Raw genomic sequence first — 275,314 nt, 5'->3', positions numbered from 1 at the left:
TGACAAATCATGCATCTCTGTGTGGCAATCCGATGGATAAGTCTGGGTTTGGCAGTTGCCAGGAGAACGGTACTTGTCTGACTGCATTGTGCCAAGTGTAAAGTTTGGTGGAGGGAAGGATTATGGTGTGGGTTTGTTTTTCAGGATTTGGCCTTGGCCCATTAGTTACAATGAAAGGAACTCTTAATGCTTCAGGATACCACAAGATTTTGGACAATTTCATGCTCCCAACTTGGGAGCGGTTTGGGGATTGCCCCATCCTATTCCAAAATCGCTGGACACCAGTGCACAAAGCAAGGTCCATAAAGGCATGGATGAGCAAGTTTGGTGTGGAAAAACTTCACTGGCCTGAACAGAGTCCTGACTGTAACTCAATAGAACACCTTTGGGATGAATTGGAGTGGAGACTGCGAGCTAGGCCTTCTTGTCCAATATCAGTGTCTGACCTCACAAATGCACTTTAGGAACAATGATCAAACATGCCCAAAAACACACTCCCAAACCTTGTGGAACGCTTTCTCAGAAGAGCTGAAGCTGTTATAGATACAAAGGCACATCGTATTTAACCATATGCATTAAAAATATATCACATCACTCAAGTTCATATACGTGAGAAGGCAGACAAGTAAATACTTTTGACAATATAGTGTAACTGCAAGCATGGATTTGATCTATTTTCATTGGTAAGTCTGCATGATGTTTAAAACTTCAATGTGTTTGTGTGTGATGTAAATGATGGGTATTACTCTCCGCTACAGTTCACGTAGGTCTAGCGTTTGTGCCCTAATTTTCATTGGGATAAAATCTACATATCTCATGATGGGTCTCAAGTGTGTACGGTGAAAGGAGTTTGGCAGTAAACTCTATGGTTGTAGGAAATTTTAGATTGAGTTGCTCTTTTTATTTAAGCGTGTTGCTTTTAGAGATCTGTGTATTCACACTGAGCCAGCTATATATGCTAGACCTTTTTCTTCTTTATTCTGAATTTCTTTTTGCAGAATATAGGCTCAAACAAAGCTAACATTAAGTGAAAAAGTACTAGGTTACCTACTAAATTAAATTAGTTTACTTAACCGTACATTGAGATTAGTTCCTAAAAAATTGTTCAGTAATAAGTTTAACTTTAATTATGATCATTTCCCCTCCAATCGGTTACTTCCCTGACATTCCTTAGGATGCACTAATCATTATCAGAGTGTACATAATTACAGGTCAGAAAGATCTGATCTTCCTCATTGAGCCTTTAAACACTGTACAGGAGTAATATGTAATTTGGAGGGTGTCTGAAAAATGTACCTAAGTAAACACTTTGAGTAGTAAACACTAATTTATCTTTCCCTGGTTTTGTCAAAAAGACATGTCATTTTTTTAATGGTTGACAGCCTTGGTCCTCTCTTCTGTTGTTGCGAAAAGGGAACTAAGACATGAATTGTAACTGTTGACAGTCTTGGTTCACTCATTACACATTCATTCATGCCCTGTGAAGAGAGAACCAAGATTGTCAGCTGTTAAGAAATGACATGTCTTAATTCTCACTTCATGTCTTTGTGCTTTAGCTGTCTTGCTTTATCTTGGAATTTCAATGGAAATCTGTGTTTATTGATTTGTGTGGTTTTGGTTTCTCGTGTAGATGGTTTAAGTTCACTTGTTGCTCACTGAATGCTTGCTTTAGCTGGTGAACTAATAATTCTAGTGAGCTATGTAGCCAACTAGCCACTAGGTTTCTAACCATCTCTGCCATGTCATTCTTAATTGGTGATTGTGTTGCCATTACAGGGGATTTCTCACTATTAAAATATTATATAAAATATTCAGTAATGTGAAAAGCAAACCTGTATATGGGTCAAGGATAGATGTAACCTTTTAGTGTCCCCACTTGATCAATATTATAAAAATATATTCATATAAGTGGACATGCTTTCAATTTACTCAATATGTATATGTTTACTGAAACTTAATTTTTATGGAAAATGTATGGTTTTTTAAAAAAAATAACCCTTGAAATCCCCAAAAGGCCATTCAGCCAACTCTCTGCCTACCTCTTCAAGGAATAAAACATTAAGAAAAAGCTAATTAATCTTAATTTTAAGTAAAACTTAACGTTTACTTCTTTGGCATAATTGTACAAATGTCATGCGTGACATATTAAATGATATTCCACCAGATGTGTTTTAAGTATTAATAATATTCAAGAGACTTTGAGTCCCCATTTTCAAAATCTTCAGTTGTTATTCAGTGCGACATTAATAAAGAACCTCATTTTGAAATGAAATCAAGTTACTGAAGTCATGTGACAATTGTAACAACAAAGACCCCTTGGGACCCTTCAGTGCACACACGTTTGGCATATTTCAACATTATTTGATAAAAATGTATTTTTACTGACATGGTACATTGAATGTCATTCAGTACAACACAATACAATGTTAGCTTTGGCTAACCACTGTTATTACTGTAAAATATCCTTCAGTGCAACAGAAAGTTATACTGACTTTTTAAAATTATTTTAAAATATTAAAACCACTTTCTAGCTTCCTTATGAGCAGTAATTACAATGAATATTAATAACTGTGTTTTTCTTTATAGATGCCCATATCTGTTAAAGAGAGAACAGCTAGGTACAGACTGATATTGAAGGAAAATCCTGTTCACAGGGAGGAAAAACTAGCAAAGAGAAGAGCAAGGTGATTGTAATGTTTTGAAATAAGATGAATAAAGTGAGCAAAGTACATGTAAGATGTAGGGTAGGTATGGGAAGAGCTACATCTACATCTTAAACAGGAATCTCATTTTATTTAATATGTTCTGGTGCATTATGAGCTGTTCCTTAGCTATGTTTAAATATTAAAATGTTTTATGAATATATTGTAATATTGTACCAGTAACCACTTTTTCATGCTATGAAATTCTCATGTTACATCACTTTTTATTTTAAGATTTATTTTATATTATAAATCTTTTTATTTCAGATTAAAGGCTATGTTTTTTTTTTTTTTTTTTTTTCATAGGTATACCTCTGTGCTGCCTTACCTATTTCATGATGTAGTAATACCAGAAAACACACTTGCCACTCGTCTGGCATACTTTCATTATACTACTACTATTTTAATCAATAGAGAATTAAATAAATTAAGTCATGAATATTCTGATGTAACAGGATACTTTAATAACAGGATATATAACATCGTCATACAGTGCAACAGAAACATTTGCTTAAATTAACTATTACAATTAATTATTGTATTTTTTTTTATGTAAATGTAAGAGAATCCAGGCCCACTTCATAGAAATAGAATTTGATTGGGTTTTAAATAGAATCAAATGTGTAGCAAAAACGACTTGTATACAAATGAACAAAATTCCAAGTGGCATTAGGGTACAAACAAGGCACAGAAAATTCAAAACAAAGTAAGTACAGTTTCCTTTGAGGTTTTAAACCTTTTGTATGATTGTTCCTTGTGGTTTTTTTTTTTTTTTTTTTTTTTTTTTTCTTCTTTTTAAATAATCCTTCCCATAAATTAGTCGTTGAACTGAATGACATTTTTGTGCCCTTGGTGTTTGTCTGCAACATATATTGTAAGTGGAATCAGCAATAGCTGATGCATTTTTTAAATGTATATTGTTATCTCTAACACCTTAAAGACACCTTATAACTAATAATCCCTAAGAGAAGTGTAGGCTGTGACTAGGTTCATCTTTGATCTCACGCTGATAAAAAGAAAAATACTTTCTTATAGCATCTTTTATGTCGTTTTCATAATAGCATTACTATGTATAATGTTGAATAAATGTAAAATACTCATTAAGCTGTGTAGGAGGCCTTCCTTGACATGGCAGATTTATAATGCTTATTAAAGTGCTTCTCTTTTGTCCCACTAAGACAGATACTGTAATTGTCCTTTCAGCTCCCTGACCAAGTTGGCTTTGTCCCTGAATGTCTCTGTCTAATTTTCATGGCCACTCTCTCTCCACTGGTACATCCCACTAAGTCCCATATTAATTAGAATGGGATTAAATGGGTTATGTCGACTGTAATTAAGAAGTTGGGTTGTGGGCATGAGGGTGGTTGGTGGGGGTTTGTGTCTCACAAGCTGAGCTGGACTTGGACTCTGACAGGACAAAGAAACATCCTGAGCGCTCGCATTGTAATTTCACCACCACTGTGAGTTCAGGGAATGACCTTTAAAATTCCATAATCATGCAGCATATGTTTCTGAAAGTCTTTATGACTCTGACATAACAATTCCAACAAATACAACTTTGCTTAGTTCTTCACTGAAATGGTTTGTTATGCTGTGTTTCATAACCACTGCCCAGTCGCCCAACTCACTTCTGCCATTTTAACGCAATTCACCTTACACCGAGTGCTTGACGTGTCTACGGTTGTTAGTATTCATCATCTTTTATGCACTTTTGTTTACATATCTGTAATTCTCATCATTAGGCATATTGAAGGTGCTGTTAAAAAAGAAATCACTCAATACACTTTCTGGAAATTTCAGAGACTACTTCCCTGTGGTTTGCATGCTACCCTGGCTCTGTGAATGCAATGCAAGTGACTCATAATGTAAAATATATTTTGTATATATTTATTTTTACTAATTTACATTGCAAACTGTAGCACGGTGGTGCAGCAGGTAGTGTCACAGTCAAACAGCTCCAGGGACCTGGAGGTTGTGGGTTTGAGTCCTGATCCAGGTGACTGTCTGTGAGGAGTTTGGTGTGTTCTCCCTGTGTGGGTTTCCTCAAGGTGCTCCGGTTTCCTCCCAAAGTTCAAAAATACGTTAGTAGGTGGATTGGTGACTCAAGTGTCCATAGGTGTGAGTGTGTCGCCCTTTGAAGGACTGGTGCCCCCTTGAGGGTGTGTTCCTGCCTTGCGCCCAATGATTCCGGGTAGGCTTCAGACCCACCGCGACCGTGAACTGGAAAAAGTGGTTGCAGTTAATGAATGAATACATTGAAAATGACTAGGACATTAGGAGGTGAGAATGTGTCTCAGTTTCTTTCTTCATCATAGGTGTGGCAAAATGGAGCATTTGAAGATTATACTAAATAAATGGGAACCTTATCCTCACAGAGCATTTTATAACACTGATGTTCTGCAGGAAAAGGCTCTGCCACTGGCTTTTTTTTTTTTGGGTGTATAACCAGTAGTCCAGAGTCTTTTGATTTTCAGTTGGGTGTGGGCTGGTAAAGAGTAGTATATCCTCAAGCTATTGTGGAGGGCTGCCATGTAAACCTTTCTAGGTAAGAAGCAGGAGTATTTAAGTGGATTGAACAAAGGACTGAAGCAGTCTCTTGAATAGGTTAGGAGTCCCTAACGTTGCATTTTAGGAACATTTGAAGTCCCTTTTTGCTTGGAACATTGAAAATTACAGCACAAATATCTCAACGTGAACAAATCTTTGTGCGTTCACATGCACACAATCATATGATGGAAATTGGATTTTGACTTAAAAAAAATTGATTTTGGAAATAATAAAACTGATTTATTTCTAAATACACATTTACCATTGCTCAGCAGCTCACCAGTAAACTTGGAATAAGGCAACTGCTTTAATATGATCTAAGAAATCAGAGTAGGCTGTCTGCATTACCATGTGAATAATCAGATAATAGCCAAAATCCAATAATGGTCATAATATTGATATTTAGATAAACATGTTCATTGATCAGCTCCTCCAGCTTCTTTCCAAGACTCGAGTTTGCTTGCAGAGATTCTAAATTCAACATTGGCACCTGTACCCATCAGTATCAATACAAGCTGTTGATTGACAGCTTAGTTTGAGGGGGTTGTGTTGCTTTCCTGCTGCTTACACAGGGTGCTCCTCTGGTCTCCATGGCTACAGCGACAGCATGTCATATGTTTTCCCTGTTGTTGTGATGGGGTGCTTTTTGGGACTTTGGAACAAGCCGATTACACAGACTTTGACACAAAAATCATGTCAGTAGCAGTGGAAAAGAGTCTAGTCGCTGTGACATCTGTATTGATGACGCTCTCATTAGTCTTCTCCTCAGCTGGAAGGGGAGGCCAAGGGTTGCCAAGAGCCTTCTCCTGTCAACCTAATGTCACAGCTGAATTTTAAGCGCAGTTTCCTTGTTCTCCAGGGTTGCCTTAACTCTGCTGTATTGAACCCTGCACTGTTTTAAGATCATGGACATATGAAGAGTAGTTGAACTGACCTATCCATGCTCTGCCCACAAATTCGACTCTTGCAAGGTCATACAAGCTGCACAGAATGTTGACAGGAGTCTTGTTCAGCCTTATGAGTAATTCATTTCAGAATACAGAAACTTGGACAGTGTTCAATTGTTCATCCATCCATTTTCTGTAACCGCTTTGTTATGATTGAGGTTGAGGTAGGGCTGGATCTTACCTGGGATTAAGGTGAGCAAGGCAGGATCACACCCTAAACTGGGCACCAGTCAATATTAGGGATTAGATTTTTTTTTTTTTTTTTGCGCCACCATTATTAATTCATTCTGATGTTAATTTATATTATTGAGGTAAAAGAGAACACAGAGTTAATAATAATAAATAAATAAAAAATAGTAATTTGCTTAATATGCACAGTAAAGCCTTTTAATAAGTTCAGAGTAGAGGTAACTGCTGTTCTCTGCATTTGCTTAATGCATGGGTCGATATTATGATGATGATAAACATATTCCCATTTACCACAGTAAATTTCAGTATGTAAAAATGGAATATGCAGGCATTAGAAAGACAAACAATTCTTTTTACAACACAGATTCATTTATTTGAATGCAATAAAAAGAGCTGTGAATGACTGCCATGTAACATTATCCTCAATGTGATGAAGCAACTATAAAAACAAAGAAAAATCCCCAATAATAATAAACCAGTAACTATATTGGTAAAGTTTAAAAATGTTTTAAACTAGCAGTTTAAAAACAAGTTTTCTAGCATTTTCTTTGAAATTTGTATTAGCTACTTTCTGAATTGGCTTCACCAGCTGGTGCAGAGTGTACAAACCACATTTCCCATAAATGTTGGTACCCTGTACTAAATAAAACAAACTGCTATGATGTTCAAATAATTTAAATTCTATATTTAATTGGCCAAGTCATGCTCATTTTATGGTGAAACTGAGAAAGTGTATTGTTATTTGAAATAATATTTGCCCTTTTTTTTTTTTTTTTTTTTTTTTTTAATTTAAGACCAAAAAATGTTGAGAGGGGCTTTCCCTGCTCGCCTCCTAAAGTTAAATATAGCACGTCCTTGCCTGGTTTTTATTTGTATATTACATAGCAACCTAACATTTCTGGAAATGTAGTTTGTAGATAAGTCTGTAACTAGCACCTCTTTCAGTAAAGGTCCTCCATGTGTAGTTTTGGTTGTGAAATTAAGCATATACAAAAAATTGCATTATCCCAGCACAGTTCTGCTCAGTAGAGTAGTATTTGAAACTGAGAAAACTTCATTATGTCATGATTATGGTGACCGGAGATGTCCTCTTTTTTTAGGCTTAAAAATATGTCCAGACGGAATTTTACAAACGTCCCGGATTTTGTTTTTCTAGAACTTACATAGAATTTCGAGAAGCGTTTCGTTCACAAACTAGTCCCGCCCTCCCTTACTCCGATTGGTTCGCTTGAGTGAGAAGGGGGCGTGGTGAAGTAGCCTAAAATCTTCGGATTGGACGGTCTGACTGTACAGCTACAGTTATTGGTCAATAACCTTCTCTGTAAACATTTAATTGGTCAGTCTGCACGTCAGTAGTCCTTGTTTACATCAGGCAAAGCTCATGTACCCACCCTCATCTCGAGCAGCTATGTCGAAAGGACCTAAAAGCACACACAGGTTCAGCTAAGCATACAACGGCAGCGAGGGGCGAGAGCTCACCCCCCAAGACGGGTCCTCATTTTCACCATTTCAGATCTGGTCACCCTACTCATGATTCTAAGCCTCAACCTAAATTCAGGTGAATAAAATATTTGGTACTACTCCAATATATCTAGCCTTGCAACAGAAGCTATAAAGGATTGCATTGGTTTGCTGAGCATGGCTTGATCGGTTCTGCTGTATTTAACTTGGGGAACAAAGTTCGAGGCCATGTAACTATTACCGAAATATGAGCTCTTTACCTAAACCGTTATCCATGCAGAGTATACACTTTCCCAAATCGCGATTCTTACAAATTTGATCGGTTTATATACTGAAACACACATTTCTTTGGACACGGCAGGGAAGAATTTGAGCTGACCTAGAGATGTATGTAAACTTCTCAATCCAGCTATATGCTGCAGATGTGGGATGAGTTCTGTGCCCTTTGGGCTACTTCCTCTTTCAAATGTAGAATAAAAAAGGCAGATAAGACCCTGACATCTGTGGTCATGACATCTGTTTGCTTAGAGCAAATGGACACCTCCAGGCATGCTGCAGCCTATTCCCCCCACCCCCCCAAAACTCCATTCCCTGGTTAGATGGTCTGAATGATATCCCTCGGCTCTGTATGTCTCGGCATGGGCTTGGAGCTTATGAAACAAATGACATTTAGGTAATGTGAGGCGCAATGACTAATCTTCCCTTCTTAGAAAATCTGCATATTTCTAGTCCTCCAGTGTCTAAGTAGTTCTTCCATTTGCCAACTCTCTCTCGCTCGCTCTCTCTCTCGCTCTCTCTAGAACAGAAATAGATGCACTTATACAACTCTGCTTATCTCAAGATTCTCTCAGACTGACTTTGTTACAGTGTCTGTCTTCTGTGTCTTAAAAGGTGGCCATATAGTGCACCATAGTGAGAGCCCTGTGCTTTGGTCAGTTTCTCCTAGTGTCCTCTACAGTACAATAACTGGAAATGCTCTTCTTTTATTGAGTTATAGACAGCAGACATAAATCAGCGGAAGAAATAAAAACAGGCCGCACCACATTGCCATAGAACCTTTGTGGATGATGCGTTGACCTCCACTTTTTCATCATTGAGAGAGCCATAGAACTCTTGGAACACCTGACCTCTTTATGGAATTGCAAAGAAATACTGTGCATAGATACAATACTGAGCAAAAGACACATGCAGTTACTTAGATTCTTTAAAATGATTGATCTCTGCAGTGAGTTAGTTTGCCAGTAAAAACACCGTAAATTAAATACAAATAGTATAGCAAAATACTTTTCAAACATGCTATTGAAATTTTGGTTAAAAGGGTATGGACACATTTGAGTTCTGATTAATCCACGCACTCTTAACATTGCATTGATTTATTCAATTCTATAAGCAGAAACCAGATTTATTCATGGAAGGACTGATTATGTGAAATATTAGAAAATTTAGTTACACAGCAGTCTAAGTATTGGCTTTATCATCAGGAGGTTGAGTGTTCTAATTTAACTTTAAAACATTAATTCTATGCAAGCACTGTATTTAATGTGGTGGGGTCAAAGATGAGGTGAATTTGATTGATTGATTTATTTTTTTTTATTCAGTAGATTTTTTTTGTGCTCTTAAAATTTAATAGACAACCAAATCAAAAAATATAATAATAATAATAATAATAATAATAATAATAATAATAATAACTAGAGCCGCTAGCGACTGTCTGCGGGTTCAAGCACTGACTGGCTTAATATGGCAGTCAAGTCAAACCTGACAACTCCTGTACTATGTATTGATCGGGAGAGGATGTATTGACATTTGTGGCTATGGCAAAATTGTTAGACATTGAACCAAGTAGGTATGTGCAGTGTCAGATTATTTGTAGTAGGTGCTGGTGTTTGTGACATGCGTTCTACAGTCTCTGAGGTGTGTTTGTTTCTGTGTGATGTGTGTGATGTCAGAAAGCCTTTGTGTGATGTATGTAATTTGTGAGCGGTGCTTTTAAAATCGGACAGACTCCTTCAGAATAGTAATATTGTATATTACTATATACATTATATACTATAAACTTGTATATTACAGATGCTGATCATAAAATTAGAGTATCATGAAAAAGTTTATTTATTTCAGTAATTCCATTCCAATAGTTAAACTTGTATATTATACTCATTTATTACACACATACTGATATATCTCAAGTGTGTATTTCTTTTAATTTGATGATTATAACTAATCAGGAAATACTTTTTTGTCATGGTTTATTTTATTCTGATGTACTTAGTGAGGGTAAATGGCCACTTGAAGAGGTATAGGTGACTTTATAATTTTTAATTATGATAAATATTTATATTCATATGGCTAGATGGCGCTATAACAGAGAAAAGCACATTTAATAGTTATTGTTCAATTGTAGCGCCCCCTTTTGGTGGATTGGAGTCATATTGTAGATGCTTCTTCATAGTAAGGCCCTACATAGGTTTGTCAAATTTGGTTACAGCTGAAAGAATGTTTAAAGCTCCACACACTTCGATTAATTGATATATTACAACAAAAGTTTGTCCAAATGTTGAACTTTTTTTGATAATTATTGACCTACAGACTCTGCAGATACTAACAAGGTCAATTATTTGGGAATAGAGCGAAATTTCACGGACTAGTTCGAAAAGATGCAATTTTAAACAACTGGCGATTGAGAAAATATGATGCATTTTTTGACAACACTTGCAACTACAAAGTTGTGAGGCCCTCTGCAGAGTATACAGAGAAGTAAACTGTGTGTCAATACGCTTAATTTTCTGAGATATATCATATTTTCTTGATATAGCGCCCCCTAGTGGCTATCGTTACGAAACTTATGTACTTAGGAAGTGCCACCAAGGACATACCATTCAAATCCCATGATAATTGGACCTTGTTAAGGTTGTCAAACAGCTGCTGAGACCTGATTGGCCGATGACGATTACAATTTTACCTGAACCGAATTGTCCTTAATTTCACACTAGCCTTGCCCACAGAAGCAGCATGCCAAACGGAGGTCCGATCTGCCTTGCGGATGCTGAGATATAAACTTGTAGCATTTACAGCGCCCCCTATATAAATATTGGCTCCTCCTTTGACATGGAATATAAAATTTGAACATATTTGAGTAAAGTATGAAATTGTTATGAATTTATAAGTAAAACATACGATAAGCCGAAGAGGTTCATTTGCATATAGCGGCCATATTGAATCGAAATTTAAACTTTTTTTTGATAATTATTAACCATCAGACTCCTGCGAACATTTTAGCACCAAGCTCAAGAGAATTGGACAAAAATCCCCGGATTAGTTTGTAAAAGTAGGTTTTGCAAATTAGCACAAAAATAACCTGGGAAAAATGAAATTTTGACTAACCCGTTTTTGATTTGTCAGGACCCAAGGAATCAGAGGAAAAAAGGATTTTGTCTCTATGCCTCACGGTGTAGGAGATATGAACCTAAACGAGTTTCACTTTGCTATAGTGCCACCATTAGGCCAATCAGTGTAATTTTTGTTGTCCTCCGAGATGCACACAAACTACATTCACCCTCCAAGTGGGGAGTCTGTACGACCTACGGTCTCTTCCGCACAATGACTTTTACAAGAGAAAAAGAATAATATGAAAAACCGTAACAAAAACAATAGGGTTCTATGCACTGAGTGCTTGAACCCTAATAATAAAAACAAGGTAAATCTGGCTCATTGCATACCACCAAATGCTAACTCCTGGGAGAGGAGGTTTAAGTAGAGGTAGAGATGTAGAGGTTGTGGTGGATCACACAAACAGACTCAAAATCAGTGATCTTACACACTAAGCACACAATAGTAAATCTAACTTACAAAATATATATATATTTTTTTTGTCCTATGGGACAGTGGGTCATTTATGGGAGCTATTCTGAAGCACTCTGTGCTAGCCAACAACACAAACACAGATTTTACTGAACCACTGAGCAACAGTGATGCCATAATATCATGTAATTTAGACGCAGCACATACAGCACAAATGCTTAGCACTCCTGTGGCTGGCGATAGTAGGCTAGCACACGTGCGCTAACTCAACCCCAGGGCAGTTTCACATCGTAACCAGCAGCTGCTCTTTATTTTTATTTTTTTTATTCTCTCTCTCTTGATATACACATACTAATAATCTTCCAAGCTTAATTCTTGCCCATTCCAATCACTATTTAGGTGCTGTTAGTGGCATAATGCTACCAAGCTGGAAGTGTGAACGCTAGCACTTCCTCCTCCAAAACATGAAGTAATTCTGTTTTCTGTTATATATGACTTTTTAAATAATTACTTATATAACTTTATTATTTATGATCATTGTACAACAAATCCATGACATTTGACCTTTGCATTTAACCCATCCATGGCAGTGAACACACACACACACACTAGTGATTAGGGTTAGTGAACACACACTCGGAGCAGTGGGCGTTTTGGGTCTTGATGCCTTGCTCAAGGGCGCTTCAGCTATAGACGTTCCCACCCATGCTGGAGGTTGAATGGGCAACCTTATGGTTCTAAGCCTGGTCCAGTAGCCACTAGGCCATGGCTGTCCCCTGGACGGCTGCCTACCGTCGGACAGCTCAGTGTGCTCGGAGGAGAGCCCTAAATGCGAGGCCAGTTGTGCCCTTTTTGATTGGTCATGAGGCATATTCAGGGATGAAACCCACAACCTCCAGATGGAAGTGCTAATACTGAGACGGCTGGTTTCTTTAACTCATTTAAAACTTTTTCATGGAATGTTGGCCACTTCCACTTCAGTTCGTCACAGCTCTCAGGTGTTGGCTTAAGACGCTATGTTTTCAGTGAAAGCTCAATGTGTAGGTTCATAATAATGTTATTTAAAGATCTGATCCAGGTGCTTTAATGTTAGCATTTGCAATGGCCTTGCTCTTTTGACAGATAGAATCTCTAATGATTAATGATGCGCTGCACAAATTTATATATATATATATATATATATAATTTTTTTTTTACTCAGTTATGAGAGGACTCAAAATGATTTCATACAAATACTTTATTTTCTGACAAGAACTTCCAATTGCTATTTGTTTTTACCCGAACAGCAACTGTTTTTAATTAATTTTTATTTTATTATTTTTTTTTTAAAAAGTACTCTACCGGTCTAGATGCCTTTACCAGGAGTTGCACAAAGGTGACAGTGCGTATTGACTAGGTGATTTTCTTGTGGCACCAGGGGCAAGGGTGAATGTGTGCATGTCTAAGACGTGTAACAGGACAATAGCATACATATTACAGATTTATTACACCAGTCAGTTGTAACATTTAAATGATTTTTGTGTTTCTACACTCATTGTCCCTTTGATCAGATCCATATACCATATAGGTGCCCTTTGTTGTTCTACAATTATAGGCATTAATCAGGAGAGGGCAATTAATCATTTCTGTACATTCAAATAAACATTTTTTGAGTCTCACCGTTGCTTTTCTGACACATTTTACATACACTTCCTGACAGCTGGGTGTTATGTCCTGCCCTGTCCACTGCCGGGTCGTAAAGATCAGCCTGGCCGCGCAACACACTGGAGTGGAGGTGACAGTGTTCACTCGGCCTATCACTGACATATCACGGCAGCATACGACATGTTTTGCACTCTGTCAGCACCACGCCATCTGTCATACTGATAGATCTCTGCAGTCACAGGGCTTTAGTGAAGGTGTGCTTGACACAGCAGACAGCTGACCTCACTCATGATTCATTCCACAAGAAAAGCAGAGCGAAATGATGGAAAATGGAGAACACACACAGACGCACAGTGGGTGTTTCTTAATACCTAGAACAGACTCCATTTCATGCTAAAAATGTTCTTAACACGAATAGCCTTGACCAGTTTCCTTGAAAGTACGAATGTTCGAGAATCAAGAATGTACCCGTTACAGTAACCAGAACTACTTTGAGTTTGTGTCCTTGCTGTTTTACAATACTCATGAACTGATTTCACCTGCATTAAAAAGTAATGTGAACTTTTGTAAGACAAAGGATGACTGGATTTTGATGTTTGCTTATACACAGATGTTAATATGTTCATTATCAAGTGTTAATAATGTGATCTCTTCAGCTTATAGAAGTACCATTATGAGTAGAATAATAAAAAAAAATGCACTCAAAATAAAGTACTTCTATCATTTACATTTACAGTAGCAGATTCATCCATAGTCACTCTATATAGAGAGCACGTCCAAGGTGGTACAGGTGGTTTTACATACCATTGGGCTAAAATGCTCTCAGAAATGAGAATCAGTTCTGATAACTACAAAGAAACCAACACAAAACAGACATAGGATATTTCAATAAGCGCTAGCTTAATGTTCATTGAAGTGCTTCAAAAAGAGGTCTAGTTCAGTTTGTTTAAAGATGGGTCACTGAGGTCACAAGTTCAGTCCATCAACTCAGTGCCAGAATAGAACATCTCTATTCTATTCTAACAAAGAATAATATATTATTATAATATATATATTAAAGAATAATAAGAAATTTCAGCTGTAGAAAGCACACTCATGTAAATGTAAAAACAAATCACAGCCATGACTAGCTCTAAAGATGCTATAGTTCAGCCATGATGTTTTCTTAGTGACAGCAGAAAGATGATCACATAAACAGCTCCCACAACAAACAAATATTTCCAGAATCATCATCTTAGTTGATGAACAATCTTAATTGTTTTGCAGATGAACTATAAGGAACATCATTAGCTAAACAAGTGCTTTGTTCTTTTACTTGTGTGTGTGAGTGAAAACCTCAAATAATATGGACTGCCATGAGGTGAGATTTGGGAAATTTAAACCAACACATTCACACACAGAATACCACACTTACTGGAATAATGTTATTTGGTTTTATTCTAATGTTGGACGTTTTTTGTTGTTTTCTTGTGTTTATTAGATAAATAGCTTTTTAAATCTTATCTCTGATGCCTAAAACTTTTGCACAGTACTATATATACACACCATGTTTAAGGATAATGTGATACCAATTTATTAAAAGTAAAAGATGTATGTTCAGGGCCTGTTTAGGTAGTTGTGAAATATACTATTATAAATTGATTAACTAAATTATATATCACAAACTATTGAAGTACACATGAGCTGCTTAACCAATTTACTGGGCAAAACCTGGGTTTATTAATCCTTCATAATTGGAGAAATGCCTGTCTATTCTTTATGAGCACTAGAATAACCCAGTAGCTGATTATTTGGATAATAGTCATATTAGTGTGAATTCAAACATACTTTATAGTCCTGGTTTTATGACAGCTCTGCATGATTCCTGTGTCTTATCTACAGCTTATCAGCTTGTCTTGAATGGTTTTCATTGTCTTCTTGTGTGTTATCTTCCAGACTGTGCTCAGTGTTTTTAGATGGATTCAACCTTGTGTCTTCTCCATAAATCTCATTAAGCGGCTAAGTGTATGAAAATGAATTGAACCCAGTTATTATTGGCTTGTTTTGTTAGTCAGAAGGAAAATGTATATAGCTGAATTAATGAGCATGTTCTGGTTACAGACCACAACTGTATATTCACATCACTTGCACCGTAGAGTATACATCTGTAAACACTTGCCCTGTGCCTTACAATAGCCCACATCGTGACCCTAAATAATGTTTGCACTTAAAGTTTGATATAATCAGATCCATTTTGAAATGCTGCTAATAATCACGATTATAGTTGCCAAACTAAACACACTTGGGAACTGGGATAAATTTGGCAAGTTTTATTTTTTCCTGTTTGCCTTATTTAAAGCAGTAAAAGGCATGATGTGAAATTAAGAGAGTGAACAGTTGTATTAGGATTTGTATAACAGGTGGATCTAATCAGTAATCATAATCTTATAAACCTTAGTTTAGTTGTTTTTGTGTAAATATTTGCTGCACAGGAAAAATAATTGAGGTCCAATTTTTAAGGGCATAGTTTACTTCAAATAGCTTCCAAATCACCAAGGAGAATGCATTTGAACATTATACCATTTATATAACATTAAACCATTTAAGGTAAACCTTAACCCTCTGGAGTCTGAGGTAGTCTGACAGGCCTTGACATCTTTTTTCATATTTCACCTAAAAAAAATGTTTTTTCCCAAAAATCTACACATGCTAATTTTCATCTTATGGACTTCCCAATAAACCTTCTTTAGAGCTCTGTACTTTGTAAACATGGGTGTTGGCTACACTGTGTTTACAGCTTTTTGACAATCTGTTTTGTTTTCCTTTCTTTTTTCCCCCTCTCCCTCTCTCAATACCTGTGGCTCACACATTGACTATTCATGAGATTCCCCACCTAACCCCATCAGTGAGACCAACTGAATTGTTTGTTTGTAAATGGCCATCAATATGAGCTCCAGATGAGTACTTGAAAGCAGCAGAGAGCATCCAGTCTTTATTACAAGCCGTTTTTCCCTCTATCAGCTGAGCTCTGTCTCTCTGCGCATTTACAAAACATTTTACTGTCAGCTTCATGAATTCCATGGCTAGTATGTAGTACTGAACTATCGATGTGAATCAGCGCCAAACATGCTTCAGGAAAATTAGTCAAATATATTTCACTTACTCATCACAAAATGAAGCCGTTCCTCCTCAGGCAGCTGAAAAGCATGACTGTGCCATCTCAGAGCTCCATGCTCAGTGTGAAAACATGGCAATGTGCTTCGGTTTATATGACCAAAATGGACCAATATCTACACATTGTTTTGCTTTGGTAATCCTCCAATAAGAGCAGCCGGATTAGTATGCTATTATCAAATGAATTTGAATGGGTAGGCCATCAACGGTTTTAGTCTCAGTGAGGCGTGCCCCTTGTTACTTATCGTTTTATAACAACAAGCTAAAAGTCCATTTCTTTTCAACCTCCATTTATTTGAAAAGTTTTATCTAGAACAAAAACTTGCTGAGTTGCGTTACTGTTTTTGCAAATTCTGTTTTATCCTGCCTGTGGGACAGCCTACTTCAGAGGGTTAATGTTGGCAGCAGAATGTTACCAAGTTCTGTTTAAGGTAAAAAGGACGTCTTCAGAATTTGAAGTGGAGAGGAATAGCACTGAAATATAATTATAGCGGCGTTAAGGTGATCACTTATCGGGTCACTTATTATTTAAGGTGAAATGGGCAGGAGTTTTTAATTTTGGCTAGAATTTGATCTTTTTTTTTTCTTATGGGATGTTAAAAATTTAACAAAATGACCTTGACCTTTCTATGGCCACAAATGTGTTTAAAAGAGAATTAGCATCAGTTAACCTATCAGCTTAACCCCTTAGGCTTCAGGAGCTCCGGTATGGTGATCAATCTCGCTACCCTGTCCTGGTTTCACCTCCCCTGGTTTCATCCGTCCTTTGGGAGTGAAATCAGAATGGGGAGGTGAGATTGAGGACCACATCGTGGCTCTGGCACCGCACCATGTGTCCCCTGACAAAACTCACCTCTCACGTTACATGCGGCACGTCAATGCAGCCACTTTGAGACTGTTCCTAACTGATGATGACGCTGTGACTTGGACATGTTATTCATAACACAGTAATTTACACTGAAACGCTAATACTGCCAGTCAGGAATTTTACTGTGGTTTACCATGAGACTGGTAACCGTTTCATGTCTAGCTGCTGATCCCTGTCACCTGTTTCTGGTTCTGTGTGGATGTATATAATGCAGAATTTTTAAAATTATGTTTAAATTTTGAAAGAAAACTATAAACTGACATCTGATTATCAGTGTCAAGTATTAAATGACTCACTGAAACGCATCTGTTGTTCCTGTCCAGCTTTAATTCATATAAACAAAATGTAGCCAGTCTGTTCTTGTGTTTTGATTCCATTCTCCACGTGACTCACCATGTATTGGTGTTACACGGATTTGTTAGAGGCAACAGATATTCATGTGCGTTTTCCAGGCCTGTTAAATTCATCACTTTTATCATCACCAGACACAGAACATCTGTCTCTTCATATATCAGAAGTGGGCGTAAGAACCTATTGATCATCTTCCATCATGCTGACCCACACTATTCATTATTATTTTTGGTTGTTCTGGAGCTGGTTCTGGAAAATGCACACCATTTCCAAAGCTGTCATATTAATTTTCAAAATATATCATGGTATCAGAGTATCAGATATTTGTTAGAATTAAAATGTTTGCATTGCTAAAATAAATTAGCCTAAATTTTAAGGCTGATCTGTTGCTGACCTGTACAGTGGTCATCTTTATAATCCAAAGCCACATAGAGGAACAGAATAAGAATATTATGTGTGCACCCCTGCATTGCCCCTCAAATGCCAAGTGATGTAGTCCTGTAAAGGGTCATAGAAATATTGGGATCCCCTGATCTTTAATGTATTTGTGAATTATGGTATTCATTAAAATGATATTAATACACCACATTATTGCTTGCATAGCATACATCAAGCAATAATAAGCAATGATACTGGTGTATTTGATGTTATTAACATGAAGTTACACGACTATAGAGGAGCTTTGGCTAATCCCTGTTATATCCCTATTATTTGGAAAGTGGAATATTTTGTTTATTTTGAATAGAATGATACAATCAATCATGAAGGATCGTCCTCTTCTACTGAATATTTGTATGAAGTTTTTATTAAATATTAATTCCTCTGAACCATGTTTATCTCAGTCACTGAGAATATATGATGTTATTAAGCTCAGCGAATTTAACATAAACACATTCAAACTAAGATACTAAGTTCTGTCCTTTCCAAACATGTTGAAAACAGAGTCTCCCAGCACTATCAGTTATTTATATTATACATCTAAACTCCCTAAAGAGATTGAAAGGGAAATGCATGTACCAGAGTTTGACTGGGGGGGGGGGGTCTTACGGTTTGGTGAGGAATTTTATTTCCCTTGAAGTATACGGCAGAATGAGGTTCATATCGACTGTCATCACTCAACAGCTCAGTGAAGGATACGGGTGACAAAGATCATACTTATCCAAGCAGCTTTGTGTCCTCAATTTAATTCAATTTCCTGAGCAGAAGGGAAGAGCGGCTCTATCAACACTGAAATCACACCTCCATCCACTCCATTCAACAATTTCTCTTTCTGCTGGAGTTAAAGTTTGTGGCATGTCTTGTTCGGTTTGGTGAGGTGGGGGAGGGGGGGCTGCTTTTCTTTTCTGCAGACTGTGACTAATACATGTCTCCTGGGAAAAGTATGTGTGTGTGTGTGTGTGTGTGTGTGTGTTATATATATATATATATATATATATATATATATATATATATATATATATATATATATATTGAATTTGAGGTTTTCATTAGTTGTCAGTTATCATCAAATTAAAAGAAATAAACATATCAAGAAATATATCAGTCTGTGTGTAATGTATGAGTATACTATACAAGTTTCACTTTTTAAATGGAATTACTGAAATAAATCAACAATATATTTATATAGATATATTTCATGACATTCTAATTTTATGACCATCAGCTGTATATAATCTTTCTTTCTTTCTTTTTCTTTATCCTTACAATCTGGTGTATAACCACAATTTAAATATTGGGTGAGGGGGTGTGTGTAAATAAATGTATTTACATGATATCCTATAGAGCATCTAGGCAGCGTTTAGATGTAAACTCACCCGTAAGGGAATTGCATTTGTGACATGTTTCCAGGGCAGCAACACATCATGACTTTACTAGGATAGCTATAGCTGACTGCCATCAGGTGTAATAAACAAAATGTACATGACTGTTTATAACTGAAAAAACGTTAAGAAGGAAAATAATACAAATTTAATATTAATATAATATAATACATGTGTATATAAAGGAGGCAGCATTGCAAATGTCTGCTTGTGGGAGCAAGTCTCTGAGATTTGCAGCTATTTGCTTTTTAGCTGCTCGTCCCAAAGAAACTAGGCTTGTTGTTAATAATAATGATCCTTTATTTATAGAAATTGTTTTAAAAATATAAGATTATTATAACCTTTAAACCCAAACTGTTGACCGTGCTGATGCTGCCAGCAGTGTTTTCTACAGACATTTTATTCAGACACTTCTCACTACCTCCCATCCCTGGAATATTTCCTCAATGGACAGCATTCTAGTGGTTTCAGACACAGCCTAACTCTTTGGTGTTGTTTTCATTCATGGCTTCCAGCTTGTGAAAATGGGAGGTGAAGAAATCCAAGACATGATGGTTTGCTATGATTTGCTTTAATTGCATGTTGCTAGGGTGGGAATGAAGGGGACTATAAAATAGTGTGCTTTGCTGAGGGAAAAACAAATTTTTGGAGACTTATTTGAACTTGAAACTGCAGCAGATTGAATTTGCTGTGTAGCATGATTCAACGATCTCTCTCTGATAGTGTACAGTAGACATATCTTTTACAATCTGATTGTCATATCACACACCCCTAATTATTATTTGTGACATCTCAAGAACAACATCTGCTTATTTATTTATTTTTTTAACCTGTCTAGGAGATTGTTTTTGAATATTATAATGGAACCTATATTGAGAAACTTCCTAGATCTCTAGCTGTCAGGGAATGTCTCAAGTCCAATCAAATTATTTGTCAGAATTAACTGTGGTATAACAAACTCCTTCTAAGTCTTCAGAACAAAAACCAACAAAAAAGCTGTTGTTTGGTGTTCTACCTATAGCTGAAATACTCTACCCATACCCTACCACCAAACGTTCTCTACCCATTCACCAGTCATTTTCAGACTTTTTCTAAGTATCTGAAACCAGCTGCAAATAATAGGATGTTTGTTTGCATTTCTCCCATAGGTATGCTCAGTTTTACCAAATATCATCCATCCATCCATTATCTGTAACCGCTTATCCAATTTAGGGTCGCGGGGGGTCCAGAGCCTACCTGGAATCATCGGGCGCAAGGCGGGAATACACCCTGGAGGGGACGCCAGTCCTTCACAGGGCAACACAGACACACACACACATTCACTCACACCTACGGACACTTTTGAGTCACCAGTGGATTGAGTCACCAATCCACCTGCAACGTGTGTTTTTGGACTGTGGGAGGAAACCGGAGCACCCGGAGGAAACCCACGCGGACACGGGGAGAACACACCAACTCCTCACAGACAGTCACCCGGAGCGGGACTCGAACCCACAACCTCCCTGGAGCTGTGTGACTGCGACACTACCTGCTGCGCCACCGTGCTGCCCCCAAATATCATCCTTGATGTTAATACATGCACATAATGTAAGGCATGTATATTTATATAACACATTTCGTGCACAGAGGACATTCCAGGTATATAACCAGGAACTAGCCTTTAGAAAGTACCAACTATGTTAATTATTGTTGCTATGTCTGTTGATCTTTCAGTTTAGGCTACATGGTAGCACACATTAAACTTTTACTAACAGAATGATGTGTGCAGTAACACAAAGGAAACTTTACAAGCAAACTGATTTCACAAGATATATAATGTACACATTTTCAACTGAGAAACTATGTATACTGGACAATTTGATAATGAGAATCGTCTTATTCAAGCTTATTTTAGAGCCAGCTCAATTCTACTTGACTAAGCTGTGACTTCGTTCTTCCATTCACAGTACATGTCCTAAATTTTGCTTATAATTCTTGAACTTATCTATGCTAAGGTTGACAACTGGGTATGCACAGCTTTAATAATCTCTGTAGAAGAACCTGAAATGAAATGGGCCACTCTGGAGCACCGGCCTAAGGGCACTATTCTCAAGTCCAGGCATCTTCTGGGCTTTGAAAGAGTGGAGATCTGGATTATTGGAGATTTACTTGGGATAGAAGCTCTTACTATAGCATGCTCCCAATAAATACCTTTTGAATTCAATAGAAATTATGGATAAAGTGCCCAGAACTGTTTGCGTAAGTAGTGCTTGTTTATGAATGTAATTTAAACAGCTCTATTTATTTTAAGAAAAAGTGAGTTGTAGTGTTACTAGATATTGCATCTCTCCCTGTCTCTGTACTGCTGTGCTATGATCATAGTTTTCATACATGGCTCACCTGTGAGACCAAATGAAGAGGTGGCTGGGCTTCAGGGGAGGATTTGACACAGTGCCAAAGCTCATTACTAAAGGATCTCTGCATGTACTAACCAGGTCTGAGGAAGGGGAGCGGGATGAAGAGGCTCTGACAGAAACTGTGTGTAAGTCATCCTTGCAGACATAATAAGGTTAATGAAGGGAAAGTCCAGGAGATGGTCGCATTACTACTGAATGCTAGTGTAATAGAATGTAGGTCTGTGTATGTTTAGGCCATTCAGGTTATTTTGTAATGGAAAATAGAGTAATTTCCCATCTGAATTGAAGTTTAAAATACAAATGAAAGTGGGGAAGACTGTTATCCAGTGTTCTGGATAACACCTGCCTGTATGTCAAATGATAATGGAAAACTAAGTGTCTTCCTGTAGGAGTGTGGGGGGATTTTAGTCTAAAATGGCTTTAGTAAATGTAGTATTTCTTTAAACTAAAAACTCTGTCATGCCACACGGAGCAGATTTTGCTGTGAAATATCCAAAATAACTTTGAGAGAATGGATCCAAAGTCAACCTGCTGAGAAATATCTTGGTTCACAGTGAGAGAGGGTGGAATAAACCCAAAGTAAACACATTTAGTGATAAGTCAATAACTTCCAAAAAAGCATTTGAATCATTGGCCAAGAGTTGATCCCAAATTCTCACACTTTGAACTTAGACAGAACATGGCATCATTTACATGTGTTTTATGTTATTATTATTATTATTATTATTATTAATTCTAAACAGTGGATTAACGATGTTTAAAGGTTTAATCCTTAATATGTTTATCTGTGGCTCCGGCATTGTGCTGGTTAAAACAGCAACTCTGAAGAGTGGGAACAAAGTGAACATGCCTTGAATCATCCTGACAGCAGCCACAGAAAACATTTAGGGTAATTTACCAGTTTAATGGGTAATTTCCTATTTTCCATGTCAAAATGAACATTTATTTTTATAAGACAATTGTTTCCTGTTTTCCTTTTCTTCATCTTTTAAATCTCAAATTGGAAAACACATTTTGTTTTCCATTTTCCTAGTTCAAAATGAGAATTAAATGGCCAAAATGTACACAGGCTGACTGATTTGTTTTATTTCAGGTTGTAGTTTGTCTGTTTATTAATGTTTTGTATGTCATGATGAGCTTGTGTAAGTTTCCTGTAACATTTATGAACATTGCCACAGAAATCCTTACCTGTTATGTATTTTAATGTAATGAAAATTGAAACAAATTCTCGACCATCCTTAGTGGTTCATGTTGAATGTCCATGGACAAATACGAACACTGACAAGTTGCTGGTGTTTTCCGGTGGTGTAAAAATAGAAAACTTTGACATGACAGCAGCAATATGCTAATATTTCTCATAGAAGACTTTTCTTGGACTTATTTCATGCTCCTGGTGTGCCATCTTGACAGGTTGTTTTTTTTTTAAATTTTGTTTTGCTGCTGTTGTTGCTGTGCTTTTCTTAGGTTGAGCTTCTGTTTCTTAGTTTTAGACACTGCCGGACACATATCTGTGGGAACACACTCTATCTCAGTACCCACCATGTGGTGCCAGACTGAAGCAATCAATCTTCCGATCCCATCAGGCTGAGCAGAAATCAGATCTATTAGAGAGTACAAAGCAGAAATCCAACCTCCGGCTAAGACTGTCAACACAGCCCCGGATAAGAGAGGGGAGAAACAAAATCTAATAATTGAGCCTAAAATGGCTCTTCATACTGGAAGGCACAGGTTTCCTGGACAGAGAAGAAAAATGAGCATCCTCTGAGTGTCCCCCTTGACCACACTGAATTCTAATCAAGTGGGAACAAAGAGCACACGTTAGAATGTGCTTGTTTTCAGAGACAGAATTGATAAAGACGTTGTCTATTGCTTACATGTTTCATAGTCATGCAGTTCAAACATAACACTTGTGATAAACATCTCAGAATGATTCTAGAAACTCTGAAGTAAACAAACACGGTTAGAGACATGAGTCAGTGGGTTTCTGTGTAAAAAATTAGATAACGAACTATTCTCAGAACGAAAAGCGGTCATTAAACACTGTAATTTTATATTGTATTGACAAACTGAGGACAGAGTTGGAACATGGTTGTCAGGTGCTCTGTGAAGTGATGTGTTGTCCTTGTCAAGGTAAACCCAGAAGACAATGAAGAGTAAGAAATGTGGCATTGTGGGTAGTTTGATGTTAAAGAAACATAGCTGTGCACACCAAACTACCCTTGGTGTGGTTTGTTTGGGCAGGTGTGAAAGAAGTAATCACACCAAAGCAACTTTACAGAGACCTTTAAGAGGAGGTGGTCGAATCCCAAACAAACTCTGGGGCAGTTCCTTTCACAAGTATCAGTTTTACACAGCTGTTCTGACCTAAATGGTTAAATGGTTTAGCTCCTAATATGAGAAATAGAAGAGAAACGTGCACTAGTCCAGAACACACACACATCTTGCTGCTGCCCCAGACAGGTCTGATCAGTCGGCAGTGAGAACATTCTTACATGGTTTGTGGAGACGTGTTTTGATGCACTTAGATTTGTGCCTTTGTGAAAATAAACCAAACCGAGGAGAAATCGCTCCAAGATTACAAACATTTTTACTGATTTGGACCAGAACAAAGAAGCTACAGGTGTGAAAACACCCTTACAGAACTAATCATAATGTAGTCACTGACCAAATGCAATCAAATCCTCACAGAAGTTTTTAAACATCTAGTGTAAATAAATGCAGATCAGAGCCAACTCAAAAGTGGACAAACTTCCAGGTAAAAAAAAGTCTTTGATACATGAAATAATTTGTTCTAAAGTATGAATTATTTCTGTCAAATTATATTAAGATTTTGTACTTATGGGAGAATGTAGCTCACTACTCATTTTTTTTTTAACTTTGATTTTACTCTCCCTTACCTGTTCTAACTGGAATCTACAAGGAAAACTCCAGTATACCCTTTCAGTAACTAACCTTAATATAGCAGGCAATAACAGTAAATGTCAACTGCTCGTCTTGAACAAATCCTTGAACAAAAGTTACCATGGGTAGCTCAGTCAACCTCAAGTGTTTAGTAGCTGAATATTTGGCTTTTGGAAGGATTTCAGCTCTCAGGAGAAGGAAGAAGTGTGTTGAGCTACTTGTCAACTCCACCTGAAATGTATAGTAATGTTTATCTTGCAGTTTATTCCTGCATTTGTTGCTTTGGATGTCAGATATTCAGCTTCTCTTTAGGATGTTGGACCCTACCTGAAGAGCAGAATGAATCCAAATCTAGGAGTGTTGGCCCAATAAAAAATTAATTTCACCTGGATCTCTAAACCTGAGACCTGTATTCCCTCTGAGTGCTGGTGCTGCAGTCAGCTGGGGGGTGGGAGCTTTAATAAAGGTTTGTAGTAGGTTTTAGGGAGATTTCCTCATAAATATTAATGTCAGGTCATGCTTTTAAAAGTACTGGGGAAAGTGCTTGGCATTCGGGGTACCTCCTTATATCTGACCTCCTTCCATAAAGAGCCAATGCATGAAAGGTTTTAGAATGGGTTGCATTTTACTAGAGATCTGCATTTTAACACATTATTGAACAATATACTCACTACTGTAGAACATGGTTGAGCAAATTTCAACTGTGAATTTTTAAAAAGTTTCAGCCACTGCTGTATTTCAGTCTAGAAAAGACATGTATTTAAATACTAACGAGAGAGAAATTAGTTTCTTTTACATAACTATCCAGACAGGGATACATTTATTTTATGCAATCCTTTTTGCAATCCCATCTCATTACCAGGTCTACACAAAAATCTGTGAAATCCACTTGTAGTGGCAGTGAATTGTGAAGCTTATTAAATGAATATATCTTGCTGTTGAATTAGAAGGGAGTAATATTTACCTCCATTATTCCTGCAATATATAATGTGAGTCATTCAGTTATGCAAATGAATGTGAGAGGTCACAGTCTGGTGGGTAACTTGGCATACAACCACAGGACAGGAAGATTTAAATGAATGTGCATTTATATTGTTGGACCGCGTGTGTGTGTGGAAAAGACAAACAGTTTTTTAGATTAAGTGCCCTACACTTTATAATGTTATTATTTTGGGTAGTTTTATTTTGGGCTTGTTGTTCCTTCAGGGGGAGGGAAAGATTTATCACAGGTTGATTGTTTATGTAACAGAAAGCATGAGGAATAAAATGTCATCTTACTTCCTGTATTTGAAGTTTTCTAAGCCATAGAGGTTTGAAGAAACTTTCAGATCCTATGTTGTGAAATAAAATGATGGCTTGTCAGTGTATATAGTTTATGACCTTCTCCCTCTTTCTGCATTCACTGTTCATTCTGTCAGCTTCACAATTACAGACTGTAGTCCATTTGTTGCTTTGCACACACTGTTTACTCCTTTCGAACTGTGTTTTAATGGTCAGGGCCACCACAGAGGAGGTCTAATTCTCAGCGCTGCAGTGAGACAGGTTGCTTATTTTCTGTTCTACCTTAAATAGTAAAGTTGTTAAATTCAAATGCAATAACGCTGTTTCTTACTGTTATCCCTCCCTAAATTCTATATCTGCATTGTTAAATGTGTTACATTTTTGTGAAACTGAAATGAAAGTCTGGCACTTTTACAGCAGTAAAGTCTTGAGAATATATATATGGATGTGATGCGTGATTGCACTCCTGGATCATTTTAAAACCAGATGATGGTTATTCAGTCTCTTAAGCTTTAGTTGTACTCTAGTATAGTTACTTCTGGACTTAAGATGGAAAGTAATCAGTACTAAAGGTTTAACAGAATGGAACTGCAATTTGATTAGCTGTGTACTGGGCAATAGACGCACAGCACATATCTCAGTAAATTATTACATGACATTCAGCTAATAATACAAATAGTCACCTAGGTTTGAAAAAATCCTTCAGTTTGAATGAGACTAAAAGGGCAGATAAAATTAATAACAGTTTTGTATAAAATACAGGCTATTCAGGTAGGAGAGACCCTTCTCCATTTCACTTAGGGGCCCCAGGGGCATCTGGACCAAGTTTATAAATGGAAACAAAAGCTGGGAATGTAATCGAGTTTGTCTTACATGCATAAAACATGAAGAAGGTTTGGTTTCTGGGAGGATTATTTTGGTACAACATCAATAAGAAAAGATGGAAAATGGTAAGATTTGGTCAAGCATTTGTGTTGCAGCATTAGCCTAATAGATCCAGAGCTAAATTAAAGAAGCATAGTTTGGATGGAAAACTCAAGCAAACAGGTCTAAATTGACTCCAACTGTGGTGAGTGGAAAACTGTTGTAAATGTGATTGTCCTTTTCCTGAAGGGAGAAGTGCCAAGCAATAGAAGAACCACTTTATTCCTTTTAAAAAAATGTTTTAGTTGTAGGGTACTTAGGCTTTTTGGCTTGGCACCAAATAACCCTCTTTGGAAGCTTTGTTTTTGAGGGGGTGTGATTTTTCTATCTAAATTGAATTGTTTGAGATTCAGAAGATGCTTGTAGAAGCAGCTTCAATCAGGTATGAGCACTACTAGCTTGTTGTTTTGATATTTTGTAACGTCTTGAATCAGCACAGCTTCCAGTCTCAAATCAACTGTATTGAGTCCAAGTACCAAACAAGAGTCCCTCTCTGCTAAATGCTAAATGGCTGATTCATGCACTCCACCGTATTCAGCAGAAAGATTGTACTCCACAGTGTGGGAAAATCCACATTATGTTTTATTGTCTTAAGGTGTAAAGTGAGTTCAGAAAATGTAGGGCATCAGGGAAGGTGAGACAAAGTGTACTGTTTTGTAATTGGAATACAGTTTTTTAAAAAACAGTCAAATGTATCTTCTATGCATCATATCCATATAGGTTCCTTTGTTTGTCCTGATGTCGCCGATTTGGAGGTGGTCATGATCTGAAGTCTTAGTGAATAACAATACCAAAATATCTGTGTTCCGAAGCATAACAAAAGAATGTTTCAATCAGAAGCATGCTTCAAAGCCAACAAATTACAACCAATGCATCCTTCCCATTTTGTAGTGGCACATAGCTGTCTGCGTGTGTACTAGGTTATTTGCACCTGAACTGGTGTGTTCCCTATAAAGCAGATTTTTAATTTCCATGAAGTTTTGGGGGCTAAATTTTAGATTAAAAGTGTTTTAACATGTTTGAGGCATGAATTTTCCACGTGTGCACTGCAGTACACAATGCCATAAATGTGAATTTTAATTTCCAATCATGGCTGAGGTAATAACTCGTTACCCTGGTGCAGTCGAAGTCAAAAGGTTCAGCTCTGATTAAAAGAGGCAACAGAGCAGTGCTTGCCCTCTAAACTTTTATTTCTTTGTCAAATTGGAAGCATCTTGGAATATTGTACAGTGGAAATTAGGGATGGGTTTTATCCACATTTTTCATACAGTCATACCGTCTCAAAAGATTAACATGATATACAGTGTTACTGTGGGTGTGGGCAGGGGATTCACTGTCGTGCTGCGTGGGCCTAATTTATGAGCACATAGTCGAGTGAAGGTTTGTTTGTGCAGTTCAGCTCAGCATGACAGTGCACACCGACATAGGTGTTGGTGATAAATATGCTTTTCTGAGAGCAAATTTCAGCAAATTGGAAAAAAAAGTTAAATAAAATGGGCTCTACATTGTTTAGAATCATAGCTGGCCAGCTAACAGGCACTTGTGGTTTAGCACACCACAGCAGATGATTTAGAGGATAAAGCCTCATATCTGTGAGCACAAAGTCTAGTGGAGTGTCTTCTGAGTATTCAACTTCCATCCTCTCTTAACCCAAACTCAGCACTAAACTCTCAACTGCCGTGGGCTACTGGGCTTGTGTCCCCCACCCACACATTTTCAGAGTGTGACACCACCAGTCAGTGAGCACCCACAGCGCCCCCTCCCTGTGGCTCTCTTAAATGCACATGAATAAACTCTGGCCTTCTACTTAATTTAGTGTCACAGCAGAAATTTGACACACCACACGTTGTAATTTTGAAATACTGCCCTCATTTCAATATACCCTGCACATTTTTAAATACTGCTGTATAGGGTATTACTATTATACCACCCAACCCTAGTGGAAATCTGATGTTAGGTGATGGTTATGTGGTGCTTCAGGTAGTGTTACTGCAACACAGCATCAGGGTTTGGTCTATTCTCTTTGTGCCTGTGTGGGTTTTCTCTGGGTGCTCCAGTTTAGTACCACAGTCCTTAAAACACATGCTGGTAGGTGGATTGGCTATGTAAATGCATCAGGGTGTAAATGTCCCACATGGCAGACACATTTGGGTCTAACTTGCCTTGAGTCAGTGCCATTATTCAAGGCCAAATGTGGGCCATAATTGTAGATGTGCCAAAGCTGTGCTGTTTTTGCTAAGTTTGCCCTTTTGGGAAAAGAAAAATACAGATTTGCCAAAGTAGTATCACACCATTCCTTGTTCATTCACCTGGTGTACAGAATGTAATTCTCAGCCATGGTGTACCCTTCAGAATCATGACATCAAATTTCCACTGTACAATATTCCAGGATACTCCCACTTTGACAGAAGAATAAAGGTTTAGAGGGCAAGTGCTGCTCTGTTGCCTCTTTTGATCAGAGCTGATAGTTGAGTCTCTTGCCTTCTCGACTGCACCGCAGTAACAAGTTATTTGCATAGCCATGACTAAAACATATTTCAATCACAAAGGCTTATCATTTATGAACATGTATTGGGTAATTGCAGTGGAGGGAAACGAGACTGGTACTGCCTCAGCCTAATTGGATTTCTTATCAGGATATCAAGTATACAAAGAAACAATACAATATTGTGGGCTGTGGGTGTTGAATTTATTATGAAGAGCCTGAATATTTTAGTAAGCCCTCTAAATCAAACACTTCGAGCGAAACACCATGGCTTATCAGTAGAAATTCTATAGACTGCGGTGATCTATTGACATACCAGGCACGTAATCTATTTATTCTCCAATAAGATTCCAGCATCTCTGTATCTCCTAAATCCCTCTTGTGTCTTACATACAGTCCTGCTCATAGATTTACGCACCCCTGCCTGGATATATGGTATATACAAAAACAAAACAGAAAGAGATCATGCCAACACAGTTATTTTAAGAGTATCATTGAGATGAAAATTATACACCACAGATATGAATATATTCTAGCAGCAAGAATAATACAGTAAAATTTATCATGCCCTCGCTTTTTAGTGTTGTTCCCATGAGCCTCAAAGATAGCTTTTTGTGAAAGTTCCATTTTTCACATACTTTCTCAGGTGTTAAGACTGCCCACTCTTCTCTGCAAATATCCTCCAGGTCCTATAGCTTCTAAGGACTTAGAAAATTGCTGACTGGTATTTCCCCTTTTTTATAACCCTTTCCTGATTTGTAGTGTTGGATTTATATTGCATAGTTTGCAGGTTATGTGCAAGTTTATGTAAACTTTTAACTTGATACATTTTTGTATATAATACACATACATATCTCTAATTATAATTAGAATAGCTCAGTCTGAGCATTTTCTGAATGTCTTTATGTTCAGTGAAATTCAATCCTCAGTTATTTTGGAATGCTTTGAAATCTGTTTCTGATTACCCCCCCCCCCCTCTCCTTTGTGTAGCACATTGACTTAATTGAGCAATCTGTAATATTGAAACCAAGCGCTTAAAAACAGAACTATAGTACAGTTTCAAAACAGTGGAGAGAGTTGTCTGCCTTCTCCCCATCCTCCCCAAACGTGAAGCTAGACCAGATTGGCAGTTTGAGGAAACCTGAACAAACAAGAGTCTAGTATAAGAACTTTGGACCATAATAGCTACGAAGAATGTGCCATAATCATCATATTTAGACAGAAAAGTGTTAATAGTGGTAACGAGTGGCCACTATTTCCCTGCATTTACCAGCCTTTGCTGTTCGAATCCACATTAAATATTTCGACTAGACAAGGACTGGTGTTGCTAATCGATTTCTCACTTCCATCATAAATGTCGTTTGAAGGCAGAACTCTGCTTCTCATTCACAATTTCCCTAGTCAAACATTTCTGTCCACCTTACGTGTCCGTTTACGAGTCTTATTGCCGTAATTTGCCAGCTTCTTGAATTCTCTTTTCCTCCTTAAGTGCTGGAGCTAGCGCTACAGATTTTGAAATATTTTTGCAACTGTTATTCCACTTTCTCTTTTTAAATCACACAAATCAATTGTATGTAATGTCACTAAACATTTACCTACTTAAGTGAAAAGCAAAAATGGAGCCCCCACTATTTTCCCTGCATTTACAAGAGTTTACTGTCTAAACCACCTTAAAATTTAGACTAGACATAACTGGTGTTATTTTTCCCTTCAACGATAAATGTCATTTTAGGATGCAGATCTTTACTTCTGTGGTATGATATGATGAATGTGTATTAATTCCTAATAAGAAATTGTGACTTTTTGAGAGTTTTAATTTTAAGTACCCAAACTTTAGCTCATTTCAGAGACATCTCCACACAAGCAGAAGGAAGGTGAGATAAACCTCCAGAGCAGGCTCGTAAAACCTCCTCCAAAGACCCTTTTTAATGACTTAAGGACCCCCAGGGTCAAGAAAAGAATTCAGAGAGACACATAGACCCACCTTTATTCACTTTCCTCTTACACCTTTTTAAAGACTGTTAACTATAAAAGACTCAAACATCCTAAAGTTCTTACATGTTAAACAAGTTACATATGTGCACAACTGTTTGAAATTAATTCCATTTGGACAATCAAAATAGGTGGGATTAATTTACCTATGTTTAAAGTCATTTTTGTTTATATGAATTTGTGTAGAACCAAGGTAACCACATACTATGTGTGTAGTTGGTTAATAATTATGTAGAACATGGTTGTCTTAATGATACTACTTTGTATTAACATCTAATCTTTTATATTGCAAAAGTATGAATCAAAATCCTGGAGATTCATTCAAAGGAGATGGTCTCTTTAAGCCTTGTCATGGGTCATAAATTGTATGTGATGTCACTACCAAGGTACAGGAAGCAGCCAATCAGGAGCAAGAGAGGCTCCAATCTTATCAAATTGGTATTAAAGGCGGGGTTTCTAAACTCTGGTAAAAGCCAGTCACACACTATACTTGGCTCACTCTTTTTAACACTCCTCTGAGACACACTCTTAGAGATTTTTGGAGAGGAAGACGTTTTTCTGAAAAACGTCTCTCTCCTGCTTCCAGCAGACGATGCTTCTCAGATAGGGTAGTCAGAGAGCTTTCTCATGGCTCTCTTCAACAGTCTTGGGTCCCTCATGGTCCAGAGAGAACCGATTTTTCTATATTAATGTTGTCCAGATAGAAACTAAAGATTAAGAAAAGCTATAGTTTAACTCTAGTGAAATGTCAACGCCACACCCAGAGCATGGAAACCTTAGACCTCTGACCCTAAAAAGGACGACAATGCCTACGGACCAACAACGATGAAAGAAGGCTGCACGCACCCTCAGAATGACCTTCTGAGAAGAGAAGAGACCTGCATGGACGTATCTCTCTCTCACAAGGCGGCAGATCAGCTACGACGAAGAATCCCCACAGAGACCTTCAGAACGCCACCAGCTCCGACGGCTGCGTCTGAAAGCCTCGGGAGAAAAGAAACGCCCGCGGTTGCAACCTACAAGGCCCGCATCTGCAATTCTCCAGGAAGTTGTGCCAGAAGGCACAGTCAGCGACATGCTCCCTGTCCATCTCCGGATACGTAAGGTCTGATGGTCTCATGGGTTGGTACTGAAATGCTTGCTGGGATAAACAATAGCCTTTCTTAGAACTTAGGGTAATAATTATCATAGAGAAATTCCCTCATATACTAATCTCCCTGTTCCCTCATATGTCGCTGTAATCCATTTCATTATATGAATGTCTAATTAATATTCATTATTTGATATTACAATTAAAAAAACAGTTGTGTGATAAAACCAATCCTTGGTTATTTGTTTGTGTGTGCAACTTTCTTGTATGGAATTATAACTTCTAGTTCAGATTCCATTTCAGAGTCAAGAACCCACGGCGGGTCAATGAGCTTAATTCATTAATAATAGTTAATTCTAGCTAATTCTGCTCTATAATATGTGAAGATGGCCTTCTTGTCTAAGCTGAAATTAAGACAGGTAAGGACACTACATATTATTTAATGGCTCCCAAACATGGAGCTTAGCAAAATGAATTAAATAATTAATTATTAATAAAATAATAATTAATTATCATTGACTCTGCTATGTAGTGCTAATGCCACCGCAACGTGTGCATACTATTTCCACTACGCTTCTTATTTATAATTTTCATATTCAAGCATTTGGTTTCATCTTAAATTGGTCCGTTTGAGTCTTTTTTGCGTTATTCTCCAGCTTCTTATTGAATACCCATTTCCACCTTGTGCAGTTGTGCAAAGCTAAACACTTCTTATTTCCCATTTTATTAATTTAAAACACGTGATCAAATGTACATCATGTCACCTACTAGTGTCACATACTACTACCTACTAATGAAACACTTATTTGTTGAGTACTACCAAGCTTCATTTCTCCGTTCCACATTAAATATGTGAATATGTGAGGTTTTCAAACACAGTTCTTACTCTTTAATTTGTTCAAAACACACACCCAATGGAAAAACACATCTGCATCAATTTCTTTAAAACAAACTGGTATTTACACCTTTCAATCATGGTGTTATTCACCTTCTTCATATAAAACACACAACATAGTCCTGATATCTTTCAAACGTCTCTGTCTCATTCTCTTTATAAAAAATACACAACATATGGGGTTTACACCTTTTAATCTATATATGGGTGTCTGTATATTATTATTTAAATAAATTTGCTGTTACATGTTCAGGAGAAAATTAGCCAGCTATGATGTGTCGTGTTGCTGCATCTGAACTGCCTCCACTTTTCAAACACAAGGCCAATATTTCCTCTCATTTTACCCTGTCTCTGGTCATGGAGGTTTTAAGAAGGGCTGTAGGACTTTTTGGGCCTGGTAAAATAACATTAACTGATTTGGTCTAGAGATAGAAGGATCGATCAGCTATGTATCTGTATCGGCCGACATTTCTCAAATTTAGCTGATCCCGAGCTAGCGTTTCATCCAGGAGGAGCCTCCTTAAAACCTCCTCAGTCCTCTAAACTGTTAGAAAACATGTCATCAGTCTGGCAGTTTTTACCTTATGTGACGCAGACTCATCCAGGATGTTTTGTAAAATTTGTAAAACCAATGTGTCTCGTGGGGGAACCAAAACAAAGACATTTAACACTACTAATCTTATACGGCACTTAAGAGTACACCACGCGGCTGAATACAGTGAGTATCAGAAAACAGCAGAGCTAGCACGGGCAGCTGGCACAAAACAAAAAACTCAGAAAACCGTGCAGACCACATTTGACCGGTACGAAAAGTACAGCAGCAACAGCCAAAAGGCTAAAGGAATCACAGCCAAAGTGATGGAATTCATAGCGCTAGATAACAAGCTCTTTTCGGTTGTAGAAGACGAGGGACTCTGCTGCTTAATATCCCACCTGGACCCACGCTATGCCATTCCTAGTAAAAAAAAACTTTTCAGATGTTGCTCTTCCCGAGCTGTATCAAGCGGTTTACACACACATAGACCATTTTCTTCAAAATAACATTACATCACTGAGCTTTACAAGTTATATATGGAGTTTTAATGTCAGCCCACCTCCATGTTAAGTTTAACAGTTCAGTGGATTGATCCAGACTTTGAGCTACATTGCACCATTCTGCATGCACGAGAGTTTACAGGCTCTCACACGGCTAGTGCTCTGATGGCAGAGTTCGACAGCATGTTTAAGTTGTGGTCAAGTCCAAAGAGTAAAATACATGTCATCTTGAGAGACAATGCACGAAACATCACAAAAGCACTGCAAGATGCTGAACTACCAAGTTTGCTGTGTATGGCACATTCAATACAGCTAGTAGTGAATGAAGGGGTTTTGTCACAACGCAGCATCAATGATATTGTGGCAACTGGAAGACGGATTGTTGGCTACTTCAAACACTCACCTCTGGCTTATTTACGCCTTCAGAGTATCCAAACTCAGCTGAGGCTTCAAAGAGGCTTCAACAGGAGGTTCCGACAGGATGGAACAGCACCTTTTACATGTTACAGAGTCTACTGGAACAAAAACACGTGTTGGGTGCTTACGGAGTTGAATATGATCTGCTGGCTGCCTTCATTGCCAATCAGTGGGGGCTGGTTGAAAACATGTTGTCGTTGCTCTCACCATTCGAGGAGCTAACTAAAAAAATCAGCAGCTCCACCGCTACCGCTGCTGACGTAATACCCTCCATCAGAACCTTAAAATGTTTTCTCTAGAAATGTTCTGAAAAGGATCATGGTGTCAAAACATCAAAGGCTACCCTTTTGGAAGCAACCGAGCAGCGGTTCAGCACCATCGAGACAGAGAACCTGTACAGTGTGGCTACACTCCTTGATCCGAGGTGACCATATTTAACTAAATTCTGCCATTTTTATGTCTGAGTAGAACATATAAAAGGGTTAATATAATTTATTTTATTAGCCAGATTTAACATGTGACCATGTGTTCTTTTTAAATGCCAGACCCAAGGACCACTATTTCTCCGGTGAATTCAAAGCGCAAGCAAGGGAGCAGCTCATGGATGTGTTGAGCGCGCAAACAAAACGGGAGCCATGCTCCGGTGAAGAAATGCCAGGATCAAGTCAGATGAACACAGATAAGCCAACAGAAAAATTACAAATAGATTCCTTGTCAACCATGTACAGTGAAATACTGGAGGAAAGCATGGAGGTCCAAGAGAGCAACAGTCCCAAGTGCGCATCTATCTTTTGTAGCACACCCTCCCATGGAGCGCGTGAGCACTAGCGTATTGGAAAAGCAATAAGGCCTGTTTTCCTGCTCTTGCCAAAGTCACTTGAGCTGCACCTTGCGCAAGCGTGGATAGTGAAAGATTGTTTAGTGTCGCTTCAAATATACTGACTGAAAAGAGGAACAGACTGTCATCCCAGAAAGCTGAAATGTTACTCTTTGTGAAAAGAAATATGCCTTTTAAGCTCAATATTAAGGACCAGTAGTTCGGCAGATGGACCTTTTCCCCATTAAAACAGGCTCGGTTGTTTAATTTCAAACGTTCCATATTTTATATCTGCTGTTTTTTTAAATCTACAATTCATTAAATTCATTCATTAAATCTTCAAGATTTCAGTGACGATATGCAGACAGATTTTTAAATTGACTGTTTAACAATAACCGCGACCCTGAACTGGATAAGCGGTTACAGATAATGAATGAATGAATGTTTGACAATAATTGAATGGTTGCACTTTTTCGTTTTTATAATAACCCAGGTTCTGAGTTTAATGCCTGCAATATTGATTGCATTTATGTAATATACTGTTGTTGTTGTTTTTTTTAATAACCCAAGTTGTTAAAATAATTAATGGTCTAAATTTAATGATTGAAGGACTGGCGCCCCCTCCAGGGTGTATTCCCACCTTGCGCCCAATGATTCCAGGTAGGCTCTGGACCCACCGCGACCCTGAATTGGATAAGCGCTTACAGATAATGAATGAATGAATGAATTTAATGATTGCAGTATTTTAACTTTTTTTCTTTTTTGGTTTATTATTTTAAAACAATTTGAGTTTGTTTTAAAACAATTGTAAAAACAAATATAAAACAAAACTAATGGTTTTCATTTAAACTAACCCATAGTCTAATGACTGCAGTTTTGACTGTATTTAATTATTTTGTTTTTGTTTTATTTAATGAATTAATGGTCAGGAATTTATAATTGAAGTATTGGCTGAATATGATTGAGTTTAAAGTGTATTTAAAGCAAATTTTCTATATTATGCTGTTTCACATGAGTTTGTTAAAAAGGGTTAAAAACCAGTTTCGACCACGTTTCATGTCTTGTGTGAATGTAAAATATGCATGTTGCCCTGCCATTGCATATAGCCCCGCCCTCGATCAGTATCGGCTATCGATCGTGCTGAAATGTGATCAGGGACCCGAATCGGTCTCAGAAACGTTGATCATTCCATCTCTAATTTGGTCATTTCATTGCTGCAAGACACTGTTTGTAGACCTGCCCAAATGGTGGGTTTTGAACTATTTGTAATTGCCATGAGAGGCATTTAGGTTTGACTGTTTCCTTAATCTGTGATCACACACCGTGCACATTTTATGAGTAAGTACAGTAAATATCTTATAGATTGCAGTCTATCTTGCGTCCAAACTTCCAAACCCTGTCTAAACAGCCCTGCTAATAAAGCACATTCTGTGAGTTAACAAAAGCCACAGTTCATCAAATATTCAAAGAGGCGTAAATTAATTTCTGTCTGTATAAGAAAGTGTAGAATTCTAAAAGCAAATAGAAGCATTTTCAGCAAAGATACAATCGTTGGCCACTCCCCAGTTCAATAAAAATGAAGAATAATTTGCACTATACTGCAAAATTTTAAAAGCACCAGTGTTTCTTCTGGAATAGAGGTGCTGAGTAGGTAGTTTGTGTATCTTTTTGCTGTATTAACAACCTCTACACTTCCAGAAAGGATTTACCCAAGACACTGCAATATTGCTGTTAGGTTATGATTGCCTTCAGTCAAGTAAACTTTACAGACTTTTAGGGACACACTGATTTTGAATTTTTTGGGCCGATAATTAGCACCTTGGAGTATCTGATACCCGATAAATTTATCTTTTTGTAATTAAAGTAATTTCACATTGGATTAAAGCAAAACAAATATTTTTATCATGGGTGGTCCTAGAACAAGCCTTTTCTTCAGTATTTGTACATTTCTGTACTTTGTTTTCATTTATTTATTTTTTATTTCATATTTTCAGTTTATTAGTTGTAGTTATTTATATTTTTATCAAAGACTTACTGCTGGTTCCATATGAAGGTATATTCATATATACCGTCCACATTTTTAAATACAGCAGTATACGGTATTATCATTATACCGCCCAACCCTAGTCCCACTGGTTCATAACTCAATGTCTGCAATCGTGGACATATTGCATAAAAAAAGCATTGAACAGACTGGTTTATCCACTGTTAAATGAATTGCATATTCGTTATATATATGGCATTTGGCAGACACTCTTATCCAGAGCGACTTACAAGGTTACAGGTATTACAGGTAGGCCAACGCAGTGTTAGGAGTCTTGTCCAAGTACTGTTATTGGTGTAGCACAAACTTGTTGCCCAGGTCTCTCACATGGGAGTCAATGGTGTTACCAAAATACCACACCAATGGTATATAGTTTTATTTCAGATTTCTAAAAGCTGGTTTTATAGCTTTTGCAATTTATTTTATTTATTTATTAATTATTATTATTATTATTATATATTTTTGTAAATCCATCACACATTATATCACTTTGATAACAGTGCCGTTTCTGTTCTGCGCCCCACTGACACGGTGTACTTTTTAATTTATTTATTTATTTTTTAATAGACAACACAAAGTTTCAAAGGCTTTTTCTTCCCACTTTTATAACTTGCATCACATGCTGCACACTTATTTGCCATCACCACATCTGTCATTTCACTACAAATATTACTGCTGCATGAAGCTGGTCTAATCCTTAATCAGGGAAGAGTAGGAGATGTCTTGGTGTACATGTATAGCAGGAAAAGCAAATTGTTTCTTTGCTAATGGCTCTGCTGTTTGCAATAGTGCAATTCTTTCATACAGAGCATCATTTCAGTTTCTCAAAGCTGACGTTACTGCACTGCTCCATTCAGCCAGACTTATAAAATGTTACTTAAAAGGCCACTTGCATTCAGCTGTGAGGAGACTTGATTTAGTCCATTTTGTTAGATAATGGTATGCCGCAGATTCTTCATTCAAGGCCTGTAACTTAGGCCTTGTGTGTATAATGAACATCCACATTATATCTCAGATAAAACGGCCTGACACTAATCAGTAATAAAATCTGTTATCTCCTCCAGCAGGCTCATAAATGGAAATCTCTTCAGTACAGAGACTATAGGCTAACACTTTGCTAGGAGTGTGTTCCTAAGGCTACATCACACATACAGTACATGATGCTCGCATCACAACTAACATACCCTCCTGTCACATTACTCACACTTGCACCCTTGCACCACTCATTTGCTTGAACCTGCTTAAGTGTACAAGGCTGTAGGGTGTCCCAGTTCTTTAATTATTCGTAATAAGGATGTGCTTGATATGCCTCTCTTGTAAGTCTACGTCAGATGACACCTTCAATGTCTCTTGACTTTTCACTTTGAGCCTGTGATGTTTCACAAAAAGAAGAAGAAAAAAAAGTTCTAATGCTTTGTAACTAGAATATTTAATCTTTATAAAGACCCTGATTATCTTGCTGTAGTGATATACCATAACTCTGGCAGTTCATGATAGTTTTTGACATTGGAAAGCCTGTTATATTGTGTTCAGACCAACTTACAAAACTGAATCATTGTTTTGAAATGACATACAAGGGAGTTATGTATGCAAGAAAACCTTTGATGTTGATAGGAACTGACAAAAATATAACATAACTAAAAACTTCTTTACATTTTATCAAACACATCTAGTATTAATTCTGAGAAAGGAATGGGGCATCTTGGGGAACCAGTTGTTTATGCAGAGATACTTACACTTCCATATAAACCTTTAATCGATAGAACGGTGCTGTATCTATTGTAGGCAAGTCCAGTCACAGATTTGGTTCAAATACTGAGCAAGTCACTCATTGTCTGGTGTCCTGGCTTTCATAAGCCAGAGATTTTGCCTGTGTTTATGTAAAAGCTGTGCAGATTTACTGCTCAGAAAAGCATTAAGTTTTAGTTAAGCGAATGGTGTGTAACTCTCTGAAACCTTGAACGCTTTCAGAGTTGAGACAGAGGGTTAAAGATCTAGGCTTATTCCAACAATACATAAAACTAACAGGAGTGAAATATACTAAAGTAGCAGTTTGATAGGGTTATGTCAGTTTTTGTGAATGGCTATGTAGAAGTCATGTATTCATATTAGCAAAGATGTACAGAGTTACAGAGAAATGCACCAGTTGTGGGTATTAGAACAGTATTAGAAAGTATTCCATCTTCTATGCATGATAATTTTATGCCTGTTCAGGCACTATTGTATGACTATGTTCTATATGACCATTTCTTTTCATTTCCCGTACTGTAGCTTTGGTAACATTAAATTTGTCCAGACAAACTTAACTAAAGTAGATATCAACTCTCACAAGAAGAAAAATAGGAATGCATAGAACTCCAGCTCAAAGTTAAAGGTACAGAGGCACCAAATAACCAGAGTTGTCTGCTTGCTGACATGACCCGGACTGGCAGGTAAATTGATGTGGTGCGTTCTGTTGCTGTTTTCTTGTGATGTGTCATTTGTGTCCTTGTCTGTGAAAGGTTCAGTACTGAAGTGTGGTGTTAGATTAGTGTGTCACAGTGGCTCTGTCCTCAGCTGTTCTACTATATGCCATGTCTAGAATATCATCTAAAACTGGAAGGATCAGCTGGAGGCTCACATTGACACACGCTTATTTTTTACTGTTGAATGAACAAGTAATTCACATAGAAACAGCACTATGGCTTAACTTTGATTCGCAAGCTAATCATGAAGTGGATATTTGAATCAGCACGTATTTACTATCTGTATAAGTTTGCATTGTCCCCTGCTTTTTAGCTTGCTCTAAGACACATTTATTTTATAATAATGTCAATTAAAGATGACTGTGCTATATTTAATGACACATTTTCTGTACAACAAAATCTACTGCCAGCGTTTGTCTGTGGAGAATACATTTACGTTTGTTAGCCATGAGTGTGACTAACATAACTGTACTCGCACATTAAAGCACCATTCACGCGGATCCTTTTATTTTTGGCCTCCCATCTGCACAAAAACAGGGTTTTAGGTCACCGAAAACTGAGGTTTTCGGAAACGCTCTCCAAGGTAGAGATATTTGAAAACACCATTATCACCATTCTTGTGTGGACGGAAAAAAACTAATATTTTTGGAAATGCTGACATCACACAGCGTGCCTGTCTCTGGCTGAAATTCAAACTCCTCAGTCCCTCGCTAGTGAAGAACATACATCATTATTTAGATTCCCACATATGAATTAATATAAATGCAGTATTAGAAATATATAATGAACTATTAAAATCTAGATTCAGAAATGTCATGACGTGTGCAATATATGGATAGTTGTGGTTTTGATGTCTTTCTAAAATTGGCTAAATTGGCAGCCGTTTTTGTTTTCACTTGGATGGTGATATTTTCAAATCAGAGAGAAGAAAATCTCGGGCTTTAAAAATAAACAAATCCGTATGGACAGGGCCTAAGTGTATCCACATAGTTTTGACCATATTGTGTACACTTCACTGTATGAAGGTTACCTGACCATTCTTTAAAGCCTCTCACTGTTTCCACTCAAGCATATGAAGCACAGAAAAAAAAGTTTCAATGGAACGTGTCTTCCATTTTGAGTATTAAAGCTCAAGCATTCTGCCCTTGATGGACTTTCAATAGAGCTTTCATATAGAAGTGCAGAACGGGGTTATGGAGGAATGCTGGGCTAGAGGCTTAAGAGGTGGATGTCTGTACCGTGTTCATCACAAGCTTCGCCCACTCTGCCTCTGATGCCCTCATTACAAGGTGAACTCAGGAGAAACTGAAGCTGCCGCTGATGCACACACTGATAATGGAACAAATGTTGTAGCCGTTGTTTTGAACGCTTGTGATAAAACGCTGGAATAATTAGCTGTTTGGATAATTACATGACTGTAATTGAAGGGGTGCGGTTGCACAAGCAAATGCACCAAATGAACTTTCCACTGAAGAAATGCTTCTAAAAACACTCTTATTAGAACCTGGTAGTTTTCAAGGTGTCTTCTTCCTCTACCAGAGAGGTCCAGGCCTTTTTCTTCTCCTTTCCCCCTCTACTTCCTCGCATGCCTGTTCATCTAGAAGCTAGGCCATTTATCAGTCTGTCATTTGCCTTTGCCACAACCTCAATTTCTCCATGCTCATTACTGCTGCCTGAAAGTGGATTTTGCTAGGAAAGAAGACTTAGGAAAGAAGTTTTAACACCCCTGATCAAACCGTTTTGTTGATTTTCCAGATGAAAATAAATGACACATTCTCTATTAGGCACAATTATCTCCAGCAAATTCTAGTGTGAATTTCTGTTTAACATTTTGGAAGAAAATAAAACATAAATTCAAATGTGCCATTGTGAAAATAGTAGTGTGTTGGTTTTATTCCCTTCTTTACTTCAATCCTAGGTGTTGTCACAGCCATCCATGGCCAGGAGTCTTGAGAAAGATGTCTCCCATCTAGTCAATTACCACAGTGCAGTCCCGTGAAGCCAACCTTTATCTAACAGATGGGCAGTTATGTATCTCTCCTATGCTTGATGAAGTTTCCAGTGCAGTTGTGCTAATAGAAAAAAAGTGGAGTCTGCTGCAGATGTTCATGTAGCCCAGCACTGTGTGATGAGTAGTGATGGCAGTGACCTAAAATGCAACATCAGCCACCATTAAAGGTGTAGTTCACGACTAATCCAAAAAACACTTATAAAATTCAGAGGTTTCCCCACCATTTGCTAGCTCTCCAGTTTGTTTTTCTACTCTTTTACAGACACTGCGGCTTTATAAACAAAATAGGTTTGCTAGGCTTTCTCATGACAGAGGCATCTGGATTTTTTTTAGATAACAGAGAACTCCAAACTTTGAAAACATAAACTGAAACGTGGATATTGCTCTATTCCTGCTCGGTAATACTGTAATACTCGGTAATAGATGGGTAATTCTGACTTAATTTTGCAGTTTCACTTAAATCACTTAAAAATGTCTCCAAATTACCATTATCATTACCATTAACAGCCAGTGCTACAAAACTAAACAACTCGAGTTACAAATCAGTTTAATTCAAACCGTGAATAAAAAAATCTACAAACAAGTAATTTTTTCCCCCCATAAACGCACTGTTCCACCTTGGTTCCCTTTAAGGTCCACCTCACTCCACCTCCTGTGCATTTTCAAGAGTCTGCTTTCACTTCTGCTTGTTGTGATGTAAATCTTTCCCAGGGATGGAAAAGACAAAAGGGACTTATCTTGTGCTTGGCGACCCAAAACAATACACTCCTGTGACTAACCACTTACCGTGACTAAATCAACAAAGTAAACACAATACGTCATTTGTTATTTGGCCAGGGGTGTCCCGACGTCTGCACAGAACAGTATTTGTAATGCTGAAAGTGCATTCTTTGCTAATGGCTCTTCATTCAGTTCTGTTTTATCAGCCAGAAAGCATGAAACTGATGGTTCAGCACCATCACATCAGTTCAGTGCCAACGTGTGGGCTCAGGGTTCTCAGTGAAAGGCTTTGGCTTTGATAGAGTGTTGCTGAACAGAGAGGAATGCAGCCCTACCAGCAACAAATAAACACATTATCTATTCCCTTGACATGTCTCAAGGTTGAAAGAAAACTTTTGTAGCTGTGATTTAATCTATTTTTGGGAAATAGTTTTTTGTTCTATGCCATGAATTGTCATTGTGGAAGGTTACTTTCACACTATTTCATTACATTGCTGATTATTATAGGACTGGATTGCAAACACAGTTTAAAGCAGCATCAGCCTGTAGTGTCGTGTACAGCACGATGCTGAGTTTTTTCAACATATTTATTTTGTTTTCAAGACTATTGCAACAACTCATTATCGAAATGAACAGATGTTTTCTTTATATACCCTGAGAAGCCTTCAAAAAAATAACTTCACTATTAGTAGATTATTTCAATACTGAGATTGTACTGAACATCAAATTGCACAGAAGTATACGATTTTATGCTTACCCTCAATATAATAGTTTCAGTATTATATGTGACCACTGAATCTTTAAAGGAGCATGTTTTCCCCAGACAACTTTTCCAAATACACATTTAAAATAGTTTTTTTTTCCTATTTAATGTCTTCCTTTTTTTTTTTGCCAACTGGACTATCTAATGTCTGATAAAGTCCTCCTAAAATGAGCATCTGGTGGGTAGTGGTTGTTTTGATTGGTAATTTAAACAAATGAAAAGTAGTCTCTGAATTATGCAAAGTGCTTCCTTTATTTCCTTTACTTCCTTTATTTCTGTTTTACTGTGGGAAAACTTAACTGTAAAAATAAAAACCCTGTCAGCTTTCTCTAATCAGATTATACCACCCTCAGTGATGTTGTTGGATGATGTTAGGACCACGAGTCACTCAGACTCATCCATAATGTATTTTATGATGTTCCAGTAAAGGGAAATCAAAACCAGCACAGCACTAATACAACCTAATCAGCTTAAGCATGATAATTAGCTGGGAAATCGGATCAGTTGAGGCAAGACATTGTATTCTTCTGATGCCTAAAGCATTCTAAGGTCTTCAGTGTCTACAACAACCTCAAGAAGTGTAGTCTGACACGTTAGGTCTTGTGATATTGACGCAGATTTAGCGTTTAGTGACTACACAGCCGGATAAACAAGTCTTGCCATGTTGTCTTTTTCATGCTTGCTGCTTCATGTCATTCAAGGTCTCCTGTTTTAGAAGCTCTTTTTAAACCTGGACTCGCTTGGTTCCACGCTTAAGTGTATGGCACCTGCTGTGCCTAGATCAGGGAGCCATATAAATGTTTCATAATAAGTGCATCTCAGACTAAAATATGCATGGAAATTTGTTTTTGGAGACAGGCTTTCCACTCTTCCGTAAAATCGTCCAGTGAATGACAACAAAAGCTCACATTCACTTCAATAGCAAACTTTAAATACTGCACTGTTCCATCAGGCACAGCTAGCATAACTCTCTGAGAGAGAGAGAATCCACAAAGTGAATAATTCATCCTTTAAGGGGATAGTCAAATTCCATTTAACAATGTTCTTCTTCATCTCTTCATATACATATTGCATACGCACTGGACTGTTGAGCCCAGTAATCTCCATGTCTTTAATGTTGTTTAAATTGAGACTTAATTAACTGATAAATGTAGCCTGTAAAGTCCAGGGAAGGGCAGAGACTTACCGAATTGTGACATGTAGCAAGAATCTGATACTGCAGATCGTATCTGACCATCATATGAAGACCAATAATTTTTTACTTGATGTTAATAGCCTGGATATTCAGCTTTAGCAGATCTAGTTGAATACAGCAATGAATAATTCCTGTTAATGAACACACATTGACATGCAGCTCAGTCTTGCAGTAATTGCAATCCAGGTTTGTTTTGGTTTAACATAATTAGCGTTTTGCAATTAAAGAACACTAGGTAAGATCTGGATTTTTTTGTATCTGGGTCTTTCACTAGTGCAATTAATGTTCATAGCACAGTCTTGAAAATGATGGGGGGAGGGGTGGACTCTCCTCAAAGATTCATAGTGCAGTTTCTGCAGTGCTGAGCCCAGAGTAGCAATGTCAGTGGCTCTGGACTGCCTATAACAGGTCAGTGGAGTGTCACAATGACTTTGAAGCTGTAATATTAAGGTAAAAATAGTATGTAGTGTTCCTTTAACTGTAATGCTGTTCAGAAAGTCCAGTTAAAGTTGTGTATAATAGTATACCGCATGGATGGCTGATGTATGAAACACAATTGGAGGCTCTTCAGCAGCTGCACATGAGGTCACTGTGCCAGTAATCTGCTAAAAGGGGTATAAAGCCTCTGTGTATTGGACTGTGGCTCTGTGTCCTTTGGGGTGATGGATCTGATCTTATGGCAGTTCTCATGTCTGTCATATCAGATCCTTACAGCAGTGTTTTAACATCTAGAGTAAAGAGCAATGTGGGGGGAGCAGAGTCCTGAACGGTACCATTTTTGATTTCAGAAGAAATGTTGGACGAGCAGGTGTTCACAAACGTTTGGCCATGTGGTGTGACTGATGGATGGCAACATGAAACACCAGTATCAGCAGGTATCGCAGCTGAAGGAGTTCATAAATGATAAAATGGGTACTTAGAGATGCAGACACCTTACTGTCCATTACTGGCAGCTGTAGAGACAGTTTCCCCAGAGGGAGCGGGGGAATCTTACAGAGTAAGGAATCTTAGATTACATTTTTGTGGCCTGCACACCTGAAAGAGATGCATTTTATATGTCCAAGGTAGATCTACATTTGTCTTTCAAAGTTTCTACTTTCTGACCCCTCAGTCACTCTGGAGATCAGGTATATATCCACCCTTGCAAGTATCGAAGTATTCTTGGATCAATGACACACTGTAACCAATTTTGTTTCTCAAAAACTTATCCAGTAAATACATTAAAGGAATACTAACCATTTTCTGTATCTGCAGCAGTATTTGACTGATTATGGACAACAATGCAAACCAATGTGTGCAGTATGTTCTGTGTCCTTGAGCTTCCTGTTCTATATATAGTACCTACATCAGTGATCCTGGTGTTGAGCTGTTAACTACAAACAGAGCAGACTTGAAATAGATTGAGAAATGTAAGTATTCTTTTGAAGAACCATCAATCAAAAGTTCTTTAGGGAAGCAAATGTGGTTTTTCCATGGTACCTCTCCAAAATCCCTATTTGGCCCCTTTTCGGAAGAGTGTAGCAGGTGTGGGCTGTTCTAGTCCTTGGATGGCTTTACCACTGCAATGATGTCTCTTCTACTCCACACCTGACTGAGCTAATCAAGGCTTTGCTAATTAGGTGATGAGTGGAGTCAGGTGGTTAAGAGTGAGGAAGAGAGGCTGTATTTCACTGAAGCACACGACTAATAATAATTTCAAAAGAGAACACCCCATCCGCTGGGAACTTTTGACTCTGACCGTCATCAATAATGATATATGATTTCTCTACTTTGGAATGAGATAATGGATGTTGCTTTTTCGGATTGTAATTTTAGACTTGAGAGACTTATAAAAGCATCTTATTTTACAATCTTTTAAAATGTTCTTCAGAGAGTGAAATTGGTCATATATAATTGTTAGTATTAATTCTTAATGGTTAATTAGAAATGATTGCTTGTTGATAAGTGTATGTGAAACTAGAATGTGGTGCTGCCATTGTTACTATAAACAGATTTTTAATCTAATATTTATTTTGTTGGTTAAACAAAAGTTTGCTGTGTTGTGATGTTAAATGCATATTTAAAATTACCTGTAGTTATCCTATACTATTCTGTTCTTGGCTGACTAGCTTGTTTCTAAAACCACTTGCTTTATTGAAGACATCCATGTCTTTCACCCTTCGTAGCTCAAATGCACAGATACTGAAAATTGCATATTTCTGAGCTGCAATTTGCTCAATTTTTAGAACATTAAAGTCAGTGTAAGTAACCCTGAAGCCCCAGCGGTGCTGTGTGTGATGAGTGAGTGGAATGTAACTGGTGTCTCTTCTGCCTGGCTACCTTGGCTAACCTTAAACTTGCTTCACAAAGTGCAATTTTATATACATATATAATTTTCTTTTCACCCCTTATCATATTTTGCTAAGACTGAAGCCAGCTACTGTACTTTTAAATATATGTAGACATGCCATTATATTTGTATATCAGCAAAATATGTTGAATGTTTCCAAATTTCTAAGTCAAATATGCTGGTTGGATACTTTGTACTGGTATTTACAGGTGCTGGTCATAAAATTAGAATATCATGAAAAAGTTGATTTATTTCAGTGATTCCATTCAAAAAGTGAAGCTTGTATATTATACTCATTCATATTCATTACACACAGACTGATATATTTCAAGTGTTTATTTCTTTTAATTTGATGATTATAACTGACAACTAATGAAAACCCCAAATTCAGTATCTTAGAAAATTAGAATATTGTGAAAAGTTTCAATACAGCATCAGAAGCGTCTCGCCTGGGCTAAAGACAAAAAGGACTGGACTGCTACTGAGTGGTACAAAGTTATGTTCTCTGATAAAAGTAAATTTTGCATTTCTTTTGGAAATCAGGGTCTGGAGGAAGAGAGGAAAAGCACAGAATTCACATTGCTTGAGGTCCAGTGTAAAGTTTCCACAGTCAGTGATGGTTTGGGGTGCCATCACCTGCTGCTGTTGGTCGCAGACGTGACGTCTACCAAGAAGTTTTAGAGCACTTCATGCTTCCCGCTGCTGACCAACTTTATGGATACAGCACTTGGCACCTGCACACAGTGCCAAAGCTACCAGTACCTGGTTTAAGGACCATGGTATCCCTGTTCTTAATTGGCCAGCAAACTCTCCTGACCTTAACCCCATAGAAAATCTATGGGGTATTGTGAAGAGGAAGATGCAATAGTCCAGACCCAACAATGCAGAAGAGCTGAAGGCCACTATCAGAGCAACCTGGGCTCTCATAACACCTGAGCAGTTCAACAGACTGATCAAATCCATGCCATGCCACATTGCTGCAGTAATTCAGGCAAATTGAGCCCCAACTAAGTATTGAGTGCTGTACATGCTCATACTTTTCATGTTCATACTTTTCAGTTGGCCAGCATTTCTAAAAATCCTTTTTTGTATTTTTGTGGTCTTAAGTAATATTCTAATTTTCTGAGATACTGAATTTGGGGTTTTCATTAGTTGTCGGTTATCATCAAATTAAAATAAATAAAAACGTGAAATATGTCAGTCAGTGTGTAATGAATGAATATACACATTTCACTTTTTGAATGAAATAAATATTTTTTTTTTCCTGATATTCTAATTTTATGACCAGCACCTGTATATTAAAATATACCATCTAATATGGTGTAACCCCACTTAAAAATACACCTTAATAAAATGGGAATAGTTGGTGATATTAACTTCCTGTTTTTGGCACATTAGTATATAGGAGGGGGAAAACTTTTCAAGATGTGTGGTGACCATGTTAGCCATTTTGAAGTCGCCAATTTTGGATCCAACTTTTGTTTTTTCAATTGGAAGAGGGTCATGTGACACATCAGACTTTTTGTGAATTTAACAAGAAAAACAACGGTGTGCCTGATTTTAACATAACTTTATTCTTTCATGAGTTATTTACAAGTTTCCGACCACTTATAAAATGTATTCAAAGTGCTGCCCATTGTGTTGGATTGTCAATGCAACCCTCTTCTCCCACTCTTCACACACTGATAGCAACACCGCAGGAGAAATGCTAGCACAGGCTTCTAGTATCCGTAGTTTCAGGTGCTGCACATTTTGATGGTATATGGGGTACAAACATAGTGCGGCCATTCTTCATCAGTGGAAACCTCAAGGCCACTGGATATGCGAAATTGCGACATGATAATGTGTTTTCCTCTTTATGCACTGAAGCTGGCATGTTCCCTGAGTTTTTCCAGCAAGATGGTGCACCACCACATTATGGGTGTCAGGTCCAAGCAATCCTAGATGAACAGTTTCCTGGAAAGTGGATTGGTTGTTGTGGGCCTGTTGAATGGCGCCCAAGGTCTCCCGATCTGACCCCTTTAGACTTTTATCTTTGGGGTCATCAGAAGGCAATTGTCTATGCTGTGAAGATACGAGATGTGCAGCACCTGAAACTACAGATACTGGAAGCCTACATTTCTCCTGCGGTGTTGCTATCAGTGTGTGAACAGTGGGAGAAGAGGGTTGCATTGACAATCCAACACAATGGGCAGCACTTTGAACACATTTTATAAGTGGTCAGGAACTTGTAAATAACTCATGAAAGAATAAAGTTACATTAAACCCAAGCACACCATTGTTTTCCTTGTGAAATTCCCAATAAGTTTGATGTGTCACATGACCCTCTTCCCATTGGAAAAACAAAAGTTGGATCCAAAATGGCCGACTTCAAAATGTCCGCCATGGTCACCACCACCACCATCTTGAAACATTTCCCCCCTCCCATATACTAATGTGTCACAAACAGGAACTTAATATCACCAACCATTCCCATTTTATTAAGGTGTATCCATATAAATGGCCCACCCTCTATATCCCATAATGGATAGTAAGTGAGACTGAAGTTATCCCCAGTTTAAGAACTGCAGGGTTATGGCTGTGTTCACTAGAACAACATTTGGAGATCTATTTTCCTGCTAAGTTCACAGACGTACCACCAACTATTCGTTCAAGTCTTCCGAAGACCATGATCAGTCCTGTCAGTTGTGATACTTTAGAGCCAAGAACTTGGAACTAAACTCCAAAGGAAAGTGAGTCTCTGGGTCTCTATTGATCAAAGGCGACAGATTGCAGTATCCAGCTCGTTGTGTTTTATGATGTGTGTGATGATGTGATGTGTCAGGTCTGGGTTAATTTCACTGGAGACTGAGCAGTCGTGGTGGGTTAATCCACTGCTAACACACTTAATGTGATATTAGAAAACTAAGCAAGGCAGGAGCCAATCTAGTGCAGTTCAACCATGACACAAAAACAATCACCCATTATTTGTGCAATTCCAGGCCACTTTTCATGGTGATTATTTAGCATAAACAATAGTATGTGCTTCTGATTGAGGGAACAGTACAAATATGCAGTTATGCTTTTTCATTATGAACTAAATCATAAAATTACTTTTCTTTTTAATAAAAAAGTTATCCTGCATATTTGCATATAAATATTATTGAGATTACTTTTAAAGTTATCATACTTTAAAGCTTTCTCTGTTAATACTTTCATTTTCTCCCCTGTATACACTTTAAATTGATTGCACAAAGGTTCATCTTCAGAATTTGTTAATGCAGTTTATAAATATTCAGATATCCATATTAAGATCTTGTAGCTCATTAAAAGTAAGCTATTTCCAGGAGAAGGAAGCTGAAAGGATGGCTCTGATTCAAACATTGTTTAATAACTCTATCAATAACTGTAACTTGTCCACATTTAACCCTATTAAACCCATAAATCAAATGCTGTTAACAGCTGTAGATTTACTGTCTTCATGAATGTTCCTACAAAATATTTATTACATGTTACACTGAACAAAAATATAAACACAACACTTTTTTTCTCCCATTTTTCATGAGCTGACCTCAAAGATCTAAGGCTTTTTCCATGAACACAAACTGTCTTTTTCTCTCAGATATTGTTCACAAATTTGTCCAGATCTGTTACTGAGCACTTGTCCTTTGCCAAGTTAATCCATCCACCTCACAGGTGTGGCATATCAAGATGCTGATTAGACAGCATGATTATTGCACAGGTGTGCCTTAGGTAGGCCACTCTAAAATGTGCAGTTTACTCACACCAGTCAGTATCTGGTGTGACCACAATTTGACTCACACGGTGCAACATATCTCCTTCGCATAGAGTTGATCAGGTTGTTGGTTGTGGCCTGTGGAATGTTGGTCTGCTCCTCTTCAATGGCTGTGCGAAGATTGTGTTGCAACATGAGGTGATAGTCATGGATGAATGGCACAAAAATGGGCCTCAGGATCTTGTCACAGTATCTCTGTACATTCAAAATATACCTGTGTTCTTTGTCCATAACATATGCCTGCCCATACCATAACCCCACTGCCACCAGTTGCACACTCGAGTCTGTTAAGATGACAAACTGCAGTCAGGTGGAGTCCCCAACGAGGGCGACAAGCATGCAGATGAACTTCCCTGAAACAGTTTCTGACTGTTTGTGCAGAAATTTTGTTCATGCAAATCGATTGTTGCAGCAGCTGTCCGGGTGGCTGGTCTCAGACGATCTTGGAGGTGAAGGTGCTGGATGTGGAGATCCTGGGCTGGTCTGCGGTTGTGAGTCTGGGTGAATGTACTGCCAAATTCTCTGAAATGCCTTTGGAGGTGGCTTACGGTAGAGGAATGAATATTCAATTCATGGGCAACAGCTCTGGTGGACATTCCTGCAGTCAGCATGCCAATTGCATGCTCCCTCAAAATTTGCGACTTCTGTGGCTCTGTGCTGTGTGATAAAACTGCACATTTTAGAGTGGCCAGCCTATGGCACACCTGTGCAATAATCATGCTGTCTAATCAGCATCTTGATATGCCACGCCTTTGAGGTGGATTGATTACCTCAGCAACGGACAGGTGCTCACTAACACAGATTTACACAAATTTATGAACATTATTTGAGAGCAAAAGGCCTTTTGTGTAGATAGAAAAAGCCATAGATGTTTGAGGTCAGCTAATGAAAAAGCAAAAACAAAAGTGTTTTTTTATTTTTGTTCAGTATATTTTCCTTGTTGCTGTTTTCAGGCCAAAGTTCCTACCAGCCCTAGAATATTTTAAAACTTGTTTGACTGGCTGCAAATGGTCAGGAAAACAAATGAAGTGAATAATAACTGTAGGGAGTTATAATTGTAGTAGGAGAGTATCCTGAGAGTGTACTGTCAAACTCAATAATGCTCACACTGTCACATCACTGCTTCTTTTCACTTATTACAGCAACTTCAACTTCCCAGCAGAATATAATCAAATCTGTTTCTAATCACTTCTGCTTTATCACTGTATCCAGTGAGATAATAAATATTAGTGTGAAGCTGGGGTATAAGCTGCCTTTTCCATGTCAAATTAAAAAGAATAAGGAGCAATATTAAACACAGAGCTTGTAGAGAGTGTAAACCTCAGTGGAACACTTACAGAGTGCAGAGGATTAGTTGCTCTAGTGTTCACAGTCTATGCTCCATATAGAAGTAACAAAGATAATGGCCTTTAGTTATTGTAACCTTTCTATTTGATTATGCAATTAATATATTTATGATTCGTTTATTGCCACATATAATAATTTGATGCAATGAATTATAAGCATTTTTTTACATACTGTTCTATAGATAAAAAAAATCAGATAAAATGATATTTTGGAAAAGAAATTATTATATTTAATATCAAATTAAAGGCACAGTTTGTCATTTTACCAGCAAAACGAGCCCTTAAGCAAGTAACGGGTCTACATGGAATCCCCATATGAGTGCAATCTTATATAAAATACATTAAATATAGAATATCTGACATCCAGGACAGTATGTATCAGTATTACGGCTGAAGAATCATTGGAGAAAATGTTTTATTACCCATTTAATGATCTCCAGCCTTAACTGTCTCCCTTTGAAGCCCCTAGTTTAAGAACAGTTGCTGTAGAGGATGAGTTAACATGTTTACAATTAGAAGGCGTTTGACCAAGGGGAGTCTAAACCTTGACAAACCGTATGACACTATATTTTAGTGTGAGATATTCATTTGTCCTGAGAGTTGAGATGGCTTAATATTTGGTCTATTCTAAAATGCCTAAAATTCTGGCCATGAAACAGAAGCATTAAAATGATAATGTTAGTGGCCTGTTCTTAACATGAGCTCAAAACAAGCATCTTTATCATAATCAGAGAACTCTGCAGTGAGCACTCAACACAAAAGACACGGAAGACTGTGGAGTGCAGGAGGGTACTGCAAAAAGACAGCTTGGCATGGTCTGAGTCCAGGTTTAAAAATGTTTTAAATATGACTCCCATTCTGAATTACTTTTATCTACATTATCACTTATCAATTTTAATTATTTCTTAAATAAAAGCTGAATGTTTAAGATTGAGAGCTTGGTTTTGCCCTTTTTTTTCTCTCTTCAAAGTATTTAAAGTGAAGCAAGCATCTGGACAGGCGGTCATCACGGTCAATGAGCACTAACAACTTTGGTTTAACCAGCTAGATGTTACTAAAAAAAAAAAAAAAAAAAAAAAAAAAAGGTAGGTCAGAATCTTCTGCTTTAAATCAGTCATCTCTCGTCTTAGGATTCACTTCATTATGGTGTTGAATGAACAAGGTTTCCATGGCAACCGCTCCAACAGTGTGGTGTTTTTTTTGTGGAGGGATGCAGGAGTTTCCAAGCAGGCCTCATCAGAAAGACAGTCCCTTTCAGCACTCACCACCAAGCTTTTAAATCTTTTACAAGACCTGTACTCTTTTTAAATATAAATATATACATACATACATACATACAGGGGTTGGACAATGAAACTGAAACACCTGTCATTTTAGTGTGGGAGGTTTCATGGCTAAATTGAACCAGCCTGGTGGACAATCTTCATTAATTGCACATTGCACCAGTAAGAGCAGAGTGTGAAGGTTCAGTTAGCAGAGGGTAAGAGCACAGTTTTGCTCAAAATATTGCTATGCACACAACATTGTGTGACATACCAGGGTTCAAAAGAGGACAAATTGTTGGTGCACATCTTGCTGGTGCATCTGTGACCAAGACAGCAAGTCTTTGTGATGTATCAAGAGCCATGGTATCCAGGGTAATACCACCAAGAAGGACGAAACAAATCCAACAGGATTAACTGTGGTTGCAAGAGGAAGCTGTCTGAAAGGGATGTTCGGGTGCTAACCCGGATTGTATCCAAAAAACATAAAACCACGGCTGCCCAATTCACGGCAGAATTAAATGTGCACCTGAACTCTCCTGTTTCCACCAGAACTGTCCGTCTGGGGCTCCACAGGGTCAATATACATGGCCGGGCTGCTATAGCCAAACCTTTGGTTACTCATGCCAATGCCAAACGTCGATTTCAATGGTGCAAGGAGCGCAAATCTTGGGCTGTGGACAATGGAGGACATGCATTGTTCTGTGAGTCCACCTTTACTGTTTTCCCCACGTCTGAGAGAGTTACAGTGTGGAGAAGCCCCAAAGAAGCGTACCACCCAGACTGCTGCATGTCCAGAGTGAAGCATGGGTGTGGATCGGTGATGGTTTGGGCTGCCATATCATGGCATTCCCTTGGCCCAATACTTGTGCTAGATGGGCACGTCACTGCCAAGGACTACCGAACCATTCTGGAGAACCATGTGCATCCAATGGTTGAAACATTGTATCCTGAAGGCGGTGCCATGTATCAGAATGACAATGCACCAATACACACAGCAAGACTGGTGAAAGATTGGTTTGATGAACATGAAAGTGAAGCTGAACATCTCCCATGGCCGGCACAGTCACCAGATCTAAATATTATTGATCCACTTTGGGGTGTTTTGGAGGAGCGAGTCAGGAAACGTTTTCCTCCACCAGCATCACATAGTGACCTGGCCACTATCCTGCAAGAAGAATGGCTTAAAATCCCTCTGACCACTGTGCAGGATTTGTATATGTCATTCCCAAGACGAATTGACGCTGTACTGGCTGCAAAAGGAGGCTCTACACCATACTAATAAATTATTGTGGTCTAAAACCAGGTGTTTCAGTTTCATTGTCCAACCCCTGTGTATGTGTGTGTGTGTGTGTGTGTGTGTGTGTTTATATAGGTCAGTATGCACACACAAGTAGCTGATTGGCACAGCACACTGTTTTGAGTTGAGGAAGGCAATATTGAGGTTTGGGAGGATGAAATTTGAGAAGACTAAGCCAATGCACTTTAGGCATATCTCTTATTAAAGCAAATGTCATATCATTAAACCAAGGCCAGGAGTCATTTATAGAAAATGTCAGATACATCATTATTTCACATTTTGGCTTCATCGTGGAGTCATTCTGTACTACTTCGCTGTGACTGGCTGAAATCTACACACTGTTCTCTCTCCTGAAGGAGCTTGCTATTTTCTCTAAAGGCTTATTCACAAAGAACATTTTGACAGATTTCTTTGTATGTTTCGTTTGATGCAGTTTTTAACATTGTGGAATTTTCACACACAATGTCAAAATTATGCAAAATTAAGAACACATTTGAGAAGGTAAGTTATCCAAGTTAGCCATCCCAGTGGCTCACTTAAATGGACAAAAATGTTTGGCCCTATTCTTAAAGAGACAACAGGAATTTGACACAGCACACACACGTCATAAATACCGCCCTCATTTTGAGATACCGTCCATATTTTTAAATATCACAGTATACAGTATTGTTTGCTATCCAGGCTGTGTGCTGGAAATAGGTCTAATGTTTATGATGCCCTGGTGTCTTTAAATGAGTAGTTAAAAAAAGGGCTACTGTTTCTGATTATTTAGGTAGGAACCCACTCTGAATTTGGAAGACTGCTAACTGCATGAAAGTAAACACAGAGTGTTAGTGTTACAATATTGAACTCGAGTTACAAAAGTTTCGGTGGTAATACAAACAGTGAATAAATTCATAGACGAGTTCAAATTCAGTCACATACCAATGAGTTGTTTTTCTTATCTGAACATAAACAATCTAGAGAAAACTGCAGTTCCCCACGATTGTAGATATTACTGTTAATGAATTTTTTATATTTGTTAAAGTGCTGCAGCTGAATGGTGCACACACTGAGCAGACAAACAAAAGCAAAAAACGAAACCTTAATATTTACTTCTGGTGGCTAGTTTTAACCACCTTCCTATAGTGACTTGGCGTATAAAATTGCCTTTTAATTTCATAAATAACTGGTGTTCTTAATATTAGTAAAATATTATCATAGTTTTAGAAACAATCAATTGGCAGAAACTTTCATACAAGCAGCACATATTCCAAAAGAGTCATTTTGGAGCTTTTTTATTGCACACAAAATGAAGGACATCTGCTCTGTTCAAATGGTGTAATAAACAAAAAATCAAACATGGAGATGCATTTTGTTTGTTCGTTTTTTGTCTGTTTGGTGTTGTTTTGTTTTTTTTTTATTAATTTTTTTTTTTTTTTTTTTTTTTACAGTGACGAGAGTCAGACAGCAGCTCATCTGTTGCTGCACAGTTTGTGTTGGTTGTCCTCAAGTTCTTCATCACTGGACACAGGATGCTGCCCACAGGACTCTGATAGAAGGATATTTTTGTTGGTGGACTATTCTCTGTCAAGCAGTGACATTCCAGCAGAACCACTGTGTCTGATCCACTAGTACAAATACACTCACACACACACCACCACTAAGTCAGTGTCACTGATCCACCTTCAGAATAATGCCTGCTCAGTGGAGGTCCTGAAAATTGAAGAACAGGTGGGCAAAGTATGCAGTGCCCCTGTATGGTCAATGGAGCTGAGAGAATGGACAGTGAGAGTTGGTAATGTATTGGCTAATTGGTGTATATTCTACTAAACATAGAAATTGCTTTAGTGACTTTTATTTTAAACAGAGGTCAATACATATATTTCAAGCATAAGATATGCTTATAAAATAAATCTCGTACATGGTTCTTTGTTGCAAGGGCTCAGAGGTCAGTCTGTTTAACCTGTTCGTCAGCCCAGAATCTATAGCTGCCTACAATTAAAATGCTTCCACAGGGCCTTAGTTTTTTCAGTTTTAAAGTGTGTGAGAGATTGCATTAATATGCGTATTTGTTTTCAAAACTTGACTTGAATTTTTGCCCTAAATCAGACTGTGAACCGGTAGCTTTTGTTTGCTTTGTGGTTGTTGTTGTTGTTGAGGTTTTTTTTTTTAAAGTGTTGGGCCTTTGTTTATGCACACGCAGCACCGATAGCATTAACCTACTTTGAGTTCTCCAGTGTTTCTCTCACTGGCTGTGGCTTCTTGAGAGTGAACCACTGGAGAAATTATTCAGACATTTCATTCTCCAGCAGACAACCCAACATGAATATCTTATCTTTTGTTATTGATCACAAACTGAACATGCACTCAAGTTAGTGACATGTGGGTCAGTGCTTAAGGTCATAGGACCTCATGATGGTGTATGAAAAGGTCATTCCAGCTCTGACCAGCCATGAGTCCAAGAGCTCAGCTGCTGGCAAATAGAACTTTCTTGACGGGATGTGTTTGTCCACATTTCAGGATGTGTGGAATGCAGTATAGATTCACTTACCCTGAGGCTTTTAGGAAATAAGCATCTTCACTAGTGTTTCTCTGATAAACTGCTTCTGAAGGGGCCATTTAATGTGAAGGAGGAATATTTGGAAGTAGATTAAAATATTAATTAGAAAAGATTCATTAGAAAATAAGCCTTGTGGCTCCAAAAGTATTGGAACATCATGTTAATCATTGTTTAATTCAATTCTTTGGGTTGCCTTATAAAATGTTTAATGAAAGGATATGTATTAGTGCAGCATCAAAACTGTAGGTAGGTTCAGTATATGGAGAAAATCTTGAGAAGCTCCACATGCAGGTGGAACTTTTCAAATATGGGGATGTCTTTGAGATCTTATACTCATAGATGTATGAAAGAAGAAGATGGAACGTCTTTAATGTGTAGTACTGAATAGCACCCCCTTGTGGTAGAATCCTAGCCATATTTCACTGATAGTTTGGTAGTTTCAAGCTAGGTGGTTTCATCTAAAAATATATGGATGCAGAGATGAAGATGTCTGCAGAGAAACGGCTTATACAGTAATTATCTAAAACCCAGCAGTCGCCCACTGAAAGGACACATTAAAAAAAAAAAAAAAAAAATGCAATTCTGGGATGTTTTTTTGAAAGTCAGTGCCACTTGAGTTGACATTTTATTTTCCAACACTTAGAACCTGTTACATTAACGTATGTGCAAGTACTTTGCACAAGTCTATATCTGCATTCCGTCCAAATGTAAAGCAAAAAATGCTGAACAGAAATGAAATAGTTTGCTCCTACTTATATAGATTTTTTTTTCTTTAAACTTGTGGCCCAGGTGTCCACTGTATACTTGGCTTTCTTCCAAAGACTAAAAGAGGCTGAGAAGAATATGCAGAATAACAGTTTGCTCCTACTTACAAAATACCTTTAATTCATTGTAAATACATTAAACTAAGTCACTTATAAAGTGCAATGTTGTACAGAAAAGGGAAAAGAAAGAAAAAAACAGAGCTTTATTTCACACATCTTCTCATTTACCTCTGCACTGTACATTTCAGATATAAAAAGAACTACATGTATGAAAATAGCACAATAAATAGAAATGGATTTTTAAAGAGAGGCCACCCTCTGTTTATCCGACCCAAGTCACAACCCCAATGAACATCACTGCACATGGCTGAGAGAAGAAAATTCCACACTGGCGTACTCACAAATCCTCCAAACAGGAAAATATACACTGACTCATCAAATTCTCAACACAAAGCTAAATACAATGGAGTCCAGTGCCTGGTGGTGATCAGAGGCGTTGGAATAAAGTGAATAAAAACAAAATAAAGAACATATTTCACAGTAACTACATGTATATGAAGCATTCGTGGCATGTTAACAGTAGAGTACTGGACATATCAGAGTCTGTACCAAACTCATTTTAAACAAGAGCAGTTGGGTTCTTCTCCTCATAAAAATACGTATGATAATACAGAGTAACTTTTATGATATTGTTTGCTGTACTTTGGTGGAAAACAACTGACTTCTCAGTTAATAAATGATTCAGTATGTGTGTGTAATTGTAAAGGAGTGGTACTGATTTGTCGTGAATATTCCATGAAGGATTCATATACATGCCATTACTGGTAAGCATCACCAACAATCCCAAATTTTCTCAGGTACATCAGGCTACTGACATAACTCCAAAGATGGCTGCTCTTTGAAATAGAATAAATTCAACAGATTCAGAAGTTCCAGAATGAAGCTTTATGTGATTTATTTTACAGCACAAAACCAACCCCAACTCCAGCTGGAAGAATCCTGAAAGAATGTGGGTCTAAAATAATGCATCCTCTAGCTGTGTCTGTGAGCAATGATTTCTTTCAGGAATGACTAATGATTCTTGATTCATCAAGGTTTCTTTGGCATTCTGACTTAACTGTTACCATATCTTTTACAGCATTTGCAGCTTTGTGGGATTTAGTTAACTTGACTCTAAGTGGAACAATCTAGGTTAAGAGGTTTTAGCTTGCATGAGCCGTGCAATAATTAATGCATTGGTTTGCTTTAATCAATCAGTGTGAATTAAATTTAAATATGTTAATATTTTGAGAAAGTTTCTGAGCATCTGCTTCACTACAGAGGACTTGGAATATCTAGGTAAAACTTGAATTTCTCTTGTAATTGTCACTAACACATTTTGGCAGCAGTTCTCAAACTGGGGGTCTCATTCCACTAGAGGGGTGCAGAATTTGTTTAGAATGTTTTCATCTTGTTGGTTTATTAACCCTTCTTTGGCTGCATTGAACAAAATGGTACCTGTATAAGAACAAAATATGTTTTTACATGTTATTAAATGAGATTGTTGCCATCCAGTCAAAAATCTCATTTAAAAACATGTTATTAATGTTAACATGTCCTGAATAGAATTAGAGTTTGAGAGCTGCTGCGTTGTCTGTAGGGGGTTGATGCTTTATATCATATCTCAGTCTTTCGTTCTGTATTTCCCCATTTTTGATTTTATAAAGTCCTAATTAAAAATAGCATAATCAGATTCTGTTCCTACACAATCACTATGTATGGCTTTAATTAACTCACCTAATCCTCCAGCATTGTGGTTCTGGAACAAAAATCTGAGGGAGAGAGCAACACCATCAACTGCATCATGATGGGTCAGTCTGGAGGGGTTAGCACCACCAATAATGAACAGCTAATAAGTATTATACGCCAAACTGAATCAACAACTGCAATAAGAACAATAGCATGTTGAACCACTCGCAAACTATTATCTGATAAATTGCAAAACAGGTCAATAATGGATCGACACTTTCAAGAAGCCACAAAAAAAATCACAATAGTTCTGAAACGCAAAAGGAGAATCAGTTTGTCAGCAGTTCACCATACGTTTCTGATGAATTCAGTACATCAATGACAGAGCACAAGACAAACCTCAAAGGTAACCTCAAAAAGGCACTCGACATATCCGTGTCAAGTGCACTGTACTAGAGAATAGCGCATGTCAGAATAGGCATCAGAACATAACATGACTTCAAGGTCTGAAACTTAAGAAACCTCAAGTTCATAAGTAGAAAATTGTTTTGAAATGAAGTTTTGGCATTTGCCATTGCGTGTCGAGTCGCTTGCACTGAAGCTGCCGACAGAACAGTGAAATATACACAAACAGGCCACCACAGTGGTTTAAGATGGAATACTGAATGAATGTGCTGCGTTCAAACAAATGCTACACTTGTAAATAAAAGTAAATAATAATATATTGCTATTGATGCACATTAAACATGAAAAAAAAAATACTTCACTATGATTTCAATAATTCAGGAAAATGATTTGGCATAGTGGATAACACATTAAAAAAAAAATAAAAATAATAATAAATAAATAAAAAGCCATTGTTTAGAAAATGCAGATTGCCTTGATACACGTTTTAAGCTTCCTTAGAATAAATCCTTTGGTAATGACTATAATTTGAAGCAGATGTTCTAGTTCTTCTTCTAATATGGATCATCTAACACTAAGACTGTGCTGGTGACCCTAAGGCAACTCTGTAGCAAATCATATTATTGTGAACTACAGTTTGGTTATGAACACAGTGGTAATGCAGGGTTCAAAATTGGGTTATTTACGTCAGAATGCTAGAAATGTCTAAGGATATCTATTACTTCATGTTGTCTTTGAACTGCCTGGAGTCGATCCCCCTCCTTCACTGATCTGAGATGACAGTAATGGCGACTAATTGTAAAAACACATGGGAGAAAGCTGAGTGATCTAAGCTTTCCACAGCTCAAGCATCGCTTTCTGTAGTTGGGCTGATTTTGACAATATATGATTACATGTCCCAACTTTGCCCCACAGGTAATAAATAAATTTGGCCTAAGAATGATATGATCTATATATAACACATGCAGTCACTATTTAAATGGATTGCTTTAGTAGATCTTAATAATTCAACTCTAAATCCATTCATGTTTGGAAAATCTGTAATATAAAAAAAGCTATAAATATAGGCAAACCTCTTTATTCTCTATACCAATAGGCTATGTTATTCCAAAAAACCTTGTTGTTGTGTTGCTGTACTGAAATTGTGCAGGTTCAGAGTTAAGACTAATACTTGTTAGCATGCAGTGACTATGAATTTTAAAATGATTTAATGCATCAAACTAAGTTGTGACTGACCAAAAAAAGTAGTTGATCAAAACATCAAAGGAAAAAAGCACGTAGTGAATAAATCAGCGGTCAGTCAAAACCAGGAGTTGTCCCTGTCAGTGGTCCTTGTCTCTCGGGCAGATGGCGACCCCTCCAGAAGAAGGCACTGTGGATGTCTCTGAATGATTCCCCATGCTCTGGTTTTGACTGGCTGCTTGGCAGGTTCCCCAGTTCAGGAGCCACCTGCTGGGACCATCTTGATATTAGAGGTCAGAGGGGTCACATGGTGAGCAAGGCTCTTTTCAGTTTAAACCCTTGGCTGAGGTGTCCCTGTCCCCTTAATGTTTTACTGCAACTTGCTCAACCAAAACAGGTCAAGCTTCTGTGATAAGTGAATGGTGATTTTTTTTTTTTTAATTATTATTCCTTGGTACCTGAAGAACAAAGGCAAATATTTCTGGCAGGGAAATGCTACCAGACAAAATAATAATACCCTTCCAACCATGTCGAAAGAGCCAGGCTGCTTACTTTAAGGGTTTCAGAGTATCTGTTGTAGCATTGTTATGGCAATGTTTCACTTTTCATGTCTTTCCTAACCTACTGGAGAGGTCTTTTTTTGAGCAGTTGCTTATTTTGTTCCTTTATTCTCTGGAAACCAACATTGGTTTGTAGAGGCTGTACCTTGAAGTATTTGTTCGATCTGTTCTTCGGCGTCCATGTCCATTTTCGTAGAATTAAGTCCTCTGCATGGTGGAAGAGGAGCTGGGGTTGCTAAAGATAGAGGTAGCCTACCCAGTAGACAACGTTGAACAATAGGAAAGAGGTGGGAAAGAAGACACGAGAGTATGCGTCTAGTTCTAGGATGTCTATGTGGACTCTGCCCCGTCTCCACGCCCCTCCTTTGCACTCCTCGTAGCAGCAGAAGAAGCTCTGGCAGTCTTTTCCATCCAGGCACTCGTATATGCAGGCATCGTCAAACTCCTGCCAGTACATGGAGTTGTTGAGTGCGATGACTGTAGGAGGAGGTCCCACATCCAGCACCGAGTAGTTCTGTAACACAATCACAGTGCTGAGGTACAACACTTGGCAGACTCGCATATGCTCTGCCTCAAAAACATATGCTATATCTTCTCACACAAGCCGGATAGAGTTGTGACTTGTTCACGGCTACTCGGGAAATGATTTTCTGCTGCTGAGAAACATGCTTTGCATCTGAACCAGTTCACGCTGATGCCGTCTGTCATTCAAAAGAATGAGCTCATTGATTTAACATGCACTTCCCCTCCAGAGACTGAGCTCCAGCCGCCATCTATCTCTCTGCTATTACGAACATTACAGAGTGCTCAACACTTTGGTAAATGACAGTTTCCCAATGCATGTCTTCATTGCTTATCACACCATTACGACACACAAGCACAAATATATGGTGAAAGTGATTATTCAAAGGAGATTTCGTTTAGGGCTATATTTGTTTAGTAGAAAATTGCCATGGTTATTATTTGTATCTCAGCAGGGATCAGATCTAATCAGAATGACTGATTGGAGAGAAAATGTGGACATCTCACCTGCTGTGCCTGCTACTATAGAAATAGAACGTACGTTGTGAATCAAACTAGCAATAATTTAGAAACAAATTATGCCATAAGACCAGTGCTTCATCCAACTGCATATTTGATCTTCGGTAACCCTTAATTGTCAGATATGGGTGTAAGTACATTTAGTCATTTGCATGTATTTAATACTGATAGAGTAAAATCCGCTTGATTTTTTTTTTTTAAATTAAATTTTATTTTTATTTATTAATTTTTTTCCTCCCCCAATATAGGACACTCTCCACATTTCTCTAAATACACAATAACTTGGATACTCTTTTAGACAGAATCAATATTCTTAGTAAATTAAGTCTGCAGTTATGAACCGATCAATACTGTGCCTTTTTGGTGTGGCACTGGCTTAGATTTTTGTGGCATCAAGCAGCTCAGTATAACCACTCTGTTTAAACATTTAATATAACTGAGCAGTGAAGGATGTACTGATGGATCAGAACGCACAATGCCATCTAGTTAAAAGTATGCAATTTTATATGCAATCAAAAAAACTTTATCATGCATTAATGAATATTGGGAACAGAGGGGTTTTTTTTATTAGAACAATAATGACAGGAAATTTCATCATTGGTTATCAGATATGATTTCAGTCAGTGAAGCACTTGTTTAATGTAAATCTGAAATAGAACTATAAAATTATACCAGCTTATATGATTGGTTATCAAAAAGATTGGCTCCTTAACATTTATATTGGCCACACAATATGAACCATAGTGTAAATATTTATACTAGGAATATTACAGGGCAAATCTAAGCCTGTCTGGCAGCCTGGCAGAGTTTTGAGGGACAGGCCTTAAATTATTGCTTTTTTTTTCCTCCCTTACAGAGGAGATTAGTTAAAGGCCAGAATCTCCATCATGGCATCTCTGAGTGATTTGAGTTCTCCAGGGACCTCCAAGCTCCACATGCCAGCTGCTGTAATCCACCTCTGCTCTAATTGAGGGGAGAGAGACAAATGTGAGGTCAGCCCTTAGCCCTTACTTTCACAGCTCTTCCAGAAGCCACACAGCAGTGTCAAAATGTCACCCAAGTTCACGTTGTGTCATTTTTGTTGAAATGGTACAAGCTTAATCCTGCTTTCAGGTGCCATTTTAGCCCAGAGAGCAGCAAAAGACTATTGTATAACTCATAGTGTACTATTTGCAAAAGTAAATGGAAATGGGCCTGAGGTGCTGATTTGAAGTGGGCTTATGAGCGCTGGGACTCATTATGTACTTTACTGTGACTTACTGAAGAGTGCTCGCAATAATTCAGGACGTGAACACACCTGCTGACTAACCGTGACGTAGTTCTAGAAGAACACAAATGAACTGTATAAAGAGCCTGATTGCAAGCAATGCTGACTATTCCAGGTAAAATACCCAGTCCGTAACATCCTAGAAGGACATCGTGCTTTAGTAGAAATCTCTTACCGATCTCTTGGTTTTGTTACAGCTGGGTCTGCGAGCGCTGTATGAGTAATAGTTGAGTGTTGCGTACTCCATGAGCGCCGCAAACACAAACAGGAAACAGACTGTGACAAAGAGATCCATAGCTGTGACGTATGACACTCTGGGCAGTGATGTCCTGGCCACTGTGCTGAGTGTGGTCATAGTCAACACTGTGGTTATTCCTGCAGGACAGAGAAAAAGTATTAGATGTTGTTTCCAGAGATTGAAATTAATACTATGCACAATGCAGCAATAGGACTGTCACAATTATTATTTGATCCCATTGGCATTAATAAAAAAATGCCTGTAAATATTCAGATTTTCTGGCATGTGTTGATTTCAAAGCAATGCAAATGTGATGCTTTTTAACTGGTGGTAGCACAAAAGCCAACAATAGGAAGCAAATCTGTCTAGTGCTTTAATATACATAGAGGGCAGTAGGGAGTAATGTTTGTTTATTTGAGCTCAAGCTATTAGTTGGAGGCTACAACCGGTACATGGCATGTGACAAAGGTGAACTAAATAAATACTTATTTTGTATCATTTAGTATGCATATTTTGATATACACACAAATCCTGAAGTACTTTCAAATTGTGGAAAAATGATTGAACAACAGTTATTTTGACTAATTCCAACAAGTTATATGAACAGGACACATCCACAAAGCATCCATAAAAGCATTTCTGTCCCACTACAGAGACATCAGCACTGCTCAAAGTTGTTGTTGTTGTTGTTATTATTATTGTTGAAGAACGGACGCCGCCAGCACCTTGACTGTCAAACACATTTTGTGTGCATATAGATCTTGTAATGATGTACGGTTGCACCTCTGTGACTGAGTTAGTATTTTGTCCCTTCATTTGACACCTTTTCTTTAGCCACTGATATAAATGCAAAATCTTCAAATTGAAAAATCCCACCCACACAGCCAGACTAAGACTTCCACATTCACACTCGGAGGCTCAGGCTTCCTTCGACATTATAGAGTTGCCTCCAAAACCCCACTGCCTGTGCCACTGTTTTCCAGAGGTTTCTATGGAAACAAGCGAGCCACATCTATTTCGGGCGGATGTTTCTCACTCCCTTCCTATCCGCTCTGCCACCGCTGGCCACAGTCATTATCTCAACATGTTAGACTGCCTTTCCTTCGTACACCAGCGCTTAGTCAAAGGACTGTTTGAGTTTAGAGCTCGCTGGAATACAGCAGATCCAAACTGCCACACTAACCCACTCCAGCTCTCTGCTCTACTGCTACTGCAGGATGTGGAAAGGGAGGAGGTGGGGGGGGGGGTGTGATCACGATTCCATTGTCTCAGTGTTGAACTAAGCTGGCAGCTCACAGATACACAGCAACATTGCATTTTCAGTGTCTGCTTTTTAGTTTCAACAATAACAATAGCAATAGCTGTAGCCAGTATGAGCCAGATAGTGGGAGAGTTATAAATGTTATTTATTTATTTATGTTTTTATTTATTTTTCTTCCCCGTACATATTATTTTCTAAAATGAATATGTCATAATATTGGCATACGGGCACGTCTCAGTGGAGCCATGTGCTAGCCTTCAGTCTCCCATAAACACATAATGCAACCAAGCTCGGAGAGTGAAGTACTAGCTGGCAGTGACAAACAATTTTGTTATTTATTAATTTTATTTATTTATTTTTTTTTTAAATCTCCCACTAATTAAATCTAGCTAGCTATTAAATCCACTAGGTTTACCTCAGGCTAAATTTCCCTCTTCAAGTCCAGACCGTGATCTGTTGCTTGTTTGGTATGATATTTCCATGGCTGTGACAGTAAGCTCTCTCTCTCTCTCTCTCTCTCTCTCTATATATATATATATATATATATATATATATCTCCTCCGTCTGTCTTTCTGGACTCCAGCGATCGAAGTGGATGCCTGTAAAACAAATCTCTAGTTTTTGAGCCCATTTTCTTTTGTCTCAGCCGAAAGCATAATGACTGCTTTTGTCAGACAGATTAATTGCATTCATTTTTCTTTCCATCCTGAACTGACTTGCCTGCTGTTGTTCTTTCCCAATACAGGAAACACCAGTCTTTTCCTTTCTTATTTCACCCTCACTGCATTATCCTTTCTTGTGTATGAGCTGCAGGATAAAACCGATGGGCTTTGTCTACCGGCGATCCCGTTGTTATCTTGAAAAAACACAAGGGGCCTTCTCTGTCAGATCTGTTTACCAGTGGACCTGTTCAGAACGGGGTTAGGAAGGTCAGCAGCCAATTCCGAGAAATGGACGAATGTGAGATTTATGGATTATCGCACATTTCCGATTTTCACAGATTAAAAGGACGGGTCTTGTTGACTGAGTTGTTGGTGGCTGAGTAGGAATGAGGTTTATTTTCTGGGTTGTGACAGAGATGATATAAAAGGGCACTTAGTCTAGCTACTAACTGAACTGGCTGTTTAACCCTCTATTATTTTGAGTACAAAAGACCATCCCCTCATTGTGTTTGATGTCAGATGCTGCTTACAAAGCTAATCATTATCAGTGCAGCCAAATAATGCTTTTTGCATTCTACATATGTGAGAGCAAAGTGCCGCCTAAATCTATCCTTGAGTCCATGTATTGTTACAGACTGAGTATGTAGTACAAACACTAAAAACAGCTTAAAGAACTGTGCAAGGGGGTCCAGCTTCCTACGAATGCCAACGGCTCCAACTATATCATATATTATTGATGTTCATCTCTAAACATGCCTTTTCCCTTATAGTGTTCACGCACTGGAGTAAATGTAAGTAGAATCTCAGGTAATTGTCTTGCACACAAATGCACACATTTAAGGACTTTACAAAGGTAGGAACAAAACCACAGCAAACAATGTGACCAACACCAAAACAAATCTCAAAAATGAACCAATAATACAAGGAATCAAACGGGGGATAGAGGATAAGAATAACTGAAAGAAATTACCTTGAACAAACAGTGAGCAGGGCTGCACATGCTTATTGAAAGCAGGAAGCATTAAAGAAATGCGAAAAGCCAATAGAAAAGAAACCAAAACAATACAACTTCACAAAAGCAAAGAACAGATCAGCAACAAAGACATAAAACATCAAAGGCCAGCATTCATGAAGGACGACAGAATAATGGTAGAACAAGGATAGCTTTGCTTCTAATTATGAATTTTTCTGATAGATTCAGTTTTAGCTTAAAAAATGTACTTAAACTTAATGTTAAAGTACTAAACCAGGAGCTGTCAAAATAGCGGATTTTATGGTAATGTGAAAATGTCTGAGACCACCACTGGTTGAATTAATTTCTACACAAATTGCCCCCAAGTACAAATTATTCATTTTCAGGAGAGATTTCTGAAGAAACTAACTTTAACTACAGGGATATATAGGATGGGGGACAGTCAAAGAACATGAGTGGACTCGTAGCAGCCATGCAAGGCGTATCCCTGTCAGATAACCAGTTAATATTTTTATCTGTTAAGATGGAGAAGAAAATCAAGCTGTATGTTTTCCTCATATTTGAGACAAATCCACAGTGTTTGTCTATCTCTCCACTGTGAGAACACTGCTACTCGACACTGGGTCTGAGAGAATGTGTAACTGTCAAGTATCAGGTACTGAGCAAAGGAAACAGACACAGTGGGGTCCTGATGTTCTCAGAACAATGAACCGGTCTCTTTACAACTTCATCAACATCAGTTACTGTGTTTGGGTTTTTTATTGGATCATGAGAAGTAGAAGAATACAACCTGTTTCTGAGCTCAGGAAATGCGGATACCTATCCCAGCTGATATCTTTTTAAAAACCGTATACAAGTCTCCAGAAATGAATACAGTCTGGATAGAAGGCAAGTGAGTAGCACACAACACATTATTTTATTATTGTTGTATTTAGTTGCAATCTTCTATTAGACGTTTCCTCCTTATTATTCCCCTGCTGATGAATAAAATCTCACTTTCGCACAGTATTGAATGGACTTAAGCTAGGGCTAAGGTCATTAAAAAAAGCACAAAGGGAAGGTATATTCCTGGTTGATGCATTTAAAATAGTCATAGCATATATATCTCATATATAATGAAATATCTTTTTTTAATTAAAATCACAGCTTTAAGAGATATGTATGAAAGGGACGACATAAAATCATATTTAGAGACGTTCATTATAATAAATGGCATCATTTGCTATAAGCCTGTTTGAAATCCAGTGCATGAGAATGTGGAGTCTGCCAACAAATAATGGCCACAGTGAGCCACACGGCAGTGTGAAATGGGACTTAAATATCTGAAGAATGTGGTTTTGTTGCTTGGCTGTACCTAGAGCTGTTCTGGCTGGTGTTGCATCTTTTTTAATCCAGAAGGAAACCCAGGAGAGGACCACGGTCAGGATGCAGGGGATGTAGGTCTGAATGGTGAAGTAGCCCATTCTTCTGCTCAGGTCAAAATAAACCGTCATCACCACATAGTCACCTAGTGGAGGAATCAGAGCAGTGTGGTTACTACTGAAATGCATATGAGAACAGACTGATAAAAGCAAAGCGGCGAGCTTCAGTGTATCCATATGTATAAAAGTTTTCCACACAATTACTAGCTAAGGTAATTAAAATGTTATAATGTTTGTAGACACCCCCCCTCGGCCAGTGTTTCTCTAGCCTGGGCCTGGTTATCTAAATTTCATGGGCAGCTGCTTCAGAGTGTTCCATTCTATTGACAGTGCTTATGGAGATTATACAACCCATCTGTGGGACAGGTAAATGCCTGTGATTTCCACTACCCAAATGTTCACCCACTGCTATCTCTCTCTAGCAGAGGTTTCAAAAATCTTCTACATATATTGTGTAATATACAGAGGGAAATATATTGTACATATTTTAATTAGGTCTATTTTTAAAAAAGTAATGTGTTACTGCTTTAGAGCACAGCCTCTTGAAAAACAGTGGACATTATTCATTAAACTATTCATTAAATAAAAATAAGCGCAAATTAGATATTTGTGCTTAGTTTTATAATAAACAAACCATTCCTCTTGTTCATCAGTCTTTTGTACAACATGGCAACAGTTGGTAGTTTGAGTGCCGTTGAATAGTCCAGTTCAGTGTGTGAAATCCAGCATTAAGTTAGCGTTTACACACACACTCGCAAAAAACGTGATTGTTGGTTGTACATTAAATATGAAATTCATGAATATGAAAACAGTCCATGAAATTTGCATATGCTCATTTTACAAACAATTTTCAACTTTGATGAATAAAGGCCAACTTGGTAATTTATGCGCTGTCAGAAATAATGTCACAGTGGTTGTACCCTGAAGGCCACATATTAAATACCTTTAATAAGGGAACATAATTGTACCTTATTCTAATTTTACATTGTAAAATTTTGCTGATTTCATACCCCCAGTTTCATCTCCAGGACTTATGTTATGTTATTTTATTTTACAAAGTTCTATCATGAAATCATACCAATATTCACCTGTCCTTCTGGAGAAGAAAAAGTAATGTGCTTTTTAAGTAAAAAACTGGATGTTAAAACCACTGTTGTACCTTTTAAAATGTACATTTACACTTTTTGGACCTTTAGTGATCAATAATATACCTCTACCGTACCTTTTTTCTTAGAGTGTACTAAGCCATCTGGAGGAGAGTTTCAGGAGACAATAGGGTGCATTCTGCCCATTACGGTCTAAACTGGCACCCACACTTACCATTTTGTGGGCCATGTACATGGAAATATGCAAAATGTGTTTCTCTCCTCATCCATATGCATCTGAGGAAGGACTGTACAGAACATTCTGCTCTATTTACTAAAGTTTGGGCATCTAGAGGCATCCGTTTTTTTGTTTATTTTTCTCAGCCATTTAAAACCAGGCGAAAATTAGCTCCAGTGTCTCAAAGGCATGTTGTTGGGAGAATTCCTTCAGCAATGGCAACTTACTAGTGGCTAGATGGAGGCCCAGGACTCCAATGTACACTACCCTGAATGATCACTGGATTAGTAATCACCTACCTTGTCCATTTTATCAGCTCCACTGGCCATACAGGAGCACTTTGTAGATTCACAATTCAGACTATAATCCACCTGTTTCTCTGCATGCTATATCTTCACTTCACCCTGCCCTTCAACTATCAGAGCAGGTAAGATATGTGTAGTGAGTCATGCTCAGTGCTTCAGTGACCCTGACATGGTGTGTTGTGCTGGTACCAGTGGATCAGGCACAGCAGTGCTGCTGGAGATTTTAAACACTGTATCCACTCACTTTCCACTTCTTTGACACACCTCGTTGGGCTACACTCTGATTGTAGAACTACACATGGCTCCTGTGTGGTTAGTGGGACTTATAAAATTGATGAGTGTAGATACAATGTAGGTGTTCCTTATCCAGTCATCAGTGTTTAAATACACTCCTTATAATTAGTGAATTATAAGCTTGGTGTTTGTGATACAGACCCAATCTCCTGACATCAGTACGTGACCTCAAAGACACATTGGATGAGCAGTCTACAAATGACTGGCCGTGTCGTGCACATACGAGTCGGTGCAGTGCGTAATGTCTCTACCCTAAGCAGAAATATGCTCCTTATGTTTCAGTGGGAAAGAATTTCACTTATTAGCCGCACTAGCTGTTTGTCTCTGACCTTTCATTTTCTCTTTTGTACAGACCTGACGGCTCCATTATTTCTTGGTCTTTTAAATCCTGCACTATGCTGACAATGTGCAGTCAGTAAGTGGTGTTGTGTAGTTTTTTTGTGATTAGTTTTGGCCTCCGAGGCATTGAGTGAATATTAGAGTCATATGAAAGCACATTTTGTACTGTGCCTGTGTGCTTATACATATATTGGCTCCAATAATCTTTGAAAACACCAAAAACTTAAGTGTTACTCATCTCTTTCATCTTTTTTTTTCGTTTTTGTAAAATATTAATTATATCACTTGTTTGTCCTGTAACACCACTGTGGGATCATCACTGTTGGAACCTGTTTCTCTATTTGTGAGGTTTTACATTTATTGACATAGTATGAAAACAGCACCTGATCTTTACTCTGGCTGACCAGTTATTATTTTTTTATTTTGGGGGGGGGGTCCTGTAATATTATCTTAAATTAAAATAATGTCCCCCCCACACTTTTTTCTTTGTATGCTACCATTTTAGAGACACTAGGTTGTGTTTTGACATTGATAATAAGCTACCATTGTCCACTGAAAACACAGACCTCAGCACTCTGCAACAAAACCGTTCATGTTTATCTTAGTTTGTTACATCACTACATAATCTGGTCTACCAATATACTAAACTATGCTAATCAAAAAGTCATAGCAATGGGAAAATTATACATCAATATTTTGTGATTTTATCAGAGGATGATGTCCATCGTTGTGTTGGACATATAGGCACCTATTCAGCTTCATAGCCAGAGAAATTTTTTCTGTGAAGATGGAGCTGAAAACCTTTATGGTCTTTCAGAAGCCCTCCTTGTCACCTGGAAATGGTTTTTATAAAAGAAGGTAACAGCAAACTTGAAAATGTCATAGCACTTACTTGGGTTTAATTGCATCCTTCATGGATTTATTCCCCTCCCCCTCCATATATATATATATTTTTTTTTATATATAAAATTTCATTTCTGTGGCAGGTTGACATTTCTGTACATTTCATGACTTATTTCTCTGTCTTCAGAGAAAATATTTGAAGTGTTTTTTAAAGCTTTGTCACTACAAACTGTCTTTTGTTATGAATGTGCTGTTATGGCTGCTACTAAGAGTTTTGTTCCTGTTGGTCTGCTGTTTGTTTACTGTTAGTGTTGTAACAGTTGGTGTTATTTTCTGACCGCTGTTATGACAGCTTTTGTGATATGATTGTTGGTGATTTTTATCTGTAACTGGGCCTGATCGTATGATTGCTGTTGCCTTTTGACTGCTGTTGTAAATGTAGTTTTTTTACTGCGTTTTTTTTTTTTTCTGACAGCTGCTCTGTTATGATTGTTATAACTGCTTTATAATGGCTATTGTGTGATCAGTGGTAAAATGATAACTCTTGTTGTGTTAGAACTCCTGTTGCGCTATGACTTCATATGTTGTGACTGCTCTTCGGTTATGACAAATGTAGTATTAGGAGTGATATTGTCTGATATGTCTGTTACAGCTTTTACAGCTGTTGTTTTGACTCTTTATTTATGACTTGTGTTGACTGCTGTTATGACTGATTTGAGTGCTGGTATGATTGATATTGTAGTATGTCTACTGTCATCAGAGCTGTTGTCAATTCTTTAGTTAAGGCTCTTCTTGTATTATGACCAATGTGACAACATTTATGGCTGACTGTAACTGCGGTTATGGCTGATGTTTTATCAGTGCTGTTGTGTCAGTTCTTCTGTTATGACACCAGTTGTTGTGTTATTACTGCTGTGGCAACAACTCCTCTCTGACTGCTGTTATAACTATAGTAGCATTAGAACAGTTACATTTTTTATAATAAAATGCATAATTTCACTGTAAGCTAAAAGTCCATGAGATAAATTTGGTTTATGTGAAAATGAAGTATGTTTTAAAATCATTTGAATTCAGTGCATCTGTGTACATGGTGACCTCAGTTTATATGTGAAATGACCCTGTAATATGGTTCAAATGAACTTGACAGTTAACATTCTGCTGTTGATATTCTTCAATCAGAGTGTGTTCTAAATGGTCACTCCTTCCTTTACAAGCAGGGATCAAAAACAGGGATGGTACAAGTACAATTCATGCTCCATTAATTCTGCTGACCTTTGTGTCTATATCACACTTAGTGCTGCATTTGGCAGCCATTTTACAGCATGATGCCCTTACTGTGCCGAAAAACTCATACACAAACCCCTCTTATGGCACCTCTGTTTGAGGTGCCATAACAGCTCTGAAGGATCAGAATGTCTCACTCACATCTCAGAAGTGTTTGGCATGATATGACATGCTCACTGTAAATTGGAAATGAGGACAAGACCTGAGTATATACAAACACACAATAGAGCTGAACATCTATTGCTTGTTTTTCTTTACATTAACAATAAAAGGTGTCATCTGTTACTTTTTGCTCATTCTAATCTATAGTAACTAGTTGTGTGTTAATTTAACCCTTGTACCTTTAAATTGTTTATTTATTTTCTCATTGAGACCAATGTTGTTTAGGGTTTCCTGCAATGCTTACAGATTGACAACGTCGTCCACCCCCTCTCCCCACTGACGCAATTTGTTCAGTTTCTTCAAGGGTTCCGATATGTATGTACGTGTGGCTTTCTGCTATGTCCAGTGATCTGTGATTAATCAATCCTTTGTAGAAAACAATCAATAATAAGAGATCCTCCAAAGTTCCAAAAGTTTATTCCACTATTCTATGGCATCATAATAGGCTCTAAAGTTCTGAGAACCAAAAAACAGAATCCATAACCAATAAATGATATTTTGTAATTGAGAAAACTATCATTAATATTGATAGTTATAAAAAAAGGTTTGTAACGAGAATATTTCTTTATATAATCGTCTAATTTGAGTTTAATATTCTGCAAGAATCCGTTTTCGCTTTCATTACGCATTTTCTCAGTTGCACTTCTTCTCCAGAAGTTCCTTCACTCTCACTTTTGCCTCCAGAAGTTTCTCGCTTTTGAGGGGGCCGGGATCTAGACAGTCATTGGCAGCTAAACTTAAACCCCCTCACCCAGCAGATTCACTGAATGAGTCAACTCTACACTCAATCCATCGTGGAAGTCCCTCAAAGCGTCCAAACAACACACAGAGCACATAATTCACAAAGTATCAGTGGATTTTAATAACAATTTCTTGGGCTTTGATTCCTAACAGGAGCACACTTGGGAGCGGTTACAAGGTCGTTGTGTACCATGACCCGGTCCACAAAGGGGATCAACTTGACTAACCGTTTTTCTGTGGGAAACCCTACTGTTGAAAGAATTGAATTGAAAATTTTAGTCTATATAATTTTAATGAATTTACATAATGAGAAACTAACATAATTTGAGTTTAATATAAATGTCATTTCTGTGTGTGTGTTGCTGGAAAGTTATTGTTGCACTGACTTGAAACATGCTGTCTAATGCTGACATGGTGTCATGTGACCATTTATGTCTGTCTTTCTATCTCTATTACATGTGATGTAAGTTGTCATGACATCAAATGACTTTTTGCACCAGGATTCAAGTTAATTGTTGTCCTTCAACTGATATTAAATGGCAGTCAATTCAAACTTCTTTTTCAAATGTACAACATTAGGATATCCATAAGTGAAAAATTGCTTCTCCAAATCCCTACCCAAAATAAATAATTTCATTTGGCATTTGAGGGTGAGGATGTGTGTAATCTGTGGTGCTAGGGAACTCTGGCCATGCCCACACTGGTACTTATTAAGCCCTAAGAAAATGTCAAGACATCCTTATTTTATCAGCTGACATTTCCTCTGGCCTGAGTCCCCTGGACTGAGCTCTGTCACAATAATGGCCATTGTCAACACTAACAAATCAAATTAAAAGCGATTGTGTACATGAAATCTGAAATAAAGCACACACCAATGATGTGGTTACCTGCCGTCGTCTGGATGATGTCTGTGGTGTTCCTCAGGCCCATGAAGTCGAACTGGTAGAGCCTCCAGGATTTCTGATCGGCCGCCTCCACTGAATTCTTTCTCCACTTGTAAATCATTTCGTCTCGTGGGTATCCATCTGTAAGTACCATAGAGCACAAGGCAATGACCTCTAAGGCCTTACACAGTGGTGATGGATGTCTGAGTGCAACTAAGCTTTGGGGCTTGCTCACTGACGTTAGTTTGTGACCAGGAACCTGCTAATAAAAAGCCACTCTGCAGCCAAATTAAGACCGAGAACGCGAGGAGAAAGCCAGTAAATGAGCGGTTGGGTTCTATATTGCTCAGCGTCAATCTTGATGCTGGAACTGACCTTTAGGTACACGTCTTTTTCACACACAGCCATGTGTTCTAGGACAATGGCCATGAAAAGCCCCAGAGAGAACTGTCCCATAAGACTCAGGATTCTAATCTCAAATCAATTTCTTGAAGATGGCTTGGTGGGTAATATATGAAATTGGAGGGTTTTTTTTCTTATCTCTATTGCAGAGACCTCAAAATATCAAGGCAACATGATGCATAACGACTGCTTTTGCAAAAATAACACTGTTGGTTTAACTAGGGCTGGACAATAATTCAGTATCAATATATATGGCAATATAAAATATTTCAATATCAATTCTATGATTTTAAAACACATTTTAAACATTTCATTATACATTATTTACAACATCTGTCACTGACTAAAATTTCATTACAGGGCACTGTTGTTAGTTCAGTGCACTCAGTTAAAAATGTAGTTCAAATGTATTAACATTGACAAAGTCAATACAGGTTTATATTTGGTGGTCTCATCATGTTTCTTGTTTTCTTGTTTTTCCATTTAATACTGTTCATATCACTATCAGAAATATATTGTATCTAACCAAAATTAAGAAATATATCATGACATAAATGTTGGCCATATTGTCCAGCCCTAGGTTTGATGTAGCCCACAGTACATAAACTGCATTTGTCAGTCTTATACTGAATAATTCCCAGTCAAATTATTTTACATAAGAAACTGATTTTCAGTATATGTACCCAGGTATTTTTTTTCATACAGCAAGATGCTTTTACCTGGGTGAGGAATCAAACTGCAGTCTGTTGAGTGGAGGCCAGGGTGTTATACTCTTCTCTACAGTCTGAATACCTGCAGCAGGCTGGTGTTACTATGTCTACTCAGTGCACAGTACAAGTCTCAACAAGTATTTTATAAATAAATCCTGTTGTTTAGATTACACCCGTCATGGGATTTATGCCCACATAAATTGGGGTAGTGACCAAGACTTTATTACAAAGAATTTTAAAATGTTCCTCTTGGTTGTTTAGTGTACACCACCTGTTCCCAGGAGATTATTCTCCACTTGAAAACAGATTCCATCTAGCCTGGCTCACCTATATATAGTTAATCTTGCTGACCGTGTTTAAAGATAATGATTAATGATCGTAATTAAAATGTGCGACCAAAACAGAGCTAAATGCAATAATGACCGCTGTGTCCAAACACTTCTCTTTACATCACTACAATCACTGTGTAGAGAAGCCCACACAGCCAAGGGCTGGACTTACAACATGAGCATATTACAACAGATTTATCATGCATCTGGTTGGTAAACATGAGTGAAATTCCTATTCTGATCGCAAAAACAAAACGTTGTTTGTAATGTTATAGGTGAGCTTTTAAAACTATTCAAGAACATAAAAATACACATAGCTGGTCCAGTTGAGTGATTAGAAATGTTGGCAATTCATGAATCTACAAAACTAGTATTGCTTTGCAAAAATTAATTCATCACAAATCATAGGTGTCATGCAACACTATAAGTGCAGCTTGTAGATTTGACAAACATTACAAAAATTATTTTATTTATTTATTTTTTTCCATTTGCTGCCAAGCAATCTAATTTTAATTAAAGATGACTGTTAGTAGAGGACTCAGCTATGTTCATATGTGACAAGTATTTTAACTATAGTTTTAAACATGGCTCTGCTGAGCAATATCTAGAACTTGCAGTTCTAGAGCACTTGCACTTGCAAACATGCATTTTTAAGTGCTGAGATATCGTGTATGTACCGTGTGAGATTTAGGCCCTATAATCGATAAGCCAGCTCACTAGACAGCGATATCTGTAGGCTGTTTAGAAACAAAATCAAATTTGGGGTAATTGCCCCATGGACAGGTTTTAAAATTCAACTCAATATCAGAGGTTTCAGGATCTATAACTAATTGAGCAATGTGTTTGTTTTTGCAAGTCGATAAGTGTCCTCCATTATCATAATCAGTCTGGAGGAGCTTTTTAACCTGAGCGAGGATGCACAGAACAATAAGGTGCTTGTCCGATGCATTCTCTGGAACTATTGATTTTTGGTCTAGATCCAGCTAATTGCTAAGCAATTCATCTGCTCCAGTGAGTCTATTCAATGCGACAAGTTCTGCATCTGCTACACTGTGGCCTTAAAACAAATGTGTATTCTGGGAGTGACATAGCTCAGAGGGCTGATTAAGTCCCAGCCCTGCGTGTGTCATAATGAGTACCTGTTGGGCCTCCATTAGAGTCATAATCCCTGTAATTGGCACTAGAGGGATTACGTGTGAAACTGTAACCCATGAAGGTTTGTTGGGGTAAAGTAAGGTGCTTTTATTAATTGTACTAGGAATGAGCTGAAAATGAACTTTCTCTGCCTGAGTGAATCCCATGGGTCACGCCACGGAACAGTAAGGAACAATTACTGGCCTTGCATGGACTCCAAATCCTGGGTGAAATCAACCAGAAAATAGGTTTCCGTAGAATCAGCAAAAGAGTTCCAGCTACTGTATGTAGTAAGTGGAGTACAAATTAAAATCAACTTCTGCAATTTTGCCATCTCTTGTGAAATGCTGTATGCAAATATATAGGCAGAACTTGTCAAATTGCATTCCTTATTGATTTTTGAAATGATATGTACACATCCTCTACAGACAACACACTCTTTAATGCACTTATTGTGATTTCCTGGATTAAATTAAATTCAATTAATTAATTATTATATAATTAATTAAATTATTATTATTTTTTTTTTTTTGAGGAACTGAAAAACAGCGTCATGGAACTGTGTTTGAATTGCCCTGTATCTGACAAAAACAATTTGAAAGTGCCACTGTGAGATTGGCTTTTGGTGTTTTATTCTGCATTTTGAGAAGATTGACAGTGCCAGTCTTTCCTCTGTCTTGTAATCCAAACTCAGCGCTAAAACCACAACTGTAGTGGGCTAATCTCCTTGTGTTTTTCTCCACGTATTTTCAGAGTGCGACATCAGCAGTCAGTAAACTCCCCCCAAAGCGTCCCCTCCCTGTGGCTCTCATAAATGCACATAAATTAACTTTTACTCCTTGTACACAGTGAGACACAGAACAGAAGATTGACACACCACACCCACACATCATAATTTTGAACTACCTCCATCATTTTCAGATACTGTCCACATTTTTAAGTACTGTGTGGTATACGATATTGCCGTTGTCAAACCTTAATGCAGCTCATAAAATGGGAAAAAAATTTCTAGTAAACACAGTGTACAGAAAATGACATCTGGGCTTCTGCAAGCAAGGGTTGAAGGTTCATGTGTCTGGCGGTTCTCTACTGTTTTCTTGGAGTGTAATGAGGGGTCGTCTAAGAGAGGACAAACCTGATGAGCTTCTCTTCATAATTGAAACCCTTTGCTCAGAGAACCCTGTTGCCATTTGACCCCACAAGGCCTGGCCCACATAAGTATACAGCTGATGCAGTAGCTTAGTGCAATATTTGAACAGAACATTTTTGTGTAACCTCCAATAATTATTGATAAAACTCATGACTAGTGGGTATCAGGGACTCACAACAATTTCATTGTCCCAAAACACAAATTAACATGCGATAAGTGAGTCTCTGAACTGCACATTCAAATGTTATGTTTTTCTCTGGTGCAGGGGGAGTCCAACTAAAACATAATGCTGTTTGTTTGTTTTTGTTTTTTAAATATTTATTTATTTAGCTTTTTGGGATTTAGTGTTAGCATTTCTTTAGCTTTAGTCCTTTTTTGAATCTCACTTTGAGAAGTTCAGAACAAAAATCAAAATATGTATTACGTGGAACAAATCAAATCCTGTAAACACCCCCCTCCTTTTTTTATCTGACTGCCAGAGTAAATAAATTCCTTGTGCTACAATAACCTCTAAAATATACATTATAAAATTATATTTAAAATGTTGTGTTGACTGTAGATAGTTTAACATATTTCGCTGAGAAAATAAATGTGTAATTATGCAAGAGGGGTCCAAACTTTTGTGTGTGAATGTTCATTAGAATAGCAGGATGGTGCTCTTGTGATCAGCTTGAATTAGACCTTGTTAATTAGGTGGAGGTTGAGATCTGGAAAGCTGTAATGATTATCAGTGGCAAATGGTAGACACTTTCACCCTGCTTCATTTTAGTCTCTCTCTTGCTCTCTCTCTCTTTCTTAAACCTCCTACATTTGTGTCATAGCACTTTCATTGTTGGAATGTCCCCAGGGTGTCGTAGCATAAAAGGTAGGCAAATTCCACTTAATCAGAGGAGAAAATAGCCATCGCCATGGGAACCACAGCATTATCCTTTGGCTCCTGTGGGTGAAGAATGGGGTGCTGATGAATCCAAGAGCACAAGGGCTCCCTGTGGCAGTGGACGATTCTGAGAGCCGAACAGGACCAGTACACTTTGCTATCAGAGCAAACCACATTGTAATTTTCAGAAATCATCACAAGATAAGGCTATTATTGATTTGGGTAAGACAAAGTACGAGATAAGCAATTGAGCATCCAGCTTCTAGCAACATGTTAAAGTTGAGGGTTGGCAAGGCGGCAACTGCAGGTCTGTACAGATATATTCGTGATACACATCACATCATAAAATAATGTACTAGTGGAGCCTCATTACATAAAACTCATTACAAACTCGGGGCACAATGATTTTAAAAGAATAGCACATGATTGAATTGCCTTAACTCATTCACTCAGATTTAACACAATGCTCCACATGGCTTGCTTGTCAGTGCCTCATCTCTAAGATGTTTTGTGTCCTTGCATTCAACATTTCAGACTTTGTTTTTTAACATATTTGTGTAACGCATTCATTTGTATAGGTCTGTTCTTAATACATTTTACAGAATCTAAATGGCTACTGTGTGCTAATGATCCAAAAAGAAATGGAGAAAGGTTTTCATTATTTTATTACCCACTCTTAGGTAGAAGGGGAGATGGGGTAGTGCCATCCTATAGTAACAGCAATGAGCTGACCATTACATATGGATAAATAATTCATATTGCTCTTTTGCATTCGTTGTGTGAAAGCCAAACACACCAGCTCCTTGTAACTGTGCTGACATCCACTAGCAGCACAGCAAATCGAGAGGGAGTTCACACCTGGCCAGTGTGAGCCCTGACAACACACTCTCTGACCCTTTTCTCTGTGTGTGTCTTTTTATCGGTTTAGTGTAGAAACACACTTGAGTCCTCATTCTGTAGCCCAGTATCCACATCTTGTTTACTGACCAATAGCGACTCGCACCTACAACACAGTAAACTAAAGAGAGCAGGTATGTGGTCAGACTGGCCTTACTGTAGAAAGCTAAAGACATCTGCCAGTCATGCTGTACGAGTTTTAGAGCAGTTGGATTAGTTTCTGCATCTGTATAAACAGAACTGAAGATGGTTGGAAGTGGGGGGAAGAATCTGAGAGAATCTACAAACCCTGTTTTCACAATAAGTTTTATATCTACAATCTTAACTTGCAGTCAGTAAAAAGACTGGAAATCTTTGTACTTTGAAAATGAACGAAAAGTCACATTCTTGTTTTTATTAGATTTGCATAAAACCCCAATCTTCTAAAAATAGGTTTGTATATATAATTGTCAGGGAAGGTAAGGGGGTTCAGTAATGATACCTTGGCCGCCTCCAGTAAAACATGACATTATATCAAATTCTACCCCAAATAAATGTATCAGGAAAAATACTGAGTAGTATTTTTAAACAACCTTTCTGTAGGCCGAGAAGTGGGCACCCCAAGAGGACGACACCTCAAGAAGATAGTTTTCTCACCCTGTCAGCACTTAGGTACCATCCGTAGGCTGTCTTCTACAGATTTGCAGTCAAGGTTTGCAGGACAATATGGCTGAAGGCTCTCTGCCCAGACAATCCAGAACAGACTGCACACAGCCAATCTCTGGTTTTATTGGGCTGCCAGGGGGCTGGTGTCAGTAACACGTGCGTTGGAACCTGAACATGTGGAGGAACGTTATGTTCAGTGATGAGTCCAGATTTTGCCTGCGGCAGTTGGATCGTAGGGTCAAAGTGTGGAGAAGACACAGAGAACGCTATACTGATTGCTGCACTGAGTAACATCTTTTGGTGGAGGCAGTGTGATAGTGTGGTGCGGCATCTCCCTCACTGGAAAAACAAGGCTTGTCATCATTGGAGGCAAGCCTAATGCAGAGAGATATCAAGATGGAATTTTGCAACCAAGATGTCAATGCTCCCCCCACAGAGTGGGGTTTATCAGAGACTACTTACAGAATTTGGCAGTAGAGAGGATGTAATGGTCTGCCAGCAGGCCTGAACTCAACCCTATTGAACACTTGTGGGATCAGCTTGGGCGTGCTGTTCGTGCCAGAGTGACCAACATAACCATGTTGGCTGACTTGCAACACATGCTGGTTGAAGAATGGGATGCCATTCCACATCAGTGTGTGACCAGGCCGGTGATCAGCATAATGAGGAGGTGCCAGGCTGTTGTGGCTGTGTATGATTCTTCCACATGCTACTGAGGCTCCTGTTTGTTAAATGAATAAATTGTTAAATTGCCAATATATCTTGTTTCTTCGAATTTCAATCATCAGTCAAACACCAAATGAGTCAATAGCAGAATAAGCTGTTTGCATTGGCAAAGAGAATTTGGCAAATGTTTCATGGGTGCAAACCACATACTCAGCTCTACTGCTCATCCCACAAATGCATGTTCCTTACAAATTACCATTTAAAAAGGAAATTAACAGGCTTTCCAACGGTATAAGAATTATTGCCAAGAAGCATTGTTACAACAAAGAAATAATCTACAAAACACAAATTTCCTTACTTTTTGTGCTAAGTTTAGAACATATGAGACACAAATTCAGTGCTAGTTGAAACTGTTTCGTATGTATTTTCGATAAAGAAAATGATGCAATCGAAAACCTTACTCTTGAAATTAGTAATTTTTTCTGTGTATTGATTTAATTACACCTAGTACCAAGCTGATTTGATATAATAGCCTATAGCAATCCCACTTTAATTGGAAAGCCCCCTGTAGATTATCAACAGGTGTTCAAATCACAATCACTCTGTTTAAACTTGGCTTTTTCTGATCATCATCAGGGTTGGTATAGGTTAAAGACCAGAATTAGAACCAAATATATGGTTAGTTTAAATTAATATTAGGGTTAAGTTTAGAGCAGGAATTATGGTTAGGTTTAGATCTTTGGGTTGAGGGTAATCTGAGGTTTAGGAATTGGGTTTAGAAACAGGGTTATTGTAAAGCTGTGGTTTTAGGAAAGCTAGCTGACTGCAAAGGAACACAGAAATTCTGTTAGAATTATAACTTCTAACATTTGTCTGCTTTTTGCTTAATTTAACACATCCAATATAAACGAATACATTTGCAGAAGAATCATAAATGTGGGGTTTGATGAAGGGGCTCCCATTTCAGTGTTAATGTTTCACTTCACAGGAACCATTCTGCTGAGCATTCTGCCTGTTGAAATGGTAATGAGCATTTAATTACATTGTGGTGGGAAAAAAAAAATCAGTCTTTCGTTTGTTGTTTGATGAGCAAGTGGTAAGAAAGGGAGACGGCAGCTAGCCCAATAATCCTGAGTGACACAGTGTATAAAGTGGTGTTTCACATCTCTCAAAGACAAAAGCTATGTGGGCAAATGGTTTGGTCTCACATTTGTACATTAGACTGCCAAATAACCACCGCCATAGTAATGAGGACAGGCAGTACACAACATCTCAGTCATGAATATGTATGGACTACTGCATGGATTCCCCAAAACATCACAGCACAAGTATCTTCATAAAAGACTGTAATTCAAATCAGAAATCTGCACGTAATGCATCTCTGAGTATAAACTAACGGCTAAGATGATCTTAAAGCTATTATGCATTTAGAGAATATTTTGCAGGGAACATGCACCTGTATATTTGACTTATAGGGAGTATGTGATTGGCAGTTCACTCTAAACTGTCAGTTATGGTTTGATGATATTGATTGTAGGTCAGCTTGTCATTATATCAACGTGTTCCACTGAATCTTCCAGAAGAAAACTCTGCTATTGAAGATAAAACACATAACTATGCACAGGTGGTAAACTGGTTTATATAAGCACTATGAAAATGTAATAATCATCCTAATCTATTAGATTCTTTCTCCTGAATTTTGGACATTCAAGGGTCCCAAGGAATGCCCCATGTTAAATTAGCCCCTCAAATTCCTCCAGTTTCAGCTCTTTAAATAGTTTTATTAATGGGCTCCATGCTGAGCCTGTAAAAATGGTTTAGTCCCTGTGATGACTGAGATATATAAAGCCAGTGACCTAAGAGAGCAAAATTGGCTTTGATTCCTGTGGCTGAGAGATCAGTGCAGTTGTCCGGCACGTGTGGCTGTCTAGTAGGGCTGGACATATTGCTTTTTAAGGTCAATATTTGGATTTTAATGTTTGTGTTAATATTTTCTTTTCTTTTGCCCACCCGTATTCAGGCTCTCCCATCCTAAAAATGATGATCTGCTCTTTCTGGAGCTCCGTACACTCCACCCATATTCAGATTCAGCATAAATCTACACACTGTTTTGTGGAGGGATTTTTCATTCATAGTCTGTAACCGCTTGTCCAGTTCAGGGTCAGGGGGGGTCAATTACTGGACGCAAGGCAGGAACACACCCTGGAGGGGGTGCCTGTCCTTTGCAGGGTGACACACACACACTTTTGAGTCGCCGATTCACCTACCAACGATTTTTTTTAAATTTATTTATTTATTATTATTTGTTTTTTGGGTTATTTTTGGACTGTGGGAGGAAACCGGAGCTCCTGAAGGAAACCCATGCAGACACGAGGCGAACACACCAAACTCCACACAGAGAGTCACCTGGAGCAGGACTCAGGGGATTTTTCACCCATTCTAACTTGTTTATAGTTGTTTATACACGCACTAGACACACACTATTTAAAACTGACTTCATAAGCATTGGACTGGTTTCGAAATGTTGCACTGTTTTTTCAAAAACACATTTAGCGTAATGTGTGTCTTGATAGTCCTCAGACCTTTCTGTTCTGAATTCTAATAGAAGGAAATAAACTCAAATGATGCAATTGATCACCTCTTACTAGTAATAATGGCTGGGTTGAAAGCATCTGCTATCTGAAGTCCTGAAAGTCCTGAGTGCATCTCTGATCTCCCTCTTTGGCTGAGATATCTTTGGACTGTACGCCGGAGGTCTACTCAATCACACATCCAGACTCTAACTGTTACACTTAACAGATCATTGCATTAAAACGAAAACATATTTTCTGCTTCTACCTTTTGCAGATGTGCTCCACCATTAAGTCTTATCAACTCCCCTGACATCAAAGGCAAGTGGAAACCAGTCCTGTTCTAACAGGGACTGAAAGAGCCTGGAAAAAAAGATGTGTTGCAGACAGGAAGAGACGCATGATCAAAGGTAATGGCTGCTGTCCCCTCATCTTTAAAGACTTCCTGTATTTTAATGAACTTCAGTCCAGTTTGGCTGCGCTTAAACACCATAATGTTCCTGCCCCATGCCAGAGCTCGGAGCTCTAATTGTATTGTGATAGCAGTCCATTCAGATCATAACAACATTATCTCTTTCCTTTCTTCAATCACCATTCTAAACATAGAGACAAAAATTGCTGATGATTTTATGTAAATATTCTGCAGCCTTAATTTGCTTTGATTCAGTACTCTTGTTCTGTATTGGAACTGACTAATTCAGTTCCAGCTTTATTCTCTCCCATTTCTCTTCATTTTCAGTTGTTATTGTGTTGAATACAGACAGGGATTAGGCTCTGATCTATGTGCATTATTTTACAAGCCTAATCTGTGTAGACCATATGAGAACTGCAAACAAAAAGAGAAAAACCTACCTTTGAAAATGATAATTTGTGATTTACTAAACTCTTGGAAGTACACACACATTCTGCTTGGGTGACTGGGCAAAGAACGTCAAAATAAGAATAAATAGAATAAATAAGTAAATATTTACAGTAGGGTGTAAATTCAGTCTGCTCTCAACGTGAATTTGCAGCAACTTTACAGAGAAGTTAATTTGCATTTTGACACTCTTAATTGACTTTTTTTAAAAGTATGTTTCCATGCCTACAAACCGGATTCCAAAAAAGTTGGGACACTAAACAAATTGTGAATAAAAACTGAATGCGATGATGTGTAGATGGCAAATGTCAATATTTTATTCGTAATAGATCATAGATGACAGATCAAAAGTTTAATCTGAGTAAATGTAACATTTTAAAGGAAAAATATGTTGATTCAAAATTTCACAGTGTCAACAAATCCCAAAAAAGTTGGCACAAGTAGCAATAAGTGGCTGGAAAAAGGAAATTGAGCATATAATGAACAGCTGGAAGACCAATTAACACTAATTAGGTCAATTGACAACATGATTGGGTATAAAAAGAGTCTCTCAGAGTGTCAGTGTCTCTCTGAAGCCAAGATGGTAAGAGGATCACCAATTCCACCATTGTTGTGCAGAAAGATAGTGCAGAAATACCAGAATGGTGTTACCCAGTGTAAAATAGCCTTTTAAAAAGACTTTTAAGTTATCATCATCAACCGTGCATAACATCATCAAAAGATTCAGAGAATCTGGAACAATTGCTGTGCGTAAGGGTTAAGGCTGTAAAACTCAATTAAACCTCACTGCACCTCAAACAGGAATGCCACTGTCAAAGAAATAACAGAATGGGCTCAGGAATACTTCCAGAAAGCATTGTCAGTGAACACAATCCACCGTGCCATCTGCCGTTGCCAGCTTAAACTCTACAGTACAAAGAGGAAGCCATTTCTAAGCAAGCTTCACAAGCTCAGACGTTTGCACTGGGCCATGGGTCTTTTAAAATGGAGTGTTGCAAAATGGAAGACTGTTCTGTGGTCAGATGAGTCACGGTTTGAAGTTCTTTATGGAACACTGGGACGCCAAGTCATCCGGACCAGAGAGGACAAGGATAACCCAAGTTGTTATCAACGCTCCGTTCAGAAGCCTGCATCACTGATGGTATGGGGTTGTATGAGTGCTTGTGGCATGGGCAGCTTGCATGTCTGGAAAGGCACCATTAATGCAGAGAACTATGTTCAGGTTCTAGAACAACACATGCTCCCATCTAGACGTCATCTCTTTCAGGGAAGACCCTGCATTTTTCAACAAGATAATGCCAGACCACATTCTGCAGCAATCACATCATGGCTACGTAGGAGAAGGATCCGGGTACTGAAATGGCCTGCCTGCAGTCCAGATCTTTCACCTACAGAGAACATTTGGCGCATCATAAAGAGGAAGGTGCGACAAAGAAGGCCCAAGACGATTGAACAGTTAGAGGCCTGTATTAGACATGAATGGGAGAGCATTCCTATTTCTAAACTTGAGAAACTGGTCTCCTCTGTCCCCAGATGTCTGTTGAGTGTTGTAAGAAGAAGGGGGGATGCCACACAGTGGTAAAAAATGGCCTTGTCCCAACTTTTTGGGGATTTGTTGACGCCATGAAATTTTTGAAACAACAATTTTTTTCCCTTAAAATGATACATTCTCTCAGTTTAAACTTTTGATTTGTGTTCTATTCTGAATAAAATATTAGATGTTGACACCTCCACATCATTGCATTCAGTTTTTATTCACAATTTGTTTAGTGTCCCAACTTTTTTGGAATCCGGTTTGTAGTTTAATCTGGATTGATTACCCCTCTTTGCAAGTAACCAATAACATGCATCCAGCTCTGTTCCAGCAAAAAGATCCTATTTATGTGAGAGATTACAATCTGAGTGTGCATCCATTCATCTGTGCCCCTTTGAATGGCAATGACGGTGCGCTGAGTCGGGTGGGGTCAAAGCCATGTTCTTAGTTAATAGAACCAAGGTGGCAGATGACTCATGCTCCATGTGCCAGAAATGTAGTTTCCATCAAAACCGGTGCAGAACAGAGTTATTAACATCTACCTGAGAGCATAAAATGGGTACACAACCTGGAAATAATAGCCACTGTCCAGAACAGCACTTTGCTTTTCTTGAAAAGTGATTTAGCACCCACACCTGGTGAAAAAGCTGTTCTTTCTACTGCGATTGTAGCCGACAGTTGCCCAGTTGTTACCTGTGATAGACAGACTCGTATATGAGCTTGTCCTTTTTTTCAGACTTGGAACATGAATGAGAGAAGTGTTTTGGAGCAGGTCTTTCAATTTTCTTGATGTGCATTATGGATTTTTCATAGAATTATACAAAAAATAACACTTTAAATCAAGTTAAGTTCCTCTTCTGTCCAGCCTAGGCTGGCTTTCATTTTTCAATTCTGTTCTAACCCCACATGCTGAAAGTGTAATCTTCTAGAGTTACGGCCAGCCTGTCTATTTTCTACTCGGATCTGTACCAGCTCTGTTGTTTACACTGCCAAAAGATGACCTGGCAGGTGAAAAGCATTTGAATTTGAGTCAATATGATTAAAATCGTACTCATTTTATAATTGTTAAATAATGTTTCAAGATTGTTTATCAAGTATCTGTCAGTTATGCTACCTCAGATCCAGCCCCGAAGACTACAAGATCCCTGAAACTCCCTAGTGAGGGGAGACTACAGCCTGGAGGGATAAGGCAGCCATGCCCTTAGGAGATGCATTGTACGCTGAGGAACTCTGGTGCACACTGTAGAGTGACAAGCTTAACTTCACTACTGGTGGTATGAGAGCCTGGATTGTGGAGATATCCTCTTTCAACTGACCAAACCAAGTACACATCCAAACTCTGGAGAGTTTTATGCTTTCTCTCGACATTTCTGCTTCTCCAGGTTGGAGTTTCCCTTCACCAAGGGAGTCTGAGTTGTGATGTTGCTTGTAGTCTGTATCTATGCTATCTCCACACACCACCCCGCAACTCCTGACAGTCTCTCACGATATTGGCGGATTTCTGTTTCTTATTCAAGTTTTGCAGTAGATTTAGATATATGGGATATATAACACATATAGACATGAATATGTTGATGTTTTTCTTGCTTGTAAAAAAGGCCAAACCTCAGGTAGTGTTTGTTAATAAGCTCAGGACTGGGATCAGGTAACTGGCTGCACCCAGATAAACATGACTTCAGGGTTACGCATCACTGAATCAAAATACGTTGCAACACACAGACTGCCGTTTACACTGAGCATCGTATTAATGATTCCTACACCTCCCCATCTCTCAGAAAAACTGTCACTGTGGTGGTACCCTCAAGGGTACATATTCAGTACCTTTAATTAAAGGACATAATTGTACCAATAGTTTATATTAGTTGTAGATATTAAAGTTGTGTTGATTTCATACGCTCCATTTCCCCTCCAGGACTTGCACAGTTCTGTAATGAAAGCTACCAAATATTCACCTCTCATTTAGTAGAAGAGAATGTAATGTACCTTTAGGGAACACAACTGGAGTTTAAAACTACTGCTGTACCTACATTTACGCTGTTCATATCTTTAGGGACAATAATGTACGGTAACTTTTTCTTTTTTGTGTGGGGATGTTAATGTGTTAGGTGACATTTTTAACATTAGTGACATAATTGATTAAGGCTTAATGCTGTATATTGTGATTTTCCTTACATGTTTTATCATTAGCTGGTTTTAACTTTAAGCTCCAAACATGAAACTAACATTCAGATCTTTTCTCCTGTGAGAAGCAGAAGCTTCCACAACATTCAAACATAATGCTGCCATTGAACCGGTTGATTGGCCAAAATCTGGTGTGTGCAAAAGCTGTCCTTTTAATTATTTTGCTGTTTTGATTTTGGAACACTGCATTTATATTACTTTAGCAACATGTTTCTGGGTCTGTTTGGTCTTTTAGGAGCAGAAAATGCAACCAACTTCAAAGACTGAACTATGCTTTATATGAAAAATGTCTGTTCAGACTTCTTTGAAAAGCTGAAAGCTAGTCTCCTGAAAAAATGTATGCAGTAGTAAACACATGGAGGTGACACAATTACTACTGATGTTCTTTTACGTTGTTGAGGGTTCTGCATCTTTTTCTGTTAAATACATTTTGTATGTTTTAAAAATTGGTCAGTTGCCTGACACCAGCCCACCCTAGTCCAAATGGTGTTTTTGGCTGGAAGTTGAATAAATAAAGGTTGATTTTTGACTGTACAGTACTAAGAACTGCACTGCCTGCCCATTAAACTACACTGCTGCTGTTTTTTTGACCACTGTCTACTCTGTTAGACATACCTACCTCGTTGGGTGAAAGGGCAACAGATGGGCTACAGTACACCTAAATGGCCAGTGGAGCTGGATCAATGGACAGTGAGTGTAGAATTATTGTGCATAGTTGTTTCAGTGTATGTAGATAAAATTTTTACTAAATGCCATGGATATGGTGAATACTTGAGGTTTTTTTCTCTTTTTCAGGTGTAGATGTTATGTCATTTGTGTTATGAGTGATTGAAGATGAATTTCCACATTGTGGATAATAAAATGTAGTTTACTCTATTCTATGTAGCCTGGGAAAATAAGCTCTTTATGGTTTGTCTGTGCTGTTTTAATGGAGAAAAAAATTCATTGAAGAAACAGCAACAACACCCTGATGCTGCTGGGAAATGGTGTTTTTCTGTCGTTGTATCATGAGCTTAACAACTGCTATCCAACTGCTGCCAAAATAATATGGGGGCAGTGAGATAATCAAAAAGATTATGGATTAAAGGGGCTAGAACACAGTGGAAAAAGCCAGTCATTTAAATATGAAAGTCTGATCTATTCAGGCCATTGGATTAATATCAGCACTAACCAGAGAGAATTCTTCCAGATGACTGGATTCAGTAGGTGGGGATCAGGTGGTGGGCGGAGGTGCATGGGACCTATTGTAGGTGTTAGGTCAGTAAAACTCTCCCTGAATCTGTAACAGCAGGGACAACAACTGGGGAGGATCTGAGCTGTCCGTTTGATTATTCAAATGGGAACCCTATGCTGCATGCTCATGTTTGCATCTGAAAATATGCTTCGGAGGACATGCTACTTTGCTGGGCAGTGAGGTGTGAAATATTAAAGCGATCCTTTTGGCAAATTGTTCCTCTCGGGAGGCAGCTCTTGCTGTGAGTTGTACAGGAACAGGCATTTTACTCCAAACACATTCAGCAGTGTGTCTGCTTGCACCGCAGAGGAGAGATTTCCAATCCAGGCTGACCGCGTTCTGCCCAGTGGACATTAACCCTCATCTCCATATCCCCTATATTTAAAACACTGTTCTTGACACCTGGGTTCTTTGAGGAGAAAATAGTGTGGGGTCATCACCTGGGAGATGAGAGGATGTTGATAGAGGTTGAGGAGGCTGAAATGCCTAAAGGAGCATTTAACATTTCCGTCTAACACCCCCCCCCCCCCCCCCCCACCCCACACACACACACAAAGCCCCAAGCTACAGACAGCGAGCCTTGTCTGTATTCCAGACAAGTTCCGCAAATGTTTTAGGGCCAGACTGACAGCATCTTTTTTTTTTTTTTTTTTTTGCCTGGGAGACAATGAACAAAAGCTGACCGCCTGGACCTCCCCATTCTTATGTGGCAAGGGTCATCCTCTGAGTTTCACTCAGTGAACGTGGCTTTTTTTTATTGTTCTGTGCTCATGCCATTGACACTCCTTGGTGTCATATCTAAAATGTTAATATACCAGGGATGCACTGATATGAGAATTCCAATATCCAATATTATACATGTATGTATCTGCTGATGCTGTTTATAAAGTACAGAATGGTAAGCTACCCCAGATTAACATTACTGACAAATGTAACACTAGCATAACATTTTAACAACCAACTGTACACAAACAATAAAATGAAAGGTGTCTCCTAAGAACATTTTTAGCCACATTTATTTTGCTAACTGTTCCTTTCAGAGGGACCTGCTCATAGCTTTACAAGTTAAATTAAATTACAGATCTCCTCATCAAATAAATGAATGTTCACATAAAGCAATGGATTAAACATAAATACCAGTAGATTTATAACAATCAAACTATTCTACAATACAGAAATGTGCTTCTTCACACACTCCCCCACTCAGACTTTATTTGGCATAAAATAAACATCAGCAATTATGGGCTTGAAATATAATTCGGATATCATTGTGCATCACTAAAACATGCTGCTAAAAGTCTTTACTTACCACTGTGTCATTTGTATATTGAGGACACTGCTTTAGTATAGCTCAGTACCGCAGCTATTTTACATTCACCAAATGAGCCCCAATCCACTGGTGGTGCTGTTTCACTTTATACACTCAGTCTCGCAAAGTCCCTGTGTACTCAAAGAAGAGCCACAACCGCAGAGATTACTCTCAGCGGTAGCATTACACAAGCACAATACACTGCTTTCTACTTTTTGGAATTTGCACTTGGGGGTTAGGGTTAGATTTTGTGAAAGTTTTTATACATTTAAATTTAACAAAAAAAGTAAATTTTTATTTAAAAAGTTTTAATACTTTTTTTCATTTACAGGTTTTTCAAACAGGGTTGCCAGATATTGGCTTTCTACTTGTACACAATTTATGAATTTGAGAAGGCCAATTATGCTCTCTTGGACTCTTGTAGTTTTCATTAGTTGTCAGTTATAATTGTCAAACTAAAAGAAATAAACACTTGAAATATATCAGTCTGTGTGTAATGAATGAGTATAATATACAAGTTTCACTTTTTGAATGGAATTACTGAAATAAATAAACTTTTTCATGATATTCTAATTTTATGACCAGCACCTGTATACTTGTATTCAAGCCTGCATTTTAATAACACTATTTAAATAATACTTAATAATTATATTAATTATAATCACAATATAAAATGGAAGCATTAACTTATTATCTTGACCCCAAGTTTTAAAGACAAACTGTAACTTAGAAGTCTTGCAGCTTGTAAAGTGAACTAGTAGTGAATCTGGCTCTGGTGTAGTGAAGCTCCCCGAAATACAGCTTGGTCTGAACTGCCACTTCTGGGAGAGGAAGTGAAAAGTTTCACTTGTCAAATATAAACCAAAACCTCACGAATGTTGGACAAAACCTTTAATCCGTTCAGCTGAAAGCCCCTAGTGCTGTATTTCAGATGTGATTTCGCTGTATGACTTGTGGCATAGGTAAAGCCTTATTTACCCTGGACTTGAATACCTTCAAACTGCAAAGAGACACACTTTTCCAAAAGAGAGTGATTCAAAACGCTAAAACCTAAATTAAGATGACAAGTGTTTACAAGCTGTATTTTAGAAACAGAGCTATATAGAACTTCAGAGATATATTTGACAGTGTCATGACTCCTGTAAGACTTGCTCTTCCTCTAAATAAAAAAATTATTTTATTTTTTTTTGTGTGTACTTGTGATTCTGTGTGTAATTCTGCACTTGTGAAACTCCAGATCACTGAAATGATATAGATGCAGTCAAGGGCAAAATACAGTGTCATAAACATGTCTTCTTTCTTTTATATCTTCAAACACAATGTATAAATATACAAAGAGAACCTTTTAGAACACAAAACACATTTTTGGAATCATTATTTATAGAGCGACATTATCCAATATGTGGATCACCCATGTGAAAAAGTAATTGCCCACTTACTCAAGCAAGAAATGAAAACAAATTTAGCTGATGAAACTTAGCCGATTGAGCGAGGCTAGCATGCAGACAATTTGTATATAACCCTCACTCATTTTGATGTTCACCAGAGTGAAGTAGTTATCAGAATATTCACAAGCTGACTAAGTTATGACCCAAAATTAAACCCAAAATAGATGAGAAGATAGTGTTGGAATATGTCAGTGGAAAGAGCTATAAACGTGTTTCTAGGAGGTCACCAAGCTACAGTGAGATTCATTATATACTGACAATGTACATTTTAAACTTGCATTTATTTGTAACTGTACAAATTGTGCACACACTTTTGAGCCACTGTTCATGTCAGGACTTTACACCAACATAAATGTAAATGTAGCTAAATAACACTAAACCTAACATTAACCTTAACCCAAGTTTTTTTTTTTTTTGTTTGGTCCTGATATTTCATGGTTACTCAAAGCTTAAAGTACTTAAAGACTGAAAGAAAAAAGTGTCTTATACTCTTGTGGATGATGGAGAGATTTTAACTGTGAGTGTTGCTAAATAACCTGTATATCCATGAAGGGCAGACTAAGTTCCATGCAGGCTGTGCCAATCCTCAGGATGATCTTGTAGTCTAAAATGTACAAATTCATCTTGAGACCAGGCTGAACTGAAAATAACCATAGCATTGTTGAATCATCCTAAGAGTTGCTGGCCTGCCAAACCTTTACCAATGACACAACAGCAAGTCATTCAAAAAGTCACAAATCATCCTAGGAGAACTTCCAAAAAACTGCCACACATCAAACATAATAAATATTTTGAAGTGGCTTTATCAAAGTCTTGATTTGGACCCAGTAGAGCTGCTGTGGCATTACCTGGAATGTGTCATTCAGATCTGAACTAAAGGAGTCCCAAATTCCTGTGAAATTTGTGTGGAAGTATTTGCCCTTTAAAGGGAATTTCTGCAATTGTGTGCCTCTTTTAAGGTGGAAAAGTGTGATTGAGTGGAAAAAAAGTTGACTGTTTGTATCTGGCTAAAATCGAACTTTTATTATTCACTGTTTGAAATGCCACAGAAACACATTTAAACCTCAAGATGTTTAGTTTTGTAGCACTTTTGTTAATGCAGTTAACAGTCTCCTGAATTTGGATACATTTCCACTTTAAGTGATCTGAAACAGCAAAAATAAGTCAATATTACCTACCTATGGAGCAGGAATAGAGCAATATCCTCATTTCGGTTCATGCTTTTCAACATTCGGAGTTCTCTTTGTTGTCTCAAACACTCCAGATGTTTTCCATAGAAAGCCTTTTTGTTTTGTTTTTGTTTGTTTTAACCCATTTACAGACACTGGGGCACATTAGACTGGTTTCAAGCATGCAAGTAGAATCTCCAGATGGCTAGCAAATGGCAAGGAGACATCCTCAATTCTATAAAATTTTTTTAAATTGTGAATGGCATCTTAAAATTAGTTAAACTATACTGGAAAGGAAGGACTGTGTGTTCTCTTTGGATACTGGGGGACAATACTATTTTTTAATTTTTTTTTTTTTAATGTCTGTGTGCCTTGATACTTACAGCTAGAGAAGATTAGAGGGCAGGAGTGCTCGTCCATGGGGAAGTTATGGAGCTGCAGCTGACACTCTGCGTTTATAGTCAGTCTGCAAGAGGACACACACAACACCTAGTAAACATCACAGAGCTTTACAGATAGGGAGAGGAGGAGGGAAAAAGCTGGGAACAGATAATTGTGTGCCAGTGAAATAGCTTAATCCCATGTTGTACCAGTGGTAATTTATTACACAACAAAGCGGTGGATGATGGATCTGTTTTCTTGGAGACTATAACTGCGAGTGTGGTGCTGCACACACTCCACCCATTACACACACAGCCCAGTAACTCAAGCAGAAGCGCACTACACACTCACATCCATTCTGCTGCTGGGAGGTACAGTGTTTAGTCAGGGATTATAGAGCTCAAAGAGGTAAACAAACCAAACTACAAAGTTACATATTGTTTCTCACTTACGGGCCTTTTTCACACACAGGAAAACTGAGAGCGTACCTTTATGTACAAAGTCCTCTGTACTGTTTGCTAAGGTCCAGACATTTACAGAATATTCCATGGCAAATCAAGATTTCAAATTGCATTCATTTTTATGTCCAATTTTGACTTCTGATCAAATTAAACACAGTAATATTAAGAAAACATACACTGATCAGCCATAACGTGACCTCCTTACTGGACATTATATTGACTCCACTGATCATGTAGGTGCAGTTCTACAGATACAGACTAATCCACCTGTTGCTGTGCGTACTTTGAGAGCCTCCATTCTTCCTGTTCTTCAGTGGTCCACAAAAACGCAATCCAAGTATTTTTGGGTGATGGATCATTTTCGGGACTACACTGACACTGATGTGGTGATGTGTTACTGTGTGTTGTTGTGGCATGAGTGGATCAAAACCGTACCTGTGGACTCTAAGGGCCTAAACCCTGGGGTCCCTTTATGAGGTTAATGTGAGTTTATGTAGCAATAATCAGACATAATTCATGCTTCTCAATTTTTTTCTAGAAACTACATACATTAGTTATTGTGCCGTTAAGACTGATGTATGGGCTAATGACAAGGCTTGTAAAAAGTATATTTAGGTTAAACGGATGTAAAGTACATCTTTGGATATATGATATGGATATATTTGGATATATTTGTTTCTTTTGAACAAATTGAACTAAAACAAAGACTACACAATGTTTAAAAAACGTAGTTCCACCATGAATAAAATATATTGTACATTTAAATGTATTTACCTTATTACTGAAACCATATATAAAGTATCCTTTGATCTTGTCCCCCTGTGTTGCTCTATTTTTCAACATAGACTCTGTGGGCAATTCTTGGATTTAAGGTACCCCTACAGGGATTTTAAATTGAGGTTTTTCATTAAAAATCTGAGCCGTATGGTCTGGTGAGGGAATAGAATATTTTGAAATTATAACCAAGTTTGCACATTATATCAAACTCTCCATTCACACTTTACAAACAGTACACACATATTTCAGTATGTTCAGTACACACAAACAGTACACACAATACACCATGCTGCATGTTTAAATGTATCAAGACACTTAGGTTACCTTAATAATCATTTAAAGAGCTAATTAAATCACAGTATTAAACCCATTATATTGACCCCTACTGGCCTGGATGTTATTGTAATTCTTTACAAAACCTATATCAAACATGGCCGCTCCTATGTTGGGAATCCGCTCTATAAAGCCTGGTTGAACTGCTTTTGTTGTTTCAGAATGAACACATTCTTTCATTTGGACTTTTACTGTACATTACTTGCTACTTTTGATTGTAAAACTGACTCGTATCTTTTTTTAAATACTGAATATGTAGTCTGTGATAATGTATGTGGGATATTAAATGACACCTCATTAATCAACCCTGTGAAATCATTCAGAAGTGCCACAGTGTTGAGGCATGAGTTGTAGTCAGTGGGTTGCTGTGTTTGTGAGATGAGAGGGTGATGTGTGGATGACTCATTTACTGTGTGTGGACTGGAGTGAGGAGGGAGCAGTGGAGCAGAACAGAGAGGACAGTTGGACAGCTGTCTGCCTGGCAACAGGTGGATCTCCCTTCTTTTTAATGAACTCCCATCAGCCAGGTGACATTTCTGACACCTATATCAATGGACGTCTGGACCGTGTCATATCAGGACACGGAGTGTCGTAAACACAACAAACAGCTGATGGGTTAAGAAAACCTTCAAAAATTCTAAGATTTCCAAAAGTGGTCACTTATATTAATGGTGAAGGGACAAAAATAAAATCAAAATGCACATTTAATAATAAAATGTTACTCTATGCCCCCTCCAGGGTGTATTCCCGCCTTGTGCCCAATGATTCCAGGTAGGCTCTGGACCCACCGCGACCCTATTGAATGTTACTCTATTTTTAACCATGTCTGTTGAATGTTTTTTTTGACATTCTAAAAAAATGGGAGGGTCTGTTTGCTTGGTGACTGGTGAGAAGGTACAATCTGAAGCTGAGCTCCACTCCGGACTCAGTAATTCTCAAAGAGAACATAGTGGCTTTAATGGTGCTCTCAGAGACGCCAGTGCTTCAAGTTTGCCTGTTTACTTAATCTTTGATCACACACACTGGACATTTTATAATTCAGTACAGTAAATATATTCCAGATTACTGAAAAAATATGCTGACAACAGATTAAACAAGCAGAGCCTTATACAATGTTAAACATGCAAAAATTCCTTTGTTGTCTTGTTGGCTGCTGTGGTTGTCCTGTAGTTTGCAGTATCAGCACTTAAACAGTGGAAGAAAGAAGCAGAGCATAAACTTCCCACAAGTGTCAGACTCTATGCCTACTTCACAGATTACAAATCCTCAGAGATTGCATTCAAGTCCATAGCTACATTGTTGTATTAAAGCAAATTTTCCAGATTTCCCAATTCAGGATTTTACGTCGACTGCTAAAGATGCGTCAGCCCTAAATTGCTTGCATGCAGAACTAAAGCTGTTCAGTGGAGTTCAGCTTTTTTACAAGATATAGCAAGTATAACAGTAGTAACTATTGCCAAATTAATGCAACGTCCTAAGGCTCTGTTGAATGCATGGACAGCATTTCCAGAGACAGGGTATTTCTTTGCAGTTTCACTGGATTATTTGAGCCTTTAGGCCTGGTGAAACATCACTGGCCTGATTTACTGAATGCACTTGAAAAGAAGAGTCGACCTCTTTATGGAATACAGCAAACTTCCGCTGTATAGATGTTTTAAAATAACTCCCGAATCTCTCTGCTGATTATATTGCAGCCAAGGTTAGGAAGGCAGCTGGCCTCTTGTTCATACATGACGCAGTCCAAGATTGGTTTGGCATTTCCTAAGCTAGCGGATTGCAGAGATGCAGCTATGGTGAAAAAACAAAATAAATAAATAAATAAATAAAATAACCATGACAGTAAATAAATGACTTGACAACACATATTAGGTGTTATAGAAAGGTGTGGTAAATGGAAATAACCTCTTTCCTGAGCTCAGATCTGGACATGGCTGGAACCGGAAATCTCATGGCACCCAAAATGCCATCGTTGTTTACCTCGGTTTACCACGGCCATAAATGACTGCAATTAATATGGAGAGTGACATTTCATTGTCTCCTCTCCACCCTTCGCTCCTTTATCCTAATACCCAAAATATCACTGGTTCAAATCTGCCTACATCCATGAATATTGATAATCGGAAGAGCTCCGTAGGGGAGCCGCTAGTTAGCCTTGATTTCAGATTAGCTCAGCCCATGGCTCGTGCCTCTTGGTGACCACACGGCTTGTCTTGTTGCCAAGGAAATGCTTTTTAGAGTGTTGGAAACGGTGATGGATTCCCTGTGCTGGCCTGTGAAATCTCTTTGTCCACACACACGCACACGTACACACTCCGTATCATCTGCTCTTCAGGCAGCTGAGCTACTGCGAGAGACGAATTAACCGAGCCGCAATCTTCCCAAAATACATCCTGCACCTGCAGAGCGCGGTTTGAAATGCAATTGTCTGCTGTTTGAATTTCAGACGCCTTTGACAGCGGGGTTTTCAACAAAGTCCTCCGTCAGTGTCTGGCTTGTGATGTGAGCCGACTCGAGCCATGTCTGACAGCAGAGGCACTGCTAACTTCGCAGACTGGGAACCCATAGCAATTTGTGGCAATGTTTAGGCTTAAGGCAACTTTTCATGATCCTTAAGCAGTATCTTTATTTTTACTTCTGCTTTCTCCCAAAGCAACAGTTCGCCACCAAAACAGGCAACAACAGCTCTCAGCATTGAGAGTCTCTGTTGTCATTGCAAATGGGACATGGCATGTTCCTGAATCATCATCGTCATACTGAAGAGTCCTCGCTTACGAAATAGCCTGAATCTACACTCCAGCAGAAACACTGTTACTTGGTTAAAATTATGACTCACATAAAAGTTCCCAAAAGCAACAGTAGAACAACAGCACCTCAACAAAAAACTACTGATGAGCTGAGTAAATTCTAGAACTGCAGTGGAACTTCCTGAGCATCAATCAGCATCAACATTGAAGTCTGTAAGTCTCTTCTTTCTTCTCTCTTTTTATCTTATTTTTATAATTTAAATTACTTTTGATCTAAAATAAAATGCTAACATTGTGAAGAGTGGTCTGACCAGTCACTGGGACATAGGGACATGTTAAAAATGATCTCATTACAGAGGTATCTGTCAAGAAGTGGCATATATTATTCTGTGTTGAAAGCGGGAAAAATGGGCATGGATGAGTATACACAAGATTTTGACAAGTGCCAAATTGAAATGACCATAATGTTTTGGTGAGTGTCTTCAAAAACACAGTACTCATAGGGTGTTCCTGGTATACACTTGTTTGTACGTACAAAAGTGGTCCAAGGAAGGACAACCAGGGAATGGGGGACAGGTTCAAGGGCACAGACTCATTTATTTAAAGGAAAAAGTATTGTTCAAAACAGGGAAACTTTTAAGCATTGGTAGTTATTCATCTGTGCCGTGTTACATTGTCCTGAAGACAAAGAATTTAGCAAACTGTAATGAAACAACACAAATGATGGCATCTGTAGAGGAACATAAATATTCAGGACAGTTCTGTGCAGGGCAGTTTAAATTTACCATGTTTTGTTTCACTTCTGACTATATTGTTTTATTTTATTTATTGAGTTTCCTCCGGGTGCTCCATTTTCCTCCCACGGTCCAAAAACACATGTTGTGAAGGACTGGCGCCCCCTCCATGGTGTGTTCCTGCCTTGCTCCCAATGATTCCAGGTAGGCTCTGGACCTGAACTGGATACGCGGTTACAGATAATGAATGAATATTTTTCTGGTAAAGTGGTTGATAAAGCATTTTGGACAATATTCATTGTATATATAATTTTTTGACCTGTACATATCAAAGGTTTGATTCTCAGCTTGGACAGGAATACCAATCTATAGCTCTCTCTTTGCTCCCTCTGTTTGGCTGCAGCTTCTCTCCATGTCTAGCTCATATCTTGTGTCATTTTGTTTGGTTTGTGTGTATCTTTTGTTTATATGTTGTATTCATCAGGGTATCGGGGGGTGGTGGGTTATCCTCCTCTGCTGCTGTGGGTTTTGGCCAGGTGTGTGTGAGGGGGACCTTGTTTCTTCATCGCTGCCTTGCAGTTGGCTGTCTGCTTTCTCCAGGGCTGGCAGCTGGGCCTGCTAACTCGGGGGGCCTGCCTTCTTCGCTGCTGCTTGGTTGGATTGTGGACAGAGAGGTTTGCTGTTGTCACTGGTGGTTTGGTTCTGTTGCTGGTGACGACCAGGAACTCACTGTGGCTGGTTGACGGGTGGCAGTTTGCTGAACTCAGAGCTAGAAGCTGCTGTTTCGTCCGGGAAGCGCATTCTTAAGCCGCTGCTCGCCAGTGGGAATTTTGCCTGACACAGCCCTGGTTACTATTAGCGACAGCCGGGGTGAGTGTGTCCTCATGCCCTGACTGTTCCCTCTGGTGCTGCGTCGATGCCTTGGCAATGTTTAAGCGAAGTGCCACTAAAATCTACAGTGACTGCTAATGGCTCTGTTCTGTTCATTTGCCATTTATTGTTATTTGTGTTGTCTTGTATCTGTTGTATACAACACATTTACTCAAATTGTATTTGAGTACAGACTACTTTGTCCACCACTCTGGCCACTTTCAACATGTTTGAGACACTAGAATGGCATTGTCCTCTGAACTGTGTTATGACAAAGCTCTGATCAGGGCAGTGGGTTTCTCACAGGGCAGTGGACAAGTGAGGGACATGGCAGGTAACTCAGCATTGCATCTGGATGTCCCTATTCTTTTAACTAGGCCAGCGCTGGGCTCAGTGAATATCCACCCATCAGAGTCCACTTCTTTGCACACTGTGACCTGTATTTATGAAAGTGGAGCATTAGTGTGCTGGCTCTAATGCATGGAATAGGAACAGCATCCTTAAGAGATGTGCACACAAAATGACTTCTTGTCAAAGTAGAGGTTCAATCCTGTGTTTGACTTTTTTTTTTTTCCTTTTTTTTCCTCTCCTCCCCACTCCTCTCCTCCCCACTCTCTTTCCTCTTTCCTGCTGCTTTGAACTGGCTGCCAGGGGCTTAGGTCGTGTGACTGGGATTGAGCAGCTGTAATTACCCACTACAAAGTTGTTACAGCATAGTGGATAACACTAGTATCATTTGCTCAGACTAGGATTTAATTCCCAGCTTAGATGGGGACACACTACTATACTAATAAGTGTCCTTCAGCAAGATTCACAACACTACATAACACATATTTATATTTATTTATGAGCTGAAGAGTTGTGGGGTGGTTAAATTCATCACATCTGCTCTAATTAGGAATGTCTACAAAGTGCTCGCAGAGTCTCTCACTGCAGAGATGATATTCACCATAAGGGCAACGAGAGGCCAAACACTGGGGGGGGGTTGTCTGATTTGTCAGTTAGCCTTAACTTAAGCCCAAATTTGAGGACTGTCCAATATAGAAGTCTCTCAGCCCTTTTCCTGTTGGACAGGCTTGATGTTTGGACTAAACTGAGGAAAGCTGCTTTGTGGGGGAAACCACAGAGATTTTTGATTAACATCTCTAATTTATTAATTCATTCATTGTTTGTAACTGCTTATACAGTTCAGGTGCGGAGCCTACCAGGAATTGGGTGGTGCCGGTCTTTCACATCCACTCCTACCTATGGACTATCCATTTACCAATGTGTTGGTGTTTTTTGGACTGTGCAAGAAAACCGGAGCAACCCACGCAGCCACAATAAGAATTCTTCACAGACACCGGGAACGGGGCTCTAACCCAAGACCAGGTCCCTGGAATACCCTGTATCTCTTATTAAATGATTATTTCTCACCAGAAAAATAATAGTGAAATTATAATTAAAAATGATATTTATACAAATATGAATTGCCTGTTACTGGTTTATACATGTTTATTCTTAATCAGACAAAATAATTTTTCATTTGCACCAGTGTTATCTTAGTGCCACCATAAAATAAACTCCATTTGTGCAATAGTAGAATATGTATTTTTTGAATATTAAAATTAATATAAATCGTAAGCTAAATACATAATAAAATTTGTTTTTAATAACCATTTTTTCCACCCCCCACCAACCATAAGTCATCACTTCCCTTTGGCTAGGACTCACTACCACCAGCCTGTGAGTGAGTGAAGGTGAGTATGTTGCTCAAGTAACAACACTGGACACCCCCACGTTATGGAGAGGTCAACTGCTCAGATCTGTCACTTCTTCTGGCAGAAACCTCGGCTGCTCCTACACAGCGATGAAGGTAGATGGGGTGGCCCATCTTACCCCCACCCAAAAAAGCAAAACCAATTGCGCTCTCTTGAAATCCAGCCTAGGATGCCTGAAGTATGACCAGAGGTTTGTCTATCAAGGTCCTGACAGACCTGAAATGTAGGTCTAGTTCAAATAGTCATGGTTCACCATAGTGTGGATCACTGGTACATACACAGCATTGCTGTATAGTTTTATCATAAAAGAAAACGTACACTTTACACTTTAAATGTACACAAATCACTTTACAGTGTACAATATCACTGGCGCTGTTCACACTGCAGCAGAAGCATAATAAACTACTTTATTTTTGTTGTCCTAGGCAAAATGCGGGAGTTGTTTGTCTGCTGGGCTCTAGCATTGTCCTGCCTGTACACTGTATCAAACAGTTTAGTTTGTAGCTGCATTTGCAGAGGCCTGACAAATGTTATTAGACACTGAATCCAATTTCTGCAGCTTGGTGTCCCCATTCTGGCCATTACTTTTCCTGGGTTTGCTTTGAATGGCTCTGTCACAAAGACTAAGCACTGGTCAGAACTGGGTCATCGTGGCTCAACATCACACACCCTGAGGTTTACATCAGGCCAAAGTTAGGGTCAGCTTCAACTCTGGACACAACTACAGACGAAGAATCAAAAGCCAACACTTTGCCCTGAAAATATCACAGAATAGTTGTTGATCATTGATGGGATTGATCTTATTCCACAAAACTCAGTCCCAGAGGAATCTGGCTTGAAATTCAGATGCTTCAATAGCAGTAAACCAAGACTTCACATAATTCTTTTTATACATGTTAAAGGACATCATAGTCATACAGCCATCCGTGCTGTAATTATTGTTCCTGACAGTCACTCTACAGGGTTCGGAAGACTTGTTTGTAGTCTTGAACTGTCGGGGGATGTCTAATTTTAGCTCACTTTTGATGCTTCACTGAGACCTTTTTATTAAAATACGCAGTGAAGCCTACACAGGCTTTTAAGTTTGACAAGGAACAACATAGTTGATGTTTTTTATTTATTTATTTTTTATATATATTTATATACACACCATAAGGCCATAAGGTGAAATCACACTTATTTTTGTCCCACAGCCTCTGTTGATCACAGGTGAAAGATCATCTTACCTTAGAGTGTAAAGTATTTTCCCATCGTTCCATATTCTCAGCAGCTGATTAGGTGTAGTAATCCAGTGTGAATCTGCATTCTTGGAGTTTCTGAAGATCGTGTCAGGCAGCCAAATGAGTCCAACCATGTTACTGTTCAAAGTTAATATCTTCATTGTGCTGTTATATCTGAGCCGGCTGTCTGTCCACGTTTGGGCAAAGATGATGTCAATCTGGTACTCCTGCCAAACACAGAACAGGAAGACAAACTATTAGAAACAAACTAAAAGAAATAATTATTTTAAAACCTGGAGCTGAACAAGTCAGTAAAAGCTACTAAAAAATGAGACCTGGAAGACCTGGTATAATTAGCGTGATCATTAGCAGTGTAATGCTTTTTTTAAAAACACATCTCTCCTCGAGCATTAAGCATTTTTATGGTCGTTCCAAGAATAAGGTTCGAGACCCAGGACTGAATATGGAGCGCTGAAATGTCTGCCCTGAATTACACTCCAAATAAAATGTCTTGTTATTTTGTGCTTTAGAACCTTCCCTGAGGAGACATCCAGAGCTGTGCATTAACTACCTCAATGCTGCTACACGCTTTTGTTTTCCACTTTTATGGTATAGTCCTCTGGAGTGTTGGTACAGAACCTGGCACTTTGAGCTGTTCTCAGAATGTTTTAAATTAATGCAGTGTATTCAGTGTTCATTGGGCTGTGGTGATTTACCAGACACACCTGACCTTGGGCACATGACTGGAGACCCACTCTATGGAGCCTAATCAATTTCACTTAGGAAATACAAAGCAACTTAATACTTGGAAGAGGATGAATAAGTTTACAGCAGCAGGGGGTCAGTTGGAAAGACCCTAAAAAAGTGACCGGGCTAACAGAAACAGTGAACAGCCAGTGTTTTCCTGTCAGCACTCAGTCCATTGTGTTGTCCATCTCATTGTGACCATTTCACAGTAGCAGCAACGAAATATGTTTTTAGGACCCAATACCTTTCATATAATGTCCCCCTGGATTGCTGGGCAACTCCTGAGTGCACATAAATAATGCATGGCCCACTAGCCCTAGTCTTCAGATTTACAGGGCAACCTGTAGGCTAGCGCTAATACTTAATCACATCTAGCTCTCTGGTGGCAGGAACGAAGGGAACCATCTGGTACTTATATTATTTATTCCCTTGATCTTATAGCTTTCTCATGGAGAAAAGAGGTCTTTGCTGGAGACTACTTTTCTCTATATGTATAGAACATGAGCTCATTCATTCCACTGATAGAAAACTTGGAACAGGCAAAGTATTAGACTAGGGCTCCAGTCAGTGTCTGATTACCTAGATAGACCTGATGATACACATCTAAGACTTAAAAGAGCAAGAATTCGTTTTTACCATCAAATAGGTAACAAATTATTAAAGTTATCAAATGTACAAACCGGACTCCAAAAAAGTTGGGACACTAAACAAATTGTGAATAAAAACTGAATGCAATGATGTGGAGGTGCCAACATCTAATATTTTATTCAGAATAGAACACAAATCACAGATCAAAAGTTTAAACTGGGAGAATGTATAATTTTAAGGGAAAAATATGTTGTTTCAAAATTTCATGGCGTCAACTAATCCCAGTTGGGACAAGGCCATTTTTTTACCACTGTGTGGCATCCCCCCTTCTTCTTACAACACTCAACAGACGTCTGGGGACAGAGGAGACCAGTTTCTCAAGTTTAGAAATAGGAATGCTCTCCCATTCATGTCTAATACAGGCCTCTAACTGTTCAATCGTCTTGGGCCTTCTTTGTCGCACCTTCCTCTTTAAGATGCGCCAAATGTTCTCTGTAGGTGAAAGATCTGGACTGCAGGCTGGCCATTTCAGTACCCGGATCCTTCTCCTACGTAGCCATGATGTGATTGCTGCAGAATGTGGTCTGGCATTATCTTGTTGAAAAATGCAGGGTCTTCCCTGAAAGAGATGACGTCTAGATGGGAGCATATGTTGTTCTAGAACCTGAACATAGTTCTCTGCATTAATGGTGCCTTTCCAGACATGCAAGCTGCCCATGCCACAAGCACTCATGCAACCCCATACCATCAGTGATGCAGGCTTCTGAACGGAGCGTTGATAACAACTTGGGTTATCCTTGTCCTCTCTGGTCCGGATGACATGGCGTCCCAGTGTTCCATAAAGAACTTCAAATCGTGACTCTTCTGACCACAGAACAGTCTTCCATTTTGCCACACTCCACTTTAAAAGACCCCTGGCCCAGTGCAAACGTCAGAGCTTGTGGAGCTTGCTTAGAAATGGCTTCCTCTTTGCACTGTAGAGTTTCAGCTGGCAACGGCGGATGGCACGGTGGATTGTGTTCACTGACAATGCTTTCTGGAAGTATTCCTGAGCCCATTCTGTTATTTCCTTGACAGTGGCATTCCTGTTTGAGGTGCAGTGACGTTTTAGGGCCCGGAGATCACGAGCATCCAGTAGAGTTTTACGCCCTTGACCCTTACGCACAGCAATTGTTCCAGATTCTCTGAATCGGTTGATGATGATAACTTAAAAGTCTTTGCTATTTTACACTGGGTAACACCATTCTGGTATTGCTGCATCTTTCTGCGCAGCAATGGTGGAATTGGTGATTACCTCTTACCATCTTGGCTTCAGAGAGACACTGACACTCTGAGAAGTTCTTTTTATACCCAATCATGTTGTCAATTGACCTAATTAGTGTTAGTTGGTCTACCAGCTGTTCGTTATATGCTCAATTTCCTTTTTCCAGCCACTTATTGCTACTTTTCGCAACTTTTGAATCAACATATTTTTCCTTTAAAATGTTACATTTACTCAGATTAAACTTTTGATCTGTCATCTATATTCTATTACGAATAAAATATTGACATTTGCCATCTCCACATCATTGCATTCAGTTTTTATTCACAATTTGTTTAGTGTCACAAATGTTTTGGAATCTGGTTTGTATATGTATTTATTAAAACACAAGTTGAAAAATCAATCTGCAGTGTGGTACCTGTTCACATATTTAAAAGTTGTTGCAAACACAGCTTGTATGACCTCCATCCAAAAGCATGAAATGGGACACAATGGCTCAGCTACACATTTGTTCCTCAAAACATGTTCCCATGTGTTTTTCTCAAAGAGTAAATGCTGTTAGAGCAGCAAAGAAGGAAAAACTATCTAGTCTTAGTTCCAGAAAACAATGCTGCGTAATGAGCACATACTGATGATCTGAATTATTCCTTCGAAGGCTTTAGGAAATAGCTGTGTCTGTTCTATGTATCAACATCAGCTCCAGAAACACTACCACTAAATTACATTAACATGATGTGAGTCTTATCTATAGTACATTCACTAACCAAAATCTTTTGGTCTTTCTTCCCTCAAAATGACTACAGACCTAATGTCATCAGAGAATAAAAATAATTCCTTATTGCAAACGTCTGGCTGCTGAAGTCTGACACAGAGCCTTTATGCATTGTGCCTTTCTCTGAAGTTAAAGTGTCACTGCATGTGAAATGATGCATAAATAGCTCAGAATGAATTACCATTTCAAACATAGTAATGATCATGTACTTGTGATGAGAACAGTCCGATCAAGGTGTGTGTGTGTGTGACAGAGAGAGAGAATAAAACTAGTTTGAACTGATGTGAGATAAAAGAACTAATGGCCTCATTATCTTCCTCAGCTTTGAAGACTAAGTGCAGCCCCACTGAAGTCCTGCTAATTCATTCCAACAGTCTCAACCCACTGGCCTTTAAGCGTACAGTCTCCTTAAGTCTCGGGATGGACGTTCAGCACTTTGGATTGGTGATTTTGCACATGAGCTAAAAGTTCAATGAGATCTCCCATGCGCTTTCACATGGATCAGACACTGGCTCTTATGACCCCGGCAAATCCACTGAGCGGACCAGAAGCTACATTAATGTGGGCATCTGCACTCTTCAACTGAGAGCTCCTTTCACATATATTACATCAGATTTTTTTCTTGACCTTAAGACAGAGGCTCGTCTGCACTATTTATTTATTTTATATATTTTCAGTAGTCTTTAATCAGTTTGTTGTTTCAATAGCATTAAACTGCAACGGTGGAAAGGTTTAAAAAAAAAACACTCTGGGTAAAGTAGTTAACTCTCCCCCATTTTAATGTACTCTGGAATTCCTCAAAGCCAAGTTTATAATTAATGGGGGGGTGTCACACACCTACACCGCTTTCAAACGCCACTGACAGTCATTTGACCTTCTGTGAACTTTCTGCTACTGTAGGTCTCCTCATTTTAATAACACGCTCATTTAGCGCAAGTGAATGGGCAGGAGTGCCATTAGGCCGTAATTGTGACCTTTTGTGCAGGAAGCCAAAGGGAGTACACGAGAAACAGAACACATACTTGGGCCCAGTGGAAAAGGTGTACAGTGATAAAATAAACATAGCTTATGTTAGTTTGACTATGTCCAGTACTGTGTGGTAGTACATTTCACATCCTGTCAAGCCTCTTGTCAGTGACATTTATAAAAACCCAGTCCTCAGGAATATTTTTAAAATGTCATTTCCTTTGGACTCTAGTGAAGAAACAAGATCCAAAATGGTATTCCTTTAAAGGCACGGAATACCTATTAGACAGTTACCGTTACCAAGGCTTTCATCTCCGCTAGACAATAGAAAACCAAGATTCTCTTCAAAACTATAAGACACACACAAGATTGCCCATCTGCCCATCTTTACCCTACAAGAGGACAATTCAACCTTTGGGCTGTCATTATTTAGTAAAAAACACATACCAAAAAAAGAAAGCTTGAAAATCTATAAAAGAAACTGCTGCTTTTCTCTGAATAATGGACTGGCTGCTCCAGTCTCCAGACCTCAGCATTGTTCTATATATTTGGGATTACTTGTGAGAAGCCATGAAACAAAAAAAATGCATCCAACTTCTCTTTGAACTTGTAGCAGATTTTAAATACAACCCGGATTAAAGGCAGACAGTAGGCACTCTATATATATATATATATATATATATATATATATATATATATATATATGAATGAACCTTTGAGAAATTGTGAAATATTCCCTGCCAACCCAAATCCTGAGTGTGGTGTCTGAGTGCCCCAGACTGATGCAGCTTGTCTGCTATTAAACAATCTGTTATACTAATTTGTTTTTGGAGTTCTCCTTCCAAATTGAGGCCAGCCACACAGACAACAATTAATTCTTGACTGATGACCCGTGCTATGACACAGTAGGTCAGAGAGTAGGAGAAAATGAGCTGTTTATCAGGCACATTGCATTAATGAACAGTATCAGCATCAAAAGATTCGGCATTGGCCAAAGAAGCTTTAAATTCCATCCAGGGCCCTGGCTTAATTTCAATCTTCTCATGAAATTAGAACAAGATTGTTTTAAATCAAACTGACTAATAATATTCACTTACTCTGGTAATTTTTAGGGATCATATACATGTGCATAAAAAGAGGTACTGTATGAGTAAACAAGCCCCAGTATCGTGGTAAATTATATTAAGTAAAGATCTTTTTTTCTCCATTTATCTGTTAAACTGAATGGAAGTCACCTGCCAGGCTTTTGTTTCTGCCCACATCCTCAGAGACTGCCATGTGAAGTGTAGAGTATAATGAATGTGCACTGTACATGGCCCCCTGTGCATAGTATGATCATACCAGAGATGCTTGTGTTCTAAATAATAAATGAAAAACAGTGGGTGTGCCCTTCCTTCTTGTGGGAACCTGCAGACGGATGTGTTGTGAAAGGCAGCCGTGTTACATTCAGGCAAGTCCTGGACTTTGCGCCCTGACCCAGGGTTTGTTTGAAAATGCACCAGAGCCTCGAGCTTCAGACCAACCCCGGTTGCTTATGTTTTATGCAGCTTCACTGTGATTGTGCCACCTCACTCAAGTGCAGAAGATGAGTTCCAAACTTATGTTTTCATAAGTGATTCTGCTTTAATCTAAGTTTAATATGACCCACTAGAAACATGGCCCAAGTTCTGCTGAGCTCTGTCAGTCGTTCTTCATTTCTGCCGTTCGCAGAAGTCTGCAGTGGTCCTACTGTGGATATTACAGCGATCAGTTATCGTAATTGGCCCCTCGAAGATCATATATGTCTAAATGAGCTTTGTCTTACTTATACCAGAAAGTGATCTTGTTAATGATATCTCTAAATTTGCTCTGCATATTCTCAAAGCAAGCATTAGGGGCTGTAAGTAGTCTAAAGACAAATAGAACACGAGCGTAATGCGATTTGGCCGCAGCTTCCTGTCTCCGTAAAATCTAATTCCTGTCCTGTTCCTCGATAGGACAGCTAATCTATTAAGTTCTGTTTCACTGGGGAAATATTTTCATATTTAATTTTTAAATCGGGGAAAACTAGGAGTAATATGAGTCATTACAGCAAATGGTGTGGCCCGCTCTCTGGCCTGTAAGGAATCATTTTCTGCTTGAGTTCTTGTCATGCTCTGAAATGACCTGCATACAGATGAGTGATCTCCCACTGTGCACAGGGCTGTTCCCTGAGCTGCTTGAATCTGAGAAAGGGTAATGCCACCGTGCTTGACTGAGACATCACACCATCCCGTCTGAACGGTGCACCCACATTCTGAGCTTTCCCGCCGTTGATTGGTATGCGCGAGCCACACGATCCATCCGGCCTTTCTCCTCCCTCAGCTCTAATTAAATTCCTTGTGCCATTTATCATTTTCAGGGAGAGGAAAAGAGAAATAAAGCCTGGGTGAATAAGGAATAGGACAGGCGCTCCAAGTGGTACCCAGCTATTTGGGTACTGAAGCATTGTGGGGTGTCTCTGCTGACTGTTTTGCCTACAAAAAAATGTTTGTGGTAAACTACTCAGCAAAATAACCTAGAAAGCAAGAAGGAGCTGTGGTGTAGACTACACAGAAGCAGCAGGCGTTTCCCTCATAAGGCAAACCCTTCTTTCTTCCACTAACACGATGTTGCACAGTCGCTGTGCTTTGCCTCCTCTTGTCTGTAAACACTCATCATCACAGACCAGATGCTTTAATGAGACTTTAAACGTATTGGTAGCACTTTCCTGAAGGACAACATACTGTATGTAAAGCTATAAACCGTATACATCCATACTCTAAGGTTGACTAACAGATCAGAATATGTATGAGTTTACTTACTGTGGTTATGTTAGAGTTGAGTCTGTTCCACATTAGTATTCTGCCATATAGGTTTGGGTGTCCCTGGTTCAATGTCATGTTGTCACGCCTTCGTCCTGTCAGTTTGTTGTCCCCGCCATGTGCTTTATTTGCACATGGCTCTGTTTTGTTTATGTTCGAGTCTCCGCCTTTGTTCCGCCTCCTCGTCCGTGTCATGTGTTACCCGTCCTCGTTATCTGTCCAGGTGTATCTCGTTTGTGTGAGTATTTAAGCCCTCTTGTGTCACGTCCTGTTTGTCGTACATTTCTCTTTTCTCTTTTCTCATGTCTAGTCGGTCGTGTTTTCGAGTCTGTCCGTCTGTCTCCACAGTTTCTCCGTGTCTGTTTCCCTAGTCGTTGTTTCGTGTCGTAGTTTCTTTTCCTCTCTCGTTCCTTCGTTTACTCTTTAGTCTGTCAGTCCCGTTTGCCCTGTTTAGCTCCCCTTGTTTAGTTTAGCCTGGTTAGCTCCCTGTTTGTTTTCGTTATGTTAATGTATCTTTGTTTTGTTATTCTTCTTTATTAAAAAGCTGTGTTTTAGCGAGTGCGTCCGCCTCCCTCAATCCGCCCCTCGCTCCTGACAGAATGTACGACCCCCAGGACGCAGCTAGCACAGACTATTATCTCAAGGGATGTGCCGTTCGCCGGACTCCATTCCACACAGGCCCCAAAGATCCTGTGGGGGAGGCTTTGAAAGCGGCCTCGGAATGGAGTCGCCGGCTCCAGCTCCTGCCTGGCGCTGCTCCGGATCCTATAGCGGAGGAGTCGACTCGGGAATCGAGTAGTTGCGCCAGCGGGAGTCGAAAGAGTCGGCGGAAGAACCGTGCTGGAGTTCCCCCCTCGCTGGAGGATTACCCCCTCAGGTCCGGGGAAATTTTTGGGGGGGCGTTAAGGGTAGGGGCTGTTAGCCTCACCTCCGGAGCTCTGAGGTCTGAGGCTAACAGGGGCGCACCTCGAGGTGATCTAATGGGTGCGCCTGTGAAACCCCCTAAACCCTTTACAGCTCCAGCGCAAGCCCGGCGAGCAGCACAAACCCCTGTCCTCGAGAGCGCGGCGTGCGCCTCTCCTGTCTTCGTGAGCGCGAAGCGCGCCTCTCCTGTCTTCAGGGACGACATCGCAGATTCCTCTGCCTCCGTGGACGTCGTCGCACTGTCTCCAGTCCCCGTGATGGCGGCACCCGCCGCTCCAGTCCCCGTGATGGCGGCACCCGCCGCTCCAGTCCCCGTGATGGCGGCACCCGCCGCTCCAGTCCCCGTGATGGCGGCACCCGCCGCTCCAGTCCCCGTGATGGCGGCACCCGCCGCTCCAGTCCCCGTGATGGCGGCACCCGCCGCTCCAGTCCCCGTGATGGCGGCACCCGCCGCTCCAGTCCCCGTGATGGCGGCACCCGCCGCTCCAGTCCCCGTGATGGCGGCACCCGCCGCTCCAGTCCCCGTGATGGCGGCACCCGCCGCTCCAGTCCCCGTGATGGCGGCACCCGCCGCTCCAGTGTCCGTGATTGCGGCACCCGCCGCTCCAGTCCCCGTGATGGCGGCACCCGCCGCTCCAGTCCCCGTGATGGCGGCACCCGCCGCTCCAGTGCCCGTGATGGCGGCACCGCCCGCCGCTCCTGTCCCCGTGACTGCGGCGGCGCCCGCCGCTCCTGTCCCCGTGACTGTGGCTACGGCCTCTCCTGTCCCCGTGACTGTGGCTACGGCCTCTCCTGTCCCCGTGACTGTGGCTACGGCCTCTCCTGTCCCCGTGACTGTGGCTACGGCCTCTCCTGTCCATGTCCGTAGGTCGGCCCGAAGGACTTCAGGGCCGATCCCCAGAACTGTGCACAGGCTGGTTCCTCAGACTGCCACACAGACATTAGCCAGTCCTGGGCACCGCCCTGTTATTTTGGTTCCCTTGTCTGTCCCTGTCATGGTTCCCGTCTCTGTCCTTGTCCCAGTACCCGTGTCAGCCTTTGTCTCTGTCCCTGTACCTGTTACTGTATTCATGTCTGTCCCCGTAAACGTCTTGGTCCCTGTTCCCCTACCAAGTCCAGTCCAGTCTCCTGTCCTGCCTCATGTCCAGTCCCCTGTCAGCCCTGTCCAGTCTCTGTTTCAAATCCCTGTCCAGTCTCAAGCCCCGTCTCCGTTTCAACCCTCTGTCTTGTCTCATGTCCAGTCCCCTGTTAGTCCTGTCCAGTCCCCGTTTCAACCCTCTGTCTTGTCTCATGTCCAGTCCCCTGTCAGCCCTGTCCAGTCTATGTTTCAACCCCCGGTTCAGTCCCCTGTTAGTCATGTCCAGTCTTCGTATCCGTCCAATGTCCAGTCACCCGTCTTGTCTCCGGTCCAGTCTCTGTTTCAAATCCCTGTCCAGTCTCAAGTCCCGTCTCCGGTCCAGTCTCTGTTTCAACCCTCTGTCTTGTCTCCTGTCCAGTCCCCTGTTAGTCCTGTCCAGTCCCCGTTTCAACCCTCTGTCTTGTCTCCTGTCCAGTCCCCTGCTAGTCCTGTCCAGTCCCCGTTTCAACCCTCTGTCTTGTCTCACGTCCAGTTCCCGTATCCGTCCAATGTCCAGTCTCCAGTCCCGTCTCCGTTCCAGTCTAGTGTCATGTTACCTGTCCTGTCTTCTGTCCAGTCACGTACCCCTGTCCAGTCTAACGTTCCTATCCTGTCCAGTGTCTTGTCACCAGTCTCTGCTCCCGTCCAGTCCCAGCACCAAGTTCTGTCACCTGTCCCGTCTTCTGTCCAGTCCCTGTTTCCATCCAGTGTCATGTCCAATGTCAAAAACCCTGTCAAGTCCCATGTGTCCACTCCTGTCCTGTCCAGTCCGTTCTCGTCTCTTGCTGCCCCCCTTTGTCAGTCTCCTGTCATGTCCCATGTCCCGTCTTGTATATTCGGTCCTGTCGTGTCCCCAGCTCCTGTGTCTGTTCCCGTCCTGTCCTGAGTCCTGTCACCCGTTGGTTTGTTGTCCTGTCTTGTTTTCCGTGCCCTCTCCAGTGCCAGCTCCTGGGGGGTTTAGGAGTACGCGCCCGGGAGTTGCGCGTTCTTGGGGGGGGGCATCTGTCACGCCTTCGTCCTGTCAGTTTGTTGTCCCCGCCATGTGCTTTATTTGCACATGGCTCTGTTTTGTTTATGTTCGAGTCTCCGCCTTTGTTCCGCCTCCTCGTCCGTGTCATGTGTTACCCGTCCTCGTTATCTGTCCAGGTGTATCTCGTTTGTGTGAGTATTTAAGCCCTCTTGTGTCACGTCCTGTTTGTCGTACATTTCTCTTTTCTCTTTTCTCATGTCTAGTCGGTCGTGTTTTCGAGTCTGTCCGTCTGTCTCCACAGTTTCTCCGTGTCTGTTTCCCTAGTCGTTGTTTCGTGTCGTAGTTTCTTTTCCTCTCTCGTTCCTTCGTTTACTCTTTAGTCTGTCAGTCCCGTTTGCCCTGTTTAGCTCCCCTTGTTTAGTTTAGCCTGGTTAGCTCCCTGTTTGTTTTCGTTATGTTAATGTATCTTTGTTTTGTTATTCTTCTTTATTAAAAAGCTGTGTTTTAGCGAGTGCGTCCGCCTCCCTCAATCCGCCCCTCGCTCCTGACACATGTATTGTTTATTTTCTGGCAACAAGTACACATTCTCCACAGAGAACAGATTTCTTAATATTTTAATTATTGAATTATTAAAATATTGTTTATTTATTGGAATAACGTTTTAATCAAATTCGTCACAAAAAATAGAAACAGTGCAGAAAACATCGCTTATTGATAGTCCCCTGTTGAGGAGTTTACCGGCCTTTTGCCGATTGAGGGTGTCAAAAAATGCACTGAATGGTTCAAAAGTCTTTAATGACACTTTACAATAAGTGTACATTAATTCACAATACTTAAGACAGTAATAAGGCTTACTAAATTGTTAGGTAATGTTACAATTAATCATTGAGTAATGATAAATAAGAAGTAGCATTAACTAGCGTTCTTTTAGGATTTTATTAAATCATAACATATTGTTAGTTCCTGTTCCTATTATTACTTATTGTATAACTATGACTTTACTGAATCATTTAGTAATACCATTAATTAATATAACCTTACTGTAAAGTTACCTGTGTAATGTTAAGAGCATTTGGCAGACATTTTATCCTGCTTGATTTACAGTGTATTCTTGATATAAGGGTAGGATAATATTAGGTAACACATTACTGGTATAGTCTTTTAGATATTCTTCAAACATTCATCTGCATACTGCCAACGACCTGTGAGGATCAGCTGATCAATTGATTCTCACCAAGTGCCACCTATAGTGGAGTAAAGGGATTTTTGCATGTTTTTGTTGCCTTTTTACTAGAAACTTGCATGCTTTACACACAACTTTCAAATTAATTACAAAGAAATTAATGTAACAAAAAAGAAAAAAGAAAACAAATAAGAAGACGTAAACTGAGTTTTTTAAACAATTATAAAAACATGTAAAAAAAATAAATAAAAAAAAGGAAAAAAAATCAATTTAATATGAATTAAGCATTTTAGGTAGCCTAGGGGAAAACACGCTATGTTCACAGTGGCTCTCGGCGCTTGTATCAGCAGGTCAAGAAGGAGTGGTGCATGTGTGAATCAGTGTTTTAAGGCTCTAATGATGTGAGGAACAGCCACGTTGTTTTTCTTCAGCTGAGCTGAGTGACAATTCTCACATTTTTCCTCATTTTTTATGCCTCTGGATTTTGCTATTTTTTTGTTCAGGACTATTTCTAAGTGTGTTCTCGTACTTGGTCTTGGCTTGCTTTTATCGTTTTTTGCTTTGTTTTTTTGTAAAAAAGTTCAGATTGTTCTGTCTCTAGCATTTTCCAACAGCAGAAACAATGTGCTTTACATGGATTTTGCAAAAATACTGGGGTATCACATTCCTTCCCTGGGGGAAAAAAAATCATTATTTACATATTTTTCCTGTTATTAGTTCCTTTATTATTGAGTAATAAGTCAATATTGTGACGTACCAGCACTTACTGCTTCACGTACCACATTTTAAGAACCACTGCCCTAGACTATCAACCATTTATTCTAAAACTGTTTTTTGAATAGTCTAGTGTGTAGTTGTAGACATCAGCTTGTCTAGTTTTGTCATAGTTTTGTTTGTCCAGTTGAAAAGCTGGTTCTTGACAGTTGACTGACAGGTTGCTGACAGTCTGTAGATGGTTTGACTGCATTTACAGTGTCAGGTGGACAATCCAAATCAAATGTTACTGAGTTGTTCTTGTCTAAGGACTCTTATGGTGTGGTGTTCCTGTCTGAGCAGTGAACTGAATCCCTAGTTAATGTGTTGGGCAACTGTATCAACCTACATTATATTAAGGGTTATTCCCTCAAGCTTTAATGACCAGAAAGACTGTAAGCTGGAAGTTCACCTCAAAATGTTTGATTGACCATATGAAGCAACAGTTGTCGGCATAAGCTTTCTCTGTCATGTTCTGTTTATATGAGTTGACTGGAAATGCTGTCTGTGCCATTTAGCCGTATAAATTCTGCTCTTAGAAACATGATGAAGAACCATGATCACAGTTAAGATCATGAGTGCCATTCTAGCCTGAGAAGGGTGAAAAATAGAGAAGACGTTGTTGCAGTCAAGACTACAGGAGAAAAACTATGCTCTCTGAGGAGCCATGAGTAAACAGAGCTGATCAGTCAACAAGGAGGAGTTTTGTGCTGCAGGTATGTGTTTCTGGTCTCCTGAGGCCAACACATGGGCTCCTAACAACCTTATTTATACCACAGCAAAGAAGCCATTTGAGGCCACTGAACCAAATAAAAACTCCAACTGAGGAAAAACCACAAATTTCCGCACTGTAAAAGTCTCCACAACCTGGTCTCAGAGAGGCAAACACTGAGACCCAGAATAAATCCCGCAAACCAATGACCTCCTTATGTCTTTCGATCTGAGCTCTACATAAGTTAAATATCAGCACCAGAGCACTCTGTCTTTATTGGAACAAATATGTAGCAATTGCAAATATGTAGGGACTGTATTACAGGTCACAGTATCTCTGCTGGACATGCTTCCTTTGGTCCTGTGTTTTTTATTTCCAGTAATAAAATGTCCTGGAAACCACCATCCTAAAACTGCCACATTGGACAAAATCATTTCCATGCTTTCCGTGCCATTTGTCACTGAGCCCATCTTAGTACAGTCCACTGAAACACGCTGGAAATGTCACATACGCAGTCATGACTAAATTAGGCTCTGCAGCTAGCCATTCCAAGGACTTGTCAAGAGATCGGTAATGGAGACCACAAAGCTATAGTCAATTGGTGGTCCCCAAACAGACAAGTATTTTCATCATCATCTGGGCATCATCACCAGGGTCTTATTCAAGTATACTTTTATTAGACATGCTCCAGAGGAAGCCATTCAGTACACGTAACATTGGCAGAGTCTAATTAATGCACAAGTGCAGTGAAGGCCCTCCCTCAGTATCACAGCTCCTCCCTTTTTTTCTACTCAACATTGCTCTCATCTTTCTTTTCATTTCCTTGTTATAAACCCATAGGAACCTTAGATTTCTGATGCTCAGATATGACTCCTGACAAAAGAGACAGATTATGCTCAGATACACAAATGCAACGCTCATCATTCCAACAAGCTCTAATCTCTCCCTTCTCTCCTGTATTCCATGTCCTTTTGGTATGATGCTTTTTCTCCTAAAGCATTTTTAGAAGAATCATCATGAAGTCTCCTCATTTAACAGCAGTGTTTGGGCAATACAGCTTTCCTCTGAGCAGGCCTTGGTTTCCCATTGTTCGCTGCACGGCTTTGTTTGTTTCCATTCAGTGTTTTGTTGTGCGCATATCATTTATGGTTTTACAGTTAGCTTTTGTCCTTGTTGTTTTGGGTACTCTATTGTTTATCTGGATTTGTTTCTTCTCTAGTTGTCTGTACAAGCTTTTCTTCTGAAAACTAAGCTCTAATAAATGTGAGTAATTTAGGCATCCATCCTCCTCATCTGCTTCACCAGGCCATTTACTACACAGGCACTTTATATTCATAACTGTTGTTTTTTCATGAATGAGTATACTGAAATCTATAACTTGAATGTTGAGTCCTCAGAAAAAAGGTTTAGTTTGATATATAACTTGGCATGAGGAGGTTCTACAAAATTACAAAAAGTTCTTCACACCACATTCATAATAATGTTTTTTTGTTTGTTTGTTTGTTTTTGTTTGCTTTGTTTTTGTATATCTTTTCTTCAATCAGCTTTTAATAGATTGTGAACATGGTCTTGAAATAGGTATCATTTTAGAATAAGACCACACTTGTAAAGGTTTTATAAATAGTTTAAAATCTGTTTATTAATGGTTATTAAATGTGTTGGTAATGGATTAAAAGTCATTAATAACTCGTTTTAACACATAAACAAAAAGGGCAAAGGTGACCTGTTGCTTGCCAAATACTGACCTTACTTTGTCTCCTCCATTAATAGACATTAACCCTGTCTGTTTCAGTACATATTTATTAATACGTTTAATCATTTAACCACTAAGTTAAATTAATTAACCATCAACAGTCTTTTTATAAATCAGTCATAATATGGCATACATTAACATGTGAAATGACTAAATTTCATCCTCAAGCTTAATCTTTGCCTTGACACTTTCAGTATTAAACAAAAAAGAAATCACTGTTGGCTTTTCTCTGTGTTACAAATGACTATTAATAACGTTTAAAGTGTTTACAACCTAATTAATTCCCATGTAATAAACAGGATTTTTTGCCATTAATAAACCTTTTTAAATGTACTCTTATTTTAAAGTTTTACCGTGAAATGTCCTGTGAAAGTATACATTTACACACGAGTGTCTTTTAATCAGTTTCACATCAAATGTAGACGGACACATGAATCCACTAAAGTGCACATGGTGAGAGGCAGATATTTATCTGATGTACCTCAACCCCTCATATTTCTGAACGTGGGTCATGTAAGATCTTGTGATGAGATGTAATCGAAAGTTCAAACTCTACAGATGTGGACTGGAGTATGTTCCTGTGTTGTAATATCACTAAGATATTAATAACCACACTGATAAATATCAAATGTGATGCACAGGGATGTGAGTAGACCCAAGAAGTGTAACAGGAGAGGTTATCTGACTGATATGATGTGAAACAAGCAATGCTTTTTTTTTTTTTTTTGCTTCCACAAAACTGCAGCAGATTGTTCTTAAAGGTATCTACATGTTTCAGAGATAAATACACACACACACACACACACACACACACACACACAGCAGAAACATATTTGCATTTATGTTTAGACATAAAACCTGATGCCCAGGAGTGTGAACAGGTGGATAGCCAATAACAATTCAACAGACATATCCAAAAGTTTTGACCCAGATTAATGTGCACTCACATTATTGATACCAGACACTCATTTTATGGGTGGGCAGAGACTCTCAAAATCCTAACAAATAGAAAGCCGTTAGATCTGTATGTAATGGACGTTTGTGATGAGTATTTGTTCAGAGTTGCTAAGTGGCTTCCAGTAAAAGTGTTAAAGAACTGCTGTTAAAATGCTGCTGCTGTAGAAGAGCTCTCATTTTTCAGGCTTTCAGTGTCTGAGAGGCAAAGAAAGTTGACCTGTACATAGCAATTAATGGTAAATAAAGTGAGTCTGGTTTCAAAAGCGCAAATGGCACTGCCATTTGTTCAGAATATTCACAGCACACCACAACTTTCAGGGAGGACTAAATGATGGAATGTACCATGGAGTATAAAAGCCTTAATGCAGTGTGCAGCGAGTGGGTGCAACCTTCCAGTTCACACTGAGTGACTCACTCAAAGACATTGTTCTCTCTAAGAAAAAAAAAATCATAAAGAAGAAAGTTTTCCAGCCTCTGGTGTGCTAATTAGCAGAGTGCCTCCTATAGCTGTATATGCTGGGACTTGCTGTACTCATTGTAGCTGATAATTATTTGTCTTGACCTTAAAAAAAAAGAACTAGTTAGAGATATCCAGTTCTCTGCGGACTGGCCTGGATGGCGTCTTTATCTCATTACCCACAAGGTAGCCTTGTAGACTCAGAAGCAAGCCATCTGCTCCCCTCTGATCACAGATCTTAAGTAAGGCTGCAGGCATTGTAGGATAGACTTGTGCAGAGGCTGTGAAAAGCATGAGGAGAGATGGGGTAACGCTACTGTGTGGGAATTCCCTACTGGAGTCTTTTTCATTCAGTTCTCCAGGGCGACTTCAAGTGACAGTAAAAGTGCTTACAATGCTCTTTACTGTGAACCAAATCTTTCCTCTCTGTCCTCCACCTCCCTTTCTCTCTCTCCTTCCCTTTGCAAAAAGCGTTCTATAATGTACTGAAAATGGGTTCTTGGACTCACTAATGGAACACTTTATAGTTCTACCAAACCAGAAGCTTCCTCCAAAACATTTGAAGCCAACCACCACTTATTTTCCAGCTGCTGCTAACTCAACACACTTGAGAGCACAACACTTTTGGAGGAGAACACTAACTACTCATCTCATCTTACTCATCTTATGTTGGGTAATACATGCCTCCTTGGGTTTAGCGGTGTGCTAAGGAAGGGAGAGTGAAACTGTACAAAGTGAGACCATGTGTATTTTCTCTTAGCCTTGAAGGGCACATTCTCTGTGGCCTCATGATATGTCAAAGATAGGGAGCACATAAGGATCTTTTAAAGAAGGAAACATTTATGGCATTAATGACGTTATCCAAATAATCATTTACACATTCAAATAGTTCTTTGAGTGTTCACATTTCTATTTATTGGAAAATAAATAAATACAATCTTATGGAAACCAGTTTTAGGTGTAGCTGACCCACTCTTCTCTCTCTCTCCGTCCATCTTTCTTTTTTTTTTTTTAAGAAATGATGCCTCACTCCACCACCCCTCGTTTCTCCTCGTAGTTTTTCTTTTGCCTCTTCCTCTCAGAAGAGCATCTCTCAAAACTCCCGGACACTGCTCTTACTGGACACTTAAAAAAAAACAACCCCTCCATTTCGCACACTCTAAAGAGAGTGCACAGAGAGGCTGCAAAGTGCTGCAAGTCTTCACAAGCTGATTCCTGTTGTAGACAGGGCTACTGTAAAATTGTCTTGTGCCATGTGCACAGAACATGTTCTGCATTAAGTGAAGGCTGAGAATAAATCTCTAGCCACTCTTCAGTGTAATTAGCAATAACACAGTCACAGCTGCTGATGTTTTCAATTTCTGTTAAAATGAATAAAAATGGAGACAAAAAATGGTTTTCAGTCTATTCCATGCCCCAAATCTAGGATTTACTTAATTAATAGACATTACAATGCATTGCCTTCTGAGCCACATTGTGAGTGACAAAGGAATGTGTTGTGTAAAATATAGCAGCATTTAAACAGAATTTGGTTGTTTTGACTAAGGTTTTGTTATTGTCTCAGTGTATAAGCATATAGTTGTAATAACAGGAATACATAAATATTGTCATACACTAACTACTATACATACATAAGGTTTAAATTATTTAAAATGATCACCCTATTCTATTGATTTTGTAAAAACTAATACTATCTTACAACCCAGCTCTAGTTGCTGTAAATCTATGGTATCCCAGGTGGTTGCTAAAATATTGCTATGTTAACCAAAGTGGCTTCTTAAAGGAACACTATGTAAGACTTTTGCTTTAGAATTACATTTTTAATATGAATGTGATGCTCCACTGAGCTGTAAAAGAAGAACAGAACAGAGAATCGATCCTCCCCATTACAGCTCAGTGGAGGATAATAATGAGGTGTAGCTGTAATTTTAAGTTAAAAATATTGCATAGTGTTCCTTTAAGTGTTGCTAGGCCACTATTTCCTTTGTATAGTGTGTGGCAATAGAGTTGTAAATAATGTCTTTGAGGGTTGTCACACAATGTGCAGCAGTTGTATGCCTGCTGCCAGTCATTTCCAGTGAGAAAAAAAAAGCTGTGTATACAAAGTCACTGTATGAAAATCTTGTGCTGTATGTGTACAGTGAGCACAAGGATCCAGTTCATGTTTATACTCTACAATCATTCAAAGTTTCATGATTCTGAGCACAGTTATATGTTATAAAATAGCTTTATTTGGACAATGAAGAGCTGTTTGGGAGATGAGAGTGCTCTTACTAAATAAAAATATTATAAATATTAAAAATCCTCTCCTCGGCTTCATTCCAATGCCTGGCTCCTCTAATCACCTCAGACCTGTCTCAGATGTGCCAGCAGAGTTGAAGCAAATTCTGGGAAGGATTTTATATTTCTGGACCTGAATTGGCCACCTCTGGAACCGAGCCAACTGATCAGACTCTGTCAAAGAAGATAAATTCTCATCACTTACGTAGATTTGTCTGTGTTCCTTCACCGACTGACTTCACCAGACCACTGCAGCAGATTACTAAGTGGACCACTATATATCACCGGTGTGTGACCCTGGGACAGCTGTGGCCTGGTGGTCAGGGAGCTGGGCTTGTAACCGGAAGGTTCACAGTTCGAGCCCCAGAGTCATAGTCATGGCTGATGTGCCCTTGAACAAGGCACCAAACCCCCAACTGCTCCCCAGGGGCCGTGGCTAGGGCTGCCTACAGCTCCTGGCATGTGTGCTTACTGCTTACTGCCCCCAAGTGTTCAGTAGTGTGTGTGTTTCACTGCACGGATTGTGTTAAATGCGGAGAACAGTGCACAGTGTCCATTAAAGTAATTCTAATTCTAATACAGTAAAGCTGTATATACAAACTAACCTCAGCTCAATAGAGAGGGAGACGAAGGAAGGAAGATCTAAAAATGTTTACCCGTTACATCAGAGGCCTTTCCTTTTGTCCTCATTATCAACACCCTGCGGTCCTTTTTTGGATGGGAATCATAGGTTTCTCCAGCCAAACTTGAGCACTTAAATAGGCTAGTGCCCCAGGCTAGAGGTTAAACTTGAAAACTCTATGGGAGCTCTTTTTAATCCCAATCACCCCATTCTACATTACAAGCAGAGTATCATTTAGCCGTGCAATCCCTTTAATGTCAAAACATGCCTGAAACTATAGAAGGAGTTATTGCATTTGTTCAGTGTTCTATTACCATAAGTGCCATTTGTACTTGGACCTTGTGGCTTTTTGTCATGCCTGATTTATTCAGACCTGTCTGGTTAAAATATTCATAGCTCACTGTAAAAACCTGTTCAAACATTTTAAGCTGTTCAAACATTTAAAAGATTTTTAAAGACCACGCAGATAGTCTTTGGTCATTCGTCGGCATTAAACTGAGACACGAGACCTCTGCAGCAACTCGGATGAAGACAATGTATAGACATTGCTCTTACTGATTCCTGAGGGGTGACATAGCAGTTACCTGTTGTGTTTCTATACCTTCTGTCTTCTGAGCTTTCATTAGAAATTCATAAAGCTTGAATCATGTTTTGTACATAACAGATGTGTCCTGGGAATCGACTTTTAGTCAGATTTTTATTAAATCACCTTTACAAGCTGTTTATTAAAGATCTTTGTCAGCAAGCTACATTATAAATGAATGCATCTATGAGGGCATATAGGAATATAGTGATAACAGTGAAATTCTGATTTGTTTATGTAGTGATGTAATGCAGTTACCCGTAATATGGCATACCTTCTCTACACGAGTCATTTAGGCACACTGAAGTATGGTGGAAAGTGGCTCTGAGGCAGAGGAATTTGCTTCAGAAAAAGGGGAGTGACTTTAGTGGTATGGCGGTGGTTTGGTACAAAATATCATGTATGTACAATAAACCATAGGATTATGTAGGAAATAAAAGAAGTCTCTAACAACAGAAGGTAGAAACACAAACAGTCGGTTTCACCAACTCGAGCAGAAACATCCGGTTGAGGACAAGGAAAATTAAAAATGTTGTTAGAGTTCAACAGCCTATGCTTTCTAACCCTTTACATACTGCTTTAGCAATGCTGTGAGAGGCAGCAGTGTTTCATCTTTGACTGTTTCCTTAATCTATGATCACACACCCTGGACATTTTATGACTAAGTACATTAAATATCCTACAGATTGCTCCTTTAAATATATTAATTTAATATGATTAATATTAAAACAGCATTTGTTTTGTTGCAACAGGGTGTTCTTGAAATAAGTGTTTTTCAGTGTTATGTCATATTGCCAAGAATATCGTTATTTCCAAAATACCCTGAAATATCATGATATAATTTTTGGGCCGTATTGCCCATTCATATTATCTACACAACCTGGCAGAGAAATTGATTTAAATGTTTAGTTGTATTTGTATAATACATTTTAAGGCTTTCACAAGGCAAAGCGTCTGCTTTGTCTACTAAAAATCCATAGTACATAAATTAGTCTGAAAAGCTTGTCTTACATAGCAACAGTAACCAAGGTATGAGGTATGAGTAACAGACCCTTTGAATGTGCACGGCCAGATGTCTCATTTGTGTGTCTCAACCAACAGCTTATATGGTCTTATATAGATATGTGTGTGTATATATATTTCCCAGAGGGTATGACAAAACCTCCTTTTATGTAGTATTTTTTTCTGTTATATACTTTAATGGCTCACAGCACTACACAACTGTACTGAGTAGTGCAGGTAAAAGGAGCCCATCTTCTGTACTGTAGCTAGAAAGGAAACACAGAAATAGGAATGACCGGAACATTGAGGGCATTTAATTCAAAATGGAAATTGGAGCATGGGAGTTTAACGTTAGTGTGCCGAAATAGATTTGCAGCTGTAAAATTCGCCATGAACACAGGCCATTGGGTTTTTGCTTCTTTCTATAATTTCCTACAATGGCTATTTATTGCCAGAGTATGTCTGAATAATGCACTCACAGCCTTTAAAATAATGTGCAGGCACTGATTAATCATAATGCCTATTCAGGTAAAAAAAAAAAAACACCTTCAGAATTATCTGTAGTAAAGAGTCATCAGTTTCCTCTACCTCAGACTCTGTACAGTAAATATGTCCTAATGTCCACTGTGCTTTATGGATAACGTTGCGGAAGTCAGTGCAGTGGTTTGAACTAGGCACTGTAGCTGACACTAAATCTTTTGTATTTACAGAAGAGAAATGAAATGGTGCTGTTTAATTTTCTGAGGGTCATGCAGGTGAGCTAGAGAGTCTGTACACGATAAATTATCCCACAGACAATGCATTGTAATCAGCTCCTACAGGCTATTAGGATGTCATTAGGAACTACCCCTGTTCCAATCCTCTGAGCTTCTGCCTTTATTTATTCATTTAATTTCCCCATGTGCTCCACCTATGACAACTACGTATTTGCACATGACCATTTTCCAACATTCAGCAGGCTGTTTCTGTGAATGGGTCTTTGAATTGGCTACATGCAAATGATCACTGACTTGTTGGGCTAGCTTCAGTTATACCTCACTGTAAAAAGCAGTCCTGGCTAACACAGTTGTTTTAACTGTAGTGTGAGAGTTAAATGGCTGTGGGATGAATAGAGAGAAGCATGTAAAGGCATTGATTTTTGTGATGTCAAAAAAACAATTCATTCAAAGCAGGCTGTCTTGTTTTCCACATCTGTCTGTTCTTGTCGATATAGTGTAGAGGGCAATATCACACGTTTTGAGCTGCTTCTTCAGCTTCAGTGAATAAATGGCAAATGCTGGGACTAGTCTTGCAAATGCTATCATATTAAAGAGGTAGAGAAAAGTCCTATCCCAGTGCATTAGATTATATTGTATTGTGTTCCTTCATCAAACTCAACATAGAGTATTATTCAGAGCAATTTACAGGTTACAGGTGTAGACTAATGTAGTATTAGGAGTCTTTTCCAAGAACTTTGGTGGTATAGCATGGACTTTTTGTCATACTGCGCTGGGAATTCAGACCTAGGCTGTGTGGAAGGTGTGGTGTTACCCACTACACTACACAGACCAAAAAGAGCTGTCTCAAATCCAATACCAGGTTGTTTCCAGCACTGTGTCCTGTATGAGTCCTGTATGTGCTATATACTGCTCTACAGTGAATAACTGCTCTCTGTCAGAAGGCCTTTCCTGCCTCTTGTGCCTGTAATTTCATTGCTGTTGTTTTTATATTTTATTGTCAGTGGAGCAGCAGTGCTGGAGGTTTTGAACAAGCTCCGTAAAGCGGGAGATCAAAGACAAACACGTTACGTTCTCACAAGCTGTTTGTCGGAAGAAGGGTTTTGGGATTTGGCAACAGCTCAAGGATGTTTCCTTTTCCTCATTCTAATCACACCCCTTACCTCCACACAGCTTTGTTTGGACTATCTGACTATTACACTTCATTAGACTTTATTAGTTTTCCTTTTTTCTTCTTTTCAAAGCAATTTTTGATCATGACTTTGTGATTGTTCACCCAACATCAAAATGGAACATGATGTAAAGGGCAGCTCTGATTCACACTAGTATTGAATATGACATTTAAAAATCAATTTTCAAGTATTTTATAGGCTTGTGTTTTCATGCATTATTATACACACAGCCTTTAGCAAACGTTCTTATCTGGAGTGCTTTGTCATCTACTCAGAGAGTACATCCTGCTCGGTACAGTTAGATAAAGGGTCCAAATACACTTGCACTTATACACTGGTAGATGCTAATATCTAAAGGCAGAGAAATACAAAATAAAGGAAAATCAGATTTGTAAAACCAGATAAAGGTAAGTGCTGTTACCTGTGAGAGAGGAAGACATTTGAAGACATTTCAATAAGTGCAGGATTACTGATGGTGTAAATACTGTACTAAAAGGTGACTTCTCAATCTGTGTTTGAGGAAAATAAGGGACTCTAATGTTCAAGCAAACATTGGAGATTCATTCCACCAGCTTTTACTTTCAACAAGCAAACCATATCTGGCCATCAGACAAATGCTGACATAAGCTGTTCTTAAATAATTGACTATTTTTTGGAAATGTTATTAAAAACCTGTGTTTGTGAACTATTGCTATCATTAAATGTAAATTAAGTTTAGTACACACTATTATAAATATCATTGGGAGAACAACATGTCTGTAATTTATATTACTGCAAACAACTTTTATGTTGGTGGCACGGTGGTGCAGCAGGTAGTGTTGCAGTCACACAGCTCCACGGACCTGGAGGTTGTGGGTTCGATTCCTGCTCTGGGTGACTGTGAGGAGTTGGTCTGTTCTCCCTGTGTCCGGGTGGGTTTCCTCCCACAGTCCAAAAACACACATTGGTAGGTGGATTGGCAACTCAAAAGTGTCCGTGAATGTGTGTGTGTCTGTGTTGCCCTGTGAAGGATTGGCACCCCCTGCAGGGTGTATTCCCGCCTTGTGCCCAATGATTCCAGGTAGGCTCTGGACCCACCATGACCCTGAACTGGATAAGCAGCTACGGGTAATGAATGAACTTTTAAGTTTTAAGTCTTAAAATGTAAGCTCAATTAAAGAAACATTGCTCACCGCAGCCCTCTAAATGTGTTAATTCCAGTCCGAAGTAAGGCTTTGTTATATGTTTTTTTGTTGATTTTGATTTACATATATTTGCCTTAACAGATGAAAGTTCCCCCAGTTCATAGTTTGCTTGTCATGATGTAAAGGCATGGTTGTGAAATCTAAACACTGTGCAAAACGCTCCAATAAGCTCCAATAATTGTAGTCAGGTGACTGTGTAATAATTGAGATGGGCCTGCATGGGATTTGAAGTACTTGTGTAGGTAGCCTTAGCTTATCTTTTGCTAAATTCTTCTGTTTCTTTCTTTAAAAGTGTCCCTCTTGCGTATTGCTGACTATATTTCGGAACTCATGGCTTCTGCTGTTAAACACAGGGGGAAGTTTGCAGCCTTACTGACTCAGCTAAAATAGCTTCAGTCGCATGGGCAACACCTCAGGGGAGCTGCTGTGAGGGCAGTGCTGCTTCTTCACAAAAAACAGATTTTAAAGAACAGGCCAAATGTTTCCATTTCTGATGTTTGTAAAGTGAGCAGTTGGAGTAGTTTATTTACACTGAGCAGTGTTTAGTGTTAATGATCTAACTGTAAATCACATGGGCCCTTATGCCTAGCCCAAGTCCAGTAATGCCCCCACCTCCCACCCCCAACAGTTTACGTATTCCAGTCCTGACTCTGCAGAGTTTGAGCTATGACCTACTTTCTAAGGCCTACTTCAGAGGAATCAAAAGAAATGACCTCCTTAACTCAGCCACGTCACCTTAGCACTCAGTGACCAGTGGATGTGACCTAACTTACACTGATCCGACATAACATTAGAGCCACTTCCTTGGTTGTATTCTCATTAGTTCCACTGACCATACAGGAGCACTTTGTTGTTCTACAGTTACAGACTGCAATCCAGCTGCTGTTCTGCATGCATTGTTACATCAATCAAACCCTGTTTTTCAAAGGTTAGGACCAGCAGAGTGCAGGCATGATATAGGCCATTTAAAGCACTGCAGTGTTGTATGGGTGTGGTGTTGGCGTGTTAGGAAGCGTTGCATTGGTGTGAGTGCATCAGTGTGTTTTACAGGCTTCATATAAAAATTAAAAAGCCTTGCTGAGTTATGAATTCCTTTTCAAGAGAATCAGAAAACTGCTTCATTATAATCACATAACCTTCAATATTAATCATACTGATCTTTTTTCCCTTAAAATTCATGTTTTTCTCACAACATCAATAATATACTATTCTCATCTTGTTCTGTCGTCTTGTTTTCTCACTGATTTTTTTTCATTACATATTGTAGAGGGTAGAATGAAGTGGGACTTTGTTTTAATTCTCCAACACCTTTAAATGAAATATTTAGTGGTAGGAGCTGAGTTTTGTCAGCTTACATTGTTGATTCACTGAGCCATTTCCCACTGCTTGATGCCTGGCAGTAGTAATGAAGGTGAAGGCCTGGGATCACACTCAGAGAGAGCTGAGGCTAGGCAGTCCTTTACTTGTGCAGGAACGCTGGGAATTAATGTGGCCGGTGCTGCTGGGCTGATAAGGGGCTGTTCTGCCTATTTCTGAAACCAATCCATCAGTCGAGGCTCTTATTTTGTTGATTTCTTATGATGCAGCTCACAACTTCTTGCTGAGCTTGGCTCTTATTGACACTTCTATTTGTGAGGAGAACACCCTGTGTGACAACCAGCCCCCTTTGTCACAGAGACCAACAGAGAATGATGAGAAACTATGGCCACGCACACACCTACCTGCTGCTATTCACCTACACTCTTAAAAATAAAGCTGCCAGAATGAGTCACTTAGGGAGAACCCACAGAGAAATAACTTCTAGTTCCTTTAAAGACATTTCAGTGTAAGGTTCTATGTAGGCCAGCAGGGGGTTCAAGGGGAATTTGACAGTGTAATTCTCAAAGATTTCAAATAATTAAGTATTTGAGATTAGGGCGTAAATAATTTGGAGTGATTTGTCCTGACATGCTTTATTCCAAAGAAACTTAGAAACTACTGATTATTAAAATATAGAGTGAGACTGTTTTATGCTAGTTTTAAGAGGGGGTGGGGTGTTTGTTTTTGTTTTGTTTTTAATTTTTACTCTGGATTTCAGCCTTAATTGCATTTTTAAATTAATTCATAGAGGGATGGGTTTTGCTTCTGATAAGACAAGATATCCAGATATGCTCAGACTTTTGTGTTGACTTCACAAGCCCTGGTTCCTATTACTACAACAGTAGAGCCAGTAGCTCCATATCGCACAATTTCACATCAAAACTCTAAATATTTTTATACGTTTTTTAAAAATGATAATAATGTAGAAATTCATCTTTCAATGACTTTCCAAACACTCGACACTGAAGCAGAGAAAAATTCAGGACCCTTTACAGCATGTGTGGGGGTGTTTTGGGCAAACAACTTTGTATTGGTTTATATTGTGGTATTTGTCTCAGAGCTGTTTGTTAAAACTTGACTGTTACTGATTTATTTCTTCTTGTTGAGTGAAGGACTCTGCTTTAGAAACTGTAGACGATCAAAAATGCAGGATGTGTAGGTGGGATAAAAAAAAAAAGTTGTCTGCTCTCTGGAATCAGACAGTAGTGCAGCAGTAAGCCGTATTAATAAAATTAATTAAACATTGACCTTGGGTTGCAGTAATTGGAAGGTGGTTTGCAGTGTAATGAGACGTATTGAACTATGGTGAGGTTCATGTGCTTGTTGGATTGCTTTCCTCTTCGGTTAGACAATCATGTGTATACAGAATAATAATGACGCTTGCTTCGGGGGATCCTTTTCATTATCACTGTTCTTCTGTGCTTAAACTCATCTGTTTCTGCCTTTCTTTTTAACAAACTCTCTGACTGTCTTAATAAACTATGTGCCTGGCTCTCACAGCACTCACAAAACCTGGCATAGGTCCAGATGTTCTCGGGCACACTGGAGCATTTTGTATACTCTCCTAGAGCTTGTACAGTGACACTGTACTCCAGAATCATTAATAAACATGAGCAAAATCAAATAAAAGTTAATAAACACTCCTAATGATCAGTGTACCCTGAAGTATTTAATTGAAGTAGCATTTTTCATAGAAATAAAAAAAAAATAATAAAAAAAAGTATATTGACATTATACATATAAAATTATCAATAGTGGTCCCCCCAGAAACAAACCAGAATCACGCCGACCTACTGATTTTATTTTATTATTTTTTTTAAACCTTTTTTTCACACCTCAAATTCTTTCAAATTCTCAGCCTTTCAAGGTTTTTCAAGGAAAGTTAAGGTATTTAAGGTTTGGGCACCTAAGTGATTTTCATTCATTTTATTCATTAATAACTTGTATTTAAAAGCTTTTTAATATGAACTAACTTGAACTTACTGAAAATGGAATGAAAATGTCTTTTCTGTATTTAAGAGGCTTGCCAGAAAGAAACAATGGTTTTGTTAATCCACAAATTAAGCTGTTTAGGATTTTGTAAACATTGTTAGGTCCTGTGGTCACATGAAGCCACATGAAGGGGCTATTGAAGTTGTTGGCACCCTGTGTATATTTATATTTGAATGATTCTGTTCCAACATATGTCTCTATAGTGTTACAGTTTTAAAAGTGGTTCCCAACAGTGGTACGTACACTACTGATGGTATGTGTATCAGGAAATAGTGTTATTACATTAATAATACAAAATCTAAATTTTTCATGTGTAAATAATGTTTCACTGTAAGGGGACAGGGAAGGGGTACAGCGTTCCCCAATTCTTTTCCAGGGAGGGAACATGATACCCCAGTATTTAGCGAAATCCATTCAAAGCTTATGGTTTCAGCTGTTTACTGAACATAAGAAAAGACTAGAGGCAGACCTGTACAATCTGAGGAACAAAGTGAGAATTCTGACAAAACAGAAGAAAACGCTCAGCTGAATGAAAATGACGTGGCCATTCCTTGCATCATTAGAACACAAACACCATTTTACACAAGTGCTACACCTCCTTGACCTGCTGATACAAGTGCCAAGGGCATTCAGCTTAGGCCTAGTTATTCTGTTTTCTGTGTGTAATTGTTGGTAATTCATTTCAGAATTTTAAAAACATGCAAATTAAAAATTCAACAAAAACATGCAAAAATTCAGTTAGACACCTAAAATAATTATATATATTTAAAGTAGGGTGGCACGGTGGCGCAGCAGGTAGTGTCGCAGTCGCACAGCTCCAGGTTGTGGGTTCGATTCCTGCTCCAGGTGACTGTCTGTGAGGAGTTGGTGTGTTCTCCCTGTGTCCATGTTGGTTTCCTCCGGGTGCTCCGGTTTCCTCCCACAGTCCAAAAACACACGTTGGTAGGTGGATTGGCGACTCAAAAGTGTCCATAGGTGTGAGTGTGTGAGTGAATGTGTTTGTGTGTCTGTGTTGCCCTGTGAAGGACTGGCGCCCCCTCCAGGGTGTATTCCTGCCTTGCGCCCAATGATTCCAGGTAGGCTCTGAACCCACCGCGACCCTTAACTGGATAAGCGGTTACAGATAATGAATGAAATGTATGAATATTTAAAGTAAAGCCTTCTCAGTAAGCACGGTACATGGTATAAATTTATATAAAATCATAGTAAATAAAATAATATAACATAAGACAAATAAGAAATCTTTTCTATAAAGTAGTAGGTGTGAGTGAATTTGAAGAACAATGTTTTGTTCAGATTCTCCTTGATTGCATGAATATGTTAAAACAACAACACACATTATTTAAAATCAGTATTTATGGTAACTGGTAAAACTAGGTATTGGATGATAACCTCAAATAATATGGACTACCACGAGGAGAGATTTGGAAAACCCAACACATTCACACACACAATATCACACTGGAACAATTTTATTTGGTTTTATTCTAATTTGGGTGGTTTATTCTGTTGGGTGGTGTTTTTTTTTTTTTTCTAAAACTTTTACACAGTGCTGTATGTGTGTGTTTGTGATTTTATATATATATATATATATATATATATATATATATATATATATATATATATATATATATATATATATTCTACAGTTCTCCCTCTGTTTTATGATAATGCATGCTGCAATATCTCTCCCTGTGCAATGTCTGACCACTGTCTGTAACACTGCAGTTTCCTTTGAAATCAGTATAGACTTATCCAACATTTCAAGACTGGATCAAGTTTTTGAACATTTTACATGCATTTCCCTGGTATACCTGCGCAATTCTCCTTTCCTCCAACTACTCCTGAGCCACCAGTATGCTTTTACACATGTGGAGAGTTGAGGTGAGTGGCTATGAATGTGTTTGAAATGAAGAACAAAGTAAAACCTTCTGTTTGAGTAAGGGTCGATTTCTTCTGCTTTGTCCTCCTTTTATTAATTAAGTTAACGTCACCTTCAGTGTCACCTGGACACCTAGCCATTTATTCCAGTCCAGTCAGTCACCTACTTGCAGCACTCATTTAGCACCACAGACTGTCTTCTTTTCTTTAGGTCTATTATAGAGTTGCTGGGTTTAATGTACTGTGAGACTTCCAGCTTTTACTTATGAGGGCATTTTCATACAATCCACATTATGACGTGACAGATGTTCGGATATTAAAAGTAAGAATTGGACACACGAGCAGTCGAATTATACATTCTTTCCAGAGATCTCCAGCCAGAACAGCTTTTCAGTAAATTAACTAATATCCACCTAAAATAGACAGAACAGTGCGGCCTCTTTTATTCCACAGTCACCAGTGGCTGATGAAATCGAATAATTGGGTGACTTTAAGCCCACGTATCCCTCTGTGCTCTGTCTGAAAGCCTTGCATTTTCTCCTCTATTAAAGTCTGGAGCATTACGCAGCTGGTATCAAATCTTTCTCTTTTCCACAGGAGAGAGGTCATTTAAATGTGAATTTATTTCCTGCTAATTAATCATATAATTGCAGAGACAAGATTTAAAATGTGACATTTGGACAATGGATCTTATCGTGTCAGTCATGTTTTTCCTTCCTCAAGCTAAACCAGAAACCTATCATCAGTTAGCTATATATATATATATATATATATATATATATATATATATATATATATATATTAATAAGTGAACACACGAGTATAATAGGAGAGTATGTATCTTTGTTTGATGTACCAATGTATCATTGAAAGTACTCATTTGAAGCATGGAACAGATAGTTTAATATGTACACAACTCTGTAGCACTTTTCAGTGACTTTGGTTTAGAGCATTGACATAGACCTCCCACTTTTCTCCACATCTCAATAAACTGAATGTCACTGGTCAGACTAGTGGTCATATGTTCACTGACATATCTAGTACTTCCAGAAGACAGTGATGTTTTCCCACCCACAGAAAGGTGCTGCCATTGCCTTTGAAACTAAATGATTCCACTGCCTGCTATGGTGGTTGTTAATCTGTCTTCCTAAATACACTGGAGAAAAAAAAATCCTAAGATGTCATTTCCCTTTGTTAATGTCAATTATTTTACTCACAGTGGTGTTAATCTTAAATCACTCCATACTCCATATGTAGTGCACTACACAAGTCATGAAATTACTGAATCTAGATCCTAATGGTGCATTATATGTTTCTAATACAGCATCATTTGTATTTATTAATATGTGGGAATCTGAAACCTAGTGCTAACTGCAAGTACACTGTAGTTTAATGACTAATGTACTTCACTATAGAGGGAGTGGAGAGGTATTTAAATTTCACCCAGAGACAGACATGCTGTGTGACGTTCAGAAAATAATGAGAACAATGGTAACGATGATAAATATCTCCACCTTGGAGAGCGTTTCCAAAGACCTGTTTTCAGTGACCTAAAATGCAGTTTTCTAATGGACAGGAGGCCAAAACGCAGCTAAAAACCTCAGTTTTTAAAAATAAAAGGATCCGTGCTGACAGTGCCTAAGATTATTACTACAATAGAGTTTAAATACAACAAGCACAATCATTATATTAAATTCAAATATAGTAACAGCATACCAGCATCTCTCAAAGTCAGAAATTATAATTCAAAAAGAGATGAAACTATCATCTTGGCTAACTCATTTACACAAATGGTGAAACCACCCCAACTCTGGCTGATGTCGAAAGAAACTATTCCCTCCTTGAGGAACTGAGATGAAAAATCTGTACTTTTCCCCAGCATCAAAGAAGAGACTTCTTTACCAAAGTTGTGTGGGTGTGCAGCTGCTGAAGCAAATGCATCTAGTGTGAATTCCTGCATTACACATGCACATCACTGCTGTTTGACTCGGAGCAGTTCACCAAAATCCTGTCTTTCTGCCTTATTTAAAATTAAATGGATGGAATACAGAACACCGTTTCCTTCTTAAAACATGTATCATGCCCACCCTGTCTTTGGGAGTCTGTGGGTTTGACCCTTGCTGATGTTGCAGCTATCTGTAGCAGGACTATGACAGAGTATACATGGCTTCAGTCTCTTTGGGTGGGCGTCAGTCAGCATGATGCTAGTCAATGTGGGCATCTCCTCCAAGGTCATGGAGCCATTCAGTGATGGTGCATTGTGTGACAGGAGAAGTCTAAGCTAGTGGGTGGAACTGGCAGTGACTAAAAATTGAAGAGAAATCATGAGTAAACAAAGGGTAAAAAAGAAAAACACAATCTAGGCAGGATTATAACGGCTCTACAACACTGGAGGCAGCTGTGTTTGGTTCAGATTAAGATGAATCAGTACCCATAACTTATTCCACCTTAAAGGTTGTTTCACCTTTAAAAATCACCAGAAATCTCTCATCAGGGAAGAAGCTATAGGTTTCAGGTCATAAACCTCCCACACAGATATTTCTCTAGGGAAAACTATTCACTGGACCACAACATTTAAATATGGGCTGATTAAAAGAATTTTAACAGTTCTTCTTTCCTGAAGGACAGCGGTTCTTTAAAGAACTGTGCATTAAACCTTTTATTACACAGTCAGCAGTGGTTCTTCTGTTGCATCGCCCCAGAGAACCCTTAAAGTCTTTATTTTCAAGCCTGCAGGTATTCAATTTTCATCTAACAGCAATTAATGAACAATTAACAACAAGGGGAAGTTTTAATTAAAACCTTGTTTGTTACCGGTCACCTTTTAAAGGCTTGAGCTGAATTCAAACACAAACACAAATAAGCAAATCAAACATGTGCAGGATTTAGACTTTAATGAAATTTGAAATTCATGGACTAGACCATCTGGTATTAATTGCCTCAGACAACTTGGTCTTGAAAATGTAATTACTGCTTTGGATTCATGGATACCTTTTGACAAAAAAGTTAACTGACAATATTACCCATCATGCCTTGTGTGGCCCAGTGGAAAACAAAAAGACTGTGTTTATTTTTTTGTGATGTTGTGTAGTTTAGTATATGTGTGGTTTTGTGTTTTGGTAATCTGTCAACCTTACACTTCTTTCCCTAAACTGTTATCCCCCTGGTTTTGATGTGTGTGTTTGGTCATGGGGGAGTTGAATGAAAGGCTGTTTAAGGGACTGTTGCTAATTAAAGAGCAATTTCTGTCCAAGCAGTCTTTCATTTTCCTCATCACCAGTGACACACGAATATTAGCGTCGTATGTTGATCTGTGTTGATTTTGCCTTTGTGAACTCAAATTTTTACGTAGCCAATCGTTCTTTTCATACTGTGACTGTTAATATTGTGATGTCACTTGGAGGTGGAGTTATTAAAGCCATGTGTTATTAGCGGTTTATGTTAAAGCCTTGTTGTAAATAATTTTTTCTGACAACACCCTTAAATTGGCACAGGAAAAGCAAGAGAATGGGCAGTATTGTGGTGTATCAAGATGCAGGAACACCATGTGCCCGAAGACCTCCTCCTTCAGGATGGTAACCACCCCACCCCCCGCCAAACACATACAGCACTCACCATCCCCACCAAGATATATTGAGTAAGATATATTAAGTCAGATATATTTGAGTAAGATGTGACAGAAAGAAGAAATCTGAGAAGCAGATTCACTTGCTTTGCTTGGTACTCAGACAGTTAACAAAGTACAGATTTTCAGCATTTGAATAATAGTTGTTTTTTTCTCCTTACACTCAAGGTGTCCGCTAATAATAAAGGTCACTATGATGCTGTTTGTTAATATTAAACATATATTTATTTTAATACTTCATTATCTTATCATTGTGGAATCATCATCTAGAACCTTGTTCCAAATATGCAGCTATAGCATATTAGCATCATGTTTATTAATGATTTAGTCAACAATTTGCAAAAATCTAATTTGATGCTCCTTGGTGTTGAGAGAAGCCAGTTGATATGGCCTCGGCATCTGATAACGGTGTCTCCTGGACACCACCTGCTGGAGCTGTACCAGCCTTGGTCAAATGGGAGGAGACCCTAGGTTAGGCCCAAAGCTCACTGGAGGGAATGCATCTCCAAACTGTCCCCGGAATCCCCCTGGAAGTACTGTCAGAAGCTGTGGGGGATAAAGAAGCCTGGGTTTATTTCCTTGCCCTGTTACCTCTGCAACCCTGAAATGGGTTAAGTGGGGGAAAAAGTAGTAGACGATGAGGAGTTTCAGCTGTTATTTTGAACTTCTATTAATTTAATCGATTCATTTTCCCTGCAGCTGTGCTATCTCTGTCAGCAGGAAACTGCTGAGTCCCTTTGTATGAAATGTTCTGTCTGCACAGGGCTCTTGACGAGTGATGAGGAACACATCCGTTACAAAAACACATAATAATGTATAATTTCCAAAATAAAAATAGCATTTAAGCACAATGAAAACTGAGGAGCTTATAGGAATAGCTTATAAATAGTTCACGTCCAGTAGCTTTAAAATATGTATAAAACAGGTTTAAAAGAGCATGTGTCCTGCACTCACTCCCATCTTCACATGTTTCACATTAAATGCTTCACATTAAACAAAGCTATTCATTAGTTTGTTAAGATCTGTTCTATTATCTTGTTATTATTTGTTGTACTCTGGTGTCGATCACAGGACAGTGGGGTTTACATTTGAGTCCTGGTTCCCCTCAAGGTTTCTTCCTCTTGCTCTGAGGGAGTTTCTCCTCCACAGTCACCTTTGGCTTACTCAAAGGATTGCTCCAGGTTTTCCATAAAGCTTTATGATGACAGGTGTTGTCAAAAACACAACAAATAAAATAAAATTAAAAACAAACTATGTAGAAGATTTGGATCTATTAAGTCAAATTATTAAAGCAGGACGGAATGTCTCCATTAGTAACTGTATGGTCGATTTACATTTAATATGTGTATAATAATCACTTCGCCGTTCTTAATGTGTATATAATAAGATCTTAATTTGGCATATCGTGTTCAAAATTGTCACCACACGCTAGAAGAGGAAACATAGCCCCTGTGGGCTGCCCTTGGGGTCTCTGATGATTAGCTAATGACCTGGTGAGTGTGTGTGTGTAGGTTTTGGTGTGTATGTGGTGTGTGTGTGTGTGTGTAATCCATCTACTCATTCTGCCAGTTTAAAATACACAGCACAGCAATGCTGCAGGCTACTCCACACCAGAGCAGCTCATCCCGCTCATAAATATCTGGACTTTTATGGCAGATAGCAGCAGTAATAGAAAAACAAATTGCTTCTCAGCCTGCGGTTACGTCAAAAACGAAAGATGATTGCATTGCAACAGGTACAATCTGTCCTCCTCATGCTGCTGTGATCCGTCCGGCATAGCAATAGTAGGATTTACAGCGCTGACCTGATTGATGGAAGGAGAGAGGACCTGGACTCTGAATAATGCTTGATGGGAGTCCAAAAATATCATATTTACCAGCCTGATTATCAATGCTCCTACGACTGTGTGACTGGAATACGCTTTGGTGAATTATAAAAGTGGTTCAGACACAAGGGCTGCTAAAGTTTGTAAACACTTAAGTGTCACTGTTCAACTGAGAATAACCCACCAACAAAAATCAACCCTCCAAATGTGCTTTGTCCACAGATGAAGGACTAATTGGTGATTAACACATATGTAACAACAGATGATCTACTGTCTCTGACTTTACCACTACAAGGTGGACAAGCAATGAGTGTCTAATAAAGTGGACAGCAAGTGGACACAGTGTTTTAAAAATCAGTGTCTGATTAGACTAGGTCCACCTCAGTGTCAGTGACACTGCAGCGCTCTGAATGATCCACTGGCCAAATAATATTCTGTGGTGGTCCTGTGGGGGACCAAATGAACTACGTGTATACTACAGAACTACAAAGTGTTCCTATTTGGTAGGGAAATGTGATAAATTATCAAAGAGTGTAGAGACAAGGAGGCAATTGTGATGTTGTGGCTGATCAGTTTATATACAGTCATTCAATATACTAAACTGAAAACACTGAAAGCTTAGCTCTCAGTCCATTACCTGCTCACAGTGAATGCTTTTACACTGCAGTAATGATAGGAATGAAGCAGTTAGGACAGGATTAATACACAATGATAATAGTCCAGCAATGGTTGTACAATCTCTCTTAAAGAAAATCTGAAATCTGAACGATCCTAAAAGAGGTCTGAGCATGGTGTCAGCAGAGCGATAGTGGCGACACAGTAAGAGCACTCATCTGTGCTGTTGTTTGTGCCAGAGAGTGAGTGCGTGGGTGGCATGTTCTTTAAAATATTCCAGTGTTGTCAGGTTACCAGAGCCTTGCACAAGTGTCACACCAAGCTAACAAAGGCAACTGTGTCAACCAAGGATCACAATAACGTGAATCCCATCAATGAGGCAATCTTCATAATGTGAATTCCATCAGTGACACAATTCTCACCACAGCAAGAACACACAGCAAAGAGGCTTTTTCATTTTAATCGTGCACTACAAAAAGCATGTGAGATGACTGAATGTTGTGTGCAATCCCCTTATCGCCATGTCACAAGAATACATCAAGAAATCCCTCAAGTAATTTATGAAAGACTGATGGTAATGCTTGTACTAAGGGCCATTTGCAAACATGCAATTATTGTTTCCAATTATAATAATAATTTTTTTTTTTTTTTTTTTTTTTTTTTCCTGGTGACATTTCCATCAGGAAAGGCACAGGAGTGTTGTAAATGCATAAATAAATTTATCATGACAGATTTCTAATAATCATAATAGATTTTAAATCTGTGTTCTCTTGCAATAACTCCAGTTATCAAATTTACCATCCACACTCATTTTGGAGTTGATGATAGCTTGTCAAACAGTGCAGCACTGAAAATCATAAGGAGAGAGTCCTCCATTACTTATTCTGAATTTCTGCACTCCGAAGTTTTGTGTGTCAGTTATTCCAAAATGTATTTTCTGGAAATGTGAATCCTTTTCTGCATAATTACTTTCTAGTACTTTTGGTTTTGTTCAGCTTATGTTTTTTTTTAATCCTTTGTGAAGGTTTTTGACATGACAACACTTCTTTTTGGCAAATAATTTTTTAGATTGTATTCCTTTTTTTGTGACGAACACTAATATGGAACCTTTAAATTTTGAGAAATTTCTATGAACAACCATCTAAAGAAGGTCTTTATAAATAATGTACATAAATAAATGTGGGTCTACTATGGTGATTATATTGGTACCATTTATATCTAATAGTGGAGAATGGAGACTCACACCTTTAAGCTGTTCTCCCACAGCAACACTTCATGTTGTGGATTGTGCCTAATGCGTTCTTTGCTTTTCTGTGGTAATCTCTGTAAGAGTGGGACTGAATGGTGGCAACAGTGTGGAGGAAGATCCCTCCAATAAAAAAAATAAATAAATAAAAAAACCCTCACTAGGCAACCACTTGGCCAACAGAATCTATCACTCAACAGCCCTGAGTTCTGCTACCGTCACAGAATGCACAGCCCACACAATCTAAGCCCTGGTACAGTGTCAAAAACCTTCCACCTGCATAAACTCTAAGGGAATGTATTGGAAGTTGATGGAATACCATTCAGCACCAGTATTTCATTCTGTCCTGTACTGATTATGGTAGCACGTGAAGTGGTCATCATTTCATGTTTTTCATTGGCCCCTCATTCAACCTCAGAGAAAGAAAGAGAGTTACAGACTTGATATGGACTACAGAACTGAAGGCTTGTTATTGTCCTGGTACAATCTGATATGTTTTTGTCTGTCTGAGAGCCTTATAGTCTATGGTAATTTTCTGTTCTTTTGTTGTTAGGTACTGAAAACAGAAGCCCAGCGGGACATCTCACCTTTGGAAAAGCCCAGAACATGTTGTACCGAGGGACGGAGTACAATTGCAATGTCAGATTCATGCTGTATTAGTATAGACTAGTTGATGAAATGCACTATAAACGTGGAATGGCTGAGGTGTTTGGTGTTTGAGGTACAGGGAGGACAGAGTAGGTGAATGAGATTGTGTTTGTTGGGGATGTACCATGTAAAGCTCACATGGAACTGTTGGCACTGAACATGCATTAACGGTGTCACTGGGGCTTGGCCTTAGTCACTAGGATGGCCAAGGTGGCACCATGTATAAGAATATGATTAGGCTGTAAATCTATTTTGGAAGGAGTGGATCTGGGGCTTCATTCAACATAATTCTGACAAGGGGAGGTACCTACCTGATGACCCCTGTGTTTAGCAAGCGATATATTGGGTGGTTTGGGTACTCTTGAGTAACTTTGAGTGCTAGGTATAGGATAGTTGCTGATCAGATCATAAAAAGCTATGGCAACTTTAGTGTTTACATGTAGGATACTTAAATATTCAGTGAAAGATGATATCAGAAATGTTGTGGCTGATAGGAAGACAGTGAGCTTAGCCTCATGTGAAGCTTTCATGGACTAACAGGATATTTTACATCTTCTCTAATATTAAATGTATTATTACAATTAGTATGCAATGCCATTAAATATCCTTTGGCTATACTCCTAATGCTGCACCAACTACCAGTGCAAAATCATACATTAGGATGTTTCTGACATTCACTGTCAGGACAATAACAGTATGGTAGAGGTGCATTATTGTCACTAAAGTTAGTGTAAATGTACTTTTAAAGGTACAACAGTGGTTTTAAAGTCTAGTTGTGTTCCCTAAATTTGCATTACATTCTCTTCTCCAAAAAGAGAGCTGAACTTTTGTAAGCTGTCATTACAGCGCATTTTACAAAGAGAGGAGGTCCCTGCCTGATGACCCCGGTGAAGAGCTAGTGATACAATGGCTGGTTTGGGGACTCATGGGCTGGGCTCAGTGAGTAACCATAGTTGTTAAGAATAGCCGGTTGCTGATTGGATCAAAAATGGCCACAGCAAACTTAGTGTTGAGGTGTAGGATTCAACAGGAATTTTGGTGGCTACTGGTAGAAAGAGTGTTGTGGGCCCTATGTGAAGCTCTAATGGATTGGCATAGATTAGATTTTACATCTTTGTGAGGGCTTTATAAAGTGACCCAAGTTAGGCAGAGGAATGTTGAAAGAACTATAATATACTACCCAACCAAGTCCTTGCTCTGTGACCCACACTCTCTGTATGAACACAATTATCTTTTTGTCCTGTATGAATCATTTGCTTTTCTGATGATAGTTTGCAGGAATAGTGCACTTCAGCTGGTGGCATCAAGGGAATTAGAGGAAAAAAAATTGTTGTGACTTCTTGACATACATTATGTGGCATCTGAATGGAACTGTAGTGAATAAACTAGTGTTTCCGCCAATGACAGAAGAATGAGGAAGAAATCTGTATATTGTGTTTCCTGTCTTTTGAAGAATTCACCTGAAGTGAGTAGGCGATCTCGCTAAAGGGATCCAACTGTAATATATGTGTGTGTGTTAGTCTAGCTTGCCAGTTGCTCCAGTAGGTAACATGCTGAAGGATTTCCTTGGCACAGCATGGTTGCCGGAGAAACGATGTGACCCAGACGTTTAAAAATAGCCCCCTTAGCCATGTTGCAGCAGGCCTTTTCAAGTGTCGTCCTGTTAATGAGGAGAAACTCATCGTGCCTCTCTCTGTGAACAATTCCTAACACCTGCTGGTTAACAGAGGCACAGTGCAGAAGATGTAAACACATGAAGTGCTTCTTACCAATGTGTATGACTTTGAGTGTAAGATGTTAAGTAACTGCTCAGTGCCAACTGCTGCTTCTTATTAAACCGTTGTCAACAAATGCATCATGAGTGGACAGCTTAACACACTAGAAGGAGAACACTAACTACCAGAAATTCTCATTTTAAGTCAATCATTCAATAAAGGTTTAACCGTCAGTTTGACAACAACTTGTGCTGAACTAACAGAATGAAAGAAATGAGACGGGTTCTGTTCGGAATATGTGATACCATGCTAAACTCCAGAGCACAGACCTTGCTTCAGCAAACTGAGGCTCAAATCACACGTTTAGAGGATAAAATCTTATATCTGTCGGTGGTAGGGTCTTCGGGGTATATTGTCAATCACACTTCAGAAGGCAACTTATTTTCAGAGTATGTGATTCCTACAATGCCCCCTTGCTCTGCCTCTCTTAAATGCACATGGATGACCTCATTTGACAGTACCTCACTTGTACTGACTAGACAGGCATAGCACAGAAATTGAACACACAAGACATGTCATACTTTCGAAATACTGTCCTCATTTTGAGACACAACACCCACATTTTTATATACCATGGTATATGGTATTATCATTATACCACCCAAGTTGTTCCTGCCTTGCTCCAATGACTCCAGGTAGGCTCTACACTCTCCACGACCCTGAAGAAGATCAAGCAGTAACAGAAGATGAATAAATGAATGGTCTTGCAGACTTTCGCATTTCCTAGCATCATGCTAACCCTACGTTCACACCGTCAGCAGCAAAGTGATGCATCAAAGTGACTGGGGTTCATTTATTTTAAATGAGAGTTGGCAATTTCCAGAGACATAAGGCAGCTGTAGGACTGGGAGGGACAAAAAGACTCTTGACGATGAATGGCACCCTTCATCACCCTTTATCTTGTGATGAATTAGTGTGGGTTAAACGTAATGTGTGAGATCAGAGTGATACCTCCCTTTCTGTAGATGATCTAGTGTTTTTAAAGCTTACCGGTTGTTTGCCTGTTGTAATGAACCCTTTGTGTCTGCTTCTCCTATTGTGTTCTTGATCTGTTCAAGTTTTTTTTTTTTTTCATAGCTGACAATATTGTTCATTCACTGTGGTGGTCTTATGTGGTCGGTCTAGATTTTTTAAATATTTCCCCAGTCCCCAGCTCTCATTGTTGAGAGCAGCTGATTTTGACACAGTTAATGTTCTTCTGATTTTCAGCCTCATGATGGTCTGCTTCACTGCCTCTGGCAATTTTTGGTTCTCATGTTGAGAGACATCAGCAGCCTCCAGATGGAACTAATGATGCTATAACTCACAGGCAAACAACTGTCCAACTACACCCTTAAAAAAGAATTTCCAGAATGGCTTGTGTCTAGAATGTAAGAATCTAAGAAATAAAATGATTTGCTCTTTATAACATGATGAGGATCTTCAAAACAAAAGGGTGATTACCTATGGGCATAGCACCAAATAATGGGCCCAGGCAAAAGGAGTTCACCTAGGATCCACTTACCCCCTCTTCATGTCCCCATCTCCCAAGTTGAGTTAGTTAAGTACGAGCTTGGCTTCTTTGCTTGCCCTGTTGCCACCACAACCTTGAAATGGACTAAACGGAAAAGAACACTTTAATTTTAATAACAGAAATTCTAAAATGAAGGAACTATTATCAACTTATTTGGGGCAACTGGAGGGGAGCTGTTCACTATTACCTACTGTCCAATGCCCCCTGTGTTTATATGTGTCATTTACAGTGCTCTTTAAAGAACAGATTTTAGTTCTTCCATGGCACACCTCAAATACACACTTGTTTTACAGTGTGTACTTGTTTTGAGAGCGCAGATCCAAACTGGGGCACAGAACCACTATAACAAAAATTATACACACACACACACACCTTTGTAGCTGTTAAAGCTTCCACTGCTCTTGAAAGGATTTTTACAAGATGTTGAACTGAGTCTGTTAAACATTCTGCCCATTCACCCAGCATATGAAGTCATACACTGATGTTTGACAAGAGGGACTGGTCCACCATCTCCTTTCAAGTTCCTTTCTGTTGTTGAGGTCAGGGCTCTGTGCAGCCAGTCAAGTTCTTCCACAACCTCACCTAACCATACCTTTATGGACCTTGCTTTGTGCACAGGGTCACTGTCATGCTGAAAAAAAAAAGGGCCTACCCCCAGCTGTTCCCAAAAAGTGGGGAGCATGCAATTGTCCAAAATGTATTGGAATGATGAAGCATTAAGGTTTCACTTCACTGGAATTGAGGGACCTAGGCCAATCCCTGAAAAACAACCCCATAGTGTTATACCTCCTCCAGCAAGCCTTACAGGCAGTATAATGAAGTCATGTAGATACCTTTCTTTTGGCATTTGCCTACCCTAGAATCATCCATCAGACTGCAAGATACAGAAGCCTGATTGATCACGACACACAACACAATTTCCCTGCTCCACTGCCCCATTGCAGTGTGCTATACACCAATCCTGAAAACCTATGCCAAGTTTCCAGTGTTTGTGCTGATGTTGATGTCAGCGGACGTTTGGAACTCTGCAGTTATTGAGCCAGTAGTATGTTTTAGTTCACAATGCACCTCAGAACTCATGCTGCTCTTTACATTGTCTGACACTTTGTGTCTGAGCTGCTGTGGTTCTTAAAGGTTGCCAGTTTTCAATAATACCTCTCATATCTAACTGTGGAATATTTACAAAGGAAGAAATTTCACAAACTGACTTGTAATGTAAGAGTCCTATAATGATACCACTCTCAAATTCAAACAGCTCTTCAGGATGACCCATTCTTACACACGTGTTTGTAACAACAGACTGCATGGCATGATTTTGTATACCTGTGGCAATGGGACTTAAAGTCTTGAAATCTCTGATAAGGAAGTGCTCCAAACCTTTTGTCGTATTTTTATAACTGAGTAAATTAGTAATTTTTAATCAGTTTCAGACGATTCTACTGTGAAGCACTGCAGTGAAATAGTTTTTTACAAAAGTCCTGCCCCTCCCCCTTGTTTTGTTGAATTTACTGTGAAAATAATTATAATTATCCTTCCTCTAAAGAGAACATATTTCTGCACATTTTATTGCACAATTATCATTGAGTGCCAAAATCTGATTTAATGGGAAAGAAGGAAATCATTAATCAGGCCTGTACAAATCTGATGGCACATTGTCAGAAAAATTGTCACTGTAGTGGTACCTTTTGCTGTCATTGTGATTTTACCCTCAGGAGTACATGTTCAGTACCTTTTAATTAGGGAACATAATTGTGCCTTATCGAATTATAATTGTTGATTTAAAAATTGAGTTTGATTTCATGCACCCTATTTCATCTGTCATGTCCTTTTATTTTTCATAGTTCTATGATGAAAAAGTCCAAATATTCACCTTGTCTGTAGAAAAGAATGTAATTTACTTTTAGGGACCACAACTGGACTAAAAACGGCTGTTGTACTTTTAAAGGTACATGTAGATTGTTTGTACATTTAGTGACCAATAATGTACCTGTACCTTACATATTTTTCCTTAGAGTGCACTATTAAATATTTCATTTTTTTTCTCTCCTGCAAATGAATCCTGTACTGTTCTGTAACTGAACTGTAAGAGCAAATAACAAGGGCATACTGAAGTTTGGACCCTGCAGAGGAAATGTTCACTTACTGTCCTTAAAAAAACTGACATGGGGTACCCAAAGTATTGCATGTGACTGTACCTTTCTGGGCCTGGCACCTTGACGGTTCACTCATTACATAAAAACATTACATAGGACATATTTAACAGCCCCTGAAGCATTTAAGTGAGGCGCACAGTTGGTATGAATGCATGATTGAGTCTAGACGTGCCTTTGGGGTCTTCGAGTGCATTACTGACAACTGTCTAAACATACCACACACATTCTGACCTCTTATGCCAGAGACAAGCTTATGATCAAAACACAGGAGCTGAAGAGGTGTGTGTGTGTGTGTGTGTGTGTGTATGTGTGTGTGTGTGTGTATATATATATATATAATATATGTGTATGTGTGTATATATATATATGTATGTATGTATGTATGTATGTATGTATGTGTGTGTGTGTGTTTGTGTTTCTGTGTGTGTGTGTGTTTCCCTTTGCTTATCAGCCACAGCTGCTGCTCAGCTTCATGGGCTTTTAATGGTGTTGAGTAATGTCACCATAGGAAATAGTGCATTTTTAAAAAGAGCTAGTATTGCATTTTTAAAGGGAGCTAAGCTCACATTCCCCTGAAAGGCCAACTGCCAAATTAAAGTTTAATCATTGGTGATTCATGTTGTGATGGAATGAGAATTTTTTCCAGTTAGAAGAGGGGGTTAGGGGCTTTTACAATGATTTCAGGATGATGGCCTCAATTTAGTACAAATAAATATTCTCTGTTTCCTGGCACTGTCTTCTTGTTGGGCCCTAAAATGTCTAAAGTCCTAAATGGCCTGAAATGTCTGAGATTTATCTTTGCTTTCATGTTGACATTTGCTTTCTACAATCGTCATTCACTGTGCATCCATTCTGCATTGCTTTGAGCTTTCTCTTTAAGTCCCACATTCTCGAATACCACAGTTGATTAATACTAAGTCTAAGGACAGGGAAATTGCTTGGTTACAGTAGCCCATGGACACTGAGAATATATGAAGTTCCAGATATAAATAATCTTTTGTTTGGTGGCTGAACAAAGGCTAAAATGCTCAAAGCCAAAGCCTAAAGTGATGTTCTGAAGGTTTGGCCCATTTCTCACATGTGGCAATTAGCGTTGTACTGCATGCGTGTGACAAAATAATTTGACATAAATTAGTCTGCCTACGCTCTCACCTCAGCACCCACTGTCTGATTATAGTAGGTCTGAATAAGCAAGTAAAAACAATCCTGAACATGACAGAATTGCAGGTGTTAAGAGGCCTGAATTTATGTGCATTTTGTCTGTTTTGTTTAAAAAAATAATAATAAAAATGAACAAAGCAGACATGGGACACACAGTATTTGTTTTAAATCTAAGAAAAAAAACATATTCAGCAAAACATCTATATGTTTGTTAATCTTAACATTTATAACTTCTTAGAAATATTCATAACATTCATTTATTGTCTGTAACCGCTTATCCAGTTCAGGTGCACTTTGGGTTCGGAGCCTACCCGGAATCACTGGGCGCAAGGCAGGAACACACCCTGGAGGGCTGCTAGTCCTTTGCAGGGCAACAAACATTCACTCACACACTCAGACCTAGCGACACTGGTCAGGAAGCCAATCTACCTATCAATGTGTGTTTTTGGACCGTGTGTGGAAACTGGAGCACATGGAGGAAACCCACACAGGCACAGGCAGAACACACCAAACTCCTCACAGTCAGTCACCCAGAGTGGGTCTTAAACCCACAACCCTGTAGCTGTGAGACTACAACACAACATGCCGCCCCATAACATTCATAACTTTAAATCACATTCATGCACCCCATTCTCTACTCAACCTTCCCAGCCCCAACCAAACCTTTCAGGTCCAAATACACTCCTCGTTCTTAATTTCACCGCAGAAAGAAAAAGAGCACAATTACCCCAACAACCCCTGCGTGCCTGCTCTTGGCCTGTCATCTGGAGAGATGACAGCTATTGTCCTGTGGGAGAAACAGGTTTTCTCTTGACGGACTCTAATGATGGGTGCCATTTATCAGATTGAGCACCTTCCTGCCAGCTGCTGCTATCAAAGACCAGTGTGGGGTGAAACTGAAGGAGGATCTGTGCTCGGAGAGAAGGTGATTTAAGATCGCTGCAGATATTCCACAGACTTATTTCACAAACTGACACTTTGAAAAGTGACTGCTGTGGTATCAGCAAACAATTTCTCCTGTCACGCTGCCAAAAGCACTCATCATTTTTTTTTTAATCTGAGAAACAATGTATTTGTGTTGCTTTTCTGGGGAGTTAAGAACTTATTGATGTTAGGAATTGATGCATGGTTAGCTTGAAGCTGTTACAATCAAGATTAAACCCACCTCCTAGAGTAGGACCCCTAAACCAAAACATTTAAACTCTTTTACACAAAAAAATATACACAGCTCCATCACACCAGTCCTGAAGTGACCTGAGAGCCATTATAAGACAACACAGTGCTAACGGGTTATATATTCAGTCTTGAACCATATGTACAGAAGTCAGAGTTCCAAAATAGCTGAAAAGTCATCATTGATTCATTCATTTTGTATAACCACTTTATCCTGTTCAGTGTGGTGGTGGCTCCAGAGATCATTGGGAAGAACACACACTGGACATGGCACTGGTTTAATTAAGTGTAAATGTTCACTCATTCCAAAAACTTGGCAGGAGCATGACAAAACTGTTACATAGTTTTTTTTAAACGACACTGTTTAATATTTGTATGTATCTTTACACTTTTATAGCGCCTTTCTAGACACCCAAGGACGCTTTACAATCCACACTGCTCAGAACGCTCAGAACATTCAATCCACACACACACTGTTGAAAAGCGGCAGCCAAACACGCACAGCGTACTCTCAACCAGGAACGACCGTCCACCTGGAGGACTGCATCGAGCACTAGGGTTTAACCCAGGATAGAGCACCAATCCATATCTGGGCTCACACATACAGACACTCATTCACACACCAGGACAGTTATTACAGAAGCCAATTCACCTATCCTCCATGTTTTTGAACTGTGGGAGGAAACCGGAGACCCCGGAGGAAACCCATGCAGACACGGGGAGAACATGGAAACTCCACCCAGATGGGACTTGAACCCAAGATCCCAGCGCTGGGAGGCGAACGTGCTAACCACTAAGCCACCTCCTCACAGCAACTGATAAGTTTTTGAAAGTAGCCTTCATTATTAATCATGTTTTCAGTAGGAAACACATCTGGAATGCTGCAAGGCTAGACAAGTACACACACTCAGCCATGCTGTTGTAACATGTGCAGCATATGGCTTACAGTTGTCATGTTAAAATAAGTTTATCTGATATTCCTGAAAATGGTGTTATCCACAAGGCAGCATATGTTTCTCCAAAATTAATGATGCTTTACAGATGTGCCAGTTTCCCATGCCATAGTCGCTCCTACATCCCCAAACAATGACAGATCATAGTTTTCAACTTCATCTAGTAACAGGTGACAGGATGTTTCTTCTTTGGCCTGGAGACCACAGAATTTATTATTATTTATTATCATTTCCACCTGAAACCTTGGCTCAGGTGCACAACAAATTTCCTTCCATGAGTGTTCTGTGCTTTATTTGTGTTTTACTGACTGGGTTTATATATATATATATATATATATATATATATATATATATATATATATATATATATTACACTTTCTAGGCATACTTTACCAAAATTGCAGTGTGAATATTTATAGAAAACTAGCTGTTAACCCTCGTGAAGTGCATTTGTTGATTTTTACACAGTGGTCAATCCCATTCCCTTCCTCGTCCTGTTCCAAACTGTAAACTCCTCCAAATAAATCCAGCTGAGCACATGCTTAAGTGAAGGCAGTAGTCAGCGACTCCAACCTCACGAGCAGCTGTGAGCTCACGGCTGATTCAATCTCTCAATAATCCTGCAGCATGGTATCAGGACGGGACATATTCCCTGTTGTCCCCCTCAAAGATTTACTGGCTCTTACTATTCCCCAGTGCTCAGCTGCTTGCTGGATTGTGTTCTAAGAACAGCTGATGGAGCTGAGCTGTATCGCATGGAGATAGATAGCACTGGCCTGGCTCTGGTGCACTGTGAATCCTGATTATCTGAGCTCTTACCTCCATAGCCTGTGGAGTCAGGACAGGGATTAAGCCTAGTTTTAGCCTGCACAGTATCCCGAGAGGAGAGTCTCTACTGAAAGGAATAGTTAGGACCTTCAGACTTGATCTTATCCAGCTTTACTCCCCTCAGCTCAAGACACGGATGAGCAGACACTGCATTGCTCTGCCTGTTAACTGGGAACTATCCAAGCATCCCTCATCTACAGTGGCTCTGAGGGCCAAATATTTTTCAAATATAAAAATGTCATTCATGTAATAGTGTGCTGCAAAACCCAATGCACTGTAAAGACTCAACTTGATTCCAATAAATAAACGCACTGCCAGTGTGAAAATGCACTGAGTGCATTGAAAACATGCTCCCAATGTGAAATTATGCTGTGAAAGATGTCTACATCCTTTACAACAAGAGCAAGTGTATGAAAGTGTGCTGCTCATGCTTTTAATGCAGATGTAGAAAAGTCAGTATAACCTGCTGAGATCAGAAAAACCAAGAATATACTTGAAATAAAATGTTTAAACATGTTTATAGAAAACAAAATTCTAAATGATGGTGGTTATGCAGAGCTTCCTTGTTATAAATATATACAAATGAATATTTGCAGTGAAATCAACTATATCAGTATAAAACACCCTATAAACTCACAATGTTTTACTGTGGGAATATATACAGAATATAGAAGGTAAAATTAATTCAGTAAAAATGTTGATTCTATTAATAATTGTTTTGAAAGTAATGTTAAATTAGTGAGTGTCCCCAAACTTTTGGCCAGGTGGTGTATTTCATATCAATGAGCATATTGTGACTACTGTTGCTAGGATACATAAGACTTCCACCACCTTTCCTTGTGTCCTCTGGAAACAGCTCTGTTGTGTTGTGGGTTCTTTTGTATCGTGTTTTCATATTGGAAGGCGTTGGTTCTTTGCAGTGCGTTTTCATATTTGAAGTTCGTTTTCTTTTTACGGTGAGATGGGTTTCCTCAGCCACTGCACAGATCTCTAAGCATTCAGTTCCTTTTTTTTTTTTTTTGTCTAGATTGTTAGAGAAAGGAACAGCCATTCTGGTATCAATTAAATTTGCAGCAATGTATGCACAGTTTACTCACTCAAAAGGGCAACAGTTTAATGTGATGCCTGACCCTTATAATTCACCCTAAAATAATATGTAGGGACAGAATTTACAGTGGTGCATTTTCTTGTTGTTGTTTGTCTGTTTTCTCTCACTAGAATATACCCAGCCTGCATTGCACACACACATCACACAATCACTGAGCATATTCTAATGTATAGGTGTGTGTGTGTGTGTATATACATATATACATGTGTCTCCATTTATGATCCAAACTACACCGTCAAAAAATTAGCTACGTCAGGTAGTCTCGCAGTGACACAGCTCCAGGGACCTGGAGGTTGTGGGTTCGTGTCCACCTCCGGGTGACTGTCTGTGAGGAGTTGGTGTGTTCTCCCCGTATCTGTGTGGGTTTCCTCCGGGTGCTCCAGTTTCCTCCCGCAGTCCAAAAACATACGTTGGTAGGTGGGTTGGCAACTCAAGTGTCCATAGGTGTGAGTGAGTGTGTGTCACTTTGTGAAGGACTGGCGCCCCCTCCAGGGTGTGTTCCTGCCTTGCGCACAGTGATTCCGGGTAGGCTCCGGACCCACCACGACCCTGAACTGGATAAGCGGTTACAGACAATGAATGAGTTTTCAGTCTTTCAACTCAAGTTTATTAATTACTCCAATGAACAGGACAGGAGTGAAATTATCTTGAAATTGTGAGTTATGGCTGTGGGCGGAGCTTTGGTACGCTCAGGAAGAGCTCCCAGCATGCACTGTGGGCCAACCTTTTTTTTGGTGAGATTTATCTTCATTGCTGTGGGCGTGGGAATAATATATGAGATGTTTATTGGTGTTTGGGCCAATTAGGTCTTTCTTTGTTGCAAGAGCAGTGTTTTGTCCAAGTGCCTCACCCTCAGAGTGAAACACAGTAGCTTTGTTGATTCTTTTTACAAGCCACGCCCAAATGCTGTCTGTCGCTTGTTCTTATTCTCTGATATTCTTTTCAGAGAGTTTTAATAAAGAGCGTTAAAGGTAGCTATGAATCTGGATAGTTCTTCTTGACACCGGTTGTCACAATAATTAAATAAAAATTGAACAAAAAAGATAATGCTTTTAACTTAAATGCCAATGTTGGATGGAAAAATTCCATGGCTTTCAATGTATGTAGTTAAATTGAAACAACGAGCAGTTTCAAGTCAAATCAACTTGCAGAAAGGAATTCAAAGCCAATGAAGTCTTTTTAATTGGAACTTATGTTTTTGAGTTGAAGCTGGTGAAATATTTTACAGTGTAGTGTTAGTTGTATAGCACTAATATCATATGCTCACCAAATGTCATCAATAAACTCAAGGGGATAAAGAAATGCAGAGCCACAGACTTACTTATATATGTCTGATTATCAGATCAAATCTGATGGAGAACACTAAGTTAATGGTTAATCCTAGTGAAAAAAGAACTCTCTATGTCTGGCTGGTTCCCTCACACCTTCGTCCTGGGTATCGATTTCACCACTCACCAGTCAAAATTTATCTGTCCAAAAAGGTGGTGTGAAAAGTCCAGAAGCACAATAATCAGTCCAAAGGCTGTGGATTTCCCAGGGGACCATGCAAGCTTTGCTGAGCTGCTCCGCCCATCAGCCGATGATTTGAGTGGTAAACGGCGGGCAGAGAAAAGGCTCGCTTTGCAGCGGATTGTTACACAGTTCAGAGAGCAAAGGTCTGTGGGCAATGGAGTGTAGCCAGACTGTGAGTCTGTGAGAAACCTGGACGAGGATAGACAGAGCTGGAGTCTTCTCTCAGAGAGCAGCAGACTGTGGCAATGAATGAATGGTGGGAGGGATGGATGGATAGCTGGACGGGTTGGGTGCTGTTGATCTCTCTGTCCCTGCAAGGTATTAACAGTGTTGTGAGAGTGATGACCTGCACCACTCACTAAGCCCCAAATTCTTTCATATAATTTTTATCTAAAATCCCTGGAATTGTAAGCAGTGGCATGAGAATTAGGTATAACTAAAAATAATGAGGCACTGGGAGAAATGGACCTTTTTCTGTGGTTGCATGTCTCTTTGGCCTTTGTTTACTAGGCAATTAAACCTGGGGTAGGATGAAAAGGGTGTCAGAAAGGTAAATAGCTGAAACAACCTAAGAATGGCTTGCTATTCAAATTATTCCTTTTTATTTGCGGTTTGTTTGGATCAATTTAATACGCCAGCTGCCCTTTGAATTGTTTAATTAGTTCACTATGAAGCACCGAACAGAAATGGTCTGAAGTTAATAACATTAATGTTGACTGAAAATGAAAAATGTATTCTAGTGTTAAACTTATAATAAACTGCATAATTCTCTGTTTGAGATGGAAACAGAATAATTCAGAGTTTTTTGGTGCATGTAGAGTTCCATTGCCAAAAATCTTACAGGTCTGGGAATTTTTAAATGGTGACAATAGTAGAACGAGCAATGTGATCTCAAAAATTAGTGCAAATGTAATGAAAATGAGCACCACAGATCTTTGTACATTATGTAATGTATACTTTCTTGTCCTCATTTCACCCTGCTTTTCAATGGTGAGGACCTCCACAGGACCACGACAAAGCAGGTACGATTTGGGCAGTGAATTATTCTCAGTGCTGTGAAGAAGAGTGGATAAGACACAGCAGTTAAACACACAGTCCACTCACTGTCCTCTCTGTTACATACACCTACGTCATCGGCCCGCCTTGTAGATGTAAAGTCAGAGACAGTAGATTATCTGTTGCTGCACAGTTTGTGTCGGTCAAGGTTGAAAGTAGGAGTTCATAATCCAGTGATCGTTCAGTGTACAATCAAATAATGGGATCCACCCAACAGACCTACACATCCTTAACATGTTTATATTTAATGTTTAAACTCAGCTCAAAAAATCAGCTTTTACTGCTTTAATAATACAGACATTGGGATGTTTTTTTTTCTTTCCCTGATTTTCCCACTTCTAATCTTTCATTCTAATGTTTCATATTCCACATTTCCACACATAACTAAGTAGAGCCTGTATTTCGTTGTATTCAACAGAACCTGTTCTACTGTCATTAACTTCATTAAGCCAATTATTGCTTTGTTCCCATTTCTAAGTTTAATAATAATTGAAGCTGCCAGAGAAGACTTCTGATGTCCTACAGCACACACACACACACACACACACACACACAGATAGAGGGGTAGAGCAGGCTGTTTTGAGCTCTGAAACAGTTCGTGCATACTGATTATTAAAGCTATTAGCTTACCTCCAGTCACTGCGTGCCCTTGAATAATGAAGGCCTGATCATTTAATTGTCAGTAAATTGCCCATGTGGTATTCCAAGTCCATCATATTTTAAATTTTAAATCAGTTTTTTTTGTACAGTTTTTTTTTTTGCATATTTATGTACATAAACGACACATGCTCTTGGAGGACAAATCATTAGAGGAGGGAGTAACAAGAGAAGCTGGGTAAAACCAAACCTCTTGAGTCTGTGATTAGGAGCAAATTCAAATGTTCAAATGGCTGTTTGTGTTTGATACGGTACAGTACACCCTTCATTCGCTCAAGCTTTCTTTTGCATTTGATGCAGTTATTTGTTTTTTCTTATTATAATGATAAAAAACTCGCACATTCTCATTCTTGTGAAAGCACAAAATATCCATCTTCATTTGTTTCCTTGAGACACCATAATGCTATTTAATTATACACTCCATTAAAATCGAAAACAATAAAAGGGTGACAACTGATAAATGAATTCCCGACAGGACTGAGCCGGTGGAAATTAACTTGTCACGCCATAAAGGAGAGAGGCGCGTGTTCTTAATGGCACCTAAACATGGAGACGTTCTGCAATGGAAGCTGATGACAGTGCGTCTGCTCACATGTAAGATCCATTTGATTCCCAGCACAAAGCACCCTGAGTCGATCAATTCAGTCCCTCCCCCTCAGCGCTGCAAAACCCTTCCCCAGTGACACAGCACATGGCAAATTGGAATCATCAGCGTGGTGGCCTTCAGCGAGGGTGGATTTTCGCGTTTCAAGAGTTTACACACAATACAAATAGAGCACGACCCTGAAAATATTGGCACATACCAGCATGCCAGAGACCGGAGCTCTATTAGCTATTAGCATTTCAAGACATCCACTGTAATCTGAAACATGCCAGACCAGTGTGTGGCACCGAAATCCCTGAATGACTGCTTACTATTGACTGTATGCTGTTTTCTCCGCTTTGGTTATTGGTCAAATATTTAGTGTTCCAATAAGGGTTCTATGAAAGGATAAACTCTGAGGTTATTTATTATAATTCTGTACTCATCCTCATCATGTAGAGCACACCAGTGTTGGTTAATGTGCAGAATGATTAGGGAGAGGGAGTGTTGTTCTATCACACATCTCAGAAAATTAGTACATATATGATGAAAAGTAGCACCCCAGATATTCATAAAATAATTTTCTCATCTTTAGTTATTCTAAGGTCATTAAGTGAGCTCCTATTGTTCTTTTATGCAGCAGAGGTACGTTTCCAGAAACAGGGCTGTAAACTGTTGTGGGAGAACACTACACAGCACAACAGCAAAAGTAAATCTGGTCAATTTAATTTAGTTAAATTTGAAGCTTTTTAAATGTAGAGTTATGGTTATGTTTAAGATTAAATTTGGGTGGTTGAATTATATTTCATTCACATTGTACGAGTGCAAACATGAATTAACTGTACAGATCCTGAGAATGGATCTTTAATTCAGATATGTGCACATTTGCACTGAGACCAGGGTGGCTTCCCACCCAGAGAGAGTAAGGCCCACAAGGGCTGTACCTTTGAAAGACAAAAGTAAATAAATACATTTTAAAAAATCTGCTGAAAACTTTAGAAAACCAAAAGGTTCTTGCTCCAAATAATGGTGTTTCAGTCCTTTATAGACCAACCATTCACAGTCTTAGAAGCCTGAGCTACTATGCAGGTACACATAAATAATGTGTTAAGTAACGTGCCAGACAGTGAGACTGGAGAGAGAGAGAGAGAGAGAGAGAGAGAGACAAACAGATGGAAGACAAAGTCATGGTGCATTCAGAAATGTGAAAAAATTTAAGCTGCTTCCTGCACTGCCATCTCATAAGATCTATGTGATAAACTGAAATGAAAGATGGGCTGATTGTGATATGCGAAGCTTCTTTGGTGATTTGGATTATTTGAACACCACAGTCCTTCAGCATGATTGTCTGTCCATCTTATAACGTAGTTCTTTATTCCTGCACACTCTGTCAAAAGATCCCTGTTGAGTCTTTCTGAGGGTTGGGTGAAGACTCTCTGTCCATTACAGTTCTGTTGTAAGAGCAGGGAACAACTTTGGAAAGTTCATTGTTTTTCGAAATTGTCTTTTGATAATGACAGGCTTTTGCTGTGGAAAGAAAATGTCTCTGGGGCATGAAAGCAGTGATATAGACAGCATTATGAGGCCCATGGATCAATACAGCCAGGTCCTTCAGGTGACTAGTAAAAATCCTCTCATGTGGACTATCTGTAAAGCTACTGGAGCATAATAGTTGCCCTCAGGTCAAAAGTTTAAAACAATATGTATGTAATATTACAATAAAATATATATCTGAGCAGGAAATATTCATAATTCTACAGTACAGTAAATTGGATTGGAGAAGCATGAGAGGCATTAGATTCAGTGTGGTGTTCTCTAAATATAATAACTAAATAATTACACATTTAATGACATGAGAGTAAAATGAATGACATTCTTATTAGTTTTCAGGTGATACATTGTTTTAAGCTCATACATTATTACTGAATTTAATTATGGGACGGAATTAATAATGTCTCTGTAAATAGAAACATAATTTGTATACAATTATGGTTAGTTTTTTTAAACAAGTCTTTTACTGGTTATTGACTAATGAACAGGTGTTAATAAACTAATCTTTCAGCTGACAGCAGAACTAAAATCTGTTGCATGTTAATGAGAGAATATGAACAGGTCCGAGCTGAATACAAACAGTAATTAATTTACAAAATATACATTTACACCACATTACTAAGCTTACTAAGTACACATTACAAATATGTTTCTGTTTGCTATGACAACCTTAAATGATTTTCTAATTGTTATTAATTATTAATTAACAATGAAATGAATAAGCAGAACTGAAAATTAATATGGACTAATGTGCCCTTCCACACTGTGCTTGATTCAATGTCACTCAATCACAAAATTTGTCTTTCCACAAAACAAATGAGTACACAAGAGTTTATCATGTCTCAGTGAAAAATAATTGCTATGATGCCATAGAGTAAAATAATTAATATGGGACACTAATAACATGCTTTACTTACATTAATAATAACTTTGACTTAGGATTAAAGAAGCTTACTTGTCTTGTGAGCTTACGTCTATATTAGATAAGCCCTAGTTATTACATCCCCTTTCCTACATAGTTCTCAGTATTGCAGAGGTTTAAGTAAATGAAAAAGTAACATTCTATTAAAATGTAACATTTACAGAATGGGTGAAAAGCCTTAAAGGATATAGCATAGTGCACTCAGAATAAAATTACCTTAAACTAAAGCTGGAGTTTGTACTTTAATCTCATCATTTCATTCCATGTCCATTCTACTGGAGTACAGAGCCCAGACAAATACGAATGCATCACTGACATCTAATTACTCTTATAGATAGAAGCCAGTAACACTCGCCTGCTATGAAATAGTTGTTTCAAATTGTCTTAAGTAATTGAAAAAAGTTATCTATGTTAATAAAACGTAACTTTTCTGAATGGATGACTCAAGTCTTTCAAGTTGGTTTGGTTGAATCCTTGATATCTTTGATTAATATGAAGTCTGTGAAGGATGGTTATCTCCAGACATGTGGGCACTTTTCTGATCTAGTCTCATCTTCAGACATGTCTTTTAGAAACACTCTGAATGGGGCTGAGGTTCAGTGATTGACAGGTCCAGTCAAGACTGTCTCACTGTTTGGTCTTGGAAAAAGTCCATAGTGTGTTCACCACTCTTTTCTTACGACATCAGGCAATCTCTGTTTTACAGAAAACCCTGACCCATTTCTATAACAATGTGTTTGTGAAAGACAATAGGTTTGCTACCAACAACAGTTTAAAATATCTATTTTTTAAAATACTTATTAATAAATCAGTCAGGTTGCATTGTAGCATGATACATTACAAATGTTATTGCAGTTTATTTATAAGCATCCTGCTTCATTGATTTAGTTATGTAAATTATAATTGAAGTTGTGATTGAGCATTACAGTGGATGCTGATCATTTGTCCATGAGAATGGTGTTGTTAAATGAATTAAATTAAAGTAATTAGACCATGGTTGTAATGATGCTGTTAAGTAACCTAAAATACTAGCAATAATCACACCAATGTAATAGACACTCTGTACAAGCATGGGGCAGGCATGGCCTAATGGTTAGAGGTTGCTGGTTCAATCCCTGGAATGGGCAGGAACATCCATGCCCTCGTGTTCACTGCCCCTAGTGTGTGTGTGTGTGTGTGTGTGTGTGTGTGTGTGTGTGTGTGTGTGCTCACTGCCACAGATGGAGACACATTCAGTTGTGCAATTCTTGCACATTAAAAACACTAGAGACTCAACAGACCCTCAATATCACAACAGACCCTTAGTAACACTGTAGAGTAATAGACCCTCTGTTTCACTGTAGTGTAATGGACCCTCTGTATCTCTGTAGTGTAATTGACCCTCTGTATCACTGTAGTGTAATAGACCCTCTGTATCTCTGTAGTGTAATGGACCCTCAGGATCTCTGTAATTTAATAGACCCTCTGTATCTCTGTAGCGTAATGGATGCTCTATATCTCTGTAGTGCAATGGACCCTCTGTATCTCTGTAGTGTAATGGACCCTCTATATCTCTGTAATATTAAGGGACGCTCTATATCTCTGTAGTGTAATGGACCCTCTGTATCTCTGTAGTTTAATGGACCTCTATATCTCTATAGTGTAATGTACCCTCTGTAACAATATAGTGTAATGGACCCTCTGTAACACTGTAGCGCATTGGACCCTCTGTAACACTGTAGTGTAATGGACCCTCTATATCTGTACAGTGTAATGGACTCTCTGTAACACTATAGCGTAGTGGACCCTCTATATCTCTATAGTGTAATGGACCCTCTGTATCACTGTAGTGTAATGGACCCTCTGTATCTCTGTAGTGTAATTGACCCTCTGTATCACTGTAGTGTAATAGACCCTCTGTATCTCTGTAGTGTAATTGACCCTCTGTATCTCTGTAGTGTAATGGACCCTCAGGATCTCTGTAATTTAATAGACCCTCTGTATCTCTGTAGCGTAATGGATGCTCTATATCTCTGTAGTGCAATGGACCCTCTGTATCTCTGTAATATTAAGGGACACTCTATATCTCTGTAGTGTAATGGACCCTCTGTATCTCTGTAGTTTAATGGACCTCTGTATCTCTATAGTGTAATGTACCCTCTATAACAGGGGTGGGCAATTATTTTTTCCATAGGGCCACATGAGAAACAGAAAATATTGTGGAGGGCCGGCCAAAAAGCTGATCTCAATTCTGCATAATATTAACTGTACTTCTTTGTAAAAAGCAGTAAATAGCATTGTTTTGACAAGCTGGTAAGAGTATATGTTATAATTAAGCAATGAAAACATGAGGTTGCCTTCCAAAAAATGTAATTTATTCAAGCGAATTTCACAAAACAATGGGAAAGGCAATTAATCACTAAAACGGCATCATAAAAACACGCTAAACATGCCAATAAAAATAACCACAATACAATTAAAAATCACAAAGCTGGTCTTGGTTGCTGCATCCCTGGATGTGTGAAGCTTGGTAAAAAAGCCTTGCTGCTTTTGCAGTTTAGCTAGCAAAGCTTCCGATGTCCGCGCCCTTTCAGCATCAGTCACGTTCTTGTATTTCTCCCCGTGTTTCGTCTCGTAATGCCGACTCAAATTGTAGTCCTTAAACACGGCGATCTGCTCCCCGCAAACTAAACACACGGCTTTACCTCTCACTTCAGTAAATAAATACTTAGCAGTCCAATTTTTGTTGAAAACCCTGCATTCGGCATCTACCTTTCTTTTTTTAGCATGAGCAGACATTTCTGAGGGCTAAAGTCGTCTTGTGACTTAGTGACAACGATCAAATCACGCCCATGCCTCAATATACGTTTTGCGTCATCATGTACGTAAATAAAAATCAACTTCAAAATAAAAGCAATGCAGCTTCAGTCCATGCATCAGGTAAAATAAGAAAATATGTTTATTTTGTAATTTTCAATTAACGTTACACGGGCCGGTCAGAGTCAATCAAAGGGCCGTATGCGGCCCGGGGGCCGTACAATGCCCAGGTTTGCTCTATAACAATATAGTGTAATGGACCCTCTGTAACACTGTAGCGTATTGGACCCTCTGTAACACTGTAGTGTAATGGACCCTCTATATCTGTATAGTGTAATGGACTCTCTGTAACACTGTAGCGTATTGGACCCTCTGTAACACTGTAGTGTAATGGACCCTCTATATCTGTATAGTGTAATGGACCCTCTGTAACACTGTAGTGTAATGGACCCTCTATATATCTATAGTGTAATGGACCCTCTGTAACACTGTAGTGTAATGGACCCTCTATATATCTATAGTGTAATGGACCCTCTGTAACACTGTAGTGTAATGGACCCTCTGAATCTCTGTAGCGTAATGGACCCTCTGTAACACTGTAGTGTAATGGACCCTCTATATCTGTATAGTGTAATGGACCCTCTGTAACACTGTAGTGTAATGGACCCTCTATATATCTATAGTGTAATGGACCCTCTGTAACACTGTAGTGTAATGGACCCTCTATATATCTATAGTGTAATGGACCCTCTGTAACACTGTAGTGTAATGGACCCTCTGAATCTCTGTAGCGTAATGGACCCTCTGTAACACTGTAGTGTAATGGACCCTCTATATCTGTATAGTGTAATGGACTCTCTGTAACACTATAGCGTAGTGGACCCTCTATATCTTTATAGTGTAATGGACCCTCTGTAACACTATAGCGTAGTGGACCCTCTATATCTTTATAGTGTAATGGACCCTCTGTAACACTGTAGTGTAATGGACCCTCTATATCTCTATAGTGTAATGGACCCTCTGTAACACTGTAGTGTAATGGACCCTCTATATCTCTATAGTGTAATGGACCCTCTGTAACACTGTAGTGTAATGGACCCTCTATATCTCTATAGTGTAATGGACCCTCTGTAACACTATAGCGTAGTGGACCCTCTGTAACACTGTAGTGTAATGGACCCTCTATATCTCTATAGTGTAATGGACCCTCTGTAACACTGTAGCGTAATGGACCCTCTATATCTCTATAGTGTAATGGACCCTCTGTAACACTGTAGTGTAATGGACCCTCTATATATCTATAGTGTAATGGACCCTCTGTAACACTGTAGTGTAATGGACCCTCTATATATCTATAGTGTAATGGACCCTCTGTAACACTGTAGTGTAATGGACCCTCTGAATCTCTGTAGCGTAATGGACCCTCTGTAACACTGTAGTGTAATGGACCCTCTATATCTGTATAGTGTAATGGACTCTCTGTAACACTATAGCGTAGTGGACCCTCTATATCTTTATAGTGTAATGGACCCTCTGTAACACTGTAGCGTAATGGACCCTCTATATCTCTATAGTGTAATGGACCCTCTGTAACACTGTAGTGTAATGGACCCTCTATATATCTATAGTGTAATGGACCCTCTGTAACACTGTAGTGTAATGGACCCTCTATATATCTATAGTGTAATGGACCCTCTGTAACACTGTAGTGTAATGGACCCTCTGAATCTCTGTAGTGTAATGGACCCTCTGTAACACTGTAGTGTAATGGACCCTCTGTAACACTGTAGTGTAATGGACCCTCTGTAACACTGTAGCGTATGGACCCTCTATATCTCTATAGTTTAATGGACCCTCTTTAACACTGTAGCGTAATGGACCCTCTATATCTCTACAGTGTAATGGACCCTCTGTAACACTGCAGTGTAATGGACCCTCTGTATCTCTGTAGCGTAATGGACCCTCTGTATCTCTGTAGTGTAATGGACCCTCTGTAACACTAGCGTAATGGACCCTCTATATCTCTATAGTGTAATGGACCCTCTGTAAAACTGTAGTGTAATGGACCCTCTGTAACAATGTGGCGTAATGGACCCTCTGTATCTCTGTAGTGTAATGGACCCTCTGTATCTCTGTAGTATAATGGACCCTCTGCATCTCTGTAGTGTAATGGACCCTCTGTATCTCTGTAGTGTAATGGACCCTCTGTATCTCTGTAGTGTAATGGACCCTCTGTATCACTGTAGTGTAATGGACCCTCTGTAATACTGTAGTGTAATGGACCCTCTGTAACAATGTGACGTAATGGACTCTCTGTATCTCTGTAGTGTAATGAACCCTCTGTATCTCTGTAGTATAATGGACCCTCTGCATCTCTGTAGTGTAATGGACCCTCTGTATCTCTGTAGTGTAATGGACCCTCTGTATCTCTGTAGTGTAATGGACCCTCTGTATCTCTGTAGTGCAATGGACCCTCAATATCGCTGTAGTGTCATAGAATGGAGTATTATAGCAGTTGTTCTCAGAATTAACATTGTTAAGGAAGAGATTGTGTAGTAATATCTTTTGAAACCAGAGTAGCTGTCAGTCACTGTCTGTCCTGGAATAAATATGTATTTTAGGACATGTTCTCATTGTCTGGGAGATGAGCTTTAAAGTGTCACCAGTGTATTATGAGATAATGGCAATTAGGGAGATAATGTTCAAGCACTGAGCAGTGACAGGGAAAAACAAAGCGCTGTGTACAGTATCATCTCCTTCCTCTGCTTTAGCGCTCTGGGTTTGTGCCCATGTTTCCCCATTGAGTGCTGCCAGAACTGTGTGGCCAGTTTGACATGTCTTCGTTCAATGCATGGCAGCTTTTCAGGATGTTTGTACCTACTGTGCCCCAGGTTTTGTTTTGTTTTTGACACTTTTAACGCTCTTTTGTTTGTAAAAATGAATGCTGGAGAAAGAAGGGAAATAGAGTGAATAAACCCAGAAATTACTCTGGAATGGCTTTTTTTTTTTCCTAAACCTGGTTTGTTCTCCCAAATTTGTCATTGCCAATTCCCCTCAGTAGCTATGTGCACCCAATCAAGACACACAATACATGAGCTCAGTACAAACACTTATGACCACAGTACAGAAGTGCTACAGCATCATTATGAACTGCTACCATTATAGTGATTTTGGATGTTAAAATGTTTGGTGGACTGCAATAATTTTTCCACACTGGGTAACATGATGCAGTGATAATGAGCTTCTATTCATTTAGATTGTCCACTGTGATGGATTTTGCTCTAAGTTTACAAGTTTACACACATTCATCTTAATCTGCACCCCAAATTAAATACATTTAATATTAATTTTAAATAGTGATTTAGTAGGTAGTATGGAGCATTTTTTATGTGTCAAAGTTGAAACTTCACAATGCAGTATTTTAGTGCAGAAACTGTGGTTTTAGGATCTACACTCCACTATACTACACAGTGTGGAGGGAGATATTTGAGTTTCAGACTTGAAAAATGTTGCAGCTTAGTATGGCATGCGGTATCATAGCAGCAGTTCTTCACGTCCTGTTAATAAGAAATGATGTTGTATGTTAACATTTTGTGTACTTGGACCCTCCAAACTCACACTTTTAAGGTTAGTACAAAGTACATAGCAGTACTGTATAGTATATGTGTGTAATTCAAGATTGAGATACAGTCTTTATCTAGGTTTACTGTTAAACGAGAGCCAAGTGTAATATGGTAGTGTAATTACCTTGATTACTTTAAAACTAGGTTTTAAACCCTAGTAAAACTATATTAATAGATAAACCTTAATTTATTCCAAATATAAGAGTAACCTTTGTTGGTGGATCCTACTTTTAGAATTACAGTAGTCCTATGTAATATTTCACGAGATCTGTCGAGTGTAGACTCAGTCACTCTGTCACCCATTTCTCATTATCTGTTTAATGTTGGGGCGGCACGGTGGCGCAGCAGGTAGTGTCGCAAGTCACACAGCTCCAGGGGCCTGGAGGTTGTGGGTTCGATTCCTGCTCCGGGTGACTGTCTGTGAGGAGTTGGTGTGTTCTCCCCGTGTCCGCGTGGGTTTCCTCCGGGTGCTCCGGTTTCCTCCCACAGTCCAAAAACACACGTTGCAGGTGGATTGGCGACTTGAAAGTGTCCGTAGGTGTGAGTGAATGTGTGTGTGTCTGTGTTGCCCTGTGAAGGACTGGCGTCCCCTCCAGGGTGTGTTCCCGCCTTGCGCCCGATGATTCCAGGTAGGCTCTGGACCCCCCGCGACCCTAAATTGGATAAGCGGTTACAGATAATGGATGGATGGATGGATGGATGTTTAATGTTGGATGGAAGCTCTAAATGCATTGGCAGATGTGCCATTAATCACCTAAGCAGCCAATAATCACACTGACCCCACCAAACTCAAACTGGAGAAACAAATTGATCAAAGCAAAGCCTCTTTCAGATGTTCTTTTTTCAGAAAGGATTATTTGTGATTGTGTATTTTAATCATGCAATCTTATCAACAACCACTACCCTCAAAATGCAGTTACTTTATCACTCCATTTCTGTTTGACTCTTTTCCATTTTCCTTGAGGTCAAATTCTCTGGGCCTCTGGGGAATGGCTCTGGAAGCTCGGGTTTGAACTTCGGAGGCACAGCTTGCCACTAGCTCCACTTTCAATTATTCACAAAAACACAGCCTCCACTCCAACTGGGGTACACTTAAGATTTGGCCACAAAAGCAGTTAAATGTGGTTATGAAAGAGCATTTTTTGTTTAAAGGACACATGTTAAAAGACATTCTGTGTGCAGAATCCAGTGCAAAACATCCAAATCTTTTTCACTCACCATATTTATTGAAGACACAGGCCCAATGCTGTTTACGAAGATATCTACGTCAATCACCGTCGGTTTAACTGCAAACACAAAGAGAGGAAACTTGGTTAAACATTTCATTAAACTGAACCATAATGACACAAATCACAGGTACATGTGTTGAGCCTGGTCATACAAAGAAATGTATGATAACAAGACCAGCCAGACTTATACCTGCCTCTAAACTTAACCCTAAACCCAAAGTGGTGGCTGAATGTCCCCTGTGCATCAAAGACCACAAAATTACCAGGTCCGTTTGTATAGAACCTTTACACCTTGTCTAGAGTTGTAAAGGTTCTCTATACTTATATTTAAAGTTCTATCAATTTATCAAAAAGATGATTGTCCACAGTCATCCTTAATCCTTTTTGTTGTGACTATCTGGGGTTCCCTGAAGACAGATTATTTAGTTGTGACATTCATAATTTTAATCAAAAAGCACTTTTTATAAAATTCTGAGTTTGTTTCCTCACTGTTTGCTAGCTCTTCAATCTTGTTGTTTCCTCAGAACAGTCTAATGTGTTTACGAAGAGCCAGTGTCTGTTAATTGGTTAAAAAAGGGGGCTCAGTCTGGGATGCTAGGTTTCTCTCTCTGCTCATGACAGTAAAACAACATTTTGGAGGGTTTTACACCATGAACATTCCTCAGAACATTAAAAAGCCTGACACGAGATGAGGATATTGTTCTGTTGTTGGTTCATTGGGTGGGTAATTGACTTTTTTGTGGTGTACATGGAACTCTAAATTTGGGAGAGTGCTAACTGCATTAAAGTAAACAGACAAGTTAAACCTCAGCTATGTACAAAGAACAGTCTTTTTTTCCTCTTAAACATACTGATCCGCTTTAAATGATGTGGAGCTTCTGAACATAATCAAACCTGAGAACAGAGTTTACCCACAATCGTAGATGTTCCCTTTAAGCTTTTGACAGTTAGATTCCCATCATATAAAATGTACAGATTTAGGGGATCATGGACAAATATCCAGACCTATCTGTGGATCTCTGCTGACAAGAACAACAGTCCATCCAATCTGACCTGATGCTGAGGAAAAAATGTCCAAGCAGGATCTACCCATCATTCCAGCTCTAACTGAGACCAACACGTTCCCCCAGAACATGCTCATCTCATGGAGCCCCCTGCAACAGACTCACAATTGAGACAGAGCATTATTTACAACTGTTCACCCTTGCTTCAGAATGTTTTTATTAACACAGCTCTCAGCCACTATCTACACATTGTTTGTTTTGCTCCGGTGTTAACCAGAGGAAGATGCGTTCCACTTTTGGGTCTTGGTTTTGCTCAGGGTTTCCTCCTCATGGTCTGATGGAGCTTTTTCCTTGCTAATGTCACTTCAGCTTTCTCCCTTGACTCTATAAATAAAATGTAACTGAAATGAATTGGGAACCATTGCATTGCAGGGGTATATATAATATCCATAAAGGGAGGAGAAGTTCAATAAAATCATCTGAATTTAGCCTGGGATAAATCTACAGAGTATCTACAGAGAATTGTACTACCCTCCTACATTCTGAGACTGCTATACACAATTAACAAACTCAGGTTCGTTTCATTGCCAGAGGGTTTCCTCTTCCAGCTGTTGGTGGTGTCAGGACTCATTTAGACTGATCACAGGATCCTGGGCCATCTGCTAATGTCCATTAACATCGCCAGGTGACCCTTGTTTTAATTAAAGGAGGTAAAAGCTGTTAAAACATTCAGCAAACTGGACCTGTGATGAAGGACTATGGAGACACAGTGTCTCTGCATTAGGACAAAAAAGTTGTGAAGTTTTCAAGGATCTGGCAGCCACTGTACTCTTTGATCTTAACAGAATGATGAAATTCCGGAATAAATTTATAGCATGACAGTCATTATGCCATTGATTCGGGACGTGAGTGCTTGATCACTGTGATCAGCATGTTAAACACCCGCTTTATTAGGCACAGCCAAAAGGCTCTGGCTACTTTTGAAAGATGAAGGAGGTAGGAGTGTAGAAGAGGAATCTGTGGAGGTGAGAGGACTTTGATTTGAGTGAAGGATTTCCCTGACAGCCCTCCATTAGTATGCTGTTCTCTCTTCCAGAATTCAGAAAGCTCAGAGTCGCGTGAGAGTGAGTGACCGGGCTCTGGAGAGGTGTGAGTGGGGGTTGTTCGTTGTTTTAAGTAGTAGTCAAACACAGAAGAGACTCAAAAAGCATCACGTTGCCAAGAAAAGAGTCTGTCTTTTGTAAAATGTACTTCAGTTATTCTCAGTGTTGGAAATACATGTTTTAATAGAAATAGGTTTAGACTAAATTACACTAGATGGAATTTGTTAGCTCTAGCACTGTGGAATTTTTATTTTTAGTTTATAAAAACAGCATATGATTTTGGCCATCTGGTCTCTGTTTAACAGCTCAGAAACATTGGTGCAAGGCACCAACAGGCATAACACACTCATCCAGTCACTCAAACTCTCACTCATTAACCTCTATGTGAACAATTTCTCACAGTCAATCAACCTATTAACATATATGTTTGGACTGTGGGAAGAAACTGGAGCACCCGGATGAAACCCATGCAGACACAAAGAGAACACATCAAACTCCTCACAGACAGTGATCCAAGGGGGGATTAAACCCACAAACCTGGGACCCTGGAGCTCCTCCCAGTCAAGGACCTGGAGCTGCGTGGATGTTTTCAGAGAACTTTTATTTTTTAATTCTTTTTGTAAATGAGATTTAAAGCTGTGCCTAAGTTTACAGAATCTGTGCATAAAATCAAAGTTGTATATCATCGCAAGGTGTTTTCTACAGACACATGTCCAATCCATGCCATTAGGAACTGTCATTGTTAAGAGTGTGTGGACAAAAGATAACATCGACAGCATATCCTTCCTTAAGACTTTATTATATTTTCATTGCAGCCAAGCTGTAATAATTGTTTTCAATTCTTGGAAGAACACAATAGATGTTCACTTCTTTGTACATGAATTTAAATCCTTTTTCACAGAGCACATCCAAAATATTTTGAACTTTCTTAAGAATAAATATGAAGCAACGCCATGGAAGAAGCCCTTTTGGGTTCCTAAAGTGCCTTCCAGTGAATAGTTCAGTAAGAATCCTTTTGGAATAAGATATTCAAGCAGGGCAACCATTTTCTTTAAGTTTAAGGAACATTCGCACAATGTAAATGTTCCATATGGGTGAAAGGTTTTTTTTAAGAACTTTAAGAGGGCAGAGTTGACCCACAATATGATGTGTGGGGGCAGCATGGGCACACAGCATGGGCTATGCGCCCATGCTGCCCTCACACATCAATCAGCCTTTTAGCCGGTTCAATGATTATCCTTCCTTGGACCAATTTTGGTACGATAAAAACCTCATAAGATCTGCCATTTTAAAGATGTCCAACACAGCTTCCAACATATAAACTGTAGGAAATGGCTATTCACTTGTTGCTGAATATATCCCTCCCCTTGACAGGTGCCATTTTAATGAGATAATATTTTCATTTCACCAGTCTGTTGTTTAAATCTTGTGGCCGATTTGTGTATGCGCATACACGTGTGTGTGTGTGTGTGTGTGTGTCTGTGTCTCCAATGTGGAAAACACCAGCAGCTTCAGCTTTTCTCGCTCTCTCCTCTTTTATTCTGGTCTCATACAGCCCTGGACGGATTCCCTCAGTTCTGCCACACTGAAGCCTGGCTGCTGTTCCCTCAGGCTTTCTCCCTCTCTAATATACAAGACTGACATTTTCAGCCTCCCCCCTGACTCCACAAATACCTTATTTGCAGAACGCTTGTCAAAATACAAATTCTCATCTTTGTCTGCGTCACGCTACTGATTTTGTGTTGAGGTTTTTGCAGAGTTTGCCCCAGTTCCTAGAAAGAAATGTTAATAAAAAATCACTGTTAATGAGAATCGAAGTCAGAGCAGATGTAAAACGTTAGCTGTCTAACGTTATCTGTCTTACATTACAGTAATTACTGTTGTTCAGTCGGCTGACAGTAAAGCACTCACTGAGAGGAGCAGCAATGAATGCGGCCCTTTTCACTTCTGTTCAGCCACAGACTGGAGCACAAACACTTACACAGCACAAACAGCCACGTTCCATTAGCCCTGTGCACTCTAGGTTTATTCATCAGGAGTTAATCTGGAGGAATTACTATGGATATAAATAACTACTGTCTAATATCTAACTCTTCAATTCAATCATCCAGTCATTACCAAGTAAACAATTCAGCACTCCACAAAATCACTCTCAATCAACATTTTTTTCTTTTCAAAAATCACATTCAGCTTCATGTGAAATGTTTTATTTTTGAGTTGTTAGAACAGCTTATTTGTGCTGCATTTTAAATCCAATTTGCCTTCTTTAAACATAAGGTCCTAAGCAGCCCTTCAATAAAACAATCCCAAGAAAATGATACCAAAAATGTGCTCTAGAGTGATGCAACACAGTGCTCTACTGTGCCTTGATCTCAGGCTGAATTTGTACATATTTCACTAAAAAAACATTCCCAGGATTCCTACTAATGTGTACTAAATATATTTTTAAATCACTGGCTACCCAGCATTAGAAAATATCACATAAACGTAACTATAATTACTAAACATAAACCTAAATCTAAGTTCTAAAAGCATTGTTTTTGATCTATCACCATCAATATAACTGCGCAATGGCAGCATTTCGTGTTTAATGTAACTAATCCTAATCCTAATATAATCATAAACAGAACTTCTTTGGGTACATAACAGTTTGAGTGTATTTAGTGAAACAGTGCCACCAGTGGAAGGTAGTGCACTAATTAATTCATTGTCTGTAACTGATTATCTAGTGGACGGCACGGTGGTGCAGCGGGTAGAGTTGCAGCCACACAGCTCCAGGGACCTGGATGTTGTGGATTCAAGTCATGCTCCTGGTGACTGTCTGTGAGGACTTTGGTGTGTTTTCCCGGTGTCCACGTGGGTTTCCTCCTGGTGCTTTGGTTTCCTCCCACAGTCCAAAAACATGTTGGCAGGTGGATTAGCAACTCAAGTGTCCATAGGTGTGAGTTGTCCTGTGAAGGACTGGCGCCCCCTCCAGGGTGTGTTCCCGCCTTGCGCCCTGTGATTCCAGGTAGGATCCAGACCCACCATGCCCCTGAACTGGATTAGCGGTTAAAGACAATGAATGAATGATTATCTAGTTAAGGGCTAAGGTTAGTCTGGAGCCCACCCAGAAACACTGGGTGCAAGACAGGAACACACCCACTTCTGGACACTTTTGAGTGGCCAATCCAACGATTCCACTGGTAATTCAGAAGTGACCACATGCTTGATCACTTCTCAGTAAGGAGCATGCAGGTATCAAAGTTGGGAGAACTCGCACATGACAGAACAGGCCTTTAGGTCTACGCACCAACAACTTTCCTTTCTTTTTATAGGAGGAGTTACTTGGTGGCACAGTAAGAATCTCCCATAGTGTTCACACTAGATTTTGATCTGTTGATATTTGTCAGTAAAAAAAAAAGCTGTAAATTCATTAGTATAAAACTTTATATGCAGCTTCCAGGCCACTCCAGACCAGACCAGATAGAGTCATCAGAAGGAGTCTGTTTTACACAAAATACCATTTTTGACTTTGTCTTTAAATTTACAAAACGTACAAACTCCTTTTTTAAGTCTTTAACCTACAAAAAGAAAATTGGGGTTCTGGAGCCTCCCAATCCACAAACTCTGAAAAAGGACTAGGCACCCAGTTATTTATTTATTTGTTAGAAAACATGCGATAAAACAAGCTATTCAGATTTGCTCCACTTATTTTGTATTAAGTGAAATCATGAGAATTGTACCGTCCGGTCCTCTAAGTCAGAGACCGTAGCTGATGGGATCTGTTGCTGCACAGTTTGTGTGATGATCATTCTCTAGTCCTTCATCAGTAGACACAAGATACTGCTGGCTGTATACTTTTTGGTTGGTGGACTATTCTCAGTCCAGCAGTGACACTGAGGGCTTTAAAAGCAGCTCTGCTGTGTCTGATCTACACACACACACACACACACACACACACACATATATATATATATATATATATATATATATATATGTGTGTGTGTGTGTGTGTGTGTGTGTGTGTGTGTGTGTGTGTGTGATCTCTTTTACGCTTCCTCTCACTCTCCCTCTTTCTGTCAGGCTGTCTCTCTCTCACTTGCTCTCCTTTCTTCCCTCATTTACTCTCTATTCCCCTTTGCCCTCTGTTTCTGTCTCACTTACTCTCTTACCCCTCCCACTCACTATCTCTCTCCATCACTAAAGCCTGAGGGCAGAATGCAGGGTGAGTGGTCATGCAACGGCCAGTGGGCCTGCTCTGTCTGGTCCAGACTCTGACTTGGCCGTGTAACACCATGCTCACTCAACCTGTCCAACCCTAGGGGAAGCAGGGATACTCTGGCTAATGTGGTTTTCTATAGGAGCAATCAGGTTTGGTAGTGTGAAGTGGTTTGGTGTGTTAGCAGATGTGTAGGGAGAGGTTTGGGGGCACACTCCGACAGAGAGAGTCCAGTCGCCAGTGTTAAGACCTCAGCAGATGGCTCTTTCATGTCAGACACACAAACACATTAATCTTGACTCAGACAGGTGATTGAGAAGAAGAGGGAGGTAAGGTAGACGACACAGATCAGAAGACTGGCCTGAGCTTTTCTGACAATCAAAAAGAGTGGGGGAAACTAATCCTGAATAACAAACTACTGATTCAACAACTGCCCTCACATACATTATTAGAGACACACTCGTCTACTTTAACCTATAGATACTGTAGCTAATGCACACAATAACAACCTCTTGATAAATTAACTCCTCCTTTTATATAGACCAACAGATAGACACTCATCCACTTTAGTTTATAATAATAAACAAATAATAATTTGGGATAATATTGTAGCCAAAAATGTGTTTTGGTTTAGATGTTCCATTGTCTATTGTGAAACCTTCCAAAAAGATAGAAGCCTGACTATAAGCGTAGTCCTCCATGCCTCACACTGTTGTTGGTGTATGGTGAAGATACAGTGCTCAGAGGACAGGAATTCTCTGAGGAAAAAACAATGGAACTGGGGAGCAGAAATCTAGGAATGGAGAGAGAACAGGAGAGTGATTCTAAGATGGATTGGAAAAGAGCGGGAGTGTAAAAGCAGTAGCAGCGGGAGTAGAACATCAAATGGAGTCAAGGAACATGATAACAGAGTCTGAAAGGAGCGATTGAGAGGATGAGGCAAAACAGATGTCCTGTATCTGTGTCTCCAGCACTAGCTCCAGCTCCAGTCCTCTCTCAGTATCTCAGCATGCTTGGTGTGTTTCTGCCAGTAGAGCGCTCTGGGGCTGCCTGGCTTCTGTAGCTTGCTCGTGCATTATCGAACGGTGTGTCATGAACAATTCATACTCAGAATTTCATGCTGTTTCTGCAATCATTTAAAGAGCAATCTTATCAATCTATTAGCCCTCCCTCGCTGGCAGGCCCTGGCCAAAACAAGCCATTCACGCTCGCATGGCGAAGTGCACCACCATCATCGCGCATTACTTGCTGGTCTTTGTAGGCTCGTGTGTCTCAGCCAATTTCAGGGTTATGGAAGCCTCTCGGTCTGCCAGGGCCTTGTGCCACTTCCATAGACACACTGATGGAAGTCTGAATAAATATAAAAGGATTTAGCATGCGTTTATAGTCCGGATTATGGCGTATGAATCCCACTGGACTGCTAGAGGACATCATTGCCCTGGAGTGTAAATAGTCTCAGTGGTATAGGGCTGGCACATAGTGAATAGGCCATAAGTGTTTGGGCAAAATAGTATTTGAGGAATGGCCCCATGGAGCGCTAATGGGCTTTCTTTTCTTATTCTGCTGGCTAAACAAATTGACAGTGACATACTGCAGAAAAACGTTGTCTTATAATTTCACAGCCTTCTAATCTCGTTGCAGTGTGTTTGGCTGCAGAGCTGGCTCTCGGTTGCCAGGCAGGGAGCCATGTGTGCCGGGCACGTTTTGCAGGGCTAGATGAGATTAAACTCCATAATGGCGCTAAATTCATTAAGACATCAGTGGCTGCTCGGGGTGGCCACATGAGGGAGGAAGCAATCAGAGCCAGCGCATCTTGTTTGTCAGGTGACCCAGCCAGAGAGAGGCCATTTTTACATTCATCTCAGAGTAGAAACAAATTAGTAACAATCAGCACTCCCGGTCGCACGAAGCTCCAGCGTCGCTCCCTTTTCTTTCCCCTCGTAGTGCACTCACTCAGGAGCATTAACGTTCAAACCCTCAACCCACAATTACCATAGATATGCTAATTAATTTGCCCAACCCAAGGCCCACAACTGACAACATGTGAATACCTCATAAACAGTCATTAGAGCTCTCTAAATATGGACCCACAGTACCATTAATGTCCCGACCATTTAGAGGAAAGTCTTGTGTATGCACATGCTGTAAATGGAAAACAGTGTTATCTGTTAAGTGCACAACAGGAATACTGATATCAGGATGTTAGTGTACTGAACATGCTGTAGCAGATTAAATTATATCAGTACAAATAGTCCTTGTAATATGCCTCAAATGACCACCTGTTTTCTTGTACCCTCACACCATTAACTGATAATGGAAGAGTGCAAAGTGCTTATCATTTATTTACTCAGATGTTAGAAAGCCAAATATTTCTATTGTAGAGTGTGTAACTATAGTTGTTATATTAAAAGCTGAGAAGCTACAGAGTGTGAGTGTGGGTGAATAGGATATAGCAAACTTTTAATACACTCAATAAAGTGGCACACTGGCAAAAATACAACTGTGATTTCATTTGCTGTAAACATGCCTGGTCACTTCCTAACAGTGTTACAGGAGTGGGATTTTACTGTATCATCACTCAAATAAAACTATGTAGGCTCATTTCTGTGGATTTTTCATTTGAACACAGCAGCTGTCTCACAATGTGTGAAAAGTTTATGATGTATGCACCAGAAGAGAAATGCTCTAGAATTACCTGGAATAAAATGTTATTACATTGACTTCCAGTGAATGTTTAGAAGGTTTTTTTCTTCTCCTGTAAAGTTACTATTTTGGAGATACCTGTGCATGTTTTCTTAGGATAGCAGTATATATATATACTAGGCAGCCAAGATTTAGTGTTGTTTAAAATAATAATATAATATCATAAATAATCTTCATAATAGGTGTGGTGCTTGTATACAATTTTATATAATTACAATATATATATATATATATTGATTTAACACAATGAAGTATTTAATAATGGGTAAAACTAGGGATTGGATGATATCCTCAGATAATACTGGAGGAGAGATAATATGGGTAATACCACCACGAGGAGAGATTTGAAAAGGGTTAAATCATCATATTCACTGAATCATCACTACACACTGTAATAACGGCTGTAATCATTTTTTTTATTCTTTTTTTTTTTTTTTGGGGGGGGGGGGGGGTTTAGCAAATAAACTTTTACTGCTAAGATAAATAGCCCTTTAATACCAGTTTCTCACATGCCTACATATTTATTCTTTTATTTATTTAATTAATTATTTATAGGATGATAAAAAAATGATGCCTAAATATTGATAAATGGCACTTACTTACACAGCCAAACAGCTAGAGTGATCAATAAAGCCCAGATGTGCAGAGTTGACCTCTCCCAGAGCGCTGATGGCTTTGCTGTGGGCAGTATCACAGGGTTAAACAAAGCTTATGTTTCCCTGCTGAAGGCATGTTCTGAAGTTTGAGGCTCACTGTCACCTCACGCTCCAGCGTTGTAATTAGGCGGCCATGTTGGAGCTGACAGAGAGTAATGACGAGGAGCGATAACTCAGGTGTGACAGCAGGCAGCTCCAGGAGCCCAGCGGTTGGCTGCTAGTGTGCGGCTTCTTTCATCTCCACGGCCTCATCAAAGTCACACTTAGCACCGACTAATGAAAGACACAGACGGCATTTTCCATTTCCTCTCACATATTATATTTTAATAGATTCTCTGCCTGAGCTTTCTCCTCTTGCTTTTCTCCCTTCTTAAGAGCACTTTCTGGGTCTTACACCTTTGTGAAGCAGCCTTTGCAGTCTTCCCAGTCCTCGTCTCTTAGGCCCCAGCGTCTCCGGCTTTTGTCAGGAGCCGAATTGAAGCTTTTGAGAGGCAAAAATTCATTTGCGGTTTATGCCTGAACCAGAGAGGGATCGCTGAGACAAATTGGTGGATTACCAACCCATTTTCCCAAACCACGGCTTCAGCCAACAGTGGATTGAGACAGCACGAGTCCCGCACATTCCTCATCAGCAGCTCCAGCAATATCCCTCACCTGCTGCAGCTTATCAGCCTAAAGACACAATCTCTTCCAAGAGCAGGTTTGGGCCAAGCATTAGATAACGATACATGGCTAATGTCTTCCAGAAGGATAAGGATCAGCCATGTGGTGGGAAGAGGGGTGGGTGGATCACACCAGAAGTGGGGTGAGGGGTAGGTGGCTTTACTCTTTAATTACAGCGCTTTGAAACTTTTGGCCCTCCGGTGCCAACGGTTCCATTAGGAAAGTGTGGGCCCCTCCAGGGATGTGTCCACCTACCTGCTCATTAACCTGTAGCAGCCTCTGTGAGAAAAGCAGCAGCAGGAAGAATTTTTTTTATTTATTATTATTTTTTTTTATTTTTTGCAATTCTCCAGTGAGCACTTTGCCTGCAGGCAGCGACAGGGTGCCTTAAACACGAAAGAGGGTTTCTCTTTTTTTTTTTCACCAGTAAACATACCCATATTCTCTGTAAGTCCATGGAGAGCCTCCTTTTTAACACATTCCCAGGCTAAAGCAACGATTTCTATTTTGATTTCTGCAAACCTGCACCAGGAAAATGAGAAACTGACAATAGAAATCGTCTGCCGTCTTTGACAAGAACAGTAATGGCCTGTTTGTCTTCAAAATGCAGAAGATTTCCAGGACGACTGCAGTGAATACAAATACTGGAAGGAAGTATTTTAACCCGTCCACACTAAGAAAAATAAGCAGCTGCAGAAAGCTCCCTGAAAAACAACTGCCTGGAAAAACCCTCCAAAGCACATCCTGAAATTAGCGACACTGCTGTCCTACTCATGACACTTCTCTCATTGTATGCATTTTATACGCCTCATCCACCATTTCTTCTGTAATGAAAGGTATATCAGGAGGGAGTCTGTCTCCTTTGGCTACAGTAAGTGGAGGAAGAGTTTTCATAACAGCCACATCAGCTCCTGCCAAACTTATAGAAAACACAGTTCCACTGCTCCACAGCGCAGTACATGTGAGTGTTATATCCCTCTAGCTGACACTAGGCACTGAGCAAGATGTGCAGCTGCTCCAGAATATGCCATATCATTCTCTTCTGCGACCTCTTCATCCCATTCAGTATCGTAGTGGGTCTGGAGCCTATAAGGAAGCCACTGTGGACACCAATCACAGGGCCTCACACCTGTGGACAATTCACATACACATGTGGACAATTTCAGACACCCCTGTGGACACCTGTCCACTTACAAGCTTTTGTTGTTGTTGTTGTTTTTTGGATAATGGTAGGAAACCAGAGCACCTGGAGGAAACCCAGACAGACACAGGGGGAACAACCTATAAACAATGGCTTCTCCTTAAAGTATGTGAATTTACTCACTGTACTGTAATGCATAGTGGTACAGATTGTGTATCTGTGCACACAGGACTGTGCAATATGCTGCTGTTTTCTGAAGATTGGCATTTCATTCCACCATTTAAAAGTAAAGCTGAAGAACTGAGACAAGGATGACTTCAGTTGATTACACTATCTCTCTCCTGAAGAGACCTTAGTTCGCAGAAACTATTCTTACAGTAGGCAGGGAAAACCCATTAATGTACATTTACAAAACAAAATGATCCTTTCTAGTAATTTTAGGCAATTTCTATTGATCTGTTCATCTTGCTGTGCTCGCTCAGTCAAAAAGGGCAGTTGACATTTTCAAGTGGTGTGAAAACTGTTTTGATATGACAGTGGTGATAAGCCAAATCTCAAGGTAAGGGCTTTGAAGTGCAGGCGCCTGAAGAATGAAAGTACTGTTTGGTACATTCTGATCTTGTCAGAGATTTACATTGCTGGCAAGTTCACACTGGGACGAGCTTTCTAACTTTGTGTTATTTGCTTCTGTGCTTTGAAAGCAACAAATTGCACTTTTTTCTGGTAATCTCTCCTTTTGAATGCACAAAAATGTTCCCATCAGCTAGAAAATCCAAACTCCAGCCTCCTCAGGCTGCTGTGAAAGAAACCAAGGCCTTCTGTCCTTTGAGTTTAATACTGAGTCAGGTCAGCACTGATTTGGTGTAAATGCTGCAGCATGGAGGTGTGAATAAACCATAAGATGGCATCTAGGCTGGGTTTCAGAAGTTCTCTCTAATCTTGACACTATGCTGCATTATTAATAATGGGTTTGGGCTTCCCAGTCATCACACACACACACACACACACATACCCACACACATACATGCATATTTCACCCAGTTCTTTATTGGTCAGAACCACTACCACTGCAGTGACATTGACATGGTGGTACTGTTAGATCAGTGTCACTGCTGGACTAAGAATAGTCCACCAACCAAAACAGTGTCCTGTTTCCACTGATGGACTAGAGTAGGAGTAATTAAGTAAAATTCAATAAGGCCCAGTTAGAGAAATCACAGGGCTCAATGCAGGAACACAGACATGGTAAGAACACACAAAACTCATCACAGACAGTCACCTGGAGCAGGGCTCATACCCAAAACCCCAGGACCCTGGAACTTTGTGACTGTGATGCTACCTGCTGCACCACCATGCCTCCCCAAATAAAACAATGATTTAAATATATATATATATATATATATATATATATATATATATATATATATATATATATATATATATATATATATATTTACTGAAGTCTCTAATGACTTGTCTTGTAGTTGCATGTGACTTGACTGCTTTTCCATAACCAGCAATCTGATTGGCTCTTTATGCTGAAAGACGGGAGTTTATTCGTAAACAGAATCCATGTTCAGTGTTATGAAAATTTCAACCAGCAATCATCCCCTTATTTTTAATGTTTCTGGTTTTACTTCACACAACACTGTCATCCCAAAAGTGCTTTTATCATGTCCCTTGGGATTTTTGTTGACCCCAGGACAGCAGTGTCTGGAGACCTGTCCTGTGTGTGTGTCACTCATTCGAGTCACAGTGCTCATCATAATGCACAGATCTGATAAGCTGAGTTAACGTGTTATACGTTAGCTAACGTGTGATATGCAGAAACGGTTAGTCTGGTAGTTTCCTGGACCGCTAAACCAGAACCGTAATGAGTCACATGATTTAAAACAAACACTCTGGTCAAAATGAAAAAGCTCTTATTAGTTCGGTTACAGGTCCAGGTCGGGGAAAGGACAGTGTCCTATTCATGACCCCTGGACTAGAGTATGACCAACTCAAACTGCAGCAACAGATGAGCTACTGTCTCTGATTTTACATCTGGTGGACCGACAGGATAGGTGTGTCTAACAAAGTGGACAGTGAGTGGACACAGTGTTTAAAACCTCCAGCAGCACTGCTGTGCCTAATCCACTCGTATCAGCACAACACACACACACAGGGTACTTTTACACTGCATGGGTCCAGCTCGACTCAGCTTGCTTAAAGCTTGTTGCTTTTCCACTGGCATAGCTTTTCCATGAAATGGAGCCAGTGACGTCACAAAACCCCATCTCTAACAGGAATCATGGGCTTTGAAAACCACAACAACGGCAGTAAATTAAGACTCTGTTTACTCATGCTGTAGTCAAATGTTGTTTTTGTTTTTTGGACTGAACACAGCTCTGCACCCCAGTCCTCACAGATCAATTTTACTTGTTGCACATTCGGCTTTTGCTGGAAATGTTCCGTCTGCCATCGGTGGTTGTGTGTCCGATTAAAAATATAAATAAATAAAGGTGAAAGCTGCTGTAACTTTAGAGATTTTACATGAGACAAGGTTGTGAGCTCTGCATTTCATGGTGATTGACATGTCTCTCTGGCCAATCAGTGCTCTGCAGGGTTTACACCTCATGATTTAGTACCTACCAGGCACGGTTGGAACTTGGCATGAGCAGTGACTGAACATGTACCTGGTTCCAGGGCACAGGTACCAGATTCAGCCAGTGGAAAAGCAAAAGAGCAGATCGGAGTTGAGTAGAGTCGTGTAGGTTCCATGAAGTGGAAAAGCACCATAACACATCACTACATCAGTGTCACTGCTGCGCTGAGAATGCCCAACCACGCAAATCATACATGCTCTGTGATGGTCCCGTTGGGGGTTCTGTCTATTGATGAGCAGGGTAAAATGGGCATAAGAAAGTATGACGAAAAATAGATGGACAACAGTCTGTACTGAACTTCAAAGTGCTCTTGTGTGGTCAGTGGAGCTGATGCAATGGTCAAAGAGTGTAGATACAAGGTAGCTGTTCCTGTGATCATTCTGGTTGTGTGCATGCATGTGAGTAAAGAATGGTGTTGTGGGCTGTAAATAGTGTTGACAATGAGACTCAGAATAAACTAGCTGTTACGAATCCTCAGGTGATTAACAAGCCCACAGCTGGCACTCTGTAGTGGCAAATTCACAGGAATTTTAATGCAAATGACGCAATGACACATTCACACCCACAAATAGGGCTCAACAGTTCAAATGGTGGTTTTGAACGCTAAAATAAAAGAAGGGAAAAAACCCAGAACAAACAAATACAAACTGATATCAGAGTTGATAATAGAAGAAAACTTCTCACATGAAGTCCTGGAGTTTTTGGTGATCATTGTTTAATGAATCCTTATTTGTGCAAATTGATCTGCAATGGTTAAAAGACCTACAAAGAAAATGCTTTCTGGGACAGAAAATGACACAACAGTCATCAGCCTTTTCTCAGGATGAAAGAGTACAAATTCGACACCATCCCATGGCTTTGTACAATGTGCACAAAAATAAAATTTGTTCACTGATGTACATACATATTTCAGATGTTTAGCCAGTGAGAAAAAACATAGTAATCCTTGGTCTTAAACATAGGCCCAATTCTATACTCCACCAAGTGAGAAGCAACACGTTTTTTCTCCTTTGAAACATTCACCCAGAATTTATAATTTGTTTTCATTTATTTTTAATTTTAGTAATTTTTGGAGAACTTAGTTTATGATGAAATAAGTAGCACTGATATTCATAACAGTTTTTTGCAGACCATTCATTATTTCTTGTTATAATGCTGTACTGCAGCAATGGTTTATGGATGTTTTGTGGAACATGACAAAGCGTTTAAGGTTTTGAGTTGGCTTCCAAATATTTTCTCAGATCTCCATTCGATCAAGCCTGGGTGGGATGTACTGGCAGAACTAGTCTGATCCATGTAAGCCCCACCTTGCAACTTACAAGACTTAAAGGATTTGCTGCTCATGTCTTGGTGCCAGATAATGCAGGACACTTTCTGCGGTTTTGTGAGTCCATCACACGAGGAGTATCTGCACTGTATTAGACTGGTGGTTTTAATATTATGGCTAATCAGTGTATGCTTCAGCACACTAAGACTGGATTTAACTGGATTAAAGAATTAACCACATAGTGTTACATTATGAAATGGTCCTGTGGGGGCAGTGGTGAGTGTGATTTTCTTGGTATTAGACCGCCTTGTTCAATAAATAATAATAATCCAGAGCAGATATAACCACGACAGATACACACAGAGCTGCCAGGACCAAGCCGGGTGTGATTGTTAAATGAAATATCTTCTCGGTGAGCATATTGCCAGCCATCTGTCCACCTCTGCTTGTGCACTGCAGAGAAAGATGGGTGTAGTTGAAGGAGAGACTGGAGGAGGAAGAAGAAGAGGGGAGGGAGAGAGGGTGTGGATGGGGGAGGGCTCACTGATCTTAATCGTGCCATGCTCTGCTGATGAGACCATTTTTCCATGAGACGTACTGAAGCCTGAGGAAGGAGACAGATCTCCTGAGGAGGTGTGAGGTGGGGGGCTGTAAACCGCTCCTCTGGGGGAATGGGGAAAGAGGGAGAGAAACAGAGAAGGAGAGAGAGAGAGAGCTGATGTGTGACGAGATAACGACCTGTCAGAGGAGACATTTATGTCATAATTGAGTAAGTTTGTATCTCCGTCCCCCACTGAGACATATATGAGGCGATAGAGAGGATGGAGGAGACATGATAAAGGCCAATGTGTTTAATAGGATCTATTTCTCTCTCTCTCTCTCTCTCTCTCTCTCTCTCTCTCTCTCTCTCTCTGTGTATATATATATATATATATATATATATATATATATATAATGTGTGTGTGTGTGTTTTGTTAAGGCCCATTGCCTCAGGTATATAAAAGCAAGTCCCTAGACATGTTGTCTGCCTTTATGTACATCTGTGTAAGAATGGTTCATTATAAATAGCTTACTGCATTTGAGCATGGTACTGTAATAGGATGCCTATATTACAGAAAGCCTGTAGATATTCTATAATCACTTATGAGTGGTATAATGGCCTGGGTTTCCATGGCCAAGCAACTGCATGTAAGTGTAGTGAACAACACTACTGGACCGCCTTGTAGCAAAGGCATGTTCTGTGGAGAGATAAATCAAACTTCTTTATCTGGCACTCTAATGGACAAGTCTGGTTTTGGTGAATGCCTGGACTGCACTGTCCCAAATGATGGAGATAGCGTAATGTTATGAGTAATTTTTCAGGTGTTAACCAACATTGAACAGTTTGGAAAGGGTCCTTTTCTGTTCCATCATGACGATGCCCCAGTGCACAAAGCAAGGTCTATAAAGACATGGTTGGATGTGTTTGGTTTGGAAGAACTTGACTGACTGCACCATTGGAATGAACTAGAACAGGATGTGAGCCATCAATCAGTATGTAACCTCACAAATACATTTTCTTCTGGATGAATGGACAGAAATTTCCAGAGACACACAATCTCTGAGAAATATTTCCCAGAAAAGTGGACCAACTCCATATAAAAGCCTATAGGTGTCCCAATAATGTGATATATCTGTATTATAAGCCGTTTCTCTGATTCTTCACTACTGCCCATTTTCTCTCTCTCTTTCTTCACTATTTTATTCAATGACATTTTTCTCTCATTTCTGTCTTTCTTCTATCACTTTTTCTTTTTCTGTTTCACTGATCTCCTGTTTTGCTCGTTTATATGTATTTACCATTCTTTTACATCTCTTCTTCTCTAAATTCTCTTTCTTTCTCTTCCCTGTCCCAGTTTTTACTAGTATCTTGCTTTTTCTTCTCTTTTTCTAATTTTGTTCTTCTCTTGTTTCTTACTCTCATCTTTCCCTTATTTTTCTCTATATATTTTTGCTCTCTCTCTCTCCCTCTCTCTCTCTCTCTCTCTCTCTCACACACACACACACTAACACACACACACACACACACACACACACACACACACACACACACAGAAAGACAAAGAAATGGTGAAACAGATGCAGGTGCATAATTGCCTGGTCTTTTCCATTCAGCCACTGTTACTTTGTTAAATCTGATGCTTCTCCACACCTTTCAAAACTCATGAAGCATCTGCCTTTATTGATATCTTGAAGAAGAGCAACAGCCTGCACCATCATGCTTTCTTTGTGGGGTTCAAACTGTTTTCTCGGCCATGCTACAACAGTGCCCAACGTCCACTCCAAGCACTAAATGTCAGGGATCTGTTGACGGAGAAATGGACAATGGGGGGGGGGGGGGGGGGGCACAGAAATGTCACCCTGGTCAATTAGGCAGACGGTGACGCCACTAATAAACAAAGCTTGTGACCAGAGGCGAACATTCGCCTTACTAGTGTCCATCAAATTAAGTGTCCTTGTCATGGTTACTTCATTAATTCAGAAGAAGGGAAATAAAGAGGTAGTCCATATCTTATGATAAAACAAAATACATTTTGGTTGTTAATTCACAAATGTAACTACATGGTGTAACATGTACAACTGCCATATTTGAATCCATGTAAGCACTTTATATTCAGCATTTGAATTAAGTGTAGTGAACTCTATTTTACAAATCGATTTAGCCACTTTACTTCCTGCAAATACAGAGGACAGGTTAAAGATATCCGTTGTGGACAGGAATGATGTGAAACAGGGAGTGGGTGTTTGAAGGGAGTAGCTGGTCTATGTGCTGATGGAACCCACCTGCTTCTTACTGTCAGTGCGTGTTAAACAGCCTGTTTCCCAAAGATATGAGATGTGCTGTGTGTCTAAATTTAAGCCCTACATCCTCATACTGTCACAGTGTCTCAGAGGGAGTGAGCTGTCTACACATGCAGCCTCTGATAGGATCCAACACTATTATGTTTGTTTTTATTTTAGTATTGATTATAGTGTTTGTTGATTGTGTGATTCTTCTTGTAGATTAGCTGTGCCAGGTCAGACTGGCATTTCAGACTGCTCACTATCTCGCTACAGACAAGGGTGCTTCTGAAATCAAGAGCATTAATAAAATGTTTCTGCCCATTTTAGCCACGGTAACAGCAACTACTCTCATGGGATAGCTATACACCACATGCTAGGGCATTTCTGTGTGGATCTCTTATGGATTTTGCCATAAGAGCTTTTATGAGATCAGTCTGATGATTAATAAATTAATAAAGTTATGGTTAATTAGTTCTCACTATCACTCACGCTGTCATTTTTTCACACTACTCTCAGAAAAGAACCTTAGCTTTATCTTGGGGAACCATGGCCTTATGGTTAGAGTAGAGGGCTTAGGACTGAAAGGTTCGATTCCCACGACCAGCAAGAAAATTGGGGGCGGTGGGAGTGACGGAACAGCACAGTCCTCCCTCAATCCACGGCTGAGGCACTGAACCCACAACTGCTCCCCGGGTGCTGGGGATGGCTGCCTGCCGCTTTGGGTGTGTGTTCACTGCCCCTAGTGCACTAGTGTGTGTGTTCACTTCCACAGATGGGTTAAATGCAGGAGACACATTTCATTGTACAATGACAAATAACTTCACATTACAAGACATTACATTGACAGAGGAAAAATATTAATTTCTCTTCTTTCTCTCTAGCTATTTTCCCACATGCATTCTTCTTTCCTTCTTTCTTTCTAGAACTGTCTTTTTCTTCTCCCACTTTCAGTCTCTTTCCTTCCTTCATTTTTCTCGATGGTACATGTCTTCAACTGCACTCTTTTCTCCCCCTTCTAATTTAGAGCATCCTTTTTCATTTCATGCTTTGCCGTGTGGAAAGTATTATTTGTGTGTGCACAACGGGTGTGTGTTTATAGCTGAAAATGTAAACTGTTGTTGAGTTGTTAAACATTATTGTCAGAGTAATGTTAGCAGGATGTGGGGATCACTGCTGTAGTGTTTAATAAATAGACAAGCTGTCTGATAAAGTTTGATTTTGGTAAAAATGCTGAAAATCCCTACACAGCGGACTGTGTGAGCAATTGGAGCATGACAGCAGAACTAGGTATGAAGACCTTAGATACAGCCTAGTTCCTAGAATCTATTCCTAGGTGGGAGAACATTACACAGGAATATTACAAAGGAAAATTCTGGCACATAAAACTATCAGCATCTTTGAGTTAGGTATAGGGTTAGGGTTAGAAAATAACATGTGCATCCACAGAGTACTTATTCCCTTTGAGGCCAGGCTGGTGGGGTAACATATTTAGCTGATATATCTAAAGCCATCACTGAAGTTTGAAATATTAATCCCCGTCAGGACCTGGCTGCTCACGTCATGTTCGGGCAGATTCAGCTGGGATGTATTTTTTTTTTTTCTCAAATTCGTGTTGGGTTTGGGTCCAGTTCAATTTTCACCTTCAAGATCTTACAGCCCGCCTCCCATTTTTAACACATTTTACCCTGCAGTTCTCTATGCTTTAGTTTCTCTGTACTTTACTTTATCTCTCTATATTTACAACCTGGTTTTACACTGAATTATTGGACTCACACACTGGTGGTGTTGACAGAATTCAGCACAGAGGTCCATGACGCCTATAATTGTGAGAAAACTGACAAACAGGAAATAAAACGGTGATTTTTAAGTGTGATTTTAAGCACAGCACAGTGGAGTGCTGCCAGCAGAGTAATTATATTTAAATTGCTACAAATGTGTTTGATTTTTTTGTTTATTTAAAAAGAGAGAGAGGAAAAAAACATTTTTGAATGATCCCATAAAAGAACTACTTTTGATTCTATAAAGAACCATTTTTGCTCATATGTCTGAATGGGAGAAGAACCTTAAGATTGAGTGATGGATTTTTGAACCTAAAAGGTTTCTACACACTCCCATATCACTTGAACAAATAATGGTTCTTTATGGAGCATTCTTTAAATTAACCCTTTGTAGCACCTTTATTTTTAAGAGTGTGGTGTCAGATTCAGACTCTAAACTAAAATTCAAATTGCACTCAAAATACACTCAAGTTAGGAAGGAAGTCCAGGTGGGCTTGTACAGAGGGTTCAATTGTGGGATTTGGGTTTTGAGTGAAATGTCATGCCTGATTACCTCTCAGAACACAACCCACATTACGAGTGGTGTAATGTGGGTGATTTGGGCTTGGTCAGTACTTGGACAAGAGACCTAGAAAATCTTGGGTGACTCCAGGAGATGGTGTGTGATCTGTGAAGATCCCAATACACAAGTGCAGTGATGGGTACACTCAAAGGTAATGAAACGTTCCAGGGAATTTCCTCTAAAGCAGCAGGGGTGTGACCCTGATGTCTGGCTACATCTACCACTGCTATCACTTGTGGTCTCCTAATAATCCCCACCTTCAAATAAACTGACCCAGTTATTTTGTCTTGTTCCCTCTCTTCTTTACAAAGTCTCTGATGTGTGGTGACTCTATTGGCACAGATTGGCAGCTGTCACATCTTCCAGATGATTGCTGCACACTGGTGGCGATTGAGGAGACTCCCTTATACTGACAAATGTTGAGTGCTTTGAGTGTCTAGAAAAGACACATTTTTACCTGTTGCATTTTCCTCATTGGACACATTACTTGCACTAAAGTTGGAATTTGCGCTGCAGAAGTACTTGTTTTGGGATGCAGGGCTGTCTGAAATTAGAAGCACTTAAGTTTACACCCTGGACCTGACTCATTTCTGTCAGTCAGATTACTGCCTCTCTGAGCGCATACATATCTACTATGATATGCTTTACTGCAGGAGGGTGGGAAGGAGGAGCTGTTCTCCTGGTCTATATTCAGCCATTACTGAATGTTGAGTGTGTGCTCATCTTGTCCTGATAATCAGATCCTTCAGATTTCCTTCACACCTGCTGGATTATGTAATTTTACTGTGGCTCTGCTGAATCAATGGAGAGTGGAGAAGATATCTGAGCAGGGGATCATCACAGTGGCTTGGGTGTTTCTTTCCAAATGGCTGTAGATTAATGAGGCTGAATCTAGCCTCTCTGCTGCCAGGGCCGAGGCTCTGGGGCTGTGTATAGGCTCATTAGAGGATGAAATGTCAAGGGTTTCTGAAATATTCAAAGGGCTGAGCCGATATCCATGCCAAGACCCGGAAAATGTCAGAGACAGAGACAGGGAAAGAGAGACAGAGATAGATGGAGGCCAGGTGGCATGACAAGGTGCTACCTGGACTGTGAGAAGGGCTAGCCCCATCACTGCCCAGTCACTCAAGGGCCTAAGGAGAGAGAGAGGTAGCAGTTTGACAACTGGCCTGTCAGCATCTGGGCAATTGGTCCTCTGGGTATATATTTCTATAACGGTCAAACATAAAGACTAGCAGTGGTGTAAAAAAAAAAAAAAAGGTTTCACATGGGGTCCCTTTTCAAATCACCATAAAAGTACATGAAACAGTACTTTTTGCTTTTGAAATTACTTTTCAGTTTGAACGTATATTTTGTTACTGCACCATTTTCCATCCATCCATTATCTGTAACCGCTTATCCAATTTTAGGGTCGCGGGGGGGGCCAGAGCCTACCTGGAATCATCGGGCGCAAGGCGGGAATACACCCTGGAGGGGACGCCAGTCCTTCACAGGGAAACACAGACACACACACATTCACACACACACTCACACCTACGGACACTTTCGAGTCGCCAATCCACCTGCAACGTGTGTTTTTGGACTGTGGGAGGAAACCGGAGCACCCGGAGGAAACTCCTCACAGACAGTCACCCGAAGAATCGAACCCACAACCTCCAGGCCCCTGGAGCTGTGTGACTGCGACACTACCTGCAGCGCCACCGTGCCGCCCACTGCACCATTTTATTAGGTACTTTTATTTCTGTTCTTATTTTCCAAGGAGTCGCTCCGAGATTGATTCACCTGAAGATTTCTCCTATTTACACAGTCTATGTGTATAATCACTCAGCCCTTGTTTACACTCCGCCCATTTACACTCACTCAGCCTATGTTTAAACACACTCAGCCCCTGTTTACACTCACTCAGTCCATTTAAACACTCAGCCCATGTTTACACTCAGCACCCTTTTACACTCACTCAGCCCATGTTTACAATCACACAGCCCATTACACTCATTCAGCCTGTGTTTACATTCAGCCCATTTACACTCACTCAGCCCCTGTTTACACTCAATGAGCCCATTTACACTCAATCAGCCCATTTACACTCACTCAGCCTATGTTTACACTCACTCAGCCCCTGTTTACATTCACTTAGCCTGTTTACGCTCATTCAGTTCGTTTAAATACATTCAGCCCATGTTTACACTAAGCACCAGTTTACACTCACTCAGCCCTTGTTTACAATCACACAACCCCTGTTTGCACTCATTCAGCTTGTGTTTACACTCGCCCATTTACACTCATCCAGCCTTTGTTAACATTCAGCTTGTTTACACTCACTCAGCTCCCGATTACACTCAGACAAGGCAGGATATATCCTCATATGGCTTACAGCTGTCAAGAAGTGGTTTCCGTGTTCACAGGTTTCTGACCGTATCAGAATTCCTTTGCTGTGTATTTCTTTGATCAAATGTTGTGAGATGATATTTGGCTGGATTTCCACCCCAGAAGTTATATGGAAACTTCATCTCTGTACAGATGACTGATTATGGTTCCAAACACTTCTAAACACTCAAACCAGAAGAAAATGGTCTGATTTTCTAGAAAACTGAATAAAACCTTACTAGTGAATTATATACTTTACATCACATACACGCTGTGAATCTCCATTATGATGAAAGTAAACAGCTGCTTTAAGTTACACCTGTCTACAGACACTCAATTATTCATGCACAGCTTGCAAAAACTCCTTCCAAAAAACATCAAAATATCACAAGGGAACCACTGGTCTTCATGCACTACCACTGATTTTGCATTACCACAGTATTCCTCCAGGTTTGTATCGCCTTGCCAGGGGTCCCACCTTTGTGTTTTAGAGTTATTGAGCTGCTCGGGGTCTAGATACTTGTCCTACCCCTGTGACAGAAATTAAATGAGATTCTCTAGAGCAGCTTTAAATGAGCTTTAGATCACTTTGCCCAAAGCCAAGTGCTGACTAGAAGGCTATAATGCATAATTATGGGCTTATAACAATGTAAAGGTCATGTAAGGTAATTTTAATATTTAAATATAATGTGGAAATGATGTATGTTTAAATGTAATTCCAGCCTTGAACACTGTCATGATTGGAGATTCTGTTATGCCTCTATAAGCCATGAAGGACAAAACTTTAGGAAAATCCCTGAGTTAATGTAAAGTGAATACAAATGTAGAGTAACATGTAAATGTGGAGAAAATACAAATTTGATCAGCTTTCTTCAGAAACATTGATCGACTGTTTAAACCTTTTCCCTAAATTCTGGAAAACAGATGATCAGTTGTAGCAATTCCATCATTACGACTCATTCAGGTTGGAGCATGGAATACAGAGCATGCTGATGAGAGAGCACTTAGTGCGTTCCTGTCTTCACCTGTACAGACACATGAAATGATTACCATTGTGCAAAGACAGCCTTAAGTCACCATGCCCATTACCAAGTGTCAGTGTTGCATTTTGTTAAGGTAAGAAGCAGTAGTTGGCCTCACATGTCTTGGAAGAAGCATGAGCTTGACTTCATCCTCCTAGCTTAGTGTAATTGTGTGTGATTGAGGAGTCCTTGTTAATGGGTAGAATGGGTAGAAGTAGCAACAACTAAAACTTGGCTGAAACAAGTAAAGGATATTAATCATCATTATAAATCAATTCAACAATGAAATAAACAAGAGGAGGTACATCCTCTATGTACTTCTCGCATAGTTTTACCTTTTATTTATAGTGTTCCGAGATAAATGTATGTGTGAAACTAGCCTGGTCCTAAATAGATTTAGTATGTGAATAAAATGTACTTAGTCTTTGTGGATATATAAAGCTGCATTTCTGATACTTTTCAAGTGTAACTCTAAGAAGAGATCTAATCCTAAACTTAAATCAAAACACTGATTCTAACTCAACCCCTTATTTTAATGCTAAAAAAATCTAACCCCAACCCTTAGCATATCCCTAAGCTCCAAAAGATCAGAGGAAAGCAGAGCTACAAACCCATTTCTAAAAAAAAAATAATAATAATAATAAAAAAATAAAAGCTGTGATTTTGCATGAAATTTAAACCCTATATTTAATTAAAAATAGTACAAAGACAATATTTGAAATGTTAAAATTGAGAAACTTTATTGCTTTTTGAATAATATTTGCCCATTTTGAATTTGATGGCAGCAACATGTTTCAAAACAGTAGGGACCATGGCATGTTTACCATTGTGATGCATCACCTTTTCTGTAAGTGTTTGTGAATTGAGACAACCAGTTGCTGTAGTTCTGAAAGTGAACTGTTTTCCCATTATTGATTGTTATAGGATTTCAGTTGTCCAACAGCTCAGGGTCTCAGTTATAGTTTTTTTTTTCTTCCATTTTGTGTTTTCAGTGAGTGAAATGTCTGGGCTAGTTTACCTCCTGGACTATTTTACTAAGGCCTTTCCCAAAAATACATTGTCTGGATGACAGCATTTTGCTCCAAAACCTGCAAATCATTTGTAACTGTACCTTTACTGCTAAGTCACCCATGCCATGGGCAGAAGTGCCCTCTCATGCCATCATGGATGCTGACTTTGTGCTGTGTGCTTATAATAAGCCAGGCAGGACATGGATGTGAGGCTTTTAATGATGTTATGTGTTGTACATGATGAGATCCCAAGTTCTTTATTATTTTAAGATGAGAAACTTTATCCATGAATTAATTTGCTGTTTGCCCATGTCTTTCAGAGAGGTGAACCCTTCCCCATCTTTATGTTTGAAAGACTCAGCCGCTCTGAGATAATAATTTTAAACCATGTCAATTGTTAAATTGTATCAGTGACTTGTTGCCAATTTATCTCAATTATTTTATCAGTATTTTGTTCCATTCCTACTTTTTTTTGCAATGTGTCACTGTCATCAGATTAAATATGTGCAAATATTAAAAAAAAAATTCCCACTTTCAACATTTGAAATATAGTCTTTGTTGTATTTTCCATTAAATATAGGGCTTAAATTATTTGCACATCACTGTATTCTGTTTTTATGTACATTTAGCTTAGTGTCCCAGCTTTTCTGGAAAAGGGGTTGTAAATAACCTTCTCCCACAACAGTTCACAGCCCTCTCTCTGTAATATTCCTTTATGTAAATAACAGACAGATTGTGTGGATTTAGGGAAACAGTATCACCAGTGGACAGGTGTTCACTTACATTTACATATCCTGAACGGTTACAGAAAATGAATGAATGAAAATTTGTCTTTGTAGAAGTGTTACAAATATCTATGCTACTCCTTTCCTCTGTACATACAATTTTTGGGGGATTTTGTTGGTTTTAGCCTTTTATTACTCAGAGCAATAAGTGGGAAGCTCCTGGAACTGTATAAAGGTTTGTGGGCTTCACTTCTAAACAGCAACACACAAGTCTTAGTTCACTATGCTCAGTACCAAGTGTCAATTAGAATGGCATAAAGCCCCCACTATGGTGTTCTGGAGCAGTGGAACTGAACTATTGCTGAATGCCATCAAATCCTTACATTAATGCTGGACAAAGCATGCATGAAATCACTTCATTTCAGAAGGGAATGTTGGAAGAGCAGGTGTCTGCAAATGTCCTAGAGGGATCATTTCTATATTGGTAAGGTACACTGATGCCTCTTTAGAAAAGAACATCACAGGGGAAATGTGCTTTTAGAATGTATAATGTTTTAAAATCCCTGTTAGTAGCTAGAAATGTTTGATTGGAGCACAGTGTACATGCTGCTGGTTTAAATGCATTTGCCAGTCTCTCAAAAATCATTTCAGAGGCTAGTGTCCCAATTTCAGCCCATTGTGCAGCTGTACAACACGTCCAAGGATGACTTTTGACTTTTAGCCAAAGGCAACAGAACTGGGAGTGAAACATAATCTTGGCTTATAAACCACGAGCTGTGTGGGACATGCACTGTGACCTCTACACAATGAAACACAGCGGAGGTGTGAAAATTGGACCAACTAGCAGCTCAACAATAGAGCTCACTGTGCACGGGTTACTTTACTTCTAAGATCATCTGAAGTCAACAGAGTTAAGCACAGATTATAAATATAACAGCTGTATAAGTGTGGTCTTCTGGAGTCATCTCACAGTAGAAGTTTTGACACAAACACCTGTGGATTTTTTTTTTTTTTAGAGTAGATCTTTTCTTAGAGTAGGTATTTTCTTCTCTCCAAGAGGAGGCCTTAATGTTGTAATACTGATCTGATTGTGACTTGCGTGTCTTGTGTGTTGTGCTGTAATACTGATCTGATTGTGTCTTGCGTGTTGTGCTGGTACGAGTGGATCAGACACAGCGGTGTTGCTAGAGCTTTTAAACCCTTCAGTGTCACTGCTGGACTGAGAATAGTCCACCAACCAAAAACATCCAGGACACCGTTCTGTGTGCAGCATCACAGTATCCACTGATGAAGGACTAGAGGACGACAGACACGAACTGCACAGCGACAGATGAGTTACTAACTCTGACTTCACATCTACAAGGTGGACCAATGAGTTTGATCTGTGCAACAGAGTGGACACTGTGTTTCAAAACATGAGCAGTATCAGTGCAACACACACTAAGAAACCACCACTACGTCAGTCTCACTGCAGCACTGGGAATGATCCCCACTCTAACCATGCTTCCTCTGTGGGGGTCCTGTGGGGGTCCTGACCAAGGAAAAGCAAGGGGAAATGGGGATAAGTAAGTATGCTGAGAAAAAAATCCTAAATCTAACTCTAACTCTAGCTCTAGCTCTAACTCCATGTCCTACTCTAAAGCTACACCCTTAGTGAAATACTTACCTTCAGAAGGGGCAGGATGATCTTTTTTCCAGCAGAGCTAACATTACACAACAGTTTACAGAGGTATTTCTTCAGTTTTTCTTTAGGTAGTTACATATAATTTGTGTGGATTTAGTGAAACAGTGCCACCAGTGGACAGGAGCTTGCTTGATATTGGTTTAATAACAAAATATAAATACCTATATCTTCAATGTATAAGTGTTATGAATATCTGCGCTGCTCCTTTCCTCATATATCTACAGATTTTTATGCAATTATTTTTGTAGAACTTTTTTTAATCACAGAGCATGAAGTGTAAATCTTCTTGAACTATATAAAAGTCATTGCTTTACTGTATCCTGTGCTGTGAACTGCAGTATTGTCAGGTAGAGAGACCAATCTGGAAATAGCATGTTGTTGTGTGGCAACACTAAAATCTTGACCCTTTGTGACACCCTTGTCTTTTTTTCCTCCATCATGAGGTTAATAGAAGCAGCTGTTAACAGCACAATTGACAGTGTGTGCATTTTGTAAAAAGTTTTCTCAAGTTTTCAGAAGCTGAGTGGAAAATTGTGTTTCAGGCTTGGTGGTACACGTTCTAGCTGTGTGGAATTGGACCCTGGCACAGGGGCTTTTATAACCTCTAGGAGAGAGGAGCAAGGCTTTACTGCAAAGGATTTTGCCGAGCGCTACTGGATACACATAGATTTCCCGAAGGAATGAAGATTCGTGCTCCACTGAGCGATCGATGGAGAGCAAGGTTTTTGTCAATTTCCATTCATCACAGTTTGTTAGGCCACTCCGTCATGGAGCTTCCTTTTCTGCATACTCTCATCCCTTACAGCACAGAGCTATAGTAACACAACTAGACTCTGTTCTGGACCCCTATAGGTAGGTTAACAGAAATCAGCACAATTACTGAGGTTCCCTACACTGATTATAATACACTACAACCCAACCCTGCATCTGCGCTTTCAATGTATCTTCTGAACATAAAGGTATTTATAGGGAGCTTGTCCCTATTCCTGCTTTTACTCTTCTGGGAAGGCTTTACAATGGACCACATTCCTCCATGGGTTGGGTGGCATCAAGGCATAGGAACCCCAAACGTCATGCCAACTCGTGTGTAAACCAGGTTTTGTATGGATATTGCAGATATATCCAGGCCACTAGCTGTCAGTATACAATAAGCTCTTCAAAAAAAAAAAAAGAATGAAAGTGTTTTAAGGAAATGTAATGCCATAGACGAACCATTTTGGTTCTATGGAGAAACATATTTGGTAATATGTTTAAATGGGTAAAGGACCTTGAGATCAAGTGATGGATATTTAAACCTTTCAACGGTTCTTCACACTCACACATCTCTTAAACAAACATGTTTTTTATGGAACCAATCATGGTTCTTCTAAGGCATATTTTAAAGAAAACTTAGTTGTACCTTTATTTATTTAAGAGGATAAAAGAAGTAGCCTGATGTGCAATGTTGTTCAATTCTGTGTTATGATTTGTTACGATTCATACTATTTATAAGATTATGTGTGGTAGTGCGCTTTCACAAATCCACAGGAACGGTCTGTTATGTACTGAAAGAGGAATTACAGAAACAGTGTTGTAAACTGTTGTGGCAGAACACTAGGCAGGAGGATGGCATTAAATATTTAAAAATCCTGTCACTTCTAATCTTTTGGGGCATAGGGTTTAGTTTTAAAATTACGTTTGGGGGTTTATTGTATTTATGCTGGTTAGACCTCAGAAATTAATATCAATATCCACTTGTGAGGGAAGCACAGCAGCACTGCACGTAGTGTCACTGCCACACAGCTTCAGGGTCTTGGGGTCCTAGGTTTGATCTTCACCTTAGGCAACTCTCTGAGAGTTTGGTTTGTGCTCCATGTGCTTTTGGTGGGTTTCCTCAGGATGCTCTGGTTTCCTCCCACAGCCCAATACATGGCTGTTGGTTGACTCGCTGTGAGAGACTGCCCATGGTGTGTGTGTGTGTGTGTATGTGTGTGTGTGTGTGTGAGAGAGAGAGAGAATGTGACTGTGTGAGAGTGTGCTGCTCCTTGATGGACTGGTGCCCCGTTCCTGCCTTGCGCCCAGTGATTCTGGGTAGGCTCTGGACCCACAAGACACCCAGGACAGGATAAAATGGTAACAGAATATGAATGAATGAATTAATTAATAAATCCACAAAGGGTGAACAACATGCCATACACAATTTGGATGGGTTTTGTAAGAGCCTTTGCCCAGGTCCACACAGTAGGACACTACGTCCAGGTAAATGTGGAGGTGGATGCAGTGCAGTGAGGCTCATTAAATAAACATCCACACTGTGATAGAGAGCTGGGGGAGAGTGAGTAGGAGAGAGAGAAATATAGGAGGACAATAGAGAGAGATGGATGTATTGGACGTGATTGGGAGGAATGGCCCCGCTGATCTGAATCCGAGTGGTGTTCAGTTATTTGATTTCTGTGCCCATCACAGTTTATCCATTACAAACACCATGTGCAAGGATAAGGGTGTCCACAACTACACCTGGCATCAGGATAGCCTAGAACGCATTTCGATGCTCAACTTTATCGTCGTATCATTGGACCTGTGGCCATATGTTCTGGACAATTGGGTGAAGAGAGGTGCTGAGCTGTCAACTGATTGCCACCTAGTGGTGAGTTGGATCAGATGGCGGGGGAGGATGCTGGACAGACCTGGCAGGCCAAAACATGTGTTGAGGGTTTGCTAGGAACGTTTGGCAGAGGAACCTGTCAGAAAGATCTTCAACTCCCACATCCAGCAGAGCTTGGGGAGGCCAGTGGCATTGAGTCCGAATGGGCCATGTTCCGGACCTCCATTGTTGAGGCGACTGAATGGAGCTGTGGCTGCAAGGTTGTCCTTGCCTGTCGTGATGGCAATACCCACACTTGGTGGTGGACAACCTGGGTAAGGGAGGCTGTCAAGTGGAAGAAAGAGTCCTATCGAGCCTGGTTGGCTCAAGGGACTCTGGAGACAGCTGATAGGTACCCGAAGAGCCAAGCGGCTTGTGGCTTCGGCTGTCGCTGAGGCAAAAACTCGAGTGTGGAAGGAGTTCGGTGAGGACATGGAAAACGATTTTTGGTCAGCTCCAGAAGATTCTGGCAAACCATGTGGCGACTCAGGAGGGGAAAGAAGTTTTCCACCAACACTGTATATGGTGGGGGTGGAGAGTTGTTGATCTCGACTGGGGACGTCATTAGGCGGTGGAAGGAATACTTTGAGGATCTTCTCAACCCCACCAGCATGTCTTCCACAGAGGAAGTAGAGTTGGGGACCCCCGGGAGGGCTCATCTATCATTGGGACTGAGGTGGCTGAGGTAGGAGGAAAACTCTTTGGCGGTAGGACCCCAGGGTTGGATGAGGTCTGCCCTGGGTTCATCAAGGCTCTGGATATTGTGAGGCTGTCCTGGCTGACACGTCTTTGCAACATTACATGGACATCGGGGGCAGAGCCTCTGGACTGGCAGACAGGGGTGGTGGTTCCCCTGTTTAAAAAGGGGGATCGGAGGGTGTGTTCCAACTATTGGGGGATCACACTCAGCCTCCCCAGTAAGGTCTATGTGGGGGTATCGGAGAAGAGAGTCTGACTGATAGTCGAACCATGGATTCAGGAGGAACAATGCGGATTCCGCCCCGGTCGTGGAACACAGGACCAGCTCTTTACCCTCACTAGGATCCTGGAGGGTGCGTGGGAGTTTGCTCAACCAGTCTACATGTGTTTTGTGGATCTGTAGAAGGCATTTGACCGTATCCCTCGGGGTATTCTGTGGGGGGTGCTCTGGGAGTATGGGGTTCTGGGCTCTTTGCTACAAGCCATCCAGTCCCTGTATAAACAGAGCAGGTCTGGTTTGTATGGCTGGCAGTAAGTACGACTGGTTTCTAGTCAGTGTTGGACTCCATCAGGGTTGCCTGTTGTCACCGGTTCTATTTATAATTTTTATGGACAGAATTTCTCTGCGTAGCCAAGTGGCTGAAGGTGTTCGGTTCGGTGGTCTCAGGATTCCATGTCTGCTGTTTGCAGATGATGTGGTTTTGTGGTCTCATCGAGCCGGGACCTCCAGCTCTTTACTAGTTTGCAGCCGAGTGTGAAGCAGTAGGGATGAGAATCAGCACCTCCAAATCTGAGTCCATGGTACTCAGTTGGAAAAGGGTGGAGGGCTCTCTCCAGGTTGGAAGTGAGATCCTGCCTCAAGTGAAGGAGTTTAAATACCTCGGGGTGTTGTTCACGAGTGAGGGAAAGATGGAGCGGGAGACTGACAGGTGGATCGGTGCAGCGTCAGCAGTAATGCGGGCTCTGTACCGGTCCGTTGTGGTGAAGAGAGAGCTGAGCAGAAAAGCAAAGCTCTCGATTTACCGTTCAATCTACGTCCCAACCCTCACCTATGGTCATGAGCTTTGGGTAGTGACTGAAAGAATGAGATTGTGAGTACAAGCGGCTGAAATGAGTTTCCTTCGCAGGGTGTCTGGACTTTCCCTTAGAGACAGGGTTAGGAACTTGGACATCCGGGAGAGACTCTGCTCTTCAACGTTGAGAGGAGCAAGTTGAGGTGGTTCGGGCATCTGGTCCGGATGCCTCCTGGTGAGGTGTTCTGGGCATGTCCAATGGGGAGGAGGCCCCGGGGCAGACCAAGAACACACTGGAGAGACTACATGTCTCGACTGGCCTGGGAACGCCTCGGAGGAACTCGAAGCAGTGGCTGGGGAGTGAGAGGTCTGCGTTTCTTTACTCTGACTGCTTCCCCCACGACCCAGACCCAGATAAGCGGTGGATGGATGGATGGATGGATGGATAGAGGGATGGATGTATTGAGAGCGAGAATGAGAAAGAAAAAAAAGGGAAAGTGGAGAGACACCACATGCAGAACCCAGATCTAATTCTAATACCACCCACCTACACAACCACCACAGCCAACCCGAAAGAGAGAGGGGGGAGGGGGGCATAAGGTAATGACAGATAGGAAAATGGAGTAAAGTAGAGGAAAGTGATGGGATAGAAGGGATAAAAAATGAGGGGAATGAGAAAGAGAGACAAAGAAAAAGAGAAAATTCTACAGAGAAAGGGACAGAAAAACAGAAGGGATGACATAAGGAGCAAAGTGAGAGAGAAAAAGAGAAATTAGGAAATGAGAGAGTGAGAGTGTGGTGGTGGTGCACCTGCGCTTGTGTGTGAAAATCAAATCTCTTGGTTCTGGCTGGCTGCTTCACACACATACACACACACACACGTTTGGTGGATGATGAAACAGAAGCTGCGTTTGCTGCTGGCGAGATAGAGACAATTCAGTTTCACACTACCATCAACACACACACACACACACACACTCCTACAGCCTCTGGCTTCAGGGGGCTTGTTTACACTACAGCATTCTGTCTGCCTCACCCTCTCACACTCTCACTGTCTTCTGTTCCTCTCTACCACTTCATCCTCCCACCCCTCACTACTGCCACTGAATCATAACTGAGTGATCTTTCTCTGTAGCAATCCTTTCTTTCACTTCATCACTTTCTCTGTTCTTTTTTTTTATTCTCAATCCATCTTTCTTAATTTCTCATTCTTGCTCATATCCTTTTCTATTCTCTCTGCATTTGCGCTCTCCTCTCTCTCATTTTGTACCACTCTTCCTTTCTCTTCTCTTCTCATTCATTCATTCATCCATCCAGCCACTTATCCAGCTCAGGGTAAGGTGTGCTCAGGATCCAGAGCCTGCCCAGAATCACTGGGCTCAGGGCAGGAACACACCCTGGAGGGGGCGCCAGCACTTTTGAGTTGCCAATCCACCTACAAACGTATTTTTCCAGAGGAAACCCGCACGGACACAGGGAGAACACACCGACTCCTCACAGACAGTCACCCGGAGCGGGACTCGAACCCACAAACTCCAGATCCTTGGAGCTGTGTGACTGCGACACTACCTGCTGCACCACCGTGCCACCCTTTTTCCTTCTTTCTCTTCTTTTCTTTCTCACCTTTGCTTTATACTGTAACTCTATCCTGCCTCTCTCTCTTTTTCTCACCTTCCCTTCTTCTTTTTACTTCTCTTTCTACTTCACTCAATTTTGCTCTCTCCTCTCAATTTTGCTCTCTTCCACATTGCTTCCTCTTCTCTTCTGCTCTTGCTTGTTTACTCTCTCTCTCTCTCTCTCTCTCTCTCTCTCTCTCTCTCTCTCTGTGTGTGTGTGTGTGTGTGTGTGATTTGTATAATACGTTGAATAAAGGCTCCTGGCCAAAGCAGAGGGCAGTGTTGTGTAATGAGTGGGTGTTGAATGAGACAGTTTGAGAGTCCAGGCTGTGTGAAATGACTCTTTAGGCCACAGCTCTGCAGCAGCAGGTGCATTGTTCTGACGGCTGGAGGCCGGCCTGCCACTCTCCATATTCCCTCCAGAGCCTGAGGGGAACTCACACCGACGGCCAAGATAATTCCCATGCATCCAGCGTCTCCTCCAACACTCACCTGCATCCTCATAACATGCTTTCCCATTCTTTTGGAATCATTCCTCCTTAAATTCGCATGCCTCTTATGCACAGAACAAAAATCCAGGGTTTAAGAAAATCACTGAAAAACAGAATAGGAGACTTTTTACACACAGCCAAGACCTGGTAGGCCACCACACCTATCACCAACAGATAAAACATACCCAAAGGCGTTAACTCACTAGTATAAAATTCTATTAGCATTTTCTGATAGCATGACAACATGTTCCAATTGTCGTGTTTCTCCTGAATATAAACACAACCCTCATGTCCAGAAAAGTTGGGACGCTGAAGAAAATAGAATGCAGTTTATGTGCATATCATTTAAACTCTAGATTTAATTAAAAATATTACAAAAGCTATTTTCAAATGTTGAAACTGCGGAGTGTTTTTGTTTTCTGAAATACTCATTTTGAATTTGATGCCAGCAACATCAAGAAATTTAAGAATACTACAAAAATCATGTCTTTTGACAAACAAACAGAAATCACTTTATTGATCCCAGAGGGAGAACATTTTTGGAAAATTTTGCTGGCATCAAATTCAAAATATTTTTCAAAAACAGTGAAATTTCAACCTTTAAAAAGTTGTCTTTGTACTATTTTCCAGTAAATATAGGGTTTAAATTATTTGTACATAAATTGGGTTTGGATAAATCATCACTGAGAATTCTACCCAGCAGCTCAGTATTATAGGAATTACACAACGGATACTGAGGTTATGTTTTTGTGCTTTGTTGTACATTGTCATGGTGCTTTGTTGTGTTTTTGTGTTGTGTTTATGTGCGGTGTTGTATTATTATGCTGGTGGGTTTTTGTATTGCTGTGCTTGGTTGTGTTGTTTATTTGCTTTGTTGTATTATGCTGTGTTGTATTGTTTATTTGATGTGTTGTGGTGCTTTGTCTGTGTGTTGTGTTGTGTTGTGGTGTGTTGTTGAGAGTGGTCACAGTGCTGGTGTTGAATGAGGAGAAAAAATGACCCACTTTGTAGGGTTTCCCCCTTCTCAGTGCATCACCAACCAGAGCTGACACAATCAGGCCACTGTGACACTGCTACTGCTGCAGCCGCCACAGAGCCCACAACAGTAACACACACACACACACACACACACACAAACACAAACCTCTCACTGTCACTCCTTCAACTGATCAACTGTTCCTTCACTCAGCAGCATGCTCATATCTGAAATACTGCTTTACTTCTGACATAAACCCACAACATCTCAGCAGCTCTTAAAAACCACGGTCTGCTTGTCAGATCAGGTAACTTACCTCAAAAAAGCTTGTAAGAGTCTAAGCACTTGCCCTATCATCAGGACTGTTCAGTCCACAATAACGTCCCAGCCACCTGAGGCTACAAGTGGTCAGTACAAGTGGCCTCGCTTCCTGGATGGTTTGGACGCCCCCTCTACCCATCATCACAATCACACTGCTGGCCAGCTTGGACATCTGTTATCTGGCATGTGTTCTCCTCAAAACATGTTGAGCTGTTCAGCAGCTTTGTGTTAGCAGTGAAAAGAAGCCTCAGAGGAAGCATTCACCTTCCCAGGTTGGCATCATTGTGTGATGGGGAGGGGGATTGGTGACATTTATTTTGGGGCAAAAATATAGTACATTTATATTGTTATAAGCCTGTAAAACATGATACATTATAAAGAGGAAAGAGGCAACTTATAGTTCAAAAACGCTAAACAAAGCATCTGTTTTCGGGAAGAGCTGTAAAATGAAAGAAATCAATCAGTTCACTAATAAAGCCATAAGATGGAGAACTCAGCATAGAAATATGCACACTGTCCAGAACAAGCAGACAGCAGTTCTTTAAAAATATGATTTTACCAGTGAATTTCAAAATGTTTTGAATTGTTGCTTTGACTTAGTTTTGTGGCTTGGTTTTTAAAAAGAGAAGCGCCTGACCTTGTATGAGCTGAAATAACTCATCGACAACATTTCCAAGATGGCTGCAGATTGGACAGGCATTCCTATAAGAACTAAAGTAAAACATGCTTTATAAATACATAAATAAATAAAATTACTAAGCTGTGCTCGGTGGCCTGATCTGAATTACATTACCCAAAGCAAGGCCGTCTTATTCATGAGCATACCAGCTGGAATTAGTCTCTCCATTACCTCCCCAAAACCCTCATTAACTGCTCCTGCACCTGTACATCTCCTTTAATGCACACACTACGTCTGTGTTTTTAGTCTCAGGTGAAAGCAAAGCTTTTAAAAGACATCCTTGTTACTGCCTGATTGAATTTAGCTCAGGTGGGGACCCTGCGCTATGAGCACAAAATATAAGAAAAGGAACACACACACGCTCAACAAATGAATGTTCAACAGAGTCCTTTGAGGCTAACAGCTAAAAGTCAATAATGAGAAATGCATTACGGTCAGCTCAGCCCAGTAGATCGAGGGTCAATTCACCAACAAAATGGAGTCTAATAAAGAAACAAAGCTGATGTGAAGAACTTGAGGCCCACCCCTAAGCTCCGAGGGGTCTTGGGGATGGAATATTCCCCAATTTCAGCACATTTAACTCTGCTCGGCATGAACAGTAATCAAGGAAAAGCCATGATGAAATGCATCAAAATCAAACCACAAGTCATGAGGGCAGCAGTGTAACTGGAAGGACACAGATGAACGCAATCCTGTAAATGTGCATGCTGTACATTTCTTTGAGGATTAGATAGCATTCAGTCTCATAAACTTTAGTGAGATGGGGTTCTTTTAGTGGAAGATCAGTTCTGGGTCACAAACCTCCGCTCCAACTCATCCCAAAGGTATTAGATGGTGCTCCATCAATTCAGAGAATACATTCCACGGTTATAGTGACCATAGTGATTATACAAGCTGTGCTGAATATTTGGTGTCTATTGAATTCACTGATTCACTAGTGGCATCCACACAGCCTTTTCTGGACATACATTTCACATCTCATGCAAGACAAGTTCCCAGAAGATGCTTTCTTCTTTTGTAAAGTACCATAGGAAATGTGAAATCTATATATTTTTCTTAAGTCCCATGAAAAAGCAAATGAATGTTATACATAAACACTAAACTGACAGACTGCAAAGGCTGTAGAGGCTATAAAGGCCTTAGATGCCACAGAGGCTGTAGAGGACTTAGAAGCTGAAAAGGCTGTAAAGGTCATAGAGGGCTTAGATGCCACAAATTCCATAGAAGCTTTAGAGGCCCTAGAGTCAGTAGAGACTGAAGAGGCTGTAGAGACTCTTCGATGCCGCAGAGACTTTAGAGGCTAAAAAGGCTCATATTTTTTTCTCAGCGTTGTGCTCCTAAAACTCCATCATAGAACAAAGGAAAACTCATCAAGAATGACAGGGCAGGATAGTAAATAGGAGTCTACTCCCAAAGAATCAGTTCTTCAAGTGTCTGGGAGTCGCTGGTATGAACTGATGGACAATGATTCACAGAGTTGAATCTCTTGGAGTCGACTCAATCTCGGTTTGGACATAAAATGCAAATAAATGTATTTGAAGAAAATAAGTGACCATATTTCTTTCATAATTTTGAATGCTGAACATTATGAAATGTAACATAACTTTTAAGCTTTTGTTTAAGAAAATGCCTAATTTTTTACTATTTAGACTAAAATTAAACCAAAATCAGCTGCCAAAATGTACTCTGGTCCAGTGCGTGGAAAGACTCAGGACATATTCCAGTAATATAGAGGTAGTAGAGACTGAGGAGACTTTAGAGGCCAAAGAGGCCACAGAGGATGTATAAGTTGTAGAGGGTGTAGAGGCAGTAGATGCCATAGAAAGTGTAGAGACTGTAGAGCACATAGAGGCTCTAGAGGTTATCTTAGATTAGAATGTTTAATCCATGTCTTTAAAGAGCTTTCTGCTCTGACTTTCATGTGCGGCATTTTTCATTGATGTCTATAGTGTTCACAGGTTGAGCAATAAGACTGAGAGGCAGTCGGACAGATCTGAGAGAGCGCGAGAGCGGGAGAGAACCCAGCTGCATGCAGTATATTAGAAACCCTTTCATTTACCCACTTGACAGCTCAGAGACTGAGCCGTGTCCATAAGTGTGTACCCCTCATGTTCCCAGAGACTAAGAGTGGGGGACTTTTTTAAAGCCTCGGTGCTTCACTAGCCAGCCATCTCACCACATACCACACACTCACTCTCCAAAGACAACCGCAGTTGTTTGGTAACATTACTCTTTTCCTCTTTTCAGAGTTGGCTACTGAGTGAAAAGGACAAAAGCCATTTCACAGCAAATTGTCTGCAAAGTAATGGGCTTCATTTGTGGGGGCTCGTTTGTGACTGCACACACAATCAAAAAGAAAACTGTCACTAGGGTGGCACCATTCATGTCACTGGGGTGGTACCTTTAAGGGGACCTCCTGTATGTTTAGCTAGGGAGCAGAATTTGACCATGTCCTAGTTAAACTGGATATTTGAGTTATGTAATTCGTATTTTGTTGTGTATTCCTGGTATCCGAAGCCTACTGAACAATAGAACCTGAAAAAAACACGGAAGATAAGTCAGGGTTGAGTCAGTCAACTACTTGGATGGTCGAAAACCAAGGGAAACTTGGGTTGCTGCTGGAAGTTGTATTGGTCCTGCCAACAGGGGGCACTGTCCTGCAGTAGAAAACAGAGAACAGCCCATTTCCCTGTTTGGAATGCTACAATGAAAGGTTCACTGACATTTCTGTGGCTGCACTCAAGCCATAGTTAAAAGGATAAAGTCAGGATAGAGTCATGGTTAATCCACAGTTTACAGCAGGTTCAGATTATAGTGATATTCACTTAGAAATGAATCAGAGCTTTTCTTGTTTTAAATTTAAATTGAGCCACACAAGGTGCCTGTAAACTGAGAGTCCAAGAGTTCTGTTACTCTGAATCATTGGCCAAGAGTTGATCCTGACTCCTAGAGGCTCAAAGAATGGGTTCTTTGGGAGTTGACTCCTAATCTGCATTTATTCTTTACTCTTCCTGCTCTCATTGTGCAGAGAGATGTTGGACCATAAGAACCGATTTGGAACCATGTGTTAGAACCATGTTTTTTTTTTGTTTGTTTGTTTGTTTACATTTAAACACATTTAAACAAAAAAGTCAACTGCATTTTAGATTGAAATCACCTCACACTTCTCTAAAGGAAAACACTTTTTCTTCCATGTAATCAAATACATAGCATCAGATACTGTTTTGCCTTGTTTTTGTCTGTAGTTTTATGTTTTCTGTATTTTGGTTTTGTGTCTTGTGTGGTTCTCCATTTTTATATTGCAGCAGGATTAGAAACAGAAAACCAAACAGCAAAATGTAATGTAATGGACATTAGTCGCAGGTTGTGTTTTTTTTTCTCAATTCTAAAGTTATTTGAGCTTGCTCACTGATCCTGTCTATCTCCAATGTACCTGCCAGTTTGTCCTGCTGAAAGTAGTTTACTTGGCAGCTAGCCATGATGGTTTTCCATTAAGAATGATATTACTGGTTGAACATACCAGCCTTAAAACAACACTACGAAAAGCTCTGTATATGTGTAATATACAATTATTCAGCTTGTTTATTGCAGAGAATCTCACATTTGATAAACCCAAATCTGCAAAAGGTGAATGGGTATGGCAGGCTTGGGCATAGGGGTTTACATAGTAACAAACAGATTTATAATTGTATATATTAACCTCTAAGGTTCACAGATGGAACTTAAAATAACACTAGGTAAGATTTGGTGTTTTTGCGCCTGGGGCAATTCACATTTACAGCACTGTCCTGAAATCAAGGGGAGAGGGATATAGGGGTGTGTTTTCCTGTCCTACTCCAAGAGTTACATAGTGCAATTTCAATAGGACTGAGCCTGGAGCAGCAATGCCAGAGGTTCTGTTCTCCCTATTACACATCAGCAAGGTATCACAATGATTATGAAGCTGAAATTGTAACGTAAAAATGCTACCTAGAGTTTCTTTCAGACCACTGTTTTACTGTTGAAGGTGCATTTCCACAGTTTGTACTTAGATATTTAACAACATTTTATCCGACTTTGCATGCAATGCACAATGAGTGGGTATGATGGTCCTACTTCAAAACTAATTTCAAGTTCAGGCTAGCCATTACATTCAACAATGAATTGACAAAACTGATCTGGACAGTTAGCACTCTCCTCCAAGCATGTTGAGCAATTTAAAAACAGGCATTGTGTTTGCATCAATTCAAAAAGAAGCACTTGTTAGCTTCACATGTCTCAGAGAAAGGATGTGTTGCATTCATCCTACCAGGTTGGATGCATTCTGTGATTGGAGGAGTCCTAGCTAACAAGTGAAATTGCCAAACGGTTAAATTGGCAGAAAACTAGGTGAACAAAGAAATAAACCACTGAGCTCAGTCGTCATTTTGGAACTCCCCTCCAGCACACAGCAGGGTCTCCCTCCTTAAAACCCTGCAGGTAAGAAAGCACTACCCCTTTAAATAAAGCCCAGTGTTGCAACAACTTGTAGCTTCTCTGAGCCAATGATACACAATGCAGCCACAAACCAGTAACACAGACAGACAGATCTGCCAAGAGTTGTTGCACTTCTGCGTAGTGACATCTAAGATCAAGTGCACCAGGAGCTGTTTGAATTGCAGATTGTGATCCATTTTCACTGCATTTGGCATAATTAGATTTGACTAAACCAGAAAATATGCATACTGCTGTCTCTTGGAGCTCGCTTCTGATTTGGGTCATCATTCTGACTTCATTACAGGCAGTAGGAAGACATGAAGCTGACTAGGTCTTACACTTCTGCTTGTGCAGAGGACTTAGAGACTACAGAGCAGTTCCTCTGTTAACACTGGAACTAGGAGATGGAAGATGACAAACATGGTCATTATCATATAACATTGCCTCTTATCTCCATTAAGAAAAAATGTTCATTATATAAAAATGTTGTATTTAAATATGGTCACGTTGTCCTACCATCAGGCTTTACAGGAGGAGATAGATACTTAACTTCCAATGCAAATTACTTCATTCATTCATTATCTGTAAGCGCTTATCCAGTTCAGGGTCGCGGTGGGTCCAGAGCCTACCTGGAATCATTGGGCGCAAGGCAGGAATACACCCTGGAGGGGGCGCCAGTCCTTCACAGGGCAACACACACTCACACCTATGGACACTTTCGCCAATCCACCTACCAATGTGTGTTTTTGGACTGTGGGAGGAAACCGGAGCACCCGGAGGAAACCCACACAGACACGGGGAGAACACACCAAACTCCTCACAGACAGTCACCCGGAGCGGGAATCGAACCCACAACCTCCAGGCCCCTGGAGCTGTGTGACTGCGACACTACCTGCTGCACCACCGTGCCGCCCATGCAAGTTAATATATAAGTATTTTATTTTAATCAACTTTGGGAGAGATTTTATGGTCTTTGTGATATTCTGACCTGGTGTGTAGGGTAGTAGGCTTTTTCAGCTCATGTAAAAGGAAATATCTCCACAGTTTTGAAGACCAGCCTTTCTCCAGACCTGCTCTTTACCCCTGAGGTTGTCTTCCATCACACATCCAACATCTTACTCCGTCTTTGCCAAAATCCTACCTTAATACACACCTGCTTTCATTTGCATAGAACTTGCTTCTGCCCTGAATCTGTTTTACTTCACGTTATCCCATCCAATATGTCATATGTATGGTTTGTATGATGCTTGATAATACTTGTTCAATTTATATGCATGCTGTAAGGCTCTTTGGATCCTTGAAAACTGTTATAAAAATATCATATAGTACTACTACTACTACTACTACTACTAATCCCAGAGAAGACGTATGAACATAGCACTCAGTAATGTACAGTGAGACACATGCTGTGAAAACTGCATGGGGCCAAGATCCAAACGCCACTCACCTCCTATGTCTGGTCGAAGCTTTTTGTCATACTCCTTCAGTAAGTTGTTGAGGATCTGTGTGGCATCTGTCTCATGTGTTCTTGGGGCCAGCATTTGATTCACAGTAACGTCGTCATATTCCTCTTCCTCAGACGCGATGGTTTGAGAACTACAGAAAGGACACAATTTTTTGAATATTTCAACTACAGACCTGCAGCTTCAAAATCATTAAATAACTTCTATAACATGGGATACACACTGTTCAAACTCTGCTTATCACTGAATACATTTAAGGTAATCTCCCCTATCATTGAGTAAATGGAATATGAACTCCCCTATCACTGAACAGACACAGTATAAACTCCTCTAACGTTGATTTCAAATGACGTAAACTCATGTTTAATTAAATAAACACAGTGTAAACTCCTCTCACACTGAGTAAACACAGTAAACTCTTATATCACTGAACCCCAATTACCTCTTGTTTTGTTGTCTTGTATTGGCTCTAAAATGCATTGGAAGGTTTTAGAAAGCAACAAACATTCAGCACAATTTGTTTATTTAACTGCACTTTGAGAAATCTGACTTGTTGCATATAACTGGATTCTACGTGAATATAGCATCATTGTTTTTACTGCTTTCTTGAGGAAGAATTGAGTAGGTGGCATGTGTTTGAATTCAGTCCTTTTAAAGGAACACTGTGTTTTTTTTTTGTTTTTTTTTTGCTCCTGAGGCTCCCCCTAGTGAAATTTATTTTTAGAGCACTCTATTGAAATCAATAGAGAGGGAGTGTTTGTGTATGTGTGTGGTTTCCTACCCTCCTCCCAAAGTTACATAGTACAGTTTCTGTGGTGCTGAACCTAGCGTAGCAACAACAGAGGCTCCCTTCTCCCTATTACAGGTCAGGGAAGCATCACAACGATTTTGAAGCTACACTTTAAAGGGGGAAAACATGAAACATGTTCCTTTAAAATATCATTTTCATTTTCAGTGCAGTTTCACAGCAAGATAAAGTTTGAATAATGACCAAGCTGCCAGTCACAATGTTTGGATCATTCAAGAAAAATAAAATCATTACATCATTAAAACTTTCTGTCGGTTCCTTGTGGCGATAGCATGTACTGGCATGTTTCCTGACGGGGATATATCATGGGGTGAGGGGTCCTAATGGGTCAGCCAGTGACCTGTAATTGATTCCGCACATTTGTAGATCCTCTAAAGGGACCAAAATGCGTCCTACAGGAAATTAGTTGTTACAAATGGTAGGCAAAACCCTCCATCTGTCTATCTGTCTATATGCACACATAAAACACAGCTTTCAGATTAGGACTGAACTACGCCAGACTCACTTCGGTTACTAAGGATACCTGTAGACTTTAAGCATAGCTATAGATTACCGAGCATGTTTACGATCGATGTTAAACGGTACGCTTTGTATATGTAAAGGAGTCGGTGGTCAGTTTAAGGGGAAACCAGTGAGAGAATAAATAAACACGGCGACAGGGAATTATCCCCCAGTGAAAAGCGTGTTATGTAACTTTTGGGGTGATTTGAAAAACTTGAAGCAGACGGAAACAAAAAACGCACCCAGCCCCGAACCATGAGAACATTATGACGCTGAACACTAGCAGAGTAACGAGAGCACTTACCACGCACGAAAGACTGAGAGAAGGAAGAAGTAGAGCAGTAATTTGGTGGGCATGTTTAAGTGAGGCGGTCTCTTCCTTTCTGAATGAGACATGGAGCCAAATAGGTTCTGCCACGAAGAAGACGATAGAAGAAAAGGATGGAAAAGGTTACAGCCGCTTAAGCTTTTCTTCTGAGCTCCAGCTGTGATGACCAGTAAAAAAAAAAAAAAAAATAAAAATAAAAATAAAAAAAACTAAACAAACCAAAAAAAGTGAAGGCTATATTCCAGAATGAATGGGAGATGTCCTCCGCGGTGCTGTCCAGTGCCTGAAGTTCACTTCCAGTGGCAGTTAATGACCAGCACCAGTGTGGAACAGTAACACAGCATCTCCTCCTTCTCCGCGTCCGAGTCCCAGCGCTCTGAGACGCACACACATGCTGACGCTCACGGAGGCAGGGCGCAAACTCCTGAAGTGGACACCTTCGGGAGGGGAAAAAGACCCTCAGAAGCATAGGAGCCCCCCTGCTTCTTTGAGAAATGACGTCATGTTTGCTAGAGCTCCGTTGTTTTCCTGTGTTTCCAGAGTGGAGCGCATGTACCGGGGGGCTTCATGAGCGAGAGCTGTGTTGTTGTTGTTGTTGTTTTCTTTACCTCTTTGACTGTTTTCTTCCTTAAACCCAAACGGAAACACACGTCACTGCTGCTGACCGCCGCGCTCGAGCTCGCACTGTCACGCGCTAACAGTCTGCGCACCAGCACAGCGCGCCCCGCGGACCACACGCAATTCGCCCCTCCGTGGACACCGCCGCCACTCACCTGCGCTTCTGCCGCAGCAGCCGCACATTGACCAGGAGAGTCCAGCGTCACTGACCACCCGGGCTGGACAGTGCATTCGTACACTGCGCGCGCTTCACAGAGTGCAGACCGGGGTGCGCGTGTTTCACTGCTGCGTCCACTACGCGGTAACTCTGCACTTTCCAGAGTCTCCGAGCCCACGGTGCGCGCGCTGAGGCTCCAGGGGGGGCTTTGGTAACTGCATACCGCTACTTCGGTCGAGGATGAACAGGCGCGAGCGCCGCATCTGCAGCCTGCTGTTGGAGACGAGGATTCAGCTCCCGCGCGCCCACGCACCTCAGCCCTACCTCTCCCCCAGAGCTGACTCACAACAACAACAACAACATTATTATTATTATTAATATAACAATAAGAAGAAGAACGCTGTAAAAATGAATTCAACCTATACAACTGAATGTGGTAAAAAGTCTTTTAACTCACCACAGATGGCAGTAAAATGGTAAGAACTAATGTAATACCCATTAATAATTATACCATCATAAAACTCAAACAGCCTAACAATAACACTAATCCAATTCATAATAACACGATAAGGACTCAAATAACAATTAATACATGCTAAAAAATAAACACTATACTAGCACCAGTAATAGGATCGTAATAACATTTCAAATATCAACGCAATAACAATAATTAAGCAATAAAAGAACTGTAATAACACAAACAACATATTTATAACGAATAATATAATCTCATGTAATAAATAATGACAATAATAATAATAGTTATATTATAATAATTATTAACTTAATACCAAACTTATCTTAGTAACGAAAGACATCTTATATGGATTAAAACAAAATTCTGCCTTGCTTTCTTTAATCTAGTGCGATAATAATAATAATAATAATAATAATAATAATAATAATAATAATAATAATATAAAAACCCGCGACCCTCAAATGAATTAAGCGGAAAAGATGATGATGGTAATATTAATACTACTAATAATAAACAAATATGAGCGTATGTTCTATTGCGCCATCGTTTATTTAAGATTGTGGTACACATACAGCATGATGGCATATGAGGACCTAAACTGATTTGACCACCACCCCTCTCCGTTTAATCCCATACTGAATGAATGCTGGTCACTGTAAAGGAAAGGTCAGTCTGTGTGTGTGTGTTTAGACTCTCTCTGAACTTCTGAGCTGAGTTCTGGACACTGAGCTGAGGCTCTTTGCTCCTGATGCGTGACACACTCTCCTCTTGTGGCCAAATCCAGTAATGCACTTCCTACACTTCAGCACCATTTCCCTTTGATTTTTGTATTCTCTTTGGGAGGCCTTGGAGAGAACTGTGTTTTACCAGAGCTGGGTGGAGTACACCCATACTCAAACACGCAGTGATACTTGGCTTAAATAATGACCCAAGGAAAAATAAAATAAGACCCCCCAAAAAAAAACAAATAAATAAATAATAAATAAAATAATAATAATAATAATAATAATATTTGATCAATACAAATGTGGTCATTTATTCAACACCAATTCAAAATGATGTATAGAGAGGAAAAGTGTTAACCTATTATGAAATTTGGAATTGCATGAGTTTGCATTAAAAATATAAAATAAAATAAAAACACTTAAATCTACAAATAAACAGTCATTATTGATCTTTATATCAATGTCACTGGTTAATGTGCAGTTGTTTTATGGCTTGCAGAAATGAGTGACAGTGGAGTGGATTCCTGAGGCAACTGAACTCTCCATCAGAAGACTCCCACTGCCCTGCTGCCTGTTCCAGGGATTAAGGGTTTAAAGGTCCATTGACATGCTGTGCATTATTGTGAGGGATGAATGTGGAGCATTGGAGGGACTTAGTCAAGGCTGCATGTGTAGTGAAGTGAAGAAAAGCCTTTGAGTATGTGCAAAGCAGCCCACTAGGTCTATTAAAGGCCATTATGACATATTTATACAAACCCCATTTCCAAAAATGTTGGGACACTGTGCAAAATGTAAAGTGCATAACCTTAAGGGCTAAAATTTGATATAAAAATTAAAATTGTAAACTCACATTTCATAATGACTTGCACAACGGCAAAGCCACTGTTAATGCTGAACAATATACACAGGTTTCGGACAAACTTGCTGCCATCCAAACAACGTCTTTTTTATAGAAGTCCTTTATAGAAGTAAGTGTATAAGTACTGTGACATGTCTTTAGTGTGGATCCTATCACTAGGAGACACTAGGAGTTAATACGTGGTGATGTCTCATCCATGGCTAGGATTCAGGAGACCACTACTGACTTTGCTCTCTCTGGGGATGGAGGATGCTCCTCGTCCTCTCTCATCAGTTAGTGTGATGCTTGTCAAGGCATATCTTAGCTAACATCAAAGAACTTGGGTCTTAGTGTTCTTCTCCAAACGTGTTCAGCTCTCAAATATTGAGAGCCCATTTCGAATGTGATGCCCACAACACTTATAAATATTCCAGGTTAGCAGTAGTTCATGAAGAAGAGGTAAATAACAACAATTCTTCACCCAACTGAAAAATCTGATCATCTCAAGCTCAATAAACATAAAGGTTCATTCATTCATTGCCTGAAACTGCTTATCCAAATCAGGGTCACGGCGGGTCCAGAGCCTACCCAGAATCACTGGGCACAAGGCAGGAACACACCCTGGAGGGGGCGTCAGTCCTTCACAGGGCGGTACACACTCACACATTCACTCACACCTACGGACACTTTTGAGTAGTCAATCCACCTACCAATGTGTGTTTTTGGACTGTGGGAGGAAACCGGAGCACCCGGAGGAAACCCACGCAGACACGGGGAGAACACACCAAACTCCTCACAGACAGTCACCCGGAGTGGGACTTGAACCCACAACCTTCAGGTCCCTGGAGTTGTGTGACTGTGAGGTTTATTGTGAGGTTAATTTTAATTTGTTTAATAAAAAAAAAAATCATTGTTTATTTGTCATGGCCATGATGATGTTTTACGGAGATAATTATTTTATCATCACCACTTAACATTGTTTTATGGCGATAAAGAATTATTTAGCCCCCTTTCAAACTCTTATAGCTTCATGTGTGAGTGCTATGGGTGAGCCTTGAAGCTGTGGAAATGAAAGGTAAAACCAAAAATAAGCTTCGCAAGCTGGAATACATGGAGAAAATCATGGCAGGAAATCACACAAAGTCCTCATAATTTTTTTATAGGCTTGCTACTTTTGGGGTATGTTTTAAATTTAATTTATAATATCTATTGTGATAATGTGATAATTTGAAATCATTTGCTATCTCATAAAATGTTTAGTTTTTAATGTTGTGGTAATGCAAAATAAAGCATTAAATAAATCAAATCAAATAATATAAAAATATTACCGAGCACAACAAAATGGAGTGGAAAAAAACAATGCAAACCTTGGCCTACCACAGCTTCTGTACAAATATAAACATCTGTCAATCCCCATATGATTCTGATGTTACTGGACATCCTCCTATAACATTTTGTTATGTTGAAACTGCACATTTTACTTTTGAAAATGATTCCATCCTCTGACGATACCAACAAGAGCAGTAGTCAGTAGCTGGACACCAGATTGCTTTCAGTGTTACAATGACACAGTGGAACTGAATTAATGAAGAATTCTTTGTTACTTCACTGGTGATGGCTTCAGTTGGAGCAAAGTATAGACGCATCAAATGGAAAAAACAACTTAGAGGGTACTAAATCCTACACAGACAGATGTAGACCAGATGTTGGCAGCGCACAGGACCACAGGACGGATTCAGCATTCATCCCTCCGTCTATTCCTCCATTCATCCTCTCTGCTCCAGGAACTCCGCTCAGGAGGCCTGTGTGCGTACATGCGTGCATGTGTGTGTTTATAATCCCAGGAGTAATCAGGGGAATCCTTTCTCTTCCACAGCTGCAGTGGTCTACAGGGACACTTCCATTAGGAAAATACCATGCAAAGCTTCCTGCGCAGACTCGCTTCTATGATCCTGTGGAGAGCCGCCATGCACCCAGTGAGTATCAACACAGGCCCAATGGAAAAGGAGAGTATGTCTGCTTGTAGGTTTTTCAGTTTAGAGAGTGTGCTGGTGCTGTTAAGTCCTGCATGGGGATCAGTAGCAGATCAAATTATGTCAGTTACAAAGTCAAGTCCTAGCATTGCACTTCCACTGCTTAGTTTTAGTTCTGAAGGCCTTCAACATGATGGTAGCCCCAGAAGGGAGAGTGGGATAAAAGAGAACTTGAGAATTTGGCATGTAGTTGTAGACAGTCGATGCTTAGAGCTAGGTTGCCTTTTTTTTTTTTTTTAAGCATAGAATCATGACCAAAAATTTACCAGAAGAGGTGAGGAACAGGTAGGAAACAGGGTGAGGCTGGTGGTGGGTGCAAATTTTGTCATGGGAAACAAAAGATTGGAAAGGGGTGGAGCCTTAGGCAGGGTCCTCCCCCCCAAACTCTACTTAAATAAAAAAATTTCATTTTAAGTGTAAGCTAGCAAACAAGTTTAATGCATGTTGTTGTGGAGACATGAGATTATGAAAATGGCTGTGTTCACACTAAGATTGTTTTTTGTTTCGTTTTAAACTGTGGTGTACTTTCTACTGCTAAAAAATATATGTCAAGGCATGACACATGATACACATATGGAAACAACACATACGTTATCAACATTTTCTAAGAATCCGTGGTTCCTCAGAATCTGGAGGTCTGAGAGGTCTAAGCAGACGAAACAAAAGCCAGCAAAGCCATGGTAACTTCTAATGCTAAACCTTTTTCTTCGAATATGGACAGTCCATACTGTGAGTTTATTATTTATCACACTGTTGTCATACTGCCCACCACTAGTGAGAAAACAAGCTGTAATAGGATTTCCTGACACACTATAGTGATGCATTACTTGCACGAGACCTAACTCATGATTAGCTGTTGAGGAGATGCATTGTTTTTAATAATATTACGTTTTGTCAGTCGTATGGTGTAATATTAGCATGTCTGGTAAAATGACTTCAAAAAAGACCTCGCTCTTGCAGTCATTGGATGCCATGAGTATATCATGACAGGAGGCTGAAGTTAACCCTGAAGGGTACAGCAAGGAGTGGATCTCGATGAACAATCTTGCTCTTTAAATATGGCATAGAGGAAGCGTTTAGCCTCGGCTCTGATTTAAATCATTAATCAATCAAAATCAAACTTTTTTTTTGTAACTGTTTCATCCGGTTCAGTGTCACTGTGGGTCCAGAGCCTACCCAGGATCACTGGTCACAAAGCAGGAACACACCCTGGACGGGGCACCGCTCCACAGGGCAGGCTCTGGTTCAGTGACTTCTAAAATGTTGGAGGCAAAAACACCTAGCGTGAACACAGCCTCAAACCCTTTCTCTTCTGACCACAAAACAAAAGCATAGCAGTCGAGAGCATATCAGGCATGAATTTATTGCTTCAGACAGATGTATGCTTTACATGGCAACTGTACATCTCTGAAAGAATCGTAAAGAGAGCAGAAACTCATTCAGTGCAACTTTGGAGCTGCTGATGGCACACAATTTTCTTTTCCCAACATATACGCCCTGATTGGTGGGTAACTCGAGTTTTTGGACATTCTAAATGGCCTTCAGTGACCTGCAGAGTGGCTAAAACCTCACATCAGTACAATGTCACAGTCGTAGCATTGCTGTGTATCAACCAAGCCATTTGTTCTGCAGGTTCACCAGTGAAAGTGAAGTCTAGCAAATATATGTATCACTTTATGATATAAAATTGGATGAGTAGTAAAAATTGTGTAAGACCTTCCTACAAACTTGTAGATATTCAGAATTGCTATAAGTTATTTTTATTTTAATCTGGGAAATTATTTTATTCCGCTCTCTAACTTGTTTCAGGACGTAAAGAGGATCATTCTGCACTGTTCATGGAATATCTGCCAATGGAAAAAAATTCTGTCCCCAGACAAAATCACTTAGAACAAGACAAATCTAGAAATAGGTTGAATAATTTTTTAATATCATTTATAAATATTAAATGTATATAGAGCGGGTTTAAGGTTTTCCACTTGACAAATTAATGTTTGACTACAAATGGTCACTGCACTTACTATTCAATGTCCCTGATCAGCCTCAAACCACAGAACACACACATCCGTTTCCTGCATAAACTGCACCCTTTAGAATAATGTGGTGGCAAGTTTGAGAGGTTGAGAAAGTCTGTGGACCTGAATAAAGATGGAGTAAAGGAACTGTGCTCATGACAGTCCTCTCTCTGTCTCACTGTCAGTTTATCCCTCAGCAGTGTCCTGCTGCCATTACGCTCAACACTGTCCAGGATCGCTGCCAAATGCCTGCAGAGGTGTCATCACACTTCCGCATCACTTACACCATCAAACTCTCACTCACAGTGTCTTTCTTTTCCTCACAAGGGCATTAATGCACCTCCCATCTCTGCAGGGCTTTCATGTACGGCATGAATATGTACTTTAACCATCTGCAGAGGATGGGTTGGAACTGACTTCGAATAAAGTGTCTGGCTTGAGTTAAAAAGTGGCTTTTTCCTGGGGATACAAAGTCCATGTGCGCAGTGTTCATTTTGGCAGCTAGTTTTAGTTTTTGAATATGTATTGCTTTTAGTCATTTAATTATTGTTAGATTCAGTCCATTAACTTTGTAAAAAAAAAACAGATTATTTTTTTTAACAGATTATTTTAGAGATATTATTTCTTACTAACTTTCATAAACAATAGCTTATGTTGTTTATATTTTACAAACACATCAACATCCAAATTTATGGAAGGAATTTGGCAACTCTGTTGTTAAATAAACATTTGGCATTAATTTAACATTTAAATTCAAAGTGCGCTGAGGAGGGCGCTTGCAAACTGACACTGAGTCGACTCGGTGTTTCAGCTCATGAATCACTGACCAACAGCTGACACAAGCAACTCACAAATTGGGAGTCGATGACTCTTCAGTAATATGTTTACTATAAACTCTTATGCCTTTCTTACGTGGCATAAATTAAAAGTTAAGAGTTAGTGAAGAGGAGTAGAATCATTTCTTTGAGCACAGTTGCCCTGATAATAACAAACCGATTATGTATTTTCCTGTTTTTATTTCCTTCAGGTTTTCTGTTTTCAAATAACAGGTTATTTATGTATCACACACATCCACAAACCTGGGAGCGTTGAGGCCACCACCGCTGTTCAAACACATTGCCATTAACACAACACTGCTGGAAAACTCTTGCTGGAGTGCTGGAGAACACTCAACTGTTCAGATGAGCCAACAAGTGCCCACACTGGCCAAAATCACTTGTGTGATGGTGAGAAAAGAGGGAACATGACCAAATGTAGTCACTTGGGCACCTGGCCTTGAATGGCTATCTCCCAATGCTAATACCAGGGCCCTAATCGTTGCACCATTTGGGAGGCAATTGTACTATTCACTTGGTACCAATCTGGCCATTCTCTCTGAGCTACCCATTCTGTTTCAGGTCCATATTCTTCTGTTCTTTTGGTTCATCCCTGTTCAGCTGCCACTCACGCCTCTGTTTTCAGACAGCAATCTGAGAAATCTGGATCTGAGGGTTTCATTTTGATGTGTTAATTTTATTTATTTTTTACTTTAAGTTTCTTTATATCTAACCCGAGTCATTTTTCCACTAAAGTACCAATTAGCCCTGTCACGATTATTATATTGTAGCTGATGAATAATTTCTCTAGTAAAATAAATAAATAAATAAAATTCAGCCCCCCCCCCCCCCCCCCCCCGCCCTGCCTTCAATGGTCTGGACCCCTACAGAGCAGGTATGAGTTGGGTGGTTGACCATTCTCATGAGTGGATCAGACACAGCAGTGCTTCTGGGGTTAATCATAATGTTATGGTTGACTGGTGTAAGTTTGGATGAAGGGCCACAGTTTCTCCTCCCCGTTCCATGCCCAATGAATCCTCATCTAGTGGTGGGTTAATCTGGATGAGGGTACACAGGTACCCAAAAAAAAAAAATTGTTGCTGGTTCTGCAAATATATATTCCTTTTATGACCTGGATATGACCTGGCGCTGGTAATGTCATACAGAAGTCATTGGTAAGCTGGTATATGTAATATCCATTCATTATTACATTTTAGCCTGACTATAGTTTAGATAATGCTGACATTAATACATTTATAAATACATTCAGTAATGCCAAAGAAGGTTGGTGAATATCATGACAGGCATTATGTTCAAAAGGTAGATAGCCCCTCTCCCCTACAAGTAAATACACCCCCAGAAGGCTAAAGCAAGCCCTGTTTGTATTCAACTATTAAAATACAAATCCAAACATATCAGTGGCTGTTAAGCCATCTTCCCTGCTGTCGATAATTAGCTAGTAACTCTAACCTGACCACAGACACAGCTCAAACTGAAATAAACAAATGACTCACTGCTGCCCTCTAAAGGTGTAATAGCACCAGGTAAGAAGTTGTTGACCTTTTTGAATAAAAGAACATTTGTTTGCCTTAACTGATGGAAGAAATGCACCCCAACGTGCATTATTTTTAGCAATGTAAACATGTAAATGCTAAAAAGGTATTAACAGAGTTAAGAGAAAATAATCATTTTAAATTATAGTGGAGAGGTGATTATAGTGTGACAGGCTTAGTAACTACCCTTGTTCTTGTGTGTTTAGAGTACTCTACCCACCTCTGTCATGTTCACATTTTCCAACTTTCAGTTTTGGCTTTGCACCCGATGAAACGTCATAAATTAGCTTCCATGATAACACTTGAAATAACTGCAAATCTTTTCAGAAACGTCTGTCCAGCTGCTGAAAGCTGTAACACTTTATCCAAGTCACAACACAGATTAAAGAAAATGGATCAAAATCTAATCTACTTTAAATAAGTTGATAAACAATCCATACCAATACAAGTAGGAAAAAGAACAACTTAATGTTTATGGCAAAGCCTAACACTAAGAGAACCGGCAAATTGGCAACAGCAAAGGAATGCCAGAATCAATCATAGCTCAAGCCCACACTATTCAATGCTGCGATCTGCAGTTCCACGACTGGAGGTCTAGCTTATGTTTATGTTTCTTTAGCTGCACATTTTAGCATAGCATTGTAGCACAATATTCAGCTCTTCCCCAGAGGGTCGAGAGCTGACGTCAAAGCAAAGCATACGCAGCCTATATACAAGAGATCTGAAAGTCTTAACTGCAACCCGACCTTCTTTACTCCACATACTGCGGTATTAAAGAGCAAAGTTTCAAAAGCTGCCATGGGGGGGGGTGCAATGCAAGTCAGCCCGCTTACTTCAAAATGGCTTTAAGCAATTACAAAGAAGAGTAAAATAAAAGTCAGACTCGAGATTTAAAAAGGTAAGTCGCTGGAGATTTTCAGTGCACTCGTATGGTATCTCTCTGAAGGCAACACTTTTAGCATGGCTATTTGTCCGCTTTGCATCGCTGCTCATTGCTTCAAATGCTCAAGCTTCAACTTAAACACTAGAAGCCTCGAGCCCATTCGTACAAAGCAAGGTTTTCAACATAAGCATCGGTATAGTAGAAAAATCTTTTTTTTTTTCCTTTTGCATCGCATTTGGCATTGCTGTACTTGAAATTATGTACATCTATTTGACTCACTGATAGATGTGGAAGCCAAATGCATAATAGTTTTTGTCATATTTTGGAAACTGGATTAATTATGAGTTAAATCCTTGCTTGATTACATTAGAATAGAAGGTAAATGCAACATCACCTATGAAATCCTAGTAGAAGAGTAATATACAGTAGAAAGTCAAGGCAGATATGGCGATAGTATTCCCACAGAGCTTGGAATTCAATCATGCATCTTGGAAAAGAGAAGGGAAAGAATACAGAACTTTCTGGAAAGGCTGAATAAGTGAAGAAATGTTTGGCAACATTTTTTTTTTTTTAAAGTTCCTCATGGCTGACAGGTCTCAGTTCATCGTGTTTGAGGAGGGCAGAATGCAGAGAAGAAGACATGAAGGGGAAAAGAGGGGAAAATTCTGAAAAGTCTACGCGCTGGTGGCCAGTAGGTGAGGGTCAAACATTCGTTTTGATGACAACTGGTTCCCTGTTGAGGTATGTGGCCCAGTAGACAAGGTTGAAGGTGCCGAAGAGAACGGGGAACACTATCCGGGACATCTTGTCAATCTTGCTGACGCTGTTGTAGGTTTTTTTGGGGTCCAGCGCGGGTTTGGGCTCAGCGCACTTCATCTGGACGGCTGTGCTGTTGGAAATGGTGGCGATGGCTGCGTCCTTAGTGATGTTAGAGGTGAAGTTCACACCAGTGGAGCAGGCATTGTTCGCCTTCTTGGACAGTGCCAACGGATCCTTTTTCTGTGTTTAACAAAAAAAATAAACAAGAGTTTTATTGCAATAAAACTGGATTTGAAAAATACAAACTGTACTATAACATTACATCACAATAAAAGTGGAATTACAACTAACTACTACCGGAAGACTAAGGAGTGGATCAAATCCATATCAAATCTCTGATCATTTATATTTATATTTATATATATACAGGTCTCTTGTAAGTGAACATGTTAAAGGTTTGTCTTTTTTTATATCAAAGAATCAAAAAGGTTTTCTGGAGCAACAATATTCAAAAATGTATGTAATTAATTTATGTAAAGATTTAACAACTTAAAAAAGATTTTAGGACCATTTCTGTGCTAAAAGAGAAATAAGTAAATAAACTGATTCATAACCAACAATCACCCCCAACCCATCATCTCCCCTCCAACTTTTCTACAGTTGGAAAACCTGCACCATGTCTTTCTTCTTTATATATATATATATATATATATATATATATATATATATATATATATATATATATTGATACAGTGTTGCAGTATTGCGAGAATGTCACCATGACTTCAGCTTTTCTGATAGCACAGATAATGAACCAGTTTGAAGGTTGTAGTCTGCTTGTTAGAGGAGAACAATTCTGTTAACAAAGATCTGGGTCTGTGTAAGAGACAATTGCCTCTGCAGAGCAAAGCTGAGGGGATTAATTAATCAAGAGACACCATCGTAATGGAAGAGCCCAGGCAAAGGCTTTAAAAGGTCTCGCCGACAGACAGGAGTGAACTTGTCTCGTCGGCACCTCGCCAACAGTGCACTCAAGACAGAGCACTAAAGATGTCTATTACAAGGGAAACATCATTAAGCTTTTATTTTGAAATTCCTGTTCTGCTTGTCTCCAACTCAGCTTGAAGTGTACACACACAAGTGTGCGTATGTGAAAAGACACAAAGTCATCAGCACTATTAAACTCCAGAGTTGCAGTGGTGAATGTTCTGCTCATTAGCGTGTGGAATGAGCGTGTGCTGCTGCTGTAGGTGAGTGGGATAGGGATAAACATATGCAAAGCTCAGTTCAGACTTCTCTCCCCATTAGGAGTTACAAGCCTAAGCATCTTTACTGTCTCATTACATTTTTTTCAAATCTTAAAAGAAGCTACACTCATATTGTGAGGAAAGATACACGGGACGTGAAAAGACATTTACAGAACATTTTTTCCCCAGAAGAGAGAAAGCCATGGGTTATCTTGACACAATAGTTTCAATATTTTTCGAATAAGGACTAGGTCTGTTTTGTTCAGAGTAAGACCCTGCCTTGCCAAAACCCACCTGAACCTACTCGCCCTAAAGCAGTTTGTTAAAGCACTAATAGTGAAGTACTTTGGAAACCATTTTCAAAGATGGAATTGCCTTTTAGACTCTGCATTGCAGTGAGATGCACTGGTAAGGGTCATTTTCATAATGCTACAAGAGATCCATATATTGTTTAGTAAGTACATCATGACATTGATATAATATATAAAATGTATCTCAATAGATCTCACACAAAGGGAGGCTTTGGTCGACCTTGGATTTGAGGTTCAACTGATAACACGTCAGGGTACATACAGTACCATATGGATGTAGATGTTTTTGAGCCAGAACTAATCACCAACACTAATACCTAACCCCACTACTGTTCAGATGGCTACATTTAGTTATATCTTCACAGCAATGGTTCAATACCTAGTGTAAAGCCACTCTAGAAGAATGGAGGCTATTACACAGCAAAAGGGGGACAAAAGCCCTATTGATAGACTACTAAGCAATGACCATAGAATATATGGCAAGTCTTACTCTAGTGAGGAGTCATAACAGTAGGCTTTACTTTCATTGTATTTTTTGCTTTTGCACATGTTTAGATATGATCCTAAAACTGTATGACATTGTTGAGGTGTCAGATCATGACATATTACTAAAACATACAGAATGTACATGGCTCATTTCAACCATGCAGTCCTTTAAGAGGACACTGTGGGGGTCTGGTACTTTTGAAGGCTCAGTGTGTAAGGAGGAGGGGACTGGCCCTGTGCCCAGTCATGTAGGTGGAAGGTGGTGGATATTGAGCTGTGGAGTCGTATCGATCGGCTTCTCAGTTTTAATGCCCCAGCGTCAGCCCATTTCATCCTTTTCTCTTCAGTGTCAGTGTCATTGTGCCTGGTGCTGAATCGCTTAAAAATCACAGCAACCTCACAAGGTCTCTCTCCACTCGTCTGCTTCAGAGCGCCGCACACAGAAAACAAACAAAAACACCTTGACACGATAAATGAAATGAATGGCCTGTGGCCCACACTGCTACCAAGAGCTGGGCGCACAATCCACAGCAGGAGAGCAGAACATACAGCACATCTGACCTTTCTGACAGCAGAGTTTACAGCCCCAGATATAACAGCCACACATCCTGCTGTCCAGGTTACACAAACAAACAAACAAACGAGGACGTCGGCTTCCACAACACTCTGTAGACACTGCAGGTCATACGTTAGTGCCTTGGAGAAAATAGGTCTTTGGTAAGGGGGGGTGAAAGGTGACATTTAGATGTATGTTACAAAGAGGTAGGGGTTCCAGAGGGAGGTTGTTTTTCAGGAGCTCTCCAGTGGAGAATGAAACTGGCGGCTTGGCTTGATGACATCTGAACAGCACCAATTACACTGTCGCTAATAGACTGATTGATCATTTTTGAGAGATGGCTGACTTCTGAAACATGAAAGTAAACAAAATCACTCCAGATCTTAAGATGGTTCAGCCCTGAGAAACCATTATTGATGAAAGCACAGAGTAATCATCTTCTCTGATTCAACCGAATTGAGGGCAAGAGTGCATTATGTAACTTTAATAAGCAAAGTGATGCTTTTAAAGATGTAAGGTATGTGAAATTCTCTTACAGAGTAGTAAAAGTCTCTTCTCGAGGCAGCTGTCAAAGGCTTTTCTTTGTTGTAATAAAACCATGTTTTTGTGCTGGACTGGGTTGGCATTAATGAAGACTAAAGGACATTATTGTTTTATTAATGTTGACTTATCCATAAGTTTGGCTGGAACACCTGGCAAATTATTAGATTTAGTGCAATGTTGTAGATCCAAATGGAGACAGTGGCACTGAGCATGCGTTAACCGTAGCAGTGGTGTCAATGGGGTTGTGGGTTTTGGGCTTTGGGTATAGCCTTAGTTGATGAAGATGTGCTATTGACAGTGAGTAAAGCCCATATGGATCTAGTGGCCCTGAGCATGCATTAATGGTGCCAGTGATGCTGAGTAAAGTCTTAGTCACTAGGGACCTGGGTTTACGCTTAAAGGAACACGATGTAAGATTTTGCTCCTGTCCTCCCCCTAGAGTTGCAGTATGATTCACTTTTATTGGGGGGTGGGTGGTGTCAATTTCCCTATTACAGAGATTCTGTAGTTATAATTTAAATGTATTTAAGAAACACCCTACCACTTGGAGCACCTTGGAGGGCATGGGACTTGAACGCCAGACCCCATAGTGAAGCTTTCTGAAGGTGCCACAGGCTTAATTCACTGAAGATGAAGACAGATGCTCACCTGATGACTCCTGAGAAGAGCTCACTATGTTGTGGTTGCTGGTAGTATATACTACCATTTTATCCTGTTTATAATTATAATATTTTTCTTCAATTCTACCTTTGAGTGATTCTAACATGATATCTCTCAGACATGTAAGGCCAGCCCACGGCTTCTTTTCAAACGGCCTCAAACACCACATCAGCTGACAGAGGTCCACCATGGCTAGCACCACAAGCAGAGAAAATGCAGAGAGGAGGGGCCATCCAAATCACCCTGAGAGCAAAGCTATTTGTGCTTTCAGACAGGTAATGCATAACTGTGGATCAAACCAGCCATCTCCTGATGTGACTTCACTGTTTAACACTAAGGATAAATGAGGAACTGAATGCATACTGACACACAAAAACTACTGAGAAATTTCCAGTCAGAATGTTCACTAAATCCAAGTTATTCATTTTTGAGATGTCCCTAGTGACATTAGACATTATGGAACAAGGGGTCTTAATGAAAATAAGTGAGAAAACTGGAATTTCAAAATCAATTAAAGAACATGGTACTTATAACAACCAAACAAGACCTGAAAGACAACAACAACCATCAGATACAGTAAAACTTTTCATTTTTGATGAGGAATTCCAGCTAAAATCCCATTAAAGTTGAGGACCACAGACTGCATATTCTCTGATTATTTGATCCATGAGAAGTTGAAAGTACAACCAATTTCTAAGACTGATCTTTCAAAATGTAGATAATAAAAGAAAGAGGAGAAATTCAAGCTCCACTCTTGCTGCTGTGTTTTTTTTTTCCACAGGTCATTCTCCCCACCCTTCCACCATAAAATGATATCTAAAAACTATGGACCTTAATGGATTTGGAGGTGTCAAGCCATTATAGAGAAAGAAAATACTGCCCACTGCCCAAATAAAAAAAAAAGCAGCAACTGCTATTTTCAGAACTGTTGACTGGTCGCTCCACAGTCCAGACCTCAGCATCACTGAAAGAGTCTGGGATGACTTGGATGGGGAGAAACAGAGAATGCAAACAGCTTCCAAGACAAGCACATCAGATGTGTTGAAAACATCCCTGCAATTTTTTTTTCTGTCACTGTAACCTAAATCTATTTAAGGGTTATATTCACTGGAAAGTAAATAAATGAAGGATGGTCTCCCACACGCACCCTCACCTTGGGCTGTTGAGCTTCCATGGCTTTCTTGCCGTCCCAAGCCCAGCTGCGTTTGGTGAAGTAGTTGACAGTTGCAAACTCAATGAGGGCAGAGAAAACAAAGGCATAACACACAGCAATGAACCAGTCCATGGCTGTGGCATAGGCCACTTTGGGTAGAGAGTTCCGGGCACTGATACTCAGTGTGGTCATGGTCAATACAGTGGTCACACCTGAAGGAACAGCAAAAGGAGCAGAATATCAGGAATAAATAACAAGAGAATAGATAATACATCAAGGCTAGCAAACAAAGCTAACAATGAACTAACCTTGATATGCATCAGTAAAGGTGTTTTCTGCTTTATTTACATGTATTTGCCTGATCCCAGCTGATACACACCCATATCACATGACTTTTTTTTTTTGTGATACAATGGAATGTAGATGTTTGACAATCTAGTTGTTTTGTGAATATCAGTTAACATTCCAGCAGAAATTTGCATAATACCAGCATCCTTCCCCCAGTATATTACATTCAGCAAATATTAATTGTACATGAAAATATGCAGAGGCTGAATTTCTGTATGTCTCTCGTCGTTCAAATCGCGGTTCACTCATCGCCATAGGGTGTTGGTGAACTCGAGCTGAACTTTGGTTGCCATGGTTTAACTGAGTGCGCAAATGTAACCGGACAGAGTGTAGGGCTGTCTCTGACACATTCTGAAGCTCTAAACATGTATCTGAAAATTCATTAAGTACCAATTTCTCCCTACAGTCCTCAGCAGGTCGGGTCTCTTGTCTGTAACGGAAGGACATGCTGCATCCAAGAACAGACCCTCATTTAAAAAAGCCTCGTCTCCATCTCAGCAGCAGAGTAGACAAAACTGTGAGATAAGTAGCTCTGCTTAATAAAAAAACATAGATCCATATTCACAGGTGTAGTGGGGCCATGTTTACAAAAAGCTGCAGCAGGAAGTTTATGTCATGCCTTTCTGTGATATTATTGGCTGTTGCCAATAGCAATATCAGATTATTGCTGGACTCATGTAAACTCACGAGTACATGTTGATTGGATTAATAAAAATACCACCCTGCTAAATGCTGAATTCCTATTGGTTATCACCATATCTCTTCACTCTTAAGGTTAACTTCGCTCAACTTCATAGCTCCAATAACGCTACGTCGCCAGCCTCCGCACTGCCACCCTTCGCCGGAAATCATCAACCCTCAGTGAAAACGAATGAACGTTGGCAGAATTGTTGCGCCATGTCTCTGCTGGTGTCAACGCAGTGTTAGGTGTGAAACTAAGTTTTAAAGCGTTTTGGCGTAATGTATAATCAGAATAAAAAATGCTAACATTCTCCCTTTTAATATTTTACGGTAACTGGTGGATTGCATTAAAAAATGACACACCAAACTCCTCACAGACTGTCTCCCAGAGCATTTATATATGCTTTAGGCTATTTTTGCTCCATTTTAATACTACACAACAAAAAGCAGGAGAATGTTTGATTTCTGTATTACAAGCACATATTACACAAAAATGATTTAATACTTGAGTACACCAAACACAATGTTTGTACATGTAAACAAAGTATTCGACCAGGTGAGCTCAAAATTTGCTCATGACTAAAGATCTGATCTGTGTGGAAGCTTGTGAAAGATAGAGAATAACTGCCATAAACTCAAATGACTGATCAGTCAGATCAGTTGTTTATGATGATCCTGATGCTGATAATAGGCCTAAGGCAAGACCTAAGGTTAGCAATTCAGGTGCTCCTTATGTATGCATCTAAACGGTTTATCTATAGCTTCACGGGAGCATCGGAACGAATTCAAAAGCAGTGATCAAAGCAGATTAGCTCTTCATTCTGTCTGTCTGCCCCAGTCGATTCCCATTTCCATTTTGATGAGAATTATCGATGGATCAAGCAGTAAATAATTAACAGGAGAGGCCAGCTCAAGCTAGGAACTGTGGTGTTCAAAGAGGGGAGGAATCTCAGAGGAAAGTACAGCACTATCCAGAAGCTGCTTTGTGTAAACTAACAGTGGGCTCAGGTATTGGAGTGTGATAGTGTTTGTTTTGGAGAGACACTGACCAAAGACTGTCCTGGCAGGGACAGACTCGCGGTTGAGCCAGAAGGACACCTGGGACAGGATGACCGTCATGAAACAGGGCATGTAGGTCTGAATCACAAAATAACCAATCTTCCTCTTCAGGTAGAAGTGGGCCATCATTACCGTGTATTGACCTGCAGGGTGAGAAGCACAGAGAGAGGATCAAGAAGACGGCAAGGGATCAAAAAAGTGATAGAAAGATAAGCAGGGGAGCAGAGAACAGATGAGTAATAGACAGAGAGGGTGTGATTAAACTCAGGGGGATAAGTGCAAGCCATCTGAGAGGTTTACACACACACACAGAGAGAGAGAGAGAGAGAGAGAGAGAGAGAGAGAGAGAGAGAGAGATCCTACTCTGCTGCTTCATAAGAACAAATGAGGTATGTGTTAGAAAATGAACCACATAAAGAGCAGGCGTTTATGAACTTATCCACAGACAGATTAAAGTCCAGGAGACTCATTAGCACCATGTAGTGGTCAGTTATTGTAAGGTCCACCCCACTGAGACTATCCTGGGAAAATACATTTCAAATTTTCAGTCTTGCTATTGCACACTAGCTACACTATAGTTTCACACTAGTAGCCAAAGGATAATTAATGGACGCAACGGTCATCACTATCAGATTGGAGACTTTGTATGTTCACTGAACTAGTTCTGCTCCACCCAAGTGCATCAATGCCCTACATGTCCCAAGGCTATGAACTCCATGTTTGTAGAAACCCCTTGTTATTGGTGAATTATCGACGTTAATGCAGATTCAGGCTTGACACAATGCTCAAACAACTTGTAGCATCTACATAGAAAAGCACTACATGAAATGGGACACGCTGGAGTAGCTGAACATGACCATGTTTAACACCAGGCGTGGGCTACATCCATATAACATGCTACAGGATTGGGCTGTGGAGTACATTGCCAGAAGAACTGTCACTGTGGTGGTCCCTTGAGCAGTTTCTGGGGTGGTACCTTCAAGGGTACATTTACATACCCTTAATAAGGGAACAGAATTTCATTCCTTCTGGAAAGAATAATGTAATACATAAGACTTTATAAAGAGGTACATTTGCAATGTTTGTACATATTAGTGAACAAACAATAACAACCGGTACAGTACCGTACCGCTTTTTTTTTAACCTGCAAAGGTATTGGATGGTGCTCCCTCACGCCAAAGAAAGCTCCACTGCACTCTCAGAAAAAAAAGTACAGTTCAGGTGCACTATTGTCACTCAAGATTCAAACAGTGTAAATGTACCTTTAAAAGGTACAATAGAGATATTAAAGGCCAGTTTTGTTCCCTAAGGCACTAAAGGCAGTGCCTTCTCCAGAAGAAAAGGCTGAATATTTGTAAGATACACACACACATACACACACACACACACAGTCCCAGTCAAAAGTTTGGACATGCCCACTCAGGGAGGGTTTCCTTTGTTTTGGGCCATTTCCCACATATTGTGAATGTAGAGTACCAGTCAAACATTTGGACATATCAAATTCAATGTTTTTTCTTTGTTTTTTTTTTTTTAGATTATTTTCTATGTTGTAAATGAATATGGAAGACATTAAAACTATGAAGGAACACATATGGAATTCTATAGTAAACAAAAATGTCAGCTTCATGTAGAGCCACCAATGACTAACGAGATGTGTCCAAACTTTTGACTGGTACTGTGTGTGTGTTTGTGTGTGTATGTATAAAATCATTATTCACATATGCACACATTATTCAGATATATTTATAGTAGTACATTTATAATGTAAATGCAATGTCCCCATTTACATTAAAATGGCAGGGAATTTCAGTCTGAGAGTCAGTCACATTTAACAGAACTATTTCCTACACTGAGTACTGAGTAATCTGTCTTAAGATTAATAACCAATGGATAAGTCTAAGTCTTAGTTTAAGGGATTAGATGTCTTCAAATACAAATCACCTATAACATATAACAATCATGTAACAGGATAATACCATTGTATATCATTGTTGAAATTTATATCTACAGGGAAAGTAATAAAAGTCTATATATTTTACTTTAAATTAAAGAAAAGATTTTCATCGGATTCATGATGGATATTTATTTGCCCATATATCAGGAAATTGGAACACAATGTAAATAGCAGCTTGTAGCTTCTAATTATGAAAAAAAATTAATGTAGAAATGAAGTTTTGTTCAAACAATGACAATTAACTGTATTATTAATTTATGACTGACTATGGAGTGGTATGAGTGAATGTATGTGGATGAATAGATGAAGGTGGGGGTGCAGCAGGTGGCCTTTGAGCATGTGCACAGGTCTATCACATGTGGGATTCACACTCTGAGCCAGGACAGCAGTAAGTAAATCATCAACAGGAGAGTAAGAATGAATAGAGTGAGTGGAAAAAACATCATATATCCTGTTAACCAAGCAAAGATTGCATTCAAAGCTTTTAAAAAATCCTTTCGAGCCACAGAGTCTGATAAACTATAGAAAATCCACTGATGACTGCTGCTTTCTCCTGGCAAAATCCGATTTTTGTGTCCCACTAATCCCTTGTCACAATCTGCATCCTGCAGCTCTCTCTCTCTCTCCCCGTCTAGCTCTCTCACTCTCTCATAGACCTACCCACCCCCGTCAGGCCGGGCCAACCTCGTATGGGCAATACAGTGTCTTATCCAGCGCACTGGACCAGAGAGACAGCGAAAAAGCAGGAAAACAAAGCCAGAAAGTCAGCTAAAAGCACAAGAAAAAGTGGACAGTAGTGGACGGCTGTTGACGGCATTCACTGTGACCGACCCTGCAGATCAGATGAAGGGACCTAAGCGCTGCTGAGGGCTGGACACAGGATCTTAAAGAAAAGTTTGGGCCAGACAAGGCTGATCAGAATGGGCCTGGGGGCGAGCGTGTCCTCAGTGCCTGGGGCTAGCAGCATCCACCTCCTTCCCTTCCCCTGCCACTCATTCCCATGAGCATTCCGGAAAAGCCTCTGCTTTGGATGGGACTCTTCTGAGAGGAGGTAACCATGCGGTTGTGGTGGATCTTACTGCTCAGCTTTTGGAGTGTTTATGGCGAGCTACCCTTCATTGCGGAGAACAATGCTGCCATGTTGGTCAACTGGTGAGTGGTCAAGCTCTTTTCAAACCTAGTAATCTAAAATCTTAGCTCTTACAAATCACACTAGCAACGTGCTCTTGTTATTGATTTAAAGACGATAAAAGGTAACAGATTATCTGCACTTCTTTGTTGGTGAGGGGTGAGTGGTAGTGTGTTGAATTTTCACTGGGAATTTCACACTGTTTTGGCAGTTAAGGCACTCTTCACTCTTTCTCTCTCGCTCTCTACTGGGTTTCTCAGTTTAGCTGTTGCTAATGACCCTGCCCATGCTGTGAGGTCTTGGTGGATCTATTCTTGACTTTGTTAAAGAGGGCTTGCACCTCAGATTAGCACCGCTAATAGCCTCGCAACCTTCTTGCAAAGTGGCTAAAATAACATAGACCACATGAGTGGGGGAGGGAGGACTGGACAGGAAATGAAAAAAAGAGGAGAAGGCCTGGTTGAAGATCAGGTGAGGCCATGTCCTTTGGAGCTGTCCATGGTCCTACAAAGACTTCACAAATTGTTTGTTTCTATTTGTAGTACTATTGGGGCAGGAAAAAGTATATACATTTTATTTTATTGTTTTATTTATTTACTTTTTTGCATTACTGTATTTTTGTAGTTGCTGTTAGCATCATGACCACCCTAAGATGCTTTAGATTAATGTTCTTGTTGGATGAAACCAGGCATTAATATGGTCCAACAAATAATATTTTGTCAGTATAACACAAGCAGTTTTGCAGTTTACAAATATTTTGTAGCCCTGATCTAGGGATGGACAACACGACCAAATCTGATATCACAAAACATATTTTTAATTTTGATCGATACAATATAATTCTGATATCTATATGAACAATATAAAATCCACTGAAATTTTTTTGAAGAACAAACAAGAAACAAGACATCACCATCAAACATAATTCTACTGGCTTTTTAAATGTTAATATTTTTAAACTAATTTTAAATTGAGTGTGCTGAACTGATGACAGTACCCTGTAATGAACGTTAATCAGTGACAGATGTTGTAAATAATGTATATTGAAATATTGAAAATGTGCTAAAAATAAAATCATATTGTTACTGAAACATTTTATATTGCGATATACACTGATATTGAATTATTGTCCAGCTCTACCCTAGTCATCTACCTGTGGCTACCTAAAAAAAAAAATCTGAGGCCACATGACCGGGGTGAATCCATGGCCTAACAGCAATGTTTCCTTATCTATACCTTATGATCCATGAGGCAGTCCATACATTCACTGTCATCTAGCTCCAACTTCACTTGTACTAGGCATTCAGTGATTACGGTGTGAGTGAGAAGTGTACAGCAAACTTATGGACCACCTTAAGAGTCTTAATGAAGATGAAAGGAGATCCATATATGTCCATCCACAGACTTAGGAAACCTGGGAATCCACCCCCAAAATACACATCCTGTAATAACCCCTGGGCTATGATAACAGTGCATTTCTACCCCTCTTTACATAACCGAATTAAGCAGATGCTGCCTGGGCGCCCCTCCTTCCCGCCCCCTTTCCCACGTGTCTCAGTGTCCCGGGCTGGCTCCAGCCAATCACGGCCCTCTGACGTCACTCGGTAAAAGCACAACTGATGGGGAGGCACACGGATTAACCCTCCAGACCCAATGGCTCAGAACAGGGATAAGTGATTTTCTCCTCCCTACCTCCCTCCCTCACTCCCTCCCCCTACCCTCCTTCCCTCCCCCTACCCTCCTTCCCTCCCTCACTTGCTCAGGCTCTAGAGACAGCTGGCCATGAGTGGGAGGTGTTCTCAAATCCTCACCATTCATTTGTCATCTCCATCCAGCTTGATTTGAAAACTTGTTTCTTTTTGCAGTAGTATTGCACAATCAGACAGGAATCACATTTTAAAACAGGGACAACGTCACTAACATGCTGAGTCTATGCAGACACAGCACACCGAGACCATATGTAACATTTCAAAATGTCTGTCGTATCAATATCAGACCTGTTTTCCTGATTTTTATTTCATGTTTGTTTGCCAACGTGTACCTAGATATCTTTTACATCAGGTCAACACTTCACAACCAAAGAACCAAAATCAATTTCTCAGATTTCCAACATCTAAGGAGGTTTTCCTCCACCAAAGTTTTCAAAGAAACAATGTGTGTGCACCTTATGCCAACCACAGCACCACAAACTGTGCACTTCTGCCCACAGCCCTGTCCACACGTTATGTGTTTTCAGAGTAAGATTAGATAACATGCATGCAAATAAGTGAGGACATGGGGTATTAGCTGGGTCATGCCACTAGTGACAGTGGAGATGACGGCCAGATGCTGATATGACTGACAGCTGTGCCTGAGGTAGAGAGGGAGTCTACCTCTGCTGGTGCTGATGTCCTGAGTGCCGGCCGTCTGGCCAATCAGATGGTACTGGTTGAGCCGGGAGCCTTCCTCCGCCACCACCACAGACTTGCCAGGGTCTTGTGTCCACTTGTACACCACCTCTGAGATGGGGTAGGCATCTGGAGGAAGAAAAAAAAAGTCTTGAGCTTAGCAAATTCATCACATTAACATGATGTAAAGATACAGTTCTGTGCTGCATTGGAAATAATTCTCCAGGTGTTTGATTTGAGACAGAATGACTGCTTAGTACAACCTGCATTTGCAGGATATATTTCTGAGTAGGTTAGATACAGTACAAGATGATGAATAATTATAATGATAGAAATAATGGAAAATAATAAAAGAAGGTGGGTCCAAAACTGTTCCAAAAATGTTTAAAAGTTGTGCAGAAAACTGAGCAATTAAATTTCCACTACGAGGACAGCAACAATAGTAAGAGCCAAGCAATTCTATTAAGTAAAGAAAACAAGGAGAAAGGTAGGAAATGCCAACGCAAACAAACAACCTGATTTATGGGAAGCACAAAACCCAACCCATTCCCAAAACTTCCCCACACTGACAGGAAGTAAGTAAATAAATAAATAAATAACTGGATATGCCAATTGCAGTTCTGATCTTGCCATTGGTAAAAGCCTTATTTGAATCTGATTGGTCAGGATGCCCAGAGCACCTGGTGACAAATTAAAACACTGAGTGGCTAGAAGCTGTATTTGCACATTGCGGTCATCTGCCACATCAATATTGTAAAGGCCAAAATCGTGTTAACAGCCCTAGATTATCATGAATGGACCTCTATGGCACATGTTGTGATTAAACACCTGCGTTGCAGCCTGCAGGCTGCATCCCAGTGGACTTGCATAAAGAATTCCACTGTCTCATCTGATTGCGGCTGCAGTCCTACATCTGTCAGCAGCTGAGGAGCTCTTGCCTTCTTCACTTGCAGTAAGTTCTGCTCCAGCTTGGACAAATGGAGCATTATTGGTAATAAATTTAATCAGCATCGGGGTTGCATAATGAGATCAGTTTCAGGTGAACAAAAGAGCCATTTGAAGGCACCTGTTTTCCTGATTAACACTAAGGCATCTCATTAAAACCCTTAAAGATTAGTGTCAACACAGCAGTGCTAATAAGCAGCAGACTGTAGCTGGGAGTCAGTGAGAATTAATGCAGGTTTATATATAAATAACAGATTCATTTATTTAAACCAGGACCACGGATACTATCACAAGCACTCAATTCTCTCTGGACCATTTCCCAGAAATAATAAACAAGGGCACACCCCCTGAAGTTTCATGAAGCCTAATCTATAGATAGAACAAGTCTCTAACATACATGCTGTTCCATTTGGCTGCTACACTCGTCTCTTTACAGAGCTCTTTTTCTCCCTTATCTCTTGCTCCAATCCCCCCACAACGCACTCCATCATGGCATCCAATCTCTAAGCGATCCATTAATCCTGCCACTCTCATGACGGATGTCTCCAGCGCAATTAAGATTGACTCCCGCTATCCAGACTGGTGGATTATTTGGCCCCAACGCTACACACTCACACATACGTGCCTCTCTAGGACAGTCAGACAGCTGCATTCTCTGCTGCAAAAGACCACTCCGCTGGCATAGGCTCCACACACTGCCTCACGAAGCAAAAGCATATGTCTCTAAAATGGTAACCTTACAGGAGAAGATTATTACAATGTATCACAGATGCCTCTCTTCCTGTATGGTTTTAAACCTGTATGGTTTATACACCAATAAAATTAATTTGTGTTGTAGAAAAATACAACGTGCTACGCCTACACCGTAGTTGATTACAATAAGCAAAGGCTAGAGTTGGACGTGAGAAATTAGAATTTTATTATAAAAAGGGCAAAGTAAATATGAGAAAAACAAGCCGAGACCAAGCTTGAGAAATAATCCGAACACCAAAGGACTAAATCCAGAGGCAAAAATAGAGAGAAACTAAGCAATAATTTTGTACACATGAAGATAAAATAGAAGAAAACGCTCAGCTGAAGGAAAAAGAGGCTGTTCTTTGCATCAATACCGCCCTAAAACAAGGTTTAGCTCAGTGTTTTCACCTGGAGCCTATTAAAGCACATAACTGATATTCAATTGACATCTTCTCATTTTTATCTCTGTCAAATCGCTTATTGCCCATCAATTTTATATGTCCTCATAAATGTATAATTGTGTTTAAAACATTCAGTTAAGGCCTATAGTTATTTCTCTCTATAATGTTTAGTAATTATTTTAGATCATTTTGTGTTACACGTGCAAATTTCAAGTAAACAAAAAGCAACAAAACATGCAAAACTTCAAGCAAAATTTTGTGTTATTCCCCTGGAACAGAGGAAGAACCAGGGGCACACATGTATCTGTGGTAAAAATCGTAGGTTTTGGTTTGATAATGAGTGGTACTTGGTGTAAAAAGTTTGAGAACCACTGTTCTAGATTAAAACTAGCACCAGCAGATAAACAGATTTTAAAACATTTCAACGAGGGAGGAGAGAGAAAACCAAGCCCACAGACCAGTACTGAGCCATGCTGCTTGTTTGTTACTGGACCCCAGCTGCTGCTAACTACTGCATGAGGAAGCCACAGCTTCACTTTCTAAAAATATTTTTACCATTATTTTTTTATCATATTTTTCATAATAATTTCTGCAATTGAAACACTCAAAATAATTATACATGATTGTTATAGAGTCTGCTCAGTCACATCTTATACTTTGTAGACTAAAGTGAGGTCAGAACTCTAAACTGCACACATATTTGCGTGAGGACACAAGTTCACAGAGCGATATGGATTTAACCCTCAGGAGTCAAATGAAAACAAAAAGTCACGCTGAGCATTGCAGCAGATTTCAGTTAAAAGCAAAGACTTTGTGCCATATCTTCATTCTATGTTCATAACTGAAATGTGTTTTTTAAAGAATGGGGGATAGGACAGGGGCTGCATTTATATTAATATGTTATAAAGAAACAGCAAACAACACTGGACAATAATTTTATATCAATATATATTGCAATATAAAATGTTTGAGTAACTGATTTTCAACATTTCAATATACATTACTTATGACATCTCTTACAGATTTAGGTTCATTCGCTCAGATTTTCAAGGCTTACTGTGTGGGCTTGTGCATGCATATTCAGCCCTGTTAATGTTTGACTTTGTTTTCATAATCTGACGAAATGTGAGCTCTAAAGTTAAGGCTTATTTGTGGGCGTGCTCACTGTGCTCTTCTCAACCAATTAAAAAGAGAAGCACAGCAGGTGGCTAATCCCGTCTTTCCCCGGTCAGGTGGTGCCAGGTGGTGTCGTATGATTCGTGGCTGACAGAATAGGAAATCCCCGTTTAGAAGCAGCAAATGAAACCAGCTTCTAAGACTGAGCTTCAGAGGTGCTGCAACATGTCCCTGCGGTTTTGATGTTGACTGGAAGATGTTTGTGTTTGTTTGATTGTCTGTAAAATGACAAGTGACTTCCCTCTCCCCAAAACCATTATTGGAGCCCTGTGATACAAGACAAATTCCAGAGAAACCTAAAGAAATATAATAATGGTGAGGCTTCCAACTAATTTACCAGTTTAGCATGTGTTTTCTGCTTGACCCCCGAGGCTGAAATATGAATTATTTGCACATATACATTTTTTGTACTGGAAATTAAGATGAAAAATAAGACTGAAGGCTGCTCTGTGAGTTTTGCACTGCAACTGCATGTAATGCCTATGATGAGATTTCACTTCAGCTATTGACTTGTGTGGTTGCACTCCAGTGGCCATGTCCTCATACCCCATTTGTAAGGGAACAGAGACAAGGCTTTAACAGCATTTAGTCATTCCTTAGCCCTTCCACAACATCTTAATAACAGCTGAGACTAAACAAGACATGCAACCTTCTGTAATCACATAACTGCATAATTGCATTAAATTATAATGAAATTATCGTAGACAAATTTGATTAGGAACGGCATAAGCACAGTACAAGAGAAAAGAATTTGCTGAGTGATTATTTTATTCTAATTCCGTCTCTTGTTTTACACAAGGACATTATGTAAGGTGTCAGTTGCCATTCTTGCGTGACCTTACAGTGCCCAGTGCAAGAGGAAAAAGGAGGACACATCCAGCCCTCAGCTCTTAATGCAGCACAAATCTCAGCGCGGTTTAAGTCAGGCCAGGTTTGACAGGCTGAGCTCATGAAGTGTCACTGAAGAAACATATGGCCAAATGTTTGTGGACATGTGCTCATCCGAGATTCCATGTGAAATCAAAGGTACACACACAGACACACACACATGTGTAATAAATCTGGTATGAGTTACATTTGGGATGTGTTATAGCTAACACCTGGCCTCACCAATGTGGCTAAAACACACAGGGGGAACCCACTCCCTACTAATACCCTTATTTTCATTCATACAGACTCTAGAACTATAAGTTTCTACTAGCAATACTGCTACAGGAGTAATGCCAACATTCAAAAATAAAGCTGTCCACAGTTTTGAGTACGGATTAACAGCGGAATATTAACAGAATTCCACATTTTTTTTCTACTGTTTATTGGTAGAAAGCACTAGCAAGCCTTAGTTTTGTAATTTACAGCATTGTTTTGGAGGTTTTGGTTTGACAATGATGGTACTTATCAAAATAAATAGCGTAATATGGTGAAAATTGTTGTTTATCCCTCATTATTATATGCAATAAGTATATTTAAGTAGAGAAGTAAGTCTCTATCCGACAAGTACATTTCCAATTAATTGTGTTTGAATTGTTAGACAAACAATGACTGTCATAATGGACAAAGGAATTCAATGAGGCGGCTACATTCAGATAAAGTCCACGACAACTTAACGAAAGGCTTTGTATGAATAGGAATGGTAATGTAAACATGTGGCTACAGATGGGCATTCTCACTATAATGTTTCTGAACTCACTGCTATACAATACCATTATTGATTTGTCTACTTTCGGGTAGTGCTGGGCAATAAAACAATATTGATTTGTTTTCGTGATTCATTTTTGCTCAATAACGATGATAAGCTTTGGGTAACAGAGCTCAATAAACCTTCATTTCTATTCCTAGTTAACACAGCCAGCTGCACGCTATCAGGTGCGAATACTCATGCTATTACAGTAATGAACATAGGAGATCGCATGAGAACATAAACAAAACAACAATACATTTAATTCAAGTGTGTGTATATATTTAGTCTCCTGTTCACTTTGTTTTGGGGTGTATTTTGTCTGGTATGGCAACCCCCTGTCAGAACACAAGCGCAGAGAACCCAGAGGTATTTTCTTCACTCAAAGTGTGAAGAAACTATATAAACGCTTTCAAACAATGAATAAAAGAACATGCAAAACTGAAAACGTTCTAGCTTTCCCACTGTAACAAGCACTGTTCAAAGCCTTCTGATGAGATGCAATATGTTTACAGTTAAGTAGTAACTTATAAACATTGTTTATTTACTTATTTTTTAAAACTCTTCTTAACCTATCTTATTTACTCTTCCTTCTTTAAACGCTGGAGGTATTGTGATAACATTATTGGCCATAATCGCCTAGCTCTATTTTGGGTGGCTCATTTGGGGTGTTTCACTGCACCCAAGTCTTGTATTATTTCCAAAGAAAAGCGTGAATTGAAACTGAATGCTCTGGAGCAGCTAAGTGTCTGCTAGGGGGGTATACATCCACAAAGCAATGGGCAGTGGAAGAGCAGACTTGAGGGTTCTTTGGAGTGACTATAGTCAGTATCCCTGGGATGAATAACCAACACTAGCACTGGACCTCACAAACACTTTTAGGGCTCAATGCTAACAAAGTTTTCCTAAAAGAACTCTTAATTTTACCTTTGGCCAGTCAGGTGTGCAATTTGGGCAAAATAGTGTAGTACAGGTGTCATACACTTTAATATAACACATGTAAAACACTATAATAATCAAACTGGCACACCTGACCAGTTTACATCAACATGTTGTACACTTCCAGCTTAACACTCACCACATAAAGTTCTTAAAAATACTCACATAATCTTTATGTCCCTATTGTCTTGTGATATTTGCACTAATTTGTGACTATTTTCTTTTTATGTCTGCGTCAGAGTTTCACTACAACACTGTTTTTGTACAGTCAAAATAAAACTGAATTGAACTGAATAGTGGATAAGTGGCTACGTGTAGTGTTGCTTTCACATAGCTCCAGGGTTGTGGGGTTGTGGGTCTGCGTGAATTAATGAATGAACAGTGGCTATTTCCCATCATCATCATCATCTCAGCCATGAAGCCTTGAAATAATTTTCACGTTCTGAGATCACCACATTTTCCCAAACATGCAATTACACCAATGTTTTCTGATACAGCTTCTGCACCCAGCTCTAAGAAAAGTAGCCTCTTTTGTGTCTCATAAGAAAACAAGACTCCCCCATTTTAAAGAATCCAGAACAAAAGAACAAAGCTTGCTCCATGGCGAAAACAACTTTAATGTAGTCAAGATACAGCAGTTGTTGCACTTTCTATATGAGAAAATATGATAAGTATGATGTGTTTGCCACTGGGTTCCCAGCTGTTCTGTAGCAGATATGAGTGTGTATGTATCTCTCCAAGTAGCTTTCACTTGGGTTTGTTGTGCTGTGTTTGGAGTCTAATCTTCGTAACGTTACTCTGGAAGATGTATGCAGGCTGTAGCTTGAGAAGCAATGATTCCTTGTTGTAGTGGGAAGATAAGAGCTCATTACAGGTGGAAGAGAAGCAAAGACTATGTATAAGAGGCATGCAGAAAAATGGAGTACACTCAGATAATGACAGACCAAGATACTTTAACTAATGATCATAATCTTCCTTCTCCAACCACACTCTTTCACATAAAAGCCTGTCCACCACTGTTGGGCTTTACAATAATACATTTAAAAAATACTGGAACCTCTTTAGAATAGTTCTTTTTCATTGTTATTATGTTTTTAACACATTAATAGTCATTAATGATCAGTTATCACACATTGATAGAATGGGCAACAGTGACCTGTTTGCCAAATAGTAAATCCACATCCATCTTCATTGTTAAACCTCAGATCTTGCCAGGTATTGATCTTACTTTGTCTTCTCCATTAGTCAGTGTTAACCCTGTCAGCTTCAGCACATTTGTTAAGTTTAAACATTTAATTAATTAACCACAGTCAGAGTGTCTTTTATACATCAGGGATAATGTGGTGTGTACCTTGAAATACGAAATGATTAAATTCACATCCTCAGGTCTCTTTACATTGACATTTTCAGTAAGTTCTCTGACACGTTTCCTATTAGATAAAAATTGGTTATTGTGTCTTTCCGTCACTGTGTAACAAATGATTATTAATGACCTTTAAGGGCTTTACAACCAAATTAATAACCATGTATTAAGCTGTTTTTTAAACCATTTATAAACATTTAAAAATGTTTTCTTATATTAAAGTGATTCCAAAATCCAAAAATTGTTTGTTGCAATACTGAGACGTAAGAGTCTTCAAGGTACACTCCAGCATTTCCCAGACTAATCTCTAACACATCTATAAAGACACAGTTTATTGCAAAGGCCAATCATTTTGAAACATTGCCTTGTATTAGAGCAGAAGATATTTTTGCTACATTCACATTACCACACATTTTTTTCTCCCCTTAAAAGGAGCAATTAGTATGATATTTACTGTACTTAGTCATAAAATGTCCAGGGTGTGTGATCATAGATTAAGGAAACTAAAACACTGCTGCCTCTCACAAGATTGCTAAAGCAGTATATTCTCTTTGAGGATTGCCCAGTCCAGAGCAGAGCTCCTATGAACCCGCCCTGAATAGATGCCTATGAATAGATGCCTATGAATAGATTAAAAGGAGTAAAGGCCATAGGTTTTGCATTTTATGTAAAGAAAGTGAGGCATAGCGACATTTGAAAGATGTCAGGACTGTGTTTTGTGTGTTTTATATAAAGGAGAATAACACCATGATTGAAAGGGATAAATATCATTTTGTTTGTTTGTTTTAAAGATTTTGGTGCATATTTGTGTGTATTTCTCCATGGTGTGTGTGTTTAAATAAATTAAGGAGTAAATACTGTGTTTGAAAAGCCACACGTATTCACCTATTTAAGGTGGACCGGAGAATTCAAGCTTGGTAGTACACAGCAAATATAAGGGTTAACTGGTAGGTAGATGTTTTAATGACATGATGTACACTTGGTGGTGTGTTTTAAAAGGATATGATGGGAAATAAGTGTTTCAAAACTAGTTTTGTTTATAAACCTAGTGCTAACTTTGGCTCTTAAGGTGGAATAGACAATTCAACAACCTGGCGAATAACGCCATTAGGACTCGTAAACTGACAATGTAAGGTGGAATGAAATGTTTGACGACAAACATTGTGAATAAGATCTGCTTCCTAAACGACATTTATGGTGGAAAGGAAAATCGATAAGTAACACCATCATTTCTAGCCAAAATATTTCAGGTGGCAGAAAAGACTTGTAAATGCAGGGAAAAGACGACCATATGTTTACTTTTTTGCGTAGATGTTTTAGTGAAATGATGAACTCTTTTCAGTGTAAATGGCACATTCTTCTTGGCTATTGCGGTCCAAGTTCTTAAACTCATCTCTTGCTTGTTAGTTCAGTTTTCCTCAAACTGCCAACCTGCTCGAGCTTCACGTCTGGGGAGGAGGCCGACAGCTCTCTCCACTGTTTTGAAACTGTATTGTAGTTCTGATTTTAAACGTTCTGTGTCAGTATTACATATTGCTCCTTTAAATGTAACTTAGATCTGACCTTCAGTTGTCACCTCAGCCAGCACAGCAATAAAACAGCAGTGGAGGAGAGGCTTGGGTTGAGACCCAAAAAACACCACATACTCCCTACATAGTGCACTTCACAGATTATAAAACAAAATACTACACCCAGACAGTGCACTGGATCGAGACGAAGATGCAAAGCTCACAGTGGATAATAAGTGGTTTTATAATTCAACATACAGCACAGTATTTGAGTGCAGAAACCAACATTGTGCAATGCAAAGAATTTAGCTGATCTTTTGGTATAAACCAGTTAAAACTGCCATATTTTTACCTTCTTTTTTTTAATCATGTAGAGTTAACAAGCTTTTTGCTGTCTTCCTGAGATAATTGATACACCCAAGATACAAATGCATCCATTTTCCCTGTTTTAATACAAAGCTTCATCTCGAAAACATGTCGGTGAAGGAGGTGACGTGCCAATAATTGATAAATTTAATTTATGCATGTGTTTTGTTTGGTAAAATAATTTGGTAGTTCTTGAAAGGTTGGGCAGTGTAAGTAAAAGGCCAAGAGTTCATTCATGTGCATTTAAGGAGAGCCACAGAGAGGGTGCGCTGTGTGAGCTCACTGATTAGTGATGTCACACTATGAAAACGGGTGTGTTTTGGACCTTTCGGCTCGTTGCAGAGAAACAAGCTCAGGGCTCTCACTAATTGACATTATTATTATTTGATTGACGTGTTCACCCTTTTATAGAGAAATGACCAGTATTGTCACTTGAATCGAGTTTAGTTTTTTATTATAATTATTTCTTATTAGAAAGGATTTTTGTTCTAAAATAATTATTTTCATTTACAGAGATGCTGTTGATTATTAATTTATGAACAAAAGGTTGTTTATTGTCTGTTGATGTTTGCATTTGACATAAGACCACTGAGGATGATTTATTAATAGATTACGTCATTAACGATTATCGAGCAAATATAGGACTGAACATATGAAGGCCGGTCCTTGAAAATATTGTCTTAGATGAAACCGGTCCATGGTGCAAAAAAGGTTGGGGACCGCTGCGCTAAACCACAAGTGCCTGTAAGCTGGCCAGCTATGCTTCTAAACAATGTAGAACCCGGACACTGCCCAACCCTATTTCTGACACTATAAAGGTTTTCTAGTAATAATATATAAGTAATAAGCCTATAAAAACTTTGGACGTTAAAGGGTTAAGTTAAGCAAGTTAAGTGTAATTTATTCTTGATAATATTTTTATGAATTTTCAATAAAGATTAAAAATTAAAGAGTAAAATGGAACTCACGTTACATAAGGGCCAGTGAAATTCTGTCACTGTTATAACAAGAAAAAATTTTTAAAATAAAAACACCCAGCTCAATCCGTTGTCATAACGTGCTATGACATTTCACCCTGAAAAATGTCATGACACAACCTAATGTCACCAAATATCTGTGTCACTGTGTCACTTATTTGACGCCTTTTGGAAAATATTATTTATAAATGTTTATATCAGTTATCATTAAGGGCTTATGTAGGTGTCCTACAGTCTTCAAACGAGTGCTCTACTGTCTTACTGTACATTCCAGTATAAACAAACAAACATACCATCCCTGAATTCCCTGCAATATATATATATATATATAGAAGGAAAATACCAAGAACTAAGACCTTAATTTCAAATTTCACAACACACATGCAAGATTTCACCAACAGAAATTGTCAATACAATTTCCGCAAAGTAGAGGAAAGATATATTTTTTATGTATTTAAAGAGTATTTGGACTTTTAAACCCCTCCCTGTACTGTTAACAACCCACCCTTTGCATTAAACAGTCATTCTATAATATTTTTCAGTTGGAACTGCATGTGATATCCTACCAGTTTCTTTAATAGAGTCATTCCTTAGCTGTGATTTAGCAAGTAAATTTCACTTGGATGTGGACATGAACAATACATGTACTGTACGTAAGAAATACTTGTAAATGACATATTTTGTCACCTACAGGCCTAGTCTAATAGATGTAAATAATAAAAAAAAATATTTTGGCTATTCATCTTTCACATTTTTGCTAGATTTTCCCTCAATATCCGCGATATAGCAGCCATAAGCCCCCTTGAAAAAACCACGAAGTAGCGAATCAGCGAAAGATGAAACGCGAAGTAGTGAGGGATTACTCTAATGGTGTTTGCATAAGAGGCGGAGTCTGAATCATGAGGTTGTCATTGTGGGTGAAACTATATCCAAAATATCTACAGAGTAACCTGGATAAGTGTCCCTCTGATGGTGTTCATATAAAAAGATGGAGTCAGACAATCAGGAAGTTGTTTTTTTGGGTGGGCCTGTAGCTCTATTGTCTATAGAGTGTGGAGCTAAAGATGGGTCAGTGTAGTTTGATTGAACTTGGTCTCAGTCACTGACTGATGCAGTAATTTTATATACTTTTTCCATGTTTTTACAGTGTACTGTTCAGCCATCTAGGAAATTATGCAGACATTTGGGCAGTGTAACTTTTGCATTGTTTTCAAAAGTAAAAGACATTTTCACTGCACATAAATCTAGAATATCATATTTTGTCAATAAAAATAATTTATAAATAGAAATAAAAACCTGTGCAACAGTTGTTTTCGAACATGTCACTTTGCAGAAAAATGCCCTATTAAACTGTCCCCCTATGGATGAGGATGATTTAACTTCTATCGGCAGTAATAACAGAATATTTCATTTTATAAAATTCCTCCTCTGGTGGAAGGACAGTCATTTTCAGAAGGAACGAATGGTTTGAGGTTTGCCTGTCTGTCACTATATCACTGTCAGTCTGTCTCAGTCTTTCTGGCAGATAATAGAGGTGTGACAGAAGCTCCTGGGGCACTGGCCTTTAAAAATAACTCCATCAGCTCACTCAGTGCTGGTTAACACCCACACACAGCAATGTCCTTAAAGCCCATACCTTTTAACACAGGATTAGAGCTGGAACAGGATCCAGCACTTTCTCCTGGCTCCCCCACTGCACTACCACACAGCAGCCAGCCTTAACTAGTTCAGCTCAGCAGCAGAGAAACAGGTGGGCTACCGGAGATGAAGCTGGATTATATCTGGAAAGATGATTTATTTATTTATTTATTTTATTTTTTGGGTTAGGACATGGTTCCTGTTTTTTTTTCTTCTTTAAATTCATTTTAAGCTTGTGTGTGCACTATGCAGCTGCCTGTGTGTGTGTTTTTTTTCTAAGAGAGTCCATTTTTATAATATAAAATACAATGCTAAAATTCCAAAACTGAATTACAAATAAGGCTGCCCATTCACCATCATATAATAAAGAACATATCCCCTGTTTATGAAGCAGTAGTAATGATATTGCTCCTTTTCTAGCTCTATATTTCCAGTCAAGAGGTCATTAAGTACAAGAGTATTTTAAGTAATGAGCATTTGCTGTTATTGCACTGTCCATCCTTTTCAAGAGATGGTTACAAATGGGATATTTTTCCACATCTCAATTTCAAAAAGTTGTTTACCTTTTTTGCTTCTCATTAACAATCTTAGGCACATTCAGTGATGTCACTAATTTTAGATGATATTTCATCACAGGGTGAGGATGTCCAGAAACATCCTTTTGTTCAGCTCTGAAGTGATCGAGGTGCTTGATGGTCTTTCAAAGTCGAAAGCGTTAAGTACTGGTGTAGCACTGAAGGAGCTGGTGGACTTATTATAAATAGTCACACATTGTCTTTTTAGATTGTTTAATATTTTTCTGTTTTGGAGTCCCCTGATTTTCCACTTATTTTCCTTTGATTTTTCCCTTCCTTATGCAACTGGATTACTTAAAATCTAATCCTCAGCAGTCACACCGCTCCAGGGGCCTGGAGGTTGTGGGTTCGATTCCCGCTCCGGGTGACTGTCTGTGAGGAGTTGGTGTGTTCTCCCCGTGTCCATGTGGGTTTCCTCCGGGTGCTCCGGTTTCCTCACACGGTCCAAAAACACACGTTGCAGGTGGATTGGCGACTCAAAAGTGTCCGTAGGTGTGAGTGTGTGAGTGAATGTGTGTGTGTCTGTGTTGCCCTGTGAAGGACTGGCGCCTTTTCCAGGGTGTATTCCTGCCCTGCGCCCAATGATTCCAGGCAGGCTCTGGACCCACCACGACCCTGAATTGGAAAAGCGGTTACAGATAATGAATGAATGAAGGATAATCCTCAGCATTTTATCCTGAAAAATGAGAGTAGTTAATAGCTGTTTTGACAGGAAATTAAATAAAAAGAAGGGTGGTCTCTGACTTTTGCATAACATATGCACATATATTTGTATTGCCAATGAGCTGCCCTAGGCAGGTATGTTCATGCTACTTTACATACAGTGAGCAATATAAGTTTCCTACACAAAGTATTGGAACTTTTCTTTCAAAACAAAAACCAAAAAAAAAAATCCAACAAACTGTTAATTTTGCATTGCACCGGTTGTGGCAAGTGTCCTATATATATATAAATACACACACATTCAGGATGCTGTGTAATCCTAAACATAGTTCAGTAATCCATGTACACCAAACAGCCATAACATTGTTTATATGCTTAATGTCCTTTCTTTCAGCTCCACTGACCCCGGCGGAGCACTTGGCAGTTGTACAATTAGACAGTAGTCCATTTAATGTTCTGCATATTAGGGCTGTCACAATAACCACAATTTTGTAACACAGCGTTTATGGACCAGCCCACCGCAGGCAATGGCAAGCAACTATCACAACCTTGGTGTATATCATCACTGTCCAATTAGAAACATGTATTTCTCAAAATAGTAACTTTACAGGAAAAGGAAAAAAAAACGTTCTTATTTTCAATGGAAGTAATTGTAAAAAGACATTATTCCAAGTATTTTTTAAAAAATGGTGATGTTTTGAATTGGACAGCAATGATGTTCACTTTGAATTTAGTGAAAGTTATATATATTTGTTTAAATAAACCATAAAGCAAAGATGATAAAATGGAAACAACGGCAGCATGCCTAGTCACAAAACCAAATGCAGCTTTGCCAATTTGGGAGCATCTCAGCTTTCAACCAAATGAGGGAAGAAAAAAAAAAGTCAGCCAGTTTAGATGAGGCAGTATGCAAAATTTGTGCAGGAAAGGTCTCTGTGAAATACTTTGAATTGGAGATCTCATCTAGCTACCTATCATCTACTTATTCAAGCCCAACTGCCTCCACAAGCACTAAGTATTGGAGCAGTCTCAGAAAGAACAGTTCAGGTATGAACTGATCACAAACACCACTCCAACTCATATGCACTGGAAGGTGCTTCATCATGCTAAAAAATGCCAAATCCTGTAAAATGCCTGTGATGTAGGGCTCTTATACTCCTCTATTTACTTCAAAGCAATGGATGAGATGACCTGGAGTAGAGCTGGGTGATATTTAATATAGAAAATAAAATATATGCAAATAGTATGCAAATATCCCCAAGGAAAGTTTTCACTGGAACAATGTAAATCATTTTGATTACATTCTCCAAATAATGAAAAAGTCACTTCTAACAATTTTCTTATAACAAAAAAGTGTTAGGGTCAGAAAATGGGTTTAGAATATTATCACCTGTAGCGTTTGAAAATGTAGAAAAAGTAATAAACAAATAACCCTAACCCTCCCAAGTTCTGAACAGTAAACATTTAACAAGCATTTAACTCATTAAAAGGCTTGTAATGCTGTGAAAACTAGAATGTTTACAGTTCAGCACTTCAGTGTTGATTGTGAGTGTTTCTTTAGAGAAGCAGCCGGATCTGTGGGGTCAGATCCAATTTCAAAAAACTGGGAGCAGAGCAAACTTTGAGTGAAGTGGAAAAAAACATTCGCTTTATCGTCCAGCACTATCTTAGACCAATGTCTAAGTGTGTGTTCTTACTGTGTCCTTGTGGGTTTCCTCCCACGGTCCAAAAACACATGATGGCATGTGGATTGGCTACTCAGAAGTGTCCATAAGTGTGAGTAAATGTGTTGCCCTGTGTTGGACAGGCACCACCTCCAGTGTATTCCCAGTGATTCCGGGTAGGCTCCGAACATACTGCAAACCTGGACTGGATAAGCGGTTACAATTAATGAATTGCATCAACAATGGGTTCACCTTCAAATTATTGAAGCGATGTTGATATATACACATCACAGCATTCAGTGTTCTATGTTACAGGATACAGTGCATTACCAACAATTTTACTGCAAGCTTTGAGGAAATATGACCACAGTCACTAATCCTACCCTGTAAAACAGGCCTACAGAGAAGACACTGCTGAGGTATGCTTGCTTATAATAAAAATCCCTCCTGGAGGTGAAATATAGTAGTGCTATAGCTATGAATATGACTCAGTAAGCTGTGATTTATATAATCTTTTGACAGGAATCAAAGCTGACATACCACTGCATGTCCCAAGGCTCTACTGCAGTAAGACATGGATTATCCATATATGGAGGGTAAATATAGGGATATGAGCCTCAAAACACCTATCATAAAACCATACAGTGGTCCAATTTCAATTATTAGACCCATAAATCTCAACCAGCTCTATAAGAAAGATAGTGAAATGGCGGTTTGCTTAGTACCTAGTTTGGGTAACATATGCTATGGATTCTGTATTCAACAGACATGACAAATGCACTTACATAAGACACTATATGATGCTGTTTTATTCCGTTTTTTAGTCATTAACAAGCATACAAAGGCCATACAATATCATACAGCACTTGTTATAATAAAATATATAGGTGCCTCGTAACTATACTATAGAGAAAAAACATCTCAGATACACTGACTATTATTTTGTTGTGATACATATTGAGAAAAATATAGTTTATTTGATATCAGCCCATTTATGAACAGTGACTTTTCCATTTATTGATTAATTTTTCTTTTGTAAACAATGGATTAAAATTATTATTCAGTTTAGTTATTTGTATAGTTTGGGCACCCAAACACTTGCATATTACCTGTAAAGATGGTAGAAGTTTTACTTAGGCTTTTAAAACAGCTGAATCTGTCAATACAAAGCACACCTTTTTATCCACTAATATTAAAATGATATAGGTTTTCAGGCCACTCTCTTTCTCTCGGTTTGTGTCTGCTGATGGGCCAGAGGAAGAGGACTCTCCTGCTGTGTGCGCATAATTTCTGGTAAATTAAAGTTAATCAAGTAATTAAGTTGCTGAGTTCCTGAATTTTAATCAGTATTAGAGAATTATATATTAGAAAGTTGAAGTCACCCTATATATTTCACTGTGAATAAATGAGATGCGGTGAACTTACACTATTCATCAGTGAATTCAGCTAATTTAAGGTGTGCCCATTCCATACATAATCTGAACTGTGCAGAGAGTTTGTAGAATCCACATACAACCACAGGAATTTCAGTGAGATGCTCTGGGTCATACACATTGAGCTTTAGATCACCGTGTCCAATATTAAAGTCTAGGCTGGAGAATATAAAGCACTGCTACACGAATGTTTGGTATGAGTTCATTTTAGAAGAAATGTTGTAATGTATATGTTGTAATGTCCATATTTGTCCATATTCATTAATGTGTGTTGTTTATCACAGAAAAGTCTGAGAGGTGGGCAGCTGCATGATTTCATTGTAGTGAGCGTTTAAACCTTCATCCATTTGGCATTGGCTACTGCCTCAAGATGCTAAAATTACTTGATCTGACTACAGAACAACAGGAGGCCATTCACCTAATTATCATATTCTAGCCAAAGGAAAGTGACCAGTGTAAGCCCAGTTTTTCCTGCTGGAAGGTAGAAATTTGCATTCCTCTGGGCTGTAAGCCACAGATGGCAAACGTGACAGCAGTGAATTAATCCCAGTCTATATGATGATAGGCAACATTTTTACAGGAGCCTCCTGCTGCGCTCCTCTTGCCTGAAGTGAGAAAACTGAAGTTTACGCAACTGGACAGGCAGATGGTGCTTTGTTGACATGATAAGGTCCTTGTGTTGGAACAGCACTGGAAGGCATCAAAGCAACAGAAAAAAACCTATTGAAAACTATTAAAAGTCACTCATTTGGTCTGTGTTTGGATCTGTATGTTCAAAGAGAGCGGTTTGTGGCTTGATGCTCAAATGATGTGTTAGAGTCACTCACACTGCCACTGTATTAAGCCATCTGTTATATAGTTAGGACTACAGAGGAAAATCAAGGAAGACAGAAAAGAGAGCAGAGTGTGAGAGATACAGAGAGAGTAGTTTGACACAGACATTGAGATCAAATCGAAAGATGAAGGAAACATCAGCTGAAGTGGTTCTCCTGAGGAAAAAGAACCCAGGAATCTAAGATTACACGTGCAGATTCATTTACGGCATTAGGAAAATACACTTCGTATCTAGAGAGATTTCAGATTTTAAATCATGTTAAAGAGAGAAGCTAATGTAGTTTAGGGAACTTATCCAATGGCCTTTTACCCAAGTAGGCAATTGAATGTCTTCTTCATAGAAGGCAACAGTATTACCCTCTACGTTACAAACGTCCCTCTTTTAGTTTCTGTAAAGATCTCAGTAGAGTCATGTTTCTCTGTAACTAAAAACAAGAAACTTAATAGAACTTCACCCATTTCACACCAAATACTGAATTCAGATGTTCCGAGAAACTGTGCTTGCAAGAGCAAGAGCAAGAGAGAGAGAGAGAGAGAGAGAGAGAGAGACTGCATAATTATTTTTCACTGTGCCATCCAGTATTTTGAGAGTCCCACCACCTGGGAAGCTGCTGAGTACGGCAGGTCTGTGGAACACCACAGCAGGACATCAGCAAAATCATCCGAGAAAAACAGGACACGAGGGAGGGGGAAGCCAGACAGAGAGAGGAAAGATGGATAGAATGTAAAAGAGAGATAGGTCAAAAACAAAGGAGCACCAGAGTGAACCAGAGGAAATAAGACTGAAAAGGCAGATGAGCATGTGTGGACTAAACATAGTTCAAATGTCCCATAAGGGACTCCCGAGTGGTGCAGCGGTCCAAGCTTCATCACAGACAGTTCAATCCCTGCAGCTGCCTCAAGATTCTAAGCACAGATGCTGGAAGTCCAAGAGCGCACAAATGGCATTGCTCTTCCTGGGTGGGCAGGATGACTCTCCCATCTCCTACATCATCTAAGCACAGTGCTGTTGGCTGATATGACAGATGGGCAGTTGGCGTTCTCCAGTGTGTTGAGTTGTCCAATTATGTAGCATTAGCGGCAGCCGGAACGAGGCCATGGCTGGCTTCACATCATGTCTTTGAAGAAGAAGAAAGGAAGCACATGCTTACCTTCACACTTCAGGTTGTTGGAAATGTGTGTTACTGGCAAGTGCCCTAACACTGAATGGAACTGGCAATGACTTATGATTCAAGAGAATCATTAAAACACACATGTGCTCATCCAATACTTCTTCTGAAATCAAGTGCATCAAATGGGAGTTGGCAACTAAGGGCAACATGGTGGAGCAGCAGGTAGTGTCGCAGTCACACAGCTCCAGGGACCTGGAGGTTGTGGGTTCAAGTCTTGTGTGTTGTGAGCTGTGGGTATGAAGTTGGTCCAGAGAGCTCTCATTTCATTTCATGCTTTTCTAAGGTGACTAACCATGCTGTGAGTACACAACTGAACATCTGTTATCAACTGTGGCTTAAAGTTAATTCACTATGTATGAGAACAAGTGTCCACAAACATGATAACTACATATTTTGTATTAATAGCTGTGTATTTACTAATGAGAATACAGTATGTAGTTCCCTTAAGATAAATGCAAGACAATGTAATCCCAAACACTACAGGAACGATTTTCAAATGTACATCAGTTAGAATAGTACTCTGTTCCTTTTGGAAGACACAACTGTCAAACTAGGCGTCTGCTGCTGTTATTCAACCAGGCAAACAAAAGCTGCTGAATTCAGACAGCTTTTATATAAGGCCTTATATAATCAGGCACAATTCTTTGAGTAAACACTTTTTACTGACTCGCTTCAAAGTTAAATTACCAATCAAATACTGGTACTGCCATCTTTGTTTACACCACCCTCATCTGGTAATGGACTACTGGAAATCTCACTAGTGATTAAGTATTCCCTAGCAGTAAATCAGAGGAGTTATACCACCATCAGACAAAATCTACAGGATTAAAACGGTAGACAAAAAGGCTGTAATAAATAACATATCAATCAAGGGGAAATTAAATATCGGGTAGGGCTTGCTTCCATTGGTTTTCATCAAGACGAAAATTAAGAACTTGCAAAGAAATTATTCATCGTGCTTCGAGACAGCGGACTGCAGACGTCAACTAAAAGAGGCCATAAAAAGCCCCCAAGCACATGTGCTGGATAATTCATTAACATTTATTAACAATGTACTATATATTCATGAAAATTTTACTCAACCCTCATCAAACATTAAACTGCGTGCTACGCTATAAGTTGCAGTGAAGGCAAAAATTGTTTCTGGAGCCATTAACATGTTTACAAGCTGAAGCAGTTATAGCAATCAAATGGAGGAAATACTGCCCAACGCATACTGTCATTTCTTGACCATTAATTTTAAATAAATATTGGTTCAACTTCCACTATTTGTCCTTGCCCTCACAGCAAAACCACAATCAGAAATGATATCCCCTCGTGAGAGACCACAGAAACAAACACCATTATCTTAATGTACATTAATGCAGCGAGATTACATTGCATGTCATTTTGACCTATTTCTATAGCTCCTGTCATCATGAAAGGCTTACCTAGTTTTAAGAGCAACTGGTGTTTTGGAACGAGGGTTATAGGTAAGAACTGTATGCGTTTTGAGCTCTAGAAAGAATCTCATCAGGGACAAAGACCGTATAATTTTAGACGAAAGGAAACAGTTGTTAACAATATCTTTAGACGGAGACAGCCTCTGTCTGAGAGCAGAATACAGAGGGATTGTAGACAGTGCAGTTGGATGAACCAGGATAAACCTATATGACCTCATATGCACATGTGACCTTTACTATGGTCAGTGGATTACAAAAGTAACCAGCAGGCAGAGGCCCACTGAATTGGACACAGCACAGAAAACCGAGTGCCATTTTTAGTAGCTGGGGGCAGGGTGGAGGGGTTTGTTTCAATGTGCATCATTTCCACATCCACAAACACATTATATCAACACAACTACAGCAAAAAATAAAAAAGGAAATTAACAAACACAATTGAGTTGCTGTCATTTACACTACAGAATACATTTTAAATATAGTGAATAATAACACCATAATAACAAACTGCTTTATGATGCAGCCATTACTGTTATATTTGTATATAACATGTCACACAGCTTGAAGAATCTCCACTGAAGAGCATTACCATAGGCAGGGCCTAGCATCAACATGGCCAATGCCAAGAGTCAGCAAGAGGGTTGTAAAGCAGCAATAAATCACTGAGCAATACATTTGACAGACATCAGTACCTGACCTCACCAATGTTCTTATGGCTAAAAAGGCAAATAAATAAATAAAATGCTCACAGCAATGTTTCAAAGCCTTCAGAGCTTTCTCAGAAGATGAAAGGTTGTTACAGTAGCAAAGGTGAACCAACTGTTAATACGCTTGATTTCAGAAGAACATGCAGGATGTGCAGGTGTCCCCAAACCTCCAGACACCTACAGTATCAATTACTGAACGCATAGAACATTAGAAACAAAAGCACAAAAGAATAAGAAAGGAATAGAGTTTGATCCTGATGTGTTGAAATGGAAGGTGATGCAATGGGTGTTACTAAGACTGGAAACAAAAAACCTTAGAAGCTTTGAAACACCCACAGAGTTAAACTCGATACACTTTCTCGATTATTCAGTACCTTGGACAGCTATCTGTGTGACAGAATTATGCAAATGTTACATATTCCAATCTAGTGTGTGCCAAGTCAACACTACGCAGACAATTTTGTACATGAGGAGTATATTTTGACCCTGGATAAAAGCACACGTATGTTACTTGCATTGAAGATGGAGTGAAGGGGAACACCTCCTACGATGTGAGGCTTTCTCTCTCCCTCTCTCAGTCTCTATCTAAATCTCTCTGTCTGTTACATCTCTCTGGCATCCCTCCATTAACTGGTCCCAATCCATTTGGCAGGCCACAAAACTTCAAACACAGCTCTTGCAAGTCAGAAAATTCCTGCTTCAACACACATTGTGTATGGGGGGAGCAGGACGCAGTCCTAATCCAGCACTGAAATGACCCACTCTACAGGGCCTGCAGGTGATAATCTTAATCCAGCTCCTGAACAAGTACAACATGATAAGATTCAGCGCTGGGTGAAGGATCGGACCGATAATCTGTAACATTCTTTCATGTACTAGGCAACAAGGTTTCACAGGTGTGGTACTGTGTGTTTATAGTGCAGTACAGGTCTGGCCTAGGTATGTATTTGGAGGACTCTAGGAAAAGGTGATCCAAATTATGCATAAATTAAGCAAACAGGTCTGGATTTTACAGGTCAAATAACCAGTATTATATAACAGATCTAGTGCATATATACTGCACTGCGCAGAAGTCAGAGGCCACAGCATTTTACTTTAACAGGTAAACATCCAAAAAAAACTCTATACCACAGAAACAAAACAGACGCCCCAACAAATCTATATTAAATCAAGCATTTTGATATAAAGTGCCAGCCCTGGTCACAGAAGCTTGTGTCAGCTGAAGTTTATTTGCAAAAGTGCAGTGGATGGAAACACGCGAGTCATTTCACTTTTTGCCTGTATTTTTTTTTTTTTTGTGCATAAAATTTGTAAACATTTTGAAAGAAAAAACAGCTTGTGCCAGTGCTCCTAGAACTAACAAGAATATGGGTCCAATCTAACCATTTAATCAACCCAACACATGTTTACCTGTCCCACAGGCTACATAAATCAACAATGACTCAACAGAAACAAACCCAAGCCTGATGTGGTATGTGAAAAAAGCAGATAGCAGACATCTGATTTTTAGGAATGCAGCTATAAATAATGATATAGAAGCAACATGGGACAAAATATCCAACAAATCCTTACAGTTCTAAATGTGTAAATATTCCAAGACGATGTGGTGTAGCCTCAGTGAATAGTGCTTATACACAGGAAATGTTTCAATATACAAAACATGCATATGGTGTTGTCATATTAATATGTAGCTGTATGATTTTTGATTAAAAGACCATAAACAGACATTTTTGCGCAGATAGGGTTAACTTTGTAAATTTGTTAAATAAAAGGTGACATATTATAATCCTTTTTTACACAGTTCTGGGGTCTTAACACGTCTGAGAAACGCTTTGGTCAAAATACCACAAGACTCAAACAGCAGCACCAACATTTTTATCTCCTTTCAGACTAGGCCCAGAGTGTGTGTAGATGCCTAAATTTGTTAATGCACTCATAATGTGATTTATTTATTTTTTAAATGCCCCTTTAAGATGTAACATACTTCCAGTTTAATTACATATCTGAAAGAGAGAGAGAGAGAGAGAGAGAGAGAGAGATGCAAGGGCAGAGAGAGGTGACTCCCCGACTCCCCTCATTACTCTGCTGTCAAAACATGAAGCGAGTCAGAGAGAAATGGTGCATCAGCATCCTCACTAACCCCATCTCTCTTTCTCTGCATCTACTGCTGCACTTTCTTCTCTTATACAGGCTCATCGACGGGGTAATGTTCTCATACAGAAAAGAGATTTTTTGAACCATAATTCACTGCATGAATTTTAAGCTAAATTACCTTACGTTCTCGACTCCTGCTTCAGCAGCTTTTACATTCCAGCTTTCACCATGTGGCTTACAGTGATGGTTAACAAGATAAGAACAATTTTCCTATCAATATACAAAGTGCAACTTCTTTAGGTTTGCACTGTACCTCTGAAGCTAAAATAAAAATATCTAACAAGTAACGAAAGCCCTACTTTTGTCGAGTTGCTAATCTGTATTTACTTACGTGGTTTCGGTAAAAACTGAGAATTGAACTAGGGGAATGCAGGTTTTAAAATGGCTGCTATTATTGTTTTTAAACCATGCATTAGTTGTTTCTATATTATATATCTATATTATATATATACGTCACAAAGTGCCTTCCATAATAGAAGTCAAATGAGCAAAACCCAGCTGGAGGAAGTGTTGATGTTTTATGCAGTCTGTGAGTGTAAACCACTGGCAAACAAACGTCTTGGTATATGCACTACATGGTATATTGTTCATTTATTACTTTCATATCTATCTTAAAGGGTGGCACGGAGGTGCAGCAGGGCCTGGAGGTTGTGGGTTCGATTCCCGCTCCGGGTGACTGTCTGTGAGGAGTTGGTGAGCTCTCCCTGTGTCCGCGTGGGTTTCCTCCGGGTGCTCCGGTTTCCTCCCACAGTCCAAAAACAATTTGTGGAAAAGTGGATTGGCGACCCAAAAAAAAAAAAGTGTCTGTAGGTGTGTGTGTGAATGTGTGAGTGTGTGTGTTCCCTGTGAAAGACTGGCGCCCCCTCCAGGGTGTGTTCCTGCCTTGCGCCCAGTGATTCCAGGTAGGCTCCGGACCCACAATGACCCTGAACTGGATAAGCGGTTACAGATAATGAATGAATGAATATCTAAAGTAAAGAGGCTGCTTGCTGTCTTGTGTTTATTGAAACAGTTTCAACTGTTTTATTTCTTAAGCTGCGCTGATGGTGGTCTGGTTTCATTGTGTAATAAAGGATGATCCGTTTCCTAGGCACCACACATTCCTCTGTGTTGGCTGTCATTTAGTGTAGGCTAAATTGGGGAATGCTTTTTGCAACAAAGCAAGTCAGTCTGAAGGCAAAGGAAGGAGTTGACTTACAGCTTCCAAACTTGAGGGGACAGGCGTGGGCGTCCATGGGGAAATCTTCCAGCTGCATTGGGCATTCAGCAGAAATGGTCAGTCTGGAGAGAAAAGCAAAACTGCTATCAGGTTATCATACTATCATAAAGATAAGTCAACACAGATTATTTAATGACTCTAAACATCAGACACTTTACTGTATTAATACCAATCATCATTTCAGAACCAAATTTATATTAAATGAACGATTTTTGGAACATCTAGGGGTTCTGCTAAACTCGTCTGGATGCAAGATTGGGCTGTGCACATTCTAAGCTTCTCTTTAAGCAAACCACAGCCACCATGATAATGATGACGATGATGATGATGATCATCATCGTGATGGGCACTCCGTAATCTATTCTCAGAAAGAAGGTTAATCCTGCCCTGTAAATGAAACGGCTCTCAGGAAAAGCCGTGTGTGTGTGTGTGTGTGTGTGTGTGTGTGTGTGTGTTTTGTTTTTTTCTAAAACCTATCTATAGAACTAGGGTGCCACCCTGCTACCAGAAGTGAGAATGCTATCAAAGCGCCACGCTAAATCACTGCTATATCAGACACAGCTTATGACCACATGTGCGCGCACACACACACACACACACACACTAGGTCTCTCCCAATTCAAAGCCCTCTATTCCATTTTCTGTGTTATCACTATATATATATTTTTTCAGTTTAGAAGAACACAAGCTGGCGCAGGAAGTGCAGTACCTGTTAAAGTTCCACAGTGCCACCTACTGGACCAATACAATATCACACGCATATGAAAGTATGAATGAATGAAAGAAACGAAACCACACCTTTTTCAAGAATAATCATTTTCTATTGCTGTGGAGCTGTTTTAAGGTCATAAGGTCAAAGATTTGACACAAATTATCAAGGTAAACGGTTACACATGTTCGACTATTCAGCCTGTAGGTATTAAAAACGTTTTTCCAGCACAAACTGCTTTCTGAGGTACAAGGTAGTCTGTCAAAATCAGCACGTTTAAACAGGGCGCTTTTATACTTACCTTGTTTGGTCCAGACCGTCTGACTTAACTTTGTGTGAAACAAAATGGCAAGTGTCAACTGTGCCTCGAACCACAGTCCCGACTGAAGAACCAAGATTTGGTCTGACCAAGAGATCAAACTGGACCGTGGTTCGGTTCGTTTGCAGTGTGAAAACCACCAACTACAGCAGTGCTTCTCAATCCTGGACTTGGTGGGCCTCTGCGTTGCATGATGTAGTTTTCTCCTCGGGTCAGCACATCGGAAATGTTTGTTAATTATTTTATTAGTTGCATCAGGTGCGTTGGGAGCAGAGGAATCCACTGAACTACAGGAAGTTGAGCCAGGCTATCATCACCCAGTAAACAACATTCCCGTGTTATTTTCTTCAACACTTTGCTCTTTTGCATCACCCACATCAAATGTTCAGTTGGGATTAGTTTTACCTGTGTAAGTGGTGTACTACAGGGCATTGATTCTGACAGTGGAATAAATTGCAGAGAAAATGATGAATGTGACCAAATCCACTGGAATTACCATACCCTGCTGCCTTAAGTGAAAACAGTGCATCATAGCATTCAGAGTTGTACACATGAGGAAAAATAACATACAAAACCTCTCCCCTGTCTCACACATTAATTGTCTTTTGTTACTGCTTTATCCCAAACTGCACATTACCACATTACATAAAAATAAAAAATAAATATTGGATAATTATCAGAAGGGCACTAAGCAGTACAGAAGGTAATGTGCATGGGGGTACGGTTTGGGACACAACATTAATCAACCAGTGCAATGAGTCCAACCATTTAAGGTGGAACCGAAAATACGAATAAGAAGCTGATGAAGTAAAATAGCACTGCACACAAAAGCAATATTTTCCCTCTACTCACTGAACTGACCCTCTGCTGATGTCAGATGCAGGCCCCTTTACAAACCAATCAATGTCCATTACGGGGAGACACAGCCCATGTAAGTGATGACAGAAAGAAACCTCATGTTCTTTGCTTTGCTCGCTAAATTGCAGTTTGAAACCAACATGTATCAGAATGAATGTTTACTATGACTTTTGAATAAAACCTAAGCCTAGAGCTAATCTGTGAACAGAAACGTAGCCTTATATACACTGCTGTGTTTCACAAATCACATGGCAGGCTTTCTGCTGCAATAAGCCATGTGCTGCTTGCCAGTGGACAGGCTTACGTTGGAAAGAACACAAGACAAATATTCTGGGCTGGGACTAGCACCTTTCTCTGGGGATGATACAGCTTTAAGCACATGCTTTTGGCAAAAAAAAAAGAACACGTGAAGAAAACAATACATTTGGGACCAAGTGAGAGCTCATTAAGTTTTCTACTAAATGCCTTATTAAATATCCCATTAAGTACGCAGAGGGCTTAATATGGATGTATTTTATGTAAAATGCCTCAAGTGGAAAAGTACCATGCGATGATGCAGTCATGTTAACACATGCATCACTATCTTCTAGGTCTTCCCTCAGTGTCTCTGAGTCATAGAATTTGTGACTGCAGTACAGCTGCAGTGACTTCATCTGCTGTCCTGTAGCCCCCTCTAGTGGGCCGCACAGATAGTGCTGCTCTCTTCCCTCACCACATGACAGAACTATGTTCGAGTTAAGAAGGTTTTAGCCATTAGACATCACTCGGCCAGCGTTCAGCATCCAGAGTTTCCCTAATCCTAATTCTAAGTCCTGGGATGTCTGCTGCTCTGTGTAGTGTGTTCATCGGCCTGCTGAACATGGTAAAAAATTCTTTCCTGTTTTCTGAAAGACATTGAAACCAGTGCCATGAGCCCGGCATGTGTATAGATTACTCTGCTGAGATTTACAACATCTTAATGGAAGTCCCTTTAAACTGATGATCATTTGAGATCAATGTGTGCTGCTGGAGTACAGCAGAAGGAAACCATTTAGGAGAATATTGTTCAGGGCAAGATAGGATTAGCTAAATCAGAGCCAGTGGTGTTAAGAGGTCTTAAACTCCTAAAAATAAAGGTGCTACGAAAGGTACTTTGAACAATGCCACAGACGAACCACTTTTGTTTACATCAGAAAAAACATCTGATGTACAACTGATCTACAACTGTTTAAAAGATGTATGAGTGTGACGCGCCATTTAAATTGTATTCATTTAAAGGTATCAGCAAAAATGGGTCTTTATAGAGGCGAAAGTGCACCTTTATATTTAAGAGTGTATAATACAATGCAATAAGGCCATGGCCTCCAGGATTATCAGCACCTACTGTTGAGACAAACAAAAAAAAAAGTGCTATGAAATGTTTATGAATGTTTATCAGCCTGACCTTACATTCGAACTATAAGCAAAAGCTAAATATTAAGTGCAGCTTCCAAGAGAAGAGCTAAAGATTCAGTCTAGAGGATTTACAGTAATGATTCCCTATTATCCCTGAAACACAGTCCATGAATAAAAGTGCTAACAAACGTCTTGTTTGCTCCAGGCCTTTTAGTCTGGTCCAAACCAAAATGGCATATGTGAAAGCAGCTTTGGAAAATGGTCTGTACCAAAGGACCAAAATTTGAACTAGGGCCCAGTTTGTGTGCAGTGTGAGAACTTTCAGGAATTACAGGAAGTGCCTTTCCTCAAAAATGAACAGAAAACATGTAAAAACCTTTCCTTTTACTGTAAATTAATTACCATAACTATACCATGCTCCTTCACTGAAAACTGCATCAACTGTGATAACACTTTTTTCAGTGGTTCTGTAATGTAACAAAACACAAACTGTGGTTCAGACCTTATCTGTGAAATAAATACTAACTCACAGTGAGGCAAACTGACCAAAATATAACTTCAATGCTATAATTACATACCAAACTCATGCCAACAAAAATGTGTAATGAAAGCCTCTGCTGCAAAGCTGTGTATATGAGGGCCTTAGTGAGGTTTAGTAAAATGCAAACCTTAACATTAAGCCCTTATACATGCAGCTTTATATATCTCTGGGACAGGGTCCTACCAGATGAGATTAAACTGAAATACTAGAAACAAACACTAATATTTACTGTAGAAACAGAATACAGAAAATAGCTTTACCTAAAGAGTCAATTATGGTGCTGGATCTATGTTGCTGTGGTGGGAGCGTAAGGACACATGGCGTCAAGGGCTCCATAATATACAAGGACATTTTTGACCAATGCAGGCTCTGATCTATGGCAAACATCTATAAATCCAGTGCAGAGGCCTGATGCTTGAGAAATCAACTAAAAAATTTTTTGAGATACCTATTTTTTTTTAAATAAACCCAGAGTGTAAAAAATGCAGAGCTTTGTAGATAAAATAAAAATAAATAAAAATAAAAAGTATTTTAGACAAAATGTTCTTTCGTTTGGTTCAATTTCATTTTTCCAGATTGATTAGTGGAATTCATTTTTCATATTCACAGACCTCTCTTATGCTATTAATATTAATATTTTAATGCCACTATTCACAATTTTGCCAGTTTCTTTTACAGTAGCGTAATTAATTATGATAATGTCCAGTCAGTAAATGGTCAGATTTGACCATATTTTGAGTGTAAGACCAAACTGATTAACCACAACCTTCCCCAGGGTCAGTAAGTGGCAATATCGTTGGAAGGAAATGTAAATTGTTTAAAATGTATTATACATTTGTGTATTGGGTCTTGGGGAGAGTGTGAAAATGAGGCAGAAGAGTGGGCCTCACACTGAGAATCTTGGGAGAGTGTGTAATTATAAGAGTGGGATGCGTTGAGATTTGTCTGCTAAGTGTGTAATTTACAGCACCAGGACGTCCCTTCTGAAGGTCAAATGATGGGTTGCCGAGCTGAAAGAGTGACTGGCCTGTGTGCAAGGGTAGAGCCAAAGGCTCACACCCCCTAGTGTAAAGAGGACTAATCTTTCCCTGTGACCCTGGAGGAAAAGTAATGCAGTCTGATCAATTTAACCCTCAGTTCAATAGAGCAGCTCACACTGACCTCATGTGCCTCATGACATGATTTACACTGACCATATAAAGCTCCATGCATCATCTTACTCCCCCCACAGTAACGGCTATAAATGACAGCATTAAAAATCACTACGTTCAAAAATCATATTGTTGGCATATTGGGTTTTTTTCTTCTTATCCTTGAGCTGGCAAAAAATTATGTATACACATTCCTCAGGAGAGTTAAAACTGGACTTAACACTTTGCTGATTTGCTAAATGAAGGCAAATCAATATATCCTCTAGGGAAATTTAATTTGATAAATGTATTATTCCTTTTCTAGGCATTTTTGGAGAATGTAACAAACTGGAAATAAAAATCAAAAATAAAATGTGCTAAAGCTTTGCAAAAGCTTTATTTTTGCACATGCAAAAATAAGTATTTTTGTAGTAAAGGGTGTGTACTTATTCATTAAAAATGTCAGAAAAAATAAGCATGAGGCTAAGCCTGGATTTGACTAATTTGTAAAAACATCTACAAAAAAGTTTATTTTAAATGTGTCCAAGAAAAGAAACAAAGCAGTAGAGGAGTCTGACTGAGAAAACAATCAAAAACAAAGAACGGATTTACAAAATCACATAAATGGGGAGATCAAATCTCCAGGCAGATAACATATCAAGGAAATCCTATATGTTGAGTTGTATCATTTATCATGTAATAGATTCTTGCTGGTCGGTGCTATAAATTATATATTATATTATTATATAATGGTGTAGATGCAAATACAAATCTCCTACACACCAGAGATTACTTCCGAATACTTTAATATAAAATATGAATGGTAGTGTATTGAGATATATTTCTAGTTTAAAGTTAATAGTCTTATGATGTTTGGGCACCCTCATCCAACTACATGATTTATGGATTTTCTTATAGAAATTAAGTAACATTCTCTAAAAGAAAACACACAAAGCTAGAGCAGGTAATTTATATTAACAGTTAAAAAAAATCAATTTTAAGTATAATCAATAAATCAAATGCTGTGTTCCAATATAGGATTTTAAAATGGCATCTGGTATGATACTGCAGTCGCAACTGCTAATGCACCTGCCTCACAAGGTATAGTGTCAACATAGGTGCCGACTGTAAATCCCTGCCCGGATAAAAAAGTCTGTCTTTCAAGGCCTCTTCTCTACGGACTTTGCTGAATGCTAATGAACTTGCTACACATGAATGTTAGAGAGAGTTACACTGATAACTAAAACAGAAAGAAGATGGAAATGTCGAACACTGCACTACTCTCAGCAACACCATCTCTTGTGGACTCTTCCAGCTGTATTCAGACAGTGCCTATTCGTGTGTTTTGGGGGAGGGGTTTTGGAAGTATAATTTCAAAAATAGCTAAGACTTGCAGCTTTTCACGAAATTATTTACAAATTTTAATTTTAAAAACGAAAAAAAAATTAATTGTGATGATAGTGTTATTCTGATTGTTTACGTAATGACGCCATGCAGTTACCCATAATATGGCATATGTCATTTAGGTGGAGGAATTTGCTCCAAAAAAAGGAGAGTGACTTCAGTCTTGTGGAGGGGGTTTTGTTACAAAGTATCAGGTGTACAAGACTTTTATATTATTAATATATATTAAATATTTTAATTTAATATAATTAATATTAATATAACAATTATTTTGTCGTAATAGTCTGTTCCTGAAACTAAAAAAAAAACATATTTCAGTGTTTTGTCATATTGCCAAGAATATCGTTATTGCTAAAATACCCTGAAATATCATATTATTTTAGGACCATATGATGAAACCTTTTATTGTCATTGTACATTTTACTTATACAACGAAATTGGGTTACTGCCCCCCCTCCCCTTGGTGCAATTAAGAGAGAAAAATTAGTTAAAACAAAAAAGAATTAAAAGAACATTATTTAAAGAAGCAGTAAACAGATTTAAGAGCATAACATAATTATTAACTATGAGTTATCCTATGTACACAATCCACAAATGCAGCATCGCTTATTGATCCAAGATGGCGGCGCGCACAGACACAGTGGCTCACGGCTCTCCATATCACCCACCCGATTGTATTTGTGTATATATATATATATATATATATAACACAGGAGAAGTGTGCCCTCTAAACATCAATTTAAGCCCTATGCCGTTATGAGAATATATACTTATGTGTTGTTGTTTATGGTTCGCTCTGCAATAACAACAAAAACACTAGGGTTGAATCACTAATCACATAAATCATCGTTAACCTCACGCAGGGCAAAATATAGAGGTGTAGTAGTATTAGTTTTATAATCTGTGACATGTGACGAATAGGGTCGCTGCTCCTCATAGAGAGTGTTTCACGTGTTCCCCTTGGAGGCATCCATATTATTCTAAATTCTAGGGATGTGCGTGTGAATCTACGGCGTGGGTACGGTGTAGGGTTCTCATCTACATGGGACCAATGTGTCGCTTACACCGTAGGTTTGACGCAGAAGCATAAATTAGGCTTAAAACGGACTAGTTAGTATCACTTTGGAAACATAAAATGTATGTAATCTGACCAAGACCACACAAAATGTCGTGTAATGTGACTTAATATTATATGAAATAATATATTATTTAAGTGAGGTAACTTATCTAGCTGAAAATAAATAAATACATTTCTCTTCCATAGCAGCTGGTGAACACGTTGGGCTAAGAGCGGGCAAAACATGGGTGGTTTCTGGTACAGCTCTCCTTTGTTCGATCTCCTAACCTGCTTTTTAACTCTAATAAAAGCCTGAAGACTGCTCTACTTTGAGAACGTGGGTGGTGAAGTGCTGTGGCCTGCTTTTTTTTATTTTTTTGTGCCAGTGGGGGTGCTGTGGTGCTCTGTTCTCACAGCATGACGCTGGCACTCCAGGCCTACAACAAACTCCTTCACTCCCTCAACACACTCACATCTCCCCCTTTAGATACATGATACATGTAACATCCTGCAGTGGAACTGGATCTCTGAGCTCAGTTACTGTAGAGGAGTTATTAAATATCTCCTGAATGACTGGAACCATTTCCTTTCTCAATGTCATTTATATCTGAGGGAACAGATGATAATGTCATGACTGAATGTGCACTAATAACTTAATGGCTAGGGTATAAGAGTTCCACTCTTCAAACTTTTCACCCTTGCTCTGAGTAACTCTGGGTTAATTAAACAAGGGAAAACTTGCGTTGCAAAAACAACTCCATGTTATTATATATAAATACCTACATTTAATGATCAAATCCATGAAATTATGAACTAATATAATCATTCACATTCATCTAATTAATGTAAACATGGCATGTTTTTTCTCTATTTTTTATTTATTTAAATTGGCCTACAAAAAATGTCTGCTCTGTCACATAAATGCAGTTTATTCCGGAAGGAAAAACCTTTCAGATTCCACCATGTACTAGTAAATATTTTCCCTGATTTAATCATTGCCAATCCCTCTCATTAAATAACACTTACTTACAGTGCTACCAAACAACCTACCCATCTGGAAAGAGCAAGGCAAACTTTGCTTTCTTGGTCTCCATGCTTAGATGGCTTAGACATCACAAGACATCAAACCTGCAGTCTCCCAATGGTATGATCAGTACTTAGAGTGCTGTGCCAATTGTGGGCCTTGTTAATGAAACTTTTTAGAAACTTTTATAAGTGTAGCCTGAGCAAGAATTATAACGGACATAGTAGTAAGTGAGGCAAGACTTTCAAAGGAATTTGTGTTGGTTGTGTGCTAATACAGCAAGAAATGGCTGGACCTGAGTAGGAAGGCTGCTGGTGAGTGAGAGTGAGAGAGAGAGAGAGAGAGAGAGAGAGAGAGAGAGAGAGACTGGCTTGTGTGTGTGTGTGTGTCTCCTTCCTTATAATGTGGTTAATGGAGCAGGCAGTCCACAGTGAATGCTCCACAATAAGAGTATAAAACACACATACTCACACGCTCTTTATATCTCTACCTCTTTTTTCCTCTCTCTCCATGTCTGTCTGTCTCTCTCCCTCCGTCTCCATTACATACCATCAAAAACAATATTAAGCTGATCATAAATAAGAAAATATTAATTGAGAAATAGTATTATTTTCTTTAAAAAGGAGCCACATATTATTTTGGTCCCTGATTATGAGTCATTGTTTATTATTTATATTACCTTTCTCCAAACTCTGTTTTTGTAATTGTTACAAGTCTAAATCAATAAATATGTCCTAAATGACTCATTTTTGTTGTGCACTGCACATTCTATAAAATGCTGATGCGTGTGAAAATCATCAGTGTGAATGAACAAAGATGAACTATTGTAGGTTCAATAGGTGCAAACACATCTTGTGTCAAAAAAGTGAGGAAAATTCCATGTTCAAGCTTTTTTATTAAGCCTACATGACCCATATGTTAAACACTGATGATGATATGCTTGGAGCGCAAGAGATTTGTGTCATGCCCTCATGAGGCTGCCTGCTGATCTGTCTCTCTTTCTCTCTATTACACACACACACACACACACACACACACGGATCATTAGCCCTATGAAGTGCTAGACCATTTTCACAATTAGCCTACATTCTCACAATGAAAAAAGGTCATTATTCTAGTGCACTGCATCTGTTCCATAAAGAATGGGAGACAGCATTAGACCAAGTCACAGTATTTCAACAACACTATGCTCTACAATAAAGCAGTAAAATAAAGCAATGCTTGAATGTTAGTTTAAGACACGGCCTTAATCTGACAAAGTTGCTGAGGGCTGTTTTTATGTCCTATGGTTATTCACACAGGATGTTGGAATTGGGAGCCAGAAGAATACATGCTAAGTACCATCTATCTCATAAGTTCTAGACAGTCTGAAGAAGTGAAGCTTGGGAGGGAGCAAGAGACAAAGTGAGAAAGAGAGCAAGACAGATACAGACAGACATATGAGAAAGAGCGAGCGAGCGAGCAAGTGGGAGAGAGAGTGCCAGCTACATGACAAAATGCAAGAGAGAGAGAGAGACAAACTGTGATAGAGGGAGTGCAGGGGAAGAAGGAGATAGATAGAGAGAGCTTATCCTTGAATGTGCCAACTATAACTCTTCTAATTTTGGACTAAGCTGCCTGTGAATAGCCCGAGCTGAAAAGGTGTCTTGTTCTGTCCCGGTAGAAAAAAAAAGAAAGAAAAATGTAACAACAAAGTTTTAAAATTGTATCATGGAGCCAATAAAAATGTCTGCTAGCATTAGCAACTATGCAACATAGTCTCCACTGTTATGAATCACAGTATAGTACCCATACATTAAGTGCAACAGAGGGGAAACTTTTCTTGTTCCGATTTGATGACAAAATCAGATTTAGTTCACTTTAACCTGCTGTGTGAACGTAGCATAATAATGGGGGCTTTGTACCCCTCAGGATGAGAAGACATAGGGACTTTGGGCTCATATGCAGCTGCTCCAGAGCTTGCCATTTTATTGCCAATGTTATTTTTATGGAAATAGTTTATACAGTTTGTGCACAGAAAGGGAGATACATAAATTCCTTTGTAGGTGGTGGTGGGGGGGGGGCAGTTTCTTGCCACTTTATGCATGGCTAAATGTGTGGGTGTTTGAAACAGTGATATATATATATATATATATATATATATATATATATATATATATATATATCTCTGCATACTTTTCATGAATCATTTCTCCTGTTCCTCAAATGGAGCCCCACAGGACCACCAAACAGCAGATATGATTCAGGTGGTGGATCATGCTCAGCACCGCAGTGCCAGTGAAATTGTGTTTGTGCATCAGTGTGTGTGTTGGACTTGCACGAGTGGATCAGGCACAGCAGCGCTGCTGGAATTTTTAAACCTCAAAGTGCCACCTCTGCGCTGAGAACAGACTTGAGGACGATCCACGCAAACTACCATTTTTACTTTCCCTGGTGGATCAAGCACATAGGTGTGTCTAATAGAGTGGACGGTGACTGAGCACAGAGTTTAATAGCTCCAGCAGCGCTGTTTGTCCCTGCTTTTCCTTGCTGTACAGTTGTGCTGAGAAAATCTGACCTCATAGTGTAGAGCAGTGTGCCATCGTCCTGCAGCCTCAGCAGTTTGTTGGGCGTGGTCATGTTGTGGGCGATAGATTTCTTGCCGTTCAGAAAGAATGTGTCAGGGGTCCAGATGTTGCTGGCCAGCAGGTTGTTCAGAGGCAGCATCCCCATGGGCCCCGTAAAGCGCAGGCGCTCGTCCTTCCAACTTTGGCGGAAAAACACATCGATTGTGTACTCCTGCAAATAAGAGCACACAGTAGCACAGGGGCTTAGAGCATATCATGAAAGTAGAAACAAATGATGACATGACCTAACTTCTGAATATGGTAATGAACAATATTACCACCATCCATCAGCTAATCCAGCAGCCTAGCGCCCCCGCCTAATGCAATGAGAAGCTAAAACAAATAGCAGTAATGGAGAAATGAAAGTTGTGTGGCAAATTGTGGAACTGTGATGATGGACTTGTTTGCCTGGAGTAGCCAATCAAGGGAGTGAGTCGCTCTTGGAACAAAAAAAAACTCATATATCCAAAATAATGACTTCATAGTAAAAGAAAATAAAATCCATAAAGCTGAATGGAAGTTTAGTAGACCACTGCATTTCTGCTGGTCCACAAATCATGGAATTGATGCATTATTTAAACAGTAACAGCATTTCCAAATTACATTTTTAATATTGCAAACTGTACGTTTAAGCTTTTTCTTTGGCAGTGATGAAATTTTTGTTATTTTCCTGACTGGACGATTAGCTTACCATCTCAGTGTCTGACACGGGGCCAAAGCTGGTGACGAAGATGTTGGTCTTGATCTCGGTCACCTTTTCTGTGAGGTCAGACAGAAAGAAATGAGTCAGCTTTAGGAAACTCCTTAACACACAGCCGAAAACTGGAATTAGCCCCCTCAGTGTTTATTTTAGTCAGACTGGACACAACTGAACTTTGTGATTTACATATACTTGGTTAACTGTTCCATGTGTTTGAGAAGTTTAAACACTATAAGTATTTTTTCCATCATGAGCAGCTGGAAAAAAAAAATTACACTGAAAAAGAGACAAAGAAAAATGCCCCGACAGATTTGATGTGCAATAGAACTTTTGAAATATAATCAGTATTTTAATGTGTTAGAGGGAAGAAACATTTTACTTGTGTTTTTTTCTTCTTGGTACTCTGATACTTGTTTTTTTCCCTGCAGTGAACTACACTGAGTGTCCATAATTGCTTATCAACATTTGTGGATATTCAAATAGCAAAATTAATGAAATTGCTGACCGTTAAATTCAGCAGATCGAGACTAATGTCTGGAAAATGTCCAATTTTTACCTTCACATTAAAATATTTTCACATAAATTATACAATCTCCAGAAAGGAAAATATAAAATATAATTCCCTTTGCTCAGCAACGCACACAATGCAAATATGTTATGTATTAATATCCACTTTAGCATTTTCCTTTCTCTGTAGTTCTGCTAACCTCTATTCCTTCATCGTTAGTGTCGGACCACAGGACACCGTTGATAAAACGGCTGGCACACATCGCTGAATTAGTCTTATACGCAAAATGACTCTTTACTACTCAGCCTTTAGGCAACTTCTAAGAAATGAAGACCTCTACAATAAAAAAAATAAGGTAATTTCCAAACATTTTATGTTCTCAGCCATCTGAGGCCGTGAGTCCAACACAGCAAAATCCATCTCGCTCTCTCTGGGTGGGAAGGATAGCTCTCCCTTTCCAGCCCATCTCTCGCCAGTGTGAGTCTTAGACATAAAAACTTGGGCAGTGGGTGTTCTCCTCCAAAGTTGCTGAGCTGTGTGATGATATGGTATTGGCTGCATTTTGAAAAGAGGCCGTATCTGGCCTCATTTCTCTGAAGATGATGTGAAGATTTGCTTGCCTTTAACCTCCCTATATATTTATATATATATATATATATATATATATAAACACACACTAAGTCTTCGTAATGTTCAAATATTATCTGTGAGACGCACAGAGGTTTTACATTTTTCTGTGTAGTGAGGTTACCCCAAACATTTCTTGTTACTTGGCTGTCAAATATTCAAATGCTTTCCATATCAAAAAGGTACATGCCACATAAAATATGTCTGCTGAAGGATTGCAGTATTGATTTACTTACTGCACACTGAAGAAGAAATAAAATATTGATACATACATTCAATACTGAGTTCAAAGCTTTGCAAAAGAAAAATATTGCATGCAAAATGTTTAATTTTTGATAGAAAAATGTTAGCCTCACAATGTATGCCTTGTGTAGTTTCTAAAACATAAATAATTGCAATCAGAATTGAGCACCATTGAATTCAGTCGCTTCAGAGACAAGGCGACTCTGAAAGAGACAAATTCCTCTGCTCCAATTACAAAACACGTTTAAAATCGTGCCCAATGCCATCTTTTGTCTACAAACGTCACGCAGCAGCCGTTGGAGAGATGAGAGTCCTGCTCTCTGACGCTGCTGCATGAATAGAGCAGGCCAGGGTCTCTCTCTCTCTCTCTCTCTCTCTCTCTCTCTCTCACTCTACCACAGTTCAGTCCTCAGAGAACAATGAACCTTCCCCCTCTGAAAAGAGCGATAGCTTTTTCAAGGTCAGCATCCACACTTTCAGCTGCACTCACTTGCTCTCCCTCTCTCTTTCGCACACACACACACACACACACACACACACACACTCTGCAACACTTTGATTCAGAGAGCTTGAATTGCACTGAGAACCTCAGACCATTGCAGTGATTACTTTTGTCCTGTGAAAACATCTCATCAGCTGCAATGAATAGAGAGTCATATTTTTCTCCTTAGCTTCTCGTCCCTAACCATAAAATAACAGCTTTTCATGGTCATACCACTTCTGGATTTCGCAAGACATTCATAAAGTTCGGACTTGGTGCTTTATTATTAAATCTAAAAATTTAATTAGAATACATGTGTGCTTTAATGTTTGCAGCAGATAATATTTTGCTCCTTTTGTTCCAATATGTTCAATTAATCAGATGACAATTTATTCTAAATTAAAATGTGTTGATTATTTTCACTTAGAAAATAAACGTATGTCATTTGTCCAAAGGTGCCAAATATTTTTCACTTAAATAAACATAGCCACCCCCCACCCCACCCCAACACATTATCTCTTTTATCAGATTCAGTTTCTCTCTCTCTCTAGCCCTTGGTCACTAACTTTTCATTCTTCCCCATCTATCTCTCTTTCCATCGCTCTTGTTGGCCCAAGGTAACTCCCAGAATAGGAGTTAATGTATACAGTATTAAGGCTGTAGCAGTGTGTGTACTACAGCGGAGAGAAGTGTGTGTAGTATTTACCTCCGAGACCGGGCCGCAGCCTGTTATCATAGCCGTCCAGCAGCCCATCCAAAATACGAGTGAAAACTGTGATGTTGTCATTCAGCTCGGCTTTATTGGGAGTTCCTGTAGCTGTCTGGCAGAGGCTGGTTCAGAAACACACACCATTATACTGTCAGCCAGTTCAAACTATTCACACACCATCATATGGCGCTCCATACCCTTTCATCTGAGGCGCAAAATCAAATGCATTTTTAAGAGCTCATAATATGGAACATTTTATAAAAACAGTTTAATCCCCAATCCATTCATTCCTCATAGAGAAAACAGGCAGTAAAACAGACCATTTGAATTGGCTGTTTTTGTGATGTCAAACATTTTTCCCTGTATGTGCCTGTTGAGACTTTACATCCCTAAAGAGTTTCAGTCTAGATTTAAACAGAGGTCATTTTATATAGCAACACGGCTTGTCATCAGAAAAGGCTGGAAAGTGATCATTTACAACAGTAAGAACTGTTAATGGTGCTTAAAAACATATTTCATAAGAGAACCTTAAGAAAAATATAGAATATTGGTTTTTCCTCTGCTCTGTAGACTGCAATGGAAATGACTAGTGGTGAAAGGTAGATGAAAGGTAATAAATACAGTGCAAAATCATATTTCAGTGGTTTTCCATGCATTGAGCCATCCATGAGCTGGTGGTGTGAACTGGACCTCAGCTGTCGTTCTGTACCTTAGACACCATGTGAAGCTGAAAACAACAGCAGCGAGCCCCAGGCTTCTCATTGCAGCGCTGCAGTGAGTCTCATAACCCATACCTGCAACACAGAGCCATACAAACAGCCCAGTGACTCACACATTCCCTGCACATCCACACAGCCGAGAAGCAGCATCAATACAGAAATCACTGCAGAAAACTGTTCAGAAGACCATCAATCCACACGCAACACTCTGGAAGTAAAACTATCCGCACTGACCAAGTCGATTATTGCAGGTAAAAATGTTCTGTAGCAGTCAGGAGAGTTTGAGAAAGCAAGTAAAAAAACAAAAATGATGTCCACTTTATAATGAAAAATATGTAGAAGGTCTATAATTTAATGTATAATATACATTATAAAATATAATCAAGAATTTTATAATGAAACAGTGTTTCCCTGGGGTCTGAAACAAACCTGTGGGGAGCAGATCTCAGGTGGGTTCATGTAAATATACAGATCTCTCAGCAATAAAAAGTGATGGAATTGGATAATCAAAGTCCAGCTTTAGGTCTTGGAGATGATAACAAGGGAGGAGTGCTGCTTCATATCAGTAAAACTATGAGTTGTTACTTATTCATATTAACATTTATTTTATAGTTTCTTTGAAAATGATTAAAATGGGAAATGAATTTTGTGAAATATCAGTGGTAGAAAATGTACTTTGGTGTCCATCAGTACAGCTGGCAGGGGCGGCTGGGGGCATGCACATGTATCCCGCACGTTTACCATTGGGGAAACAACAAGAGTGGTAGTCATATACCTACTCTGAGTTTTTTGTTGATTTATTCTTATATTGCTATTGTTTTGTGTATTTGTAAGTTGGTATCTTGTCTGCTAGGCTTCTGTCTTAATAGACAATGCCTCATCAATCACTCCTCACAAAGACAACCATATCAGGACACTAATGGTCCCGCTCCAGGTACTCCTGTCCGGGGCTGCTGGACCTCGGCCTCTGGGTTAATTTACACCAGAAGACCAGAACAGGACTGCCATCAGCACCATTAGTGCTGTGCAGTCAGTGAGTGTGGATTAAATAAAACCATAATGTCTATATTTCCCACTCAAACTATTTTCCTTTGTTATTCCATTTACAACAGTTCATCACTGATCTGATCAATAAACGCAAAATAGCTTTATGTAAATGTATGAAGATTCATAGAATGCTATCTGCAGCTGCCTTTGATTGTTTTTCTTTGCTCTACGCGTTTTAGTGAGTTTACAGCAGTTCTACATACGAAAGCTGGGTTAATACAGAAAAACCTTAGGGAAAACATGCAGGAGAAAACTAAAGCTCACTTGCCGGTACAGCAGCGCAGTGTGGAGCCTCGGAGCTCTCTTCTCTTTTCTCCTCTTTTCTTCAGCACTGGTCAGTCGCTGCACACGATCCTCCTCTTGCATTTCTCCTCATCACTCTTGCAGCGCAGAGCCAAACACACACACAGACACACACACAGACACACCCACATACACAACGACTGAAATAATGTGATTGATCCCAGCCAGGCTAACGTCCATCGTGATCTCTGCCTTTGTCTTTCTTTTACACTGCGCTCGCCCCTTTACAGGAGACATTCAATTCACCCCTCTCCTGTACTGTAATTTAACTGGACGTCGTTTTCCACTGGAGATCCCCCTCCACTGCTTTTTTTTTTTCGCAGAGTACGTTCCTGATTTGGCCGCTCCGCTGCCACACTCTCACTCCCGCCGCACTAGTGTTTCATACTGCTCAGGGGCAGCCCGACTCTTCGCAATTGACGCAGCTCACTAAGAATCGACTCTTTCGGCTCTTCCTTCGTTTTCGAAGCTCACACCGTTTGCAAAATTGACAAGAACAAGGCATGTTAACACTTTATATTACAGCCCTACAGCCCGCGTTTTAACGTGTACTTACCTGGCACTTGCAGCGTATCTTGGCGCATTTTATGGTGTACGTTCCCGTGTTTTAAAGTGTATTTACAGTGTACCTTCCCATAACGTACAGATCAAGAGTCACATGAATCAGTAAAATACCCGTTCCTAGTAGTACTTTAACAATTGTGGACTTTGTTTCGTGAGTTTATTCCGCGGGCAAGCTTCACTCACACTCCAGTGATTTATCATTCTACAAATAAATTGTCTTGTACGTCATTGTATGGTTCGGAATATGATGAGCATTGACTCTGTACTTCTGAAATGTCCTCCCAGGCCTGTAGGTTCAGTTCTACAGGACAGGATGAGTAGAAAGAAAAGCTACTCTCAAGTGCACAGTTATGGAAGGCTTGTATTGTCATTAAAGGCCTAAAAACTGAATGCAGCTAAATATATTACGCAACAATAAGACATGCAAAGTTTTATACAAATGTTTTCCTTCACCACTTATAAAGAAAACACAAAGTAAATGTTGTTCTCTCCTTCTTACACAGTACCTACAATAAAAAAACAGGGACCGGGTTGGATTATGTAGTGGACCACTATTATCCTTAGCTTTATTTCTGTGTTGCACTGCCATTGGATTGAAGACACCAACACATCAGAGCAGGGTAAAGGAGCATTTCCCTTGTCTGCACAAAAGACGGTTAAACAATGCCTCACCTCCCTCTGTCACGCCTTCTCTTAAAATTGAGTTTCCAAAGAGAGCACAAGCGATAACATATAAGAACATTTCATTCACTACACATTAAAAATATATGCTAATAATGAAAGCACACAGGCTTCACAATGCATTGTCTGTAACCGCTTATCCAATTCAGGGTCGCGGAGCCTACCCGGAATCACTGGGCGCAAGGCTGGAAACACACCCTGGAGGGGGCGCCAGTCCTTCACTGGGTGACACACAAACACACATTCACTCACACCTATGGACACTTTCAAGTCGTCCGGAGGAAACCCAAACACACCAAACCCCTCACAGACAGTAACCTGGAGCGGGACACGAACCCACAATCCACAACCAGGAGCTCCACCGTGCTGCACGTGTAAGCTAATTTTATTCAAGAAACAAGATAAAACTATGTTCTACGAACAATCAGTAGGCCTACCTGTAATCTCCCTTCATAATTTACTGTCCACCTTAAATGACACCTCAACTCAATCGCGAGTAAGAGAAAGCACACACAAAACATATAAAACAACGTTTTAATTGCGCAAAACATATGTGAAATAACTAGATTAATGTGCTTTATGTAGGCAGAACATGTAGTACATTTTAAGCCCTAAAATTACCTTTTAAGATAAAGCAAGGTGGGGAAACAGCCTAACTTTTTTTTTATAAATAAAGTTTTTAATAAATTTATTTATTAATTTATTTATAATTTTATTTCCCTTAACTCATTATAATAACTAGAATAAAATCCAGTGGTTTACTCGGGTAATTAACAGTTAATGATTTCATCAAATATATTTCTTTATTTTTAAAACTCTTTTCTGTTTCAAAAATTAATTTCATGAAGCAGGAACCACAAGATGGCCTCCAGATAAGCAATTCCAAAACATACCCCAATATAACGGGATTAAATAAATAGGCAAAATGAACCAGAAAAATCATTTAACAGACGACCCAGTAAACATTGATTCAACCGTTGAAATAACGTAATGACTGCCGTCTAATTAACGTTCTCTTAAGGTTGAAAATGAAAGTTGAAAAGACGTCCAAACACAGACATTGAAAAGACGACTATTAGACGTATTATGGACGTCCACTGACGTTATTAATTGGTCCCGAAATAAATTGCTTGTATAAAACGCATTTTGGACGTCCACTGACGTTATCGATTGGTCACCACTTAACTAACTTATTAAGATGGATTTTGGACGTCTATTAACGTTTAAAATATGCCCTTGACGGACAGACTATTTTTAGACCTATTTTGAACGGACCTTGTTTACTGGGGATGGACTTGAATAAACGGCCAAAACCCAAATACTTCGAGCTTGCATAGTGTCAAACACTTTGATAAACAGTTGCCGAGAGTGTGGAGCCATAATGAAAAGTAGAACACACTTCTTTCCTCCAAATTGAAAGAAGTTATTTCCAAGACAAATTCCCTAAACTGCCATAAATGTAATTCTATTCGCCTTCATTCAGTAAAAGGGGATATAATTCCTTGTCTCCATGTCGCTCACCTGCAGCTTCAATGCCCTGAGAGTTCACAAATCAGTTCCTCTGGCTGTCTGAATTTGGAGCACTGCAAATTTAAAGTCAAAATGTATCAACATGGTATTGACTGTTCATTTCACTCATCTTCTTGCTTTTTAAAAGTTTTACAAAATAAATGAATTTGACTTCCACTGGAGCGTGTCTTTAAGCTACAGCGTCACATCCTCTACCCGTTCATACTCATTGCTTTTGTCTTTTTTTTTAAGAAATATGAATCGACTCTTCAGTACCGACACCTAAAAGAGTCGATACTTCGAACGACACATTACTGTAGGAATTCATGTGGAAGCACTGAAAGCACGCCGCCTACATCGTAATTACCCCCGGGGGGAATATCTGATGGAAGGAGGACGTGAAGGAACCCGACTGTAAGCTTTTTCAGGGGGCTGAGGGGAAAATACAGTCGCCCTGGGGATGAAAAAAAAATGCTAAACCAAATGAGTGGATTTCCCAACATTTCTGCTTACTCTGCTTTTTCTCACGCACCAATCATCAGCCTCGCCTGCTCCGGAGGGGGTCGGACCACAAATCGCACACGGGGGAAACTGTCTGAAATACACCTGAAAATAAAGGAAAGTCCGTCTTTATTTGTACAACATTACCGTTTGTTTGTTGGCGTCAGTCTTGGGGTTTTTCAAATGCGTTCCCCAGAGCTGGCCTAAACTCACACAGGGCACAATTAGAGTTGTGCTGAATTAGAGAGGATTTACAGTGGTGAGGGCTGTAGTACCAGGTCACCGCAGAAGGCTGTATGGTGGCCAGGCGTGTGCTTAGACAGGAAGACAAGAAGAGTTTTGTGAGAGAAATAGAGGGTTTCTTTCTGCAGTGTGTGCGTGTTTGGAGGAGGGGTACCAGTGAGTAGTAATGAGCACAGCCATCAGAGGGAACTCTAATCCCATTTTTTTCTGACGCTCCCTGTCACTCAGCAATGCTGAAATTTAGCCTGACGTGCTTCCATACAAAGTTGCCCGTGCGTCACTGTTAAACAAAGAGTCA

At 39.5% G+C, this 275,314-nt stretch overlaps 2 protein-coding genes across 5 annotated transcripts; both read right to left on the bottom strand.

Annotated features, from left to right (window-relative positions):
• Nucleotides 1-62,251: 62,251 nt before the first annotated feature.
• On the bottom strand, nucleotides 62,252-208,283 carry LOC136691657 (gamma-aminobutyric acid receptor subunit gamma-3). Its single transcript, XM_066664330.1, has 9 exons — nucleotides 208,165-208,283; nucleotides 206,536-206,684; nucleotides 164,851-164,918; nucleotides 103,543-103,763; nucleotides 94,640-94,722; nucleotides 75,146-75,283; nucleotides 68,901-69,053; nucleotides 64,588-64,787; nucleotides 62,252-62,618 (listed from the first exon to the last, which is right to left on the bottom strand). Exons 1-9 carry the CDS (start codon nucleotides 208,254-208,256, stop codon nucleotides 62,340-62,342), a joined length of 1,383 nt encoding a protein of 460 aa, XP_066520427.1. The 5' UTR covers nucleotides 208,257-208,283; the 3' UTR covers nucleotides 62,252-62,339.
• An 8,455-nt stretch (nucleotides 208,284-216,738) lies between these two features.
• On the bottom strand, nucleotides 216,739-274,471 carry gabra5 (gamma-aminobutyric acid type A receptor subunit alpha5). 4 transcript variants are annotated; one of them, XM_066666318.1, is made up of 11 exons: nucleotides 274,285-274,471; nucleotides 271,480-271,595; nucleotides 270,159-270,243; nucleotides 269,447-269,571; nucleotides 266,873-266,940; nucleotides 266,133-266,353; nucleotides 255,139-255,221; nucleotides 231,562-231,705; nucleotides 226,097-226,249; nucleotides 224,013-224,230; nucleotides 216,739-219,302 (listed from the first exon to the last, which is right to left on the bottom strand). In XM_066666318.1, exons 3-11 carry the CDS (start codon nucleotides 270,239-270,241, stop codon nucleotides 219,006-219,008), a joined length of 1,392 nt encoding a protein of 463 aa, XP_066522415.1. In that variant the 5' UTR covers nucleotides 270,242-270,243; nucleotides 271,480-271,595; nucleotides 274,285-274,471; the 3' UTR covers nucleotides 216,739-219,005. The 4 variants fall into 4 exon arrangements, with proteins under 4 accessions (XP_066522415.1, XP_066522414.1, XP_066522417.1 ...); XM_066666317.1 differs by having other exon boundaries at nucleotides 271,484-271,595; XM_066666320.1 differs by having other exon boundaries at nucleotides 224,019-224,230; nucleotides 271,484-271,595.
• Between the last annotated feature and the right edge of the window lie 843 nt (nucleotides 274,472-275,314).

The sequence above is a fragment of the Hoplias malabaricus genome, chromosome 3, assembly GCF_029633855.1.
Source record: "Hoplias malabaricus isolate fHopMal1 chromosome 3, fHopMal1.hap1, whole genome shotgun sequence".
In the NCBI taxonomy this organism is placed as follows: domain Eukaryota; kingdom Metazoa; phylum Chordata; class Actinopteri; order Characiformes; family Erythrinidae; genus Hoplias; species Hoplias malabaricus.
This window is presented reverse-complemented; position numbering and strand designations above follow the sequence as displayed.

Excerpts from the sequence above, each read along its gene's own strand:
- gabra5 (XM_066666318.1), bottom strand. The coding sequence starts at position 270,241 with ATGGGTTATGAGACTCACTGCAGCGCTGCAATGAGAAGCCTGGGGCTC. Across the intron at positions 255,222-266,132 it reads ACACTGCTCTACACTATGAG|ACTGACCATTTCTGCTGAAT; the intron begins GTCAGATTTTCT and ends TTTTCTCTCCAG. Across the intron at positions 226,250-231,561 it reads GGACATCAGCACCAGCAGAG|GTCAATACACGGTAATGATG; the intron begins GTAGACTCCCTC and ends CTCACCCTGCAG.
- LOC136691657 (XM_066664330.1), bottom strand. The coding sequence starts at position 208,256 with ATGTCTCATTCAGAAAGGAAGAGACCGCCTCACTTAAACATGCCCACC. Across the intron at positions 206,685-208,164 it reads CTCTCAGTCTTTCGTGCGTG|TTCTCAAACCATCGCGTCTG; the intron begins GTAAGTGCTCTC and ends TCCTTTCTGTAG. Across the intron at positions 75,284-94,639 it reads CCCTCTAATCTTCTCTAGCT|ATGGATACCCACGAGACGAA; the intron begins GTAAGTATCAAG and ends TGGTACTTACAG.